Source organism: Meriones unguiculatus, chromosome 17 (genome assembly GCF_030254825.1).
Source record: "Meriones unguiculatus strain TT.TT164.6M chromosome 17, Bangor_MerUng_6.1, whole genome shotgun sequence".
Lineage (NCBI taxonomy): Eukaryota > Metazoa > Chordata > Mammalia > Rodentia > Muridae > Meriones > Meriones unguiculatus.
This window is the reverse complement of record NC_083364.1, coordinates 30,592,406-30,880,763: the sequence shown is the minus strand read 5'-3', so window position 1 is coordinate 30,880,763 and position 288,358 is coordinate 30,592,406. Positions and strand designations below refer to the sequence as shown.

The 288,358-nt window shown below is 39.9% G+C and overlaps 1 protein-coding gene, 1 long non-coding RNA gene and 1 other non-coding gene across 15 annotated transcripts; 2 read left to right on the top strand and 1 right to left on the bottom strand.

Moving 5' to 3' along the window:
* Positions 1-35,278: 35,278 nt before the first annotated feature.
* Positions 35,279-35,411, top strand: LOC132648839 (small nucleolar RNA SNORA17). Its single transcript, XR_009587240.1, has one exon. It is a non-coding gene; the product is annotated as a small nucleolar RNA SNORA17 (small nucleolar RNA).
* A 64,250-nt stretch (positions 35,412-99,661) lies between these two features.
* On the bottom strand, positions 99,662-235,606 carry Il1rap (interleukin 1 receptor accessory protein). 6 transcript variants are annotated; one of them, XR_009586922.1, is made up of 13 exons: positions 235,222-235,606; positions 193,837-193,898; positions 149,686-149,971; positions 146,483-146,669; positions 137,633-137,798; positions 135,144-135,215; positions 131,558-131,684; positions 129,232-129,380; positions 119,820-119,969; positions 118,258-118,401; positions 108,659-109,234; positions 108,291-108,372; positions 99,663-102,274 (listed from the first exon to the last, which is right to left on the bottom strand). XR_009586922.1 is itself a non-coding variant. In XM_060370158.1 (12 exons), coding segments are annotated over exons 2-12 (1,920 nt in total). In that variant the 5' UTR covers position 193,898; positions 235,222-235,606; the 3' UTR covers positions 107,884-108,370. The 6 variants fall into 6 exon arrangements, 4 of the variants coding, with proteins under 4 accessions (XP_060226140.1, XP_060226139.1, XP_060226141.1 ...); XR_009586921.1 differs by having other exon boundaries at positions 99,662-102,274; positions 108,291-109,234; XM_060370158.1 differs by lacking the exon at positions 99,663-102,274 and having other exon boundaries at positions 107,884-108,372.
* On the top strand, positions 120,962-195,088 carry LOC132648521 (uncharacterized). Of its 8 annotated transcripts, none has more exons than XR_009586925.1 (9): positions 120,964-121,188; positions 121,359-121,633; positions 138,986-139,128; positions 144,513-149,563; positions 150,166-150,375; positions 153,802-154,005; positions 154,461-154,833; positions 164,611-164,844; positions 165,944-167,354. It is a non-coding gene; the product is annotated as an uncharacterized LOC132648521 (long non-coding RNA). The 8 variants fall into 8 exon arrangements; XR_009586929.1 differs by having other exon boundaries at positions 120,989-121,188; positions 149,308-149,563; positions 165,944-167,351; XR_009586928.1 differs by lacking the exons at positions 154,461-154,833; positions 164,611-164,844; positions 165,944-167,354 and adding exons at positions 193,313-193,456; positions 193,697-195,088 and having other exon boundaries at positions 120,963-121,188.
* Positions 235,607-288,358: the final 52,752 nt, after the last annotated feature.

The window sequence follows — 288,358 nt, the reverse complement described above, 5'->3', positions numbered from 1 at the left end:
TGCTATCAAAGGCCAAGTGGATCTCTTAAAACTCTGTCAAATTACCAAGGCTTTGTTTCTTTATTTGGGGCTCCTTATGTCTCTTTCTCCTTTCTCCATCCCAATTCCCTTCAATACCAGAAGACCAGGTAGGAGAGAAAGAAAATTAGTGGGGAGAGGGGTCATAGTTCTCTTTAGCTACTTCCTGCTAGTTATGATCACTGGGTTCCTAAACACCTCTACCACCCTTCAAACAACCGACCACAGGTAGGAGAGAAAGAAGATTAGCAGGGACAGGAAATGTAGAGCTCTTTATATGTAGTTCCTAGGAGCGATTCCACTCATCACTGTCAGGATATCCAGAAGTATAGCAAAACAGCAGTCATAAAAGCAGCAGCATGGACCAGTCACAGCAGCAACAGGATTCAGCAGAAGCTGCAGGGTACAGAAGAAAAGACACACTTCAGCAGAAGTGGAATGAAGATTTCTCTGGAGCTTTTCTCTCTAGGAGCAAAGCAATGTGCAGTGTTCTCTCTTTGTCTGTTGGATCCTACTTATACACCATTATTTTATTCAGGTGGCAAAAACCACTCCCCCTGTACAAAGACAGTTTCCTGTTGACAAAGATCATTCGTCCTCTCATGAAGCTGCTATCAGCTATGGACAAAGCATTTCTGCATCCCACACTTGGGACCATAACAAAAAACATATCCATACAACACAACCAAAACTTTCACTGCAGTCGTCAGGGTTAGTGATACCCATTCACTTCATCTTATGTACCTTCCAAGTTGGATGTACCATTTCAGGATGAGGGTGATATAGTCAGCCTTACAAGCTGATGGAAGTAACTGCGGCTGTAGCAGATGTGTATTCACATTTGCGACAAATCAAGACAATCTGATTCATCATGTTCCATGACAGATGGGGAGAATGTGTTGTTCTCAATCTCTACCAATAAGGAAGGAAAAAGTTGTGCATATGTTTGACCTGCCATGTTTTCATTTCCCTGTTCTCCCTCACATTAGAGGCTTTATCAAGAATCCCGACCATCTTAAACTTTACTCAACATTAAGTTTATAGAGCAGTCCACTGTATTGACCCATCATGTTAACTGGACATGAACACAAGAAAGGATGGGGATCAGATGTGGGAAGAGTGGGGACAGGAGGACAGAGGATTTGCAGAGAGAAAAGAAACCATGGGTGGGGGCATCTCTGAGACAAGCTGGAGACTACAACAGGGCAGAACTCTGGAAGGATATGGGGGTGACTCTAGCTGAGACCCCTATTAGCATGGGTCATGGAGACTGAAGATGCCACCTTCCAACAAGAAAGGACTCCTAGTGGAGGGAGGGTACTACCAACCCACCCACAAAAACTTCAGCTCATGAGAGGTACAATATTAGGATTAAGATTATCACTATAAATAATCTAGAATTTTAATTTGAAAAATTTTTTAAATTCTAAAAAATTAGTATTTTTATCCACAAAAATATTATCACTTAGGTGTGTGTGTGTTGTCTACACATGGAAGGGGAGGCACATGTTGCTGCACACGGTGTTCAGCTCTAATCCTCTTTGCTTTATTCTCTTGAGATAGGGTTGCTTTCTGTAAGTGCAGCTAGGCTAGAAAGCAACAATCCCCAGGGATTCTCCTGGCTAGTCCTGCCCCCACCTCTCTCTCTCACACACACAATGCTAAGATTACATGCATGCACAGCCAGATGTAGTTTGTCACGCAGGTTGTGTGGACTTGAATTCAGGTCCTCATGACCGTCCAGCAAGCATTCTTACACACCGAGCCACCTCTCTAGCCCTTGAGCAAATTTACTTTGCTATTGTAAAGTTTTTTGTTTTTTGTTTTTTTTTTTTGTGTGTGTGTGTGTGTGTGTGTGTGTGATGAATAGTATTTGTGGTCAAAAGAAATATGTTTGCACAGTGTATAAAAATTTCAAATAAATTTATTTTAATATGGCAGAGTTATCATTTAAAAATAACATATATACAGCTATTCAGGAAGACTGTAGTCATTAGAAGGAAATCAGTGAAACTAAAGAGCTGCTGACGGAATTGTTTTAAAAGCAGCAGCTTTTAGTGGTGTAAATCTTATAGCTAGTTTATTCCTTATTTTACTGTTCTCTTAATCCACTGCACAAGCTTTATAATCTTAACAGTTCTGAGAGATATGTATTCCTGTGATGGCATTGTTTCAGCCCGCAGCGCAGAGGCATTTTGTTGGCAAATGTGAAACTGCACCTGTTACGTGGGAGAAACTTTGAGGACACACACAGTCTTTATTTGAATTCCTTCAGAGTTTATCTTAAAGCCAATGAATGGTCTCAGCAGATGTTTTAGGGACTTGATTCACAATGTTAGCTGCATTAATACAAATTGGAAAAGCTAACTTCGCATTCCTTTGCATGGGAGCAAAATAAATCCCCTAAGACAAAACCTAAGAAAGATGACTGACCTAACAACTTTTGTACTTTTATTTGTTGAGGAAGTGGAAAGGGTCACGAGATTGATTAAACCGAATAAATAGGTTGGGGTTGACACTTTGGCCAATTCGTTCATCTCTCTTTGTTTACCATCCCTCTAAGTACTGCCAAGGCTGTTGCCATGCAAGCAAACATGGTTTCTGGTAAATTATCACTTTTTGGAAATGAAGTCAATGCTGTTCCTCACTTAAAGAAACGAATGTTAAGACTATTGTAAACACCCAGCAGCCCACTGCTGTTTGTGTTTCGGTCGAGTGGTTTAAATGGTTTACGATTTTGTTTCCTCTCCAGAGTCACCTGAGTCTGGTTTTCGGTCGCCTGCTCGAAACTAATTCCTTCCATTCCTTTGAGTACAGCTGGTGCAATCTGAAGATCATAGCCCAGATTTTAAGAAAACATGCATTTTATAATTACTATCATGCTATTCATTTCCAAGCCTTTCTGCAGGCAGTATGGTGAATACAACAACATTCTCAATTGCCTTTTCTCAGGAAAGCTTGGCTATCTCTTGAAGCTCATTTTTTAATTAAATTTTTATATTAATTATAGTTTATTCACTTTGTATCCCAGCTTCAGCCCCTACCCCCATTCCCTTCCAACCCCACCTTCTCTTCCTCATCTTCTCCCATGCCCCTCTCCAACTTCATGGATAGAGGAGGTCCTCCTCCTCTTCCATCTGACCCTATCTGGTCTCATCAGGACTGGCTGCACTGTCTTTCTCTGTGGCCTGGCAGGGCTGCCCCCCAACAGGAGAAGGTGATCAAAGAACCAGCCACTGAGTTCATGTCAGAGACAGTCCCTGTTCAATTTACTAGGGAACCCTCTTGGATACTAAGCTGCCATGGGCTACATCTGAGCAGGGGTTCTAGGTTATATTCATGTATGGTTCTTGGTTGGAGTAGCAGTCTCAGAAAAGACACCTATGCCCAGATAGTTTGGTTTTGTTGCTCTCCTTGTGGAGTTCCTATCCTCTTCAGGTCTTATTATCTCCCCCTTCTTTCCTAAGATTCCCTGCATCTGCCCAAAGTTTGGTTATGAGTATCAGTATCTGCTTTGCTACACTACTGGGTAGAGTCTTTCAGATGCCCTCTGTGGTAGGCTTCTATCCTGTTTCCTGTTTTCTCCTTCTTCCAATGTCTGTCCCATTTACCTTTTTGAGTAAGGACTGATCATCTTACCCAGGGTCCTCCTTCTAGCTCAGCTTCTTTAGGTGTACAGAGTTTTGTATGTTTACCCTATATTATATGTTTAATATCCACTTATAAGTGAGTATATATCCAAAATATGCTCAAGTATACAACAAGGACATTTGTTCAACCATGTTTGTAGCAGCTTTATTAGTAATAGCTAGAACCTGGAAACAATCCAGATGTCCCTCAAGGGAGGAATGGATACAGAAATTATGGTACATTTACACAATGGAATACTACTCAGCAGTTAAAAACAAGGAAATCATTAAAATTTCAGGGAAATGGTGGGATCTAGAAAAGATCATCCTGAGTGGGGTATCTCAGAAGCAGAAAGACACACACAGTATACACTTAGAAAAGACTCTTGAAGCACATTTTAATGACAGGTCCTATATTATCTTCTGGGGCTGGAGTTTCAATTTTGTTTCCATTTTCTTTTATTAAAGATTTTATTTTTATATCCACAACATTATTCAAAGGAATATATAAAAAAGAATAAAATAGTTAAGCACAAACACACAAACATTCATTATGAACATAAATACAAAACTCCTGAATAAAATTCTAACAAGTAAAATACCAAGAAGATCATCACCACACTCAAGTTGGCTTTATCCATAAAATGAAAGTTTGAACTCAACACATGTAAGACAATAAGTATAATAAATCACATAAGTAAAATTAAAGACAAAAATCATATCATCATCACAGCAGACACAGAAAGGGCAGTAAAAAAAATTCAACATAGTTTCAAAGTAAAAGTACTAGAGAAAGTAGTATTGGAGAAAACATATGTCAAAATGATAAAACAACTAACCGTAAATGACAAACCCACAGCCAACATCACCTTAATCATAGAAAATCTCAAGCAATCCATTAAAATCAGAAATAAGACAGGGCTGCCCATTACCTCTGTTCCTTCTAACATTGTGCTGAAGCACAAAGCTGTAGAAATAAGGAAAGGGGTAAAAACTGAACAGACACAACTAGGCAAATAAGATGTCAAATTATCCCTATTTGCAGATGATACGATATTATACATAAGAGCACCCCCCAAAAATGACAAAAAGAGTCTAGAAAAAAATAAAAAATTTCAGAGAAGTGTCAATGCTGGGATACAGTGAAGTATGGATTCTCCCCTGGACACTGAGGAGGACAGATACATGAAAGCTGAGCAGAGGTAACCAGCCACGTGGCAGAAAGTAGAATAGGCAAAATGGGATATTAGTTATGAGCAAGTCAGAGAACATGCCTAGCTATATTGGCCTAGGCTTTTATAAATATATTTAAACCTTAGAGTCATTATTTCTAGAAACAAGAGCATGGCTACAAAATACAGTTTCAGAAAACCCTCTTCAACATGTCAAGGTACAAAATCAACCTACAAACATCAGTAAATACATTGAGAAAGAGATTATGGGCACTCCCATTTACAATAGCATCAAAGATAATAAAACATTGTGGAATAAAGCAATGAAGGAAGTGAAAAACTTCCACAGGGAAAGTGTCAAATCTCTGAGGAAAAAGATTAAGAAAAACACAAGAAAATAGAAAGGTATCTTGTGCTCATGGAGTAGAATTAATATTTTGAAAATGAACACCATACTAAAAGCAATTTAAAAACTTAACACAATCACACTCAAAATACCTGGGATATTTTTTACAGAAATAGAAAAATTATCCTAAAATCCATATGGAACCAGAAAACATCTCAAATAATAAAGCAGTCCTAGAAAATAATAAGAATGGGGAGATTCCAATCCAGACTTCAATATATATTATAGATCTAGAGTAATAAACAGACATGTAGGCGACAAGACTACTGCTTGAAACATGACCACTCATAATTATAGCCATCTGATATTTGACATACAGCCATAAAGCATACCTTTCGTTTAAAAATAAAGGAAGAAAAGGAAAAGAAAGAAAGAAAGCATTTTCAAGAAATGATGCTGGGAAAACTAGATGTCCACATACCAAAAAAAAAAAAAAATGGAATTAAACCTACATCTATCAGCCTGTACAAAAATTAGATACCAAGCACAACTCGTCAGAGTACTCCAAATGATCCCCCAAACAATATAGAGTATTGGTACAGCCCTTGGTTGCCTCTCAGGGGTTTAGGATGAGCCTCTATCGCTGAAGACACCACAACATGAGACACAAAACTGGGATGATTTAAGCTTAGTCTGACTTAAAAGCCTCCTTCGTGTGGTCTAGCCTCCATGGCTCCAGAATATACTATGTGAGCTGCCTAGGAAGGGAAGCAATTAAACAGTTCTGCCCAACTACAACATGCAACCTATGAACCATGACAATTATTAGCATGCCATGATATTCTGGAAGGTTTAATAAGTAGCATTCACATGTCAGTGGTAACAGATAGCTGTATAATTGCACTTAAGATCCACTTAATAGGAAGAAAGTTATGTCCAGTACTGAACAATGAACCAATTCTGGGGCTAGTTGAGATCATAGACATTACAAAAAAAAATCTAGCAGTTGAATGTTGAATAGCACTTGAAGCAAGAAAAGAAAGTGAGAAAGAGGAAATAAGACCTCAATTAAGAGGGAATTCATCCACTTTCTAAGTGGATCAAGTAAAGTCATGAATTGGAAAAGCCTCTGCTTTCGTCTAATGCAAGGTGAATACTGCCCTTTACAGTGATTATTTTTATAACTAAATTAGGTCATCTGTAAAGGTTTGATTTACAGGGACACCGAAATCATATATCACTTTATAATCTCCAGAGAGCCCTGACCTGCTATTCCATATAATTGAGACATCCCCACTTACTTCAGGAACTAAATCAGTTGATTTTTCAACTCTTTTATTCACCTCTAATTTAAATGTCCTCTCTCTAAATAATAATTTGACCCAGAACATCTTTGAAATGTCTGAGACATTTAGCAATTCCTCAAGGGGCTTTTAAACCTATGACTCTATGATGAATTCAAAAGGCAGTATAAACTAATGACTTTTAGAAGAAGAAAAAAAAATGTATTTGCTATGGTAGGGCTCCCATCCAGGAAATCACTCAGCATGAAATGTAAAGGTCAGGAGGGTGGGAAGGAGAAACAGGATTGCTTTACACTAGTCTTTATGGTTCATTCCAAGCTAATTCTGAGTCCTCGTCAGAAAAGAACCTTTTAGAAATGGGAATCATCGAAGCTGTATGATATCGATGTAAAGAGGACTGAGTTGGGGACCTGGAAGTCACTTACTGGCGTTTCCACAAATTTCCTCATTACTCTAATCAAATTACTTCTGCTGCAGCCAGCGGTTCTTCAGACTCTCATTCAATGAAAGGATTGAGCAGAATCAGCTGAAAGCTATAGTAATATGTGGGACAGTTACCTTATGTTGCCAGGCGTTTGTTTCACCCTTTTAGGAACTGGTGAAGGATGGAGGCTGAATTATAGTTCACATGGCTGAAAAGTCTAGAAATTATTCTAATGGGAATTAGGAAGAACCAAATCTCATTAAGAATGAGACTAAAAATATAAGCAATAGATCATTCACTCACAAACCAGGGTCTAAAATCCTAGTCTCCAAAGTAACTGAATATATTAATAAATAGCATAACTTGAGAACTTTAAAAAAGTCCTTCAAAAAGGCTTTGCACAGCTATTTTTCATATGCTGCATGCATCCTCCACTGACCTACAACTTGGTCACCCAAAAGCTCTGAGCCTCTTTCACAGGACTCACTTAAGACCATTGGAAAACAGAAATATTTACTATTCAATTCATAGCTGTAGTAATACTACAATTATGAAGTAGAAACGAAAATAATTTTATGGTTGAGGGCCAGCACAACTTGAGGAGCTGTATTAAAGGGTCTCAGTGTTAGGATGGTTGAGAACCACTGGCCTAGCAGCATTATGGCCATCTGCACACGTGAGTGGAAAATGTGCCCCTTTGCCACGAATAGACATGGTTGGGCCTAAAGTCAGACCAAGCCTCTCTTTCCACTGTCCATCTCCCTACAACTGCTTCAAATAATCTAACATGCTGCTGAATACCCGGGATAGGAAACTGAGCCCACTAGCATCTCAAGCCCACTCACCTACTCTCCCTGGTTCTGAGGGCCCAGCACCACCCTTTCTTTGAGGAGACCTTTTCTGCCTCCCTTTTCTGTCTCCTCCCTTTTGCTCTCAACTTACTGTCTCACCTTCTAGGTGTGAGGCCACAGGTAATCAGTTGGACCTAAGTCAGAGGCGCCTTGGTTAGGTCTGGCAGCTCATTGGAGCTTTCTTCTGTCCGTCTTAAAATCCGCTGGGTGAAAGGCACTGGAGAATTTTCACTGGCTGTAAGAAACTTTGCCCGAGAATTCTAAATCTGGGAATTCTCCACTGGCCTAGCACTCGCTCCACTAAAAGCTCAGAGAACCTTCCACTGGTCCTGCAGTTTCTTAATCCTTGAATTATAATGGTTGGGGAGGAACCCTTGCTTTCTGGGACTTTTGGTCATTTTGAAACTTAGAGGATATTCTAAGCAAATGGGTATTAACCGCTGTTTTTACCTTGATCCTGGGCCCCACCACAGGCTCCAAATTTTCAGTTCCAAAGTACACACCATTAGTCTGGCAGCAGGCTAATCTAAAAAGTTCCATTTGTAAGACCTCATATCAAGTTCACTTATTCACCACTTGGTCCAACTCTGGCTTTAATATACAATGGACAAATGGCCACTGCTGGCCCTAATTTCAAACTTCTCTCTCTCTCTCTTTATCTATATATTTATTCTCTCAAATGTTACATTCTGACCTCAGTTACCTCTGCCTCCTCTCCTCCCAGTCCCTTCCCTCTTCTCCAGATTTCTAATGCTTAAACTGATTTAGATAAGTCCCTAAGAGAATGGTATTGTGGTCCTAGGCCCCTCCCCCACATAACTCACAGTTCCTTTGTATCCTTCTCCTGGCTCTGGATTGCAACTCCACCCATAGTCAAAATACCTGCAGTCATTTCTGCTGGGCTTCCAGACTTGTATCTATTCCTAAGTGAAATAGCATAGAATGTTTCTGCCTTATGCTTCTTTGCCTTATTCCTTTGGTCTACTTGTGTTTTTGCCTCTCCAAGACTGAAAAATCCTGCTTGTGTCTTTAGCAGCCAACAGGTAAAAGCATTTAATGTAATCTGCCCCATTTGTAGACACACACACAAACTGGTTATAGATTGTAGATCACTGGGTGCAGTCTACAGAGATTCAAATGCCCTATTGAAAAAATATTTCTTGCTGCACAAATGCAAAAAAATTAAAAAAAAAAGTTTTCACTCTATTGAAAAAGCTGGCTCTGCTTTATGGTAGGAATTTGGCTGGCCTGCTCAAGACCCAATCATGTTTGTTTGAATGTTTCCTCCAAAGTCTCTGTCCTGGTCAGACTAGCCACTGTTAGAGAAAGAGAGGAGAAAAGGACAGCACAAGAAAAGACTATGTGCTTAAAAGCAGCTGAACAGTAAACTATCCCCACTAGGAATCCCTGCTGCTTATCTCCTACTCCTTTTCTTGGATTTCTGTAACTAGCTAAGTACTGGGCTCTTTTCCTTGGTTTTGTTTGCAATGTTTAAAAAATGACAAAGTGAAATCACAGATGTTTTGTTTTCTAAATATTTCCTCTTTTATATCTCTAGGACTTTTGCTAAAATGTAAACTTTATCTCAGAATCTGTGTGGTTAAAAAGGGCTGTATCAACATCTGCAAGTGTGATTTTTTTTAAAAGGCCATAAAATTCCAAAGAAAAAGTGAGCTTAAAATCTATAACAGAAAAGGTTAATAGCTAAAAATTCTTTGTGCGGGTAACCCTAATTTGGGAAAGCATATCATGTATGTAATGTGGACTGAACTTTTGATTAGGGAAATAGTGAGTACCAGATCGGAACACATTGGCGTAAATGACAACCATGCAGCTCGCCACCATCTTGGCTGCCATGTGACTCCTCAACCACCATCTTTATTAAGGGAAGGCCCACCATGTGATTTTACCATCATCATGTGTTATGAGATGGCCTATTTTATTTTCCCCACATTAAGGCAACAGCACATCTCCAAGATATTTTGAATTAGAATGATTTTTGTAAAATGATTTTTATCCTGAGAAGGAAAGATAACAAATAAAGACACAATCATGAATAAGGTTGGTGGGGAAAAAAGACTTTGAAACAACATATATTTCATTGAGGTTTATACATTCCTAAAGATAGAATGATCCATTCAGGCTTTTTACTAACTTTGTTAACCTTTACCTATTTGGAGAAACTGAGTCATATAAAAAACTGATATTGTTTCTATCTTTGTTAAGCTTTAGCTAGTTGGAGAAACTGAGTCATAGAAAAACTGTTGCTGTGAACAGAAGAACCTTGTACCTAAGCCTGCCACCCTACTTATATGGGAATAGCATGCTAGCTCAATTGATCATACCCCTTACCTTGACATTCAATTCTTCCTTATAGCAAAGGCTAATTTTGATGTCTATGCCCTAATCACCCAGATTGCCTCATTAAAGGATGATGGCAGACACCCTATCTATCATCATACTCACAGCTCTAGAAAGCTATTCAGAATGGCAAGCGGAGTCTTTGCTAGTTGTTTTTTATATGCACAGTCAACAAATGATTCTATTAAGTTATATCCCAGGCTTATAGATTTTTCAGGAGGAGATAACTTAGGTGAAAGAGAGTCTTTCCAATCTCGGTTCACCTGTAGTGCTTTGAGAACATAATCAAGTCTCAGAGAGCCCTAGGGCCATTGTCTCTGCTCTTATTTAAAGCATATAAAGACTATACAGGCTCTGGCAGTGTGGTGGTTTGAATGAGAATGGCCCCAATAGGCTCATACATTTGAATGCTTAGTCACCAAAGAGTGATACTATTTGAACACACCCTGTTAAGGTAGCATATGCCATCCAGAACAGGAAAGAACCCCACCTGCCATCTAAGCATTCTGACTTTCTTAGTTCTGAGCCCAAAGACCCAAGCCACTAACACCCCAGCTTCAACCATACCAGCTAGAACAGTAAAAGAACCACCAGCCTGGTGAACTTTCCCACTTCCTCAGTTTGGAGACAAAAGGCCCAAGCTGCTGACACCCCACCACCACCTGTCCCAGCTTTCATGTCCCCCAGCCACCACCTGGACAGATACCCAGTGCTCAATTATAGGCCACTCCAGTCAAAAGGGCAAAGATACCCTGCTGGACCAAAGGCTAATTTCCAAAATGAAGAACCCAAGAAACTAGAATTCAACAAACCAAATAATCTAACTTAAAAATGGGGTACAGATCTAAACATATAATTCCCTACAGAGAAATTGCAAATGGCTGAGAAGCACTTAGCCATCTGGGAAATGCAAATCAAAACGACTCTGACTCTGTGATTCCATCTTGCACCCCCGAGAATAGCTAAGATAAAAAATAAAACAACAACAACAAAAAAACCCTCAAATGACAGTTCATTCTGGTGAGGATGCAGAGTATCCTGGTGGGAAGTAAAAACTTATACAACCACTATGGAAATCAATATGATGGTTTCTTGGGAAATTGGGCATCAGTCCACCCAACTATACCAATTCTGGGCATATACCTAGAGGACACTTCATGCTACCGCAAGAACAGTTGCTCAGCTATGTTTAATAGCAGCTTTACTAACAACAGCCAGAAACTAGAAACAACCTCAACTGAAGAATGGTTAAAGAAAATGTGCACGAGGGGAGGGGCAAGATGGCGGCGCCGGGAGGACTCTCATTCTGAGCAGCAGCAGCAGGATCAGCACAGTGACCAGTAATCAGAACTCTCGGCCATAAAACACAGTCATTGTGTTTCCCAGGTGAGAGGATACCCCACAGTGGGGGATTCAATCAGCTTTTAACTCACCCGGCTAAACCGCGGAAGAGATCCCGGTTCCGCCAGACGCTTGGCTGCCGACCTTAAGCCCCAGCCCCAGCCCAGAGCCACAAGCCAGTGTCTCTGGTCACGGTCCCAGACTGAACCATGCGCACCACACTATCAGAGATTGGAATTTTCAGTTGAGAGATAACCCCAGGGTACAGGAAACGACTGGGACCGGCCTTAGGTCACCCAGACATCCCCTGGAAAAGACTCGGGCTCCACGGGCACCCCAGGAGCCAGCCCGGAGCCAGAGCCTCATGGAACCTTCTCCAAAATAGACCATATAGTGGGTCACAAAGCAAGCCTCAACAGATACAAGAAGATTGAAATAATCCCATGTATCTTGTCTGATCACCATGGAATAAAGCTGGACCTCAACAATAACAGAAATAACAAAAAGCCTACACACACATGGAAACTGAACAACTTGTTACTAAATGGCAGTTGGGTCAGGGAAGAAATAAAGAAAGAAATTAAAGTCTTTCTAGAAATCAATGAAAATGAAGACACAACATACCCGAACTTGTGGGACACAATGAAAGCAGTGCTAAGAGGAAAGTTCATACCACTAAGTGCCTTCAAGAAGAAATTTGAGACGGCTCATTCAAGCACCCTAATGGCTCACTTAAAAACCCTAGAAAAAGAAGAAGCAGACACTCCAAGAAGGAGTAGACGGCTGGAAATAATCAAACTCAGGGCTGAAATCAATCAATTGGAAACAAATAAAACAATTCAAAGAATCAATGGAACCAAGAGCTGGTTCTTTGAGAAAATCAACAAGATCGACAAACCCTTAGCCAGGCTAACTAAAAGGCAGAGAGACACCACCCAAATCAACAAAATCAGAAATGAAAAGGGGGATATAACTACAGACACTGAGGAAATCCAAACAATCATTAGGACTTACTTCAAAAGTCTATATGCCACAAAATTTGAAAATCTAAATGAAATGGACAATTTTCTTGATCGATTTGACTTACCAAAGCTGAATCAGGACCAGGTAAATCAACTAAATAGTCCTATATCCCCCAAAGAAATAGAAGCAGTCATCAAAAGTCTCCCATCCAAAAAAAGCCCAGGACCAGATGGCTTCAGCGCAGAATTCTACCAGACCTTCAAAGAAGAACTAACACCAATTCTCTTCAAACTATTCCACAAAATAGAAACAGAAAGAATATTACCAAATTCATTCTATGAAGCCACAGTCACCTTGGTACACAAACCTCACAAAGACTCAACAAAGAAAGAGAATTTCCCACCAATCTCCCTTATGAACATTGATGCAAAAATACTTAATAAAATACTTGCAAACCGAATCCAAGAACACATCAAAGATATTATCCACTATGACCAAGTAGGCTTCATCCCAGGTATGCAGAGGTGGTTCAATATATGGAAATCCATCAATGTGATCCACCATATTAACAAACTGAAAGAAAAAAACCACATGATAATCTCCCTAGATGCTGAAAAAGCATTTGACAAAATCCAACATCCATTCATGTTCAAAGTATTGGAGAGATCAGGGATACAAGGCACACATCTAAACATAGTAAAGGCAATATACAGCAAACCTATAGCCAACATCAAACTGAACGGACAGAAACTTAAAGCAATCCCACTGAAATCAGGGACAAGACAAGGCTGCCCACTCTCTCCATATCTCTTCAACATAGTGCTGAAAGTCGTTGCTAAAGCAATAAGACAGTTGAAGGAGATCAAGGGGATACAAATTGGAAAGGAAGCAGTCAAATTATCACTATTTGAAGATGATATGATAGTATATACGAGTGACCCCAAAAACTCTACCAGGGAACTCCTACAGCTGATAAACACCTTCAGCAAAGTGGCCAGATACAAAATTAACTCAAAAAAATCAGTAGCCCTCCTGTATACAAAAGACAAAAGGGCTGAGAAAGAAATTAGGGAAACAACACCCTTCACAATAGCCACAAATGACATAAGGTACCTCGGAGTAACCCTAACCAAGGAAGTCAAAGACTTGTATGAAAATAATTTCAAATCTCTGAAGAAAGAATTAGAAGAAGATATGGGAAGATGGAAAGATCTCCCATGCTCATGGCTTGGCAAGATTAACATAGTAAAAATGGCCATCTTACCAAAAGCAATCTACAGATTCAATGCAATGCCCATCAAATTACCAGCACAATTCTTTACAGACCTGGAAAGAAAAATTCTCAACTTCGTATGGAATAACAAGAAACCCAGAATTGCTAAAACAATCCTCTACAATAAAAGATCTTCCGGAGGTATCTCCATCCCTGATCTTAAGTTGTACTATAGAGCAACAGTTTTAAAAACTGCATGGTACTGGCATAGAAACAGAATGGTGGATCAATGGAACCAAACAGAGGACCCAGAAATAAACCCACACACTTATGGACACCTGATCTTTGACAAAGATGCCAAAACCATACAATGGAAAAAAGATAGCATCTTCAACAAATGGTGCTGGTCTAACTGGATGTCTACATGTAGAAAAATGAAAATAGATCCATACTTGTCACCCTGCACAAAACTCCAAAAACAAAAGTCCAAGTGGATCAAAGACCTCAACATAAAACCAGACACATTAAATCGGCTTGAAAAAAAGTGGGAAATACCCTAGAACTCATTGGTACAGGGGAAAACTTCCTGAACAGAACACCAACAGCACAGGCTCTAAGAGCAACAATTAATAAATGGGACCTCATGAAACTGAAAAGCTTCTGTAAAGCAAAGGACACCGTCATCAAAACAAAGCGACCGCCTACAGATTTGGAAAGAATCTTCACCAACCCTTTATCTGACAGAGGACTCATATCCAGTATATATAAAGAACTAAAGAAGCTGAAAAGCAGCAAACCAAGTAATCCACTTAAAAAATGGGGAACAGAGCTAAACAGAGAATTCTCTGTAGAGGAATACCAAATGGCAGAGAAGCACTTAAAGAAATGCTCAACCTCACTAGCCATTAGGGAAATGCAAATCAAAACAACCCTGAGATTTCACCTTACACCCATGAGAATGGCCAAGATCAAAAACTCAAGTGACAACACATGCTGGAGAGGTTGTGGAGAAAGGGGAAGCCTTCTGCACTGCTGGTGGGAATGTAAACTTGTACAACCACTCTGGAAATCAATCTGGTGTTCTCTCAGACAACTAGGAATAGCGCTTTCTCAAGATCCAGCCATACCGCTACTGGGCATATATCCAAAAGAGGCTCAAGTACACAAAAAAGGACATTTGCTCAACCATGTTTGTAGCAGCTTTATTTGTAATAGCCAGAAGCTGGAAACAACCCAGATGCCCCTCAACTGAAGAATGGATGCAGAAATTGTTGTACATCTACACAATGGAATATTACTCAGCAATGAAAAATAAGGAAATCATGAAATTTGCAGGTAAATGGTGGGATCTGGAAAGGATCATCCTGAGTGAGTTGTCCCAGAAGCAAAAAGACACACATGGTATATACTCACTCATATAGTCATACAACATAGGACAAACCCACTAAAACCTGTGCATCTAAAGAAACTAAGCAAGAGAGAGGACCCTAACAAAAATGTCCAATCCCCATCCGGAAAGGCAAAGAGGATGGGCATCAGAAGAAGAAGAAAACAGGAAACAACCTAGGAACCTACCACAGAGGGCCTCTGAAAGCCTCTGCCCTACAGACTATCAAAGCAGATGCTAAGCCTGATGGGCAACTGTTGGGCAGAGTGAATGGAATTTTAGGTAAGAACTGGGAAATAGTAAGAGCTGGAGAGGACAGGTTCTCCACAAGGAGAGCAACAGAACAAGAAAATTTGAACACAGGGAACTTCCCAGAGACTCATACTCCAACCAAGGACTATTCATAGAGATAACCCAGAACCCCTGCACAGATGTAGCCCAGGGCAGTTCAGAGTCCAAGTGGGTTACATAGTAATGGGAAGAGGGACTGCCTCTGACATAATCTGATTGGCCTGCTCTTTGATCACCTCCCCCTGGGGGGGGGGGAGCAGCCTTACCAGGCCATAGTAGAGGACAATGCAGCCACTTTTGATGTGAACTGATAGACTAAGATCAGAAAGGAGAGGAGAACCTCCCCTATCAGTGGACTTGGAGAGTGGCATGCAAGCAGAGGGAGGAGGGAGGGTGGGATTGGGAGGGGAGGAGGGAGGGGCTTATGGGGGGATGCAGAATGAATAAAGTGTAATTGATGAAAAATTAAAAAAAATGAAAATTTTTATAAGAAAAATTGTTGAAGTAGGTGTGGCCTTGTTGGAGGAAGTGTGTTTTAGGGGTTGGGCTTTAAGTTTTCAGAAAAGCAGGCCTAGTGGCTCTCTCTTCCTCCTGCAAATCTGGATGTAGAATGCTCAGCTTCTTTGCCAGCATCACATCTGCCTGCTTGCCACCATGCTCCTCCCCATGATGAGAATGAACGAAGCATCTAAATTGTATGTAAGCCCTAGTTTTAAAGCTTTCTTTTAAAAGAGTCATCATGGTCATGGTGTCTCTTCAAAACAACATATGGCGGAGTCTGATTTAGGCAAACAGCTCATTACAGTTCATGGTCCAGCCAGTTGTATAATTGCATTTAACTTTGTTAACTTTGCGTAAAAGTTTTCCTTATGTAACGTTGTCTCTTAATGCTTCCCATGACGTTGTACAGCAATTACCTCCTAATTTATGTTCTGGATCTTTGCCAGTTGTTAAGCTTTTTCATGGCCCCTTGGATGGACCCTCTTCTCACGCACACTTAACTGCTGCTCTCCTCTTTGCCCTCTGTCAGTACTGAAGCAATTACTGAGACAGATGCCCCCAAAAACTCTAAAAGCAGTTCAAGTGACCTGTAAAAGGATACGAATGGGCCATGGGCCATCCAACTCATCCCTCTTCTTGCCACTCTGGACAGTTTTGAGGAGACTAAGAACCAAAACAGCTGGCCTGAAGCCTTCTTTGTATCAATTAACCTCTCTGTCTCACCAACTCATATCAGCTTAACATCCTCCATGACCAGCTCGACTCCTTGACTGCTGCACTGCTCCAAAATTAAAAAGGACTAGATCTGACTGTTGGAGTGAGATTTGTGCTCTCATCGGCAAGAATGCTGTTTCCAGGCCAACAAACCCTGACTGGCTTGAAATTGAGTCTAGAGAGGGGGACCAAACAAAAAACTTCAAGGACAAGCCTCCCCCTGTATATGAGCTTCTGATTCCTTCCCACTATTGCTCCGCCCCTGGATCACTCCTTTTCTTCTTCTTATCCTCTCATATTTATGGTTTTAGTCTGTCTTTCAGTGCTTTACTTTTCATCCACAGAAGCTCTCCCAAAAGCTCTCGTTCTGCAAACCTCCATTTTTTTTTCCTGAATAAATCCTAAAAACACCTTTTATAATTGCTGTGGAGAAACTTTTCATCCCTTTTACCACAGGCCAGATTCAAGTCTTTACAATTATCTTCTCTTTTCCTCTTTCCTTTTCTTTGATACTTTGCCGTTCCCTGCTACTTCTGCTAACTCCCTTTGGTGTGTTACCCTGATCCACTCTATCTCTCACACTTCTGCTCCTCTTCCTCACTGACCTTTCTCAGAAAATCCCTCAGTTGTATTCTGTAACCAAATCATTGGCTTACGGTCTTCTAATAATTATTTTCCACATCTGTAATACAGGATGGCAATCACTTGATCTATCACAGTTGATCAAGTTAAGACTCTTCTTCGTAGGGCTGGAGAGAAGACCCAGAGGTTAAGAGCACTGACTGCTCTTCCAGAGGTCCTGAGTTCAATTCCCAGTGACCACCTCATAATGGTCTACAATAAGATCAGGTGCCTCTTCTAGCATGCAGGTGTGCATGCAGACAGAACATTGTTTACATAATAGATAAATCTTTTAAAAAAAAAAAGACTCTTCTTGCTACATTACCAGAGGATTCCCCCCTCCAAGGCACCCAGAACTGTCCCCTCTGATACAGAACCTCCTCAACAAAAACTGCTATAAACCCCCTGTAATGAATTTTTATTATATCATTATAGAGACAGGAATGATAGTTTCTTGATGAAAGACTATACTTCCCATCTTTCCCTTCAGACTACTGGTCATTTTCATCCCACTCCATCTTCTTGCATAGGTATTTTTGGCCATCCATGGGTAGCAAAAGTGCCCCTTTGCCATGAATAATCATGGCCAGACCAATCTTCTTTTTCTTTCTGCAGTCTGTCTGTCTACAGATGCATTTAAATAATCTCACCAACAGGAAGTAGGGTTCAAAGTTTAAGTCACCTGAGGCTACTGTAAAATCCTTCCTTTTTGGCTTTTACCCCTCTGTCTTTAGTCCCCTTTACCTCCTAGACAAGCGGTTCTCAACCTGTGGGTCATGACTTTTTTGAGGGTCAAATGACCTTTTCATAGTAGTCACAAATCAGATATCCCACATATCAGACATATATTTTAAATATAATATATATATAAAACAATTCATAACAGTAGCAACATTACAGTTCTGAAGAAGCAACAAAATGATTTTATGGTTGGGGGTCACACCACATGAGGAACTGTATTAAAGGATTGCAGCATTAGGAAGTTTGAGAACCACTGATAAAAACAGTTCTACTTCTACATTTTCCATCCTATACACATGTAGGACTTTATGATTCATACAAATTCTGGGGACCATAAGTGAAAAAGGCATACATTACTTGTGTTTCTGAGGTTGGTTTAGTTCACTTAATATGAGTATGCATCTCATTGAATCCATTTTATTTTCTGCAACCAACATAACATTGTTCTTTAGGGCTTACAATTTTCAACAGTGTCTATATACCTACTGCATTTTCATTACACATTCCTCTGGTTTTGGATAAATAGCATTGCTTCACAACCTAATTATTGTGACTAGTACTGTAATAAACATTGATATGCAAGTGCCTCTGTGACATGCTTACTTGGATTCCTACTGTTTACACAGTAAATATAAGTTTAATCTCATTTTATTACATTTTTTTTGTGTGTGTGTGTGTGTGGTTGCATGCATGCCATTATGCTCCTGAGGAGGTCAGAGCACAACTTGTTTGAGTCAGCTCCATCTCCACAGGGGTTCTAGCTATTGATCTCAGGTCATCAGGCTTATTATCAATCTAACACGTTTCCCTTTCAGCCATCCAATGGCGCTTCTTTTAGGTTTTACACAAACCTCCATCCTGACTCCCATAATGTCTACACTGCTTTGTGTTCTCACCAGCAAGTGTATTAGGACTCTCTTCTGTCCACATTCTTGCTAGTAGTATTTGCTTGTTTTCTTACATGGCCATTCCGACCATGTAAGGAAATCTGAATGTAGTTTTGTTTTAATTTCATTCATAGCTAGTGAAGTTAAGCTTTGTTTTCACATATATCGGCAATATAATCTTTTATGAACTGCCCATTCATTTCATTAGCTCATTTGCTGGTTGGATTGCTTATATTCTTGTAAGTGAAGGATGTTGGATGGCAGAAATGTAGCAGTTGTATTTATAGACTCATGGCTATAACAACAATAGGCAGCAATCTGATTACAAACATGGCAGGATTTAAAAGAACAGAGCAGAAAACCTGTTCAGCTTTTAATGACAAAATTAGATTGATTATATTTCAATCAAAGGCTAGAACATTTATTCAGGTATTAGAAGTACAAGGGTTGAATTATAATTATTAAAATATATGGCTGATCCATAGATTACTATGTGGACAAACTTAGGGTCCTGAAAGATTTGGAGAGCAAGAGATAGAGAAGACAGAGATAGAGGTGACAGAAATAGGAAGAGATAAATAGAAGATAGAAAGACAGATAGACATATAAATCTATAGAGTCTTAGAAAGGGTTTTATTGTTGTGAGGAGACACTATGACCACATCATCTCTTACAAATAAAAACATTTAACGGGGGCTATCTTACATTTCCGAGGTTTGGTCTATATCATCATGGTGCGAAGGATGGCAGAAAACAGGCAGACATGATGCGGAGAAGGAGCTGAGAGTTCTACATTTTGATGCCCAGGCAGCAGCAGGAGACTGCTACACTAGGCCTAGTTTGAGCACATGAAACCTCAAAGCTTGCCTCATCAGTGACACAATTCCTCCAACAAGGCCACACCTCCTAATAGTGCCACTTCTTAGGAGCCAAGCATTCAAACACATGAGTCAATGGGCCATTTCTATTCAAATCACCACATTCCACTCCTGACTCCCATTGGCTTGTAGCCATAACATAATGCAAAAATGCATTCAGTCTAACTTAAATAGTCTGCCACAAGATTCCCCTTCTTCCAATGTCCATCCCGTTTCTTTCTGAGTGAGGATTGAGCATCTTACCCAGGGTCCTCCTTCTTGCTTAGCTTCTTTAGGTATACAGATTTTAGTATGTTTATTGTAGGTCTCATATCCATTTATAAGTGAGTATATACAGTGTGTGTCTTTCTGCTTCAGGGATACCTCACTCAGGATGATCTTTTCTAGATCCCACCATTTGCCTGCAAATTTCATGATTTCCTTGTTTTTAATTGCTGAGTAGTATCTATGGTGTAAATGTACCACAATTTCTGTGTCCATTCCTCTAAAAGGGAGTTAGTAAAACCTAGAGAGGACAGGAGCTCCACAAGGAGAGCAACAGAACCAAAATATCTGAACACAGGGGTCTTTTCTGAGACTGATACTCTAACCAAGAACCATTCACGGATATAACCTAGAACCCCTGCTCAGATGTAGCCCATGTCAGCTCAATATCCAAGTGACTTCCCTACTAAGGAGAACAGGGACTGTCTCTGACATAAAATCAGTGGCTGTCTCTTTGCCCACCCCACCCCCCTTATGAGGGAGCAGCTTTTCCAGGCCACAGAGGAGGACATTACATCCAGTCTTTTTTTTTTTTTTTTCCTTTTTTTTTCAATGCAGTTTATTCAGAAACCTTGAACAATCCTCGGACCCTGGGGAAAGCCAGCCCACAGCTTAAATAGCCGCTGGGTAGCCAACCCAGGCGTGCCACGTGGGCAATGCAGATAGGTCCACATACATGGAAGCAAGCCAGATCCTCAGCCTTAGCCAAATGTGGAATTGTTCGTGACAGAGAGCACGCACCATCGGGAAGGTGGAAGGTGGAAACCAGCTCCATCTTTAAGGCATAGCATTCCGCAGCTCTCTATAGTTCCCCCTTTTTTGTTTTAGACGCATCAGGCAAGAGTAGAGGTCTGATCTCTGATATTAGAAATAAATTGGGACTTTGTACTGATGTTCGTTTAGGTGTCATCCACCCAAAGAGCATTCAGACCCGTCTGATACCTTTATCTCAGAGGCGGGACCTGGGCATCACTAGAGTCTCACAACAGTGTGATGCAGCCTTGATCATTCAGGCCTTTACAGCCATTGAAGCAGGACATTCTCCCCAAGCATGGTTGGATACCATAAAAAGCTAAAATGTTATGCTCAGGATGCGAGGCTAAGCACTGCACTCAGGGTCAGCCGCTTTGGACCCAGAGAAGAGCATTACATCCAGTCTTAATGAGACCTAATAAGCCAGGGTCAGATGGAAGGGTAGGAGGACCTCCCCTATCAGTGGACTTGAAGAGGGACATGGGAGGAGATGAGGGAGGGAGGGTGGGACTGGGAAGAAATGAGGGAGGAAGCTACAGCTGGGATACAAAGCGAATAAATGTAATTAATGTAAAAATATAATTTTAATTAAAAAATTCTGTCATAGAGGGCCTCTGAAAGACTAGCAGTGTATCAAAGCAGATGCTGAGACTCATAACCAAACTTTGGGAAGAGTGCAGGGAATCTTATGAAAGAAGGGGGAGATAGTGAGACATGGAACAGACAGGAGCTCCACAAGGAGAGCAACAAAACCAAACTATCTGGGCATAGGGGTCTTTTCTGAGACTTATACTCCAACCAAGGACCATTCATGGATATAACCTAGAACCCCTGCACAGATGTAGCCCATGGCAGCTCAGTATCCAAGTGGGTTCCCTAGTAATGGAGAATAGATGCTGTCTATTACATGAACTCAGTGGGAGGCTCTCTGATCACCTCACCCTAAGGGGGGAGCAGTCTTTCCAGGCCACAGAGGAGGACAATATAGCCAGTCCTGATGAGACCTGATAGGATAAGTTCAGATGGAAGGGAAGGTGGTCCTACCCTATCAGTGGACTTGGAGAGGGGCATGGGAGGATATGAGGGAGAGAAGGTGGAATGGGGAGGGGACAAAGGAGGGGACTACGGCTGGGATACAAAGTGAATAAACTGTAATTAATATCAAAGAATTTTTAAAAAGTCTGCATAGACTATAACAGTCTCAACTCTGTTTAAAAGTCCAAAGTTCCAAGTCTCTTCTGAGATCCATGCAACCTCTTAACTGTAATCCCCTGTAAAATCAAAATCAAACAGCAGATCACATACTTGCAACATACAATGGCACAGAATATACATTATCATTCTGAAACATAGGAAAGGGAACATTAGTGAATAATTGCTGGACCAACACAAGACTGAAAATCAGCTGGGCAATCTCCAAACTCTACCCTCCATGTCTGACGTCAATGTGCAATCAAGATCTCCCACTCCTTTCCTCATGCTAGTTGACATGGTAGTAACAAATGAGCCGAGATTTACACATCTTGATCCCCAGGTAGCAGATGGAGATTGTCACACCAGGCCCATCCCCACACTGACACACTTCCTCCAACATGGCCACACATACTCCGACAAGGTCATACCTTCTAATAGTGCTACTTCCTATGGGCCAAACACTCAAGCAGGAGTCGATGGGTCATACCTATTCAAACCAGCACAGGTGGATTAGAAGACAGATGGAGATAGAGACAGAAAAGTTTCAGAATAAGGAGAATTCCATTAGATGGTTGTCTATCGTGGTACAAAATCAGTTGATAAAAAGAACATCAAAGCCCAGTAGTGGCATTCCAGGCCATCAAGACAGAGCACCCTGGGATAGGTTACTAAGAATTCCTTGGAAATATATCTGCTTCCATTTCCTCTTTGTACTGGTTAACTGAAGTGTGAGTGTCGATCTCAGCTTCACATCGCTGAAGTCTGTTGTATTCACAATAAACCTTTTCTGTATTTTCCAAGAGTACAGAAAGCTTCCAAAATATTTTATGAATTTCCACTTCAAAAAAGGTATGAAAATATTCAAACTTGTGCTGGGAAGAGGCATCCAACTCACATATACAAACGCAAAAACATATTCTCATTTATAACACACACACACACACACACACACAGAAACATACATATATTCACCCAAACATACACATACGTACACATAAAAACACACACATACAGACACACTCACACAAATAAACAAAAATTAAATTATGAAAATGTTATTAAAATTTATTGACTAATACATGTTAGCAACCTTTACGTGTTTGTATCTTAAAAGAAGACAACAAAGATAAAGACAAAATATCAGGGTAGCCCTTGGTTTTAGGTTATATAAGAGATATGACACATATTGCTTCAATTTATAAACAAGTAACTGTAAATTACAAATTTCCTCTAAAAGTGATAATGTATATTCACAGCTCTGTGTGGTCCTCAGAAGAGTCACTGTGTGGAACAGCACCCTATGGCAAGATATAGGGCATTTCAAATGCCTGCTGAATTTAAAGGAAGTTAGGAAACCTGGGCTGCAGGTAGGTCTAGAAACACAAGTTGAAGCAAGAAGAAGCCCATCTGTTGAGATGTTTGGATTATGTGTCTTCACAAGTAAGATAGCAGAAGGTTTTAGGCTTATGAGAAGACTGAATTTACTTTTTAGAAAGATAGCTCTGCAGAAAAAAAATTAAAGACAGAATGACAAAACAAGTCTGAAAATATATATATATATATACTTCTTTTTTTTTACTGTTATAAAACACTATGACCTAGGCAACTTATGTGTGCTTGTGGGTCCACAGGATTAGAGTTTATGATGGCAGAGCAGAAGTAGCACGCAGGTGGAACAGCAGGTTAGAGCTCACATGTTCAATCACAAACCGGAAGCAGAGAGGCTAACATAAAATGCCATTGGTCTTTATTATTATTATTATTATTATTTCATCACTTTACAGCCTGATCTCAACCCCTCCCTCCTCTCCTCCCAATCCCACCCTCACACCCACTTCTCTCATTCCCCCTCTCCTTCTCAGAGAAGGGAAGGCTGAAGGGGTATCAGCCCACCCTGGTACCTCAGGTTGAAGTAGAAATAAGGGCACCCTCCTGCACTGGAGTCTGGCATGACACCCCAGCTAGAGAAAAGGGAGCCAGTGGCAGACAGCTGGAGACAGTCATTGGTCTTTTGAAACCTAAAGCCCGCCCCCAGTGACATACTTCCTCAAGCAAGGGAACACTTCCCTCAGTAGCCACCAACTTGGGACCAAGTGTTCAAACATTAGAAACTTATCAAAATTTCTTCTTCTTCTTCTTCCTCCTCCTCCTCCTCCTCCTCCTCCTCCTCCTCCTCCTCCTCCTCCTCCTCATCCTCCTATTCCTCCTCCTCCTCCTCCTCCTCCTTCTCCTCCTCCTCTCCCCTTCTCTCTCACACAAACACACATACACACTCCAGAGAGAGAGTGATAGGGAGAGAGATGGAGAGACTGTGTTTCAAATGTCTAGGTGAGAATTTTTTTTAATTAAAGTAAAAGGAACAGATGGCATTACTGAAATATCTACCTTTGTGCTCTATGCCACAAGTCTCTTGAATTTACCAGCCCATAAAACCTAAAAGATGGCCTTAGGTTTTCTCATTTGAAGAAGAAACAGGTCTTACACCATTATTCAACACTGAGAGGAGATGACTTTACTGTCTATAATTCAGTTTGTAAGTTTTATTGACAGTTTTCTTTTATCAGTTCAGTGTATTTATCACTTCTTGCATAGTTCCAAACAAACAGAGGTGTGGCTCTCTCTACTCTTGGGAAAATTAGAGGAGATCTATAAAATCAGCTTCCAATACCATGTGAACAGCAAGAAAACTGACTGGTTCTGGTTAGAAGTACGGATAATATAAAGTTAGTATGTGGACAAATGTAGTCCAGAAGAAATGTACTTTTCTATAGATGAATGTGCTATGAAATGAACGGCTGGGTCTTAAGCTGGAGTATTTCCAGGATCTTAGCTACAAAGTTTTGAGTGAGCGTTTTTGAAGGCAAGGCTTTTCTTCAAACTCTTTTGTCACTTGATTGTATTAAGTAATTTAATCAGAAGCACGTTATCTAGTTGAAAGCCAGAGGAAAATGTAATAAATTGATAGGTAAGTCAGAACCGCCTTCTCACTTAAAAATGAAACACAGATCCAGTTTGTCTACCCGCCCAACCGTCTAGGTGTTCTTTTTCCTACTCTGAATGAATGAGAGCATGGACAGGCGTGGACAGCTTCAGGGCTTAGCTCTCAGGGTTGTAGCGGACAGAACTGGGTTTCAGCAGCACTGGGCTAACAGTGTCACAGCTTTCGCTTTTGAAATCCAGAGACCTTCAGGTACTGGATGCTTTATAAGCTGATGCTAAGTGGCCCAAGGCAGCAAGTCCAGCAGTTACTGCTGTAGCTGGTTGGCGGCCTCAGCTCTTTACTGCCCCTGACAGTCAACAGCCCCACTGATCACCATATTCTTGTACCGAGACACTCGCTGGATCTCTTTAACCACCTTCTAGGCAGACCTTGTGGATGTGCCTGGGCTAAGAGACCCAGATGTTACCTGTCTTTTGTGTCACCACTTCACTTTACTCAGCCCGTGAAAAGGGCTACCCACCAGCATACAACAAAATCGCGGGAATGAGGGTTATCAGGACGTAGGCCGCTGTCCTACAGAGTTACAGCACGGAGGTCTGGAATAACCAGAGCAGAGTGTGAAGGTTTCTCAAATTGCCAGCCCAATCCTTTCGCTTAGTTACATACGGCTGTCTCGGCTGGTAAGGGTACAGGAGATGGTCCTCTCCCATTTGAGGTGTAAAATGGCCGGTGTTCTGGGTTTAGTTACCTGGAGATTGTCCCCAGGATATCCCCTGAACCAAAAGGCTTTTCTAGAGTCCTTGAGGTTGTGTGAAGTGAAAAAGAGCCTGCTTTCTCTACAACCGTTGAACAGTCGTTTCTTGGAAGAAAAGCAGAATTTCTACAGCAACTATGCTACTTGGCATTGGTTTCTGCTGCTGGATTGAAGTCTCCTGTCTGAATTTATAGCTAGACTGAAGTCTTTATGAACAGGCATGAAGCATTTAAAACATCGGTAGCTGCCATGATGACAAACTCCCCTGACTATGAAGGAAGCAGTTAGTTAATGGACAGCTGGATAATTTTCAGCAAAAGAGAAGGGCTAAACTTGGAGTTACTACCTATTCCAAGGACCTTCTACAGGTGCAGTAAGGCCACTTACAGCCCTATCAGCTTCAGAGGATGGAAAGATAACTAGGGCCTCCATCCTTGCTAGACCTGGAGAGTCGCATGTACTGTTCCCTGCCCCACACTGTTGCATGTATTCCGGAGTAAGGAAACGATCTGTATCTGACTTGTTGATGAAGCAAGCAGAAATAAAGTATCAATGAACGTTTGCAGTAACGATCTTATGTTAAATAAAAAAAAAAAAAACTCCCAGAAAAAGATCATTTAATATCTCTTTTTAAAATTTTTTTGAGATTATAATTATTGGATTTCTCCCTTCCTTTTCCTTTATTCAACCTCTTTCATACATCCCTGCCCATTCTTCTCCATATTCAGGCCTCCTTTTCCACCAATTTCTATTATATACAATTCCTGTATAGAGAAATATGTATGTATGTATGTAGGTAGGTAGGTAGGTAGGTGTGTAGGTGTGTATATGTGTGTATGTATGTGTGTATGTATGTATATATGTACATATGGTGTGTGTATTTTAAAAATAACCTTTTCAGAAACCTCCTTCTCTTATTCTCAGCCTTCTTCAGTTGCCTATAGTTTCTTGTGTAGGGTGAGGACTCATGGACTCTTCCACTTTGACATGGCCACTGAAGTCATTTTTGTTCAGCTCACATTTGGACAGTCATGTTCATGAGAGTTTACAATGTAGCTTCTGACATGACTAGGAGACAACAATCTTACAGCAAACTTCTTGATTCCCTGGCTCTTACAATCTCTCCACATCATCTTCTGCAATGTTCCCTGAGCTTTAGGTGCAGGAGTGTTTTGTAGATGTATTCCTTGTGACTGGGAGCCACAAAGCTGCACTGTGCTTGGTTGTGGTTTTCTGTGGTGGTCTAGCCTACTGCAAAGAAAAATTTCCTTAATGAGGGGTGAAGATTGTGCTTATCGATGGCAATAGGACAGGGATCTCCCTTAATATATTTTTCTTAGTTTCTGGTGATTCAGCAACCAGTCATTTTTAGATAAGCAATCACATACCTAGCTGTATTTAAATAAATAAGCTCTCCATCTCACCAAGGCATCTAGAATACTATTTATTACATGTAATGATAATGATAATGAAAATAATCTAAAATACTGTGTCAAGCAGAACAATTAAATTTAATGGTTTAATCTTCAGTTGCTTTGGTTCAGATTATTAGCTGGATTTTGCTTTGTTTTGTGTTTTGGTATTTAAGCTCATTGTTGAATTTCTCAACCTCAAAATTTTGAGCTGAACCACATTTAACAAACAGACACTATGGATTCTAATTGTGTGTGTCTCTCAGTACAGTTTAATACTGTTAAACTGGAGTAGCATCACCAAAGGCTCTAACCATAGCCCTTGAAATAATCAAGTATTATCCAGTGCTCCTATAGCCATCCTCGAGAAAAGGCCAAGAAAGAATAAATTCATTAGCCTATGGCTCTACTATCCTTAGCTGTTTGACATCATTTACTTCTCCAAGGACCTTAAAACTATGGCCATACAGTTCAGTCATGAAGGTTGTTCATAATAACAGTCCATCAACATGGATTATAATGACGTGACTGCTGAGGTGTCCCCGAGGAGAAGTGAATGGTCCTCTCCTTGGCTGTTTGTGGCCTGGAAGCATGGGACACAAACTGAAATGTGGAAATACTAGTCCAAGAATTCCATGGCTCAGCATCAACTAATTAAAGTGATAGGATTTCATAAGAGGTGTCAAAAATGTAGTAAAAATTCCTTAAACATTTTATTAAAGTTCCTCTTAGGAGCCAGGTTTATGCTGTGTTCGATTCTATTTTGATGTAAAATAAAGTTTCAGTCTAGACAAGAATAAGAAGACTATTAACATTCTCTGTATTTATTTAGATGTTTCTTCTCTATTTCTCCCATCTCAATAGATACTCATTTATTCAAGGTTACTTTTAATATCTTTTTTGTAGGGAAAAATAACTATCTTACCCTGTTTCAAAACTTCTCTAAGATATATAGGTAATGAACATTTCTTACTTTGTAATAGAAATATTCTTAGAAAAAGGAAAGTCATAATGTCCAATGAATTTGGAGAGCAGGCTTAGTCTTAAGAATTGATGTTGTCTTATCAAAATACTGTTATCTGGTACTTACTAACAGTGCTGAAAAACGAATTGAAAAAAGCAAATAAATTGTACTAAAATGAATGATTATGTCCTGAAAATGTAAATCTCGGTGATAATAATGCTTAATAATAAGTCTATAGGCTGAGACTGGTTATCCAAATCTATGACCTTACCTATCTGGGAAGTTGAGACCAAAGGATATTGAGCTCAAGGCTTACTGGAAGTACAAAGTGATTCCAGAGCCACCCTTGGTAACTTAGCAGGACCCTGTCTCAAAATAAAAAGTGGTGGGGAAAGATTTGGGAATTAGAATCCAGTTAAGAGTACTTGCATACATGCACAAGGCCATGGATCCAATCTCCAGAATAAGAAATCTATAACATTTTGAAGCTATCTACCTTGATTTAGAAACTGTTAGTACATACTTGACTTGGAACAGTGAATCTGAACATATTACATAGTATATAAATGTTCTTAGATTAAGTACCTGTTAAATATTCATGAAAATTTTGTCAGCTAAATAGTATTATCCTTGTTTTAGCATTGATAACACAAGCTTACTTAATAATGGGAGTGTTATGAAGCAGGAGTATGGTATTTAAATTCTGACACTGAGTTTATTAAGAACTTGTCTAAAGTTGATACAGTTGCACAAAATAGGCAAATAGAGTCAAACACAACCATCCATAAAGAGCTACTTAAATATCCAACATCTAACCTGCTGAGAACATTCTTTGCACGTCACTGTATGTCTCTTGGGGGCTCTATAGCTGTTTACAGCACCGCAGGCTATTTCAACTGTAGATTGTTTTCCTCTCAAACATGAAATTTTCATTCCAGAGTGAGAAACTCTTAGACAGCAATTTAATGTTCCCAGATAGAAGACAAATGAAAAATTGGAGACCTAAGCAGAAGAATTCAAAGCTTGTCTCTTGTCGCAACACACTTTTATTTATGGAAGATAATAAGCAGATATTATTTACCAGTGTCACCAGGAACCAGGGTCAGAAATCTGATCTCCAGACTCAATATAGTCGTGTTTCCACTCCCTAAGTACAGAAATAAAATTTCATATTATATTGATCTATTGTCTTTCAAACTCCAGGAATTAAGTTACAAATATTCTTCCTTAGGTCAAACTGGAACAAGAAAGTGAACTCTATCAGAAAAAAATAGTTTTGGAATTCCATTCTTTCTGGCTATATCAAGGCAGATCTAGTTTCTAGCTTCCATTTGTAGAGAAGTCACCCAAACATATTAGATATTTTCCATGTGACTAACAATGTGAATCCATCAGTTAACGAAAATGTCAATGCTCAAAGCTTTGAAAAAATGGGTTTCTATGATTGTACAGACTACAAGCTGTGTTGCCTGGGTGTCATTTGAGTCATTGTATCCACAATCATATTTCCATTTCTGTAATTAGACACAACTGATTGTGTGAAGTGAGCTTTCTTATTTAACATCGTTACTGCTCATCATTAGGTAAGTAATAAGCTTGAGTTCCACTGATATATTTGGAAAGTATTAATTTTATAGAACACCTTTTTAATAAAGACCTAATTGCAAACCATCAATAATGACTGCACAACCACTTAGGCATATACTAAGGGCAACAAAGAGTAAGAATTCAAGTGCCCAACCCTGAAACAGCTTACCATGAAATTGCATAAAATATTATAATGATACAAAGCCAAGTAAACAATAATGTATAACAGTTCAGGTAAATGGCATAAAATATCAGATCTTAGAAAAGAAGTATCGTACTACGAACTAAGAGAGGAAAGACTGTGAGGAGGGAGTTTTATTGTTTATAATCAGTGTAATATACTAAATACAATAGTATTTTATCAATAGGTCCTGAAATTACAAAGAAGATTTGACCTTAATCATATTTTTCATATGCATCATTTCTTCACAGCACCTATGATGTTATTGCTCACAAATATATCAAAAAATCTACACTTTAAAATTTATTATTTTTGAGATTTCCCCACACATCTAATGTGCCACACACACAAAAAGAAAAATTTGTCTTTCCTAAATATTCTTGACTGTGTAGCCTTCTGTTGCAGTATGGTCAAACAGCAGAGACTATACTTTTAGAGAAAACCATCTTTCTCTCTTCCAGAACCCAATAAATAGTTCCACAACTATACAAGGAAGTTATGTCCAACTTCTCTCCAAGGTGGATTTGGTGAGCTTGCACAGGTCTCGTGGATGCTGTCATAACTGCTGTGAATTCATATGTGCACCTGCTCTGCTGTCTCCTGGAGATAGTGTTTCCACATAACATCTACCATCTCTAGCTCTTACTCTCTTTGCCTTCTTCTGCAATAATTCCTGAGCCTTGAGAAGAGGAGGTGCAGTGCATAAATTTCATTTAGAATTTACCATTCTAGGATAGCCTAGAAGCACTGCACATGTGTAAGCCATGGCAGCTCAGTGTCCAAGTGGGTTCCTTAGAAAGGGGAACAGGAACTGTCTCTGACATGAAGTCAGTGGCTGGCTCTTGGATCACCTCCCCCTGGGGGGGGGATCAGCCTTACCAGGCCACAGAAGAAGACAATGCAGCCAATCCTGATAAGACTTTATAGGCTAGGATCAGATGGAAGGGGAGAAGGACCTCCCCTATCAGTGGATGGAGGAGGATTACGGGAGAAGTGGGAGGGGGGCAGGATTGAGAGGGAACTGGCTGAGATGCAGTCTCTTATTTTCTGCATCTCAGCCAGCTGTGGATCTCTGTGTTAATCACCATCTACTGGAAATAAAACCCTTTCATATAAAATGTAGGCCAGATACACTAATCTATGGGTATAATGAATCATTAGGAGTTGGTTTCTGTCAGCATAATAGTAGTAAGCTCTCTCCTGTCTAGCCATAGGTTCTTGGTCTGATTGTTGCCAGGTATGAGTTTCATCTTGTAGAGTGTGCCTTAAATCTATTGAGAAAGTGGTTGGTCACTCCTGCTGATTGTGTCACTATTGCACCTGTGGCCATGTCATGCCAAGGCAGTGATTATGGTGGCACACATGATTCATAGCTGGGTGGGATTGATTATTTTTCTTCTTATCTAACAGACTGAATACTATCTTTCATCACTATGAAAGGTAGACAGTAAGAATAAAGCTTCCATATGAGAACCATCTTGATTTATCTATGTTCTGTGTCTTAAGTCTGTGGTATCTTCAGGGCCTAACCACTAAGTTTCTGAAGGAAACTTATGCTAGGAATTTTTATGTCAACTTGACACAAGCTATAGTGATCTGAGAGGAGGAAACCTCAGTTAAAAAATTACCTCAAGATTAGGCTGTAAGCAGATAATCCCTAAGGGCATTTTCCTATTTAGTGATTGATTGAGAAGCACCCATCCTATTGTGGGTGAAAGTATCCTTGAGCAGGCGGTCCTGGCCTGAGCAAGCCAGCAAGGAGCATCCTTCCATGGCCGCTGCATCAGCTCCTGCCTCCAGGTTCCAGCACGGTTTAAGTTTCTGTGTTGGTTTCTCTCAGTGAACTGTGAGTCAGGATATGTAAGCCAAATGAAACCTCAACTCCCAGGCTGCTTTGGTCTTGTTTTTATCACAGTAATAATAAACCCCTCTTGAGACAGTAGCCAAACCCACAAAAACTTCAATCTAAAATTTACCTTGCCTACAAGACCCACAGGAGCAAAGATAGAGCAGAGATTGAGGGAGTGTCCACCCAATGCTTGGTCCAACCTGAGACCCATCCCATGGGAGAAAGCCAACCCCTGACACTATTAATGATACTCTACTATGCTTGCAGACAGGAGCCTATTATAGCTGTCCTCTGAGTGGTTCCACCTAACAGCGAATTGAGACAGAGGCTGAGACTCACAGCCAAACACTGGGAAGAGTACAGAGAGCCTGTGGAAGAGTGGGGGGCAGGGGAGAATAGAAGGACTCAAAGGGCACAGAAGCTCTGCAAGAAGACCAATAGGGGCCAGAGGGGATTGTGAAGACTTATGGAGCAACCAATGTCCATGCATGGATTTGACCTAAGCCTCCTACACATATGTACATGGTGGACAGTGTGGTCTTCACGTGGGTCCCCTAAAAAGGGAAGAAGGGCTGTCTCTAACATGGACTCTGTTGCTTGATTTCAATCACTTTTTCCTGGCAGGACTGCCTTGCCAGGCCCACAGGGGAAGAAGATGGGCTCAGTCCTGATGAGACTTGATGTGCTGTGGTGTGTTGGTGGAAGGGAGCTTCCATTATCTGAGGAGTAGGGGTGCAGGGACAGGAGAAAGAGGGAGGAAGGGTAGAAATTGGAGTAGAGGATGGAGGAGGCTATGTTTGTGATGCAAAGTGAATAAATATACAAATAAAAGAAAACAAAACAAGAGAGAGAGAGAGAGAGATAGTAGCCAAGAGCAAAGGCCTGTACTTTTTCTGGGTAGGAAGGTTCTTTTGAGATTTCATTGGCCAACAATTTTCTAAAAATGTAACCCATTCTTAGTACATGATTTTTCATTTATTAAGTTTCTGGTATGTAGTAGGAGAATTATTTCCCTGCTATTACAATAACCCCATTCATTAAGAACTTGTTTCTTCTTGGTGAAGGGAGAAAGCTTTTTACTATGACTTGGTTCTTACTCATTACAGCAGTTCTTACAGGAAAAGAGCGTCACTAAGGTATTAAATATTAGGAGACACCTGGACTCATTCAGCACACATCTTGAGAGTCAGACCAGTCCAAGAATCCTAAGAGATATGAGAGTCAAACTTACAGGACCATCAGAGAGACCTTTAATGTTTGCAGTATGTTCCTACCCAGCAGTCATTCTCCTGTGAACTGGACTGGCCCAATATCTAAAACTAAAGAGAAAGCAGCACCCCAATCAAACAGTAAAATTCTTATGAGCAAGGGTAGTCTCTGTACACATGTCCCCTGCTTCAACCCTCTATGTGTTAAAAAAAAATCACAGAGCTAACACAGTTGCGTAAAATTGACAGCATAGAGTTGGAGACTGGAAAGATGGCTCTGCAGTTAAAAACAGTTGATTGTTACTCCGGCATGCACAGGAGAGGTAACAACGGTCTCTAACTCCAGGTACAGAGGTTCTGATGTCCTTTTCTGTGTCTATGGGTCCTGCTCATACATAGTGAGCAGCCACATATTCAGGAAAAAACACTCAAACACAAAATAAAAATAAAATAAATCTAGCTGGATTAGGTGGTGCATGCCTTTAATCCTAGCACTGGAGAGGCAGCCAGTTCCCCATGAGTCTCCATTCCAGGACAGTTAGGACTACACAGAGAGACATTATTTCAAAAAGGAACAAAAGAAACAAAGAAATGAATACATAAATCTTTATTTTAAAGGAGAGCACAGAGTTGAAAAGACAGAGGAGACTTAGAAGAGAAATATCTTGCAGGGCAGATAATGTGATAATAGAAGCCACGGGTTATTGTGCTAGCTAATTTTTTGTCTTGACACACTCTAGATTTATCTGAAAGGAGGGAGCCTCAGTTGAGAAAATTTCTCCATAATATATTGCTATGAGGTATTTTCTTAACTAGTAATTAATTGATGGCCCAGCCATTGTATGTGGTGCTATCCCTGGGCTGGTAGTCCTGGGTTCTATTAAGAAAGCAGGCTGAGAAAGCCATTAAAGAGTACCCATCCATCTCCTCTATATAAGTTCCTGCCTGCTTCCAGGTTCCTTTCCCATTTGAGTTCCTGTCCTGACTTCCTTCCATAGTGGACAACAATGTAGAAGTAGAAACAAAATAAACTCTTTCCTCCCAAGTTGCTTCGGCCGTGATGTTTCATCACAGCAATAATAACCACAACTAAGACAATCATCAAATAAAACTCCCAATGCCAAGTGTGGGTACATTCTTACGAGCTGTTGGACTGGAGGGACCCAGAGGCTCAGAAACAATTCAGGGTCTTGACATTTCTCTTGGTTGCCCACAAGAACCAATTACTGAGAACGCATTGCTGAAGATGTCATGTGCCTTGATCTAAAAATACAGAAAGAGAAGCTGTGACGGAGCTGGAGGCTTCCCTCTTGCTGGCTAGGTTTTATGATGCTGGAAGGTGTTATTTGTGCTGCTGCAGAGTAGGGCAGGGACAGCATCAAGAATGTTGCCACTCTTCCTCCTCATATGAGTGGCCTAGCAAGTGGAGCAGGGGCTGTCTCTGATATGAACTCTGTTGCCTGCCTTTGAGTCACTTCCCCATAGCTGGCTGCCTTGCCTGGCCTCAGTGGATGAGAATGTAGTCAGTCCTGAGGTGAATTGATGTGCTGGGGAGTGTTGACATGAGGGGAGGGAGGCTCCCCTTTTCTGAAAAGAAGGGGAGGGCGGTGTGGGGGAAGAAGGTAGAGGGCAGGCAGGACCAGGAGGAAAGGAGGGAGGGGCCTTTGTTTGGGATGTGAAGTGACAAAATAAATCTTAATAATAAAAATTAAAAGTAATGTTACCACCTGTGAACCCTACAAACTAGAATACCAAATTGCTAGACAAATACATGACTACTGGCTCAATAGTGCCGTAACTGTTATGAGAGTAACCAACTGCTTTCAGCTTGCATACAAGGCACATTCCACAGGAGAATCACACATGATTATATAAACATGTTAAAAACTTCATGGCTAAGGACCTGTTAGGCCCAGCAGGATAATTCACAAATGTCCTTTATATAACGTGTCATGTTGTCATGCTTCTCTCAAAATATCTATGTTTATACCCCCACACAAATGCTCAGCCTTAATCAAAGAAGTTTCTATTTAAAATGGATGGCAGTGAATACAGAATAGGGTAGCTCAAGGTGCTGAGAATAATTCATACCTGAGTTTCCAAGCCTAAACTAGACATGGATACCACCTCCTCTCAGGCTCAGGAAACGCAAAGAAAAAGGAAGCAAAAAAAAATGTCTGACTGGGCTACAGGGAGAGGACTGTGAAATGCCACCTTCTAGACTCTGTAAGCAGATGTAATCAAAACTTCACAGTAGCTGTAGCTGTCTGTCATAGGCCTGCACAAGACTGGGCCTAACAGTACATAGACTGAGGAGCTCTCCCCATTGACCTACTGACCACTGACCGATTCTGGGGAGGGCAGACATTGTCTTCAGTTATGTGCTCTCTGCATCTACCAGCTCTGAATGGAAAATGCCAAACCTCTGATCACACAGATGGCCAAAGTTAAACTCTACAGGTTGCACAACAAATCAAAAAGACGTGACGGAGAGGGTGTGTAGGCCTGAAGTACCAAGAACAATTTATCCCTGCCCCTAGAGGTGTTGCAGGTGTGGCTGCTGTGTCATGTGTGCGGTCAGTAGGTGGCAGAGAGGAGAGAGCCTATGTCTGCGCTCAGTGCTCTGAAGTATGAACATCTGAATGATTAGTAATCTAACATTCTCTGAAAAAATCAAGCCCAAGACCATTTCCAGACTAGCACCATGACCTGGACTACCCTGAGATGAGCACCAGTCCAACCTGGAGGTGGAGCAGACCAAGCCCAAGATGGCACCTGCCTGGCTCCATAATGCATGAGTGGGATGTAGCACTCCGGCATCCACTCACTCCTGAGAAGACCCCAGATGTCACTAAGAGGAGCAAGTAAGTGGTGGAGAACTGAAAGAGAGAGGAAAGGATGTGGATACAATGACGAGAAGCAGAACTGGAGAGTCGGGGTTAGGGAAGAATGGCCTGATGTGAGTAATGTAACCAGGGACTATGGTTTGGTCCTGGCCTGTGCTACCACCAAAGGCCATGTCTGGGACCATGGCTCTATAGCAACAGGGGTCTGTTAGCACCAAAGGTCAGGTGGGTGCCCTTAGTCAGCTGCTACCCAGGGACATGTTGATGTCTGAGGGCTGTGCAGAACTGGCCCTACCCCTCATCTGGGCATCTTGGGGAGCTGACTGTGGGGAAGTGAGAGCAGGAGAGCTGACCCTGCCATTTGCCAGCTGCAATACTCTACTCGGGAGAGCACATTGCAGGAGTTGGGGGTGAGCCGGCCCCAAGGATAGGCCCTGAGGATATGAGTGTTGGTGAGCCGGCCCTATCAATCATCTCCTATGTGGTGGCATGGATAAGGAAGAGATAACCTATTCACCCCTGTTCTTTATCGTCTGTAGCAGGAGGGAGGTCTGACCCTGGGGTCATGAAAGCAGGTGAACTGGGCCTGCCCTTCACTGCTGCAGTGCTTGGGAGAGCAGGCCCTGCACTTTTCCTTGCCACTTATGGCTGGCAAGTGAGCTGGCCTCAAAATGTGGGAGGGCTGGCCCTGCCTCTGGCATGGACAAGGGAACAATGCTTTCTTCCCCTCCCTTAATCCTTTGCCAGCTATGGCGAGTGGGAGAGCTGGCCCTGGGTTATCAGACTGGGAGTACTGGCTATGTCCCTCATTTTCTCCAAACACTTGGGAAAGTAGGGACTACAACTCTCCTGGGCAGCATAATAGAAACTGCCCTGGTTACATGGAGTACTGGTGAGCCAGCCTAGACACCAAAGGCTTGAGAACAGGAGAGCTGGCAGAAAAAGCCCAGATCCAGGGCTGTGAGTAAGCCCAGCCCAACATCTACACCATCAATGAACTGCTGGAGTGCATAAAGGGACCAGTCCTACAGATGCAAAACTACAAGATATCCATGATACAGGGCAAAAACAGGATATCAGAGAAGGGTCCCAGTGAGGTCCCAGTATTGACAGAAGTCAGAGGCCTTGCCCCTACCAGACCAACAAGTCATTGCAAGGACCATTTGCTTGCAAAGAAATGTGGACACAAGGGTACACTGTGGGGGCACACTGTGACACCCTACAGCTTCCACTACAAGATTTTTTCCCCTCTATTGCAGGAGAGGTTGTAAGGGTGAAGGGTCTGTAGAAGGGGAGCGGGAGATGAATGGGTTTGGTGTGCATTATGTGAAATTTACAAGGAAATAATAAGTTAACAAAAAACGATTTAACAAAAATTATTTTTTTAAAAAAGTAAAATACAGAAGAAATCCAGGCCCATTGTTGCTACTGACCAGCAGTAACTCATTAGGCAACTGTGTTTGTGAAGAGGCAAAGGTGAGAGAGCAGGCTGAGGAACCTACCCCTCTATCTCGTACTAGCCGAGGCTCTAGCAACCACTTAAACTTTTTCCTTCATCTTGAAGTTGACATAGAAGTTATACCTACCCAGAGGGCTTTGGCATAAATACAACAAGTTATTTTGATGATGCCCTTAAAGCAGGATCGGGTACATAGTTAACATTGCTGGATGCTTGCTATTATTTTTCTAATAATTTATTTAGTATCTATGTCATTTTAAAATTGGAAGGATGCGTAAGTATATTTACTTCATCGGTTTGATGAATATAATGTGGGCTCACAGTTATTTATTTATCAGCATTACTGCTGTCACATGGGATATTGTTTTCATTAAAATCTATTTTAAAACACAGCTGTTTGCCAGATGTGATGTGATATCCCAGTAATGCACATATCAATGAACTCATGGGTTTCTGAGGCTTCTTAAGCCTCCCCCCTAGACCTAGGCTGTGCCCCTCAGCACTCTCTCTGATCATTCTCTCGACTAGACTGAAAATTATGCCAATGTGCTACCCAGAAAAGTAAATATTCTTTAATAGTACACTTAGGCAAGATTTAAAAGAAACATGCATTACTTTCAAAAGATTATCTTCACATATGTTAGCCTTCACCCATTTGTTGTTGTTGTTTTTGAAACACTGACTCCCGTGGGTGACAAATTCATCAGATGTTCAATGAAGCCAACACTTTGCAGTGGAAATTGGTGTGAAAGCAACCCAGGAAGAAGAATTTTACAACTTGGTTAATAGTACTTTCGTTTAAATAAGTCTATAGGAGAATGATGGCTTCCCTTTCACTGGGTTTGCTTGTTGGCTTGTTTGACAGTTTTAAAAGTAGACCTTGATACCTTTGCTTCTATTTTCCAACATATCTTCAAAAACATATCTGGCAACAAAGAAACAAAAAACAGGAGGCAGAGATGGAGCTTCCTAGGCTGCTTGTGGATGTGAAGACTGGAACTCGTTCCAGACACACTGGCCATGTTAGTGCTCTGTACTGTACGGAAAACATTTGAACGCAACCTAAGCTGAAGGAAGAAGAAGACCTCACACGCATGGCCGTGTCATCTAGAGGTGACTCCGGTGTGTACAATGGGTAGCACAGAAGAAAGGAAGCTGTCTGATGCCATGAAAGGGCTTTAATGGATTAGACACACTTGAAACAAGATAGTCATGCTGGCTTTTTGACAGCTGAGGTCAGACAAGAATTATAAATCAAATCTACGGATACAGTAGTCTGACAGATTTTACTTCTGTTAAGTGCTTAAATGTATACATAATAATCTAGACATTTTTATTCCATAAATTAATTCTATATCTTATTTTTTTTTAAAATGTTTACACAAATAATTACTTGCTTTAGCTGATTAGCTGTTTCAGGAAGTTAATGACACATTTTACAAAGAATATATATGAGATTCTGAAACATTCATGGAAGATTTTTCACACACAAACCACCCATGGTTACCAGTGACAATTGAAGCAGAAAATGCCTGGTTTTTATAATTTAGCAAAACATCCTGGTGTTTCTAGCCAGCCGTCTGGATCAGGGTGAACAAGAATCTTATATCGTGTAAATACCAAATGAGACTTTATGAGTCTTAACTTCAAACCAGCACACAGACTCACAGTAACATAAATGCTTTAATGTTTGTCTGTGTGGTGCTAATACTAGACTGCCTGTGTGTTAACACACTGATGGGCTTAACAAACACAGATCTTAATTGGAGCTATAAATGTATCTACTAACTAAATGTGACTAGGTCTAATATATAAATGAGTCGAGATCTTAAATAAAGACATAGAATGACAACATCGCTGCAATAATCCTGCCTTAGGAAGCTGAGAACATTCTAATGTCAAATCCTCAGGTGAAAAAATCAGTTGGATTCAACTCTAGAATATTAATACAACACAAACAGAGTGGAATGTTGCCTTCTTTTTTCCTCTAAAAAGAGGGAGAAAGCACATCACACAAAGACTGATGTTAAATTGTCTTTACCCTCCAAAGACACAGACGTCCCTCATGAATCCCCTACGTGATAAGGATTTTTTTTTTTTTTTTGGCCCTATATATTGCCTTTTCTTGGTAATATGGCTAATGAAAATGATGCAGATGATTATTTCAAAATGATATTTACATAGAATTCATCTTTGTCTTTTCCATTTCTTTCCTAAACAATAAATCTTTATGCCCCTGATAAAATTTGACACGAATAGCACAGGAATGTTTAATGCATTATGTAAGCAGTGCTCAGATGATCAAACTTTATTAAGAGGAATGCATCTGCTCTCCCAAACAACATTCCTCCAGCCACAAAGATATATGCAAACACTGGCAAAGCTAAATCTCATGACAAGCAGATAAATAAAAGTAAGATCAAAGAAATTATTTCTGTAATTACTCAGTTATTGCTTTTCACCAAACTTTTTCCTTATGAAGCCTTTTGATCTACAGTACTTTGAGGGAAAGAGGAACTTCATGGCCAAGTTTAAAGTCCTCTGTGTTGTAGCAGATCTCATATAAGGCTGATGTTCAGTAAGTATATAGACTAAACAACATTCGTTATCTTTTTAATTTTATTAGCATATGTTAATTGTACATAATGAGCTTCATTATACTTTCATACATTTAGTTACATTTAACATAATGCATAATGACTATAGTCTCCCTGTTATGCTTTCTTTTGCTTCTCCAACTTTCGCTCAGTCCCTTCCTCTTCCTAACTATGGTCCTTCCACTTTCCTGCCTGCCTGTCTGCCTTCCTTTCTCTTATGTTCACTAGTGTTACTTACAGGAGCAGAGATGAGAGGTGATTTTCAGGAGCATGGACACCTTACCAGTGGTTACACCACTAAAGAACATGCCTTCCCTCACCATTAGCTGCCTAAGATGCTCAAGGTGCTGTAGGTCCTCATGAACCCCTCTCCATACCATGACAGGTACCGTGCAGGTTCTCTGTGGCTTGTCACAGCCGAGGGAAGTTCAAAAATGCCACTCCATTTCACACCCATAAGGTGGCATTTCCCTAATTCTACTCCTACCCCTGACTTCCACTCTCTGCATGCCCTCTTTTCTTCCATGATCCTTAAGCCTCATAGTGTCCCATTTATTCAATCAATGGCTGAGCATTAATTGAATGGTCACTTGATCCTAGCACTTTGGCCAGTTATGAGTCTCCAGTTACTAGTACTCACTGCAAAAGCGAATAACAGGTCATGATTCAGACCAAAACTAATTACAGCTAACATGTCGGTAGCTATGAGTGAATCTATTGAGAGGGTATTTTGTGGTCCTACCATACCCATTTGCAGGACAGTAGCTGCAGCTCCCCCACTAGAACCTATTTAAAAAAATTATTACCATGGTGTTGTAGCTTTAACAGAGAAACTGACTGTTCTGAATGCAACAGATATTTAGCGTGTATACACACACATATGTGTTTGTATATCTGTTTGTGTGTATGTCTATGTGTGTCTGTGTGTGCACATGTGTGCATGTCTGTCTCTGTGTATCTCTGTGTGTGCTTCTGATAACATCAACAAAAGCAACTACTATATTTCAATACCACTGTACTATATATACTGGAATGCATTATACTGAATATCCTGTATCTAGTATTATAGTCATTTTTTTTTGGTAAGGTTAAGAGAAAAATCATGCAAAAATGGAACATGGAACAGAATTCCATGTTCATCAAATCTGTCATACATCTTTTTTCTAACACATAGGTTTTCCACTCCTAAATTCATAAAAATAAAATACAATGGAGTTCTCATTTTGCTTCTGGAAAACGGCCTCTCCATGTAGGGGAAGTTCAGTAAGTCATGGGGAATATTCCAATGATTCCATGTTATACACATGTTGGGTCAAATAAACGAAAAATAGAGAGAGAGAGAGTCAAATAGGTAACCAACACACCATCCTGCATTCAACAACACAATGGACTCCGTGGGAAAAGGACAAGCACATACAGTGAATACTTGGTTTCCTAAGCATGGCAAATGCTCTCCACACATATGTTGGCCTTTTCCTCATGTAGTACAGAGTAGTGTGAGCTCCTGGTGAAAACAAGGCCTTGTTACAGGCCACTTCAGGAAAACAATCGCAGCTGGGAGAGAAAAGTCTTAGGAAGGGCATTGTCCCAGATGTGAAAGAAAGTTCCAATGAAAAAAAAAATTTTTTTTACAGACACATTAATGGGTTGAGGAAGAGGATAGGTTCTGGATAAGTCATGCAACATGGTGACTGTAGTTAATAATAAATAAAACGAGATTACATATCTAAAATTTCTTCTAAAGGTAGAGCTTAGATGTATTCACTACAAAAGCGACGTGTCTATGAAGTAATGGATGTGTTAGCTTGATTTAAGTATGCATATATTAAGCATTACATTACTTCTCAATATATTTATGTATAATTGTATTTGTTACTAAAATCAATAAATAATACAATTAATTTAAAATACCACCAAATAAATCTATTTTTTAAGAATGTAGGTGTCATTGTATGAATAGATTTCACAAACAAACACAAGAGAGAACAGAAAACTAAGCTATAATAGACAGTAATGTCTAAGAATTGTAGAAAGACATCATTGGTCGAGGCTTCTCTTTCTCCACCTAAGAATTAGAGTAGTTTTACAGATTGTAATAGGGCTCAATAGAATTTCTGTTCTTCAAAAACTTATCTACCAACATTTATTGCCAAGTTATCTGATTTTCTCTTCTGGATTTTATCTGTTGTTCATTAAAATCTCAACCATTGCTAAATATGGGTGTTGTAATTTTTCTTGCAACAATTAATGTTACTAAATGTGCAGAGCGATGTGATACTCATCTATGTCTCACAGTTTGTTGTGTGAACTAACTCATCCATCAATTGCTTTCATACATTTTGTGTATGGGAAGTAATATATCGTGAAGACAAAAACGATTAAGTCTATTGCATGTTATTCAGGGACCTCAAGAAGTAGTAGAGAAGTGCCGTAACAGCCTTTGATAGGTCTCAAATGTTCACATGTGCAAGAAACTATCACTGTTTAAGGCGTACTCTTAGTCCATCACTAACCTTAGGTCAATATTGTACCAACTTCTATAGGCTACCCATTAGCTTGTCCTGTAGAAAACTGCAAAAGCATTCCATTGAACAACATACAATGTTCATGAGTTTTCTTTGGCATGACGTTCTTATGCATAGAATTGATATGTTTGTTTACATACTCATTAATTTTCTCAATTTCAATAGTGAAATTTCTCCAAAAAAATGTAAATTGGTGGCCAACATTTAGGTCTTTTGGGTTTGTAACACTCTCATATCTGTGTTTATCACCAACTAGACTCATAGTTGAAATACGACGGGTACAGATCCTTTCATGATATTCCCTAAGGATAGCATTTTGTGGTGGTATTAAAAAAAGAAAGAAGGCTCTAGAAGATCAAAACAGGAAGGCGTTGACATCTGACCCTCCATACACTTGCCGGTCACCACAAATTAAATGACACTAACCAGAGTCATTCAGATGTTGGTGCTGGGTTCCAAGAAACAGGGCAAGAAGCAACCAACATTGTCTGCTTCTTCTTATTCATTTCTTTCTGGTATGGTCACCCTGGAATTTGGCTCACAGCACTGTGGCCAGCATGTGGCCAAGTTACTCTTTTCCCAACTCATAGTTATGGAGATGTTCCACTTCCAAGTCTTCTCATGGCACTAATCTTGTGGCACACCTGGTAGCCACTTAAGGATTCTCATGGTACTTATAGATCACTTCCTCCCTCACAGCAGCTTACAAACTTTGGAAATACATTTTAGTTCCAGTGTTGAAATTATATCCAAACAAAATATTTTTATGGTGACAAATGTCAACCTACTCAAGGAAGGTCATAAAATGTAGAGGAATATACATAATATATTTAAAATAAAATCACTTAAAATATATTCTAAATTAAATTATTTTATCATAAAATAAAACCTGCATAGTAACGTAAAGCAGTCCAAAACCTCCATACCCAGACACTGTTTATGGAAAAATTAAACTCTGAAAGAGTCATGCAGGATCAAAATAGCCTGGAGTTTGATTTATTCTCGACTTCCTTGGTAGAGACTGAAGGTATATTCTGAAGAATGATTGAAAGGAGACATGCACAGTTGTGATACGAGAACGTATTCAAAGCAGAGAAAATATACTGGTAATGCAATCGAAGACGGGAAACCCTTGGCATTATCAAGGGAGTATAAAAAGCCATTATGGTTGCAGTACAGTAATTACAGCAGATGCTAAGGTTGGAAATTTCTACATAAATCAGCTTATCAGACTTGCGGGCTAAATTAAATACATATTGTGTGTTTACCTTTTGTTATTCTGGACATGTAAAACATAAAGGTAGAAAAAGAGGTGCTATGTTTGCAGGAGGTCCTTATTGGCTTTATGTGTTTAATGTGACAGGATTAGGTATGAGGTGCTCAGGGTAGGAAGACCTGGGTAACATCCTGGAAAACTTGAATGTAAGCCATGGATTTGGGAAGAAATGCAGAAATATGAAATTTATTTTGTATGTGGAACTGAGAGAGAGTTGGAATGATCATCTCTGATTAAAAGTATTGGAAGTTTTTGTCAAAATTATATGACCAAGTAATACTGGTTCTGATTTTTACTGCCTCTTGTGTTGATGTCTAATATATGAGTGTGTAAAGAAGTATAGATATATTAGAACTCCAATTCCTTGACAGGTAAAACTGTGGTCACAGTCTCTAAGATTCCACATGTTACATTCTATCACTGTATGATGCCACTCAGGATGAGAGCGAACAACCCCTCCCCCCCACACACACACACATCTCAGGAGTTAGCAAGGAAAGAGAGAATTCAAGACCACTCCTCAGCTTCGATCAGACAACGGGGAAGTTGAAACTACTATATATTTTTATGTGACTTCCCAGAACACCAACAGAGCTGAGCTCTCAGATTTCAAATTTATAATCAATGAAAGGATTTACAGTGACCGCATTGGGATTAAGTAGACCTACACAATAGTATATATTTATAGAACATGTGCTTTAAAAAGAAATTAAATAGGAGCTTGCAAACCCTTCTATTCAGGTTTCTTGTGTACAGAAAGATAAAATGAAACCAAAGGTTTGTTCAAGGGCCAAGGGCAGAGCTAAGAGCCTACCTCCAACTCCTTCCCAGTACTCCTCAATTGTTGCAAAAGTGTTTGTACCTGAAGGAAAACAATATCTCAGAAATGATTCAAGACAATAAATCATGAAGTCTGGTTTGTTCACATTTTTTTTTCTTTTCTTTCCTCTCTTAGGGTAAGCCTCCCATGAAGAAAGTTATACCATGCAAAGCATTCACATAAACAGTTGAAATATGTGTTTGCCACCTAGGGATTCTTATTTGTGACACAGATCCAATAAGCAGCCCTGGAGGAAAAACAAAAAACAAAAAACTGTGTGTGTGTGTGTGTGTGTGTGTGTGTGTGTGTTGCTGTTGTTGTTTTGTTGTATGCTTCCCAATTTTACAACTGTGTTTGTTCAAACACAATTATCATTTCATTTTACAAATAAAAAATTTACAGAGAAGCACCATATTCGGCCATCCATTTTGCGTTTGTTCAAGGATCAAAACGAAATGAATTAAGAGTGCCTGTGGCTTTGGCCTCAACTAGTTTGGTTCCTTAAAATTAATTCCCCAAACTGCCCTTTCTTTTCAGACTTCTTCTGCTGAAAGCACCATCAAACTAATACTGAATGCCATATTAGTTAAGGGAGTTAATACTGACAGCTCTGCACTTCAGTAGTTTTGTGAACATAAAATAAGGCAACAGAATGTACTATTAAGACACCTCGAATTTAGATTCTGTTGATTCTAATCACTGGTGTGAAAATGTGGGTGAGGGTTGGTAGGCAGTTACCACCTTCAACTTCCTTATAGAATTTCTAGGCAGCTTAGATGAGATCATGTATGGGAGAGTAATTTTTAAATGTCTGGAATGAGACACATAAAGGGCATTCAATTAAATGACAGAAAATCAATTTGTATTTTACAGAGGAAAAGCAGCCACTTAATGGCTCACCCAAAATTAAACTGAAATAAGTCAGAATCAGAAATCCCAAGTCATGACTTTAAGTGTAACAATCTTTCCATTTCATCCACTAACTCTTGTTATATTTTCTTTCCTTCCTTCCCTGAATGTGAATCCCATCATCTTATGTAGAAATAGAAGAGCAACAATATATCTCAAAGATCAGGAAGAAGTGGTTGAGATCTCAGACTCTCTCTCAAATTTTGAGATTCAATTTTTTTTTGGTACCTCGATGGAATCGCTCTTAAATTCAGAATGAATTAACACAAAGATCATGTGTTGCATCAAAGGCTACTCTAAAAGCTGTATGGGCCAACAGATATAAAACACTTGGAATACTTCCTGGAATGTGGGAAACATTTAATCAACGTCGGCAATTCTTATGCCAACAGTGCCATGCTGCTCTCTTGAAGAGGTCTCCAGTATCAAAGCTGGCCATCCGTAGTCATAAAACAACGTTGCATTCAGGAGTACTAACCACACTGACGATGAGGTAGGAGGAGAATGTGCAAGACAATGCTGCAGAAACTCCTGGGGGAAAACCCAAAATGAGCCACACAGTTCATCGCCAGAACACAAGGAAGAGCCATGTCTGAAATAAGAACACATTCCTATTTTGTTCTCTTTTTAGAAAGGCTGTGAGATCTTTGAAGGGATTAAAATGAGTAGAAAGTACATAAGATTCATTATTTTCTTGGACAACATTTTAGAAGCCCAATAGACAGAAGAATCATTTGACACAATAGACCTACAGTAAGCAGCACATACCAGAGTCACAAATCCAATTATATTAAGGTATGGAGGGAATTGAAGTTGCCCTTATCCCTATTCCTATCCTATTGAACATGTAACTTTTTGTTAGTATTCCTATAAAAGATCTCTCTTGCAGTCAGTGAGGCCCACTTGAAAGCAATTCTTATACCCCAAAGAAATTCATTTATTATTTGATAGTTTAGGTATTTAGATTTTTTTTCGTGATTTTGGATCTAATTCTGTTTCATATTAAGTCGTGTATATATAAATAAATCTCTAATCCAAAGAGAAGAGTGCTGTTGTGTAAATAAAAATATCTACAAGTTGAAGACTATGAGATAGATGGTCCCTACCACAGTATTCCTGAAAAATAGACATTTCAGGCTTCCTACCACAGATTTTCACTTTAAATATGACCCTTCATGCTCTCATTTTTGGCAAGCACCACACATTACCTCATCTTTTTTTTCTCCGATTCTACAGTGCATTGTTAGTTGATAATCACGGCCTCACACTGAAGTTCATGTGTGGAGGAAATGTACAGCTCCATTTTACTTTCTTCTGACCTAACTTTCATTACTATTGTCAATATTTCTGAGCCACTAACTCTCCCACTTTCAAAAAACAAAATGCTTGCATTCGAGAGCATTTTCCCAGGAATAAGACAATTTTCTAAAATGAAACCATCATTGCCTTAGAAATGCTTAGTGATGTGACTACTACTGTTCATCTAACAACATAAGAATGCGTTTTATACCTCTCAGGTATTATAGTCTCAATTACTAGTGATGGAAAAGCCAGGGAAAGGCATTATATACAGCAGGTATGCACATAAAAATGTACTTTCAGTTTTTCTCCTTTGAACTTGGGCTTTCCTTCAAATTGTCTTAGATAATTTCAAAAACAAGCGTGATAGCTAGAAGACACCCTGACTAGAATGCAGCCTAGTTCCCAAGTTCTCTTATTTATGACACAAAAGTTTATCTCAGTAACTCCCAAATTTTGTGTGCTACAGACTAAGGTATTTTCTAAACTAAGAAGCCTAAATGTCTGCCCCAATTTTGTTGTTGTTGTTGTTATTGGACAAATATTGCAGTGAATTTAATATCAACATAGGGGCGATTACTTCAAGTTGAATGCTTTAGGCTTTGTGAATATTTAGTTCACTGCTAATTTTTTTTTCAGTCTCCAGTGAACATCTCACCATTTTAACACCTAAGCACAGTAAAAAACTTTCTGCATCTTAAGAATATGAAGATTTGAACTTCTAGATTAACTCCTTACTCTGAATATGTTCCTTAGTGTAGACAACCGGATCATCTATTTCTCTGCCTACTGATTCAGGACCAGTGAAAATAATACTTGAAAATACTTTAGCTTCTATAAAGATCTTTATAAATACATTCAGTACTGTCCTTAAGCCACTTCGTTTTCTCCAGTTGGAGGCCATCTTACCCTTCCATTCCTTATGCATATGTATTCAGTTTTAGCTAAGTATGCAACACTTCCTTCTTACATCTTTCTCCACTTAAGACCCTCTAGGCCTCCCTAACTGTCTGGCTAACTACACTTAGCAAAGGAGTTATATAATTCAAGCCATATCTCTGCTTGCCATCTGGTTAAGTAGTAAGGAAAAAAAAAAACTATAATCTTAGAGAGAAGGTGTCAGGTGAAATCAAAGGAGACATGAGAACTATCAGCTCTGCAAGCAACTGTATTGTGAGTTTAATATAGGGTATGATAGAAACAGAAGAATCAAGGAAAACATTGGCACTTTCCTAAAGAGCTGGAAGTTGCTGTAATCCGAGATGGGAAACCATTTAGGAAAAAGAGCAACAGTTTAACTGTGGACACTTCAGGTCTGAGATGAATGACAGGTAGTCAAGGAGAGTGTAAAGTAAATAGTTGGATTTGAGAATTTGTTGTACATGAGAGAAATACAGTTTGAAGTTATAAACCTGGAATTACTGAAATAGAGTTGCTTTTAAATAAAATCACTAGGCAATGTGTCAACACAGAAGGAAGTATAATATAAATCCTATCCCTGGGCACTTCCTGTCCTGACCTGAAAAGAGAGGAAAAGAAGATGGGAGGAGTCACTGTTGACTTCAGAGGCAATTCAGGATGGCAGAGTACTGGTAGCCAAGTGAAAAGCTCTTGGGTAACCCACACTACACCCATCTATTTATGATCTATGCAGTTTGGGAAGGTAAGCTATGGTACCTAATTAATCAGGTTACTATTTGCCACTGTCTAAACGAACCATTACCATTGGCTTGCCAGGAATTGATGTTTAAATCTACAGTCACAGTACATCTGCACTTGAAAACACATTAAAAGTCTGAAATGTCTCTCCTGTTCCAGGGCATAAGCAGAGAGGGCATAGTTGGGATTGCACTGTGGGAGTCTTTCAAAGAGGACCAGCCTCAAGGTGTTCAGAAACATTAGTGGTCAGTGGGTAACCTTAATAGCTGCCTCACCACTGGTATAATTGGCTCATTTGTCGGTTCAGCAAATTGGGTCTCACGTAACTCAGAGATATGCTCGGACTTTAAATCAACTTAATAAGGAAATTTTAGATGTGATAAAATGTTAAATAGTTTGCTTTCAAAAAAAAAATCTTTTCCGATTTTTAATGACATGCTTATGCTATCTTTGACCAGTAAGATCACTAATCGTCATAAATAAATTCCAGATTGAGTTGTTAGTAGCTTAGTGTATCCCAAATTCTGAGGGAATGACCACCGTTTTAATGATGTGAGACCCATATTCCCAGGGTGCAAGCACTCCATTAATAGAAGCGAGTCAAGTAGAGAATTAAAACTCTGGAAAGCCTGCCACATTTTATAATTCTTTCTTTAAAGGTTTGCCTCAGTTGCAGGGAAGACCTTGAAATATTTAGTTGCTGCTTAATGCTTTGTGTTTGCTCCAGTGTTGCCTGATCTCACAGACCTGCATCTTACTTCTGTGGCTTAACTTTGCTCAAGCTAATAGAAACCTCCATCTATGCTGACTGCCAATGCCCTCCAGTGGTCATTTAGGAAAAAGAGTCTGAAATAAGGTCCCAGTTCACATATGCCACAAGCTAGGCAGTGATCAGAAACTGCTGCTAATTCTAGAGCTCATCAATTTTCTTCTTTTGTTTAAATTATGGTTCCTTTGATAACTCACTTATTTTAATGTTCTTTCCAAATGCTCATCTCTTTTTTCCTATTACTTTAAAGCATATAAATTAGTATCTCATATCAATGCCATCTTGGTATAGATTTACATGCTTAAACAGAGCTGTGGCAAGATAGGAAAATGCAGGGAGAAACTCTTTGTACTATTTTGGGCTTGCATGAATCCTAGAACAAAGCAGAGGATTATTTGCAGAATGTTTTATTCCTGGAAAATAAGTCCAAAAACAGCATTCACAGAATGCTTTTCCCAAAATATGTTGCCTAGTGACCAAATTGAATCAATTGTCGATTGATGTACTGGGAGCCTCAATGGACGGTCTGTTTGACTACCCATTATGAGAAATAACGAGCTTGCGGAGTGCAGTCTGCTGGAAGAGAACGGTGGAAGCGAGGACAGGAAAGGGCTATGTTAGTAAGAGTGAGAGAGTCATAAGAGAATAATAAGGGAAAATGATTATTTTCATGTGAAATGTAGGAAAGAGGAGAATTTGTGACAGAAGAACTCATGTGTATTTGTGAGGGTTTTTAGTGTTTATAGTGCAGATGTGTTTAATCTGCACAACAGTCCAGCAAGCAAACAGGCTTTAGTGTCATCCTCGAACATATGAGGAAATGGAGTGAAAGACAGTCACACAATGTGATGTGTAAAGCAATGAATTCTCCTGCACCCGAAATACCTTCTTTTTAAAGGAGCATAAAAAAGAAAGATTATATAGAAATTTAGACATAAATAGTAAGAATACATAGAAAAAACATAGAAAAATCATAAGCATATATGTGATAAAAATTCATAACACACTGTCTTTCTGTGTGTGTGTGATTGTGTGGGTGTGTGCCTGTGTGTGTGTGTGTGTTTCTGTGTCTACGTCTGTGTGTGTTACTCAGTTTGGGCTAGTGAAACAAAACAGATTTTGTAGTTGTATAGCTCACACAGAAAGTTATTCTCTTACTCTTCTTCAAGCTGTACATCGCCTGTCCAGATAACTTCCAGTTCTGATTCCAGTGCTCTTTTGTGCTTCTTCCTGAAGTGTCCTCACACAGCCTTTCAAGACCCCCACTGAAAGATAGTGTACTCTGGAGAGGCCCTTCTCTCAGATGGACACCAGCCCTATGGATTCAAGGCTCTAACCCTCGATTGTCCAACCGTTATTAACTCCCTAAAGGCCCTATTTCTAAATATGGCACAGCATGTTGAGATTAGGGCTTTGGCTTATAAACCTTAGGAAAACACAATTTCATCTGCAGTACATATTTTACTTTAAATATGCGAAGAACTGCAAAAAAGACATCAAATATTATTTAATATGCTTAAATCTTACCCTGCAAAGTTGACATAATCCATAACTAATCCAGAAATCAAAGGGAATGAAGATTAGATGCCTAAAAAGAACTACTGGCAAAAAAAAAAAAAAAAAAAAAAAAAAAAGACCAGACCTTGGATCAAAGCTTAGAAACTGACCTTCTGGAAGCAGGCTTATGAAATGGTACTAGAAAGGGCGTAAAACTAAATCAAACTCGAACTCATCTTTGGCCAAAATTGACTTCTTTCTTCCATGGTATAAATCACTTTCCCCTGAAAGTCTTCATAATTTTGCTTTTTAAAAAAACAAACAAACTCAATGGCCCAAGAAATACCAGTAGAAAATGGAGAGATGACATCAGAAATAGAGGAATGCCTAATGGGGGAATAGTACAAAGGTATATTTAAAATAGTACAAATGTTATATTACATTTGAAACCAAATCCTGCTGCTGAACTGAAAAAAAAAAATTAAAACGAAAACCTATAAGAAGCTAGAATATATGGCACTATTACTGGGTGCATTTTTCTATCCATTCCCTTTTGTGTCATTATCCAAGAGTCATTCTGAAACAAAATCAATAGTGCTTCCAGGTTTTCCTGTGTGCAAATCCCATGTGCCCCATATAAAAATATCTATAGTGGTACCTGTCCACAATAACTTTCGACCCAGTAAGGATTTTTTAATTGTTGTCTATCACCACAAAGATGTGATAACTGTTTTCAAGTCCTGTTGGCGCTGTAACCTTGAACCCAGTATCATCTCAGTATCAAGAGTCAACCAGGTCAGATGGATCTCCTCTTCTTACTTCAGCTGCCAACTCTCTTCTCTTTGTTACACTGCCATCCAGATTCTTCTGCATTTGAAAGCTTGCCTTAGATTTTTAAGTACACACGATATCACCCAATTTCTCTCTTTAAAACCCTGTAATGTTCCCTCAGTGCCATTTAAATCAACTCTGAACTTGTTGGCATACTTTGGATTTACTTCATGGCCAACCTTATCCCTGCTTCCTCTCCCTTTACAAATACATACATACTCTCCCTGCCCTGCCCTGAAGTTACCTTCATGGATAGAAATTTGGTTTAGCTTATCAAAACACAAAACAGCCCTTTAGTAGCAAAAGTCTCCTGTCTATAAGGGAAATTATGGAGAATGGAGCTTTTCTTTTGCCTATACCTAAAAAGGATGAAAATTACTCATGCTAACAAAATACGAATGTTTTTTACATGCGAAAATACATATTTAAAAAATCTTAAGTGCCCTGATTTTGCAAGCTGTGACTGTGTCCAAGCACAATAGAAACATCATGGTGGTTTCAAACAAGAATGACACAGTGATGCAGAAAGGAACATTTTCTGAGTTAATAGATGGTCCACAAGTTGTATCCCGGCTGTGGCCCCCTCCCTCATCTCCTCCCAATCCCACTTCCCTCCCTCTTCTTCCCATATGCCACTCCTCTAGTTCACTGATAGGGGAGATCCTCCTTCCCTTCCCTCTGACCCTAGCCTATCAGGCCTCATCAGGACTGGCTGCATTGTCTTCCTCTGTGGCCTGGCAAGGCTGCTCCACCTTCAGTAGGTGATCAGAGAGCCTGCCACTGAGTTCATGCCTCTGCCCCTGCTCCCCGTACTAGGGAACCCATTTGGAGATGTGAAATTTTATTAAAGAAGGGAGAGATAGAAAGCCTGTAGGGGACAGGAGCTCCAAAAGGATACTGACAGAGCCCGAAGAATTGTGCCTGGGGGCCCTACAGAGACAGATAGCCCAACCAAGGACCATGCATGGAGAGAACCTGAAATCCCTGCTCAGATGTAGCCCATAGACTTAGTTTTGTTTGGTTTTGTTTGTTTGTTTGTTTGTTTTTAAGACAGGGTCTCACCATATAACTCTGGCAGCCCTGGAACTTACCCTGTAGACCAGGTCAGGCTGTCCTGGAACCAGAGAGATCTATCTGCCTCTGACTCCCAAGCCCTGGGACTAAAGTTGTGTACCATTATACCCTACTCTTAGATCACTCTCTTTACCTGTTTCCCAGGCCACCTATAAAATTCTTTCTATCATCTAATTTATGTTTCTCTCCACTCCCTGTTCACCTTTACTTCTGAAACTTTCAAGAGCAATCAATTAAAAACAAATAACATCAGTTTATCAACTTAAAAATATGTTACAGCATTCTTGTTTATTGGATAAAAGAACACATAACATCTTTATAAATCTATTTCAGTACTGATTAGTAACTTGCTTATTTTAAATTATTTCTAATGTGACAACAGAACACTTTGAATCAAAAAAAATTATTTACATTCATGTGTGTCTTAGTTATTTTTGAAACTCATTTTTATAATGCCTTTTGTTATTATTCTGAACACTTGAAATATATTTCTTATCTTAAAGGTATATGGTTATGAAAATAATCCCAGTTTTGTTTAGGGCATGCAAGAAAACCCAAAGCAACTTTTTTTTTTTTTTTTTTTGGTAAAGAAAAGGAAAGAAAACAAAAAGCAGTGACGGAACTGCATTCAAGGACCAGCAGTAAAGAGCATCTGGAAGTGGGGACAGGCAGGGTGATAGGATGTGGTCAAATACCATTAAGTACATGTGTGAAAACATCACGATGAAGTCAATTATTTGGAACAATTGATTTATGCATCAAAATAATTGTAAGTAATTTTAATAGTTGCCTAGGAACATGCATCTATCAGGCATCCACCACTAGATGGTGCTAGATCAGATTGTATCAAGTTGTTTTCCACATACTGCGGAAATAGCCTAGCACATCTGTCTTTTCTCTATTCCTGAATCCCTTCCTCTATCACCCCTGTAATTGAGTATTTTCTGAAAGAAAAAATCAATAGAGCCAGTAACCTGCCAGAATTCATATATTCCTTCAATGTTCTCAGTTCTTCCATGGTTTCCTAAAACCCTGAAAGATGACCATTTGAGACTATATGGGCCCAAAATTAAAAGAAGTCTTTCTTCTTTGATACATTTTTTTATGTTAGTTAAAAAAATACAGTTTTGTCAGATATTATAAGCTAGCAATATTCTGCTGTCGGTTTTGGTCAGATCAAGGCCAGCTACCCGCACTAAAGACTGTTTATCACGTAGATTGTAAACCTAAAGCAGGTGGTCCCACCGAGGTGACTAGTCTACGGCTTATGGATAACTAAAATTGAAACGATCACAGTGAGTGTGTCATTTCAAACCAGGCTGTGAGGCTGAGCTTCTGGTCACTCACACATGGATGAGCTGTAGAGAGAGGGAGGCACAAGTAGACTTATGGCATTTTCTGCAATTCTGTGAAACGAGTCTGTTACGAGAATATATTTATTTTTTTTAAGGAAGAAAAATAATATTAGGGTCACAACTATAGAGGGTTAGCAAGCTTATACATTCATCCTGCTAGCTGGCAGAATTCCTTTCTTCAGGAAGACACTGGCTTTCCATGAGCGCAGAACAGCTTGCCATGGAGAAGGAAACAGGAAGAAAGAGAACTAATGACCCAAAGTCAAGTGTTGACCTGTCTATTACCCAAGGATAATCTGCTGATGTTTCTAAATGCTCGAAAGTACTCAAAGTTTTAGGTCCTCTGTTTTATCCAAAACGCATATTTCTCTGTTGCTAATTTATCCTAATTACTTGACCTTTTCTTAGCTTGCCAGGGCTTCTTTTAGCTCGTCCTGTCACTCTTAGTAATTTATACATATCTTTTGCATGTCTTTATTTTCCGCCTACTACCAGCAAAATTTGTGGCTCATAATTGATGCCACACACATCCACAGAATACAAAATATCCCATGTATGGCATGTAGCAACTCCTCAAGATATGTTGATACGTAATCGGTTTGGATGAAGCATTTTAATTTATAGCAAAGCATGTTTAACCTTTAGCAGTAAACCCCATTTCTTTTCATCTTCTAAAGGTGGCTCCGCTAATACACCTGCTCCAAATACTCACTTGCATATACGAGTTGAGAGTCTATTCCTGGAACAAACTAAATTCATCAGCCTTGTGAGGGCAACAGCTTTGCCTGGAGGACCTCACTGACATTTATTCACAGAAAGAAGCCACCCTAGCATCAGAATGAGCTGAGCAAGCTGTAGGTGTTGCAAATCAGGGCTCCATTTGGCAAACCCACACAGTACACACCAACAAATTCCTGCAGTTTGTCTTAAGCAAGATGCACAGATGTGAGTGGGGAATTCCTTAAATAACAAGGATGGAATGCAATTTTAGATATTGCAAAAGAGTGCTATGGGAGTGTGGCTAGGGAAAAACTAAACCCCCCCCAAAAAATAAATAAATAAAAAGCAGGGAGTTTTAGACAGAATGTAAGTAAGAAGGAATGAATATCCAGCACTTAAGACTGTCTCAGACTTTCTTTGTAATGTATTTTGTTGAATAGATAGATGGATGTATAAATAGATGACTCATTTGTACACACACATGCGCGCGCACACACATGCGCGCGCACACACATGCGCGCGCACACACATATACACACAATCCTCTATTACATTTTTTTTTCTTTTCTCACAATTTGTCATAACAAATAGCAACTGGATTTACTTGGGCCAAAATAAAAGCACAGGTAAGTGCTCACAAAGTGTGTATATTTGTATGCTAATTCACCAGATCTCTCTCTTCCTACCCACACCTTGCATTTTTCTCTAAAGAGAAAAGGCTGACCTATAACTTTCCTGGAGTCAATATCAAAATATGTGTGTATCTGGGGAACTAAGGTAGGAAAGGTGACCCTACCCTTCTTAGCACCAGGCAGTCCCAGTTGCATAATTTGGGAAGGCTGACAATGCATTCTTGGACTTTGTCAATTAGGATGTCTGGTTCTCAGGAGGTTAAACATTTCTTCCAGGTTCCACACTAAGGCTTCTTATGAATTTGAAACTTCACCTACTTTGAGCTTTCTTTTGGCTCCTCAAGCCTGTGGACCAGTAGATGAAGAAAGGAATTGAGGTGACAAAGCTGTAATTGACCCTGATTATTACGTGATGTTTTTGCTGCTAAATCTTGATGAATGAAGAGTGTTTAGAATAATGATGACAATTTCATGCTAGGTAACAGGGAGCAGGCTGTTGAATTATCACAGCCCAGGAAGACAGTGAAAGGTTCAGATCTTACTAGACAAGCAATGTGTATTAGCTACTATGTTGCCTGAGGAAGGAGAGATAGAATGAAAAGTAGGAAGGAAAGATGAAGGTGGATATATTGATGATTGGCTCTTTGCTGCAGGTAGTAGGAGTCATGAAAATAAGTTTGGTAACCCTCTTGACTGAAGTCATTCTAACTAATGTCCTTAAGCGGCCACCATGAAGAGGCATAGTGACTCACTGATGAAGACAGTACATCTGTTCTAAAGAGCAGCCAGATATCGCAAAGTAGGTGAGAAACACAGAAATGACGCTCTCAGGTATCCTCCATTGGCCATTTAGATCCATTCATTATCACTTCCTCTTTCTCCATTTGCTACTTGGACCCCCATGTCACTAAAACAGCTTAGAATCCCAGGATTCTGCAATATATCTTCTTCCCAACTAAGGACACTCCACTTTATCTTTTAATTACATGTATATGTGAGGGACAGAGAAGAGCATGCACACATATGAGTGCAGATACCCACAAGGTCTAGAAGACAGTGTGAGATTCTTCTGGAGCTTGGGTTATAAGCTGTTGTGAGCTGCAGTTTTGAGCTGCCAAACCTGGTTTCTTAAGAGCAAACTGGGTCCTCTGAAAGAGCACTACATGATCTTAACTACTGAAGCATCTCTTCAGGCTATTTGGGGGTACCTTATCAGTGACGGAAGTTGGAAGCTGTGAGATGATTATTGAGTCCAAAGAAGTACACAGAGAAATATAGAGGAATTGAAAAGCTTACATGGCAAATCTCTGGCCTGGAGACAATGTGCATAGCTGAGGGTGTCTCTGCATTTATCAAGGCAGACAGCGATCTGTGAAGGTGAGGGGGGCATACAAACTCGGTTCAGATTGACTTCATCAACCTGTATCAGGGGAGTTTGATGCTACGGGGCTTATTGTCAACAACTCAATTTAAACACAATGGAATCTGAGAAAAAATCCCCAGCAATCATTCAAATTCCAGGTGCACAATAGAGCTTAAGGTGAGACTACATAGAAACGCATTTGCAAGGTACATGTGAACTTAAAGATGGGTTCTATAGCCCAAGGGCCTAGGATCTGACAGGTGTGGTCTCTGACAGAGATAGTGTAGAGGTCAGCAGGCTATACAGCGTGTAAAACCTGCCCCTTAAAGATAAATTCTATCAATCAGAAGCTAAAGCTAACGGTCTGGGGAGGGAGACTCTGCGACAAACATTCTTTGGGTGAGGTCTGCCACCAGAGAGACCAAAAGGTCACCAGGTTGTTAGCACTGTCCACTCCCAGCTTTCTGGGTGGGAAAAACAGGTATTTTATCCTCCCCATTGAGGAGAGGTCTCTGAAAGCTTAACATTCCTGGTTTCCATCGTGATCTGTGTGCAAAAATGACCTTTATGCTTCCAACATCTAATGTCCTCATTCTCCTGAAGATGTTCTGATGTGTAATGTAAAGAACATCACAGGGGACACTCTTTGGCCCTCACTCATACCTCGTAGTTACCTCAGTAATCCACCCCCCTTGTATCATGACTACACTGGGATTATCACGTTTCTTCCCTTTTGCTCCATGACTTACACTCGCATCGCTTGTTACTTCCTGGACTCTACTTCTTTATTAAAGTGATGTAATAAAATATGTAAGTGTGTTACATTTGCCTCATGTTCCCAAGCTAAGAGATGTGGAGAGCACTTTGAGTCAATTTCCTCAAACAATAGTTGAAGGGTTAATCCACATTACACAGAAAAAGCCTCGGAGACTTTGTATGGGCACACTTATTTCTAAACATCTCTTCGACACAGGCTCAACTGAGAACATGGTTGCATTAGCCAGTAAAAGCCTCTTCTTCAGATTATTATTTTTTTAAATGCATTTGATTGACACCTTATCTAGATGCTGCCTATGCTGGCTGTTGCACTTGTTCCATTTTCAGAGCTAGTTTATATTTCTTCCATTGATGAGAACATTGAACCTGGTAAGAGAGGGAGACTTCAGCAAAGAAGGAAAAACCAGAGGGAGCTCACTCGCTACAACCTACCATGGACAGAAACTAACTGCAAAGATTTGGGCAGGGATTCTTAACCTAGATCATCATCATCATCATCATCATCATCATCACCACCACCACCACCACAATAATAAAGCCAGAACAGGCCAATGTAAAAGATCCTACATATCCGCTGATAGAAAAGGCTTCATGGGCAGTAAATGTCAATGTACACACGGATAGTAATATAATTATTCTCAGCCCAAAAACCTTGGCCTCTGTCTCTGGACTCTCAAAGGAGAGACTATGAGATGGAAAAGGGGGCATGAAATTTGATGATTTATTCTTTCTGTTTCTCTCTTTCTCTCTTTCTCTCTTTCTCTCTCTCTCTCTCTCTCTCTCTGCCACCTCACCCTATGCTGTATAGCTCCCTTAACTGTTACTGTAGTCTCCACTGTAGGATGGAAATATTAACAATGGCTCCTGTTCACACTCCCCAAAGAGATGTGGTAAAGAACAGTAAGGGAACATTTGTGGAAGCACTTTATTAACCACGGATGAGCAAGATCAATATCCCTTTGCTATTAGTATGATCTCTGTCATTCCTAGTCAACACTTTCTTGGTTGAAGAGGTGTTTATTCCTCATCATATTTAGCCAAGCAGATTACAAATACATAATTGTCTCCTTGAGCTATCGATAACTAGGTTGAAGCAAAAGGTTCATTTTCTAAAACATATTAGACTGAAAATCTTTTTCCATTACCACTGTGGAATTCTAAGATCACCAATGCCTTGGGGAATAACTATAGCCCAAGAGAACAGACCTACTTAATTATGAGATATTTCTTCATTTATTATCTTTATTAAACTAACAGACTCTCTTTAACTGGGATGAACCACTGCTGATTTGAGATGAGAATACTGTAAAAATAGCTATTAAGTAAGTATTTTTAGCTTTTATGCATTTCAGTCTCAACTAGCATAAAACTGTGAGGAGCACATTGTTGGAGACTGAAAGGAGAGAAGAGAAACTGTGTGGGGGAAAAAAAGTAAAAAATTCTCTTCCTATTAAAGACATCAAGACAGTAAATATTTTTGTAAGTCCAAAGTATCTGTGTAGGCAATTTAAAACAAAGTGTTGATGTATCTAAAGCCTGTTCTTTTCCAGTGAGAGACACAATGGGAGTGGCTCCAGAAAGGAGGGAAGGCAGGAAGGAACTGGAGGACTAGACAGAAGGGAAACTGTAATCAGGATATACTGTATGAGAAAAGAATCTATTGTCAATAAAAGAAAAAAGTAAAACAACAACAACAATATATTTGAATCACTTTTCAAAAACTTACATATATGTTTATTCCTGTTAAGCCTGATTCCATCGCAGAAAAGAAGAGAATGATTCTCCTCCACCCTCCTAAGTTCTTTGGCTGGGCTACAAATTAAACTGGGGTAGACAAGTTAAAAAGAGAAAAACTGTGCTTAGTCACACACATGCACACGGGAGTCTAACAAAAGTTTGTGACTCAAAGGACAGCCAGATCAGGGCTTGGGGCTTCCTGGAACAGTTTTGAGACAAGGCAGGGGAGGTGAAACAGAAAAATGCATTGAGAATAAGAGCTTCCTTGTTGTATAGATGGAAACATTGTCTCAGCTCTGCCTCATCTGGGTATAAATACAAGCAGTGATGCAGATAGTCTTCTTTATTGAAAGGCAGCTGCTCAAACTACACCTATATTTATAGCTTCCCAAAATATTCTGTTAGAACAAAAAAGTATGTTCTTGTAGTAACATTTTGGGATGATGTGTCCCAAGGCTCAACATTATTTTAGAAATTAAAGTACCATGAGAATACAGATGGATTTTATCAAAAGCTGGAAATATGTCTCAGTTACACTACAATAATTGACATATAACAAACCATAGCCATGGCCATCTTCAGCTCCTTTCTCGAAGCAGCATCTCTCTCTGGCTTTCAGACAAGCACACTTTGCTCATTTCAGTCCTAACCTGGAACAGTCCTTCTGTTTGGTTGTCTCGGTTTTCTCCCTTTATCAACATGTAAAGTTAAGATATCTTAGTTTGCCGCTTTGGACCCAGAGAAGAGCATGTCTGATTGCATGCGGGTTGATGCCCCAGGTCCCGCCTCTGAGAAAAAGGTATCAGACGGGTCTGATGCTCTTTGGGTGGATGACACCTAAATGAACATCTGTACAAAGTCCCAATTTATTTCTAATATCAGAGATCAGACCTCTACTCTTGCCTGATGCATCTAAAACAAAAAGGGGGAACTGTAGAGAGCTGCGGAATGCTATGCCTTAAAGATGGAGCTGGTTTCCGCCTTCCACCTTCCCGATGGTGAGTGCTCTCTGTCATGAACAATTCCACATTTGGCTAAGGCTGAGGATCTGGCTTGCTTCCATGTATGTGGACCTATCTGCATTGCCCCCATGGCATGCCTGGGTTGGCTACCCAGAGGCTATTTAAGCTGTGGGCTGGCTTTCCCCGGGGTCCGAGGATTGTTCAATGTTCCTGAATAAACTGCATTGAAAAAAAAAAAAAGATATCTTAGTTTGAAGCACACTTCCTCATTTCCTATAACCACCCATCTTAAGTGATCTCACTTTTTAACCCACAGGCTCAGTTGCTATTGAATGAAAACAATTCACAGCACATTAGCCCATAGCTTTCCTCTGAATTGCAGGATTATTTTTAGAACTTTCATTTCTTGATAGATTTAATGTATATGTTTGTTTTGTCTACATGTATATTTATGCACTTTTTGTGTGTGTAATGCTTGCAGAGGTCAGAAGAGCATATCTGCTCCCTTGGAGCTGAAGTTATAATTGTTGTGATCACCATGTGAATGCTAGGAACTAACTCTGGAACCTCTCAAGGATCATACAGTGATCTTAACTGCTGAGCCTTCTGTCCTGTTTCATGAGCTGTAGAATGATAAATCCAGCAACCAAACTAACAACCAGCTTGGATGTTCTCACCATCCTCAAGCTTCACAACTTTAAAAGCCCCGTTTTTGTCAGTGTTTATCAATGCTCCCTGCCTTAATAGGATTTAGGATCATCCATTCACTTGTACCACATAAGTAGTGCCTATCCTTTCACCTACTAACAACTTCTGGTGCCAGATGCTGCCTTATCTGTGTAGAATAACATCAAGTAAAGCAAGAAAATTTCCATCCACATGAAAAGCAATGCTCTTTTTATGCTCATAGGCCTCTACATAGCTTATATCAATCAATCCCTAATATCTTTACCACCTAATCATCCTTAAATTTTTGCATTTAGTTACAGCATAAACCCCAGCTAGCTTAAATTACTGTCAATTTTCACTTGCACAATTACCAAAATAGCCTCCCAGCTGGTCTCTCTTTCCACTCGTGTCTCTATCTATAACCATTCTTTCTGCATCCAGAATGATCTTTCCAAAGGAGTAGTCACACCATGGATCTTTCCTGTCTTAAAAAAAAAAAAAAAAAAAAAAAAAAAAAAAAAAAAAAAACCTCCATTAGTAGTGTTAAATCAAAGCTCCAACTACTTATAGTTCATAAAACTCTGGATGTCCTGGCCAACCATTAATATATGCAACCTAATTTTTTGATAATAAGTCACAAGGGAGTTTATTTTCAAAGGATTTTTTTTCATTCATGCTTTGTCCCTCTCAGCCACACCAATGCTATTGAATTTTCTAGAGAACACAGTTCGCCCACTGTAACACTTAGTAGGTGCTGATACTCTGACTGGGGAGTCAGGCCAGCTCCATCTCCCCTCCTCTGTCACAAATCAAACCACTGTATGTCACATCTGAATTGTCTCCGACATGGTGGTTCTTGAGGTCCTGTGCTGATGATACAGATGCATCTCTGCACGTGATGGGGTTAATTCCACTAAACCAATTGGGAATAGTATAAAATAAAATCCACTTAAGGCTCTTAATCTTTCCCATAAGAGTTATTATAAGTTAGCTTCTACTGTCTTAGAAATGATCAGAACACTTACATTAGTCTGTAGTTAGACAAAATCACCCCCAACAAACCTATTTTACAATAAAATAGTGAATATCTTTCACTGAAAGTGAAAAGGCAGAATGGTAGAGTGCACACAATTTTGTAGCATTGGTTTTTGTTTGTTTCTTTTTGTCTTTGGAACAAGGTCTCATTATGGAGCCTTAGCTGGCCTGAAACTTTCTATGTAGGCGAGGCTAACCTCAAACTCATATATATCCGTCTTCTCTAGCTCCTGAAGTGCTCAGATTAAAGGTGTCTGCCACCTTCTGTACCACTGTAAAATGAAAACTTCTAAATCCAACTACTGTAAGCTATACATATTCCGTATAGAAAGATAATGTTTTCACTTCTTTGAAGTACTTAAAAATTGTAACAGTCAAAAATGATACAGCAAAAAGACATATGTCTTCCTCCCCCACAAAATGAATGGAGAATGCAGTAAACACAGCAAATGCTTCTGTGAGAAAGGCAGAGACCAGTTTAAAAGAAAAAGTTCCCTGCACCTTACATAAGAAGGAGCCAGTGGAATCAGCCCATGGAGGAAATATGTGAGAGTTCCCAACTATTTCATCAGAGGCCTTTCCCTGTGGTCAGAACCCCATACTCCTCCTTGCCAGGGAAAGGAAGATGCTTAATCTAACCTTTGCCTTGACTGTATCCAAGTGCTGACTAGAATTGGAGTAGCAAGTTGGGCATGTCTGGGAATGGTTAATTAAATGTGCACAAGAGTAGGCGGTGCCACAGACAGGCAGCAAGATGGAGTGCCAGGAACATGGTTTAATATATTACCCACATTGTCACAACAGTCCAGAGAGGCACCAGGGAATGCCTGAGGGGAAGTGATGGGCAAAGCTTTTCTAATGAGCTTAAATGAACAAGACCAAAGAAAACATATCCAGAAACAACTTGCTAACCCTACAGAATACCTAACCAGGCTGAGCTGAGAAAGTCTTCCATGTTTGAAACCTGATTGTAAAATGAGAGAGACTTGGCAATTTCTGTAAATGCCAAAATTTCAAATGTTTGGATACATAAAACAATAGCAGTGGCATATATAAAGAAATTAATTCAAAGCCCAGAAACCAGAGAGAGAAAAATAACCCGAGAGAGAGTCAAGATACAATTTCAAAGATGCTCAGTAAATTAAATGAGTAAACAAGTCACCCCCCCAAAAAAATAGATAAACAAATCAAGAATTCTAAGCTGGAGGTAGAAATATGAAGAAGAATCAATCAGAAACCCTTGCTTTGAGAATCCAGTTTTGAGTGGAGCAGTACAAATCAGAGAGGTCAAGCACTGAAGTTTTGCAATCAACATGGCAGAAAAAAAGGGGGAGGAATAAAACGTAAGAAAAATGGGACACCATCAATTAGACTGTCATAGCCACTATGGAATTGCCAGAGAAAAATAAAAGGGGATTGGCACACATAATTTATTTGAGTAAATAATGGTCAGATTTTTTTTCCACATCTTAGGAAAAAAATGGATTTATAAGTTCAAGAATCTCAGAAAATATTCACTGTGATAAATAAAAGAGGACAACCCTTAAGTCACATTATACTCTCTTAATGAAATGAGAAAAGAGAGAGGTAAAATCAGCGAGAGAAAATGACTTATCAGGTACTTTCCTACAGAGGTTTTGTAGGAGCACCACAGGGTAGCAAGAATAACATATTAAACACACAGAAAAAAGAAAAAAGCCACTCAATAGTACTCCAGCAAAAATAGTCTTCAAAATGAAGAAATTAAAACTTTCTAGACGTGCAGAAGGTGAAATGCCTTAGCTGCTTTACAAGAAAGTCTGGAAAAAAAATTGAGAGAATGAATGATAAATAGTAAGAAAAAATTGTGCAGATAAATATGCCATAACACACATGATTAAATGAAGTATATAAATAAGTAAACAGATGTATAGGAAGGATATATAGACAGATATTTTTCAATATGAATATATAAAATACCAAGTAAGTGTTATCATCAATAACAATGTGGGAGGGAGTATAAATGCAAAGCAGCAGAATTTCATGGGAAATTGATGTTAACTGTCCAAGTCTGATCATGCTGCTACGAAATACTTAATAAAATTTCAATAATATCCGAAGTTTGTATCTACAGAGTATTTCAACAGAGAAATAAGAAAGCAATCCCAATAAGCCTCTACAATAATTAATGAGATTGATCCGGAGTGATGATAGCTCAGTGGTTAAGAGCACTGGCTTATCTTCCAGAGGACCTTGGTTCAATTCCCAGAATTCACATCATGGATCTCAATCATTTCCAGCGCTTGGGGATCTGATGCCCTGGTCTGGCTTCCATTGGCACCATGTGCACGTGTGGCTTACAGATACGCATACAAGCAAAACACATAAAAATGAATATAAAATGAATTTGAAAATTTAATGAAACACAAAAAGTGTTGAAAAGAAAAGGAGACATAAAGAAGACAGAAAACAAGAACGTCATTATAAGTAATCTGATGCCAATAGTTACTCTAAATACAAACACATAAAATGCATCAGTTAATGTAAAAAATGGTAACAAAAACAGGAATACCACATAATGATCAAAGTAACAGTTTATCAGGAAGAATATGCACTTAAAATTACATCACCCACTATATCAAAGATTTACAGAAATAATGGGGGAAAGGTTAACAATACAATACATGTAGCCTATTTCAAGAGCCCATTGTAAATCACATATAGTCTAACCAGATAGAAGCTGCACAGTAGGGGAGCTGAATGACACCATAGGTGAAAAGAACCAAGTAAAAACAGAACAAGACAGAACCCTCAATACAGCAGAAAACACTTCTTCTGGCTTCATACTTGACACATAGAATGTTTGCTAAGATGGTACACAGGTGACGTCATAAAAGAAGTGCCACATCCTTAAGAGATTGAAATCTTTGTTTTGTGTGTTTGTTTGTTTGTTTTCTAGAAACTAGAAATCAGTCACAGAGGGAAAACAGGGAAATCCTTAAAGAGATGGAAATCAAACATCCTCTCACAGAACCCGTTTCAAAGCAGAAATCACAAAAGAAGCTCAAACAGCCGGACACAAACGTAAATAGAGAAAAGTTTGTGAAGTTGTGGCATACAGAGTAAAGCAGTAGCAAAGGGAGGCTCATTGTGGTAAATGCTTCAAAAAATAATAATCTTAAATCAATAACCAGCCTCTATCCTCAAGGAACCAAAATAGAAAGAACAGACTAAACTCTAGACTAGCAGAAGTAAACAATACAATAACATAGTAATAAGTAGTGAGCCAATAACTGACCAATCAAACTAAGAGTGTGCGATTCCTAAGAGATCAACAGAATTTATAATCTCTGAGACTGAAAACATGAGCAAAGAGAAGTAAATTAGAAAGAAAGATGAGTCGCTTTAATGGATGTTACAAAAATAAGAAGGCTGGGTAAGGACTAAGAGAAAATCATATATCTGGTAGTTGGATAACAAAAAAAAAAAAAAAGATGGACAAATTTTAGAAATATAAACTCAAACTGAATCATAAAAAATCAAGTAAGCTTACAACTCAGTGAGGATATTGAAGCAAACATAAGTCTTTCTCAAAAAGAAAAAGTTTTGCAGGCAAATTTAAACATGTATGGAAGAGCTAGGACCAATTCCTCCCTAAACTCTTCCCAATAATGATGTTACACTCACAAGAACCTACGAGAAGGCCAGCATTCCCCTGAGATCAAAACCAAAAGCACCATAAAACAAAATTATAAACTCATATTCCTCATGACGTATTATACAAACCTTAAGAAAATATCAGCTTGCCAAATTTAACAACACAGTGAAAGGATTATATGACATGATTAAGTGGGATTTACACTCAGAATGTAATGATGTCTTAACATGATATTCAATGTAATAAAACACATGAATAAGATAAAGGAGAAAAATGTAAGATCATCTCCATTTATGCAGGAAGAACAATGACTATATTGAATACTCTTCCTCGATAAAGACCCTTAACTAGATAGTAACAGAAATAAACCAAGGCAGGAAAGAAGGGTGAAAAACCTTGACGTTCTCTAAAAATTCATGAAGGCTCCAAAGTAAGGGGTATGGACTACCTCTTGTCTAAGCCAGTGGCTTCTGCTTTTAATTGATCATTCTACTGGAGGCATCTGACTTAGAGTCTCATTCATCAAAAGAGAGGGAAGGAAAAACGAGAAACGGTCTCTTAACAACCTTATGACAGGTAAATTACCTGTCAAGTATACCAACAGGAATAGCAGTAACCCTAAGACAATTAGCTACAATTCTCTCTTGTTGAGTCCAGATCCATACTAGGGAATGACTTATGTTTTGAGCTTCTTCTTGGAGAAGGCCACACTGACACTTCCTGTTGTTTTACTGCTTTCTAGGTGTCTGTCTTTCTCTTAGCCATCCTCATAAATGTGTATTAAAATACTTTTATTAAATTGAGACTTGTTCAAATACTGCATAGCCCTAAAATTATTTTCTGCATAGAAGATAGGAATCTCGCTTTAGCCCGAGTCAAGATCCCTAAAATTGTAGAGAACTTCTCAGCCTGCTGAAGGTGACAGCATGTAGTTGTATTCCTGTTGCCTCACTGCTGACATAAAATACCTCAATATTTATGAAAGGCTCAAAGCTAACCTCACACTATATTTTAAAAGGCTAATAGGTTTTTCTTCTCTGTCCACAACAAGAAGTGTTCACATCACGAACAACATAAACTGGAAGTAACACACAAAACAATTGACAAGAAAAATGGAGATGTGCAAACTGGAAAAGAAAAATCTACTTATCTCTGTTTATTGACAGCTTGATCGATTATGTAGGATAGTCTACAAACGAAGCCTCCACACACACATACACCACCTATGCTCACATATAACTGTTAAGGACAGTAAAATAATTCAGCAAAGTTGTAGTGTATATAATAAATGCTCGAAATTTAGCTGTGTTTACACATAATAGAATAAGTATCCAATAAAGATAAAAAATTCAATATTTATATTTATTATGCATTATCAAAAATTATAAAATACTTCATTATAAGCTTATCCAATGAGCAAAAAATTATCCACCAGAAAGGATCGAACTTGATCAAAGAAATAAAAAGAAAAAAATGAATATTTCTGGCTTTGATTGTAAAAACATCTCTGTTAAATGATCTATAGATTCAATGTGCTCCCTGTTACAATTGTAAAGGAATGTTTTCAGAAACAGAAAAAAAAAAAAAATTCAAGCCCCAAATCCTCCAGGGCTCTCAAGGGATTCAAAGATCAGAAACAATCTTGAGAAAAGTAAACAAAGTCTGTGGCCTCATAAGCCTTGATTTTAAATCTGTTTACAGGACAGCACCAGTAATCAACCTCATAATGCTACCGAAAAAGCAGAGAACACAGATAAATGCCACAGAATAAAGAGCTCAAAAATAAACTCCTGTTTACATGGCCACACAGTTTCCAAGAATGCCAGCTCTACGCATTAGACAAGGATGTGTAGGATGATCTTCCACAAAGAGTAGTAAGAAAATCGCCCATTATCAGAATGAGCTGTATCCTGACTTTACTCCACATACATAAATTAGCTTAAAATATACTAATGACACAAATGTAAACACAAAACCATTAAACTGCTAGGGATAAAAAATCAGGAGAAAAATGTCAGGCCATTGTTGGAAACACTATCCCAGGGAATCAAAAGACAAGTACCCAAATAAAACAAAAAGAGCAAAGTGGAGGATTGGAGAAATGGCTCTGTGGTATGTTCTTCCAGAGAGCCCAGGTTCAATTAACAGCAACCACATGGCAGCTCACAGCTGTAACTCAAGTTTCAGGGAATCTGACACCTTCATACAGATATACATGCGGACAAAACTCCAACACACATAAAATAAAAATAAATGAATTAAGAAAAAAAAGAGCAAAGTGAGTTACACCAAACCAAAACTTCTGTATGTTAATGGAAAAAATCATCAGAATGAAAACTAGGCTGCAGAATGGGGAGACAAACTGCAAATGACCTATACACATGAAGTGTGAAAGACTTCTACAACTCACCAATAACAGGCCACTCCTGATGAGACCTAATTGAATAGGATCAGAAGGAAGGAAAAGAAGACCTCCCCTATCAGTGGACTTGGGGAGGGGTATGCATGCAGAGGGTGGAGGAAGGGAGGGATTGGGACGGGAGGAGGGAGGGAACCACAGGAGGGATACAAAGTGAATAAAGTGTAATTAATAAAGAAAAAAATTTAAAAGAAAGAATTTTAAGCCATGGTCTCACTAGCCATGGTTTTTCTGGAACTAATTTAATTTTTTTAAAAAGATAAATCAATAATAAATATTAATATTCAACAAAAATGTGTAAAGTACTTGCTTTTGTGCATTTTGTCTGCTGTAAGAGAACGGCATAAACCAGGCCACCAATAAAAAGCAAACATTTCTTTTTAACATTCTGGAGGCTCTGAAGCTCAAGACCAAGGCACCAGCAGGTATTTCAGAAACAGAACAACCTTTCTGGATTATAGTTGGAGCTTTCTCTGTGCCCGCAAATTGGAGACAGGGCTAATAGTTCACTAACATCTCTCTCTTTTAATGAGGATGCCAATCCCATCGTGAACCTTCTTTATTCACGAGATAATTGTCTTTCCTTATAATACCATCACCTTCGATGCCAGATTTCAGCATTTGATTAACAAGACTTATGGACCTTAAATAAACAGTTGCCACTAAGCACCTGAAAAATTGCTCACTGCCCCTATATATTAGAGAAATGATCATAAAGAACCACAATGGGATATCATCTCACTCCCTTCAGAGCTGCCAATATTAAAAGAGCAGAAAATAGGAAGTGTTGACAAATTTAGGGAGAGTTTAAAATTTTGTGTCGTACTGGAGAGATTTAAAATGGTATTGTATCCTCCCAGATCAATGGTCTAAGATTTCTCTTTATACAGATAACAGAATACACAATAAATAAGTGTAAGTAGCCAGCATAGACAGAACATGAGCAACCACATAGGAAAGCATTGAAAAACTTTAAGACATAAGTTGATTATTGCAAAGAATAATAAAGTAGAGCCCTAGAAGGAATAAATAATTAAAACTCTACAACGCACGCATTATGTATTACGAGGAGCAAAAGGAAGTATTTCACATAGACAGCTGTAACTAGCTAAGACAGACATAATCGGGTTATTAATGGCCAGATCCATTAATCTGAGCACCTGTAATTTCAGCACTCTCTAAAAAGGTGTAGACAGGACAATCCCCAGAAGGGTGTGGGGCACCTGGCCTAGTCTATCCAGCCGGGAACAATGCCAAGCTCTGTCAAAAAAAGAGGAGTTAAAAATCCATGCCTGAGGTTAACCTCTGAGCTCCACAAGCATACTGTACTGCACACACACCGTACTCACACATTCAGACACACACACACACACACACACACACACTTTTGGAAACTTTTGCAAATAAATTAAGCAAATACTTCATAAAACACCAACTATCCCCATGGATAATTCACCCAAGCATTAGTAAATAATAATAATAATAATAATAATAATAATAATAATAATAATAAAGATATATTTTACAACTAACAAACTATTATTGATAATTTCTTATTAATGGAAGTTCTCAGTTTATACCATTCCTGGGAATATGTCAAAACTATGTTCAAGTACAAAACGAGGACATTTGCTCAACCATGTTTGTAGCAGCTTTACTTGTAATAACCAGAACCTAGAAACAACCCAGATGCCCCTCAGCGGAGGAATGGATACAGAAATTGTGGTACATTTACACAATAGAATACTACTCAGCAATTAAAAACAAGGAAATCATGAAATTTGCAGGGAACTAGAAAAGATCATCCTGAGTGAGGCATCCCAGAAGCAGAAAGACACGCATGGTATATACTCACTTATAAGTTAACATTAGGCATATTATATAGGATAAACCTACTAAAATCTGTACACCTAAAGAAGCTAAGCAAGAAGGAGGCCCAGTGGAAGATGATCAGTCTTCACTCAGAAAGGCAAATGGGATGAACATTGGAAGAGGGAGAAAACTGGAAACAGGACAGGCGCCTACCACAGAGGGCCTCTGAAAGACTCTACCTAGCAGTGTATCAAAGCAGATGCTGAGGCTCATAGCCAAACTTTGGGCACAGTGCAGGGAATCTTTTCAGACTTTCTTATTGTCAGATCATTGTCAGAGGAATGACATATGGAGAACAATGACTTGTGAGCTACAAGAGAGGCCACAGAGGAAAAGGCACAGGTTCTTTGACCGCAAGTTCATTTGTTCCCTTATTCTTAGATTTGATTTCATGCCTCCTCTGGCAAATATTTACAATCGATTTATAAGACATGCTCATTCTTGTTGGAAGGTAGAATGTAGCTTTAGATCCCAATCTGGACAGTGTACCCTGAATCTGGATATCACTTTTTGTTTGCTCTCCCAGATATAAGGAATAGTATGTACCAGGCGTTGTGTTTAAATGGATCTTTCTTGAGAAAGTTCTGGGCAAGGGCTGCTCTGTTAATATTTAGTGTGTGTTTACTGACATTTAGTTACATGTTTTTCTCTTCATTTTGTTTCTGAACTCAAGCAACCTTCCTTGGATCACTGTTTTCTTTGCTACATTTGTGGATAAAAGTACACTAAAGCTGAAGTAAAGTTCTCTACAGCACTAGACTGTAGCCCTGCTACTCTATTCTTTCAGGTCTTCAGATGCCAGGCAAACACACGTCTGCATAGGTTGGTGAAAGTCAGTATTTAACTTTCACCAAATTTTTGGTCTAAAATATCACATAATATAAGTCCATATCTCTTTTGGGCCACCTTGGTCATGTCACTCTCTCAGATTTCTCTTGCTTTTAAGACCTTGACATCTCCATACAGCACATTTTAAGTGTTTGTTTTTACATCTCTTTGCCTCTCTGTTGGAGATATTATGAGATTGAAGATCGATACTACGGAGATAAAGTAACTTTTTAAAATTCATCTCTTCTCAAGAATACCTGGATATGGCATTTGTCAGGCTGTTCAACTTCAACTTTACTTCAGTTTTTTGTTTGTTTGTTTGTTTGTTTTGTTTCTTTTACTCTCCCCACATGTTTCCTTTCCATATACTTTGGAAAGAAATGCAGATGACAGCACATTAAGGAATGAGAAACAGTGTGGCTTCTGCTGCACACTACTTAACCTTCCTGGCTCCCGTGATTTGTTTGAGAGCCGTCTCTTCTCCCCTATGTATCAGTGGGGTCATATGGATATCTGGCTTACAGATTGGGTTATACTCTAATGCTGCTTCACTTCTTCATGTGCTCAAATTAAGCCAACCTTTACTATTAAGAGGTCTTTCCATTCATGTCCTATGGCTTTGTGTGTACACATGTATATGTATGTCTGTATGTGTTCCTAAGTTTGTGCATTTCTGTGTTGTGTGTGTACATATGTGCGAAAGTGCACACATATCCATGCCTGTGAAGACCACAGGCTAATGTCAGCTGTCTTTCCATTTACTGGTCACCTTACATTTTGAGTCAGGAACTCTCACTGAAAGCGGGGCTCACTGATTCCACTAGATTGGTTGGCCAGCAAGCCCTAGGGATTCTTTTGTCTCTGCCTGTCCAGTGATGGAATTACAAGTATGAACCACCAAAGTCCAGATTTTTTTGTGTGTGTGCTTGAACACTGGCTCTCATACTTTCTTTTTTTTATTTATTTTTTTTTATCAGTTACATTTTATTAACTGTATCCCAGCCGTGTCCCGATCCCTCATTCCCTCCCAGTCCCTCCCTCCCTCCCTCATCTCCACCGTGCCCCTTTCCAAGTCCACTGATAGGGGGGACCTCCTCCCCATTCATCTGATCCTGTTTTATCAGGTATCTTCAGGACTGGCTGCAAAGCCCTCCTCCGTGGCCTAACAGGACTGCTCCTCCCTTCGGGGGTGGGGAGACCAAAGAGCCAGTCATTGTGTTCCTGTTAGAAATAGTCCTTGTTCCCCTCACTTTGGGAAACCAATTGGTTACTGAGCTACCACAGGCTACATCTGAGTGGAGGTTCTAGGTTATATCCATACATGGTCCTTGGTTGAATGTCAGTCTCAGAAAAGACCCTGTGCCCAGGTATATTTGGTCCTTGTGGAGCTCCTATCCTTTCCCCATCAGACTAACTCCCCTTCTTTCTTATGATTCCCTGTACTCTGCCAAAGGTTTGGTCATGAGTCTTTGCTTTGAAAACACTGCTAGTTAAGAGTCTTTCAGATGCGCTCAGTAGACTCCTGTCATACGTTCAATGCACATCCCATCTGTCTTTCTAAAGGAGGATTGATCATCTTACCCCATGTCCGCTCAATTGATTATCTTTTTTAGGTGTATAGATTTCATTATGTTTATCATATCTTATAGGTCTATATAAGTGAGTATATCCCATGTTTGTCTTTCTCCTTCTGGGATATTTCACTCAGAATGATCTTTTCTAGATCCCACCATTTGCCTGCAAATTTCATGATTTCCTCCTTTTTGATTGCTGAGTAGTATTCCATTGTATAAAAATACCACAATTTCTGTACCCATTCCACCGTTGATGGACATCTGGGTTGTTTCCAGGTTCTGGCTATTACAAATAGAGCTGCTATAAACATGGTTGAGCAAGTGTCCTTTTTGTGTATTTGAACAAACTTTGGGTATATACCTAGTAGTGGTATAGCTGGGTCTGGAGGAAGCACTATTCCTATTTGTCTTAGGAAGTGCCAGATAGCTTTCCAGAGTGGTTGTACCAGTTTACATTCCCACCAGCAGTAGAGAAGGGTTCCCCTTTCTCCACAACCTCTCCAGCATGTGTTGTCGCTTGAGTTTTTCATCTTGGCCATTCTGATGGGTGTAAGGTGATATCTCAGGGTCATTTTGATTTGCATTTCCCTGATGGCTAATGAGGATGAGCATTTCTTTAAGTGTTTTTCTGCCATTTGATATTCCTCTGTCGAGAATTCTCTGTTTAGCTCTGTTCCCCATTTTTTAATTGGATTACTTGGATTGCTGCTTTTCAGCTTCTTTAGTTCTTTGTATATACTGGATATTAGTCCTCTGTCAGATAAAGGGTTAGTTAAGATTCTTTCCCAATCTGTAGGCAGTCGTTTTGTTTTGATGACGGTATCCTTTGCTTTACAGAAACTTTTCAGTTTCATGAGGTCCCATTTATTGATTGTTGCTCTTAGAGCCTGTGCTGTTGGTGTTCTGTTCAGGAAGTTGTCTCCTGTGCCAATGAGTTCTAGGCTGTTCCCCACTTTTATTTCCAATTGATTTAGGGTATCTGGTTTTATGTTGAGGTCCTTGATCCACTTTGACTTTAGTTTTGTGCAGGGTGATAAATATGGATCTATTTTCATTTTTCTGCATGTAGACATCCAGTTGGTCCAGCACCATTTGTTGAAGATGCTGTCTTTTTTCCATTGAATGGATTTGGCTTCTTTGTCAAATATCAAGTATTCATAGGTGTGTGGATTTATTTCTGGGTCTTCTATGCGGTTCCATTGATCCTCCATTCTGTTTCTATGCCAATACGATGCAGTTTTTATTACTGTTGCCCTGTAGCACAGCTTGAGATCAGGAATGGAGATACCTCCAGATGATCTGTTGTTGTACAGGATCGTTTTGGAGATTCTGGGTTTTTTATTTCTCCATATGAAGCTGAGAATCTTTTTTTCAAGGTCTGTAAAGAATTGAGTTGGTATTTTGATGGGAATTGCATTGAATCTGTAGATTGCTTTTGGCAGTATGGCCATTTTCACAATGTTAATCCTACCAATCCATGAGCACAGGAGATCTTTCCATCTTCTGATATCTTCTTCGATTTCTTTCTTCAGAGACTTGAAGTTTTTCTCAAACAGGTCTTTCACTTGCTTGGTTAGAGTCACACCAAGGTACTTTATGTTATTAGTGGCTATTGTGAAGGGTGTTGTTTCCCTAATTTCTTTCTCAGCCTTTTTGTCTTTGGTATATAGGAGGGCTTCTGATTTTTTTGAGTTGATTTTGTATCCTGCCACTTTGCTGAAGGTGTTTATCGCTGAAGGAGTTCTCTGGTTGAATTTTTGGGGTCGCTCATGTATACTATCATATCATCTGCAAATAGTGACACTTTGACCTCTTCCTTTCTGATTTGTATCCCCTTGATCTCCTTTAGTTATCTTATTGCTCTGGCTAGGACTTCAAGTACTGTGTTGAAGAGATATGGGGACAATGGACAGCCTTGTCTTGTCCCTGATTTCAGTGGGATTGATTTAAGTTTCTCTCCATTGAGTTTGATGTTAGCTATAGGCTTGCTATATATTGCCTTTACTATGTTTAGGTATGTGCCTTGTATCCCTGATCTCTCCAAGACTTTAAACATGAATGGGTGTTGGATTTTGTCAAATGCTTTTTCGGCATCTAAGGAGATGATCATGTGGTTTTTCTCCTTCAGTTTGTTTATGTAGTGGATTACATTGATGGATTTCCGTATGTTGAACCACCCTTACATGCCTGGGATGAAGCCTACTTGGTCATGGTGGATGATATCTTTGATGTGTTCTTGGATTCGGTTTGCAAGTATTTTATTGAGTATTTTTGCGTCAATATTCATAAGAGAGATAGGCCTAAAGTTCTCTTTTTTTGTTGGGTCTTTGTGTGGTTTAGGTATTAAGGTGACTGTGGCTTCATAGAATGAGTTTGGTAGTGTTCCTTCTGTTTCTATTTTGTGGAATAGCTTGAGGAGAATTGGAGTTAGCACTTCTTTGAAGGTCTTGTAGAATTCTGCGCTGAAGCCATCTGGTCCAGGGCTTTTTTTGGAGGGGAGACTGTTAATGACTGCTTCGATTTCCTTGGGAGATATAGGGCTATTCAGTCTTTCTACCTGATCTTGACTTAGTTTTGGTAGATGGAATCTTTCAAGAAAATTATCCATTTCATTTAGATTCTCAAATTTTGTGGCATATAGGCTTTTGTAGTATGACCTAATAATTGTTTGGATTTCCTCAATGTCTGTGGTTATGTCCCCATTTTCATTTCTGATTTTGCTGATCTGGATAGTTTCTCTCTGCTTTTTAATTAGTTTGGCTAAGGGTTTGTCTATCTTGTTGATTTTCTCAAAGAACCAGCTTTTTGTTTCATTGATTCTTTGGATAGTTTTATTTGTTTCTAGTTGATTGATTTCAGCCCTTAGTTTGATTATTTCCAGCCATCTGCTCCTCTTGGGTGTATCTGCTTCTTTTTTTTTCTAGGGTTTTCAGTTGGGCCATTAAGTTGTTTGTATGTGATGTTACGAATTTCTTCTTGCAGGCACTTAGTGCTATAAATTTTCCTCTGAGCACTGCTTTCAATGTGTCCCATAAATTTGGGTATGTTGTGCCTTCCTTTTCATTGAATTCTAGGAAGTCTTTAATTTCTTTCTTTATTTCTTCCTTAACCCAGCTGTCATTGAGTAGTAAGTTGTTCAGTTTCCATGTGCGTGTCGGCTTTTTGTTGTTTCTGTTGTTGTTGATGTCTAGCTTTAGTCCATGGTGGTCAGATATTATACAAGGGATTATTTCAATCCTTTTGTATCTGCTGAGGCTTGCTTTGTGGCCCACTATATGGTCTATTTAGGAGAAGGTTCCATGCAGTGCTGAAAAGAAGGTGTACTCTTTTGAGTTTGGGTGAAATGATCTGTAGACGTCTATTAGGTCCATTTGATTTAGGGATTCTGTGAGTGCTTTTATTTCCCTATTTGGTGTCTGTCTAGTTGATCTGTCCCTTGGTGAGAGTGGAGTGTTGAAGTCTCCCACTATTAAGGTATTAGGATCAATGTATGATTTAAGCTTTAATAATGTTTCATTTACGAATGCCGGTGCTCTTGTATTTGGGGCATAGATATTCAAGATTGTGATGTCCTCTTGGTGGATTTTTCCTTTGATGAGAATATAGTGGCCCTCCTTATCTTTTTTGATTAACTTGGGTTGAAAGTCTATTTTATTAGATAATAGGATGGCTACTCCAGCTTGTTTTCTGGAACCATTTGCTTGAAAAACAGTTTTCCAGCCCTTTACTCTGAGGTAGTGTTTGTCTTTGTTGCATAGGTGTGTTTCTTGGATGCAACAGAATGTTGGATCCTATTTCCTTAACCATTCTGTTAGCCTGTGTCTTTTTATTGGTGAGTTGAGTCCATTGATATTGATAGATAATAGTGACCAATGCATGTTAGTTCCTTTTGTAATGGAGTCGATGATCTAACCCTGTTTCATTGCTTGTTTTCTTTTCATTTTTGTTGGGACATTGTCTGTATGCCCTGTTTTCTTGGGTGAATTTGTTTTCATTGGATTGGAGTTTTCCTTCTAGTATCTTCTGTAGGGATGGTTTGCTGTGTAGATATTGTGTAAATTTAGTTTTGTCATGGAATATTTTGTTTTCTCCTTCTATGTTGATTGAAAGCTTTGCAGGGTATAGTAGTCTGGGTTGACATTTGTGATATCTTAGAGTCTCCATGATACTTGCCCAGGCCCTTCTGGCTTTCATAGTTTCTGATGAGAAGTCCGGTGTGATTCGGATAGGTCTACCTTCATATGTTACTTGGCCTTTTTCCCTTGCTGCTTTTAATATCTTTTCTTTGTTCTGTAGATTTAGTGTTTTGACTATGATGTGACGTGATGTGTTTCTTTTCTGGTCTAGTCTATTTGGAGTTCTGTAGGTCTCTTGTATATTTATGGACATCTCTTTAAGTTGGGAAAATTTTCTTCTATGATTTTCTTGAAAATATTTTCTGGACCTTGGAGTCTGGAGTCTTCTTTTTCGTGAATTCCTATTATTCTTAGATTTTGTCTTTTCATAGCATCCTTGATTTCTTGGATATTTTGTGATTGGAACTTTTCTGATTTTACTTTTTCTTTGAGAGAAGTATCCATTTCTGCAAGTGTGTCTTCAGCTCCAGAGATTCTCTCTTCCATTCTTGTATTCTGTTGGTGATGCTTACTTTTGTGGTTCCTGATCTTTTCTCCAAGTTCTCCAGCTCAAGGGTTGTCTCATTTTGTGTTTTCTTTATTGATTCTAATTCTGTTTTCATGCCTTGCACCATTTCTTTCATGTGTTTGAATTTGGATTCCTGTCTCTCTACGATGGCCTCTATTTCTTTTTTCATTTCCTTCTTATATGCCACTAATTTTTCCTCTACTTGTGTATCTATTTGTTTGGCTATGTTTACCTGTGTTTCTTTAAGGATATTGTCTATTTCTTCTTTCTTTGCCTCCAATTGACTGGCCATCTCTTTGAAAGACTTGTTCATTTCCTCCTTATGAGCCTCAAATAATTGGGCAAGCATGGCTTTAAAATCATTTTCCTGTGCTTCTGCTGAATTGGAGTATCCATCGATTTTGGGGTTTGCTGGTGAAGTCATGATGTCCTGATTTATGTTGGAAGTGTTCTTTCGCCTACTCCTGGCCATTGGCTTATCTGAAACCTTCCCTGTTTGTTTTTGGATTCTGCAGATCAGACTGGTGCTGTCTCTCTCTGGTATCTGGAGGGTTCTTCAGGAAGCTGAGCACTCTCAGCGTGTGCTGAGGACTAGCTGTACAGGCAGGTCTCTTGGCAGAGATCGTGGTATCCGGGGCTCTCTGCTCTCTGGTTTGGCCCTGCTTCTTTGATGTGTTCTGCCAGTTCTGTGCTGCTGTCACTGCCAGGTTCTGAGGTCTTGCTGCAGCTGGAGATTTCAGGGTGGTCACTTCAGCAGGGATGGGGTAACCAGGCTCTCTGTTCTCTGGTTTGGCCCTGGTTAGTCTTAAACTGGAGGGCTGTGGTGCCCCGCCAGTTCAGTGCTGCTCCGCCGCCACATCCTGCTGTAACTGGAGACTGGGTTGCTAGTCCCAATGCTTTCTGGGAAGTCCTGGGATCTCTTTGTTGTGCTCTCCAAGCTTGGGAGGCCCAGCGCCTGGTGTGTCCAGGTTGTATGACGTTTCTGCCTGGTTTTGGTGAGTATATAGCGTATTCTCTGTCACTGTGGAATTGGGCGGGCTGTACCATCAGTGATGGCGATCCTGCGGAGCTAGTATGGCGTCTAGCAGATTCGCGCCCTGGGAGGATGGTGCAGCTGCTGCGCGAATCTGGGACTCTGGGACACGTACTGCTGGCTTTTGTCTGCCGCTAAAGTGCTTGGGGCTCCGTCTCAGCGGCTGTATACCCCAGGCAGTTAGGTCTGTGCTGAGAAAGACGAGTCCGCTGTGCCACTGTGCCGAGGAGGAAGGAGGTCTGGGGGAAGGGAGTGCTGCAAGAACAAAGGATCGTTTCTCTCCTTCCCCAAGCAAGTCTCCGGGTGACCGGAGGCCAAAGTTTTCACCTCCTGCGATGTTCCCTGTTTTTCAGAAAGCCTCTCTGTGGTGTTCCTGGGTTGGGGGTCCTTCCATTCTCCAACTCAGAAGATCAGGTATCCCACCGCTGCTCAGAAACTGTGTGTGCTAGTCGCCATCTTGGCTCTGCCCCGTCGCTCTCATACTTTCAAAGCAAGAAAATTACCAATTGAGCCATCTTCCTGGCCTATGCTGTTATAACAACCTGATGAATGTGATCTTTTGGGTTTCCTTTGTTCTTTGTTTTGAATGTGATAGTGATAACATGGTTATACAAATTTGTCAGACCCAAAGAGTATACACTACTAAGGTGTTTCAGGATATTTGGTCACACAGTGAATCCCCAGACTGTGTACTAGAAAAACATGTTTCTAGTTGTGGTGGGGCTCAGCCTTAGCACACACCTTTTATCCAAGAGCTTTCTGTAAACAGAATTAAATAAAGTTAACCTTAGGTAAAGAAGAGAGCAAGTAGTCAGTTGACAGGAAATGAACATGGGGAAAAAACATGGGGAGTAAGAGGAAGTCTAGAGGACAGATTGAGAGACACACAGGAAGTAGAAAGGAGAAACATTGAGTTGAAGGGTATTTAAGACAATGTGGAAAAGGAGAAGGGTCTTTTTGTTTATTCCTTCGAGGATATCAGCTGCGTGCTTTCTCTGCCTCTCTGAGCTAGCATGCATTTAAACCAACCTCTGGCTCCTTAGTCTTCATTGCTAAAATCAAACAGTTGGTATATTCTTTCTTTATAACAACACTGATGAATAGTTCCTAATGTATGTTAATTATACCTTAATGTAAAGCTGAAATAAGAATTGCAGTGTACCTGTGACTCATCAGATGGTGCTCTGACACACAGACAAGTAGAGGCGAAACGATATGTTCTCAAGGATTTGAAATAATTTTTCAAAGATTAAAGAAAAAGAAAAAAATTGAAAAGTGGATGTAAAGAATTCTATTTATGAAATCACCAAACCACAAAGATACAAACAAACAAGGCAACACAAGAGAAACTAGAAAGCATTTTAAACAATTTCAGTAACAGGAAAGACGTACCAGTCATGGATGGATAGACTCAAACATTCAAAATAATATTTGTTTTCAAATTGCTTTATCATCACAATCTCAGTCATCATTTAAGGATTAATGACCTAAATAAAACAAAGTGCTTCATGAGACTTGAGAAAAATCCTGCAAGGAAGTTAGCATATTGATAAGAACATCTGCAGACATTTACCAGCTAGGAAACTTTGAGGCTTTCAAAAGCCCAAGTCAGGCCCAGTATCTTTCTCTTCCTGTTGTCTGTGGATCTGGATGTAGAATTCTCAGCTACTTCCCTGGCATCAGGTCTTCCTACATGCCTCCACGCTACCCAACATGATGACAATGGAGTAAACTTCTGAAACTGTAAGCAAGTCTCAAATTAATTTTTTTTTCCTGTGTAAGAGTTGATGTGGTTATCTTGCCTCTTCACAGCAATAGAACATTGACTGAGACAATCTCAAAAAGCCAGGCTCTGTGGCACACCCCTTTAATCCCAGCACTTAGGGAGACAGAGGCAGGTGGAGACAGATCTCTGTGAGATGGAGGCCAGCCTGGTCCACAAATCTAGTCCAGAACAGCCAAGGCTACACAGAGAAAGAAACCTTGTCTTGAGAAAAAAAAAACAATATCAAAAAATAAAAACATTAATATTAAAAACAAAGAAGACATTAGTATTCCCAACACATGTGACTAGGGCAGACTGTGGCTTCACTTCCTCCGGATGCTAACACTCCCGGAAGTGATGCTGGATTCTGAAGCTGTACTGGAAGTGTAGTGGTTAAGCTTACATGTCAAACTGAAAGACGGAATACTCAGATTAAGCACTGTTTGGAGGGTCTGCGCTGCCAGATAGAGTTATTATTTGGGTTCTCTCCTCATTGGTCACAATTTATTTGCTGTGCTGATGGTTAGATAGAACAGGACATAGAGAAAGGAGGAAGTCATTTTTTCATCTGCCTCACTTTTGGAGCTAGGATGTACCTTCTCTTCTTCATCTGCCCCCAGAATGAGATTTATCTGTGTGGGGCCTTCACTTTAACGTCTTTGAACTCAGGCTTAACTGCATCACTGATTTGGATGAGTATCTAGCTTGCAGTTGGTAGATTATCACCATCATCATGTGTAACAGGTCTTAGTGCCAGATTTATCCAAGCAAATGTGATGTTCCATCCCTCTGAACCCAGAACTTGGGAGATGGAGGCAAGGTCATTCTTGTCAGATCCTGAAGTCCCTAATTCCCAAGTGACAATCTGAGCTCATGCTGGCTGGGCTCTGGCAGGGTAAACACTCCATATGTCTCAGAAACCCTGTAAAGTGGGTTTCTGTTTGCCAGGAAAAACCATTAATTTCTTACCTGCTCTGATAGCCTCCCTCAATATCCAGAGCCAGTGTCTACCTCTCTATTAACTCAGACAAGCTTCTAACACACCAGAGCCCCGTGAGAGTTTCTACCTGTACCAGCTTTCCTGCGCTCCTCCCGCCTCAGCACAATCCCTTATAACTGGCAGGATTCTTCCACTCTTTTTGTTATCTTCTCTGCCACACCAGCATAGAAAGAGATTGCCAGTCTCTTTCTCTTCTGACCTTTTCTCTCTACTACTCTCTGTCTCTGTGAGGTAGCAATGTCAGACTCCCCCAAATGCCTTTGGATATTCTCTCTCTCTTTTATATGTAATAAAAAACTCTTTCCCTGATAATGGGATGGTCTTATCTGTAGTTTTTTTTTTTATTGCAACCCTTTGCATACAATTCTTAATTACATAGAAAAGTTAAAGTCAGCATAGCTACATAAGGTCCTGTCTCCAAAAATAGGAGGGGGGATTCATTTTGACATTTCCTACTTGTGTATAATGTGCTTTGATCATATTCACTTTCTATTTCTCCTTTTTTTCATCCGTTTGGTCCCCATTCTCTTCCTAAATAATCCTTCCTGTGTGTGTGTGTGTTTGTGTGTGTGTGTTCTGATTTCTGCATATGAAAAATTTCTTATTAGATTTTCAAGACACACATGGTATATACTCACTCATGTAACATATAATATAGGATAAACCTACTAAAATCTGTACACCTAAAGAAACTAATCAAGAGGGAGGACTCTGGCTAAAATGCTTGATTCCCATCCTGAAAGGCAAAGAGGATGGACATCAGAAGAAGAAAACAGGAAACAAGCTAGGAACCTGCCACAGAGGGCCTCTGAAAGGCTCTGCCCTGCAGACTATCAAAGCAGATGTTGAGACTTATGGCCAACTGTTGGGCAGTGTGCATGGAGTCTTATGAAAGAAGTGGGAAATAGTAAGATCTGGAGAGGACAGGATCTCCACAAGGAGAGCAACAGAACCAAAAAATTTGAACACAGGGGTCTTTCCTGAGACTTATACTCTAACCAAGTACCATGCCTAGAGATAACTTAGAACCCCTGCACAGATGTAGTCCCTGGCAGTTCAGTGTCCAAGTGGGTTCCATCGTAATGGGAACAGGGGCTGCCTCTGACATAAATCAAAGGGCCTGCTCTTTGATCACCTCCCCCTGAGGGGGGAGCAGCTTTACCAGGCCACAGAGGAAGACAATGCAGCCACTCCTGATGAGACCTGATAGACTAGGATCAGAAGGAAGGAGAGGAAGACATCCCCTATCAATGGACTTGGGGAGGGGCATGAGTGGAGAAGGGGGAGAGAAGGTGGGATTAGGAGGGGAGGAGGGAGGGGTTTATGGGGGATACAAAGTGAATAAAGTATAATTAATAAAAATTAAAATAGAAAAGAAAACAAATATCACACACCAAAAAAAAAAATACCTGAACAATATACAAAATGTACATGTTATATACTACTTCATACAGAATGCTCAGGTATCTGGGGATCTGGGGAGGGTTGGGAGGAGAACTAGAAAAAAAAAGATTTTCTTGAATTTACACACACACACACACACACACACACGCGCGCGCGCGCACACACACGACACTGTGTAAATGAAAAGTGGGCCATTTTTAATCTGTTTTAAGTAAAATAGATTTTAGAGACATATGTATTAGTAGATAGAGATTCCATCTCAGAAGAACCCAAGAGTTCCCACTACTCATTTTCCTGGGCTCTAGGTTGGAATTACCCCCTGACAGCAGGTAGAAGCAAGTGTTGTCAATCTTATTACAGTGATGTAGTAACATGAAATCACTAATTCCAATTTTCAATAGACACTTTAAAAATATTAAAACAACGTGGAATTTATGATGATGACGACTATTCTTAGAGGATGAGAATTCCTAGTCATAACTGGAATTAAATAAACTATAAATGCTGAGTCCACCTGTGATGGATTTTATCCTCATTACATTACCCAAAGTGGGAAAAACTGCTCTCCATTCAGATCTTTTGAGGTGAGAAGATCCCCCTTTAATCTGGGCCACACCTTCTGTTGGAATCCTTTATAAAGAACATGGATGAAGGAAGTTTGTCTTCCTTGTCTCCTTGCTCTTACTGCCCAGTCCATTCCTTCACTGGCATTACAGCCTACTTCTTTGGGGTTCTAGCATAAAACAAAAGCATCTGAGACATCTGTCCTTCAGGACTGAGCAACAACAACTGGAGTAGGTCTTCTATTGGTAGACAGCCATTGGTGGATAGCTGGATGACAACCTGTAAGCCATTCTAATAAATCAACATTAAAGCAACAAGTTAAAGCAGAAACAAACAAATAAATAAATCAAACAACATGGGACTAACTTATCCTCCTCTGATGGCTATTTTTGGCTGTCAACTTGATTCAAGGAATCAACTAAAACCTACATGCTAGGTACACTTGGAAGGGACTTTATCTTACTTAAATCATTTGAAGTAAAAAGACTGTTTTAACCCAGATCTGTGCTGTGTTGAGCTGTGGTTTACACTGATGGTCTTCATTTGCTGTAAAGAGAATTTTTTTTTGATGAGGAGTTAGAGCTACACTCATCTCTGGGCAAGTTTTAGAAAGTGGTTAGGTATTGTGCTGTCTTGTAAGATGGCAGTATTTGGTTCTCTCCTAAAAACCATGACATCACTAGACCCAGGTAGATGGGTAGGTATCTAATGCCAGATATGATTTGCCTCTTGTTGGGCATGGGCTAAGTCCATTTAGACACTGTTAGTCACTGCAAAGTTATGAGTGCCACTATTATACCTATAGGGATATCTTGCCCTGCTGGCTATTGTTGTGATCCATGTGCATTACAGAGAGACAGCAACAATACTGCTCCCCTCCCTTAGCAGCTTGCAGAGTACTTTCTGGTACTATGTAAGGTAAACCACAGAAAGAATGTCTTTAAATTAGAACCAGACTGAATCATATAAGTCCTTTGTGCTAGGTGTGTGTTGTCCTCAGCAACAGGGACTTACCTTCAACCTTTGAGAAGCAATCAAGGGCAATTCCAACATTGTTTTAGTAGTCTCACGTACCACTCTAACCATGAACTCAAAAGATTTCTCATGCCATGTACTGGGATTTTTGTTAGTCTGTAGCTCTTGTTTAATTTATGGATGCATTTATATACACACATATCTTTGTTCACTCACATAGATGTATTATATATAATTTAGGTCAATAGAAAATAATATGAAACTTGGGGCTTTATAAACAATCTTGGTATTATTTGTCCCTCTTCCTTTGTCTGTTTACCTTTCTTTCCACACCCTAACTAAAGTACCCCTCTACATTTTTTTTCCATTTCTCTCTTCACATTATTGAGATCCAGCTTTTCTCCTCTCACGTGTTTGTGGATATGTGTGTGTGAGTGAGTGATTATGTGTGTGGGTGTTTGCGCATGTGTGCATGTGTATGTGTATGGTGCTGGAGGCTCAAAATGCTCCATAACCACTCCATCACTCAATCACTGAGCTGGACCCTGCTTCCTCTAATGTTAGGCTGCTTCTTCCTTTTCTTAGGAGAACGGATAAACTTGTTCTTTTCTCTGTATTATTTTCATTTTTCTCTTTGTCTATTAATGTTCTGTTAATGGTTTCTATAATATACTGACTGTTTCTAATAACATAAATAGTTCTTTTTCCTGAGCAACATCAAAAAAGACAAGTCCACTTTAACAGCCATCTTGATTATCTTTTACTTGGTTTCCTGTAATCTTATATTCAATTAGACTTCATTTTTTCGTAAATAAAATAATTATTTTAAATTTGCCTTCTTTACTTATGTTTAGGTAATTCTTGGCTCATATTTGTATCATCCTTCATGCTGAGTTTGCCTTTTCTTTATGATATATTGTCTGTTTGTTAATTCTACTGGTATGATTTTTTTGCTTAGCATTTTTTTGAAATTTATTATTGTGAACTGTCATTACTTCCCCATGGTTATGAATTATGGCTTAGCTGGATATAAATTTTAGGCTGACAGTCTTACTTATTTTTCTCACTATTTTCATAATATTATTTCAAAAGTTGGCTATCATCAAATTTTGCTGTTACAAAGTTCACTGACAGTCAAATGCATTTATTTTTGTATCATGATCTTTTATTCTTTCTTTTCTATAGATTTTCCCCTTTCATCACTTTGAGCATTTGAAATGCAGCAGCATACTTATTTTAAATTCTCTTTCTTATCTCTTCCTTTCCTGTAGTCATAATCAAATGAATTTTTCTGCTTGATAAGTCTGTTGTCTACTTACTTGTTACAACTCTAAGCACTAAATCCATGGCCAAGTTTTAGAAAGTTCTGAAGATTTTACATATTGGGATTTTATCTCTGAAAGTAATTATGTAGATTCCTTGTGTGGTATATATGGGGTATGCCAATCCAATTTATCTAACCAATTTTCTAATCACTGCTCTGTTAAGTATTTCTGTTAGTGCAAATATGGGCTCCATGGGTATAGGCATTTTCCAGTCTAGTAAGGATATAATTTTATAGCTTGTAAGTTTATGCATGGCTATGACCTTGAGTGCCATCGGTCAGTAGGCAGAGATGTTAGAAAATGAATTCCTTCACGTAGCTAAAGCAGCTCTAATTTTGGCTTCTGACTTATGCTGAAAGTGTGTCTATCACGTGGGTGAAACGAAGCCCTGCATAATTTGTGCAGATGTCTTTTTTTTTTTTTTAATTCAAATGCTCTCTTACCAGCTTTTATTCTCTAGGGCAGTGGGGTTTTTTTTTTTAAATATTTTTCTTTTTTATTATTATCATTTGAATTTATTCAATTTGTATCCTGACTGTGGCCCTCTCCCTCAAATCCTCCCAACCCCTCCCTCAACTCCTCCCAACCCCTCCCTCCCTCCTCCTTCTTGTGCTATGCCCCTTCCCTAGTCCACTGATAGGGGAGGTCCTCCTCCCCTTCTATTTGACCCTAGCCTATCAGGTCTTATCAGGACTGGTTGCATATTTTTAAAAGCAAACTCTAGCAATACACAATGCTACAGTATCCCAGAGGCAACGTGGTTTCAACTCATTGCCTTGAGACTATTTTTTTTCTTTCTTTGGTGGGGATATTTCTCCTTTTTGCTTCATGTCTCTGGAGTCTCTTTTCATCCATTTTAAATACATGATGCAGAAGTGATTTGTGTTCAGAATAATAGCTAACCTTCTTTATTAACATTTCCATTTTGCTCAAAAGTCTATTTCCTATTTCCTCAGCCTCTCCCTCTTCTTTAATGCCTTCTTCTTCCCCTTTATCCTGTATTTTCTTCCCTATTTTAAATCTAGAGTAAAAGTTTATGCCTACATTATTATCCTGTGAACAGACACCTCATATTAGACCACATCACACATCAACAGCAAGTTTATGAATTTTTCTGTTCTTGGCAGTGAAAATTTATATTTACAGTCAAAGTGCTCTTCCCTTTAGAAAAGAGCAGGTTGGGATTAGAAAAATGTGTTATTACTACAGTCACTATTCTTAACAGATTCAATACAACTTCTAATACAATGCTTGGGTTTATGAAATAAGGACTTATGCTGGGATTTTTTTTTTCAGAGTTTCCAGAGAAAAAGTCATCTCAACAGAGAAAATGCTTCCATCATATTGGCCTGTAGCCAAGTCTGGGATTGGTGCCAGAGGACCAAACTCATTGTAGGAGATATTATCTTAAACAGTTAGTCTTAAAATATATAAGAAATCAGTATGAGCAAGCCACGGCATCAAGTCAGTAAGCAATACTCCTCTGTGGACCCTGCTTCTGCTCACATTTGAGTTCCTGCCTAACTTCTCTCAAGGACTTATTATGATTGGGCCATGTAAGCCAAATAACTCCCCCCCCCCGTTTGCTTTTGCTCATGGTGTGTACCACAGCAGTGGAGAGCAAATCAGAACAATATTGGACTGAATATTGGACCGAATGTCACCTAAAAAAAAAAAGAGTATATTTTTACACAATGGATGTACAAAAATATTTTTGAAAGACTTCTTATTATTTTTTATTAATTACAATTTATTCACTTTGTATCCCAGCTATAGCCCCCCCCTCATCCCCTCCCAATCCTACCCTCCCTCTGTCTTCCATTCCCCTCCCCAAGTCCACTGATAGGTGAGGACCTCCTCCCCTTCCATCTGACCCTAGCCTATCAGGTCTCATCAGGACTGTCTGCATTATCTTCCTTTGTGTCCTGGTAAGGCTGCTCCCCACTCAGGGGGAGGTGGTCAAAGAGCCAGCCACTGAGTTCATGTCAGTGACAGCCCTGGTTCCCCTTTCTAGAGCACCCACTTGGATACTGAGCTGCCATGGGCTACATTTGTGCAGCAGTTGTAGGTTTTCTCCATGCATGGTCCTTGGTTGGAGTATCAGTCTCAGAAAAGACCCTTGTACCCAGATTTTTTCTTTCTGCTGCTCTTCTTATACAGCTCCTATCTCCCCCAGGTCTTTCATCACTTATAACTGGATATTAGACATATAATATAGAGAAGCATGTACACCTAAAGAAGCTAAATAAGAAGGAGGACCCTGGATAAGCTGATCAATCCTCATTCAGAAAGGCAAACAGGATAGACGTCTCAAGAGGGAGAAACAGGAAACAGGACAGGAGCCTACCACAGAGGGACTCTGAAAGACTCTACCAAGCAGGGTATTGAAACAGATGCTGAAACTCATAGCCAAACTTTGGGCAGAGTGCAGGGAATCCTATGAAAGATTAAATGAATAAATAATTTATACAACCTCTTTACTTTATTGGAGTAAACTTTTTATTTATCCCTCAACTTTCCAACTATAAAACAGTGAGAATAATATTGTCTCTGCTTACTTCAAAGGATGTTATAAAAATGGAAACAAAAGGAGACATAACATTTGGAAATATTTTGAAACTGTAAAATTCTATATGAATGTGATTTATTGCTATTGCCATAACAGCAAGCAAAAACCATATTTTATCTTACCAGACAATTTAGGCAGTCTTATTATAGTCTGTAATGGCAAAATAGTAAGGCTTAGTAATTGTGAAGCCATTCTTTATAACATCCCAATATGTCATCATTGCCAAAATGTAGACAACATAAGAACCAATTTGGTTCACAGTGTTATGAGACAGACTGATTTGTGGGGAGGATTTAGACATTGGATGGAGATTTATCTAGCTTCTGATGATTGTCTGATCTTTGAATAAGTTAGTTGTTTTTCTTATTCGAATTTTTCTCACTTATGAATTGAGGACAGCTCTCTGGTCTCTTGCCATCATGAGATGATTAATGGCTTGAAGGATAGGAGAATAGAGGACCTTGCCACATCTCATCTCCTTCCCTTCAGTCAATCCCTACAGCCACCCCCACACATTTTATGACATAAACTTTCAAGGTCAGAGAAAAAGAAAAGAGTAGGAAGAGAGCATTCATTTTTAAAGGAAGCCTGTTCTTAAACATAACTAGTTAAGGAGCTGGCAAAATGGCTCAGTGGATAAGAGCACCTGGTTGCTCTTGTAGAGGACCCAGGTTCAGTTCCCAGCACCCACATGGCAGCTCACAACTATCTGGAACAGTAGTTCAAGGGGACCTGACACCCTCTTCTGCCATCTGTAAGCACCAAGTATCCAGATAATGAACACATATACATGCAGTCGAAATATACTTACGTGGGTTTGAGACTCATGTTTGATGGATAAGTGTCATTATCACTACTTACAGAAGAAACTTCCCTTTACAACAACAAAAAAAAAGACAATGCAGCCAGTCCTGATGAGACCTGATAGGCTAGGGTCAGAGGAAAGGGAAGGAGGACCTCTTCTATCAGTGGCCTGGGGGAGGGGCACGGGAGAGGTGAGGGAGGGAGAATGGGATTAGGACCAGAAAATTTGAACACAGGGATCTTCCCAGAGACTCATACTCCAACCAAGTACCAGGCATGGAGATAACCTAGAACTCCTGGACAGAAGTAGCCCATGGCAGTTTAGTGTCCAAGTGGATTCCATAGTAATGGGAAGAGGGACTGCCTCTGACATAAACTGATTGGCCTGCTCTTTGATCACCTCCCCCTGAGGGGGGAGCAGCCTTATCAGGCCACAGAAGATGACAATGCAGCCACTCCTGATGAGATCTGGTAGACTAAGATCAGAAGAAAGGGGAGGAGGACCTCCCCTATCAGTGGACTTAGGGAGAGGCATGTGTGAAGAAGGGGGAGAAAGGGTGGGACCCGTAGGGGAGGAGGGAGAGGCTTATGGGGGACACAAAGTGAACAAAGTGTAATTAATAAAATAAAATTAAATTTAAAAAAAAAGGAAAGGGGAGGAGGACCTCTCCTATCAGTGGACTGGGGGAGGGACATGGGGGAAGGTGAGGGAGGGAGGATGGGATTAGGAGGGGATGAGGGAGAGGGCTACAGATGTGATACAAAGTGAATAAATGGTAATTAATAAAAATAAATTTTTTTTTAAAAAAGACCATCACAGAAAACCACAACTGGATACAATGCAGTGATCAGTAGATTGTAGAGAGCCCACGGCCAAGGGATACAATTTACGTCTTACTCACCTATGGTTCAAGGAACATTGATAAAGAAGGTATGGAAAGATTAAAGATCCAGAAAAGCAGAACTTCTACTCTAAAGCAGTCTCCTGTAGAAAACGCCGCGTGAACAAGATTGGAACAATGGCATCATCAATAGGTACGCTAATGTGGAAGGAAGGGAGATGTCTCACAGGAAGGTTCCGTCTCTAAACGAGGAACTACGGTAACTAATAAAACCAATGATTTCATCGAGAGGGGAGACTGGCCTCTCCCAGGGATGAGGCCGTATACACACAAACAAAAATGGACTCAGCAAGTTCTACTTATATTTGTGATTAATTACACATGCATACACACATACAAACATACACACATATATGTATGTATGTAACAAAAAAAATAAAGAAAAAGAGCTTATCAATTTGAGACTTTGTAGTACATGAAAGCATTTAGAGGAAAAGGATTTATGAAAACCTGGAGGGAGAAAATGGAAGGGGTGAAATGATGTGATTATATTTTAGTTAAGATGTACGAAACCTTACATATAACATAAATTTTATTTTTATTTATTTATTTTTAAAATGCATTTATTCACTTTACATACCAATTGCAGCTCCTTCCCTCCTCTCCTCCAAGTCCCACCCTCCCACCCTCTTCTTCCATTTCCCTCTTCCCTTCTTCTCATCGAAAAGAGTGTTTTTCCCTCCCAAGTGCCCTGTGTCCCCTTCACTTCACAGTACACCAGGACTAAGAGCATTCTCTTCCACTGAGGCCAGACACAGCTGCCCTACTAGGGGAAAGTGATTCAACAGCAGGCAACTGCATCCGTGTCAGTGACAGTCTCTGCCCCAGTTGCTAAAGAACCCACATGAACACTGAGCTGTGTAAGCAACCACACATGCTCTTAGGGATGGGTTACTACCCTGCCTTGAATTGAACTTGGCTAATCCCTGTGACCTGTTTCATACAATTACACAGTTCTCTGAACAAAATATCTAGCCTAGTTTTGGCAGATCAATGATGTCACCGGTTATAGGCAGGCTGTAGGTCTGACTCTGTCACTCTCCACAAGTGAAGGATGCCTGCATCTCTTTTCTTTCTTCTCTGAATTCTTCAAAAGATAATATGTTTCCCCAAATCAACTAGAAGGATATGCCTTTGATCTGTTTTTCAAAGTTCCAAAGTACATCAAAATGCATTTAGAGAAATGTTCTCTGTGTCTCTTTGTAGCTTTTTACTGATCTATTCTGGGTTGTTTCTATATTAATGATCATTAATTAATTAATCTACTCATAGTTTTGAATAAAAGCTTGAAATTCCTGAATGAAACACACTGAAAGCTCTTCCTCAGGGCATGTGGCTTGATTCAATGTAATAAGAAGTAGAAATCATTTGACATGTTTTGATTTTTAAACTTTGCTCTGTTTCTTTCAAGGGCAGGTTTTGTTTTAAGACTGTGTGACTTGTGTTGAATGTGGGCCTCGTCATAACTGAATGAATCTTTAATTGTAGACTTTGCATAGCTTTCAAAAGAAAGAATCATTTCCCTTTAATTATCTTTGGTTAATTATCTCTACATTAATGGCCCTACTGCTGTTATCCATCACATGAGAGGCATAAAGAGAGGGTTAGAGCAGAGGAGGACACCCCTAGACAAGGTCTTTTCTTCCCACTATCAAAGACACTTAATGTTTTTATAAATGGGTCCTACAAGGTCAAAACTCTTTAGATCTGGGGTTTTGATTAATTGGCTCTGGACTTCTGACTCACAATAATGAAAATTCTTATGTTAATTATGATCAATTTTCTATAAATACAAGATACCCATTCTGATGGCTTTCCGGAAAAACACACACATGCACGCACATACACACACACACACACACACACACACACACACACACATATTTACTGATATATGTGATTAAAAGTGCCAAAGACAAAAGTTGTTTTTGATAGTGCTTAAAGAAGAGGCTCAACAACATATTTCAAGACATCCTCTTTATGCTCTTTTTTTTCCAGTGTTGCCTTAATGTAGATGGTGCCTTGATTGACAGTGAAGAATGACTTAGCAGTATCTATTATCCCAGAAACCTCATGAAAATATGATTTTCTTTCCATACTCTACAAAAGTAGATACAACAGAATTTCTTTGGAAGAGTTGAGATGACTCGCCTTCTGTGGACTAATTAGTGAGGCTAGAAACACGCTACTTACAGCATGATCGTAAGCCTGCTGTCTGCTGGGTCTCATGTACCCAACAAACCAGGATTAAGAACTGAAAACCCCGGATTCCCTAAAAATTTAGATTGTTATTATTGTGAAACAGGGCAGTGGGCATTGGATTATGAAACCCTGTTATTATGCTTTGTCAAGAATGTGAAGATTTTGTTTACCATCAATTGCTGAGCAGAAGTGTATATGATAAACAAGCAGTGAGCAGTAGATGCAAAGAGTAACCTCCATACTTGTAGATGACTGGGACAATGATAACTTGGAGAAGTGAAAGCTTGTTGTTTTGTGGTAAAGTTTCATGACTCTCTAGGCAGTAGCCCTCCTGCATGGGTAGGGCAATCAAGGAACTAGGACCTCAAGATAAGCATTTAAGCATATGTGTGCAGAATTTGAGTGAAATGGAATTGCTAATATTCAATAATAAGTTAAAAGAGTTTGATTTTTATATCAAGATGGTTTGTGAAGTGTCTTTTGTGTGTGACATTGGATGGCATGGAGGCCTTAACAAGGAAGCAACAATTACAATTTAAGGAACTATTGCAAGGTTATGAAAATCAGTCATTCAATGCAAGTGAGGAAGAAATAAGCCTCATTCTTCTCTTGAGCACTAGCCTTGCATTGGCTCATGAGATAACCCCAAACTACACATGGAACTCACAAGTCTTTAACTTTCTCCACTGCAGATGCACAGTCTCATTATGTTTTTTGTTTAGAAAATATTGTAACTAATCCCATAATCCATCATGCTATATCCTTATTTCATTAACTGTTCTGCAGTCAGCCCTAAAATATTAAAATCTGCTCCTTATAGGACTCTACTTTCCCCAGTATGTCCCAATCCCCCATGATATTGCTGCTGGGATCAAGCAAAGTGATTTAATTAGTATTCACACATGAAACTAAGCACTATAATTCACACACATTCTGGACTTCATTTTTTTCTGACATTGCTCTCAATCTACACAACTTCAACATTCAATTTCCCTTAACATGATCATTGGCTTGTTCTTATAACGTTTCTCTATTCCTAAATATATCCACTAGCTTCAATATTGATGTGGCTTAAATCCCATGGCCAATGAACACAATTATAATTTGTCATAAAATCTCAGCCTCCACTTTGTAATTCACTCCTCATCTTCTCACCTTCCAGACATGCACAACACAATTAACAGAGACAAATAGCTACATTGACTGCTCCTAAAAATTCCATGACCAAAATTCTCACATAGAATCTTATCGATCTTTCCATATCTTGTCAAATTACTCTGAGATATTGACTCTCTGACTTTTTAAAATGACTCTCTCTTAAGTGGTTCTTCTGTCTAGAATCTAAAGGCCATCAAACAACCCTTTCTCTCTTGCTCCCATGCTTCATTGATTACTCTGTTTTAAAATTTAGAGGTCATCAGAAAAACCTAGAAGTTTTGCCCTCAAATGTCCAGCATAATGTTTACTCATCTTCCAGCATGACTCCCACTCCTTTCAACTGTGTGGTAATTAATGACACTCTCCCAACTTGTACATGGGGTTCTGCTCAGTCTAGATTATTTTCTCATCAATCTTCTTTTCCTGATCCTGCACCTTTAATTATCCCCTTTCCTTCTGTCTTTCTACCTTTATGCAACTTTAAAGGAAAGTAAATGGGTATGGTAAATGTTTCCATAACAAATTCAGATTGCAGTTCAGCAATGGAGTATCCTTGTTCTCAGAAATATAAAGAAATGGCAAAATATTTCTAGATGCCCTTTTGTGCCTCGAAACACTTAACTTTTCTGTTCCCTTTTCACCCAGAAAGCTCCAAATTGCTTAAAGCTGAATTATTTCTCTACTTTCTTTAATACACTCCCTCTGGGAATTTGCTCCCATCACTCCACAAAACTCTTTTTGTCAATTTTGCCAATAGAGTTTCTAATGATCAAACCAGTGGTCAAATCTCAGCAGAGATCTTATCTTGATCTAGACCCTGCATCTGACATATTGAGCATTCCCTTCACTTTGTTTACTTCCAGGGCTCTCCATTCCTTAAGGCTCTTCTTCTGGACTCTTGTTAGAATTTTCTTATTATCCTCATTTCACATAACTTTAATGCTTTAGTCCTTCCCCTTGAGCATTTTAATTAATGGTTTTCTGGTAATTTCTGATGAATTAAATATGAATATATCCTTTTGCAACCTTTCTATTAAATGGCATGTTTGTATAACTGTCTCCTGAGCATCCTCACTTTAAAATCTGAGAGCATCTTAGACTCTAAAAGCAAACAAAGCTAAGAACAGCAACAAAGCCCCAACTTCCCAAAGCCTCTGCCCCACCAACACTGTTAGTCTTTCTTCTTGCTCAGACCAAAAGCATGGCTTAATCCTGGTTCCTCTCCTGCTCTCACTGTCTCATCTGTCAGAAGAGCACATCGGTTTGACATTCACAACTACAGTTTTCAGGGGTCCCTCACTACTCCACTGCTTACATGTGACCCACATCTCCACATCCTACTTCCCAAAGCAGCCTCCCAATTCCATGATTTTTTCTTTAACTTTGTTGTCCACAAAACAGAAGGAACCATCTTGCTAACATATAAAGAACAACATGTTCTTCTGCTTCGATCCATCCAAGAGGTCTCAAATGTACCCCAAACCTTTTTGTTATTCTTTATTTATTCCCTGGGAAGCTGAATTATTTTATAGGACTCCTTGGTCTCTAGATCTCTTGGAATTCATCAAGGATAGTCCTTTTCTGGGGATTGGTAGGCAGAAAAAGAGTGAGGTCCAGATATTCTCCTTGTTTCAACCCATAAACTAGTGCTGACAATGCCCCTCTACTGAAAGCTGCACCTGCTACTTCCCAGCTCCTTGAGCTCCTTAACTACTGCTGCCCCTTAACACTCTAAGTCTGATCATGTGGCCCCTTTCTGCTGTCACAAGTACTAGTTACCATACTATCACATATCAGCTTTCCTAAATTTTTCCACATATCTGAAAATAGAAAATTTAATGAATTGTCCTTTCCCTCACTTCTTCCTTCCTTCTTTCTTTGTTTTTTCTTTCTTTTTTTTTCACTTTGTCTTAAAACAAGGTGTGGTGGTTGAATAAAAATGGCTCCCATGGATTCACAGGGAGTGATACTTTTACGAGGTGTGGCCTTATTAGAGGAAGTGTATTACCGGAAGTGGGCTTTGAGATTTTCAAAGCTCAAGCCAGGCCCGATGTCACTTGTTCTTCCTGCTGCCTGCCAATCCAGATGAAAAACTCTTACCTACCTCTCCAATACTATGTCTGCCTGTGTGCTACCTAGCTTTCCTGCTATGAGGAGAATGAACTGTAAGCCAGCCTCAGTTAAATGCTTTCCTTTATAAGAATTGCTGTGGTCATTGTGTCTCCTCACAGCAATAGAACCCAATGAAAATACAAGGTCTCACTATGTATTTCTAGCTGGCCTGGAAATCACTTTGTAAAACAGGCTGACCTTAAATTCACAGACCATCCAACATGCTGGGACTAAAGGTTTGTACCACCAAGCCTGCTTTAAGCTAGCCTTAAAATTTCCAGTTTCAGTACATTTTGTATTTCCTGCTGCTGAGGCTATGAATGATACATTTTCTATTACGAACGAAGAAAGCACCATTACAATGTTCTATCAAGGGTTTATTAAGGGTAAATCTTCCCAGGATATAAGCTTCGTGGTGTATTTTTTTTCACTTGACTTTTGTATTCTAAACACAGGGCCCTTCACTCTCTCTTTTGATATCTTAGGAGTTTTACACTGACTATTAAATCTGCCCATTCTCTCATCTCATTCATGTTTCCATTCAAAAGATGTCTTTTTAGAGCAACCATCCATGGACACTATTTAAAATAACAAGTTCTGTCCTAGTTACTCCATCCCGTGTGATTGATTCATGTGCTTCTATTATGTGACATATCCTGTATGTTGACGCCTTTCGGGGGAACAGCCTTACCAGACCACAGAAGATGACAATGCAGCCACTCCTGATGAGATCTGATAGACTAGAATCATAAGGAAGAAAAGGAGGACCTCCCCTATCAGTGGACTTGGGGAGGGGCATGCGTGAAGAAGGGGGAGGGAAGGTAGGATTAGGAGGGGAGGAGAGAGGGGTTTATGGGGGGATACAAAGTGAATAAAGTGTAATTAATAAAAGTTAAAAAAACATCATTGTGTGTGTTTGTATGTATAGGATATGTGTCTTTGTATATTCATGTGTATGAGTATGTGCTTGTATATTTGTGTGACCCAGCATGCATGCGGATGTCAGTGGGAACCTTGGGTGTCCACCGCCATCTTCACCTTATTTGAGACAGGCTCATTTGTGCTAGCCTACACTATCTGGCCTCTGAGCTTCTGAGGAGTTTCCTATCTCTACCTCCAATCTTATTCAAGGAATACTAGGAGCACAGGCATATGCTGTCACAGCCAGCCTTATATGGGTTCTGGGGATGTGAAACTCAGTTCCTGCTTCCTGTTTGGCAAGCACTTTGCCCACCAAATCATTTTCCCAGCCCTCTCTATTATCCCCTTTCCTTCTGATGTTCTTAAACTCTTGCCACTAGAATATAACTTTAAGTAGAAAAAGGAAGTTGTCTTGTTTTCTTCATTTATGTTCTTTCTTTTCATAACAGCCCCAGTTAATGCTGTTGAATGAATGAGTTAGCGTAAATCCATAAGAATACTGTGTAAGATTAAACAGAAGAAAACAGTTTCTGCTGGTAATGTCAAAATGCCATTTGAAAATCACTTTGAAGATTGACATATGAGATGAATAGAAGGTTTTCCCAGATCATAATAGCAGCTTGAATATGTTCACACTGATACACAAGAATTTAACATATCATGTATTATTTAGTTGAATTGTAAAATTAGGTGCATATATGAACACAGAAGAAAATCCGTTTCTGACAAAGGGCTGAGGCTAGAGAATGCAGCACTCCCAATGCAAAATAAAACAAACCAAAATGGATTCACTGTTAGTCTGAAGTGCCAGGGCAGAACTCTTAATTCTGTGGTGGATTTGTGGCCAAGTTGAGGAAGAGCTACAAGGTCATTGAGAAAATGAGAAATCTGCAGACCTCAGCACTTGCTGTAAGTGTGGAGAGAGGCTATAAAACGGAGTGAGAGGAGTTTTATGCCCACAGAGGGCCAGATGATGCAAGGTGTGTAGAATGAACTCTTCATTTTCTCCTGACCTACACCAACAAGGTACTCTATTTCACATTGCCAACACAATCTGGACTTTGAAATAACAGACAGGTTTAACTATTGTGGCTTCAAGTCATTAACTCGAGAAGCTCTCTGATACACTGTAGGTAGAAAGTACTTATTACAACTCAGTGCCCTATCATTTGAGCTATTTAATAGCAAGATCAGAAGCAGAACATCTGCTGATGAGCCTGACACTCATCCCTGCATCAGCTGTTACTGCAGATGAAAAGGAGTAGGCCGGACATCCTAATGTGAGGAGGCACCCAGGCCAAACCTGGCACACCTGGACCCCTTTCTACTCTGCTCGGCCACGGATCATCTGTCCTCAAGTTACACCAAGGACAGAATTTATTGGTAGTAGGTATGATATTGGAAGCCACAGGATTCCAGTATTGGGATTCATTTCACACCATGATGAACAAAAGCCTGAAGCAGTGCCTTTGATAGGGCACTGCATCTGTAATGAAAGGGAAGTGGAAGAAAGAAGCAAGGCTCTTTTATTTTGCTCTCAGTGATAATTGTCATGGTGTATAAGTCACAGGAACATTAGTGGAAAAATTTTATATGCTTGTAACCATGCTAAGTGCTCAAATTAGAGATCCAATATAATGTCTTCTCAATGGAACTAGGAGACAGCAGGCAAAGTTGACATTGGAAAGTTTATATTTCAATGTCAAAAGTATTGTGAATTATACATGTGTAAGGAAGAACCTCTTGCTTGCCTACAGGGGAAATCACAGATTTGGTAGTCTTTGAACTGAACCTCAAGCATTCTAAGAGCCGTTGTATGAGGAAGAAGTCATTGTATGAGGCAGACACTCCAAGCCATTAGTTAGAAATGCGGATAAGTATGACCATACAAGCATGTGGCATGCTTTAAGAGTGTAATAAACAGTGTTACATACCTTAAACTCTTTACATTTTTTGGAAGGGATAGGAAGGAAGATTTTAAGTTACTTTTGGGGCATGCAATGACGTTGCAGTGACTACCTTTTAAGAGCAGCTCTGTGAACTCTTTAGCTATCTAATCACCAGGATGAGTCTTGACACCTGAACAAATGTCCTTTTCTGTTCCACCTCATAGAGCATTAGGCTTGAATTACCTTGATTACACAGTTTTTCTCGCCTCAAAGCCTCCCAGGAAAACATTTACGGATATGACCTGAACCTAGAATGCCCAACCCTGGGGATGCTGCTACCTATACACTATGTGATTTCAAAGTCTGGCTTTGGCAGTTATGTGTCATGACATGTGTGGAATAGATATCACAGCAGAGAAGTTGCTCGGGATTTCTATGCACAAGACATTAGCAAGGTGACACTGTTAAGAGGAGAAAGGGATCTTCCACCTAATCAAATTTAATAAACCAGGCCCCTCAGACCCTGAAATGTAAAATGAAGCAGAAAAATCACAGCCCCAGAGTTGATCTATGAATATGTCTCAGACAATTCAATGCTTTTGCTTAGAGCTAGTGGTTTCAGGAGGTGACAGAACACAACCGCTAAGCTTTGCAAGTGAGAAGCCCATGTTATAAAGAGCAGGAATCCACAAGGAAGGCTTATCTGTGACTCACATCAGAGAAGACCCCTCACTCCGTTTAAGGTTTTCCCATATTGATAAGAGTCAAGTGCTAGTGACAGTGTATATGTGAAAGGGGAGGGGATGGTTTTACTATTACTCAATGAACTAGAACTATGGTAGCCAACTAATTTTTGTTTCAATTCCTCATTTTGAGAACTCCTATTCCCAACTATGATGAAGTCCTGAGGGTCATGAAAGAAAGCAATTACATGCTCATTTTCTTTCTTAGTGACTGATTTTTTTAATAAATACCCATTTTCAATATAAGTGAGTCTAGAATAAAAGTTATACTTTAGCGCTTGAATTCCAGACAAAAATTTGGCTTATCAGTTCCATTCATATCATTCAGGCTTAGTTTCTACAGCCCATATGTTTCCTGTTTCTTAATTAGGAGATAAGGAAGTAGGAGTTAGGACACAGACACACACACACACACACACACACACGAGAGAGAGAGAGAGAGAGAGAGAGAGAGAGAGAGAGTAGAATAACAGGCATATGGGGTCAGATACAGGAAGAGACAAAGACAGAGAGACAGAAAGACATGGAAACAGAGGGGAAGAGAGAAAAGGAGAGATAGAGAGGAGTCATGTAGGACCACAAAGGAGAAAAATCTTTCTCTTTTAGGTTCTCCCACATTTAAGCTCTTTTCTAACACATAGAACAATTACCAGCTGCTGAAATATAGTCCCTTGGCAGAACCAGTCACGGAGGGCATGCTGGCTTCCCCTTGGCTTGCTGCTCCAGCCCACTTATTCTAGGAGAATCCTATTGATGTGTGATGAAGACATATAAACATCCTAATTGTGGAAGCTCCTTTGAGGTTGAGCAGATGGCACAAGAGTTTCCCACTAAGTTCTATGTGACTGTATTTGGGAGTGGGTCCTTGAGCACCATTTGTGCCTCAAATAACCACAGATTTGGCAGATGGTTTATTTGTTCATCTGGGATGCTGACGGAGAGTCAGACAGTCAAGGATTTCCCACATTTCTGACAAAAGTGTAATGCAATAAATAGTCGTTGTTTTAAGTGTCTACAGTGTAATTTCTTTAATACAGAACCAAAAAATTCGGCCCGGGGGCCTTTTCTGAGAGTGATACTCCAATCAAGGGCCATGCATGGAGATATCCTAGAACCCCATGCACAGATGTAGCCCATGGCAGCTCAGTGTCCAAGTGGGTTCCCTACTAAGGGGAACAGGGACTGTCTCTGACATGAACTCTGTGGCTGGCTCTTAGATCACTTCACCCTGAGGGAAGAGCAGCCTTACCAGGCCACAGAGGAAGACAATGCAGCCAGTCCTGATGAGGTTAGGCTCAGATGGAATGGGAGGAGGACCTCCCCTATCAGTGGACTGGGGAAGGGGCATAGGAGAAGAAGAGGGAGGGAGGGCTGGATTGGGAGGGTCCGGGGGAAGGGGTACAGCTGAGATATGAAGTGAACAAATTGTAATAAATTTAAAAAAAATTAAACGTTAAAAATAATTAAAGAAACACAAAACATAATTATTGTCCTACTTGCTACTTTTCAGATATTACTTTTGTGGTCTTAGTGCTTGGAGTAATAAGTACCTAGATTTTCTACTCCCCTAGTCTCTTATATAAAAGATTATAGCTGGACCACGTGTTCTGGAAAGTGCCTCTAGTGATCTTCATTTACTTCAGCTTCCTATTACGATGAAACACTGGTGATGATGACGGTGGTGGTGGTGGTGAGGATGACAATGACGACGACAAAACAATACCACCACCACGTGTGTAATTACAGATTTCAGAAGTCCACATTTATTGTATAATTTTACCCTTACAACAATTCAATGAGGTAGATATTATTTCCCCTTAACATGAAGAAAGTGAGAATTTGAGAGCCAACATGTGCGAGTGAAATGCACAGTCACTATAATAATTGGAATCCCAAAGCATATGTCCTGACTCCAAAGTAATATTTTATTCAATATGAAACTTACAATGGTAATGACTGTCTAACTTTATTCCATGATCCCTGAAAGTCACCCAACATCTTACTTTAGTGGATACCACGGGCATTTTACATATGTTTTCCTTGATCCTGGTACTTAGAAATAGGGAAATAGGGCTTGATTGTCCTCAGCGTTTTCTTCAGTTTCTTCTTAGGTGTTATTTAATAAAATTTGCCAGTAACCAAGTGGCTGGTTTTAACGTACTCTTCCCTGCTTTAGGGGACTGAGCATATGAAAATAATAAACACTAAGACTATTGTCTTCTTTGGTTATCCAACTCTATTTACTTCTGTAATTTTATGTTTTTTATTGTTCATTTATCATTACCTCATAATCAGAATGCAAACAATATGAAAGTAAAGAACCAGAAAGGATAAAAAATTTCTTTATCCTTTGAACAAATAAGCCAGTTCCAGCATTTGGCTATGAGTTCCAAATTTTAGTTTAAGGATGAAGAACATTGTCTATACTGTTAGTATTTGTTTTATCCTTTCATTTCTTATATACAAGATATCACTACTGAATTTTCATTGACTCCTGTTCAAGCACTTTTCAAGGTCCTTAAAGCAGCTGGTCATCCTTAGCAAGATCAAAGAGCTAAGTCATTTGAAGGAGATTTGGTTGTCTGTGGCACACCACAAGTACGTGCAACTGGCCTCAAAGAACTACATTCAATTCTTGCTCCGGCAGACTTGCCCCTGGATTTGGAATACAGTAAGCCTGTGACCCAGCTGTCACAATTTAAAATAAATCAGTGAGTTAAATAAATGAAAATCAGGTGTTGTTTTATTCCTCCGTTTTGGAGGGGTTAGTCTCAATATATATCCTAGGCTTGCCTAGAATTCCTTCTGTCACACGGAATGGTCTACAACGTATGAACCTTTTGCTTTTGTGTCCAGGGTATTGGGTCTGGAGGAATGATCCACTACACATAGTTTAAAGTTGCTTTATCCTCTGGTGGAGGGAGTGTTAGAATAAGCATCATTCAGGGACAGAGAAGTACAGCTCCTTATCTGCTAGCAGACATTGTTAGCAAACTTTCACCTTTCCATCCATGCAAACCTTCCAGAAACTAATTCCTTACATTTTAGAATGCTTAAATGTTGAAATATTCAAGGCAAAACCATGTGAACTATTCTTAGAAGAATTCTGAATGGTGAGTAATTTCCTCATGATACCAAGAAACAAAATTCTTCTTTGTTCAATACTTTAGCTTGTTCTCATGTATCAGGAATCTGAAATATTAATCTTTGCCAAACTAAAGAAAGCTTTTAATTATTACCAAATAATACTGTATACATTAGAAAAGTCATATAAAAAAATTCAAATACTTCATGGCAATGGAATTCAATCAGAAAGAGAGAAAACGCAAGGACAATTGTCCCAGACTCCATGACACCCACATAGGTACTGGTCTCCTCCTTCATCTGCATTTCAGCATGTTCGGTTTGAGCTCCCTGTTTAACTCTTCAAATAAATGGATCAATGATGCTTCCTAATGACCGTGTTACATGCTCTGCTGTGTTCTAAATGCCTTCAATTCTTCTGAGGCTCCCTGAATTTCCAAAATGAAATGGCTCATTTAGAGACAGTTTGAGCATCACATTCTTAGAGTACTAACTAAAGCCACTAAATGGAAAGCAACCAAATATGGCAACTTCCAACTTTTAAAACATGCTTCCTCTTGATCAGAAAGTGTAATTATTACAAGGCAGTATGTCAACAACTTTCATATATGGGGAGCTTATTGCAAGCTTTATTCTTTTCTGTGTGGGGCTTCATCTTGATATCTTGACACACTGAGGTTGGATGAGAGCATCACAGTCTTTCGTTTGTTTTATTACATGAAGTAACAAAAAGAAGACTGAAGGTCCTTCCTTGCTTCATTGGCCTACCTAATTATCTCATCTTCATCTCATTTGTAGAAGAAGACAATGCCACGTGTTCATAAAGTTCAATGTAATTTTTCCTTCTCAGTGGCACTAGAATATATTTTGTGGCCTTCTTTATGACTGTATCAAGAACACTGGAAATACTTCTAGCTAATAAAATATAAGGGAAAGAAAATAAGGAGTGTCAGTTTAAGCCCAAGTATAGGACAACTGCAAGCTACACATTTCACATGGCAAGGACACAAAACTGCCAGCCCTTCAGCTGGACCTTTAGCATCAGCAAAATTAAGATGGGTGATGGGAAGTTACTGAAATATTAGCCCAGCATCACTCATCTTACTCTAATAGAGAAGATGGCTGCTGGAACATAGGTTATAAATACACTCTACCAACCACTCTAGTCAATTGTTTGCTTGTGCTGAGACAATTCCAGGGGTTAAACAGGCCCTTCATTTTCAGCTATTGCCTGCAAACCCTTTGTTAAAGGATGATTTGTGGTCCTCCTTGGCTGGAGAAAATCAGAGCCTATAAGGGTAAAAGAGAGGTAAAAATTAATGGTTCTTAAACAATTTGCGCATCAGAATCACCCGAGAAGTTAAAAGTGGCACTCTGCCCATCTTAATGAAGCTCATTTAGTTCGTCATGGTAGCAGGAGGAAATGTGCATCTGCATGTTTTGCGCCGATAGGAATGAGTCAAAGAATACAGCTTGTCAAACTTCAGGCAAGTTGAATCTTTTCCACTTAAAGTCTGAACAACACTATAGGAAACATGAAAAGTGTTAAAGGGCATTGTAGATATTTATCTTCCCAGAGTGATTTGCAGGATACCTACCATGCACAAATTACCAAGAGTACACGCTAATAAGGCAAATTCCTACACAGTAACCCCCAACTTATGAGAGAGAGACTGTAGTGAAGAAGCCGCTTTCACATCTTCAGTGTAGAGGTGTCCCCAAAGGGACTCTGAGAAACATCAAAGTTTGCAAACATTATCACAGGGGTTATAGACTGTATAATAATTAATAAGAATTAACCCAGGTTATTTCTTAATTGGAATTTCATTTTATCCAACCACTTCAAATCACCTACATAAAAGCAAATATATTATTACTGGAGGTTTTGCTAGTTGGAGGAGGTGGTCACTCCCGTGCTGGAACTCACAGTGTGCATCACAGCTTCAAGAAATTACGTTTTAGTTTTAATGTGCACATTTTTATATTTACTTTGTGGAAATTTATAGCATGATTTAGAGTATAAAGAACAACAGTTGTAGTTTTTAAAGTTAAAATATGTAAAAACATTGAATAACATCACAATACAACAAGGTTAGATGATCCATAGGATACATGCCTCTGTGTGTAGAACTTTCTTCTGATGCTTAATCTTAGTTGTTCACTTGACTACATCAAATATCAACTAAAATCCAAGCAGCTAGGCAGGCCAGTAAGCGATCTTCCTAATTAGATCATTTGAAGTAGAAAAACCCACACTAAATCTGGGCCACACCTTCTAGTGGCAGTCTACATAAAAATATATCAAAGAAGGAAGCATTTGCCTTTTCCCTACTTGCCCTCACTCTCACTGGCAAATTCATCTACATTGTACATTGCTGACACAATTTTTTCCCATTGGTAGTTGAACTCTTTTCTTTAAGATTCCAATGTAGACTAAAGACCATCAACTCTTTAAGAATCTTCTAGGATTTCAGCAACAGATTGGAACTGCTGAGACATCCAGTATTGTGGATTGAACAGCTACCAAATATTGGTCTTTCCATTGGGAGACAGCCGTTGCTGGACTACCTGGACCACAACCTAAAAGCCGCTCTAATAGAGCCCCTACATACACATGCATGCACGCATGCACACACACACAACACAACACACACGCATGCACACTTCATTCTATTCTATAGCTTTCCTGTAGAGAACTGTAATGCGCTTGATTTTAACTTGTGATATGCATGGTTGTGATTAAATACTTCCACTTGGGAGGCTTGAAATAAAAGTTCTTTTGCATGAATCTACCAGGGATAGTTTCAGAGTTGGCACTGGAAAGTGTGTTAGAAGCCTACATTCAAGGCCTAAGTGTATCACTAACTGACTTAGCACCATTGGAAAAGCCACTTACCCTCGATAATAGTTTCTTGCTCTGTGTTGAATGGGGATATTTTACGAAGATGAAAAAGCAGTGTTGCATATGCATTGACTTTGTGGCATTTCATTTAATGCTCAAAATGTCCAGTGAGATTAATAATAGTACTTCCATTTTAAATAACAGAACATCAAGGCTCAGGGAGATCATAGTCCAAGAGAAAAGAGAGAAGGAAAACTGGATTTGCTTTAAATTCATAGTCCCAAATAGATGATATTTCTTAAGTAATGGTATGTCTATTTGAGCAATAATTATGCCATTTCAATGATAGGTAATCATGGTCTGTGAGAAATTTTTCTTATTATTTTTATCGTTGAAATATATGACACTGGATATCACTTGATCATGGCCTGATGGGTCAAGGAATAATATCATTAATTTCTAAATCTTTCTTCCTATGTTGAATATGTAAGTCATTATCTTAGAAACTCTTCTATAGCCAAATGCCCCCAAATATGGCTTTAGGTTGCCAACCCTAACTTAACTTCTTCTAAGAAAATCAATACCAAAATTTAATTTTGAGAGTATCAAAATTACACAGCAGTTTAAAAGAACTTGTGTTTTATATCCATACCTCCGCCTTTAGTTCTTTGTTTTATTTTTAGCTCTTAAGAAGATAAGTTCAAATACTTTGTATACAGGACCTAGTGAAAGAAATCCCATACCTACCAGGAAACCTCTCCCTGCTGCTTAGCTTTCACAGGGGCAGAAGGTGCTACTACAGGCTGCTAGAGAGAAAAGATATCAATTGTCTTATTCAACACTGAACCCTGCATGATACAACACCCACCTCTCAGGAAAGATATACTCACTGGGACATTAGTAGCATGGATTCTTATGGGGCAGCCTACTACTTTCTGATTGGATTTGAGATGTATTAAATGCCTGGTATTTAATACATTTCTAGTATGTAAAATCTGGTCAAATCCCATGGCTGGTGAGATGCATAGGTCCTAAGCGGAACTTGCTATTATTATGTTCTTAGGTGGTCATGATGCCAAACAAAGTAAATATTTATTTTTATAACAATGGACCTGTGCTGCTTTCAGCATTGGTCAGAAAAACTCCCCTTTACAGTGGGATGGAGTCAATGCAGATACTCATAACTAGCAAAAGTAATGAGAATAAGTGATTATGAGTGGTCAATTCTGAAGAAGGTACCTTATTCATCCCCTTGACAAGGCTTAGGAAACACTGTGGAAGAGGAGGCAGAAAAAAAAAAGAGCTGTAGAGTGGGAAGGATTGGCGTGAACTGCTTTGCTTTAGACATGACACATCTGTTAGACTCACAACTCATAGCAGTTGTGGTTACCTGCAAAATTCAACCAAATTCTAGCATGAATAGCAGAGGAGCTGGTGAGTACCCAGGGTTTGAAGAGAACCATCCTTCTTTGTGGCTGTGGTACCAGTACTAGTCTCTGCTCCAGTGGATGACCCTACATTCATAGAAATACTGCTAGCCAGAATTGATGTTTTCTTAAGGCCCGAAGTTGGGAGGAGGACTTGTCAAGATCAAGGGAGAATTGGTGAAGACAAATGGATACCAGTGGTGGATATGATCATAATACATGAAATGTTCCTCTTATTTATTTACTTAGTCTTTTAAATAGTTTTTTAAAAATTTTGTATGCGTGTGTACTAAGTATATGTATATGCATCTCATGTGTGTTGGAGTCCTCAGAAGTAAAGAGTAATGGATACTTTAGAATCTGAGTTGTGACATACAACCTAAGTGTTGTGAGCCAAGCCTGGGTCCTCTGTAAGATCAGTGAGGGCTCTTGACCAGTGATCTATCTCTCTAGCATCATATATGAAAATTTCAAAGAGTACTTTTAAAAATATTTAAATAATAATGCATAAAGTAATCTCTACATCAGAAGATGGAGAAAACAGGGAACAGGACAGGAGCCTACCACACAGGGCCTCTGAAAAACTCTACCCAGCAGTGTATCAAAGCAGATGCTGGGTTCACAAACAAACTCTGGGCAGAGTACAGGGACTCTTATGAAAGAAGTGGGAAATAGTAAGGCTGGAGAGGACAGGTGCTCCACAAGGAGAGCAACAGAACCCAAAAATTTGAACACAGGGGTCTTTGCTGAGACTGATACTTCAACCAAGGACCATTCATTGAGATAACCTAGACCCTCTGCACAGATGTAACCCATGGCAGTTCAGCGTCCAAGTGGGTTCCCTAGTAATGGGAACAGGGACTGTCTCTTCCATGAACTCAGTGGCTGGCTCTTTCATCACTGTCCCCTGAGGTTGGAGCAGCCTTACCAGGCCACAGAGGAAGACAATGCAGCTGGTCCTGATGAGACCTGATAGGCTAGGGTCAGATGGAAGGGGAGGAGGAACTCCACTATCACTGGACTTGAAGAAGTGCATGGGAGGAGATGAGGGAGGGAAGGTGGTGTTGGAAGGGAATGAGGGAAGGGGCTACAGCTGGGATACAAAATGAATAAAATAAATACAAATTAAAAACAACCAATCTCTCAAATTTTCCAATGATATTTTACAATTTGTCTGTTAATAGTTTGTCTGTTAATAAGAAATAAGACTAATTTGGATAGGAGCCTTCTCTCTTTGAAGCCATGTATGCTATCTATTTTCTGAAGGCTAAGTTGAGGCCTTTGAACATCTCTTCAAATAGTGATGCCACAAGGAAATGAGAACTTTGTGTTGTGTTGAGTCATTTCTGCTGACCATCACATCTGGGCACATATTACATCATGAGTAACATTTAGCTGGGGGAGGTGTCTATTTCAACAGATAAAATGAAGAATTTTCACTTGTGTTTTATCTCCCTACCACTGCCTCTGTGTTTGATTGAGAGGCTGGCTCTGGAACAAGTTCAGTAGCAGTAGAAGGTTGCTGTACTGAAGGTGACTCCTCCCATCTGATGTGGCCCACTGCTGTTTTACATCTGCTTCTGTTCAGAAACAGCCCAGAATTTGTGCCTGTAACTCTTATAGTAAACAAGAAACAGAGAGAACTGAAAGAAGAGACACTGCTGTCTCCTGGGCTGGAGAATCCACCCACATCAGCCCTATTATGAAGGCCAGATGTTTTCAGCCCGGTGAGGGAATACACATTTCTTATATGTTCTCACAGACAAATTGCATTATCCGAGGCCAGAGGTTCCCGTGGCACTTGAGCCCTTATTTCAACATATGTTCTTTGGCTGGATACTTTTGCCCTAAGATTACATGATAGTGACCCTTGGGATGAATATATCTCACGCATGAGGGTTTTTTTTTTTTTTGGAGGGGGAGTGTTTTGTTTTGTTTGTCTTGACTCTTTGACTTTATTTTTTTTTATAAATTTAAGCTAAGATATAATTGAAAATATATTCAAATATTAATATTTTTATACCTCACAAAAGAAACTGGACAGTCATACATGCAAAGGCTGGTTCGGTGGCAAACAGAGCCAAGTAAGCACTTATGTGCTCTTCAGTGATCTGTAAGCTCAAGGACTCCTGACAGGTCCATGACTTAAAAGCAAAGTGTCATGTACTTTTGATTGTCATGTGACTGTTTGCAGAAAGGCCCTACTTGTCTGTTCATGTTGGAGTTGGATGAAGTTGGTGGCCATTTCTTCCTTTTTCTCTGACCCTTGGAGAAACTTGAACTCAACATTCATTTTCAGAATTGTGAACAAAGATGGTAGGCACCAAATTCTACCTACAGTTCCTTGCCAATATTGAGTGTTTTTACTATCATTTGAACAAAAAAGAATAATCCTTACATAAGCTCCAGTTCTCCTTAAATGTCAAATCACTGTCTTTAGTACTTTCTTAGATTTCCAATACATGTCAGAAGTAAAACAAAACAAAAACAAAAATGACCCCACACCTTTCCTATCTAATCTAAATTTCAGTTTCCCAAAATGGAATGTCCTTTAGATTTGAGTATCAATGGCAGAAAATGCAAAATGAGGAGAGGACATTAAAAATCTGTTAGTACAAAAGACATGGCATAAAAAATACCTTTATTGAGACTGACAACATTAAGAAGTTTAGTGCACACTATTTACAGGGAGGCTGTGAGAAGCATGAATTCCTAACAGGACGATTTGGTTCTTGGAGGCCAAGTGTGCTGTAGGTTTGCTGCTGAGCTCTGTCCTACAGTGTCCACCGGAACCCATTCCTTTTCAAGTCACTCCCTTGAGTACTCACACTCTTTGAGTGTCAAATTCCTCATCCCTACCATACACACACCCTCTGTCAAAACCCTGGTCCCCTGGGGAGAAACACTCTCTGAGTGTCAAAGCCCTGCAGGGTCCCTTGAGTAAAAACAGCTGTGAGTGTGAAAGCCCTGGTCCCTTGGGTACACATATTCTGTGAGTGTCAAAACCCAAAAACACTTCACTTACTTACATACTGACCTTCTAGGGCCCGAGAAGAGTGTGCTCTTCCAAGGCCGTTAGAGGCAATAACTGGATACGGGTGCTTCAGGTCTTTTGTTTCCTAGAAATAAATAGTTTTTAAAAAATCAATAAAGGGGACACAAATGTGATCGTCTATTAGATGATAAAAAAAAAATGTCAGTTATTCCCAAAGGTTTGTGACCCAAAGAGAGTTGGTAGAAATAGCAGCCACCGCCCTCCACATAGTGATTATAGGATATAAAAGTCATTGTTATTGGATAGATCTGTAAAATGGTGCAGTGCAAGAGCTGAGATCTGGGGAGTGGGTTCAGGTCTGGTGCGGTTTGGTATCCACTGACTTTCGGACTCTTGGAGAACAGGCTTACAGAGGTGTGTTTCCCATTGGGGTTGGGTGTGCATCTCTGCCCGGCTCTTGCTCCTGAGGTGACTTTCTCCTTCACAGTAGGTGACACAGCAGCGACAGGCTGCCGAGGGCTTTCCTCTGTGCTTGGATATGGTGCCCGGTGCTGGCTCTGCTCCAGACACTCTCTCTGAGCTCTGGAGTTCTGGGGGCTCTTTCAAACGACTTCTCCTCTGAACGTGATCCAGACTGATGTCAGACTGAGAAGAACAGCTCTCATTCCAGCCGGAGCTGGCACTCAGACTTCTCAGGGGAAGAGCCAAACGCAAGGCCTTCCAGAACTTGGAGCCAGAATGTTTGGACTTCTCTCCCTTCCAGCTAACAAAAGACACAGACTCCTTCAGCTGCAGGATGCCTGGGTGGGGCTGCTCGAGAGGGCGGTACTCTACCACAATGAGCTTGGTGGCAATGGAGTTCTGGCACATGACACCCAGTTTGAACTCCAGCATGCTGATGCTCTTTTCTGTCACATAGTCTGGGCTCAGGACAACGATCATCCTTCGGCTCCGCTGAATGAAATCAAACACCGCTTCCACCGTATCTACAGGGAAATGGAGACATAGCATAGCAGCTGGTAATAATGTCCGAGTTGGTCACTGTCCATTCCACAGAGGATGGGCATGAGCAAACTTCCGAGAACAGGGTAACGGTGCTAAATAAATCTACCCAGTGAAGAGTCAAGTATTCTCACCCACCCTTACATACAGAAAGAATCGTTCCTTGTAAGAGTAAGAGGAGCCTCAGCGGGCATGGTGGCTTATACCTATGATTCCAACACTCGGGTGGGAGGCAGAGGCAGACCGATCTCTGTGAGTTCAAGGCCAGCCTGGTCTACAAAGTGAGTCCAGGACAGCCAAGGCTACACAAAGAAACCCTGTCTTCGGGGGAGGGGAGAACAAAAGAAAAGAAAGAAGAGCCTCTTGAATTTATTCTCTCTCCCTATACAACACTCCTTCCATTAAAGATGTTCTTCAACGAAGATGTCTTCTTCTATTAAAAAAATAAGGGGATATAAATTAATAAACCTGTTTTTGAGAATCAGTTGACTTTCTCCCTGCTTGCAAATCATGTCGTTTTAGAATTTTCATTTCCTCCCTCTGGGTTGGGGGTGGGGGGGCTTGCCAGGCCACAGAGAAAGAGGATATAGCCAATCCTGATGAGACCTGATAGGCTAGGGTTAAATAGTAGGGGAGAGAAGACCTCTAATATCAGTGGACTAGAGGAGGGGCATAAGGGGAGAAGAGGGAGGGAGGGTGGATTGGGAGGGGCTGAGGGAGGGGGCCACAGCCGAGATACAAAGTGAATAAATAGTAATAATAAATAAATAAATAAATAAATAAATTTTCATTTCCTTAAGTTTTATCTGGTGGTCTTAGATCAGATATCTTCAAAAGTTCCAAGTATCTCAGCACTATGGTGATGCTACTGTATTTTGTTCTTACCTCTGGATTAAGTGACTTCAGGTATCTCCTCTTATTCTATAAAAGACATGATTTCAAGAACTCCCATCCCTTATCATACTCCTGTGAATAATAATTCAACTTGTATAAATGTCTTCTAGAATAATATTTTGTATAACAATGAACATATTTCTCCAGAAACTTTGATGGCACAGTACCTGGGGAATTACCCCCTCCCCACATCCTGAGTTACAGTCAGGCCAAGGTAGGTAAGTAACATTTTAGACACAGTATTGGTCTTTACAAACTAATATTTCCTTCTTTCCTTGCTCCTTCCTCTCCACCCTCTCATCTTTGTTGCTTCAATTTTCTTTTGGTCTTTCTTTCTCGTGTGTGTGTGTGTGTGTGTGTGTGTGTGTGTGTGTGTGTAAGAAGTAGCCTGAAAGTCAATTAGAGAGCTGAATATCACTGTAGTGGTTAAGAATCAATCAATTAATTAAGACTTCTGGCAGAGTATTCGATTCTAATGTTTGTTGAGGGGATATGGACAGGTCCCAAAGGAAAACTCTTCAGACTAATGCAGTATTTAACTCACGGTGAAATGCAGGGGCTTAGACAACCCACAAGCCCCAAGACAATGTTTAAGAGACGGGCCTTGGTGGTTGCAGAAATTTTACCAATGTGACTCTTAGTACCAACAACTTTGAAAGCATATGCCAGCCAGTACTGAGGCTGTATTTGCCTTTCTTGAGCCTAGGGTGACCCTGGAATTTGCACATCATAACCTCTATGGAAATGAGGGAGCCAGGATCCTTATCCACGACTCATTCTTTACAATGTGTGAATTTAATGTGCTTAACTTAAAATTCAAAGAATTTTTTTGGTTCTGACGTTGAAAGATAAATTTACATTTTGGGGTCTCAAGACTACATGTGTGTATGCAGATGCGCACATGTGTACATGTGTATCTTGGTAACTTCCTTGTCCCATTTCCCCCTACTCAGATTTTATGAAATTTCCTTTAGTACATTAGAAAATGCATGTGTGATGCTTAACCTGCCTTACAAGAAACACCAAATAACCTTAGCACAACAAGGCTAGATTTGAACAAGTTTTGAAAACTTATGCAATCAAATCCTACTAGTACATATGTAACAGTATTAAAATGATTGTTAGAGAAAAGTGTGTTCCTTTCAATGGGATAACCATGAATGAAAGTAAAATACATCTATTTTTCAGATGGGGCTGGCTTGTTCAGTGCTCAGAACTTTGTGTCATATTTTAGAAACAAGCAGTTTCCTTTTGTGATATTTAAAATACCTCCAAGATTTTTAAAACTTCCTATTTGAAGATGAGGGTGGTCATTTTTAATGCTAGAGTTTGTCTGGAGTCAGAATGAACAAGATGATGTACTATTGGACTCAGAAGAATGAGGTCTAGTAATAGGGCAATGGGATTCTTTAGGTTAGTCTTGGTTCTGAGCCAGAACCCTACAATACTTAAGGAAACTCACACCTTTAAAAGTTGTAATAGCCCTGGAAGTCACATTCATCTCCAAGTAAACTACAACCCTGGTGTTTTTTCCTCTGCTAGGACTTTTCTAGAAGAACCTCCCCTCTCTTGCTATGTCCCTCTTTCACATTTTTTTAAAGGAGCAACTTTATTTTAACAGTAATTGTTCTTATTTTAAGCTATTATAAACTAAATGCATGGAAATCTTAAATCCTATGACTGACATGAATTTATTAAGTTCATATTCCAAAGCTAGTGTCAAAAATTGATTGAAAAACTCAATAAATATATCAGTTTACTTTATAATTTGGATAGAAACACAGAAATCACGGCCAGTAAGTTGGGTGGGAAGGTAAAGGTGCCCGTCATTCTGAATGTGATCCCTGGGAGGACTATGAGAACTGACTCCTGTGAGCTGTCCCCAACCTCCACTCATATTTGTCCCTCCCCACCTCGCCCACATAGGGATAGAAAATAAACACATAATTTATTTTTTAAAAACTCTTTACAAGGGAACACTGAAATAAAAACGACTAGTTGCTGACCATGCCATTCATACCGTGTTTCAAATTTTCCTTGCATAATTGATCTAGTTGGTGATATACACAATTGGATAGAGGAAGTGTCTGAGTGTCTTGAGAAATTTAATTAAGCAAGTGATACGCAGATTGATGACACTAATGCAATGGCATAACTGAGTCTTTGGTAGGGTCACCATTGAAGGGTAAAACAACTCAAGACTGGTTACCATTCATCTGATGCAAAAAAAAAATCCATATACAAAAGGTAATAGAATGTCTATTTCCTGTAATGGGAGATTCTGTATATGCACAGTAGAGAATTCTGTTGTCCTTCAACCCTGCCTGACAGTTGTTTGTTAACTGAGCAGAAACCTGCTTCCTTATGACTTTGATCCATGGATCCTTGCTCCATCCTTTTGTGACTGGTAAGAGTTGTCTGTACGTTAGCAGAGTTTGAAACTGCAACCAGAGACATAAATTGCTTTGTTTTAAATGATCATTAACTGTGGCTTCCGCCTCTCCCAACCCATACACATAAACCCCTATCCTATTGCATGAAACTATCCATCTTATTTAAACGATGTTCTTACTCAACTGAGTAAGAAATGTCCTTGATATGAATTCTCATTTTTCTTAGCCTTTCCTCAATAAATATTTAACTATTATAATTTCTTTAACTTCTTTGTATAATTATAATCACTGTTTTAACACTTACTTCTCAAGCCCCAAACATGAAGATAAGGACACAAAAACACATGCACAAAATAAAATTCAAAGGTGAAAATAAATGGTTTATTGTAAAAAATATGTAAATATACAAATCAAATGAAAATGGAAAATACAAATGTTTATGAATAAAATTAAAAACATGGTCTTAAAGTACTAATACCTATGGAAACAAATGAGTAATTAACACATGAAGTGATGTTTTTGTTTCCCCATAGGAGACAGTATTTTTTTTTTATTAGAATCACAGGGACTCATCTAAAGTACAAAAGAGATTTAAATAAGTCACATGTGGCTGTATGAGAAGACACTCTACATAATATGGTTCCTTGTTAACCTGGGCACAGAGTTCCTTTCATTGTAAATCTAAAACCATGGGAGGATTTTTTATTTTCGTAAGAGACAAGATATATTTTAAATACAGAATCCAACAGTGCAGAAAACACACAGTACAGAGAGAATGGCCTGTGGTGAGAAGCTTGGCCCTTCCATTCCTATAGCCCATGCCATAGATAACAATCAAAGCTTGTGTGGAACCAGCTTTCATCTGGTACTGTGATTAAAGGGTGTGAGTGGAAATGGTAATTATTTGAAATAAGAAAAAGCATTAGCACTTCTAAAAAGTTAGATGCAAGAATGACTATATATCATAGTTTTAAGTCAAGGATTCAGAAGGGAATTCTTCTCAATTTAAAATAATCAATAATTCTAACACAGAGCAATGATTTACTATGGACTTCAGTACTGATGAATACTGAAGAGTAAGAGATAATTTTAAAATTGCTTATTAACATTATCAACATAACTTGGATAAAGCCTTCCTTAAATTATGAGTTATCTTTCATAGGATACTCAGACTTATTTATAGCTATTATCTGTTTTACTTCATCATTCAACAGTCTACATAGCTGAGCACTGAGATGAACATAACTTATTAGATTCTAAGTGTGTCTGCAGGGAATAAAATGGAAAATCAACCAAACTCAGATGACTGTTTGCTGTCGAGAAGTGACAATGGGAGGTCCACAGACAGGAGTTTTCCCCTGTAACCTGAATCAACTGTAGGAAGAGTAGGTTGTTCATGCTAATCTAGGGAAGGCAAGAACTTTGAAAACTACACACAGAGAGCCAGGGTTTCACGAACAGAACAGTAATGAAAACAGCAATGCAAAATCATTACGCTATAAACATAATTCTGAAATGAAATTATAGTTCTACTGGCTTTTAATATTGTACCGATGGCTGTTTAAAGACATATGTGTGTGATTATGTATAGCCCAAAATAATTACACACAATATATAGGCAGATGGATATACACACATACATGTAATTTTTGGGTACTTCTATATACATAGACACATAAAATTCATGTGAACTAACTTCATCTATGTGTATATATACACACACACATATATACACACACGTTAGACATGATATAAAAATTGGCCTCACTAAATCTAAATTTAGCACTGCCCCTAGTTTTCAATTTTACAAGTCTGATGAATAGTAAAATTCTGCTTAAAACTGACAAAACCATTCCACTCTCAGTGAATTTCAGGGTGACTCGTTTGGAATAAGGCACTCCATGTGCTGGAGAATAAATTATTGAAAGGAGCTGATCTTTTAGAATAGTAATACCAAAAGGGAAATCACTACCTCTCAACTTCTCTTTCGTAATGATGAGGTATGAATGAGTGAGGGTTAACCATTTTTCCGGCCTTCACATTACTACAGTTGGGTTTAAAAGACAAATTGCAAGCGTCCTGTTCTGTGCTCTCTTCCCATGTGAAAAAATGCCCTGAGAGCATTTGGCTTTTTCTCACTCTCCATTAGCACCATTAAAAGCTTCCTCTCAGACTGCACCAAGTATGGCACCACCTATGAGATCCGGATGGAATGATGGATAAAAACAGGGTAGGGAGATGGAGTGAGGAGTGCAGGCCTTGCTATGCAGACAGCTGAGAAATTACTCGGGTAAGTAAGACAAAAGCCGTGACTTTTTTTCAAGTTTATAAATATGATATCCATTACCTGAGACAAGGGCAAATGTAGTTTAGTAGCAGGAAAGCAACATATGCCATTTAGTCAGTCATGGGGAAGGGCTGCGGTTTGACCGTTAGGCTCGCTGAGGTGGTGCATTCGACTGACACACAAGCAAAGCAGTGAATTATCCTCAGCACAGCCAGATTTAGCCCGCCCTGATTCTGCGTTTAATGGATGACTGATGGCAAAAGAAAATGAAGGGACAATCCTACTGAGAAACAGGGAATACTTCTGTCAGCAGGCAACGTATCTTTAAAGGGAGGTTCAATTTACTGCACAAGGCAGCTCCGTAAATGTGAGAACTTTTCTTTCTTTCTTTCTTTCTTTTTTTTTTTTACAAAATAGATTTAAAAAAATCAGGAAGAACAGAGATGGAGGGTGCAACAGACACACCCTTCCTTGCAAAGATCATAATGGCTTTAGAACTGGCGACGGACTGTTGAGGACATTACTCTACCCCTTAGTATTGCCTGAGAAGCAGAACTGCCAGCCGTACAGTCCCTAGGATGTTTTCCTATGAGGGGGCTTTGACAGGACTCTTTTTCCCATCTATGAAGCCCCAGCCTAGGATGGAAGAAGGGGGTTCTTCCTTCCATGAGCCCCTTTGTTCTTTTCACTCCTTTGTTTTCCCTTTCATACGTTTTTCAGGGATGAATAGGATAGGCCCTGCTTGTCACTGCTAGACCACCTGGGGCTCTTCTTCACTGGCATGGCCACCTGCAGCTGCTTCCAGAACCTGCCCTGCGGATACTTGGACTTCTCCCCTTTCCATTTAATGACCGTGAGCACCGTCTTAGCCCTCTTCAGCTCTTTCACCTTCATGTCTTTCACAGCTTTGTACTGTACTAAAATGACGCTGATGTTGCCCCGGGAGGCCATGTTTTCTAGGCCAGCCTTGAGCTCCAGGAGGGCTTGTGTTCCCTGGAGCACGTAGTTGGGGCTTAGGACAACCAGGAGTCGTCTGCTTTTCTGAATGAAGCTCAGGGTCTCGTCTGTGACAACTGGGAAAGAAAACACCATGGGGATTAGAGTTGGCTGGGAACTACCTGATGTGCAGAGCTCAAGGATCGAAGGCAGGGAACTTGGGACGGCAGCCTGGGAAGCGTGGCTGTAGCACGTTTCTCAGCAACACCCCGACTAGTTACTCCTACTAACTTCATCTTACCACACGGTCCACTGAGCCTCACTCTGCTCAGGGGAGCTGTCCATCAGCAAATAGACAGCGGACTGCTGTTACCCAGGCCTCAAAAGCACTGTTTGAACCAGGTGAAACAGATGCATTGTAGTGACATGAGTATCTTCAAACCGTGTTGTGGCCTGGACAAACTGGCTCCGAAAAGGTACCCAAGAATGAATCATCTTGTATGGAAAGCACTCAAACAAATATGACCTACTGAGTCAAAACTCCCAGGTTTCACCTGCAGCTAACCAAGGACAAGAGTGGTGAATGTCAAAGTTGAGTCTCTCTCTGCTGACATCTACTTTCCTGATGCCGACCAATGTCACTATGTTGGTGGATCAGTAAACTCAAGCAAATGGCCGTCTGGCTCGCAGTGCATTCCCACAGCGGCTCCCCACTCCCCTCTGCCGTGGAGATGAGAGCAAAGCGTGGATATTTCTCCTTCACCTCAAATCGTCTCTGGGAAGCCCCTTTTCAGCAGCTGTTAGCTGACGTGTTTGCGTTGACTAACTTTCAAAAGCTTTCACCAGGTTGAAAAAAAAAAAATAGTGCGGGAAGTGGAAATGCAGCCTGATTTTATTCAAGGGCTCTGATTAATTCCTGCCACTAAATTCTTGGGACTAATCTCTCTCCTCACAGATGCTCAGGGAGAACCACATAATCCTTCACCCACAGGAGAGAGGCTTGGTAGCTCCAGGCACTGCACTGGTGGTTTTGAAATCTGTATCACCTTCTCCTCAGCAGTCATTTCCATTCTTAATCTTCACACGTGCAGAAGGAATAGGGGAAGACTTGCCAATTAAAAGCTAACATGTACAGCCTGGGGGAGAAGCCAGGAATGGGTATGTGTTCACTCTAAGCATTTCCACTGGAGGCTGACTGTGCATAAGCATAGAAAGAGGTCCAGAGGCAAAGGCGGCCCCAGGAAGAGCAGCGGGAAGACACTAAAGGAAACGGCCTGCGAGGGGCAAGGATAATTATGCATTCTTCAAAGGACTGTCAGCACCCTGTGGAAGGTCTTATCCAGATGTATCCTGCGTATCTTTTAGTCGCTTTTTCACTTAGTAGATACGATATTTTGATCAGTTTTGTGAAGGGATAAATAGATGCATGAGTGAATTGGGGAAATTAAGTATTAATATGAGTGTAGTTTTGCCTTTAAGGGGGCAAGTGATCATTTCATGATACAGTGACACTGAAGGAGAATTTTCCGTAGGGCACAGGCAGCCTGGGTAATGGGTGTGCAAATAAGATAACTGATACACTGACACAAAATGAGAAGAAAACTCCGTCTATCCCAGGTATCAACTACCTGCACATTAAAAACATATCAACAACTAATGTTAACATATTTCCACAGATTTTTTTTTTTTAAAGGAGCTTGCCATGTTCCAGACAGGAGGCAGTGCACTCATTTAGAATAGGAGAGGCTTACAGGAAATGGAACATTGTGGCTGATGTCCTTGCTACAAAACTCCCGAAGGAACAATGACTTTGTTTGTAACTGTTTGGACTCTAGAAGAGGAGGCATTTAAAATATATATATATATATATATATATATATATTCAGCAGTTGAAGCTTTCCATTGTAAAATTTGCTAGAAAGCACTGGCCTTACACATTTTAAGCTAAAACTCAAACACACGCACTGATAGAAAAGGGGATGCAAACAACAAAAAGGCAGGTTTGAAGGGCACTATTTCGTTGGCACAGAAGTGAGAAAACAGTGAGAAAGGGGCAAAGGGCAAGTCATGTTAACAGGGGAATGCTCTGTGATGTCTGTCCTGCACCTCAGTTCCAGTTAACTGAGGAAACCTCAGTGGTTGTTAAGTAGCATTTTCTATACTTGCTCTTTGCAAAAGAAAATGTAAGAAGACTAATGCATGTCAGCCTAATGCTTTTTAAAAACTTAACATTGAGGGAGATAGACTTCCTAGGGACTGGGTCTTTTCTGACCCGGCGTTTTAAAAGATGGCAAGAAAATTTTCCTTAAGCCATAAACTGGGCTGAACAGCATGTACCCTACAGCTGGCTGTGTCTCTGGGAAGTCTCTGTTACTTGAAGGGATTGTATGCTCAGTATCTGAACACCAATACTGAGATACAACCCATGCATGCACCACAGCTCAGGATCTGCTTTCCCTTCAGGGTAGCACCATTGGTGTTCCTCTGCAATACCTACTTCCCCCAGGCAGGCTGTCTCTGTCGAAGATGCACAGCTTGTATCCAAATTCATTCTCCAAAACTCCACGGAGTGTCAGTAACACAAATTCCTCTTCTTCAGCATTTCTTGCATAGGAGACATAAATATCATACTCCTTTCCATCTAGCAAAAGGAACACATAGCCAACATGAATTTGAAAAACTTCTCAAATTGAAAATTTTTTTTTCTTAAATCTAACTTCTGGGTGTTGAACATTTTCTTTTCTTTCTTTATTTTTTCTTTCTTCTTTTCTTCTTCGTTTTTTTTTTTTTTTTTTTTTTCATTTGTGAACAACGGAACAGATTCCAGTGTAACTATCAGGTTGTGACAGTACTCAGGCCTAATGGCCATGGGAATTTCAATTGCATCTGATGTTCTGATGTGCCCTCTACTGTCATTTCAGATAAGACTGCCCTGTGAATAACGTGAACAGGAATGCTCACCACGGGTGCTAGTAGCTAAGAGCAGGCAGGAAATTTCTTTTCTTTTTTTTTCATTTATTTAGGAAATTTCTACTGTGTCCTAGAAAAATACCCGTTAATACATTAGAACTCTAAACCGAGAAAGACTTTGAAACTGACCAAATTGTACCTAAAAAGAACTAGAATTAAGTTATGTTTAGGCTCAATATATTGATATTTTATAAATTTGCTTAGTAAAATTCATGAGTCATTCAAAAATATAGATTATGTGCTCCTTCCCAAAGCATGCTGAATTAGATTCTTACAACACGGGCTATTTTTTCTTTTCTATCATTATAGATTCGAATGTCTCATACATACCGTCTAGAAAATTTCTGCCAGGAATACTGATTGGAAAGATTATTATTATTATTTTGAATAGTGAGAGCCAAAGTAAAACATAACTTTAAACTCTGTACTTGGGCCACCTAGAAGTAGTACATTCTGGTCCAAGTTAAGTCAGGTTTAGGCTTCTCCACTTGAAAAGCTTTTGGATGATCATGACGCTGTGGGCCCATGGGTCTTCCCTTGAGGACAGCCCGGGCACCTGCAGCTGGATGTGGTGGTGCAGAACTGAGGTCAGCCTGGGCTATACAATGAGACACTGTGGCAAAACAAAGGACAAAGCAAGCCAAACAAAACACTGTGAACTTGCACTGTCCTACCCAGTAACCAAGAATCACGCGTGTCTTTTGACCATCTGAATGCAGCTGTCTGAACATAGATGTGTCGTGATTGCAATGTAACACACTGAATTTTCAGTCCTTTCAATGCCCAAAATGCTACAAAACACCTCGGTAACTTTTAAAAATAATTTTCATGCTGAAATAACAATGTGAGAATACTGAATCAAATCTTTATTTTCACTTGTGCCCTTTGAACTATTGAAAAAACTGTGTATATGGATAATGCTAAACTAGACTAAATTACATGTCTATCGAGAATGATAAACAGTGCACACTGGAAAGATTTTACCTAGGAAGAACTGAAATAAAAGATAAGCTTATCAAATGCAGTGGTTTATCTATTAAGGAAAAATAGTTTCTGGAGATGGTGATACAAGACATTTTCACGACTTACCAAGAATAGTTTCATCTGTTCCAAAATGAGCCCGGTAAAAGAGGACCATCTCCAGCCAGTAAACATGGTAGACCACGATGAGAACCACCACCAGAAAGACTGTGGCTCCAAAACCGCAGGCGAGTTCCACTGTGTACCTTGGCGGTATGACTAGAGCAAATGACAAAATAACAATAATAATGACAATTAGTTTCTATTTGGTGATCACAGTTACCCACCATATTCTTAATGGCTGGTTCAGCCAAGCCGCTAAGCTAGGAACTTGGCTCACACATGCTAACAAGCAGAAACAATGTGATAACAGATTATGCATCCTACTTATTAACTCTTTTGTTGTTTTTTTATAACTCCTGTCACAAAAAAAAGCTTTAAATTATTCAGTGATTTGAATGGCTCCTAAATGCATGCAATAATAATAATAATAATAATTTTAAAAAAAGGTTCTCAACATTGGGAAAGATTTCCAGAAGATTATCAAATTCAACTCAATATCAGGCCTTGTGCATGCTAGGCAAATGCTCTACCACTGAGCTATCTATCCAGCCATATATAAATTGAGACAGTGTTGCTTTATGGATCAAACTCAACCATCTTCCTGCCTCAGCCTCCTGTGTCCTGAGACTGCAGCAATGTACACAGTCCCAGGTCAGTGAGAGCTTTGTATCCTGTGCCTGATCATTTCTTGCAGTATTCTGCCACAAACTCTCCCCAAAGACAGGCCCATTGTCAAAGAAGATACCTTGAGCAAAATATTTAATGTGTCTATTAATTGTGATTCTGTCTTCTTTCTAACAACAGTATCGGGAATCTAATTTCTTTCCTTCATTTAAAAAAGGGTTTCAAAACTAGTATTCTAATTGGGTAGAAACGGGCAACTCCACACAATGGTGAGTGTTATTTGGTACTAGTATTTTCCAAGTTCACGGTTTTATGACAAACGCTTTAAAAGACTGACTTGCACTATCTGAGATTTGACTGTTTCTTCATTATCTATTTGTGGATATCATAGATAGGCTTTATGGAAGTATCAGAAGTTGAGTGGAAAAATTCCTAATTTATTAGAAACTAGGTCTTAACTGAGAAGGCCTGTCAGCACTGCCTACTGTTCTAACAAGTCTCCAGTCACTGTCCTAGCTCATTTACACAGTCCTTGTCTCAAAGGTATCAGGAAAAACAAGCACAAGCTGTGATCATGGTATGATTTCTGGCCAGAGTATGTCTTTTCTTTTAATTTCCAAAGTTCATTTGCACATGTGTTTACTTTGTATAATCTTTAACCAATAAAGCTCTCTTTTTTTAGTCTTAGCTGTGTGCGTAGAAACATCCATCCTTCTTTTTATGATTTTATTTCAGCACTTATGGAACTGAGGTTAGTCACCAGGCCTGGTTCTCCACCCCTGCCCACTCCCTGCTAAACTAGACCTCCATTCTCTTCCGGGTGGAAACACATTTTTGTCCTTCCTATCCTGGGATGTCACTGAACTCTTTCAGAAATTGAATTTTGCTCTTTTATCTGTTTATTTCTTTTTCACTCAATAGGATAATGAAGGAAGCCCAGAAGCGCATGGTGGTGCATGCCATCAACCGTAGCACTCAGGGAGGCAGAGGCAGGCAGATCTCTGTGAGTTTGAGGCCAGCCTGGTCTACAAAGTGAGTCCGGGACAGCCAAGGCTACACAGAGAAACCCTGTCTCAGCAAAACAACAACGAAAAGAAGGTCAGTGCTACAATCAATGGCAGAAACTTTGTTTGCTTGGTGTACTGGCTGTGGCACTGCGTCCGTGGACTTTGAGAAAGATGCACACTGGATATGAGGTAGGAGTTAGTATTGGTTGGTTTGGCGATGGCTTTCTTGGCAAGTATTTCCTGGAAGCTCGGGGGAATAGAATGGTGAGAAGACGGGAAGGACCGAAGATGGAATGCAAGGAAATAAAGAAACAAGGGCATAATTCATTCTGGTTAATTGAAAAATGGTTACTGCTGCGTGAGTTTTAACAGCAGGTAACATGACGGGGTGAGTGAGGAGAAGTAAGACCGGGGCAGGGGAGCTGTAATGGTGAAGAGGCAATGGACAGCTTCTGAGAGAATCTGAAGACTGTAGGTGCCGAGTGTGTGCGGGGACAGGGTGTGGGAGAATGTACTCCAGAGCTGGACCGCTGTCCGGGTTCCCTTCAAAGCACAAGTATCTTTGTGTAATGTTGCCATGGAGTTAGGTTACTGATCGCATGCTGGGGGGCAGGGAGGACTTTTAAAACGATGCTTTATCCCAATGAAAACATGGTACACAGTCTGGAGCTGAGACCTAAGTTTGCAAATTTAAGAATAAATCCTGGACTTTGAAGCTCATTAACCCAAACTGAGTGTGTTGGAGATGTAGTGCAGGGTCATTCTGTAACAGACCAGTGGAATGTTGTTTTCAGGTGTGTTCGCCTGCTGGCCCCAAGATAACGGTCCTTAAAATGGTGGGACGTTCTTTTCCAAATACTAACAGAGCCCTTGTGTAATGACCAAAAGATCGATGACCCCGTCAATTTCTCTCTGCCAAGCTCATATTTCTGTTGCCTCTTTTACTTTTTATGGGGCTTTTCAAATTTGTTCTGTATTACCGATGATATGGCTCATAGTTGCAGACTGTTCCCTGGAGTCATCTTGTTGTTGAAGATTTGCTAACACTACTTACCCGATTGGACCCTGAAGTAAATAACCCACCAGAGTGCTTCTCTAAATGGCTGCTGTTGTGTGGGGGCTATGTTCTAGAAGGCTATCTTATAAACCAGAGTGACCTTACAGGGAAACAGGGACCCTTAGCCTATACTTTGTGTCCTTCCCACTGCAAGGCTTGGCATTTGGCACATTTGCATTGATGCAATTTTAGACAAAATGCTTCCCAAACAGAAAGGAGTGATGCAATCAGACCACACTGGACTCCTGCTCTCATTGATTGCACTAAAGTCTCAATTAGAATGTAGTCAAATGCCATCATTTGCTGATTGTCACTCTCCAAATCAGAATTCATTTTGCAGCTCGGTGTTAGAGATTGGCTCTGAAGCCCATATGCCTAGCCAACCATCTTTGTTAAAAGAATGCAGAAACTGAAGGCTACTCCTGTGCTCTGTTTTGGGTCCTGGCCCTCTTTGTTCTTGGCAACCCAAGTTATTCATCTGCATTGTGGTAGCTAGGCTTGTAATGTCCTGAGTTGTCCCTCCAAATGCCAGCTGCCTGGACTTTCAAATGTTCCCTGCCACAGAGCCCAGAGCTAATCAGTACTAAATTCTGCATAATGTTTGAAATTGTGGTGATGACCATTTGTCTGAAATGTTAACAAAGAAGTGTTTTATTTAAATGATGACAAAACAGAGAACTGTGAGTTGACCTGCAAATCTAATAGGTTCAGGGCTGAGGCCATGACCTCTGTCCTCTGGACCTCACCACTGGTACTTGAAGAAGTAACTGATACTAAACTAAACTTTCCTCCAGAATATCTAAAATAATGGAGTTTTGCTTTTCACAGTTGGAGAACTAGTAAGTTGACGGTCAACATGTCCTTTTTTTCTTTCTAAAAGATACCAAAGGTTTTTGTTTGTTTGTTTGTTTTAGATTTTGGTACACAAGGAAAAATCATACACAGATGATGGTTTCTCTGAGCTAGTGAGAGATATGAAGGTAGAGACTATTGGGTCTGGTTGAATTTCAAGGACCAAGTAACAGAAAGATGAGAACGGAGTAGGAAATGTACTCTAGAAATCTTCATGAAGTTATCTTCAGTTTGTGGCCAAATGCAAAACTGTGGACACGTGGGTTTACATTTAAGAATGCCCTATAAAGAGCGTCTAGGATATGAACAATCACAGGAGCACATGCAGGTCTGGTGGAACACGGGGGTTCAGCCTCAGAGCGAAGGAGCAGTGGCTAGCTTAGAGTGCCAAAGCCTGTGCCTGAGGAGTATGTCCTCTAAGCCCTAATAAATGGGGCATGTCTAACTGCCTTAATATATGTAATCAAGATAATCCCTGGAGGAAGAAAGGAAGGGAGGGAAGAGAGAGAGGAGAGGAGACCTATGATGTAAAGAAGTTAGCTGCCCGCTATAATAAAACTCAACATTCTCACAAATTACATCCAACAACATAGAATCTATTAGGCTCCAAATTATGATAAAGCCGCAAATAGAATAAAAATTAAAATAAAGGGTTGATATTTGAAAGAAATATCAACAAGTAAAAATAGAACCCAGAATTGCCAGAGATGATTTAAAGACTAGATAAAAAAATTCATAATAAAATGTGTCTGTTGAGGAGTTTAAAAATGAACACCATGAGGAGTAAATTGGAAGTATCAATGGAGACATTTCAGTGAATAGAAATTCAAAATCTTAAAAATGCATTCTTGAAAAGTGACAGGAATCATTTATGACAAAATAAATCACTGAAGTCTCTGTAGGCTCTGAAAAGATTGTAAGGAAATGATACACAAAAAATGACTGAACGTGGCAATGTAAGAGGACTGGGAAATATTTTAGAGGACAACTAGAAAATTGACACAAGAAAACAGTGCTAAGAAAAAGAAAACAAAACAAAAACAAACAAAAAACTGTAAAAATTAATGGATTTGAAAAGATCAGATAAAAAAATAAAAGAAAAAGATAAGATCAGATCCAGATCAGCATAGAAAAATCAATTAATTACATTTCTACACCTTATTAATAAACATTTAGAAAAACCTTAAAATTTTTTGAAATCCTAAAAAAATGAAAACATTTAGAGACAAATTTGATAATATGTAATAAAAACCTGTACACTCAAATATTTTTAAATTGATGAAATGCATTACTAAGACTCTCTATGAATGGAGAGATCTATCATCTTCATGGATTAATACACCCTATATTGTTGTTTTCAACATTCTTTACAAATTTAATACAACCTCAATCAAAATCCTTGCTGAATTCCAGGTAGAAATTGACAAGCTGGTGCTAAAATAGGTAAGGAAAACATGTAGCTTCTAAAATAGTGAAATCATCTTGAGAAAGAGAAAGTGGACAGTGTGTCTGACTTAATAATTTAAAGCTATATTAATAAAAACGATGTTAGACTAAACAGGGGCAAGTTGACGAAATGCATAAAATCATAGAGGCACTTGGGTTTTCTTGACAAAATTTCAAGGCAATCCAAGAAAAAAAGTCAAACACTGAACACGATGCCAGAGCAACCCTTCCTGTGGAGAAACAGAAAAGCAACATCAAATGCCAATCTGCAGCCTCCGCCGTCAAAACTACAATCTGTGGTGAATGTAGGCCTGACTAGAAAAGAGAAACCTTTGAACACCGCATAACATCTTTTGACCTAACACAGCAAAGAAGAGTAAATGCATAATTCAGAAAATACTACTTCATAAAAGAGGAGACAGATAAAATGAGCTTCCTCAAATTATTAAGAATTCTGCTTATCAAAACATCAACACTTGGGGCACTGAGCTAAGAGCTCCGTTGCTTCTTCAGAGGACGCAGTCTCAGTCCCAGACCCTACATGATGGTTCACAGCTGTCCTTGACTCTAGTTACACGGAATCTGATGTCTTTTTATTTTTTCCCTCTGCAAGCACTAAGCACATATAATATACATATATACATGCAGGCAAAACATACAGATAAGTAAAAGCAAATCATTTCAAAACTAAATAAATTCACAAACTGGTTGAAAAATATTTAAAATTATCTAGTTAACACAGGATATGCATTGGGTGCCTGTATTGTGTGGGTATGCATATGTGTTTGTGTGTATTGTATTTATGTGTGTCTGTGTCGTGTAAGCTGTATATCACATTAAATTTAAAAAAGGCGACCCGGCTGGAAAGGACTAAGGACTTTGAACTGCCTCACATAAAGAATTATTAATGATCAGTGAGCTTACAGGAAAGCCTGCAGCACCACCAGTGTTTCAAAGAGCAGCCGCAGTGAGATCCAAACGCTAAAAGATTAACAGTTGACAACACCGAACACTGATGAGAGAAAGAGTGTGGGTGCCGCTGACGGCAGTGTGCGACAGAAGACCTCTTTGGCAGGTCATCTGGCAACTCCTCATATGATGGAAGGCACACATCTCCATAGCCCTTTGCCCGTCTCTGGTCACAAAACATCTGCACATTCGGGATGTTTACTTTAGCTCTCTCCTATGGACGAAATGTGCCGTCAATCAAAGCTATTCCAGGGAATTATTCTCATTCCATGTCTTAACCTCTTCCTGTCGCTTTGTTGTTGCTGTTTGTCTGTTTGTCTGTTTGCTTGAGGCTCTCATGTAGACCAGGCTGGTCCTGAATGTGCTCTGTGGCTGAGGCCGTCTTAAATTCCTGAACTCTCTGCCTCAATCTCCCACGCGGTAGGATCCCAAGCCTGGACCACCAGTTTGTGCTTCCTGTCATCTTTTTGGTTAAGTGCAGATGTGAAATATAAGTGTCAGCACTCACTGAACATGCCGGTTACGTGTCCCTTCACAGCCACCATACTGTCCCCTTTGCTGTCCACACTACACTCAGAGCCAGAGTTTCTGTGCTACTGCAGCTACTCGGGTGGGGTGGCCGACATCTTTGCATGTGTTTCCCCCATAAGACATTATTTTACTTGTGGTCAGATCTTATTCTTTGATACGTTTTTAACTTGTGTCATCTTCCATTACTGCTCCGCAGAGTACGAACTTTGGAAGAAAAGCCCCCTAAACTCGGGGTTCTAACACAATTGCTAAACCTAAGCCTGCAGCAATCTAGGCCCCTGACGACCTTCATTTGGAATGATAAATATTGAAGACTCTAAAAGTTCTGAACAATCAAGTAATTGGATTTATTTTCCAACCTACACTATACTGATATTTATTGGATTACAGATATTCTTGTTATTTAATGCCTATGAACCCCTTGGAAACCTAAGAGCTAGCATTTATTGAACAGCTGACAGTGGTATGCATTAAAAATAATCCTTGCTGAGAGTATTTTTTTTAAACAACCTTAGAGGTACTGGTATTATTTTGTTCATTTTAGTGCTAAAACTAATGAGACTCAAATGAGAGTCTAACTTCTCCAAAGTCAGAAAGTTCGGCTGCATGGAAACAAGGATTTCATCAGGGGACGTGATGCTACAGCACAGATAATCTGCTGTGGGATTACAGTGAGTCAGCACCATCCACAGGACCGAGCAATGAAGCTATCCAGTGCTCCCATCCCTACAGCAGGCTTCTGAAGAGTGGAAGCAAAGAGCATCCGAGAAAATTCTTTAAGAAACTAGAAAAGATCAACTTGAGTGAGGTATCCCAGAAGCAGAAAGACACACATGGTATATACTCACTTTTAAGTGGATAGTAGTCATACAATATAGGGTAAACATACTAAAATCTATATGCCTAAAGAAGCTAAACAAGAAGGAGGACCCTAGGGAAGTTGCTCAGTCCTCAGAAAGCGAATGGGATAGACATCTGAAGTGGGAGAAAACAGGAAACAGGACAGGAGTCTACCACAGAGGGCCTCTGAAAGACTCCACCCAGCAGGGTATCAAAGCAGATGCTGAGACTCATAGCTAAAGTTTGGGCAGAGTGCAGGGAGTCTTATGAAAGAAGGGGAAGATAGAAAGACCTTGAGAGGACAGGAGCTCCACAAGGAAGCAACAGAACCAAAAAGTCTGGACCTAGGGCTCTTTGTAGAGACTGATACTCCAATGCAGGACCATACATGGAGATAACCTACATCCCTTGCTCAGATGTAGCCCATGGCAGCTTAACCTCCAAGAAGATTCCCTACTGAGGGGAACAAGGGCTGACTGTGACATGAGTTCAGTAGCTCGCTCTTGGATCACTTCCCCCTGGAGGAAGTGCAGCTCTACCAGGCCATAGAGGAAGACAATGTAGCTGGTTCTGATGAGACATGATAGGGTAGGGTCAGATGGATGGGGAAGAGGACTTCCCCTATCAGTGGGAGGGGGATAGAAGGAGAAGAGGAAGGAAAGGTAGGATAGGGAGGGGATGAAGGAGAGAGTTATAGCCGGGATACAAAGTGAACAAATTGTAATGATAAAAAAACTTTTAAATGTTAATTATAAAAAATGACTTCTTTTTTATTTTTTAAAATTATTATTATTTATTACAATTTATTCAGTTTGTATCCCAGTTATGGCCCCCTCCCTCATCTCCTTTAAATCTCACCCTTCCTCCCTCTTCTCCCCCCATGTCTACCACAGAAGACAATCTGAAAGATTCTACTGATCAAAGCAGAGGCTGAGACTCATAGCCAAACTTTGAGCAGAATGCAGGAAATCTTATGAAAGAAGGGGGAGATAGAAAGACCTAGAGGGGTCAGAAGCTCCAACAGGGAACCAACAGTCAGTCCCCCAAAAGACTTAAGAGCCACATGCAATTTCTTTCTTTCTAATCAGCAACAAAACATTCAAGTGTGCTCTGTTTGTTTTTCAGCTAAAAAAAAAAAAAAAAGAAAGAATTCAAGTCTAATGCAGATGTAAAAATTTTTTGTATAAATGGTATAAACTCTACCAAATGAGAGGAGGATGATTGCCATGTGATGTCACTGCTAACTTTATTCCATATCACTGGAAAAAATTCTGGAAGGAATCAATTGCTTGAGATCTTTGTTAAAGAAAACACCCAAAGAGAAATTTAGACGATATGTTTTAGGAGCAAAAGCTCACACAAGATGGATTTGAAATTTTTATTTATTGTAGAAAACACAGATGCTAATACAGGAATTATTTTAACATCAAGTGAAGTAATATTTTAGTAAGTTTTATTTTATCAGTATAGCATTATAACACTGCCTAAGTACTGATGCACCATGTTTAAAATGTGAATTTGAAATCACGTTCTTCTGAGAGTTATTATCTACGCCCTCCTTAACTACTTGTACACAAATGGATGGCTACTCGCCGTGTTTCACTCTCTCTTACATTCTAAGAATAGTGGTGGATGCATAATTCAGGAAAAATTCCCAATGGATTAGGTCATGTAGCACAATCATTCTTGTGACCCTTGAACTCTGCTTTCAGCTTGTGGCCCTTGAACTCTGCTTTCAGTTATTTCTAAAAGCATCTTTGTACTTCCTCACCAATATATGACGCTGGCCGTTCTATCAAATCTTTGCTAGCTTTGAATATTTTCATCTTTAATGATTATCTAAGATATAAAATTGTGTCTCATTATCGCGTTCATGGATTTCTCAAGTCATTTTTAGGAACTAAAGAGCTGACACTCAGAACGGACATACACAACCTCACAAACAGGGAAACATTCTCTTAAGATTTCTCCTTTAACTGACTCATTATTTTGTGTCCAGTGTGATGGGTGCTGGAGCGCTCTCCCTGGTTTCCTGTTCACCACTGTGTCATTTTCAGAGCTCACAGAGTCATCGGCTGGGTGCATCCATTACCTTTCTGCTTCACCTTGGCTGCTCGCTCAGCTTCCCCTTTGGTATTTCGAGCATGACAGACATAGCTGCGCCTGAGATCCTCAAGGGTGACTTTCTTGATGCTCAGAATCTGAGTCCTTGTTTCATCTTCTGTCGGCGAATAACTCACACTATACAGAAAGAGAAGGAAACCAAAGTGTCTGTGAGACAGGAGGGCTATGCCTTCTGTGTGAATCAGGAGTAGACAACTCTAGAATCCGGGATGAGGGCAGATGCGGTGCGGACAAGGATCTCATCTGCTATCCTAATGCTGGACAAACCCCAAAGCTCATTACACATCTTCAAAGCTAAATGTCACTTTGCTCTAGATGCGGGGGCACGATGCCTGATGCCTGTATCACCTTGAAAAGCATCTTCTAAGATCAGACTTATTTAGGTGTTGATGCATGTTTTGTCATGTGATGCTATAGTCTTCGGGCGATGTCACTAAACTTTCCACGTCTTGGCTGTTTTGTAAAAGAGTGTATTCTATGAATAATTTACTGGAATACTCTGAAGACTGAGCAAGCATCTGTGTGGCAGCAGTGCTTGACGAATGCTCTGGAGAGCTATTTTAACCCCACAGTAACTGTTGTGCTGCAAAGGCACCGAAAGCTTGACTTCCAAACACAGGCAGAATATTTCCACAAAATGTTGGAACTTCATCGTTAAATCCTAACATACAAAGGGAAGAAATCGCTCAGAATGATGAAACTGAACTGTGCAATAAAATATCCAAACTCCAGCAAGTCCAGGACCAAGTGTTTTGTGTTTAAGACCAATATTTAAAATCTCTTTGAACCACTTTTTTCAGAGGGGTCTAAATATATCTCTTCCTTCGCTGACCAACACCCAGGTTTTCCTTTAGATAGGACTGGCTGTCATTCATAAAATATTAGTTAAGGGCCTGGTTGTTTTCTTCCAAGCTCTCCTGCTCTTCTGGACACTGTAAATGTCTTAATCACAGCAAGGTAGAATAACATGACTTTGTTATTTATTATGAAGATGAGAATCGCAATTCTCAGAATTCCTGAAATGATCCATGATTATCCCTCAGGGCCTCATGCCAAACTTTTCATCAGCTTCTTATACAAAGCATTTCATTTTGGAGGCTTTTTTCTTTTACTTTCTCTTTTTCCCTTTCACTTACTTTCTGTCTCTCTAACATCCAAGTCTTTACATACAATGTTCCTTTTACCAGTTTTCCTTTCCTTTCTTAATTTAGAAAATTTGATTTGAACCCTGTTTCATCTACGGCATGCCACTTAATTACCCTGCACTGGCAGAGTCCCCTAGGAATCCCTCCTGTACCATCCACTCCTTCTCGTTTAGTTATCATATAATATTTAAACGCCTGCTGTCACTGTTCTATGATGCCTAGCTAAATAGGGTAAGAAGCTGTTCAAAGTAGGCAATTTATAATTTGTTCAAACTTTCAACTTACTATTAGGAAAGAAACAGGATTGAATTGTAGAAATTCAATTAGTGTAAGGTCTGTTTGCCCAAGATGACCAAACTTACAGGCTTACAACTACTCTGTCACATTCCTGAGCACTGTGATTTATTAGTTTCTGCAGCAAACTGATTCTCTCTAGAAATTTATACTTCACTTATACTTCAGTCTTTGGAGACCTGTACATTTCTCTTACAAATATCAAGTTTATTTAAGGATAAAATGACCCAAGTTGTTATATTAAGAGAGGTTTGTATTATTACCCATAGGCTTTAAAATTTAGCTCTGTGAGAGTTGTTTTTTTTTTTTCACGTTTGCTTTTAAAAGTAAATTTTAAAAAACAAAAATGTAATTAGTTAATAGTTAACAAGTGATTCTCAAGTGTCAAGGGAATATAGGAAAGGTATAATTACTTCAATAGAAGAAATACACATAATTATGTGAGTTGCAAATATCTAGAGCCATACTTCAGGACTGAGAAAGATAACACAGTAATTTCATGCAACCTTATCCCGATATTTCTCCTTCTCATTCACCTTTTGATTCATGTGGGAGATACACGCCATCTATTTCTAATTAAGAATAATAGACATCTGAAGTTAATTGAGCTTAAGACAATATGATCCACACCCTGTGAGCTGAAGCTGCCCAGAGTCAAAAGTCACACAATTCCAAAGTTCGGCATGTAATCTGGCAAGTGTGTATAGTTGGGTTGCAACCTGTTTTAGGACACAGCCACTGAAGATTTGAAAATCCTGCTAAATTTTACTAACAGAAAAATAATAATCATGTGCACTAAATGGTTATTTATCATGATTTTAGACTGAGAAAGTCTATAGCATATAGGCACAATACCTTTCATTAATAGTTATGTCAACAGTGACATCATCAGGCTTCTTTCCATCAATGGTCCACCAAACCTCATTGTGTGAGTCCATAATAAAACTGAAATAGACTTTACAGGGGATGAGAAGCTCCTCTCCTAAAAAACAAATTTAATATATGAAGTTAACCTATATTAATCCATCAATACATATCTCTCATATGACCATATGTGCCACTATGAGGCAACCTGCCATATTTCTTTCCAACATCAAATGCACAAAAGGATAAAACCAAGAAGAAAATTCCAGCATATATACAAAAAAGTTACTTAAATGGCCATTTTTAGCACTATATAAATAAGCTCTAAAATGCCAGAAGAACTCTGACTACATCCTTTTTAGGCCACAACCTTCCCCTGCCCTTTTTATTTATTAAACTGTGACTGTCTTAGGTTCTTTTTAGTTGTGATAAAACACCATGACCAAGGCAAGTTATACAAGAGAGCATTTAATTTGGGGTTCATGATTCCAGAGGGATAGAGTCTATGACAATCATAACAAGGGCCATGGTAGTGGGCCAGCAGACATGGTGCTGGAGCAGTAGCTGAGAGATCACTTCTTATGAAAAAATACATGAGGCAGAGAGAGATCACTAGGAACAGCATGAGATTTTTGAAACCTCAAAAACTATTCTCAGCCACAGCCCAAAACGTTTCTCAAACAGTTCCGCAAACTTGGCACTAATAATCCAAATATATGAGCCATGGGGTGGGGAAGTGGGAGGCAAATCTCCTTCAAACTACAACAATGACCACAGGGAAAAAAAATTACTAGAGATTTGTCATCTCCAAACCATCGGAAACTTAGTTTACAACAGCAGTTCTAAGCTATGTGGCTGAGATGGTTTGTCAATTTAGGAAGGATCACAAACAGGGATAACAGTGCTAATGAACATGATTATGTCATGACCAATACAATTGCTGTGAAGCTGGCAGAGCCAAATACTTACACTTGTTAATATTTGCCTTTATCCTTTTTTATTCTTTCAAAATCTCGTACATTCATGTAATTAAGTTTGGTTATTTTCATCCTGCCAGTACCATTGCTCCTCTACTCTGCTGAACACCTTTTTCTAAACAAGCTTCTTCCTACTTTGAAGTCTTTTTCGTGAACCCCTGAATTTATTCATGACTGTTTGCATGAGCATGGGTGTTGGGTGTTGTTTACTGAAACATGGGTATGGATAAAGCCCTGAAATAAATAAAGTGACTGTGAAGTGCCTAGCCCTAAATGGGGAATCTGTATCACCTTTTCCAAAGCTCAGGAAACGTTGATGAAGGTAAAACAGAAAATATGTAAGAGCCAGGAATATAGAAGAGTCTACAAAACAGTTGCTTAAAATTAGACACACAATTATATGTGTATGTGTTCCTTGAGCTTCAGGTGAAGGGACTGCGTTCTAGAAGTATCAGCTGGGGACAGGCACCCCATCACCAGTTGTTCTCTCTATTTTGATCAGCATGTCTTTGGCTGCTGCAAAAAGAAGCTTCTCTGATGATAGGTGACAGCTATACCTGCCTGTGAGTATTTAGACAGAAAATAGAAATTATACAGTTTTAGGCACAGCGCAGATTTGGTGGCCTCACCAGCTGGCTAGGTTTACAGAGTCAGGCATGATTTCCTACCTATTGAACAGACTTTAACTATAATATGAAGGCTGCTGGTTGAGCCCTGGACTATAGTTGCCATTATTGTACCTTTTGGAAGATTTGCTGTTTTGGCTTTTGTGGTTGGTAGGCTTTACAGATTGGTGGAACTATTGGCTGCATTCTCCATTGGGAGCTTGCATATCTCATTCTCATACTGTGAGTGCTAGTTTTCAGAGAAGAAACTTTTAGGTTAGATTCGGACTGCTTCCTCCAAGTTCTGTGCTTAAAGTGTGCTGTATTGTCCGTGATAGGTTCTTTGAGAGGCTATCAAGGACATCAGCAATAACCTATATTGTTGGGGAGTTTTCTAGACGCTCTGGCCCAACACTTGAAAGGAGGTATCTCATGCCTGACACTGGAGTGTTTGTTAAATAGACTATGTTTTTTTGGGGGAAGAGAATTTTAATCCAAGCGGTGCAACTTCAATATATGTATTAATATATATATATATATATTATATGTATATATGTATATATATATTTATATATACATATATGTATATATATAATGTATGAATACATATGTGGGTATATATTGTAATTCTAAGTAAATATAAAATAGCATAATTCTCTACACCCTTTAAAACATCCTTAATGTTATATATTCCTCCACCTTCCCTCTCCTTCTGTGTTGCTGCCTCCCTCCTTCCCAAGCAAATTTTCAGTACACTAGGTATTTATTCTTAATCAAACAGTATGAAGTCTTCTTAAAAATTAATGTTCTACAGAGGCAAAAGCTAAATTTTCTACACATCAAAAAGTATTTGTAGGTCAAGTTGTTAGTAAGAACTAAGTAATGATTTGACCTGGGTGGAACTGTCACACCAGCCTGCTGAGAATAATTCTGCTCTATGCTTGTATTCTTGGTTCACTATTGCCTGGACTCTGAAGACACTTCTAATTATCTTGGATTTGACATTACACTAGATCTTCCATTTCAATGCATGACTTCTCTAACTTCTCCCCACTACAGACTTTGAAATCATTGTTTCACTGAAGAAGATAAACTCAACAAGAGCTCAGGAATGCTTTTGATGTGTGTCAATGACAAAAAGATGAAACATACTTGTGTGACTGACAGATCTTTACCTCTGCAATGGCAAGAATGTTCAAATTACTACACAAAGCCCATATTAACTCCGGGAAATGCAGTCCGTCTGAGGTTAGCCAAGCCTCTTAACATCTCCTGTACTCTTTACAAGACAAATCATATTGGAAAACTCATGAGAACATTTCCATTTTGGAAATCCACTCACACAATCTCTGGCTCTATAACCATCAGTCCACACAAACAACTGTTCTGTATTTCTCACTGAGTCTAGAAAGATTTTACTGTATAGAAAATGATATAAAAGCGTTAGAATTTTCTATGATGTCCTACTCTAGTGTAGGAGGCTTTCAGTCAAAAGAACAAAATATATCTCTTATTTGATAACTTATGAATGATTTCTTCCTAGAATAAAAAGTTAAGAAAACTTATAGAAAACCCAGGGAGGCATGACAACCATTTGACAGAGTTCTGAATACAGCATTCATGGATCTGTTTTTCCCATGATACTCTCAGTTCTGACTCTTTTATGCTCCGAAGAGGAAGCAATGCTTAGAAACTGTCTTGTGCTATTATTACAGCCCAGGCAAACCAAATCCCTGAGTAAAGTCAAACAATAATCACAGAGGAAGACAAAGAATAGAGAATAAAGGCCCTGACACTGAGAAAGAAGTTAGAATTCCCAAGCTGCCTTGAGACTGATGGAGTAGCCAATCCTCAAATGCTATGGCTTTTAATCATATTTCACTTTAAATCTGTGCATTTCCTTACAATCACACTTTACTCTTTTACACTAACCTACGTTTTACTTCTTGTAATCAAGAGACTGTAACCAGAACTCAGAACCACACCTATAATTACCTGGTTCTTTCTCATAGACAACATGGTCATTTGGAGAATAGATCTTGGGCGGTAATGCATCTTTTGGCGAGCCTATGGTAAGAATGCAAAAGGGGGAATGAATGTTAAATCATTTAGGCTTATGCAAAACTCTGCGGCAAACTTGTTCAACTTCCTGGCAGGGTTTGTCAATTCTTGAGAAGGCCCACAGTCTAATATATACTCAATTCCTGGACTTCACTCATTGAAAATAAACAAAATGTGATGTCATGGAAATATTCATCACTATTACTTATTCCTAACACAGAACTCATGAGAGCCCTTTAATTTCCTGAGTGCTGTGGGTGGCATAAGCATCTTTCATCTTAGTGCCCTGTTACTTACCTTTAGTCCCCAGGTCCTGAGCAAAGAACATGCAAGTCCCTCAGATTCCCTAAAGACAGAGTTGTCCATCTGTGGGGTCTGTGCTAACTTCAGGTAGTCAGCATCAAAATGAATTAAGCTATATGAAACAGATAGTTTCTCAAAGAACTGAAAAACTACTGGTGTGGAAAAATCTCACATTTCATGACAGAGGTGTTGTGAGTGCAGGAAAACAGCTTTTCTTTGCAAAAATATTCAATATGTATATATTGAATCTCTTGCATTTTTTCAGGTGGGTAGATTGTTTTATCAGTGCTGTTGATTTCCGATGTTCATGTGACTTAAGACTTCTCTTGCCATATTGGAAATGAATCCTTTCATGTCTTATTCTCTTTTTTTATTCCTCTTAATTTCCAAGCTACTTTTACCACAAGTATTTGACACATGGAACTACCTGTTCTCAATTTGTAAACCATGCTTATTATTTGTGCTTATCTTCTAATTATCTCTTCCCCAAATGTTCAGAATGTCTAGTATGGGACCTGGATAATATTAAGTGAATGTTTCGCTATATGGAAAAATTTTCACACCTCTACATATGTCTGACTGATTGATCTTGGGTTACTAGCCAAATGTCCATGCATCGAAATGTTGCTGTCTTCATGATCTATACATGTACATTAAAGTAACCTTGAAAGATCTTGACAGTGTAGTGTTTTCTTAATTTTTTGTTTATTTTTATTTTATGGATACGAATGTTTTGCCTGCTTGAATGCTTGTGCATCACATGTGTCAAGGCCATAAAACAGTGTCAGCTCGCTTGGGTTCTCTAGAAGAGATATTAACCACTGAGCCATATCTCTGGACCCAGTATAGTATTTAGGGGTGTGGGTGTAAAGACTGACCAGGATCTCACTCAGCATTCTCCATATATTAATCATATGTACATGAGTATATTTCATTTTTAAAACTAATTTTTCTATAAACTCTAAATATGGTAAATAAAATTCACCTCATTTTTAAAAATGAATTAAATAAGATATACTAAAGCATCCTTTAGTGAAGTTTAATAAATACATAATGTGTTAAAGCTTTAAAAAGAGAACTTGTACCATGTGAAAGTTGGTTAAAACTGACATCATCACCCTGTACCTGTCAATTTTTATTTCTATGAGTCCATCACCAAGAACACATGTTCTTACCTTTGAAAATACAGATAAAGTATACATATATGCAAATAAATTATATACAAATTCTGATGTTAATATCTTATATAATTCATTGGTTTCTAAAACACACTCAGCTTCCTCATTTGTTTGTCTTCTTTTTCTTGTGAATTAGTTCCCAACACATCATCATTCCAAATAGTAAGCAAAGAAATGTGATGACAGAATTGGTTGGTTTAGATTTTGTTTGTGTTATGTTAAAAGCTTATACTTTTTCTTTTTCCTTTTGATTTTGGTAGTAATTTATATAGAATCTGATGGCAGTCATTAAAGAAAATACCTCAGGCAGTGTTTTTGATTTACAGTCCTTCCACAAACTCTTTTTTAAATTAATTATTTCTATTGATTAAATTATTTATTTACATCCTGATGGCAACTTCCCTCCCCTCCTCTTCTCCCAGTTCTACGTCTCATCTCAGCTGTCCCTATCCATCACTCTTCCCTTTCTCCTCAGAAAAGGAGAGAGAGGGCTCTCCTGGATCTTGTAGCTCCTCTACATTGTGTTCCCATCTAGTAAAAGATGGGGTATGGAGAAATATATTCTAATCCGCCCACGTATACCCAAACCTGTTAAACACAGCCCACCATCCTCTCTCTTTCTCCCTCTGTCTTGCTATGCAGCTAAGACTGAGGCCTTCATCAAAGTCATGTGACTAGCAGATGGCACCGGTAGAATGTGGCCTCCCATCTACCCAGCTGTGCTCACATTTCCTGGCATAATCATCGTTCATGTTCATTCACATATGCAGGAAGTCAACCAACAGCGACTGAGTGCTTACTGCATACATGGACCTGCTTACGGGCTCTAGGGACAGTGCCATGAATACATTCTGTGTTTGGAGCGTTCATAAATATGCATAATAAACTATTAAGAGCCCAAACAGAATCAGCGCCCCTGTGTGAACAACAAGCCATGCTTACCTACCACCTTTACACTCACAGTCCGGGTCAGGTGAAAGAGGCGTCCGTTTTCAGGATAGGTGACAACACACGTGTAATTCCCATTATTTGAAACCAACGGGATGAAAAAGCTCAAGTTCATGCCTTCTGGTAACACGTTATGAAAATTCACTACTTCAGTGCAACCCTAGGGAGGAAAAGTGGTTCACTGTTTATGTACGTACGTACACACATAGCAAACGTAAAAAGAGGTTTTGTTTTTAACATCTCATTTTGCACAGAACATCCAAGAATCTATGCTACACTCTTTAAAAAAAAAATAGTTGAGTATCTGGACAACTTTGTGAGTAAGTAAGAGAAACTAAAATTCTAATTCAAAATTAAAATCAAGCTTCCTGTCTCAGGTACAGTTTTCAAATGCTTGGAATCCCTTCTTGATAATAAAACAAGATTAATGTTTTGCAGCCAGGACTAAGAAAATATGAACTCTTATATTTAGAGTTATGAGCCTAGCCTTTCATGGCTGAGCCATCTTTCCAGAGGGAAGGGGAGGAGGACCTCCCTTTTCAGTGGACTGGGAGAGGGACACAGGTGGGGAAGAGGGAGGGTGGGATTGGGAGGAGAGGTGGGAGGGAGGTACAGGAGCATACAAAGTGAGTGAACTGTAATTAATAAAAATAAAAATAATTAAAAAAAACAAAATATGAACAACTGAAAGCCCTGCTTTAGGAAACCACCATGTGATGTTTTCTGCAGCTCCTCACAGAATTCTGTTAATTTAGAACTCTGGCCACTGTTACACCTGGATCCAGTTTTGACATCAAATTTTGCCATTCTTGGCCATTTTAATGAATTTCTCCATTAGTCATTTTCAAATGACACTTTTTTGTTCTTCTCTTACTTCATTGCACTTTTCTCAAAAAAAGGATTTAGTACAAGCCACTTTTAATCTGTCTCCACAAAATGTGTGAGCCTTACAAAGACTCAAGAAGTTATTTCTGTTTCTAACTTACATTTCCATATAATTCAGCTGATGTTTAAAATATAAAACTGGACTGTATCAATCAAAATAATAACCATAGTCCTGTTTATACCTTAGTCTCTGACTATATAATTTTATTTTAGCAAAGAGTCAATAACCATATGCAAAAATCAACTTTTAATATTTGCTTTTCAAATTTGTTTGGTTTTGATTTTAAAAATTAATAATTTGTGAGTGACAAAAATGTTTCATTACTTTTAAGGACTTGAGGTCTTTAATTTTCTGGGCATTTATTGCTGACTTGTATTTTCAATATCTTGTATGTCACATATTTGAAATTAAAGTCCTAGATGCCTAAGGTTTTTGTTGTTGTTTACTTCAATTCCTGGCAGGCGTATTTTGAAAGATGACATTTACCCTAAGAAACATATTTTGTAAGACTCTGTCGCAGGAAATACAGTTTGGCTTCACGGAGATCAAGAGGAAATGATACTGGTTCGTGTAAGGCATTTTCTCAATCAATTTCTTCTGCTGGGTAAGCAGCCCTTTTGGGCACCTGTCACATCAGCACCACAAGGTTACCACAAAGTAGGAAGTCATAAAGGCCGACACCTTATAATCAATTCATGTCAGATGTGGTTTTGACTGAGTTTAATATGTCTCTAGAACTCTATTTGACTGGAAGGCACATTTCATTTGAACAGCAGTGAGATAGCGTTCCTTCGTTTGTTGACTTAGCTGTTCTTAAGCACCCGTGAAGCAAACAGATCAAGCCGGATGTGCTCTAGTTCTACTGATGGAAAAAGAAATGAGGTAGATGAAGAGACATCCTAGAAAGCACAGGATAGAACTTAAACCCTTTTCCAGATGCTACAATTAAGGTTTCTTGATAGGATCAGAACTAAAGACGACAAATTCGCTCAAGTGCTGGGGTTATAAAAATTATGTGCCATAATTGTATCTATGTGTGCCCTGGCATCTGTGCCATACCTCTGCACATATGCCAAACCCTGCATCTATGCCATACTCAAAGCCAAATCCAGTGTTAATAGTTTGATGTGCCTAGTCTCTACAGTTGGAGGTAAACTGAAAAGCATAGTTTTCAGCACAGAAGAGCAGATATTTTTTTACTGAATTTGTCAAAAGCATCTTGGAGAATATAATGAAATCTGCCTCAGGGTGGTTAGGCCCATAGCATTTTACAAATGGAAAGGAAAGAACTGTTTTGCATTCTAAATATGTGCATGTGCAGTGTGGTATATTAGCACACTGCTGTATTACAAATGCACATTAATTTTAGCCCGTAGTATCAAGTTAGATCTTTTTTTATACAAATAACTCCAACTCTACGTTCTTCAATAGGTGTCCCAAAGACAGATTTTTTTTTCATAGAAAATAAACTATCCCTTAAATAATCTTTATAATGGCTTCAGAGTCACTTGTTTGGAATTCAAAAGAAAACTGACATGAACAAAGATTTTGGTCCTCAAAGAAGAGAAAACGGGTTTTCAAAAATAAGAAGCTAGTTAGTGCTAAGTGAACTTCATCAGTGGAGCAAACACTTGTGTGACCAGCGAACAGCCCTTCTAACTGGTCCATCAGTTCCTCATTCTGCATGAAGAGGAACTGTCAACCGCATAACGGTTGCTATGGAGACCAACCACAACACGTTGCAAGGAACAGTGCATGAAATGGCTTTGGGATCCTGGAGAGGAAATACTTATCTGAGGATGTGAAGGCTGCATGTAGGATGATGTCACAATGAAGTAAGGGGTGGCTTTCATTAGAGGAGTCTATCATACAGCAGGAACTGTGTGGAGATAAGACTGGAAAAGACATGTTTGGGTATGTTTTCTTTTCCATAAGTATTAAGCCTAGTGGAAAATTATTATAAATGCAAAGGAAGGAAGCACACTGGAACCAAGAAGCATATAATGAGGATAAAATAGTAAGCCTTTAGGAAAAAAAAGTCTTACTCAAGAGAGAAGGTTTGTGTTTTGTTGTTAATTCTAATTTGCTGGAGAAAAAAAACCCTATTACAACCATTTTGGGTCAAATTTGAAGGAAACTTTATTAAATATTAAGTACTGGCTAAGAGATGGACTTTTGTCAGGACCACTCCCTGGAATTTCTCAGCAGAATGGCCCTGAGTCACTTTGCAGGGGCTTTTAAGGACAAAAACTCACAAGACTTTGTTATTTTCCAAGAACTACAATTCCCAGAATTCCAGATAGTTGCCTGGTTCTTGGGCAAGTGGGGCTTACAGGCTTACAGGAGCTTACAGGTTAATTTTTAATCCTTAAAATAATATGGAAAACATCGACAGCAAATAAAGTTAAATAAAGACATCTACAGAACACTCCGGGCCCAGGGAAAGCAAAGAACACAATTGAATTCTTGCAGTATTTTTTTTCTGCTTTTTACTGTTTACATTGCTTTATCAGAATGTCAGTTTTTCTACTGTGTTCCTTTTTTTTTTTTTTTCCTGTCTAGTTAACTCTGTTAGGCCAGTGAGGGGTGAATGAGCACAGAGTCTACAGGGCCAGCAATTGGGCCAATATTTGGCATATTGACTTCAATATATTCACGTTACATGGCCAAAATTATGTATGAAAGCAGCACAGATACATGACACAGTGCTGGGAGCTCATAGACTATCTGTGGTAATAAGTACGTGGACTACTATTTCACTGGGGTAGGCATCACAGAATACATTGGGGAAATGGGAATGAAAATATAGAGTTTAAACTGCAATGTCTGAAACGTTAGGGATACCTACGGAAGCCATGAATCTATGAAAATCTTGGCATGAAGGACACTGTATTTTGTTGAATTCTACAAAAAGTTTTATAAGCCAGTCATTTCCAATAAAGATAATCCAATCTTTCAATGTTTATAAATATTTACAATGTCCCTTCTATGTTATGCCAGGCAATGTTAAGAGCTAGACACATAATAATGAAAAATGAGATGGCATACATTTTCATGAAGTTTTACAACCCAGTCTAAATCCATTATTCAATCAATTCTTAACTGCAATGCAGACTGGCTTAGTCTTGTGCTGTATGATTGACGTTGAAGAGAAAGAGAAAGATGAAGAAAGAGAGACAGACTGCATACTTAGCACAGAACAAAGAAATACAATCACTAAAGAGACAAAGATGAGCTATGAATTAGGTTTCCTCATGGTACACAGTGGATGATTCATTTGACCTGATTTAGCTTCAAGGTTTCAAAGATATCAATTTAATTTGGTTTTCAGCTTAAACAATAAATTTTGAGTCTCCAGGAGCCTGAAAACCATATGCAACATGCTGTGTACATACCCTTGCTCAGAATTCTAAGTGTGCAGGTCTCAAAGAAAATAATAGCAGCTAACTTCATGCCAAAGGTTAAAAATCACTCAATATAGATCATTAAGAAAAGGAAGAGATGAAGAACCAATAAAACTAATCAGTGCAATCTTTTAGTAACACAAAGTCTATCACACAGGAATTGGATTAACTTCCTGTGAGTATGTGCCATGCCTAAAGAAGTTTGGCATGGCCAGATTTTACAAATGTTCTTTCCTGCAGTTATGTCTTAGGTAGAATTTTTATTGCTGTTATAAAGCACCATGACCATAAACAACTTGGACAGGAAAGGGTTTATTTCATCTTACAACTCTCAAGTCACACTCCATTGCTGAATGAAGTCAGGGCAGGAATTCAAAATGGGAAGGAACTTGGATGGAGGAGCTGAAACAGAGGCCATGGAGAACCCCTGTTTACTAGATTGTTTGGCCTGCTCTTTAATACAGCCCAGAACCACCTGCTAAGGGCAGTGCTCACAGTGAGTTGTCCCATCCCACATCAATCATCAGTCAGGAAAATTTTATACAGGCTTGGCTACAGGCCAATCTTGGGTGGGTAGTTTCTTAATGGAGGGTCTCTCTTCTCAAATACTAGAGCCTACTTCAAGTTGACATAAAAACTCAGTAGCACAGGGTATTTTAACAGAAATAAAAGGCAATAATATTTAAAATATTATTTAAATATTTAAATAATATTTAAAATATAATAATATTTAAACAGTGTCTTATCAGTTGTGATTTATTTTATCTTGAATTTGGGAGGAGTTTAGGGAAGGAATATATTACATGGAGAAAAACTTTTTCAATTAAAAGAATTGAAGTGGGGGTACTGTGCCAAGGTTAATCACAGTGAGCATAAAGACGTTCAGCTTTCTGCAAACTGTTATCTGGAATCACATCCATCCTGCTATATGGCAGAGGAGGCTCTTTGCGATTATCATAACTCTAATGTACAGAACACCCAACAAAATGATTCCCCCCGTCTCAGGGAAGAGGGGAAATTGACCTCCTTTCCACAAGTTTCTATAGGATAAAATTTGAAAAAAAAAACAGCCAAAACAATAAAAGGACTGATTCAGCCACTTGAAAGGCATGGTGGCATGAAAACATGGTTCTACAATAAAATCTAACACTAATGGTAATAAAACAGCAGTAAGAAAATTACACCTCTGAATTTACTGTATGCTTTGGTGGTATCGATGTGGTAAACCAACATTCTCTCACTTACGTGCACACTGCATTCCAGAAGTTCTTGACTAGCCAGCTATTTGGAATTCAGTAAATTACTTAAACAGCATAGTATGCTTGCCAGATGAAGAGTTACAAAATCTGCCTCATTTGAGAATCATTTACTGAGCAATTCATGACAGTAGTGTTGAAGTCTTGAATTAGGGAGGCCTTCCAATAAAGAAGACAGGATGACAGAGTGGGAAATGACATGGAGAGGAATGCTCAGTCTTGTTCCCTTTTCTCCACACTTCTGAAATGTAAACACTTGGTGTTCTGTTCCTTCAGCATCAGCCCCTCAGAATCCTTTCCATGTGCTTTTACCTACAGTTTGCTAAGTCCCACCATGCAGTTCATAAACCAGTACATGTCCAATAATTGTCTTTTCCTTTATGATGTCCTGAGACCTAAAATTAGGGACTAGATCACTCTCTCTACATCATTGTTAGACAGGATAGACTATAGAATCACGAAGAACTGGCCAAAAGTCCCAGGCATATCCATCTGCAGCTGGACTGTTGAATACATTCAGAATTTAATGCCAAAGATAGTATTCTTGAAGTTGCATCTTGGCTCCCAAAAGCATTGCAACTAGGTTGTTGTTATGGCTTTAACATTAAAAAAAAGTTCCATAAAAGCTGACATGTTAAGATGTGGTTGCCAGGTGACAGGTTTGGCTCACAAGAACTCTCAAGTTCTTCAATACGTGTATCCACTGATAAATTCCTCAGGAGCTGTCTCTGCTTGAAGGAAGTCGGTCACTGGGAGCTAGCATTTCAGGACTATCTTTTGTCCCTGGCCCCTTCCTGTCTGTTGCTCTACTACCTGGGTGGCATGGTAAGCAGCATTCCACTAGCCTGTCTTTTAGTATGTTGTTCCTGCCTTGCCATACACTTAAGAGCAAGAAAGTTGATGAACCATAAATTCAAACCACTGAAACTATAAACCAAAATTTAAATCTTCCTCCTTTACGTGGCCTAGTTGAGAAATTTTGTCATAGCCTCAGAAATGTTGAGTAACACAGTTCTGAACTACAAAATGAGGGAAATAGGACATTGTACTTCCTACGTGTGTTGGGAGAATAAAGTACAGTAGGCCATTTGGGACTGACCCTGTATTTTAAGCCTCCATTTTCTAAAGATGGTTTCCACCTTTTAGAGTTTGGTAGGCATCGGGTATAGTAGCAGAATACTTGGCATACTAAATAATGACATTACTAAAGTGGAAGGTATTAATGTCCTCCTCCTTTCAGTTGAACATTCTTCAACTTGCAGGTGATAGTGAAACAGATTATAATCATGTAACTTTTCATCTTCAAAGATGTATTTCTATTATTACAGAGGACCCCATTTCTAAAATCAAGTTACAGAGTTCAACTCACAAGGAAATGCTTAGATGCTTGGGGATGACTGCAGAAGGCAGAAAATGAAAACGTCAGTATCCTCATCAAACAATAGGAGAATGTACCCAGCCAAGACCTCAATCTTGCTTCCAAGGTATCAGAATTCTTAAGATCAAAGGTGGCAGTCAATTAGTCAGAGGCAGAGAAATGAACCATAAAAGCATGACAGTGCAACACACATTAGTAGAAGCTTTGTCATAATTAGAAGATAGAAAGGATTGCTGAGTTCTAGTTGTCTTCTCTTTGAAAACAGGTAGTTCGCATTGTGTGTGTGTTATTATGTTTATATGTTTATGTGTTTGTATGTATGCATATTTATATGTGTATATGTGTGTGAATACACAGTCTTATACATGTGGGGGGGAGGTGCACTTGCTTGTGTGCCAATTTCTTGTTGTTTGTTGAAACAAGTTTGCATTGAATGCACAACCCACTTTTTTCCTAGATTGTTTACCCTGTGAGAATACAGTATCTGCTGGTCCTCCTGGGTTTACAGATGTGCAAAACACAAATGGCACTGTATATGGATGTTAGCAATTCAAACTCAAGCCCCCATCTTTGTACAGCAAATGCCCTACTCACTTAGCTGTTTCTCTTTACCCATGTTTATCATTGTGGTCATCTACAGACTGTGAGGAGTCCGCATCAACAACCATTATATAAAAGTGAATTTTTTCTCAATCTCTTAAGGCTTAATCTCTTAAGTCTTCCCATCCACTCTCTTCTGTTCTTCTTTCTTGTCTCCCTCACTCAATATGTCCATTTCTCCTTTTTCTTGGTAGTTATTTTAGCAGACCACAAAACATACGCAAAACTTGGTACAACCATATGAATTAGCCACTGAGTCATTTCAAAGTATGTAGCACCAGCAAGGCCAGGAATATAATATTGTGAATCACCCTTGCAATCCTTCCACACAGCCCTTGTCAATCACACCTCCTTCACTATTCCCCACCCAAGTAGACACTATACAAGCTCTCCAAAATGCTGTCTCAGTTTCCGTTATAATTTTATCATGTATACGTAGGGCCATCCTTGGATATATGTATTCATTCTCCTTTTAAACAGCCTAACATGTTTTCTTTAAATCTGTACTTCTCCCTTTTATATAACAGGAGAAGCTTACACATGAAGACTACTCATATGATTTTCATTTTGCTGACATCACACTCATGATGTGGTTCCGGGCCTTCCTATGCTCCCTGTATCTCTTGTAGACAGCTGCTACTTGCCGCAGGTTTAACCCATTTGCAAAACTAGAGATAGCATTGCTCTCATATAGGAAGAAACACTTCTATTGTGTATCATTTTGTGATGCTGGTGGTAACTGATGCTTAATGCTTGGACCCCTTGTATGGAGTCTGACATGAACTGTGCTTGAGTTTTCCACCTGTCCTTCACGGATACTCCATGAGATTCAGTCTGTGCCGTCACATGTAACACCTTCCAGTATTCACATTTTTAACAAAACACTTTCCAGATCCTCCAACATGGTGGAGAGATCACAGATGGATGGTGCCCACCAACGAGGGCAATCAACAAAGTACACAGAAAGGAGAAATTACAGTCCTGACTCATCAAGGGGCTGAGATTCATGCTGCACATGAGTCAGCACCTCCTGACTTCCCAAGGCCGCCAGTGGAAGTGGGAAGCATTTCTCAAAATGTGTCCATTGGGAGTTGACAGAAATTAGGTAGTGAGTTCTGGGACTTGAGAAACAGCAGGCTGAGGCAAAGCAACCCACACACCTCTTCTTAAAACAGAACAAAGTAAGGAAGTGGCAAACATTTGTACAAAGATATTAATGAAGAAATCAAAAGGTCCAAGGAGAACAGTATCCGTGTTACCATTTAACTAATAGATATTTATTCATTTCTCTTTAAAAAAAATGTGTTCTAGTTTTCTTACCTTATACCAAGTGACAGTTGGTTTGACACTGGAAGGAAAGTATCCATCTACATTTGGACACTGGATCTTATGAATGCCATGTTCGATGTACAGTCTGTGCACGGGAAGTCTCATGGGAGAATTGAAGCAGCTGTCCTTCTGAACAACTTCCAGGGGAAAAGCAACTTTGCTGCAGTATGTTGTGTTCCTGGAAATACAAGCACGCAGTGAGCAGGGAGGCGCATCTGCATTTTGATTTAATATAGCTGAGCCTTCTTTATATGTGTGAATCCATTTGAATATTAAGTAACTTACTGAGATATTTTTTATACCAATTAGATCCGCACACTAAAAAGCAAACAGAAATATCTTCTCTTAATGTACTGAAATATTTATATTCTACACATGACCTTAAATGTGCACTTAAAGTGTTCAATTAGAACACTCTCAGCAGTAGTATTTTTACTAAGGCAAAAGCAAGGATGGCATATTTAAGGGTGCAACCAACTTTTGAAAGTAAAAAGTTCCTAGGACGTTAGCTTCTGACCTGTAAGTTTTGAAATTTTTTTTATTGTTGTGGTGGTGGATTTAAATGATCAGAATTTTACAAAGGGAAAATAGAGCCAGTACATAATCCAGTATGTCCAGCCAGTGTTATCTCTGACAGGAAAACATGGAAATTAATTAAAAAGCAAGCAAAAAAGGTCACAAAGAAAGCTATGATGTAGTTTTCAAAATTGTTGAGTGTATCTACAGGCAAATGTGAAAGGCAAAAACAGGCACAGAAACATCTTACAGTTGGTAGAAAAGTGTGCATTAGGATTTGTCTAGACTGAGGCACATCTCTATCAAGCACCTTGGACATTCCTTCATTAAATATGCAACAATTCAATATACTATATGAGTATATTATAGCCATTGCCAATAATCTTGGTAAGATGTAACATTGCCCTTTGAATACGAGAGTATGAGCAAAAAAATATAGGAAAATGGATCTGACTCCAGAGCCTTAGACATACCCAAACTTGTCTAGTAGTTTGAATGAGAATGCCCCCGAAGCCATTAAATACCTGGCTCCAGGTGGTAGAACCGTGTAGGTGGGACTAAAAGGTGTGACCTTGTTGGAGGAAGTGTACCACTGGGGGTGAACTCTGAGGCTTCAAAAGCCCATGCCCTTCTCAGTTAGCTTTCTCAGTCTAGTGGTTATCTTCCTTATGCCTCCATGGCTGCTGTCATGCTCTCTACCTTGATGGTCATGGATCCTCTGTAACCACAAGCCCCAAATTAAATGCTTTTGTCTATAAGTTGCCTTTTCCACTTGTCTTACCACAGCAATAGGAAAGTAACTAGACAGAGGTTAGCAGGAGAGAGTGACAGGCCTGATCATGCTGTTCTATGGAAGAATGTGGAATCCTTTGGGACTCCAGGCTAGGAAAGCTGTTGAATGCTGTAAGCAGGGCTTAAGGGGCCACTCTAGTCAGAGCTGAGAATGCAGATAATGAAAGAGTACTACAGGTTCTGCATGACTGCGTGCACAGCAGAGACATCAGCAGCACCAGGTTCCGGGCAAAGACAACAGAAACAGGCAATACACCCTTCCCAGGTATTTGCTGATGCTCACCTGGAGAATGTTAAGGGATTAACAAGATAAAAAGGAGCTCTAAGAAAATGAATCTTGCTCTTCCATAGTATAGGTATGGATGCTAAAGCTCCAGCTTTGTACACAGCCTGCCTTAGTTCACCAGCTAAGCAGTAGCAGAGGTATTGTTCTTCTGTCTCTCACCAATACAGTCTGTTTGATGCCGCCACTTATAGCATTTTTTTGGACACAGAGAGTAAGAACATGAGCATCCCATGCTCACTGAAAGCCCATGTGTGAGTCTAGAGTTTATTCCAATAAAATTATTATCAGATGACCTCAAAGGAGGCTTCACAGGCTACGGGGATTTTTCAAAGATCCAATGATTCCAGACTTCCCTATAATGGAATGAAGAACATTTTCACCTAATAAAATTGCATATGATTATCAAAACTTTGTCTTAACTCTCTGCCAAAGAAGAGTTAACATCCATGAGAGAGAAAGAAAACAGGCTCACTAATTATTAGAGAATGAACTGTGTTGATAGCCTCTGTTAATTTAAATGTTGAGTTTTTAGCTCACACAACCTCAGGAGGACTGGATTATACTTGGAATTAGGGCCTATAAAGATATAATTAAGGCAAATGAGGTCCTATGCGTGGACCTTCATCCAATACCGCTACTTCATTATAAGTAGGAGATAAGACATGGATCCTGGAAAATGAAGAGACGGTGAGAAGATGGACATAAATGAGGCAAGCACTGGGGATGAAACCCACCCTGTTATCTCAGACTTGTAGCCTCCAACTGATACCAATATTCCTGTTAAACAAGAAATTGTATCAAATGAAAAAAAATACATGCTATATATGACTTAAGCAAAAAAATTGTGGATTTTTAGCAAAAAGGGAATGTGAGAGCTAAGTTCAATTATGATGTGTTGTTGTTGTTGTTTTTTTTTTTTGGAGGGATTTAAGTATTCTAAAAAATTTTTGAAGCAAAAATCTGCATTGATGTGTAGGAAAAAAATGGACATTGTTGTGCCATTAACTATAAAAGGCACATAGATGTCTTAAGAACAAAGATGGTTTTGGAAAACTTTTGTTGGCTGCTTTAAGTTGTAGTTTTGGATTTCCAGGGGCATGGTATACACTTGCTCCTGAGCAGAATTCTGGTTGAAAATTTAAAGGCACTGTGATGACTATGTTGATGCATCCCAAATAGTCTTTCTTCTATAAACATGCCCCGAATGTGATATCTCTGCCAGGTACTTGAATGAAAAGCCAAGCATAACAGATATGAATAGGCTCTTCATTGTTCATTTTCCTGGGAAATGATGCCTCCAGGCAAGGCAAATATGTAGGCAGGATCCAGGGCCATGAAAAGAAGCCAATAAACTCAACCTCAACTTCAGACAACATTGCTATATATCACTTCTTAAAAGGAACCACCCGTGAAGAATATTCTCAAAGACAAAACTTTTCTGCATATCTCCTTCCTCCCGTGTCAGCTGGGCCACTGAGGTAAGGCTTAACCCATCTGAAAGTGTCCTTCCCTTGATCAGTTTTCACGACATAGTCATTATTTAAACAATACCCTGGGGACTACAAGGGCAAGAGAAAGTCGAAGCAGAGAAGCCGCCTACCTCAACATGCAGGTGTAATTGCCTGTGTCGTTGAGGAGGGTGGGCCGGAACCAGAGCACATCTTTCTCCTTGCTGATGCGATTCTCTGGGAGGCGGAAGTTAATGGGCTCTTCCAGGTCCCGGTCTTGCCTGGTCCAGTACCAGATCAAGGTGAGGCCTGAGGAATGGGCAGTGCTGTAGTTGTACTTCAGGAAGTGTTCAAAGAGAGGACACTTGATGCGAGCTGGCTCATCTTCAAATACTTGGATTTGTCTCATGGTATCTAGTCCCCAGTCATCACAGCGTTCTGGAAAAAGCAAAAAGGAAGGGTTGATGAGCCATTTTTCAGGATACCCAGAACACTGACTCCATGATACTGTTCTGACCTTTTCTAGGAGCCTCTTTCTCCAGTCATCTTCTATAATCTCCCTCTGCTAAATATACATAATAAGCTTATTACTCCATTAATTTATTATTTTGTGTGTTATCTTTTGGTGACAGCTCTCGGTCTCTTGGTACTATGGAATCCTTCAAGGAATAGAGCACTCTCTTATTAAACCACAGAAATAGAAAGGTCTTGATGATGAAATCATAACTGGAAGCCAATTCTTGTCTGCATAGAGAGAAGACTCCCAGCTCTTACCAGGTCTCCTGTTTGTGGGGTCAGATCTGTAGTTTGCAACAGAAATATAATGCGAACCACAACCCAATGTAAGATATCCACTTGCCACATTAAGAAGACAAAATGAAGCAAATGAATTAATGGGAATATAATATTTTGTTAACAGATAAATTCAATAAACCAAAAATATTAATGATCTTTTAAACATTTACATTTCGTGCAGTCCATCTCTGAAATTCAGTGTATTTTACAGGAGTATTGGAGGTGTGTAACTCCAACCTGTGCGGTCCATGAACCTCAAGGAATGACAACACTGTGCAAATGAAACTGCAAACTTAGAAGGAAAAATCTGCTAGTGCTCCAGTGATAGGAAAAAAGCTGCTAATGGTGTTTACAACTTATTTTTATAATGAAAAGTAATCACTGGTGTATTCAGAAAAAAAGAAAGATATAATGATTACTTTTTCCCCTAAAAGAGATATCAGCATGGTCCAATACAGAATGTACCATAAGAAGACAGAGAAGATTCCTAGAGTGATAAGAGTACTATGAAAACCAGTGAAAGCATCATACAACACTTTTATTTATTCCTTGTACTAATAGTCATATATAAACATATACATAATATGTGAATACATATGTATGTAACATGTATATGATACAATATGCACAAGTATAAAATGCATACAAAATTCAAATTTGGTGTAAGCTTCTTTACATTCCAATTTATATCTAAACTTTGCATTTAATTCATAATAAATGGAAAGCAAGTTTTTTTATAACTAACAATATTTTAAAATAAATGATGACCAAGAATATAAAAAAACCTTGAAGTCTGAATGAGGATGTCCCCCATAGGTTCATATGTTTGAATACCTGGTCTCACTGGTTTAACTATTTGGGAAAGATTAGCAAGTGTGACCTTGTAAGAAAGGTGTGTCACTGAGGGCAGGCTTTGAGGTTTGAAAAGACTCATAACAATCTCAGTTTATTCTCTGCTTCTTGAGTTTCTCCTCCTGCCTTGAGTTTTCTCTGACAGCATAAACTCTAATTCTCTGAAACCACAGCCCAAGTAAACACTTTCTTTTAAAAGTTGCCTTGGTCATGGTGCTTTAGAAATACAAATTGAAAAGTAACAGACAGAGCTCTATAATGAAAAACTCTAAAATTGTAAGGAAACCCAGGTACTCAAAAAGTAGATGGAGTAAGATCTGGGAATTTGAGGCCAGCCCAGTTTACACAGAAAATTCCAGACCAGCCAGAGCTACATTGGGAGATTCTGTCTCAAAAAGAAATCCAGGAAGACAGTATAACATGGAAATATCTCCCTTGTTCATTTATTCAAAGAATCAGTGTCATGCCTTTTTCACTAAAAACCATTTATATGGTCAATTCAATATATATCAAAATTCCAGTGATGTCAACAGAAACAGAAAAAAATTTCAAAAGCGATGTAGACGCACAAAAGACCCTAGATGTCCACAGAGATTCGAAGCAAAAGAATAAAGCTGGAGGAATCACCACACTTGATTTCAAGTTATACTACAGAGCCATGGTGAGAAAAAAATTGACATAAAAACAGACACAATAACGATACAGAAGCCCACACAATCATTACCACCTGATGTTTTGGTAAAGATGTCAAAAATACAAACTGGAAAAAAGATGTCATCTTTAACCATCAGTGCTGGGATAACTGGACATTGACATGAAGAAGGATGAAACTAATTCCTTCTCTCGTACCCTTTACTAAAATCAACTCCAGAGAACTGTAGTGTAAGACCTGAAACTCCGAAGCTGCTAGTGGATAAGCAGGGAGTGCATGTTAAGACAGACAAGTCTTGTCCTCCCTGCCCCTCTCTAAGTCCACTGGTAGGGGAGGTCCTCCTCCCATTCCATTTTATCTTAGCTTATCAAGTCTCTTCAGGACTGGCTGCATTGTCCTCCCCTGTGGCCTAACAAAGCTGCTCCTCCCTCGGGGGGAGAAGAGGTGGAGGTTAAAGAGCCAGCCACTGAGCTCATGTCAGAGACAGCCCCTGTTCCCCTTACTAGGGTATACCCTTGGATACTGAGCTGCCACAGGCTCCATCCATGCATGGATATAACCTGCAGGGGTTCTAGGTTATATCTGTGCATAGTCCTTGGTTGGAAAATCAGTCTCAGAAAAGACCCCTGTGCCCAGATATATTTGGTCCTTGTGGAGCTCATGTCCTCTCCAGATCTTACTAATTCCCCCTTCTTTCATATGATTCCCTGAACTCTGCCCAAGGATAGATTATGAGTCTCAGCATCTGTTTTGATACACTGGTAGGTAGAGTCTTTCAGAGGTCCTCTATGGTAGGCTCCTGTCCTATTACTTGTTTTCTCCAACTTCCAATGTCCATCCCATTTGTCCTTCTAAGTGAGGATTAATCATCTTAACCTGGGTCCTCCTTCTTGCTTAGCTTCCTTAAGTGTACATATTTTAGTATGTTTATCCTATCTTATAGGTCTAGGATCCACTACTTAGCAATTGAAAACAAGGAAAGCATGAAATTTGCAGGCAAATGGTGGGATCTAGAAAAGATCCTCCTGAGTGAGGTATCCCAGAAGCATATAATGTCTTTTGATCTTGTTCATCCTCCTCCAAAATACTTCCCACTTCCTCCCCTACCTCCCTATCCACCCAACTTCAAGTTTTCTCTCTCACTTCCTCTCTCTAACCACATTTGTTTTTCTTTCAGAAATTGTATTAATTATTATGTCCTCGCATTAATTGAATGTTACTGCTTTATAGCACTTAAAATGTTTTCATTATGACATCTACATGGTACAATTTATTCAAAGTGTGAAATATATTTTTCTTCTGGAATGATTAATTAGGATTACAATATATTCCATTTGAATAATACGTTATCCATTTTAAAAACAATTGTTAAATATATTTATTTAACTAATATATTTTAGAAACACTTTATTTATTTCATACGTAAGAGTGTTTATTTCATATGTAAGAGTGTCTTTTGTGTGTGTTATAGACACACACAAATGCAACACATACATTTGTGGTGCCCTCAGAGGACAGAAGGGAGGACTGGATTCCTTGGAACTGCAATTATAGAAAGCTGTGAGACACCATGTGGGTGCTGGGAGCTGAACCAGGGTCCTCTGGAAGAGCTGCACCATCTCAGCAATCCCCAAATCCTATCTCATAAGTTAAACTGTCTATTTCTGAGTAAGAAGGGTGAGGTAGCAGCTGGCAGCTACCATTTATGTCACCACTTAGGACTTTTTTCTCCACTACAAACCAAAGGTTACACATATTTTAAATGCCTTCTTTGATATGCTTTTATCTATCTTAAAATAAAAATTATTTTTAATCATCATTTGACAACTCTCAGAGTCAAAACCAGTCTATATTCTTTTTCTACTCTGCATCATGACCTTCTGCAGTTGAAGCTAGGATTGTTTCCATTGAGAACAATGTTTCCATTCCTCTTGAATCTGGGCTAACACTGTGATTTACTGCCTTGTAGAGACAAGGGAGCCAAAGACCTCACAACGTACAACTTTTTTTATTTTCCTGGGATCCTCTTACTACTATATGAATAAATCTGGCTTAACTTGGAGTTGAAAGGCGCAACCGTGTGTATACACATGGACCACATCCAAAACAACAGCTGTCTGTCCAAAGCTCAAACCTACAACTGCCTGGAGCCTGGGGAGAGTAACTGCATCAGGTAATCTACAGAGTCATGAACAATGCACAGCCGCATGTATAAGAGTTAAGGGAAAGTCTTGTCATTAAAGTTCAGGGTTATTGTACAACCTGCCTGTACCAGGAACTAACAGGCAACAGAGCCATGCCAACAACTCTTTCACTTTTGACAAAATCCAAGGGTTGCATCTTTTTATCTAGGAAGAAAGGGAAATATTTGACTTCTAAACAGTTCTCTGGGAAATTAGATACAGTACCTTCCAAGACTCAATAACTAGTAACTTTTAATCCTCTTTTGTTAATTTTGTTTTTTTGTATTCAACATGCAGGAAGAACTAAAAAGTTCAAAGGCTGTTTATATCAGTATGCATTTGTCATAACTGTATAATATTATTTCTATAAAATATATATCCACACTCATTAACTGCATTTCCATTAATGCTGTGAAGTTGCAGAATAATTTCATTTACTTTACAGAAAATTTACAACAACAGCTCTTCTGATAAACTGAACATTTTAATATGTGAGTCAAGTTTCATTGCCTTCTCAAGCTCCACTAAAACAACAAAAATAATATTGTTTCCAAGACATGATCCAAAGTAACAACAAGAATAAGAGAAATGACCATGTCAATACTAAAGGGACCCATTTAGTGGATTTAAAAAGACAAACCCTAAGCCAGCAAGGAAGTGTTGGAGAACAAATGGAACAGAAATCCTGAACGCAACCAAGACCCAGAAATTGTCAGCACCAACACAAAGAGTCATCAGTGTTGTTCACCCTACATACTGGAGCCTCTTCCTCACATACTACAGACATCTCAAATAAGAAAAGGCATCAACTTACTTAGGTAAATATACAAATGCCACTTGTGGTTGGTGTTTTAATAGCAAGGGTGTATTTCATGAAGCTCTCTTCTGTCTTGTGAAGTAAGACACATAGACTGAGACTCCCATGTTTAGGTCCCTCCATGCAATGCAACACGTCCTTTAAGTCAGAGTGATTGAGATTTGCTTATTACCAATGCACTCAATATACTCTACCCTGGCAAATGGATCAGATGGTCCAAAGACTAAAAAGATGGAAGAGTGGTAAAATAAAAAGGATTAGAAGAAAACTATCTGTAAATGTTGTGTCTTGTCTTCCTTTTCCACTTTTCCCACTGAGCAGTTGTCAACTAATAACTCCAAGGTTATTATTATTATTATTATTATTATTATTTATTTTTATTAACTACAATTTATTCACTTTGTATCCCAGCTGTAGCCCCCTCCATTGGCCCCTCCCATTCCTACTCTCCCTCCCTCTTTTCTTCCCATGCTCCTCCCCCAGTCCACTGAGAAGGAGAGGTCCTCCTCCCCTTCCAACTGACCCTAGCCTATCAGTTTTCATCAGGACTGGCTGCATTGTCTTCCTCTGTGGCCTGGTAAGGCTGTTCCCCACTAATGGGGAGATGGTCAATGAGCCAGCCACTGAGTTCATGTCAGAGACAGTCCCTGTTCCTCTTACTAGGGAACCCACTTGGTTGACACTGAGTTGCCACGGGCTTCATCTGTACAGGGATTCTAGGTTATCTCCATGAATGGTCCTTGGTTGCAGGACCCGGGTTTTTTTATTCTATTGCTCTCCTTGTGGAGCCCCTGTCCCCTCCAGGTCTTTCTGTCTCCCTCTTCTTTCATAAGATTCCCTTCACTCTGCCAAAAGTTTGGCTATGATTCTCAGCATCTGCTTTGATACCCTGCAGGGTAGAGTCTTTCAGAGACCTTCTGTGGTAGTCTCCTGTTCTGGTCCCTGTTTTCTTCCTCTTCTGATGTCCATCCTGTTTGCCTTTCTAAATAAGAATTGAGAATCTTACCCAGGGTCCTCCTTCTTCCTTAGCTTCTTTAGGTGTACACATTTTAGTATGTTTGTCATATATATATATATGTCTATTATCCACTTATAAGTGAGAATATACCAAATGTGTCTTTCTGCTTCTGGGATACCTCACTCAGGATGATCTTTTCTAGTTCCCACCATTTGCCTGCAAATTTCATGATTTCCTTGTTTCTTAGTCCTTAGTAATCAGGGAAATGCAAATCAAAATGACCCTGAGATTTCACCTTACACCCATCAGAATGGCTACGATCAAAAACTCAAGTGACAACACATGCTTGGAAGGATGTGGAGAAAGGGGAAACCTTCCTCCATTGCTGGTGGGGATATAAACTTGTACAACCACTCTGAAGATCAATCTGGCACTTTCTCAGAAAATTAGGAATAGTGTTACCTCAAGATCCAGCTATACCACTCCTAGGCATATGTCCAAAAGATGCTCAAGTACACAACAAGGACATTTACTCAGCCATGTTCGTGGCAGCTTTATTCATAATAGCCAGAACCTGGAAACAACCCAGATGTCCCTCAACAGAGGAATGGATACAGAAATTGTGGTACATTTAAACAATGGAAGACCTTACAACAAAACAAAACAAAACAAACAAACAAACAAAAACAGGGTGGTTACTATGTAGCTCTCCCTGTCCTGGAACTTGCTATGTTGGCCAGAGGTTTGCTTGCCTCTGCTCCCTAGCACTGGGTTTAAAGGCAAGTGGACCATTATGGCCTTCTGTCATCTGGATTTTTGCACTCAACCCCCAAGCAACAGAAAGAAAGACTCTTCAGTGAAAACACAAATATTTGAACTTGGGGCTTTTGAATTCATTGTACAGCCACATCACCCAAAGGAGAGCTCCAATGTTAAACTTCGTGGTCCCATTCAGAATTGCTAATCAGCTCCTTAAACATAATTACAAAACCCGAGAAGATTCTGAGAAAATTTTCTACAAAAAATATACTTCTCAGTGATACAAAGTAAAGAAATTTGGGGAAAACTAAGATTATCCAAGAAAAACATTTTAAAAGGTGTAAGAGGCAAGGAGCCAGCCACATTCCTGCAAAACAAGATCCCATAACAAAGAAATATTCAGAGAGACAAAGACTGGCTAAAATTCAAGTGTGACTGAAAATGTAAAATTGTAATAGACTGTTTGTTTGGAAGTTAAAATTGAGGTTTTCCTAAAAGGTAAAGTAAAAAGAAGAGCATATAGAAAATAGACATTGAAATCAGAAGGCCAGTCCAGGAAATGCAGCATTGCATGATACAAACCACAAAAGGAAAGAAATTAAAGAGAAAGAATAAAACTTTCAATTAAATAACTCAAAGGGAAAAGCTCCAGAGCAGAAATACAGAATATCCTGATGAAAAGAGCCCTATCATTACGCCCATTGTGCCCCACCACAGGCAGTGAAAATAGACATATACCAGTGAGGCACTCTGAAAACATTATAATGAAAGAGATGAGTCTACAAACGACAAAGAAGTATGAATGACAAAACTGCACACTGGCGTAATGTCAGAAACGAAAATGCTAGAGAAGCCTCAAAAGTGAAACGAAAGACTACAAGACCAGTAACAGGCAAAGACAAATTATTTACAGGCTTGACTCTAAGCTAACAGAACAACCAAGTGTTAAGGTCATATTTGCAGACACATACAACTTACTTATGTTATTTTCCATGCTTTCTATCAGAAAGCCTCTAGGGTATGCACGTCATGAAGATGAAAAAAATAATAATAAAAATGAAAGCACAGGACCAGAAACAGAGGATTCAATTTAAGTGGGCAAAGAAACAATCCACAGAGTGACTGAGGATCTGAGGATGACAGCCATGTAGCTGGGGTCAGCGAAGAACCATTCAGGGAGTGGAAATCAACAATAAGGAGAAACAATCAGGCATCTGATAGACTTCAGTGCCATTGTCACTATACAAAATATATAGATAATGAAAAAAAGCAAGAAAAGGTTATGGAAAGACAATCTAGAGACCATTAAAAAATACAACTAACAAACTCAAAGAATTAAAAAGTAACCTAACAATAGCTTAAGTGGCTGTTGATTCAATTAAATATGCAATAGTTGTTATGCTATACAGGCAATTCGACTGGCCTGCCCTTAGGGTCCTTTAGGGTCCTGACAACATCCTATGTCTGAACATCTGTCCTATGACATCACCCAGGCCAGGTGTTTCAGCTATAACTGGTCTGTCATTCCCATGTGTTCTCTCTCTGCTCTCTTGCCCTGTCTCTGTTTCTCCTTTCTCTGTTGGAGCACCCCTCATCTCTCTCTCTCTCTCTCTCTCTCTCTCTCTCTCTCTCTCTCTCTCTCTCTCTGTCTCTGTCTCTTTCCTTTGCTCTCTCTTTCCACCTCCATCCAATAAATCTTTCATATCAGATCTGTTGTATATGGCACTTTCAGATAAATTCTAACTTTGCTGCATTGGCAGGTAGGAGAAAACGGGGAAGGTAGAAACTGATAAAAATAATTTTCATTTAATATCATAAAAATAAAATTATAATGCATTGGGTTGAATATAATGATAGCAATATATACAAATTGGTTAGCAAAACACAGAAGGGACAAAGCTGAATAAATAAATAAAATACTTTAAAATGTCTTTGAGGACAACTGTTGGGGTAAGGAATGTCATAAAATGTCTCACAATAATTGACCTAAAATATCTGTACAATTTTCTACAAGATAAGTGAGGAAGGTAGTAAAAAGGAAAGAAAAGGAAGGAAAGAGGGAGGAGAGATGTCAGGGAGGGGCGGAGGGAAACAATATATCATCTAATACAACTGATAAAACTGTTCCCACTGTCAAATAATCTTAAAAGTACATACTTTCTTTTAGATGATTTCTTCATTTTAGGTTTTAATTCGAAAAATTGTGTTTCTACGGCTGGATATTACGATCAATTCACTTTTCAATTATAGCATAAATACTTGAAAAGACAAAGAGACAGTTTGAACAGCTGATGGCGACTCCAACATCAACACATTCTGCTTGTTGTCTGGATGCACTTAGGAACTACTTTAGGAAGTCTAAGACTTCCTGAAGACACCCTTTACTGTTGTGCCCAAAGGCAGCTCCATCAAAGCTCTCTTTTATCACAAGTAGATCATGGTAAAGGCAAGACTCTTAGATAAAAATTATCATTCTGATATACAAGACATCTGACAGGGTAGTCGGACCACTTTCTAACTGGGTTGTATGTTTCAAAAATAAGAGGATTTATAGACAGACATAACAGGTCAGCAATTAAAACTTTTATTTAGCAGAGGAGGTGAAAAAACACAAGCTGAAGGACTCCAATGAGTGAAAACTGTTGCACTGGAGGAGGCCAAAGTGTTTCATTAATTGTGTGACCTATCTCATAATAATGAGTTGTGCTAATCATATTAAAATTGTTCAGGCATGCATGTCGTGTTAGGAGTTTTGTAATTATGTTGCCAATAGTGAGGTGTGTGTAGACATGTGTATTGCTTAGATCTTAGAGGTCATGAACATTCTTAGTTTTAAGTAGTTTCTCAAATGCCACATCCCTGAGGGAAGGTTACACAGTGGTCATCAGTTGGGAATTTGGGGAAGATTACACGTGTTCATGCGTAGCTTTGAAGATCTCAGAGAGTATCCATGAGAGGAGAATACTTCCATGAATGTGTTGACCACTGTCCCTGTACTCCATACTCAGCAACCTGTTCTCATTTCCCACAGCCCCATTCTACAATCTCTCATTCACAGAGCCCCAACCCAGACTACAGATCACACAGGACTGTTACTGGGAAGTTATAGCGAAACAGAATGCCCTCTGAGAGTCAATTATAGCTTCATTAATGAAATCTCTAATATCATGACCTGGAACTTTGGTACCCGCAGTTCTTGACAGCCATTAGTAATGATTGATAGCATGGATCTAGAAGAAAAGGAGAGCTAACATAAAATCTCAGTCACAAACAGGTACTCATAGGAAAAAGGTTCTGCATAATCTTTGAGTTTGCTCTCTCCTTGTGTGGAGATCTTGTAGACCAGAAAGGCAAAACAAAATAAAGCAAAACAATTTTTAGTTTTTAGTTCTAAATTTAAATACAATTACATCATTTCTCACCTTTCCTTTCCTTCCAGACCTCTTCCAGGGTCTCATTTTACTCCTTTCAAAATCATAGCTTCTTTAGCTATCATCGTTGAATATACATAAATGTATGATACACAAGCACACACATATGTCTAAAAGTATAAATGCTTTTATACTCAGTCTGTCTACTATCACCTAGACGTGTATGATTTCAGAGCTGGTCACTTGGTATTGGATAACCAGCTCCCGGGGAGAAATATTTCTCCCCTTCTTGGCATTTTGTGGTTGCCTACATATATGTCTTTGTCTCCCAGTGGGTTCCACGAGATTTCCCTCTTGCACATTAGCCAGTCTGTTGGACAGGTCTGGTTTAGGCAGTCGTGTTTCTGAGACTTCATGGGTGTAGCTTCTCTGACATTTCCAGAAGATATCCTCACTGAAGAGGTCCTGGTCCTTTGATTCTTACAGTCTATCTGCCATCCTCTCTATGGTGTTTTCCCAAGCCTTAGGTGCAGGCATTGTACAATAGACATATAAATGAGGCTAGGCACCCAATGATCACTTGTTCTTTGTACTTTGACCAATTGTGGTTTTCTGTAATGATCTAGTGGAGTAGCATCACAAGAAGGGATCCTGTATCTCCATCTTGGAGCAGAGCTGCCCAGGAATGCTCCTTACTTGCAAGGAACTTTGACATGAGATGAGTAAAAATAAAGAATTTTTAATCTCCATTGTTTTAAGGCATTGAGATTTATCATAAAAACCAACACTCCCTATCATAACTAATGTGAAGAGAAATTTTGTTTTTTAACATAAATAGATCAAAAGTAGTATTTGTTGCCAACAGCTTCTCAAGAAAGAGTAAGACTTTGTGACCTCCTCCTTCTGACACCCATGCTGGAGTTCTGTCTGGCTGGAGCTTACTCAGATCGTATGCATATAATCATTACACACTGTGCATTCATATGCACCAATGTCCTGCTGTGTCTAGAAAATACTGGTTCTTATAGTCACCCACCCCCTCTGGCTCTGACACTCTTTCTGCTTCTTCTTCCATAATAATCAGTTGGCCTTGATGGGAAGATGTTTGATACAGATGTCCCGTTTGGGACTGAGATCCCAGGAGAGAAATTACTAATTGGTGCTAAGAGATGGAGAGTTAGTATTCATTAAGGGTATGATCAATCGTGCTCCCTTGGATGGCTACACACTCAAGACTAGGTTGTCAGCACAGATTGGACTCCATGGTTTTTTTATAAAAGAAAAAAAGAGAACACAAAGTTGATGGATAAAAAGGGGACAGATTTGGGATGAGTTGGGGGAAGGGAGATAATATGATCAAAAATACAATGTATGAAATTCTCCAAGCATTAATAGGTATATAAAAATAATAAGAAAATAGTATTTACTGAAATTTACTGAATATCTCTATATGACAAAATCTAAATAAAGACCACACATCAAGATTTTTCACCTGATTCCAGTGACTTTGTACATGTTTGACTAAAGTACACGTAATTTGATTTTTAAAGAGAAAAGATATAACCACACTTGGTTGGGTGTCTCGTTTCTATTATGTGTCATATGAGCAAGACTGTAAAGTAAACCAGACTCCTTTCCCACAGGGTCTGAGAATATTACATATCAGTATTCTTGAACATTAGCAATGCTATTATTATTGAGCGTTTCCTCTGGGATATGTGTCCATTTGAAATTTATACCATGAATTTTTAAGTTTTGCTCTTACCTGAGGCTATTTTTTTTTCAGGGCGTTTTTAAAATTATTCAGTGAACAAATAAAAATGAAATCTATGGTAACAGGCTGCAGTGTTGTGTAACACCAAATTAATTACATGATTCACTCCAGGCACCAGCCTTAGAAAAGGCAGGGAAAGGCTGTTATGTAAATAGAGTCGTTTCTAATACTAGTAAGGGGAACACATTAAATTAAGCAAGGGGAACATATCAAATTATTGGTACAGTGAGTTACTTTTTTCTTTAAAATGCCTTCTCTTATACAGTTTACTCCACAGTAGAAGTCCTGTCTAAATTGGCCCTTCAACGTGAGGGAGACACAAAGTCATCATTTCTCTCAGCCAAAGGGTTTCTTAGTGCTGAGCCCGGGTGACACACAGGAGTAATGGAAAAGCTGTGCAAAGCCAAGTCACTGGGAAATCCAGCCCACGCTCCTGACAGCAATTAGCATTTATATAGCAGGGTATACATTTTAACTAATTAATCTCACAACACCCTCTTGGGCCTCATGCCCATTCCCACATTACATGCCAGGAAATGGAGACAGAGAGATTCACAGGCTTCCTTTTGCCTGAGTGGTAGCACAAGTAAAAACTGCCCGAACATAGATTTAGGACACTTGTTCCAAATCTATGCACACACATTCAAAGCGGGATATTTCCCACAGGAAAGCTGTTCATATATTTGTATTTATTAAATATTTATTGAGAACCTGCTGTGGCACTGAGCTGAGTGTTGAGGCACATAACGTGGGATGTTCAGATACAGAAAAGCAAGAACAAAGATCTGCATTGTGGAAGACCTAGGGGAGAATGACTTTTCACATGAAAGTACTTCCCACGTAAAGCTCGCTTTTGGTATGACATCAGATAAAATGTTTCCTTTCGTCTCAGTTTCTACACACATAACTTACCTATACAGCAACAGACTTAAGGGGCCTCATATAGAAATTATACACATGCACATACACATGAATATGGGTTTTTATGTAACAGACAAATGAGGTAAATGAACTTAAAGACGGTAAACGTTGATCAAGATTTATAGAACTTTCAGTCCATGATCCTGTGGATATTTTTGTTGTGGGCTTTTGCAGTAGAGGAGGCATCCTCAAATCTTAGACACCAGAAAGAAACAGAGAAAGGACCAGGCCAGGGTTCCAGTGTCCTCTTTATGCCTCCAGGAACCTAAATTCTTTTCACTAGGCTCCACCCCTTAAAAGCTCTACAGGGTCCTAGTGTCACAGGCTGGTTAGTAGCTAAGAATGCAGCCATGATCATTCAGGCCTTTACAGCCATTGAAGAAGGACAGTCTCCCCAAGCATGGTTGGCTACCATAAAAAGCTAAAAGGTTACACTCAGGATGCGAGGCTAAGCACTGTACTCAGGGTCAGCCGCTTTGGACACAGAGAAGAGCATGTCTGATTGCATGCGGGTTGATGCCCCAGGTCCCGCCTCTGAGAAAAAGGTATCGGACGGGTCTGATGCTCTTTGGGTGGATGACACCTAAATGAATATCTGTACAAAGTCCCAATTTATTTCTAATATCAGAGATCAGACCTCTACTCTTGCCTGATGCATCTAAAACAAAAAGGGGGAACTGTAGAGAGCTGCGGAATGCTATGCCTTAAAGATGGAGCTGGTTTCCGCCTTCCACCTTCCCGATGGTGAGTGCTCTCTGTCATGAACAATTCCACATTTGGCTAAGGCTGAGGATCTGGCTTGCTTCCGTGTATGTGGACCTATCTGCATTGCCCACGTGGCACGCTGGGGTTGGCTACCCAGAGGCTATTTAAGCTGTGGGCTGGCTTTCCCCAGGGTCAGATGATTGTTCAATGTTCCTGAATAAACTGCATTGAAAAAAAAAAAAGGCATCAGCCTTTTTAGAACATTCAAGGTTCAACCTGTAGCAATAAGTTAACTTACGCTACATGGAAAATCTGAACTGGTGCTGGCCCATAATGAAGTCAGTACTCTACCTAAAGCTAAGACTGATACAAATTTATCAAAATGAACTAAGGTAACAAACAAAGCTGCTTTTGGTAAAACACAATGTCCCTCCCCTCCAGCTTGCTAATGAGCATAGCAAAGCAGGTGAGAAGCTAGGCATCTATGCCTTCATGCTGAATCTGTCTTAGAATCAATTCTAGAAAGGCTTTTTGCTCAACACTACACATAGACATATTAATTACATAAAGAATGTACATCTAAAAATGGGTAATATGAAGTTGATTGGTCCTGTAGTTCCTTAACGTTTCTTATCTGCTTTGAATGCTGAAATCCCCTAGAAAAGAGGAAACACAATGTTTTCAAGATTCCAGGAATGGCGAGCCTTGAAAGCAGATCATGGCAGGATGAGACTGTCCCCACATAGGATATTGTGTCAAGACAGGAACTGAGGCCTAACCTTTAAGCCTGAGCAATCCACTCATGATGGGAAGGAAGTGCATTGCACCATAAGGCAATATGATGTTAAGACCTCGTAAAACTAGACGTGAGATAATAGCCAATCAGACTAAGGTGTGACCAAGGCTCCTTTAAAATGCATACTTTTCATGGCCACTCCAACTCTTTCTCTGTTTAAATCTGAAAGCCAGCACCTCTGAAGATAGTGCTTAGGACACTGATTTCCTCACCTTCCCTACATAGAATACTAAATGAATTTCCCTATTTTCATCATTACCATTCTATTTGATTTTTAGAATGAAAGGTCAGCTCTTCTTTGTTGGCATACCCTCAAATCAGGAGCCTTTCTCTTAGGATTCTCGTAACACTAACAAAAAAAACAAAACAAAACAAAACAAAACATGGTAATATACAGTTCTGTTATTTTATATTATAATAGAATACAGGATGGCAGTGGTAGTGCTAAGACTACATTGGGATTATTATCAATCCATTTTTGCATTCGATACTAGAATCAAATGTTGATTGGATCACCTTCAACATCTTGTCATCAGAATCTTCTAGTACTGCTATGTGAATTGAAGTCAGAGATGAACTGAAACAGAAGTACTGGTTTTACACCCACTCTTGGAGTTTGCTTAATTTTGTGTTTTCAAGTGCTATGTGTGACTCAAGTTGTGGGCCAATGGTAAGGCATCCACATCCACTGAGCATCATGAACATCAAGAATAAATTAATAAGTACAGGTAAGTTTATGTGACAAATACGGGAACCTCAGGATGCAAACACTAGGTGTCCCAGAAGTGCAAGCATGTGGCAGAGAGCAGAGTGTCAGGGTCGGAGAATTAAAGACATGATTGATTCAAAGGCAGGGTCTGACCTGTATTGACTTTATTAATTGATAAACCATGGGCTAAGCCTCCCATCATGTGCCCACTATCACAGTAGGTTCTCATCAGCAATACAAAGACCTTCTAAAACTCACCTACTAATACGAGGTAAGAAACAGCATGCTAAAAATAAGGAAAGATATACAGATAACACGTTGGATATTGACAATTCATTCTGACATAACCACAGAACCTGGTAAGATGGGTGAGTCGTGGATGGTAGAGGAAGAAGAAGAGTGAAGCAGAGATACCCAACATTAGCAATGAGAGCCAGGGTAGGCATTGAGACCAATGATGCCTCTCAATCATTTTCAGCATCTGTTTTACGTCCAAGAACCGAGGTTCCTGGTAATACAGAGCTGTTGTGAAACATGAATGACAAATACAGTCTGAATTTTCTGTATGCTAGGAGTTTCCTATATGAACTACTTACAATTGACTGTAGATTGTCATTCTTAGTTGTGGCAGATCTCTAGGTCTGTGGCAGGTCCTGTTTGGTCATGTCCCGTTTACTGCACTCCTGTGCCAACCTCTCCCCTTCTATTAGAGTTTGGGAATTTTAAGTTTGACTCATAGCTACTGAGAATAAAGGTGACATTTCCCAGCTTGCCATTCACTTCCATGAGATGAGGAAACTAAGTTCCGCCACTGGAATGTTTGAAGTTGTGCTACCATTGAGTTAGAAACTTTCTCTGAGAGACACTGATATATGGAAAAGCTTCTACAGCTCCTGCTATAACAGTCCCTCTATCTCAATGTTTGGAACAAGGCTGAGGGAGTTTGCAGTTCTACCGTAGGTCATAAGGATGGAGGTCACACTCTAAAGTTGCTGAAACAAGGCAGGATTTTGAAAAGCTTATACAGCTGCTTTGCCAGAATTGAACTTTCTACCTCTAAATTTTATATGAAAGATAAACACTTTGATACCATGTTCTTTTTATGTCTCCTTTCTAAGTCTTGTGCTCAGCTCATCCAGTGCCTTAGAAGCCTGACAGGACTGAAGACTTCAGACCCCAATGGAATCTAATTGCACCAGAGTTTTCATTTTGAAAGTGCTGTGCTGATCCTTGGGCTCATTAAAATTGGAGGATCATCTGGTTGAACACACTCTTATTTTGAGTCTCCTTATTAGTAGCTGATTTATCATCACTAATACTGAGATCTCATGTCACCTGCTATACTGAGTACTCTAACAACGAAGGTTTTATCACTTCCATGGGTCTATATCTCTGATTAATATTTACATTTAAAACATGTTTTTTCCTTAATAAAAATATTTAAAGTATCTGGGTATTTCCCTATCACTGTCTTAGGATAACGACTAATTTTCAAAATTTTACGAATAATACATGTAGAGAATATGGTATGTGGTAAAATGGCAAAACTTAGATATCTGCAGCACAGGGAAAATTCTCATGTTGTATGCTAGTGACTCAAAGTCCAGCATACTTTCATTGACAGCCAAGGCATGCTGAGGTTGGCTACCCGGAGGCTATTTAAAGTGGGCTGGCTTTACCCAGGGTCAGATGATTGTTCAAGGTTCCTGAATAAACTGCATTGAAAAAAAAAAACAACTTAGATATCATTTATTTGAAATGAAGTAAAGTAAAAGTCTCAAACAAAGGTAAAGAATATGTCTCTGAAAAATTCCTATTTGTCAACTAAGCCATCAAAAGGAAGGAGATGGAAGTGAGAAGCAGGAGGCGAGATGAGGGGCTGAGAGCATCCATCATCCATCCTCATGTCACTTGTGCTGTTCAATAGTACTGGGCTAATAACTTGGCAGATGGCTTTCCTGGACCAGATAATTAGAAATACCTTACTCCCACCAAAAAAGTAGAATTTTCTTGATTGAGTAATTTGAAGAAAATAGAAAATAGCCCTCGGCAGATGATAGCAGATGATAAGGTTTGCCAGATAAGGGAAGGATGCCAAATTCAGAAAAATGCTCTGGCTGGGGAGGAGAATCCACAAGACACCCTTTAGATGTGTACTTAGAGACTGCTCCAGAACAAACTTGCTCAAAAGTACACCAGTCCTCTGTGTAACACCAGCTATTTCTCTTTACATTCTCCTGATGGCTGTCATTTTAGGTCAACTGGAATTGGCAACCTTCTTTGATTCAAAGAAAAAGAAAAAGCAGATGTGATTAGCAGCCAAACACAAAAACAAATAGAAAGGGAAAGGGGAGACCAGGAACGAAAAGAAAGAAAGGCAATACACAGCTGCTGATCAGATGACAACAATCAATTATGATGTTTAAATTAAAAACTATAGTAGCTAATACCCGAAGTTACAAAATGAAAGTATCTACAGGGATGTTCAGAGCCAAGGTATTTCAGACAACATGTTTTATTGTGTCAATAAACACAAAGATATCTAAGAAAAGTTTCTCGGTGTGTGTTTGCTTATTTGCTTGCAGACAGGGTTTCCCTGTGTAGCCTTGACTGTCCTGCTCTCACTTTGTAGACCAGGTTGGCCTCAAACTCACAGCAATCCACCTGCCTCTGCTTCCCTGAGTGTTGGGATAAAAGGCATGAGCCACCTCACCTAGCAGCTTGTTTCTTGTTTTTTCATTTGATGTCAAGCTGAGGGTCCCCTCTGAGTTCGGGAATGCAGGAGACACTTTCTGGGGGTTTTTTTCCCCTTCTGGCACAGGACTCTTAACAACCTTGGGCATCCTAGAGAATTTTGGTGCTCATAGGTCTAAGCCTGCTCAAGACCGGCAGGTTTTATAAAAGTTGCTACAAAATTGTTTCACAGCACTGGAAAAGAGGCCATGGATCATCTCAATGTCCACAAAAGGTCCAGAGCTTGAAGTCGTGCATACTAAGGTGGAAGGTGGGAGAGATCATGAGCTGGTACCTAGCAAAGCTCTGCTGTTCTCATTACACAGGCAACAGCAGTTGGCAGGCTAAAGAATGGAGTAAGGATGTGATGCTTCTGTGCCATGATCCTATTATTTTCTTTACAAAAAAAAAAAATGCTGTAATGAGTATCTTCACATGGCTGAAGGGAATGCTTTTCTTCGTAGGGATGTTGTGACAATAAATAAGCTGAATTATGTCAAGTGTGACACAGTACACTAGGGAGATCCTAAGCCAGTCATTATCTGGGCTTTGCACTTCTTCAGTTTTCTCCCTAGTAATCTTTTCCAGTTCACGATTAAGATGTAAAGATCCACTTACTATTATGGTGTAAACAATCAAGCAGCATCCAATCAACTCCCTGTACATTCATTATGATATGAATTTATTCTGGATCGTACAAAAATCCAGTGGTAAAAATGGAGTTTGCCTTCAAATTTCCTTTCAAGGGACAAGTTAAGCACATTGAAAGTAATGGCATTTTACATGTTATTGTTGAATTCCTGAATGCTTGGCTTGTCAATGTAGAGATAGCCTCTCATTCTAACAGGATACCTGATACTCCATTTCACAGGTGAAGTAAATCCAGGGAAAGGAGGTGCCTGGACAATGCAATAATACATTTAAAAAGACGGAGAAGAATAAACTAGACCCTCGGTATCCCCAAACCACTGTCCCTCTGAAGGCTACAGAATCAAGTCTCAGACAACCTCTATTCTCATCTTTGTTCTGCTCCTTCCTAACCCACATGGCATGTGTGAATCATAAAATGATCCCATGTGTAAAAGTTTTATCTTCCCCTCTGAAGATAAAACTGTGACAACACTTTGAGCATGTTTAGCAGAGGGCAAGTTACATGGCCCTGGCTACGAACACTGTTAACTTCCTCTCTGGATGCCAAACTCAGGACAGCCAACTTCAGACCAACTAATGTTCCATAAATGCTACCGATGGCTAATTTAGGACAATTGAGCACTAACAGCATGCTAACGAGTATAGGACTACAAAGGAGCTTGCAAACATTCTGAGAAGTCTTGTTATTTTACAAACAGGTTACAAGTTGTTGGGTTAGCCCAGAATTCAGAGTTCACTAATTTGATACTGAAATATAACTCACTGGAGGCAAGCACTGAACGTTTTGTTTTCATCTCAAATTCCACATTCTTTATTCCCTAACACCTAGTAAAATAAGGATTTTAGTTATATGCCAATGTAAGCATCCTCAGTTGCCCCTGGAAAAGTGTATAGGTGTACAGTGTCCTTCAAGAATAGTAGACGAGAGTTGGGTGTGGAGGTGGTGTATACCTGTAATCCCATTGCTTAAATGTGGAAGCAAGTCAACGAGTTCAATGTCAAAGAGATAGTGACTTTGAGGCTAACCTTGGCTACATGAAACACTACCAAAAGGGAGGGAGATGAAGATAGGTCTCAGTGGTTAAGGGCATTTACTGCTTTTGTAGAGGGTCAAATTCACGATCTCCTCTAATGAACACTCCAGCGGATCCAATGCCCTCTGGCCTCCATATTTACTTTTCATACATGTGCACAGACCTACGCACAGACACACATGCGTTCATACAACTAAAAATGAGAATGGATGTCAGACATGATTGTGCATGTCTTTAATCCCAGCTCTTAAAAGGGAAAGGCAAGGAGGATCTCTGAGAACTTGAGCCAGACTGGTATACACAATGAGTTCCAGGCCAGCCAGGAATACATAGTGAGACCCTGTATCAGACAAAAACGAAGTTCAACTTATGCTTATTTACTAGGTAAAACCCCTGATGGCCAGGTCTTTACCGTGAGCTTCCCATAAGCGAGGTGCCCATAAAGAAGGACCTAGCAACTCTGTATGCTCACGTATAAAGCTACATGAACAAAACAGGAAAAAACAAAAGAGCGCCCGCTGTATAGAGTTGTGAGTCGGGCTCAATGAGACCAGAATTGAGCAGTTCACCTGGCACCTGGGGTGTGGTCAGAACTTAGTGAGTCTGGGCGACCACGGTACAGGGTTTTACAAATTCAGGTACTGAGACCTAGAAACAGGGACAGAAGCAAAGGTGAACTATCTTCTAAGCGTGCTTTTTGAATGTTTACAAGATTTGGGGAATCGTGGCCAAGACACTGAAAATGAAGACCTGAGTCTTAAAATAATGACAAGCAGGCTGACAACCACCTCGTGTACGAGGGTATCTCACTTACCACTCTGGAGCAAATGGAAACTTAACATCTTCCAGGTACCGAAGTGTCTCTGGAGCCCTCAGCCTATCTTTGTCTCATTTCCCAATGGGAAGTGCATGCCATTCCATCAAGGCAAGGAGGTACCTTCAGGTTTAATTTGGGGAACATGTGGTTCCCCCATTGAAAAGTATGCAGCCACATTCTGCTCACAAGGACAACAATCAGAGGAAAGCCCAGCTTGTGAGCTCTGCTAGCAACCTCCCTACCAATTCTGGGGAAACTGCCTGGAGCAAAAGACACCTATTGTTGTAATCACCTGGCAGAGCAAGAGACAGGCTCCGATCCTGCCACAGAGACAGCCCCTGTGCACATCACTGTAGTCTCATCCAATTTTAATAATGTGTCAGACATGTAGTTTTTCTCGAAGTCTGGTAGTGAGCAGCAGAAAACAAAAGATTCTAAGTGATACTCAGGTGAAGGGAGCAGCAAAAGCTGAGCGCATGAGAAATCGAGCTTTGGGGAAGTGCCTGGAAATGATTATACACTAGCAGAAAGAAATCAAAAGTCAGGGCTCAGAGTGGCTAGGTTTTCAATGGTCAGTCACCCAGAGAATAGAGCCGGCTTGCAGGCAGTGGAGTGGGGAAGAAAGGACATGCTGTTGTGAAATTCCCATTTAGGTTTCTAAATATTCAAGTCACCCATAACTCTCTGCATCGTAAAAAGATGGAAACCTGCTGCAAGTCACAGCTGGAAAGGACCAAAGAAATCATATGGTCCCAAACATACCATACAGGTTTCTTTCTGAGTCCAGTGTGGTGGGAGAATGTGTGAGGTCAAAGACTGGGTTGGCAAAAGGGTCAGGGTGAAGTTCTTTTGGACTTCAACCTTTCTGCTTCACATCCGGCTCTGGGTAAACTCAGATACAAAGGAGGGTTCACCCTACATTCCTTATCAGTCTGGATTCCTTTTCTCCATGCACATCAGAGGGTGAATTTTTGTCACCCATGTTTATATTCAGCATCTTGACGACTTGCTATATACTCTTAAGGTTGAGAATATTTGTCATTGCTTACGAGAAATCAGAAACTGTCTTATCTGAAATCCAAAGTTCTTAAGACATGAAAAACAAAGCATGAGGTAGCTCTACATTTTACTTCGCAAATCAGAAGACAAGGCTCCAAAGCACCAAATTCCCACCTTTAAACAGAATCACTGCTGTTGTCAGCTTCTTTCTCTATCCACTCATGACCCCCTCCCACTGGCTAAACCAACAATATACTGCCACTGAAGAAAAGCAGAACAACTACTAGGAAGTGGCAAAACTGAAATGAGAAAAATAGGTTCTGAGCCAGAAAAAAAAAAAACTGAACTTATAGGAAGATGGCTTTTAGAAACTCTGGGATACAGCTATAAAAGCCTAAATATGTATGTAAGTGTGCATACGTATACTATGTGTGACTGTGTGTGGGTATATGTGTATGTTTGGCACATATCCTGAAGCAACACCAACAAATTCAGGACATTCATCTCTGGGGAGTCTCTGTTTCCCTGAACTATATCTCCCTGCCTCAAGGAAACACTAAAATGAAGTCATTTTAGAAGGATGTGATGCAGCTTTTTATTTCTACATCCTTCAGGGGAGAAAACTACCCCAGACTCATCACCTTGGGGTCGTTCTCTTCTTTCTTACATCACTCTTCATAAAAGACTATAAAGTCATCATTGCAAAGGGGGTCCGTTTAACCTACAGTTTGATGCCAGCTTCTGGTGTGGTGGGCCTTGTTCCACTTTGGGGTTTGGAAAGAGGCTACCAGGGCAAGCAATGAGAGACAATGAGCAGTGGAGTTTTCTGATACTAAGCCAACACTCTCCCTACATACCTTCTCAGTTTTCAGGACCTGCTCAGCCTCTTGGTTTCTAATTTTCCGACCAGATGTACAATGTCTTCCCTTAAATAGGCCACACTTTTTGTATACTTCATCTATAGTGTTGTTATTATATATTACATCCAAACCACAGTTTCCCCTCCCTTCTCTCCTCCCAGTCCTCTTCCCCCTCCCCTCCTCCCTCACATCTCCAACCCATTCCTTCCCAGGGATAAAAAAGAAACACAGCCTGTCAGGTTGCAATAAGAACTAGGCACCTCTCCACATGTTGAGACTAGAAAAGGCAACTCAGTAGGAAGGAAAAGATCCCAAAAGCAGGCAGAAGAGACAAAGACAGCCCTCACGTGCACTGTTAGGAGTAGTGTCAGAAGACCAAGCTATACCCAACAGTAACACATGCAAGAGGGCCTAGTCAGACCTGTGCAGGCTCCCTGCTTGTCCTTTCAGTCTCTGTGAGCCTCTGTGAGCCTAGGTTAGTTGTCTCTGTGGGAGTTCCCGCTGTCCTTGTTCTGGTGTCCTCTATGGTGCCCTTGACCTCTCTGTCTTACCATCCCTCTACCTTCCACAGGATTCCCTGAGTTCCACCTAATGTTTGGCTGTGGGTCCGTGTTTCCATCAATTGTTGGGCTAGGGACCAATCTATGAGTATAGCAGAATATCATTAGGGATCACTTCATTACTCATCTAGTAAAACATATTAGGTGTGAAATAAAGGATAATCAGGCTGCAATCTACAGACCCAGAGAAGCTAAGTAACAAGGAGGAGTAACACTAATGGAGGAGTGAGACACATGAATCTCCAAGGGAAAGGAAAAACAAAATAGACATTGTGGGTGCCTTGGGGCAAGTGAGGATGGGAACAGGAGGGAATTAGCAGGGGGAGAATGGAGAGAGAAAGTTCTGGGGAAGAAAACTGGCATTGGGGGCATCTGGGGTGAGGTGGAAACCTAGTGTAATGGAAACTGCCAAGAATCTATGAGAGAAATCTTAGCTAAGCCTCCTAGCAATGGAGGATGAGGAGCCTGACCTGGCCATCTTCTCCCTAAGGTAAGACTTCCAGTGGGAGGAGCACCAACCCAGCCACAAAACCTTCAACCTACAATTTGCCCTGCCTAAGAGATATCCCAAGGTAAATGTGAAGGAGGAATTGTGGGAGGGGGTCTAGCTGGAGACCCATGCCACAAAAGTGGGCCCATCCCTGGTAGCACCTGGAGGGGCACAATGCAGAGCACGGATAGCCAGAGACCTAGGGTAGACCCAAATATGACTGCCCAAATGATAAGTAGATAGATAGATAGAGTAGATGATAGATAGATAGATAGATAGATAGATAGATAGATAGATAGATAGATAGATAGATAGGTAGATAGATAGATAGATAGATAGATAGATAGATAGATAGATAGATAGATAGATAGATAGACAAATAAATAAATGAGATTTGTTTTATTGTAAGAAATGTCTTGCCCGGCATGGTGGCACACCCCTGTAATCCCAGCACTTGGGAGGCAGAGGCAGGTGGAAGATCTCTGTGAATTCAAGGCCAGTCTGGTCTGCAAAGTGAGTTCAGGACAGCCAAAGCTATACAGAGAAAACCTGTCTTGAAGAAACAGAAAGCCTCTCAGAGCTCCCTGTCCCAGCACCATGTCTGAGTTGTAGGCTTGGGCCACCATGCCAGCTTTATGTGTGCACTAGGGATGCACTTGAGGTCTTCCTGTGCACAGCAAGCATCTCACCCGCTAAGGCAACTCTTCAGGCTCAAGTACTTTACGTTTACTATCATCTTTAGTTTTCATGACAGCTCTTCCATGTCCTTGCCCTCTTTACAAAATGAGTAGAAGGAGTCCAAGTAAGATAATGGACCTCTACCACAATGACACAGAACATATGCGGAAGAGAGAGAGTCTAACCCAGAGCACCTGTCTCAAGAATCCAACATCTGTTGTAGACTGAGGCCAAATAATGTTATACCTCTGGCATTCATTTTTTTAATAATAGAAGGTGGGATCACATGACCTCCCCACCCCCATTGTCTATAATAACACAGGTTTATAATCAACCCTGACATTAAAAGTCCATCTCAACCTGAATTTTAAAAGTGCAATAACAACTTTTTCAAAGATGGAAGAATACTAAGAGTGAGTTGCAGAGGGGTGGGGTGGGTCACCAGTTAATCAAAAGTGGGACAAAGTGAGTTGCTTTACCAGGAAGCATACAACTCTTGATTAGCGCCTCTCAGCACCAGGAGGCACATGTCACAGCCAGAAGCTGCAAAGCCAGTCATATCTGTCTGAATTCAAAAGTAAGTACAGCCTCCGATGGAGGCTCCAACATTATCTTTATTCTCAAGTATCCCTCACAAGACCTACTTTTAAAAAGCAGCAGAGTTGGAAATGTCAGTCTATCCGCAGAGGCAGCTCCCTCCATGGAGTTGCCTCTGTCTCATTAAGAACAGCCAGACATGACTCAGCACCTCCATCAACTCTCTGGAGAGACTATTTCATGCTGGTAGAAAATCACCTAAGGCAGAACAATGGAAGGCAGCGAAGGTAGACTATTAGAGTCAAGTTCCTTATTACTCAAAATCAAATCACCCTTTCTCCATTCTAGACGGGAAGTAAAAATTACAACCAATAGAAAAACAAGAATGTCTATGCTTCGAACACATCAAATCATGCTGTCACCCTCAGTTATGACTATCAGCCACTCAGACACTCCATCTGTCTGGGTCACAAAGCAGGGTGACTTGCAGGTTATGTCATGTCTTTCAATCCGGAAACCCTCAATGAGAACCTACCACACATGACAGTTTATAAGATATAGCAGAGACAAGGAAGACATAGAATTCCTTTCAAAGATGTCACTATCTGGAATCAAAAGGTAGGTAAAAACGCTCTTAGAAAAAGGAAAATGAAGCAAATGTTCAAAGGAGAAATGACACAGCATGTCATAAGAGGACAGATGGAACTCTTCATTCTGACCGTGAGGGGGAGGGTTCAGTCACTAGTGTCTTCACCAAAGTAAGTCATCTCTTATCTTCTCTTGGCTTAAGCCTGAAAAGTACACAGATATACACTGACAGCAAGGGAAGGAAGCTAGACTCTGGGACCATGATTATTCACACCTTCAAGCACTAAAGTGGTATTCCAAGCCGTGAAACAGTTAGGAGAGACTCATGGAATAATGTCGTACAACTAAGAGTCAATGATGAAGTAGCACATAGTTACCATGGGTACTGATCAAACATGGGTTAAGAAACATGTTTATATCATGAGGTCCCCGACAAGTCCCAAGTACTAAATCATGCACATGTGTGAAGAATGAGCTGCATTTATCCATATGCTACTTTTTGTTTTACTTATATAAGCCACAAAAGAAGCCAAGAAATAAATTACAGCAACTGGGACTAGGAATAATGCTGCAAAGCTGAATTTTTAGGAAGTCCTTTTGCTCCACAGTCAGTGTGAGGAAATGGAATTTACTAAGAGAGAAACACTGGGTTCCCTGGTCTGTTCTATTATCTTCTCCCAATCCCCATCAACATCAGTGACAGTGGAGAGGGTCATCACCTTATCACAGTTTTCAAAATGTAGCTTCCTTCTAATGAAACCTAACTTAAAAAACAAAAACAAACAAACAAACCTCAGAAACCTCAGTGAACAGCAGCATACTAGCAGTGGCATAGCACACTGTCTATATATTCACAAGACATTCAGAACTCACCTTTCAGTTACAGGTATTTGAATAGCTCGGTTCTCTTCCCAAGTACCTTAACGCTTCTTGCTAACACAACAATTGCCTTTTTTTTTTTGTCTTCTGACCGTCTCTCTATTCCCAACTGTGCATTAAAAAACAAAACCAAAAACAAACAAACAAAAAACCTGAAGTTGTTCAAACATACTGAGTAGAAAAAAAGATAGTGAATGATCCAGTGATACACATGGGACAAGACTAATAGCAACTAGAAAGCACAAACACCAACATGGTAAAGGACTGATATCGAGACTCTGGTATAAAGAACTCTCAAAATCCCGTGAGAAAGTAAATCATCAGAAAAGGGGAAATGATTTCACCTTCACCAAATGGTGAAATACTGCTCAACAAACAATGACCTTCAAATAGACACATTATTGTGGATCTACTTTTGGTACATTCTGCTAGGTCAAATAAAACCAGCATGAGCTCATCTAGTTGCGATTCCGTAAAAGTCAGACTCATAGGGACAGAAAATAGATAAGTAGCTGTTAGGGACTGGGGATACAGACAGGTGATCAAACAGTGGCAGAACAAAAACACTTAGGGAAAGTAAAGAAAATTACCAAGATCATAATTGTAGTAATTGTTATAGTGCTGGATTAATTTGTCAAAATCCCTAGACTCCATATCCTAAAACTCCTGATTACCGGTAAATATGAGTGAATTTAAAAAAAAAAAATGAAAACAAAATTTCAAAAGTACATTTCAACACATGACTTTAATTGTAAAAACCAGAATGGGGCAAGGATTTGCCCATAGACATTTTTCAATGTCTTTTCTCCACTGTTTCCAAAGAGTAAAATTGTACCCATCATTTAAAGCCTCAATTGGATACTACACCTTCAGTTGTGGCTGTCTGCTCTCAGTTGGAAGTAATTTCTCTCACTTCAAAATCTCTCTAGCATTTCCTCTGGACCTCCTGTAACCCTGACCACTTTCTACCTTGTGTAATTGCTATTTGAGGATGTGGCTGATCCCCAGCTAGACTGTGAACTCAATGTCAGGGCTCAGGTGCTGGTCACTCTCCATGGTGTCCAGCATAAAGCCCAGTAGATAATGTGTTTCTATGTACAATGGGCTGAGGGAGCCCACGGTGAAAGCAGAGATCAACAACTGCACAGAAATGGAAGTTGCTGCCTTGTCAGAACACCCTGCCGTGTCTGCCACGTGGTCCCACGCAAAGTAACCTCTTAATTGTCACAAAGAGGGAAATCTCTGCCATCTATCATATTAATGCATTCGCTCATAGGGTATTTATTGAGCATTTACAGAGCAAAGCCTTTGCTCATCGCCAAAGGTAGAGAGCTGATCCTGTCCCCATTGGGCTTTCATTCTACAGATGACTGACTTTATGGAACAAATTAACTAAATACGTAAAAGCCAGGCAATCAATAACCAATTGCTGTTTGAATGGGTACCATGAGGAAATAAATACCTGGCAGTCTGAAGAGCTCCACGCAGGCATCTCATTAACTTTGAGTTTTTGGTGTCTGTTGGTAGAATATATGCTTCCTGGGGCAGCTAAGTATGAGAAGCAATGTTTAGAGAAATGTATGTGAAGAACAGCTTATGGTGAGAAGGAAATGGGGAGCACTGATGTATTAAAGAAGCCCAGGGGTAGGGTAGAGAATATGGCTGGAGAGATAGATGAGTGGGTAAAGGCTCTTTATGCCATGTCTGACAATTCGAGTTGTCCTCTGACAATGGGTATGAGTTCTGAGAACAGCAAGAACACTGCCAGGATTTTCATCCCTGGAAGTGCTTGATCCAAAATATGTCAAATAGATGACTAGCTGGACTGCTGTGTAAGGAATAGATTGTAAGGAAAAAGGTCAAAGCATCAAAGAAATATAGCATGAAGTCAGTTAATAACAACATGGCGTGGCTTACACTAGGAGGAGTTAAGATGGAGAGAAGTGGACAGAGTCATGCGAAAGAAGTGACAGACTGATGAAAAGAGAAATGAAAAATAAAGTGACTTTGTTCAGTGGCTCTTCCTTTTTATTTTGTATCTTCTTACTTGGTGGTTGGGTGGGAAGCATATCATGGTTCCAGAGTGTGGACCTCAGAGGGCAACTTTCCCAGACGGGCCCTCTTACCACCATCTGAGTTCTGGGAATTGAGCTCAGTCTTGAGGGTAAGTACCACTACTGAGCCTTCTCACCAGCATGGTTCTCAGGCCTCAAACGTATTTTAATTTACAATCCTAGAGAGAGTCAGAAGCAGCTGAATGAATATAGACAAAGACACCCAGCTGCTGAGAGGTTAAGAAGCTTACCTAAGGATGCCTAGCAAACCATTGACAGGCTTGAACTTCTGCATCAGGTATGTTATGTTCCTTGTGGTGATGCACGGTAACATTTTTACTCTCCATTTTTAAAGTGAATGGAGTAACAGTACTGGTGTTATCCAAGAGTCAGGGTGAATAACAAAAGACATTCAGATACAGAAAAAGCACAGCAAACTCCTGATAGTGTAGAATATGGGAGCTCCATCCACTTTGCTTATTTTGTTTCCTGCGTCATTAAATGCCGGGGTCTTTTGAAATTATACTGAAGTCACAACTGAAAAATAAATCAGAGCTGATTTAGAGTCCTCCAGAGCAGAAGGGGTTGCAGAGAACAAAGGGTCCTGGGCTGCATCTGGCAATTGAGTGGGGCTGTGCTACTACTTACCCTTAAACTCTTAGAACTTGAATAACTAAAGAAATACTTAGAAAGAACACACAGCTCCCTTCTGGCCCAAGATTTTGTCACACTTGGAAATGTGGGTGACTGTCATCAAATAACCACCTTCCAGTGCACAAGTCTCAATCAGAATCTCCACACAAGCAGCGGTTGGTACTTAGCTACCATCTACTGAATGTATGATGTCTAATTCCTCAGTCATTCGACAAAGCACCTGCTGCTGCTGGTTGGTACCAAAACACTTTCAAACATAGCATTTCTTGAGATCTTTATAACAAGTCTGTCAGAAAGGCATGACCAGTGTCTTCTTCATTTTTCTGATAAGTATATATCCCCATCTGGGTTCACGTCCAGGAGAAATGAAATCAGGATCATGCACATGGCAACACTGATCACAACAGCCAAACACAAAAGGAAGCTACACATTTTTGATGAAATATACTTTGCATTAAGAATCGCATTCTGTGGCCTGATATTAACTATCTCAGTATTTTAAAAGTAATACGTACAGCAATAACAACAGAAAGAAAAAAAAGCTAGTTGTGGTGGCTCGTGTTTATAATCCTGGCACTTGGGAAGCTAAGACAGGAGGATCAGGCTGGTCTGGGCTGTAGAGTAAGTTCCAAACCATCGTGTGATACTGAGAGAGATTGTATCTAAAGAGGAAAAAAAATAACTTGCACACAAAATAGGACAGTCACCTTGGTGAAAAGTTTGACAGTTACCCAAATGTTAAAGATAAAGTTGTCATGGCCCAGCAACTCTCTCTCTCTCTCTCTCTCTCTCTCTCTCTCTCTCTCTCTCTCTCTCTCTCTTTCTGTCTCTGGGTGAGGAACCAAGGGAAATAAGAGTGCACATCTCCATAGAACTTTATACAAATGCTCATGTCAGCATTGTTCATAGCCACAAAGCATAGATGACCTTCTGGCATATCAATGACAAATAGATAAACAGTACAATAGTATCTGTTAATAAGTGAAAAGTTGTGAAGCATTGATTTACCTCAGAGACTTTTCATTAAGTGAAAACATACTACATGAACCTATCAAAAAAGCCACACAAAGTATGATTCCATTTATAACAGGATCAAGAACAGACCAATCTATACAGCTAGGAATTGGATTAAATTAGGTTAGTTTAAATTAGATTATTGATAAGGGTTGGGGGGAACACGATTAAAGAAGGACTTGTGGTTTATAAAGGGAAGGTTTCTTACAGTAACTGGATGTTCTAAAATTAGATTGTGTTGGAAACCGTATGATCAACATGTCTGATGTTGTAACACATGGCATCTTTGGAGGAAAAAAAATAGATGATGTCCATAGTAGGCAGATGGTATAAAATCCCAAAGGCCTGTCAGGAGAAAAAGCAGAGGCCTGGCAAGAGCATGGTACTACTCTTGTAATGACAATCTGTGTGCCCATGGCTGAAGCACTGAGAATCTACAAGCTTGTACTGCCTCATCAGGGTGATGCCTTATTTCACAACATTCTTCCAAGGGTCAAGCGCTTTGTGAACTGAAAAACACTATGTTATGTACCACTTTCATAATTGGTGGATGTAAAAGTATGTGAATATTTATGGCATATGGTAAAAACCAATATATATGTAGATAGATAGATAGATAGATAGATAGATAGACAGACAGATAGAAATATATATTTGCAATGGAGAAAGAAATACAGGAAGGCCAGCAGATGAAGAAAAAGTAGTCATTTGTTTAACTCATCCATAATCACTGCCTACAGAAATGGAAGTGTTGACAGTTGGTTAAACACACTCTGCAGTCTGATTTTTGTCTACACAGTACAAGAACAACCAACCAACCACAGAAACAAACAAAACAGAAAACTGCCTGTAATCAAAAGAAATGTTTACGAGTTTAAATAAATTAGGGAAGAATCTAAGTAGTTTAGAGACGAAGCACCCCAAATTAGCAAATGTTGATGAACAAAAGTGAGGGCTCCCTGATTGTAACTTCTAAGTGTTTGTGCCGTTAATAGTCAATTTCATGACCCTACATGCTTCACGGATGCACGGATAATCATATTTATTCGCAGAAAAATCAAAAGAAACAGCTCTTATTCCTCACAGAGCATCTAACTTAGTAGTCTACCAAGATGAAGGCTGGACTTAAGCCATCCTTATTCAACCATTCAGATCTGAAAATTAAGTTAGTCTTTATTTTTTTAATTATAGGTTAAATAGAAGTATTATTTTATTAAGACAATAAAAGTCATTTAAGTGAAGAAAACTCAAAACCGATGTAATTTTTTTCTCCTAAATGGAGCACCGTTGGGCTCTATACCCATATACATATTACAGGGCTAAGTGGGCTCAAAGGGTTTTAAAAAGAACACTTCCAAGGGCAAAGAATTAAAAAAAAAAAAAAGTGGTCTCACAGTTGTGTGGGAAGGAATGCGAGAGTAGAAAGAGTAGAGAGGGGTTAAGATTGCATAAAATAAAATACATTGCATAAAATTCTCAAAGAATTAATTAGAATATTAAACAAAAGAAACTTTAAAACTGGGAGAAAAAGTATGAATATGGAGGTACTGAGGGAAAGAAGTAGGGATTGAATTTGATCAAAACACATTATATGCATGTATGAAATTCTCAAACAATACATTTAAAAATTAAAATAAAATAGAAAAAAAATAGGTGTCAGGGAAGAATCCTGCCAAAGGTCTTCTGTAATTTCATACTTAAGACATGCATGCCTCTGTGGTGGGCTTGTAGCAAGCTGGGAAGAGAGAAAGGCGTAATTTGTATCATGGATTTGCCCATTTCCATAGGATTAATACTTTCAAGGAATGCAATTTCAAAATGCTGACAACTTGATAACTTAATAAAAAAAATCTGAAAAATTAGGAATTGGAACAAATCAGTATTTTCCAACTCCACAAAACAGCTGATAAAGATTTTAAGGTCTTCTGTTTTACAGTAGCTGTTTTAAAGCAAAATTGTTCAAAAGGGAAAAAAAAAGCGAACAACAACAAAAACTGACTACCACAAAAGCAAATATAAATGGAGACTATTTCCTGAATGGCTCTATAGTATTGTCCTTTATTAACGAACCTTTGCATTCTTTCCATGTTAGAGGTTTTAAACATCTTAGAAAAAAATCTAGGTGTGAAACATCTTTTTTTGTTTGTTTGTTTGTTTGGGTTTTTTTGTCCTTTTCTTAGTGAAAGATTCATTTCAAGGTTAAAGGGAGGCATTCTGGTGACGTCTTTGAAACAAAGACAAGGTGCCCTCCGCACGGCCATCACAGTCATCAGTCACTTCATTGTCTATGTATGGCTGATCACGACCTGAAGGCATAGCTACGACTGTACTTGTAAGCATCTGACAACCTGAGGAGTTGAAAAAAAGAAAGTCGTCTTATTATTGCTTTCACTTTAATTTTAAATCAAAATGAAAATTATCCTAGGTGGTCAATTTGCTATGTTCTTTCTTCAATACCCAAACTTCCATTCAATTCTTTTTTTTTTTTAATCCAGAGTGTACTTTATATTTAAGAAAATGTTTTCAGTGCAAAAACTTCCTGTGTTGTGATTCTATCAATGTGTGCCACGTATCTAAATTATCTTAACTTCAACTGGTCATACAGACAATTATTTGTAATTTTTCTCATGTTTTTATGTGTATGGATGTTTTGCCTGCATGTATGTGTGCCCTCCATACATGTCTAGTGCACACAGGGGCCAGAAGAGAACAATGGATTCCCTAGGACTAGATTACACATTAGTTTGAGCTGCCATGTGTGGGTGCTCAGAATTGAAGAAAGTTCCTCTCAAAGAGCATCCAGCGTTCTTACCTGCTGAGCCATCTATCTGTCCCTGGTTCATAATATTTGGATGCCTCATTGATGATTTCCAAATCCTTACATTGTTAAATATATCGAACTGTTATTTAACTTTGACTATATACTTAGGAAAGCTTTTTTTTCCTGAACCCCAACTTCATAAAATGCTTGATTCTAGCACACTTAGGAAATTACATTTTCACATTTGAATTTTTAGTACAACTGAGTTTTAGTTTTGGTATAAACTTTAAGGCCGAATTCTATTTTGAAAAGAATTATCTAACTGTCCAAATAGATCTTTTGCCACTGACTGAATGTTAACCAGGGCATCTACCAACCACAGAGTTAAGAATCTTTCAGGATTCCTGTTTTGTCTTCAGTTTAGACTTCTGAGGTGTTCTTACCTGTTCAGAAATTCATAGGCTAGGGTCAGAGAGTAGGGGAGGAGGCCTTCCCCTATAAGTGCACTAAAGGAGAGGGATGAGGAGGAAAACGGGAGAGTGGGATCGGGAGGAGATGAGAGAGGGGGCTACAACCAGGACACAGAGTGAGTAAATTGTAAATATTAATAATAATAACATAAAAAAGAAATTCATTGTGAAGCATGTTTATTTTCAAATGCAGCATTTCTATGCAATTTACACCGAAAGGATTATTTAAATGATCTTGTCCACCATGTTGAAGAAAACTCGGAATGTTCTCCAATCCATTTTTTTATATAATATTAGCACAAATATTTATTGACTCAGGTGGGTGCTGTCAGGCACCTGCTCAAATCCTTAAGTATATTCTCAATTTACTGAGAGAAATTGTCAGAACATCCACAATATTCCCTGAGCCCTTGATACTCCCTTTTCAACCCACACGCTTTACTCCCTAATTCTCCAAGCTCCAAAACGTTGGCGGAGGAAGCCTCTGCCTCAGGGTACCGATCCCTTCACACTTGCTGGTCCCCCTCTGTCCCTTGTGTATTGTGCACAGCAGATCTTTGTCATCCTTCACCTCTTAATAGAATTGTATCTTCTTAAATAAATCCTCCTTTCCTGTGAGCAGACACGTAAAGTGTGATTACGGTCGACTTTCCATCAAGACGATGCTCTATGGATGATTACTGTGAGACTTTTACAAACTCTTGATTTACTTCCTTCCTTTCAGCCTCAACCTATCTATCCCCAAGACTGTAAGCACAATCAGACCAGAGAAAAATTCCTGTCCTACTAACCACTACGAATAAGCAGCATTTTTATCATACGATCACATAGTATGGATCGATGGGTGGATAGATGGATGGATGGATGAATAAATTAATGCAAAATGTCTTATTTGCTTTCCCACTTCCATTATGCAAAGCTTTGGATGAAGGGGTACTTTGAAAACAGCCACTGAGCAGGAGGGTTTCATGTTTCACCATAAAGTTCCAGCCTCCTCAAATGTGGGGAGTAAGGAGTACAGAGGGGGGTTGCACAGATTGGGGTGCATATATATTTGTTCTATTTCTATCAATAATAAGACAGTCTCAAAACAGAGGAAATACTTACGTTGTGAAAAAAAAACTATTACATGCTTTGGAATGAATAGATGAGATGATCTACTCAGAAACTGAATTCTTTGTGACTCAAGAGGGGTTGTGCATTAACATATTGGGACTTCAATTTGGAAAGCTTTACAGTAAGTGAAGAAGCCTACCTGTCTATGGATAGATAATAATCTCTCCAGCCCATTTTTTTTGTGTAGTTGCCAAGTCCAGGTGACAATTATTCTAGCTGTTTTGTTGCCACATAAAAAAATTGACAGTTTCTGAGAAGCATAAGCTATTCCAATTTCATCAGAAATAACCTAGAACTTGGAGTGAAACCACAATCAAATTTCAAAATTCACACCCGATCACTGCCAAAGTCTGCAGAAAGAAACTGTCATTTTTAGAATGGAAAGAATTCTCTAGAACTTACTGGGAACAACAACAACAAAAAGTTTCAGAGCAGCACATTAAATGCCATTTATTAAATCCTTTAACATCTTAGAGGAGGGACAAAGCCTATAGTAGTTGGGTTAGCAGGGAAAGGCATACACTGTAGTTAGCATCTGTGAGTTGGCCCTGAAGGACATCAAATGGCTAGGTCCAAAACACACATCCAGAGGCTAACAGCCCCACCTTCACATAAACCCACACCATTCCTGTATTCAACTGCAAATGTGTTCGCATGGAGAAAGTCTGTCCTTTAGGAAATGTTCATGGACTTGAAACCATTAATTCCAGTCTGAGTAAATACAGCTGTGGATGTCTTAAGAAGTGCTAGGCAAACCAATTTGAAAGAGAATTTGCTTTACTAAATCACATCTATGTTCTCTGCTTTTTTTCCCACTGGGGGATGTTCTTTTCAAATGTGTTTTCAATGTCTTCAATTATTGAAAGGTAACTTTGGTTGGCATATTTTGAAAATAAAACATCTTCATTCAAAGAATTCACTGCCAGCACGGTATCTTTAAATGCTATACATTTTAAACAGAAATACTGTTACTCTTTCGCTGTGAACTTAGAACAATTAATTCACTTTTCTGAACCTGAAGTCCCTCGTGGGTAAAGACAGAAGAAAACATCCCTCTATCCCAACAGTACTGATTTGAGTAACATATACACCATAGTTCAATTAATGTTATTTCTTTTATCTTCCTTTCTTTGAATCATACACACATTCATGCAAGCTGATACCCATTTTCAATATCATATAATGTTTTGTGGCTCTTGCTGCCATCATAAGTTATCACTTTGTTCTGGAAAAGAGGAAGAACCTTTTTAATAACATGATATTTGAAGCTAAAAAGGTACAATAACAAAGCTTTTGCTTTAATGAAGCAGCTAAGCAAAAATAGCATTGTCTTCCCTTTTCCCCAGAAAGCCCCCTTAGCATCTCTCTAACATTATACATAATGAGAGGGAGGGATTTCTCCAATGCTTTCATTTACTAATTATTCCATTGCCATTTCCAGGATTTCGACTATTCTCCAAAGCTATATTCTCTGTCTAGACCTCAGTAGAAACTGAGTTCTTACTGAACCTTTATTAATACATCACCAACAGCAAAGACTGCCCAGTGTCAACTACAAGCGGTAGCAGCTTACATTTGCTTCTAAAACGCAGACATGGAAAAGATGATCCAGGGCCCTACGCCGTCTCCTGCTGTCACCTCTTCTGTCATGACTGCCAAGGCCACTCAAAGCTCTAGGGACTGTCAATCTCTACCCTCCATTTCCTGCAGAAGGACCGTGTGTCTGACTGACAAAGTCTTTTCAGTGGAGATGAGGACAGGTCTTACAACTGGAGGGGCACCCAGTGTCAGGAAACTTTGGTAACATCTCTGAAGTAAATATCTTCCCACCCTTTTAACACAAGAGGAAATAAGAATGTTTGACGAGAGAAAAAGCTAGAAAAACTTAACTGTTCTATCTGAATCATGCAGGGTAAAGCTTAGGATAACTCTGTATATTTGACTTTAGTTAAAATGATTTCCATAATCTGAAAAAGCATGAAGGTAGATTTGTATAAAATCTGCAAATACCTTAGTGGAAGACTATCATTGTACCTCTATTATTTCTCTCTCTCCCTTTTTCTCCTCACTCCTTTGTTTCTCTTTCTTCTTTATTCTCCTCCCTCTCTCCTCTTTCATCTTCCTTTATTTTGAGGAACAGTGAGAAATTCTGAAGAGGCACTTAAAATCAAACCATGGATGTCAAAATATCCTGTGTAAGAAAAATTCATTTTTTTTTTCTGGCAGACCAAGTAAATCAAGAGTCCAAAGAAAATCAGAAATTATAAGGGTAAAATTAATATTTTCTCTCCAAAAAAGCAAAACTCAGTTCACTAATCAGCATTTGAACAGTCTGAAGTTCCAGAGAATCCAGAAAAAGACATTGACGAATTTAAAACTAATCTGTTGATGTGTCTGAGCCATGGGCAAATCTGTTAACATTAAAGACTGCCTCTCCAAAGAAGAAAGGACAAACAAAACTACCAATAGCAATAGCCAATAACAAATGGGATCTATTTGGGAATAGTAATTTGTATATCTATATTTCTTTAGAACACAGTAAAGTTTTGTTGGCTAAAAGTTAAGGTGTATGCAACTTGGAGTCAAAACATCACTGTAACAAATTAACTAATGGACATAGCACTATACAAAAGTTATAATTGAATAATGTTTTCTGTGTCCTCTGAAGTGTCTACAAGAAGGAGCAGATACTGGAAGTACTACTGAGGAAGCAATTGGTGGATACTCTCACCTCCTGCACCCTGTCGCCATGGCAAACCCAAGCCTCTGAAGGGCCACGTGACATCTCCTCATTAAGCTACATGAAAAGCACCAACGGCGGTACCCTCCTGTACATGCCAAAACACCTCCTATCTCCTTCGGAGGGCATTTCAAGGACTATAAAAACGTCTTAGAAGAAGAAGAAGAAGAAGAAGAAGAAGAAGAAGAAGAAGAAGAAGAAGAAGAAGAAGAAGAAGAAGAAGAAGAAGAAGAAAAGGTTCCCTAATAAGAATCTTGAACTCCAATCTCCATGTAGAGTATGAAAAAGTGAAAACCACTTTCCAGAATGTCCTCCCACAACACACCCCTTCCCAAAGGAGAAAGAGAAAATGAAGTCCCGGGAAACAACACAGTTGTGTCAGCCATCTTGTCTCTGCAATCTTCCTACCGCCTCCCAAGCAGGAAAAGCCAAAGCATGGCAGTTCTGGATGTGAGATTTTAAGGGTTTGTACGGCAGGTATTTGAGGTATTGGTTATAGTTCCTTCATTTAAAAAGAATGCAACTAACTTTATGTCTCTCAAAAACAAAGGAAAGCTGGAAATACCTTGTAGATTTTAAAGTGCAAGAGTCCTGTTGTTACTTTGGGTGTAACTATATCCCATTCCCCAAAGAACTGAGTCAGCTAAACTGAAAAGAAAGATTCGAAACTGTAGAACAAGAACAGGCAGAAACAGGAATGGCAGTGAGTTACCACTAAAGTGAAGCCTGGAAGCTTCCAAGTGGATTGCAATGGATCAGAAAGATAGACTGCAGGAAGGGGAGAGGAGATGGATGCCATGACCATTCAAAGGGCACAATCACTCTTATGAACCCAGGATTCACATCTACAACAACAGGCACTTGTGAACTCTCTAAAAAGTCAAGCTTCCTTTACAAATATGACCATACAGGGAGGAATCAGGTCATTTTTCCAAACATAAAATTATCACTGTGACAGAGGCACTCCTTATTTGCAAACTCAGCATCAAACCAGTAAATGGTGCTCAGTTCTCTTCTGAGTCTCTACATAATGCTCACCCATAGGGAGAAAAAAAAAGTAACTCAGAAATAAGTAGCCGAGTGTTTTGGAATACAAATGCAGCCTGGATAAAAAGGAGTGATGAGATCTGCTCTCAGCAGCAGAATTTGAAGAATGGGGTGAAATTCTGTAATGCCAATGACCTTTAGGACTAAGAACAAAATGAAATGGTATTTTTCATACATTCTCCAAATGTTTGCACAAAATTGCATAGAAACAAGTGTACAGTATGAGCAGCCATGGACAGCAGAGAGAGGACTGAATGCCACAAGTACATCTCAGCATAGAGGGTTTCAATATGCACATTAAAATAAAATGAAATCATTGATGCTGGCAACAAATCGAATTCTTATAAAAAGATGAAGGAATCATTACATAGCATTAAGAATATTATATGTCTAATTAATTTGGTATCTAATTTTTTATTTATTTCAACTTTTAAATAATAATTTTATTAAAATAATAATTTTACAAAGAAAAGATACATGTCCTTCCAGAAAGAGAACAGAATTTTTAAAAAATACTTTAATTAATCCTCTGACACTTTCAGACAATATTATTTTTTTACCTCCAACACCTCTCCCTGACTTCTCTAAGATTTACCCTATCTCCCTACCAAACTACAACTTCATATTCTCTTTGTTTTTATTGTTTTTCAGTAACTCACTGGCTCAAATTTGTTCTGCCCATATATTTTTGGGTGTGAAAGAGCCATTGCTGTCTCATGGTTAACATATCAGGAACCTTAAGGCTCTGACTCACCCAGAGGCATCAACTGTACTGGTCCTTCACTTGGAGTTCAGGGTCTCCTGAAGCCCTGAGCTCTACATATTAGAAGGCTGAGTGGCTTGATTTTGCGGAGGCAGCCACAGCTACTATGAGTTCATGAGTACAGTGGTCCCATCATGCCCCAAAGACACCAATAAACAAACAAACAAACAAATAGGACTTTTAAAAAAGCACACTATCCAGTTCCCAATACATCTTTTCAGTTCATGCTCTTGGTTTTGATTTGAGACAGTCTCAGGTACCAAAGGCTAGCCTCAAATCTCAAATCTGCTATGTAGCCTAGAAGGAGCAGAATTTCAGATTTTTTTGCCTCTACCTCCAAGCATTAGGATTACAGGTGTGATCTACTATGATTAGTTTATGTGGCACAAGTTATCAAATTCAGGCATCCTGCTCTTTTTTTTTTTAATCTTAGAAAATATACTGTAAGCTCCCTAAAATAAGAATCACCTCCTTCTCACACTGGATTAAACATATAAAAATGGTCAAACTCATGATGTTCACAGATAAAGTAATGGTTACCATTGCTATTGAAGGATAATTAATTAAGAACTATATGTCGTGTGTATGCAGATGATATGTAGTGCTCTTTATTTAAAACAAGAAAGGTTGTTGAAGAGTTGGCGCAATAGTCAGAGGGAGTGGCATGTGGACCTGTCAGCATGAGTTTGATCCTGAGATCCTAGGAGAGAACTGACTCATAGAGTTGTCTTTTGTCCTTCATATACCTGTCCTGTGACACATGTGTGCCTACAAATGCACACAGAAAAAGAGAGAGAGACAGAGACAGATAGGGAATAGGGAATCATCATCATCATCCCCACCACCATCACAACAACAACAAATGATAAACCAGAAGGCTAAGTTAGTTGGGTTCTACTACTGCTTTAGTTGGTATGGGTTTTTGTTGTTTGTTCATTTGTTTGTTTCAAATTGTATCTACCTATTTTATTGGTACATAGGGGTATTTTGCCTACATGTATGCCTGTGAATCGTATGTATGCACAGTGTCTGTACAGACCAGAAGAGGAGGTCAGAGTCCCTAGAACTGAAGTTACAGATTGTTGTGAGCTGCCATGTGGGTGCTGGGAACCAGGTCCTCTGGAAGAGAAGTCAGTGATCTCAATCACTGAGCCATTTCTGCAGCCCTGATTTCTTAGTTTTAAAGGTAAGAAAGAACACAGCGACAAGAAGCGATGAGTTAGCAAGTGTCAAACAGCTCAAAGAATGAAACCCTCAGAACTTGAACCAATATCTCAATTGTTAGTAAACCTCAAGGTTTTCACGTACTTATTTCATCTTGAATAATTCATACCCTGTAAATCAAAAGACTACATATACCCTCCATAAAGTTCAATATAGCTTAATAAATGGAATGTGACTTCCATTAGCAGAATAATGTCCTGGGATGGTAATGCAGTATAAAGAAAACTGCAGGGGCCAGGGAGATGGCTTGAGACATGGGTGGGGGAGGGTTCAGGGCACCCGCTAGAAAATGAGTTCCAGTCTCTAGCCCCAACTGAAAAGCCAGGCATGACCATGCCCCCTGTAGACCTGGTGTTTGAAGATGGAGTCGGGCAAACCCCCGGGCGCATTATCACCTCCTACATGCTGTAGCTGGGCCAACTTCAAGGTTCTTTGTTTCCTAAACTGCAAGGCTGTAGTCCCTCCTCCTAGGACATGGGTGTGAAATCTAGCCCTGTGTGTGGCCCATCCTTCCCTATGTGGACTTTGAAACAAAAAAGACATCCATACATCTTCTGTGTGCCCACACATTTTGGGGGAAGAAAAGGCACTTTCTATTTTTTAAGAGGATCTACAGAGGAAAAAAAAATTAATGTGGCAAATTTTCAAATTTACCATCCCGTATACTACTTTCACTATCTCTCTAATTGGAGTCAAAGGGGCCAAGCAAGTAACTTCTCCAAGTTAGCTCTGGCAGTTCAGCTTTCTAACATGTAGCCAGTGGGAAACAAACCAAAGGGGAGTGGAGGATGAACTGGCACTTTCCCTTTTAGCTAGCAGGAACTCCTTCTAGGTTAAGTGGAAATGCTGAAAAGTGTAACAAGCAAAAAGGGAAATGCTGAGGCTTGAAATGAGAATCGCAGTGATGTTCCATCTGAAGAAAATGGTCTTGAGGGAATGGTAAAGATGTAACTGCTTAAGCAGACAGCACAGAAACCTGACGGGGCAGTTCTTCAGAGTGTGTGAGTGACTCCCTCACACTGGTGTCCCATTGCTCTTTGCTCATCACAACCTTCTCTCTAAATCATTTACATTCTGGTAGAGCCCAGGGGAAGCATATTTAATAAAAATAACAGGAGTCTTAGGAACTGAAGAACGAGTGGAGAATTCAGTTATGCTGAACACTGGCTGTGTGGATTTAATTCATTTAACCACATAGGACTTAATGTGTCTAATGAAAAAGAGGGAGCAACAACAGTCATGAATTGGGTATGAGAACAAAGTAACAGAGTGTGCAAAGTGCAAATTGATTTTAAGGCATATGAGTTACATGACTTCTAAAATAACCACATTTAATTATGCTGCCACTAACATAATTATGCAAGTTGTAATCCCTTAATAGTAAATAGTATTATTTTATTATTATTATTACTTTTGCTAATTTGTTTTAATTATTATTTGAGATGAAAAATGTTTCCTTCCCAGTTTTTTTTTTTTAAATTTTATTTTTTTTCTTATCAGTTACATTTTATTAACTCTGTATCCCAGCCGTGTCCCGCTCCCTCATTCCCTCCCAATCCCACCCTCCCTCTCTCATCTCTACCGTGCTCCTTTCCAAGTCCACTGATAGGGGGGGGACCTCCTCCCCATTCATCCGATCCTGTTTTATCAGGTATCTTCAGGACTGGCTGCGAAAGTTCTTTGACCTCCCCACCCCCCAAGGAAGGAGCAGTCCTTCCCAGTTTTTGAAGGTATAAGGAAAGCAAAGTTCTTCAACCAGAAGACCACACTCTGAAGTCAGAGTTTTGTGCCTTGAAAGACAGTTCTCTGCACAGGAACCTCATTGTAGGACAGTAAACTTGGAGTCCAGGGTCCCAAACCCCTGACTTGTGTCCTATGAATACAGAATACACTAGGTGTTCATGATATTTCTGCTTTATTCCTTATGTCAGTGTGTGCTTCCAACCAGAGGGGAAACTGAAGCACAGAGAGCCTCAGGAAGACCAACAAGTCTGCCTACGTCTCCATCCCTGCATCCCTGTCAAAAGTGACACCTTCATGTAGAGAAGTTGACTGATCCCTCAAGATCCCAATGATCCCTTTTATCCACAGAGCCAGTTGCCCCTTTCATTTTTTGTCAACAACACTTCCTTTTTGTTCCTGTCCCTCCAATGAGGAAGTGCGGCACAGACACAGACACAATACACCTCTTCATGAAGAAGGCATGAGTGTGTGCCAGATGGGCAGAGGGGATTACAACATGTTTCCTCTCCCATGGTGACTCAATGGGGCTGGTATGAGAACTGATCTTATTCACGAAGGCAGCTTCCCCTGACAGAATTATGAGTCACAGTTCCTGGGAAGAAAGTACACTTACCAACAACATTTGGGGGAAGGGGATCCTTGGGTGAATACAGTGAGGGTCATTCAGAAAAGGAGCACTGGCAAAGCCATTGGGGAGGCAATAGACCTCACAGACTTCGGGACGCCTTGATCTCTCAACAGCAATAACATGGACACCTCTCCCTTTAACTTCCTGGTGTGCTACTTTATGCTCTAATGAGAATTCGTAGTGTGGCTGTAAGCACTGCCAACATGAAACTGTCCAGTTTGAGAAAAGGTGCTTCTGAAGGGATATTTATCCATCTATTTATCATGCATGCACTGAGAACCCACTGTGTGTGTATTAATCATCATTTGGAGTGTTTGGGAAAACAAATACAAAAAAATGAATAAACCTATGCTCTCAGATGCAGAGAGAGGGTGATGACAAAGGGAAAGAGGAAGAAGAGAAGGAAGAAGGTTGGAAGGAGGAAGAAAGACAGGTGAGAAGAGCATAAGAAGGATGGGGTTGAAGGGCAAATGACAGAGAAGAGGTACAATGTAGAGTTGATGGAATATTAGCAGATGACGGGAGATGCTAAAGCAATGCTAAGCGGGTAAAGGGGAGGGACTGGGTGGGCTATTTTTTATTAAAATGTTTGTGGGAAGTCTCTGTGAGAGGATAACATTCAATCAGTAAGTAAGTCAAGTGAAAATAAATTACAGTCCAGGGTTATCATCAGCATATTTAAGAATCAGTACATCAAGTCCCTTCCAATCAAAGGAGACAGATGCCCAATAAAGGCTGGTATATTAGTGTGGCCCAGCTGTATGCTAGCACATCCCAGTTGAATACGAGGCCTGGTTAAAATACAGCCTTTCTTCTGTGAAGTCCCAAAGGGCCAACAAGTTTAGATATTATCTGTACTTTCAGCTGTACTCTGTCCTAGTTACACCCCGTCTTTAGAGTTATTTTTGGTTCCTAATACAATGCTCTAAGTGGCATAGAAAAACTGAAATGCACCCAGCAAAGATGATCAGGATGGCAGGAGGGCTGAAATTCATGCCAAATGAAGAAGAGTTGAAGGTACATACTGCAGAACACTGGGGTCATGGTTGCATAATGCTGATTTAACACTTCCAAAGGGTTCTAACAGAGAATAGGCATTAAAGTGATGATAGTCAAAGCACAGCCTATGGTGTTCACAAGAATTATACATAAGGATCCCTGGAGTCCCTGTGTTAAAATTAAAGAACCAGTGCTTTAGGTATTTTTTTTTAATCATGAGGTTAAATCAAAGAAATATATGGAAATGATGGAGACCAATTTCAATTCTATGTGCAAGAATTTTTATAAAAACTTGATGAGTCAAAAATACATAACAGCATGAAATTAGATGCTCACTAGTTAGAGCGAACATGGGTGATAATGAGAAGCAATTTAGAGATGAGAAGAGACATCAAAAGATTGGCTTATATCCAACCTCTTCTTCTACCTCTGCTTACATGTGATCCAGGACCATGATGACTAAGTTTGGTTATTCAAACTCAAGAAAGATCTTGATTGGTTCCTCCTACAAAGCCATGGCCAAAGGAAGGACAAGCCTACCAACAAATCATCTGATGCCTACAGAGATGCAGTCTGATCTATTATTTTGGAGGTTTGTTTTGTTTTTCAGCATCCCAGTGAACTGCTAACATATGAGTCTTCTCCAGTGCTGGTAAAAGTTTGGGAAAGAGGTTGTGCTATGCAGCTGCCATTTCCTCCATAGGACTTAAGATAAGAAGCATTATTCTTGGGGGTATGAAGTTGAAGAGATTCCCCTCTGTTTATGCATATCAATCTGGTTCCTAAGTGTTCTGGGCCCTCTCACCCCCAAATTCTATGATTTTTTTTTCAGATACTGGATTCTATACAACTACAGAAGACCACGGAACAAAACCAACATTGTCTTCTTTTAAATTCTCGGCCAGAAAGAGTGGACCCATGATTCTTCATGTTGTCTTGATTTAAATTATTTATCAAGTACCACATACTCACCTGAGGCATGACTCTGCAGGATCCCAAAGAAGCACAGACTCATCAACCACAGAAATCCCATCCTGTGAACATAAATAAAACGGTTAAGGGAGGGTAATCTGGAGAGTGTTAATAATAATCACTGGGAATGTGTGCTAATAACCATAGGCTAAGAACCGTTTCAAGGGATTAAGAATATTAACAAGCTTTATTGTCAGAACCAACAACAAAATTGATAGCTTTTGTTTTACATTGTCATTTGCCTTTGAATTTCCAAGTTACATACAGATACACTCAAACATGTTTAAATAATACAACTGAGCTCCCTTGGTTAGAAACTTGGTCCAGCATCATTGAATTTCCAGCTATGAGGCTTCAGAACTCTCTGCTAATCACTGATCTATAACTGCTACATGAAAAAAAAAATGTGTTCTTCTGGATTTTCTGACCTGGAGTCACACCTCTGGCAGATGAATTTGACCTTCTTACCCTTCTTTAAGTTCCCTTGTCCAGTCTCAGAGGGAAATATGTTGTGATCCAGGTATTTTTTATCTTAGGGATGAATTGAAAGTCTAGAGATTCTGGACTCAGACATAGTCTGTAGTGAACCACACAGCACTTATATCATCAGGAAATATGAAAACTTCCTCCCCTGCTGCTCTTGCTTATCCACTGAAAAGACAAATGACAAGGCAGGATTCCCTGTGATCTTTAACTTTCTAATGATAACCAGCGGAAACTGCTAACTAGCAAGAACCATGTTCCTCTATTCGATTATAAGTTTTTTCATTATTATTGTTGTTATTATTAATTATAATTTATTCTAGGCTGTAGCCCCCTCCCTCATCTCTTCCCTGTCCTACTTTCCTTCCTTCTTTCCCCCCTTATGTCCCTCCCCTAGTACACTGACAGAGGTCTCATCAGGACTGTCTGGATCATCTTTCTCTGTGGCCTAGTAAAGTCACCTTGTCAGGGGGAGGTGATCAAAGAACCAGCAACCGAGTTCATGACAGTGAATGCCCCTGCTCCCCTCACTAGGGAACCCACATAGAGACTGAGCTGCTCATGAGCTACATCTGAGCAGGGTGTCTAGGTCTTCTCCACGCACGGTCTTTCATTGATTCACCAGTCTCTGCAGGCTGATTGTGTAGTCTGTAATGAAGGGGATTTAGCAACTCTATAACGTATATCTTTCCTACTCCGCTGGACCTTCCTGGTCAATGGGAAAATGTCTACAGGGTTATAAATACAGAAGTATGGAATGACTCAGAAATTCCAGGCTCATGACTTCTGCTTTCTGATTGATGAAAGCATCCATACAAACGTACTTAGAGGCATCCGGTAACCAGTCCATATCATACTTCTGGAAAGCAACAGAGATTGAATTTTTTAAGCCCCCATCAAGGACAGGGAGTTACATACCTAACGTAGCCAAAATGAATACTTGACAGTATGACATAAAACATCTAAATGGGCCATATTTAAGAGCACTACAAGAAAATAAATGGTATAAATTGGTATTGCCCAAAGAACTTAGTCTATATTGTACATCCTAACACAAAATGCATATTTTTACCCCTATCAATTATCTTAACAACAGACAAGCAAAAATATCTAATTCCTTCCTTGGCCTACCTGTATAAAAATCACAGGCAAGTTTATTACAAGAGGTTATCACATGAAAATATTTTATTTCAAACATCAAATGCCCTTTCCTCTCTGGAGAGCTGCTTTCCAATCCTCAAATCGTTTTCTAGGAAAATTCAGTTGTATCCATAAATCACTCATTCACTCAATAAAACACTTTAAGGGCCTGAGAAGTAGCCTGGGTGTACAGCACTTCCATAACATCTGCACTCCCCCGGGCTTGAGCCCTAGTATCATCATCTAACAGCATTACATTCATCTAACTGCGGTACATTCCAGCAAGCACAATGCTGACTTCTCTGCGGCCAGCAAACCCAAAGACCACCTCAGTGTTTGCAACAATGTATAAAATACACACATGCAGACACAGAATAGAAATACTACTTATCAGACAGAGGATACGGAAGAAAGCAGAGTCCCAGTGTAACTGAAAATATGTACGAAAAGAAGAAAATGAAGTACACAGTAAAAATAATAATAATAATAATAATAAAAGAAAGGAAGAAGCAAATCAGTGCTCCTGCCAAAGGCACTGTGAAGATAAAACACAAGGTGCTTCCCACACTGAGTGGTGACTGGTTGGTTACTGGGAACTGAAGCCTGAAGCGGAAGGAAGGGATGGTGAAATGAGGATGTGGGAGAACAACATTCAAAAAAAACAAGAGACATAAATATAAAATAGTCCTATAATAGTCTAATAATAATTGTTTGGTTCAAATACAAGGTATGAGAAAATGAGCTATAGATGATTTTGTTGAGAAGCAGAAAGTGCTGGGAAGAGAATATGCCGATGCTGAAAAAAAGCAAGCTAAAAATATGTGATTTAACTAATAGAGCAAGCAAGATGGGTGATGTTTTCTATAGAAATGATACAGTAATACAGGAGCGATCAGCTTAAGCCTTAGGGAAGTCGCTCTGCCAGGCACATAATGGAAGAATGGCCACTAAATTCTGTCTTGAAGTCATTTTGGATCCTGCGTTTGTTGTCACAGTAATTGTTCTCCTGTTATATTTTTGTCATTGACACACTTGCTCAGCATGCCACCTATGTCCTCACCCAAGTCATTAATAAAAGTAATTAATAATTCTGCATCAGTCCTTGTCAGCAAGGCAATAAGATTTTGCACTGGTGAGTCTAAGCACAGCAGTTTAAGCACCACTACATGGCTCTATTACAGTATCCTGACCTTCGGCATTGTTTTTGGCTATTAACACACATACACACATACACACACAAGAGACAGACAGACAGACAGAGAGACAGACTAACAGAAAAACAGAGACAGGGACAGAGAAGCACACACACACACACCTCTTCGAATTTTACCAATTTCCTGTTTAGAAGTTGCTGAATTACTAGAGCAACACGAAGAAGACATTCTAATTAGAGTGATTGAGGACCTTAATTGATATTCCCATGAGTTACTGGATTATGCAGGATGGAGCAGAGTCAGGTCACCAAGAGAGAGCTAATCCAAAGATAACCTTTGTTCAAACACAAATCCAGGGTCAACCTTACCCTGTGATGAATAAAACATCAAAATGACAAGACAGAAAATGGATTGTGCAGTGTGCTCTGACAGACAAAAGGTACCAAGGTGAGCGGAGGATGGCTGGCTGTCCTGAACCTTCTCAGAAGATGATAGTTCATTTAATACTGGCTTGCATTCAGCCTTGAAATTTTGTCACTGAGAAAGGAATACACCTGCAATTCTTGTTTCTTGAAGTAAGAGGACATTGAGTCAGAGACGGTTAAACTGGCAGAAGGCGAGAACTATCTAGTGAAGCAAGGGCTTGCAGTATCTGAATTACAGTTAGCTTTACACAACTGGATGGTGTCTGATGGATCCTGTTCTAGCTTCAGAAAATAGAGACCTACATAGGTTCCCAGCCAGCCTTTCCTGTTACCCATTTTATTTCCTAACATATCTCCCCACTTTTTGTATCAGTACTTCTTTGATAGTCAATGCCATTGTTTTCTTAATATGCCAACTTGGAGGAATACATAATTTAGCAAGAAGGTTCAAATTCATGTTAGATTCTACACAGGTAGAGAAAGGTTCACATGGGTTTACTTTCTCCTCACCACATTTCTATGTACCTCTATACGGGAAAATTTCCATTAGCCACATTTTGTAACCTTAATAAGCTTGTGGATCTCCTACGCTCTAAGTCGGCTATCATGGATTCTCTCCCTGGACCGGCATCCTGGGGCCACTGCCTTAAGTCTACTTGTCATGCATTTGGTCGGTTATCCCTTAGCACAATAGCGCTTCGCTGAGCCACAGAATGCTGACTTTCTGTTTGCTGACTCTATGTGTAACTCTATGCTGAAAGAATGGTCACTACTTAAAAGCTCACCAGGATGGCTGAACACAGACCTTCAGCCTGGCCTTTGTCAGTGTTTCTTCCCAGAAATCTTACTGTGCCCCCTCTAAAGTCACCCTGAAAGTTGCATAAACCTCCTGTGGCTATGAATATGATTTTACTTGCTTTGTTTCTACCCTTTGTAATGACCTAAGCATGGAAAACTTGGCAACTAGCACCAAAGCACAAATCTTAGATGGCCAAACACATGTAAGGTAAATACTGCTAGCAACCAGCTTCCCTGAGTCCTTAGCTATCATAAACCCATCTGTGATTTTCCTTTCCATTTCCTAAATTACAAAAAAAAACTCTGAAAAGAGTTTTCATTAACACATACCTAAGAGATGACAAGCAAACTCCTATCTCATTTTAGAAAAAGGAAAATATTTTTATTAAGAAATGGGGATTGTTTTCAGCTATTTGTATTGCCTCATATTTTTTGACCCATAAGAAAAACTCTGTGAGACAATTTCATGAACCAAAATTGAGCAATAAGCAAACGTTTAAACAAGCTTACATGAAAGACACTAATTATAGGCAATATGAAAGAAGTCTGCTCTGCCTTATCCTGCTTAGCAATGAAGCTATAGAGCATGACCATAATAAAGAGCAGTCTTTTAAGGGTAACAAATTAGTAACCTATTTAAGTACCCTGATGGGTCATATCACGTGTCATGAATCAAACCATAACATCTTTAAAGGAAATGAAAGGGCAACGCTTAACCATAGGATTCTATCAGACATTAAGGGTGGAGGGAGATAATTAAAGGGTAAAAATCTTCAAAAGTAAGAAATACAGCTCTAAATAATCCATGGGTCAAAAGAAAACTCTCCAAAGGAGAGAGAAGAATGAGTTTGAAATATCATACCAACTATGTGCTTGGAAAACAATCTGTTGTATTAAAGACATTATGCTAGAAAGAATGACATAAAGAGAACAGTTTATTACCCTACTTTATATCCTAGGAATGAAGAGACAAACCAACTAAGCAAAATAAAAATAATAAGTAGACATCGAAGATTTTAAAATGGGTAAAACTAGGGAAAAAGTTAAATGGGTTCTCTGCAAAAGTGGTGAAGCTGATACATCTCTATCCAGGTAAAGCAAGAAAAGAAAGAAAATATATAAAGAAAGAATGAAAGAAGAAATATCACTACAGATCACAGAGACATTAAATGTATAAGCTGAAGCTATAAACTCTAAACATATAAATTCATAACATAGATGAAATGGACCAATATTTTAAAGGGTACGAACTTACAGCGAAAATGAAAGACAGTATTATTAGTCCTTCATGTGTTGAGGATATGAAAATGTATTCATCTTCAGGGCTTTGAGAAAAGAGAGCAGCCTTGGTAACACCTAGATGTCAATCTTGCTAGAGCAAAAATAGAGAAACAAGTACATTGCTCTGTCCCTGTCCTTCTGGCTCACAGAAAACTGCAATAACTTAATGGTGTCTCGTAGTTGTTGCTTTGTTTATCATTTTGAGTCCAGCGTTTTTCCCTCCATTTCACTAATTATTTAAGAACATATTTTGATCATATTCAATCCTAAGCCCTCTCCCAGCTCCTCCCAAGTGATGCACCCTCCAACTTTACATCCTTTTTGTGTGTGTTTATTTTGTTAATAAAGCATTTCCTCTAATTTCTGCTGTCCTTATTCTCCTGAGTGTGGGACCGTCCACTAGTGCCTGGATCATGGTCAATTTAACATGATCCAGAATTAAGAAAAAATGACTCTCCCTCCCCAAAACCATTCCCTCTCCAGGATGGAATATGGGATGGCTTGATTCTGTACAGACATCCACACCTGCCATGAGATCAGGAGCACAGCAGTCCTGTCCTGTCTATAAGATACTGCTTCAGTCTGGACTGAGACGGCACAAAGGCTAACGGTACTTGCCACTTTATGACAGGGACCTGACCACCTGGTTAGTCTCTAGCACCCACACAAATGTGGAAGGGGAACACTGACTCCACAACGTTGCCCTCTGACTTCCAGACGCACAGTCATAAGTCCACACATTCATCAGGTGCATGCACAATGATAACAAACAAAATACATTTTTAGAAATGCAGCCTCTTACAGACATTCTCAGAGTTCATCGTGGCAAGCCTGCACAGGCATGACCAGATTCCAGCCCGGGTTTGAAGTTGTACAATAATGTTAACCATCACATCCACAGAACTGCGCTTCAAAACAGTTCAATTTTATTATATGCCTAGTAAATAAATTTCAAGTAACCTGACTCTTTTAAAAAACTGATAAATGATTTGTGAGGGCTTTTAGGCAGTCTTTTTTAATTTATTTTTATTTTTATTAACCACAGTTTATTCATTTTTTTATCCCCCTGTACCTCCCTCCCTTCTAACCCTCCCAATCCCATCCTCCCTGTCTCTTCCTCATCTGTGCCCCTACCCCTGTCCACTGATAAGGAAGGTCTCCCTCCCCTTCCCTCTGATCCTAGTCTATCAAGTCTCATCAGGAGTGGCTACATTGTCTTCCTCTGTGGCCTGATAAGGCTGCTCCCCCCTCAGGGGGCAGTGATCAAAGAGCAGGCGAATCAGTTCAAGTCAGAGACAGTCCCTGTCCCCATTACTATGGAATCCACTTGGACACTGAACTGCCATGGGCTACCTCTGTAGCCCATGCAGGGATTCCAGGCCATCTCCATGAGTAGTCCTTGTCTGGAGTATCAGTCTCAGAAAAGACCCCTGTGCCCAAACTTTTTGGATCTGCTGCTCTCCTTGTAGAGCTCCTGTCCTTTCCAGGTCTTACTATCTCTCCCTTCTTTCATAAGATTCCCTGCACTCTGCCCAAAGTTTGGCTATGAGTCTCAGCATCTGCCTCGACACCCTGAAAGGTAGAGCCTTTCAGAAGCCCTCTGTGGTAGGCTCCTGTCCTGTTCCCTGTTTTCTCCCACTTCTGATATCCATCCTCTTTGCCTTTCTGAATGAGGATTGAGTATCTTAGCCAGATCCTCCTTCTTGATTAGCTTCCTTTGGTGTACAAATTTTAGTATGTTTATCCTATATTATATGTCTAAAATCCACTTATGAGTGAGTATATACCCTGTGTGGCTGTCTTAATAAAAGCTGTTTCAACCTCAATATATTGGGTTCTATTTTCAACATTCACTTTCAAAAGAACCGTCTTGTCATTAAGCACTGAGTGTTCCAGGAAAATCCAGCAATAAATGTAAAGAGAGAGATCAATGAACTGTCCTCAACTTTAAGCTCACCAAGTCAGTGCTGCTAACCTTTACTGATGAAAGATCAGAGTCAAAGTCCACATCAGAAACTATTAGCACACTCTTGGACATTGCTTTTCCCACAGCTTCAAAATACTGGCAACTCTGAGAGGACAGATATAATATACCACCTGCCACCTTCCGAGGCTTGGAATAGAATGTGAGTAGAAGGCCTTCACATTGGCCTTTAATGTTTTGAATAACAAGTTCTGGAAGGTGAGGGAAGAGGACACACCACCGTGATGGCACATCTTTGTCACACAGAGAGTGGAAGTAGGTTTGCAGTGAGAGGAGGAAAAAGAGGAGTTCAGGAGAATGCCAGACCCGGGCTTGTATGTTTGACCAGGTGACCCTAGACAACCTGGGAAATGAGGTGAGGCAAACATCTGATGAGAGGTCTCCACTTCAGAAGAATGAGAACCCTCTTACTCTCCAGAATCAATTTAAGACGCGTGTGTTCGAGGTTCACGGATACTTTCAGGCAAAGTTAGGAGTGCCTACACGCCTTTAGAATTGTGGAGTCATCTACATTTGTCTATACCGCAAGCTACCTTGAATTGGTAAAGAAGAACTTATGTAACTAGGGCCTTACCTACGATCCGCGGCTGGGTACAATGCCCCATGTCTTATTCTAGGGTATACCAGGTTTAGTGTAGTATTTCTACAGTATTTCAAAGGAGATGGTTAAAGATCAAACTGAACATTCCTACAGAGAGAAAAGCCAAGACTGTTTTGGTATTCTCTACAATAAAATTTGGCCTCGGAGAAAATAATGCTACTAAAACATAGGAGGGGGGGGGAAATTCTAATTACAAATACTGTGTAAACTCCAGGCACTGCAACTGTCTTTTATTACAAAATAAATTTGTTTTACTTATGCTTGAAATGAAGCTATGGTCTAGCATTTCTTCTAATGGGCTGAGAAAATGTTTATGTAGAAAAGGGAAGAACAGATGTTGTCTTGTCCCCGTGAAAGGTGAAATTCTCTGACAAACAGAAACTCCCAGGCTGCGAAGCTCCTGCACCTAACACTTCTAAAAATGTGTGCGTAAAGGGGAGAAATCGACTCACTCGGGAGCTATGATGCCACCTGAAGTTCAGGAAGGGAATTAGGTGGAATTATCTCCACCACAGACACAGAACAGTCATGTCACCTTAGGACTCACATTCAATCACTTCCTGGTTAGGAAATTAATTACTTTTCCCAGCATAGAAAGCTTCTCGGCCATCTGAGAGTTTTCTGCTACTTTAATTTCATGTCAAGACATGACTACCAATAACCTCTCTAATTCAAAGGGACGGTGTGTGGCACATGGTCCTGCCTGTGGAACTCTCTAAAGAGAGGCTCCAATACAAACCGTTGCAAGAGGCCGAAGCAGGGAAGCCGTCGCCGCACTTTCATAGATTTCTTCCAAAAAGACTGCACATTCTGTCTTCTCAGTCTACAGCATCGTGTTCCGTGCAAATTAAGGGGTTATTTATTGAGACCCTATTTAATAAACTTTGCAGAGATAAACACAGAGATAGTTAATCAACTTGACAAGGCCTAGCTTCACCCAGGAGATAAACCTCTTGGCGTGTGTGAAACGGGGTTTTGAGATGGGATTTATGCGAGGAAGCCTACCCTAAACGTGAGGGGTGCTATTGCACTGGACTACGAGCCTGGACCCTGAACCAAATAAAACAGAGAAAGCAGACAGGGCATTTACATTCGGTTCTTCTGTTCTCCTGACTACAGATTCAATGACACCGACCGGCTTAGGCTTCCCCCATCAAGACAGACTGTGCCCCAAATTTGTGACCCAAAACAAACCTACCTCCTCTGCCTTAAATTACATTTGCCAAGTATCTTATCACAGCAGCAAGCTACTGTTGCAATAATAGGAACCTCCCAGCTTGGGAATAAAGAGACACATAGAAAATGAAAGGGAAAAATTAAAGAAAATAAGAGAGAAAGTAAATGCCCAGCTTTAGTCAAATGCTACCAAAGTCACATTGAAATCTATCAGACATCCTTTAGTGAATTCTCTGAAAGGCTGTCAAGCAAAATTTCTTAAATATGTGTTTCAAGAGTAATATACCACAGCTCTCATGAAGATTCAGGATAGCTAATGGCATTTTAATGTCTTGAGACAATCTGTTCAGTAAATATCATCGCTAGCTTTGTTTAACAAAATATTAACCAAAATATTTGCCCATGAACTCCTTCATATGCAAAATTTGGGTCTCAGTGGAAATACAGATATGGACAATACAGCTTCTAACTGGGGAGAGAAGGGAGCCACCACGCCATAATTTACAGATCAATGCTGGGGCCCTAACACACAGCTGCCTTCCCACTTGATGTCGAGATGAAATGAATCTGACTATCCTCAGCCTATGTGAGCCACTCCACTCCTCCACAGCCTTCCCCTGTTCCTTTTCTGGAAATAAACTGGCCTTGTTAAAAGCTCTGAATAGGTGTTTGAACTTCTCATAGCGCTTAAGCATAGTTTTGCCCTGGTCCAATTTATTCAAGTTTTTGTCTTTCAAAGTTGGAATTCAAGTTTGTGTTCATAGCATACAATCCAATGTTACACAATGAAAATGCACGCATGTGTGTGTGTGTGCGGGGGGTTATCTCCTTAATAGTAAAGGAACATTTTCCAGGATAATCACCCTCTGCTTTAATTTCTCATTGGTCACTTTTTACCTGTGTTTTTGGTTATGCAAGTACCACAGCCCCTGGTATCTTTATCAATAACATAGGATAGCAATCTTTACTTTGAAGACTACCATAGGATTAAGCTAGACCATCTTCATGAAATAGCCTCCCAAATGGTGAAATGTGATCAAATGGGAGGTGTCAACACTCTTGTTTTGTATACCTATCTACAGGTTCATTCTGTGGTGTCGACCTCCAGGAGAATTCTGAGTCTTGCCAAGATCATCCACCCTTGAGAAAATACTGCCCATAGCAACTGTGTTTGAATGGATCTTAGAAGTCAATGTGTATCATCCTTTCACATAGTACTTCCCTGCAGTGCTCCCCAAGTTCTATCAAAACAATGACTAGTTTGCTAGAGACAATTCATCAGACAGCAGCCTGACCTGCCCTCCTGTCTATTACCCAAGGCCCTAAATGGGCCACCCATATTCTGTGAAACGTGGCAACACCAAAGAATTCCCTGGTCTCAGTTACAAGAGAAAAAACAAAACAAACAAACAAACAAACAAAAAAAAAAAAAAAAAAAAAAACCAGGAGATTCCTGGGTCCCAGTCCTGACTGTCATTACTCACGCTGTGACCTTGGCCATGAATTTTATTGTCTAAATGTCTCAGCTTCTGCTACTAGCTACATTAGGAAGAGTTAAAGTCAAGAGTTAAGTTAGAATCTTCAGGGACAACTTAGCATATTCCAGGCTGACATGGTGCCAACTGGGGAAGGAAGCACAGAGCCTTCTGTGCCCACATTGTCAGACCATTGGCGAAAACAGTCTGCTCAGCGTCCTCCCCACCCGTAATCGCAGCCTTGTCTCTGAAATGCAAAAGCAATATTCCTTGCCTTGATGGAAACTTACATCAGGCAATTTTAAAGGGGGGTGGGAATAGCAAGGTTTAAGGAAGATTCTCTATCACTGTGTCTAAAGCGTTAAAGAAAATCTGCGTATGAACTAACACTGAGGAGGTCTGTGTCTCCGTTGAGGAAATTCTATGGCTCCTTTCACTAGGTTTTGGACACCAGGACCATCCTGACAGATGGCAATGTACACCCACCAGTCCCAGAGTCTGGGCTGTGACCTCAGTCCACCAGATCACACTGAAAGGAGGGGGAGGGACTTCTCGCCACATTTCGTTTCTTATGCCTTAGAAATCAGGTGAGTTTAATGCAAAGAAAGTAGTGTCATGCAGTCTACCTTATATAATAATGAAAATGAGCTGGAACCGGACAGTGTTGTCATTTAGGTATCTGTAAACTACTAAAGGCTCAGGTGACCCCAATTTCAAAAGTTAAGCCATATCTTCACCAGACAGATACTTGCAAAATTTCGCTGGCCTTCCTCAGAGAGAGGTATCTGACTAGTGTTTAATGTGAGGTTTTAAATAACTCGAACAAGCATTTTAAATAACAAGGTTTTAAATAACTTAATCAGCATTTTGTGGCTATTCCACAATATTGTTGGGGCCTCTTTTTCCAGTACAAAACGAATTACTAGTATGAGTGAGTACCTACGGTATGGAGATCCTGTGTCAAATGCTAAGGGTGGCAGAGATTTTATTACAGCTCAGGCACCCAGGAACTAACAACCTTGCAGAGAATCTCCACCTTAAATCTGAACTGATTATAATTGATTAAAATTGCTATAATTAGTTATAATCAACTGCAAATTTGGGAGATTGGAGTCCATGTTTTATGTGTTTATTAATGGGATTATGCCAGTTAATGTATATTTTACACATAAATATATACAGTGCTTGAAAGAGTATTTGCTATCAGTGCCTAAGTGCCATTTGGCTACATTTTCTTATGCTATTAGTAAGAATGCATTCAGTGCATGAAACACAGCGCCGTGCTGTGAGGAAGGCATTACCTGCATTTTAATAGGCTAGGGAATCTGAGGCTTGTTTCTTGGATGATGGAAAGGTGTTTCGACCCAGAGGTGAAGTGGTTGAAGCTCTCCTGGACATGCAATTCAACTGGACCATGAAAGAAGGTATCACTCTGGAACTACAGCCTTGCATACAGAATAAAGGCACTCCCAGACAAAACCATAACACAAAATATGCCACACTTTTTACCAATGATCCCAGAAGGCAACGGGGGATGCACTGAAATGCTAATTAAATTCATATACCTCTTCGGGAGGGGACGGGGTGTGGGAAGTTTGTTCTATATACTCCAAGGACAAGTGCTCCTTGGAGCTGCAGATCATATCAAGGCTTGGTGACTACAGTCTGCTCTGAGTAGCTGGACCACTGCTTATAGGAGTCGACAGGACATTTCTCAAGCCATGAGGCCATGGAAGTCAGCTTTATCAGAACAAACTGACCATTTAATAGAGGAATCCATTCCCATTAGCACAAAAGTAGTTTTAGAACACTTTGTCTTGCACAGTTTTCTTTATACAGAAGCACATTTAAATCCTCTCAGGCTTCCAAGAGACTGCCATTTAATACTGAGCCTCTTCTACAGAACCAGTGATTTCCCCCAAGTTCCACTGACGATGAATGGGGAAGCCGATGCTCAAACCAAACAAACACCTAGCCACCAAAGCTTGTGATCATTCATTCCATAGGAATGCTCCTCTGCAATTGTTCTTGCAATTACTTTAAAAGTTGGTGTTAAAGACAGGGAGTCACAAAGACACCATTTTCCACTGGAATTTGAATGTCTACCTTTGGCTTAGCAAATCATTTTAGCATTCATCATGTCCCAAGGAAAATCCCATGTTGCTTTCTGCCATTGATCTGCCACTGTCTCCAACAAAGGGACCTGCATGTCTGCCATGGCCCTGGGAATTTTAAATAAGAAGTCAATGAGAGATGCTGGTAAGTGGTCTGTAATTGTCTAGGGGCAGAGGAAACCTTGCTGGAATAACAATCATATCAATATGCTGGCTACATGAATGATCCTGCAGTGAATTACAACAGGGTACTTACACTCCGAAGCTTGGGGTGGCAGATCTGCATAATTAATCTCACTCTGCAATAACCCCGCAGGGTCAGCAGCATTGGCATTCCACAGCCAAAATTAATGACTTATTATTTCTCTCCTCTTGGTTGTTTCCTCAGATTCATGAAAATATCACACGCAGGAAAGCAGTATCAGGGGTAGCAGCGCCATTAGCCCAGAAAGGGTGTTCAAGGTTCACATACTGTCCAGTCTAGGCTCTACAGAATGGCATTTGGTAAGTCACATAAAAATGATATATGATATATGGTCTATAAGATATATATTATATATATATATATATATATGATTAATGATTATTTGGCCTACATTTTAGGTATGTACTCCCACACTCCCAGGCTATAAATAATAGGTAAAGTTTAGAAGCCATCTTCTCTGCGGGACTTGTTGGGGCCTTTTAAAATACTAATACATATTATAGAACTTAATTGCTTAAAGATAAATCACAGTATTCCTCAATCTTAACCAACTGCAAGGATTCCCCCTTTATAACATCCCCAAACATTAGGGTCTTTGACAGATTTTAGAAATGCTGACTTGAGAAAAACTGAGGTTTTGGCCTGTTTAACACAACAGCAAAGAAACTACGTTTAGGAAGTGCCTGTAAAGTCTCCCGTGAGGAGCAATACTAGTTCGATGGGGAGGAGTAAAGTGAGGGTCATGAATTCTTAATCAGTTCAAAATAAAATGAGAGCTTCAGTTTTATTTCATTTCTACCACAAGCTCAGTGAGGAATGAGTGCAGAGACCGTGAGACAGAAACCATGCTGCCGGGAGTAAGTATAATGGTGCTGGGTTGTCAGTACAGGTGGGTGACGAGGACGAGATTCCACGTCTAGCGTATGGATACTGAAAAACCACTGTCGAATCCAAACGCAAGACAAGAGCACCAGGAAACAAGAGGAAAGCCATTTTTCTCCCCATTGTCTCAGTGCACGGTAGGAAACCCAGGTAGCCCTAATCAGGACTGGAAAACTACAAGTTATTACTCGTCTTAATTGCCGTGTCGTTTCCTGAAAGAAGAGAAAGAAAATGTATAAATAACTAGGCTAGCCTAATTATGGATTATTACGGATGACTAGTTGTCTGAATACAGTGGAGCTACAGGTTGTCTCTCAGTATGGGAAAATGCTGTGATCCTTTCATTTGTTTTCTACAGCTCTCGCCTGTACACACTCATGTATTCCCCCTGAGTCCTGTGCAGGAGGCACTCCTCGCTAAAACTGCTCACACTGCACTCAACAAAATACTGTTGGGTTGTCAGTTGTCTTCGTCAGAATGAGTCTTGGCTGTATTTCAAAATTCACACCTTGGCATTTATTGTGTGTATGGTAATAAGGTACAAGAGTCACTCAGGGAGCTAGTGCCTGAGTGTATGCCCAGGGAACTCCTGGGATTAGACCCTGGAAATGGTCTAATTTGGATTCAGTGTCTGATTCCACATTTCCTTTGAGCCAAGATGAAATCCCCTGGGCCTGCTGACACTGGACAGAGAGGAGAAACTGCCCTCCATCCTGCATGCTTCAGTGGATGACCACTTCTAAGTGTGGTTCAACCTCACAGAGGGTTTAAGAAAACAGCTAGATTTTAGGAAGGAGAAGACTCTATCAGAAAACCCTGATGCATTCCTTCAGGCTGCCCCCCAAATCCAGAAGAGGTCAGGAAAAAAATCAAACGCAAAGGGTAGGTAGAAAGACTATGGGCCCACTCGTGGGTACACCTGAAGAAGACAGACCCCCAGGTCACACAGCTTTGGGAATGAATACTTTGACATTGCTCCTGTGTGTCTCACTGCATCGCTGAGCAGAAATAACTCACGGTATGGTATGACAGTGATTCTTTTCATGTCCCATGCTGCTTGATATTCATACAGCTCATTCAGAAGAGAATATTATAATTCTCCTGTTTTACAGATGATGAGATTAGGTGCAGAAAGGTGAAGTGTCTAATTCAGGATATCACTGCAATCAAACAGCAGAGCTTGGGCTTTGAGTACAGTTCCATGAGGCCAGCAGATTGCCCTGGATCCTCACCTTGTTCTCCCCAGTGCCCATTGCAGGCTATAAAAACCCAACACATGAAGGAAGTACCTAATATGAGTGTCCTGTAATGCACAAAAATAATTCAAAAGATCAATTAAGAAGGGCCATATTCAAGAGAGCAAAAGTCATAGAAACTGCCAAGCCTGTGTTAGTAAAATGACCAAATTATAAGGAAAAATAAATTTCGGGAGGAAAGCTTTTCAATTCCTTTAAAGTAATGGAGCAGCAGAAATGAGACGCCTCTGAGTGGGTGCACAGGCTTAGACTACTGGTAATTACGTGGCATCACCCACGTAAGTGGGGGCAAGGCAGGCAAAGGCTTCAGTGTTCCTTTTTTCCCTAAGAAAACACCTTTGCTGTTCAAATCCAGTGAAACAGAGCTCTCTATTTACTGCCATCAGGCAAGATATGCAAATCTGGAGGGCAGTTTTAACACAGAGTTTAAAATGCTAATAACAGCCGTAGCCAGGGGTGGGGAAGGGTGGAGAATGGGAAATCGGTGTTAAAGAATTACAGCTTCAGCCGAAAAGGTGACACATATCTGGAGACAGACGGATTGAGTTAGGCAAAGCTTCAGAACAGCACCAATACCCCTATTACTACACAACGACAGACTTAAAAAAAAAATGCTAAAATGCTAATTAGCATATTCATATCATTTATCAGAAAGGGCAATAATTTAAAAATGCTTATGAATTTTAAAAAGTCATATTTCATCATGGAGGTGTGAACCACAAATGAGGACCCGAGAGATAAATGGTGACCAGTGCTTGCCGCTTGTCCTAGTGAGGTTTGTAGTGCTGTGACAAAATGTCAGGAGTAAGCCACCTGGGGAGAAACGGGTTCATTTCAGTCTACATTTCAGTTTACAGGAAGGGAAGTCAAGGCAGGAACCTGGAACCGAAGCAGAAGCCACAGCCACAGAGAAACATTGCTTACTGTCGTGCTCCCCATTGCTTACTCAGCCTGTTTTCTTATATGCACAAGGACCACCTGCCCAGGGCCAGCATAATCATTCCTCAAGCAAATGCCCCAGACTTGCCAACAGGCCAATGTGATGGAGGCAATCTCTCCACTGAGAGTACCTCTTCCCTGATGACTCCAGCTTGTCTCCCGTTGACAAAAACACTAACCCACACACCGCCCAACCACCAAGACCTGAATTCAGACTCCTAGCAACCACAGAAAAACAAACAAAGCCAGGTTAGCAAGTGCTGTAATCCCAGCACTTGGGAGACAGCAAAGGAAGGTGGCTGGATGGTCATCTGCCCATCATACAGAGCTTTCCTGTGAGCCAAACTGCCACAGTTTCAAGAATTCAGCTGGGCCTGCTTGAAAAGATAGTCAAAGCTGGATTTTGACTCATCTTCCCCCTGCAGAAGGAAAGAATAGGGAGGGTCGCAGGAGTTTTCAGGCACTCCTCTCCAGTTTCATGCAGTTCAGTCCTAGCTGAATGTGGCCTCTGGGAGAGAGGCCACAGGGAGGAAAGGACAAGAGAGAGGGCTGCACCTACAAGGCCATCAAGGAGTTATCACTGCTGGGTATGAAACCTGTGGTGTGGTTGCTTTAATTCTGCTACCCTAATAAGAACAGTGGTTCCCAAAAATGAACTTTGGTAGAATAGCATGCTGGTTTGTCACTGGGACCTTAGAAGGAAAAGAAGAAACATTGCTTTTGTCCCCCATAGAGAAGGAACTTTAACAAAAATTAAGGCGAATATATTTGAAGAAAATACTTGATGTTGACCTCTGGCCTTCACTTTCACACATACGTATTCACACCCACGTAAATATAAAAACACACACACCACACATGCACACATGCTTGCATCATATACTCTCAAAAAAAAAAAAAAAGCACGGGGGGTCAAAGTTTAATTCAAACAAATATTTAGCTGATCTGAAGCCAAGGAAAAAATCAAGACTGAAGTTCTGAACTTTACAGAATGAATAAATAAATAAATAAATAAATAAATAAATAAATAAATAAATAAATGACCTGCTCATTATAATGACATACAAGCTAATAGGAATGTGCTGTTTCCTGTTGAAAGTCAGTAAAGATCTCTCTTTGCTACTTTTGCTTTAGCCTACTTCGCAGCAATCTTGGCATACCAAACAAATGAACAAACAGACTAAAAACCTAGCGCCTAGAGCTCATTTCTCACACGGATGCTCTGAATCCCATTTTCTTTAGAATAATAGGACTGTAACTTGGGTTGGTATCGGCTATAGTATCCAAAATTCTTGCCTACCATAAAAGTATGAAAAGCTTGGTTTTCCTTTGAATAGACGCGTAGCTAACAGAGTATTGTCGTGACTGCCAAGTGTATAAGTGACACATAGTGCTAATACAAATTCTTACTTGAGGACTATTTATCTTTAAAACATGAATATGATAGAGAAGTTGACCATATAAAGGAGTGAAATGTTGTGTGTGCATTTCTCTGTGTGTGTGTGTGTGTGTTTGTGTGTGTAAGAGACAGAGAGGATATAGAATCAGAGAGGAATATATAAGCAGCGTTAAGTGTTAATGTGATGGAATGTAGAATCACCTGGGAAGGACGTCTCAGTGAGGAGTTGTCTGTATTAGGTAACCCTGTGGGGGTGTCTATCCGGAATAATCTTGATTAGTGGGAAGTCCTACCCACTCTGGGTGGCGTCATCCCCTGGGCAGGCTGTCCTGAATCGTATAGGAATGATGAAAGCAAGAGAGCTGAGCGCAGGCTCGTGTGCATTAGCTCCTCTCTGCTCTTCGCTGTGGATACACTGTGACTCCAGGGTTTAGCTTCTGTCCCCTGGCTTCCTGTGAGGAGGGACTGTAACCTGGAAGAGTGACTCAGAGAAAGCCTTTCTCCCCATGGTTGCTTCTGCCAGGATATCTTATCACAGCATCAGGAAACGAAACAGACAAGTAGGGAGGGATAACTGGAAAAGGTGATGAAATATATGTGGCGTGAATGCAGATGAGGGGACAGAGTAGGTAGTGAGAGAAATACCACACTGTAGGGAAACATATATACAAAACAGTGCTACAACGAAACTCATGACTTAGTATAATTGCTATCACAATTAATTTTAAAACTGTAAAAACGGTTTATAAATGAGATTTTATTCTGGCTTTGCAATCACTTAGTGAATTAATTACAAACACTTATTTCATAGGAAACGTGTTTCTTATTATTCACCTACTTTTGTGAAGAAAATTCCTTGTCTGGGAATGATTTTTGTGTCTAATTTTATTTATCTAACACCTTCTAAACCTACAACCTTTATTTTTATTTACATTAAAGCAGAGCTTATGGAAGAAAAAAAAATCTCAAACTGTAGATATACATCAGAAAAGTTGTTGACTGTTAGCACAGCCAGGCAGGGAGCTCAGAAAAGGACAATAGACTTTGGGTAGAATAAACACACACACACACACACACACAATTTAAAATAATGAGTGTTGGCATCTAGGAAAACAAGACATGGCTAACTATGAATCCAGGATGGGGGTAAAACACCAGCCCATGCAGGTTCTTGACTTTCAACAAGAAAATTTTGAGCCTTCAAATGTTCAGCTTCAAGACAGCATCCTGTGAACATTCACCCACTGAAGACAAAAACAGAAAGAAAGAAAAAAATAAGCAATAAAAAGTCTGTGGGAAGAAGGAATAGCAGCCTGGAGAGAGACAGGCGATGAAAGTGTGAGAGACTGAGGGGAAAAAAGAGCAAAGAATGTGACTTTTGGGGAGAGTGTGACTATAAGTATAGGGTCCCTCTAAGGCCTCTCTCCTCTCTGCTCTGACAGGCTTCCTGGACTCTCATCCTCTCTGCATTGCCAGCACCTTGAGAACAAATCCCTCAATTCCTTTACTCATTTGTTGGGATTTATTTGCTCTTTTCTCCTTATGTTTTGATTATATGTTTATATCTTTGAGCAACCATACCAAGCTCACCTCTGAGGCCAATGTGTCATCCCTTGTGCCTGTGAACCACATTCATCTGCAAAGGCCACAGGTAGGCTGAAGAACTTCCATACTGATTAGATAGAGTTCTGTGCTCGTGAGATGCAACGCTGTTGGCTAAGAGCCAGACTTACCCTGGGATATCTCAGTTCCTTAACAGTCATTTCCTACCAGCCTCTTAAGTGATGGTCAGAAAAAAAACAAAAACAAAAACAAAAACCATTCAGAATGCCCAGCTTCTTGAGCCATTTGGTTCTACCAACCCCAAAATGAAGATTGCTGCTGCTGTTAGATAGTATCTGAAAAGTAGAAGAGAGATATTCACCCAACTCAGCTGTAATCCACCTACCTTACTTTCCCACCAAAAGTATTTGTTAAATACAGGAGGTTGTTCTTCAAGTTAACCTACATCTGTACCTCCAAGCCATGACCACTTATATCTGGCTCAGAATAAACTACCCCACACTTCATTTTTGAGTGAGACCTGTGTTTGCATTAAAAAAAAGCACCTATCCAGCTTATTAGTACACATCTCAGCTCTTTCATTTCATATAATCTTTAACGGTTTTGAAGACAAAAATAGTTGTGTGGGCTTTTTTTAATAATTCATTTTTATCCATTGAAATACCACATGCAGTGCACAACACAAAAAGTATTCTCTAAAAAAAACCTACTGACTACTTCTGGGATAAAAATGGGTTGTCTCATTCTGTGTGGGACAGTGAATAAAAAATCAGGAGAACAAACGGGCTCGAAAGGGAGAAAGAGGGAACACAGATCAAAAAAGAAACGACGGTATAAGCAGAAAAGTATGGAGGAACAGAAGGGCGAACGTGAAGAAAACAAGCAACAAACACAGCTCCAACCTCCCCTAAAGGGAGAGCAGAGACACACAGTCCAACCCGCAGGGCGTGACCACAGTTCTCTCAAACCTGTACCCCAGCCGGGGTTTGGTTGAGGCAGCGGACACACCTCGAGCGTTGAGCAGCAGGGAGGTCTGTTTTGTCCCCTTCCATGAGGACTGTGTCCAGTCATCATCTTAAAAGACCCTGTACTTAAGACTGGAATTCTCTAAGGGCCTGATAACAAGAAACAGCCGCGAGTCAGGGTCCCTGGGGACAACTTGTCACAACAGCAAAGTGGGAGAGATCCACAGGAGGCAGCTGTGGAGAGGAAGTAGCAGACATCAACAGGATGAAACGTTCAGGCAGGGGAAAGGAGGCTAAGGCAGTGAAGGGGAGAGAGGGTACCAGGGTTGCCTTTTGTAGCTAAGAGCCAAGCCTATCACCTGCGCACCGGAAGTCTGCAGTTGACCGGGCCTGTAGAACCACCTACTTTCTTACCAGGGTCACTGCTGCAGGGCTGGAGAACTCTGACGTTCCAACACCTCGTTTGAACCACCGAGGGGTTCATTCCATCCTGAACTACCTTAAAAGCAATGAGATTCATCCATCTGCACAGATCCTTGCTGTATTTGCTTTCCCCACAATGGAATGCACCCTTGAAACAGTACTGGCTAAAAGACTCAACAACACAGGTATGCAGACTGGGGAATCTTGACAACAACATGAAAGACCCTGTCTGACCTCCAGCCTGGGGAAGTTAAGTGAGGTCGGTAGGGTGCCCCCGCTACACGACGGGAGACAGCAGCTGGAAGAACATTCAGGTGGGTATCTGACATTCCACACTCAGCTGCAACAAAACTGGTATATTTTAATAATATTTCCATGGATTTGTAATTAACTTTTTTTTTATTCTTCTGTTCAATTTTTGCACCCTTTTCTTTACAGCATAAATATAGTCTCTCTTAGCTTGAGTGGAATAATTATTTTAAAAAAAATCTACACACAGGTAGAACATTCAAGAGACGATGCTAGTGATCAGATACCAGATACAGTAGGAAAGCAGCAGATCCAGGGGACAGGCAGAAGAGGGACACTGTAGGACAGTACACCTGATGATTCAGAACAGGAAATAGAGGAGGTCCTGCTGAGACCATGAAGCTTCCCCTTCTCCGTTTGCTGTTTTGGTTTTGGTAAATGAAGTCAAGGAGGAAATATTCTTTCCCTGAGGTCATAGAATCTCAGTTCTTACTCTTGTGATGTTTGTGATCAAGTGTCTGATTTTTGAAACAAAACCATGATAATACCAGCATGCAAACAGCTCTCCTGATGAAAATCTTGACATGGCTGACTCCTCTGTTGTGTATTTACCTACTTATAGCTTTTCTCAAAGAACAGAAGAAACCTACTTGGTAGTGGGATGAGTCCTTCATATCCTTGCATTGAAAGCATGGGCTCTCTTTCAGGAGCACACACTTGCAGCCCTTCTGTACATATGTAGTACTCCATCTTGCCTTACAGAGGAAAGCTGTAGATATGGGTGGGTTCTGATCACGTGTCACAGCTTCAGACGCCACTGACTCAAGAGCAACCAAAGGAAAGGGGCTTCAAAGAGCTGCTCTCTGACAGTGCTGCCCACTGATGAGTTCCATGAGGATAGCCAAAGATACAGGCAGCGTGGATACTTGCATTTTTAAATCTGGTGGAAGACAGGCTTCTGTGGCTCTGGTCAACCCACAGAGGCCGTTGTGGTTGCTGCTTCACAAGGCCGTATGTTGAGAAAGAACAGTGAGACAAAGTGCAGGTAGGGAGTGCTGTTAGAACTGACCCCTGGGATTAGAAACTTTTTGTTTGTTTGTTTGTTTGGTTTTAATGGGAGAACTGTATCTAAGCAGGGAGAGAAGCAGATCTAACAGAACCCAGTGTGTCTGTGTGGGTAGGTAGGGGACCAGAACGAGCACCCAATGAAGAGGAAATGAGGAAAGTAAAAAGGGAGAAGACAAAAAAGAGAAAACAATTTGATCAAAACTTTCAAAGCAGAAAAGTGAAGGAAATATTAGAGGAAATGAGATATGACATGAGGTATTTAGTCTGCAGAAGAATAGACAAAGAACTTAGAGGAGCAGGACTAGAATGGTCCTGTTCTTGACTTTCTTGCAAGAGGAAAGCCTCCCCATGTGCGTGGGAAGGGGATGGAATGAAAGTCTGGTAGGCAGTAAGATTGGCACATCCCAGTAGTTAAAATGAATTGTGCAGGATTACAGATCTTCAGCCTGGACCTAGATAACCACTTTTCCGTTCATCACAACCTAGTCTCAAATGAACAGTGTTTCTTCAAATTAGTTATTTAGGATAAAATTAGGACCTATGTACGGCCCCAAGTTCTCTGCAATGTTCCTCCCAAGTATCCTAACATCAAGCAACAACTTGGTGGAAGCACACATCATTTATATTTATTCTCGATCCTGATTGTTTGTGGAAATGTTTCATGGTGCAATATCACAAAAAAGAAACCAAATGAGGCTATAAGAACGCATAGTGTTTTGCACAACTGCCTACATGTAGAGGCATAGAGAATGGTCAATACTGAGTATCAGTGACAGAGATGACACATGGGTTTCCCAATGCAGAAGCATGAAGGACAAGTTTACTGCAGGCTGTCTAGCAATACTGTTAGTGATAAAAGAGAAAAGGTATCTCAAGTAAAAGCATCTAAGGAATTCTCTGTCGATACTTCTTCAGGCTTCTGTCCAAATCAGCAAAACCTTTAAATATAACACATGTTCTGGGATAGGAGATACAGTTCACTTAGAAATGAATTACAGGTTAGCTCTTTCAGCAAGTGAATAAGTCTGCAAACAGCACAACGTACAAAAGATATCTAACAAAGCAACCATTGCATAGAGTTCATAGAATAGAGGTAGATACATAGGTAATCACTGAAACCTATTTCCAACTTCGTTGTACATTTTTGAACTTTCACAATAATGTTGGAGGAGTTTATACCCATTTTCTAATTTATTTAGATTGAGTGTGACTATTCCGTATCCCATTCTCTCCATTCAGCATTCATCAGTTCTCCCTCCCAGTAAGTACATGTAACTAACAAAATCAAAGTCTTCCATTTTTACATTTTACATTTCCTTTTTGTAGAAAATGAATAGTGCGTGGATCTAAATTTGCCTCTTTTACTTAACAATACATCAATCATATTTTCCCAGATCAGTTCGTGTAACAGTTTTTTTTTTCTTCCTCTTAATGACTAAATGGGATTGAATTGCACAGCTACACCATAATGTACTTCAGTCATTTCCCCACTAACAGCAATTTGATTTGAAAAAAAAAAAAAAAGAAAGGTTCCCCTTTATATATACCACACTAAAGCTTATGCTCATTTTCCTCTAAAACAAAGACAGTAAAGGCATCCCACAATGCTACCATAAACAGCTGACATGAGTCTGTTGGCCAAAGATAGTGACGTCTGAATGAAGAGGAAATATAGGCCCACGTAATGAAAGTGTTAACCACCACCAGGCAGTTGCAATGACTGCATAGTATATCAGTTATCAAAAAGTACTCAATAGCCAACAACTAGAATGCAACAATGTGGAAAAAAAAAAAAAGTTTCCTGTCCAGTATAGCTCCTCTACTCCTCATTCTAATGTAGCTCTCTTTATATCCCCTTCTCAAAGCAGGGAGGGGTCAAACCTAATAAAAAGGCATTTATAAGTAGATGCGTTCATATAGAAGACCCAACCTATTTAAAAGAAGATGGCTTGAGCGATGGCTCACTGGGCCAGTGCGGAAGCAGGAGGACCTGAGTTTGGATGGCCGGCACCTGTCTTTGTGAGAGCTAGGTTGGGTGTGGCCTTGTCTGTGTGGAACCCCAGTGCTAGGGGTAGGAGTTGCTGGGACCCTCCTAGCTAGAAAGGAGCACGTTCCACCTTCAGCAAAAAGCCTGTCTCAAGGAATATCCTTCGCTGGGCTCTGCAGCTGTATGCACCTGTGCTCATACTGCCTCACACATATGTGTGCATACATTTACTACACATACCCAAAAGTAACAGTTTTAACAGAAAACGATAAAAGGAAAAACAAAGAGAGCCAAAGACGTAAGTGTCTATGGCCATTTACTGTTAAAAGTTTTATTTGTTTCAATGGGCCCTGGGGATATCAAATGCATTGTGAAAAATAGTGGATGTTCGAAAGGATGGATCTGAATCGTCAGCAAATGCATGGTTTCCTGGGATACTTGCTGCAAAACTGCAGTACAGCACGGAACTTTAGAGAGATGCCCTATCAAGATAGATATAAAACCCTCAGTCATAGGAGACCTGAGGAAGACATGGGCTCACCTACCTCACCAAACGACAGAAGGACAAAAGCATGAATTTAGCTAGATCGATCGATCCTAAGCCAGTGAGTGGCTGGGAACAATCAGAGTAATAACACAGGCATGTGGATTTTACGCCACCATTTGATGCTACTCCGGGACTTCAAAATTAGTGGGTGGGGACTGTAGCTGTAGCTTTCCTTGATGCCCTATGACCTACAGTGCACTTAGCCTTGGTTTGCAGAAAACTTGATTTTTTTTTTTTTTTACCTCATTGTGATCATATGAAGGTGAGCAGCTCTGGGGAGGAGCTAAGCATGAGTCATAGTTCCCTGAGAGAAGGAAAACCCAAAGGACAGAAAGAGACATTTGTTGACTTCTGTACTCCCAGTGCACAACGGAGGAAAATACATTCAGGATGGGCAAACAAAGTTCTGTATGGATGCAAGCAGCTTGCTTGCAGCCTTCTGACCACCAAATTTCATTATTCAGAGTCAACCAACTTTGAAATAAAGAGCCTCGCCCGTTCTCTAAGTTGTGGCCATCCCACTGAACTAAAAGCTGCGCGTGTGAATACACACTGCTCAGGAGGCACGGCGAGGCGCGGTGCTTGAGATCATAGCTCCAAGTAACACTTGACAAGGACCTCATGGTTTGTTTTTCAAATGAGCACATTGAAGATAATGATCTTTATAAGCTTCCCAGAGGCTCTCCAGTCCTGCTCCTAACCAGCTCTCCGCAAACAGAGAGAAGCAAATGGGGTTATCCCTGTGGCAAGCAAGGCTGGCTGGATGCCCTCACAGGTCCCCTTGTGATAACAAAGGCTTTCTGAGAATTACTTAGAACAGTACACTCGTGTTACCAAGTCAGCACCCTGCAATTTGCTGCTACTTTGTTTACTTCCCTCACCCTTCTTATCTACGGAGATAGCCCCTGGAAAATCAGTAAGGGCCTCCGACAACGTCAATAATGTCATTGGGAACATTGCTGGGACACAGAAGCGGGGCAGGGGAGGTGCCTTTCAGGATGCTGATAACTCTTGAGTAGAAATGTGAGGGTGTCTTCTGATTCTCAGATCAGGCCTTTCTCGGGTGATGGAACTATGCTTCCTCCAAACCCTGCGAAATGTCCCCTAAAAATAACATGCCATTTAGATGCCAAGGAAGATTCATGTCTAAACAAGCAAGGGTCCTGTGTCAAAAGACAGCTTCTGGGGCCCAGGAGCAATAAACAAGCTGCTGAAGAAGCCGAGGCTGCCTTTCTCTCCCATCACACAGCTAAGATTTATGGGGCACGTGGGAAATCTTGGCCAAACTTCCTACAGGCAGCTCTGAACAGATCCCTGCGGAGTTCCCGCAGCTACCAAGTTTGTAACATTTTTATTTCCTGGCAACAGTTAGACTGACCTAACCGAAGATATCTAGGCATGCTGAGCCTTCCTGATAAGGGACAGAAATTCATAGTCCGAGATATCCCGGTGTGATAGACTTGAACAAAACATCCTGAGATGGCATATCTCCTGCGATGAAGCTGAAGCGGGTGCTGAAGCATCTCTAAGTGTGACGGGGCCAGATCGCCTTATGTAACTCAGAAGCAGTGACCAGACCAACCACGGAGGAAACATTCCTACAGTCAAGAGTGAATAGACTGCTTGAATTCTGGCATTAAGGGGTTATCATTTTTGAACAGCGGAGCTTTGGAACTGGTGATAAAGCAGTTGAAAAGAACAAAAGAAAACAGGGTGAGGATGGTGGCTACATCCCTGACATCCTGGCCTGCTAGCAGCTTGCCTTTGAAATGGCAAGAGGAAGAAGAAGCCTGTCTGAAAGACGCGTTTTTCATCTCTTGCCAGCTGCAAAGGGGGAATAGTGTTCAGGGGGTGCCTGTCTGGTCTGACTGGAACTTGTTTCTGGGTGTGTCGCCATTCCTTCAAGAGCTTTGCCCTGGGCAAGGCTGCATTCAGTAACACAAAGTTAGAAAAGAAAGGAAGCCCAGAGCTGGCAGCTAGTGGGTGGCTTTTCTACACGGATGTGCACTTCCCATGTGCTCTGGTCACAGACAGGCCTGGGCTGGTCGGGGGGCCTGACGGAACGGTGCCAGGGCCAGACACAAGTCCCCCATTCTGAAAGGCTGCGCTGCCAAGTGGGCAGGAGCCGCATCCTTCCTTGTCCTGAGTCCCCTTCTTAAATTGAGTAGTTGTTCGGAAGGGGGAAGCACAGCAGGGGAGGGAGGAGGAGGCATCTCTAGTTGGTATTAATTATAACAAGGGGAAACCTTTATTCCCAATATGAAGTTTCTAAGTGAATTCAAGACAGAGTCTCCAGGCCGGAAAGACTCTTAAATGTCATTTCGATTCAAACTCTTTTGTTTTTTCCCCCCCGATATTTAAATTTGCCTGTAAAACCCTTGCCAAGTAGCTGTTTAGGCCCTCTTTCAACATCTGTTGTCATAGAGAAGCCATTACCAACCTCTCTTTCACATGGCCTTCCCCATAATGATGTGTTAATATGTGGAGCTGGATCCTGGTCCTCTGTAACTGTGTGTAACTGTCCTGACTGGGATGTCTGGGATGATGTCAGACAAGTGACCGTCTTTAACAGAAATATCTGGCTCCATCTGACACAACTTCGTTATCTGCATAAAGCTCACTTTCCTAACTGGAGGCGCCACGGTGGTTCCCCTACCCCCTTCTCTAACCCTGGGGATGAGAAAAACATTCCCAGGACAGTAAAATGTCGTTAAAACATCAACGATTGATTAAGGTATCTCCCAGGAGTTTTGAGCCTAAAAGAGAATTGATAAAGGAGAGAAGAAAGCAGTAAGACCGGAAATGCAAAGGGCCAGTGGGGGCTGGCTCAGCTTTGAGTGAATTTCTAAAAAACTGCCAGACACACCAGCTCATTAACTATGTCTCTGTTACAAAATGCTCAGCTGTACATGGAAGGAAACTATGGAGGAGCCTGGAGACACAGCAAAAGGCCTAGTACCCTGCAGCAAGGTTGAGGGCTTCAAGACAGGCTTTAGTGGCAGACAGAGCCAGCATCTCCTCTATTGCCACACAAGTCACCTAGCCAAGCTGAGTCTATCTCAGCAAGATGAAAAGAGTCAGGGAAGTGCCCCCATAGCATTGGTGGCAGGCATGAGGCAGGGTCGTAAGGAGGGGATTATGTGACTAGCTCCTTCAAGCACCTGACATGGAGTCAGCACTCAGTCATTAGCTAGTGTTGTTATTCTTCCTTCTAACATTTGATTCTGCTAAACATGTCCCCAAACACTATAACAAATATAAGGAGTTGGAAACCCATGTCTATAGTGGCACACTGAAGGCAATGCGAGCTCTCAACCAAAAGAAAGACCACACTGCACTAAGAGGACCTATACTAGACCTTGGAAGAGTAGTTATGGATAGTTGTGGCTGATTCTAAACAGGGCATCTTTCTCAACAGCTTTTTTGCAATGCCAGGCATTTAGCTTTTTGACCGCAGCAATCTAGTATCGCGAGATAGGCTCCATGCAATGGCGTCTGTACAAGCTTGCTTCCTATACACTTCCTCCCTCCCTTATGTCTGTATTGCTGTCACTAGCTACAAAAAGAAAGGACTGAGTAGGCACCTCAAATATGTTTGCCCTGGAGTTCTCTGCACTGAATGGTGATCATAGCTTATCTAATCACCGGCTTCTCGGCTGCCGAGCTCTCAAGGCAATGTTGCACTGGATGTTAAGTATCTGTTTTAAATAGGTCAAGACAAGTGAGTAAGTTCAGCTGCGTTGTGACATGTAGGAAGCCAGAAAATCCAAATTTTAAATATTCAGGAGTGTGTCCTAGAAGTGCTGACTGGGAAGACTCGAGAAATGCCTCACCGGAGGGTGTGCAGTCAGAAGCGTCTCAGCGCTTGCGTGGTTATATTTTTGTGAAAGACACTTTCCTCTTTGCCTTGTGTTTGATGGAAGCTTTCAAAATGCTACATGGGAAGCGAAGAAGCAGTACCACTCAGGTTACTGGAAGCCGGCTGTTTCAGTGGAAAGGGACCTTGAAAGAGGCAATGTCTAAAAATTATAGACACGTTTAGAACAGGGGCACAGCATAACCAAAGATGTGTCCCAGCAAAACTGTTGGGCAGTGACGCTGAGCGATGAAAGATACTCGTAGAACATGCAGAACTCCAACAAATAAGATCCAATTATCAAGAGCTGAGTGACCACTTGATAGTCATTCCAACCTCTGAGCTATGGCTTTCTCACATCGAAATCGGAACAAACTGACCTGACAGAGCTATGATCAAGTCAAGTGGCATAATGGACACTCAAGCATGTTCTAAATTGCTAGGCACTTGGATGTGGATCAGAAAAGGCTCCGCTGGCCACTTAGGAAAGTCAAAAAGCATTCGTTTACTAATGCAAATGAGCAACTTCCTTAATGGGATCTCTCCTCTCAAAATGATAATACCGTGGTCACGTTGAAGCCCATGCTCCACTGTGTATGGACTTCTCACATGTCAGAAAAAAAAATGTCCTCGTGGACTTGTGAAGATATGGAGCTATGTCATTATGTCATTGTAGTCAACAATACAGGTTGAAACCACTGTGCCTCGCAATGTACAACAGCAATTTTAATCTGACAGCAGCCTGGACAGCAGTCTGTGATGCCTTTGGACCACCCCTGCTCAGGACATTACTGGTCACTCCTACCTCACTTTCTAAGTGGAAACCATGTTTGCTGTTCATCTGATGCCTGCAGGATCTGACCCTTCAAGTCTGAAGCCAGGCAGGTATGACGGCACAAGGCTGGGTATAGCAGCCCTTCTTGTATAACCAATTATTGGGTTAACAGATAGAGTGAAGGGGTGCAATTTGTCCTTGTGGTTTCCAGATCACCATCCCCTTTGCTAGGTTTTCCTTATGAGTACTGCCTTGTCACAGCCTTTGCACCAGCTCTTTCTCAAAGTCCTTAGTTAGAGAGTTTCCTCAGGCCCCAGCTGTCCCTTGGGGGGCCATTTATTATCCTCTCCACATAATTAGACCCCTCTCTCTCCGTGTGTGTGTGTTCCTAAAATTGAGGTATTCAAAATTTAGTTATCAACATAAACATGTTGAGAGGTATGCCATTTAAGTGGTCCTGAACCCAGGAAGTCTCTCTCTGCCCTCCTGAACACTTAACACCATACTGCTAGGAGGACATTTGTTGTTAGGGCAGTGGACTGATAAGAGGGTGAGTTCGGCTCCCTTTTCTCCTAAGTGAAGAAATACTCTGAAGTCTATATAGCATGATAGTTATCCAGACGTGGCAGGTCCACCATGGGCTTCCTAGCTGCTAGAAGCAGCAGAAATCAACCTGTCTTCCATCCAGTGCTCAGATTTTGGTATTCTCTCACTGCAGCTCAAAATGAGCTACCTGTAAATGAACACCACGACGGCATCCCACAACGACATAGACAGATGCGTCCACCTAACAGAACTGGGCTCGCTGCATTAGCTGCTTCAAAAGCACGTGCCCACGCTGCCAAGTAGAGAAAGATTCTCAACTACACTCTGTCTCGTTTCTCTGCCAAACATCTCTTCATTCCAGGGCGGGCCCCCCGGCGCCGCTAGTCTGCCCACTGTGTCTTTAGGAAAAATAAAGCAAAACAAATGTTAAGAAATATCTGATTTTATTGGTCATCATAGCCTATGATGCACACACAGAGTGAATGGTGGGGACGATTTGTTGCTGTTGTTTTGGCTTGGTTTGTTATTATTTATTTGTTTGCTTGCTTACTTATAACTTAGGTTTGCAACCAAAATTTAAAACCCGTTGCAGCCGTGGTTAAATAAGGTCATGAATATAAAGCCTTGGGCACAGCTGCTAGCACACAGACCTTGGACCAGCCTTAGGCTCCACCTCTGAGACTCCATGAACTGACCTCCATTAAGTGTTACTTGGAGAAAATGGCTGGACTTTTGCTGCTTTTCCCCTTTTGACTCAGGTTGCTCTGAAGCCATTGCTAGAATATAAAGTAACTTTCCAGCTAGGCAGAATAAGTCTGGAGAAGGTTAGGCAGGGTTGGAAAGCAATGTCTACGAGTGTCAGAGCACCTTTTGCTCCCATGCAATCCCCAGAACCTGGCTGTTCTTCCAAGAACAGGCCCTTTCGGGATCCATAAGGCATGCTTGCTCTGAGAAAGATGCCACAATGGGTCCTGCAACAAAGTTAATGTCACCGATTATGACTGGATCTTTGGCTCTCATTTTTAAAGGGGGGCTATTAAAACATGCACAACAGAAGAGTTCCATGCATACATGAGCATAGGCATGCTATTTTACTTCAAAAATATAATATAATAACATAGCAAAATTAGACTGAGTACTAATTACATTCCAGGTGTTCTGCTAAGAAATTTTATATATATATATATATATATATTATATATATATAATTTATATATATTCATATATATAGTTTATATATATATTCATATATATAATATATATATGATTAAAAATAAAGCAAAATAAATGTAAGAAATATGTGATTTTATTTATCACCATAGCCCGTAATGCATACCTGGAGGTAATGGTGGCAATAATTTGTTGCTGTTGTTGATTTGGTTTGTTATAATCTATTAGTTAGTTTGTTTGTTTCTAACTTGGGTAGATAGATAGATAGATAGATAGATAGATAGATAGATAGATAGATAGATAGATAGATATTTACTTTATTTAATTTCCAGAACAGCCAAGAACACAGATGAGGAAACACACTTACAGATGTGAAATAATTTTATCAATCCTAGGGTGCTGATATGATTTGTCTGCCCAGGTTATCACAGTCTGAAGCCCATGTTTTTTATCACTAAATGCTAATGAAGAGATGTAATCTCAAAGAACAGACCGCATATTGATTCGTGGATTAAGTACACTCATTGAACTATTTCTTTTACATAAAGCAGCATGAAGTAGGTGGGATAAATGGAAAGGAATAAATGTTAAGGTCATCTCTTACAAAGTACAGAATGGTGCCATTGTACAGGCTCTAGAAAATGACTAATTCTGTGACTCTGGACCTTCGTTTCTTCTTCTGCAGAATGTTGATTATAACTTATACCTGTCCCCCAGGGTAATTCTAAGCTTTTAAAAAATGAATATTCAAAGACCACATGAACAATACCTGGCTTGCATTGCCGTGCTATTTGAAACTCATCTTCCGATGCACTAATGAGATTGCATATCCACAGGCCCAGAAGGTTCTACAGGAAAACTGCCTGCATGCCAATTCTAGACTGGGTGGGAACCGTACAAACTCACGAAGTCAGTGTGAAGAGACTACCTCGTGTGGAATTAAATATTCTGACTCTCCGGCACAGCAAGGTTCAGAAACCAGTAGCTGAAGATTTACAAGGAAATAATCCTAGCCTTGATGTTTTGGGGAACTGATTACATAAAACACCTACACAGGACTGTAAAATTCCCCTGACGAATGCAATTGAGCAATGCATACATTTCCTTCCATTACTTAATGCAACTGGAAATGGGATAGATTCATTGGAGGGAAACCAAAGGAATCCAGTCTTGCCTACTTCACCTAATTTCTTTTTCTTTTTTCTTTTATTTCTTTTTTTTTTTTTAAGATGTTTAAAACTAAATGGCCTTTCTCACCTACTCACAGCAGCTCTTAGAAGGTCAGGATGGTTTATCTGCTCATCAGGTAAATAAGTTGCTTGGCTTCACTCAGTGTTCACCACCCTAACCTTTTGGTGACATTCCCCACTACTTCACGTAATATCCAGGCTCCTAACTATGGCAGCAGGGCTGATCTATTCTTACCCCCTGACTACCACAAAACTTTATTTCCGCATGTCTGCCTAACCCAGCCCTCACCTCAGCAATGACCTCAGTTCTATCCTGGTTCCTTCACAGCCTTTTCATGAAGAACTCACATGACATCTTATAGACAGCCTTCTCTGATTACCTCATTGAAAACTGTCCTCATTCATCTTTCAGTGTTATTTTAATCTCAGTTTACCTTCCTGTAAAAGGTAAATCTCTTTGTTTTGGTCTCTTTTCTTGTAATCTACTTGCCTGTCTATCAAATCATCTTAGACAGACAGATTATAATATTTTTCACTCTTTGGTCTTCCTCACAAACTGACAGTACCATACCCAAACAACAACTCTTCAATGCCTCAGCTTGCAAAGGCAGATTTAGAAAACTTAAAAAGGTCTGGCTACACAGACTTATATTCAAACACACACACATATGTCATCGTGAAGGATTCTAAATAAACTCTACAATAATCTACCTGTACTCATGTATACATACACACAGACACATATACACATATATACATATGTATTTTGTATATACATGTATCGAATTGTTTCATTATTACATATACACATATGCAATTTGTTTCCTTATCCAGTTATAATATTTATTTCCACCTCTTGGGGATATATAATCATATTGGCATCTACCCACACGCTTGTATATGCATTATTGAGTCATGATTAGGAAACATCTTCTAGACATCTTTCTAGCCTCCTACAATGTCATAGTAAACAAATGTTCCTGACCATGTATACTTTACTTTCAAGTAGGACTGGAACAAAAATAAACAGTAGACTAAATAAATGCAATCATTAAATAATGTGTGGAAACTTGATCTAACCACCTAGGAGATAAATAGAACATGTTTACTATAAATTCATAGACAAGAAAACTAAGTTTAAACAGGAGAAGCATGCAATATCTAAGACTTAAATCTAATTCTGAATTCAGGGTCTCCAACTTTTCAGAAACTCTTTCAAGTTTTGTCTCCATCATTTGAACTCTACAATTAGAAAACTAAAATCAAACTTTCCTGAGAAGTGTTGGCTTTGTGTGTCCTGTTATTCCTGAGTGTCAACCATGTTCAAAAACTGAATGCACTCCTTTATTTTAATAAGAACTAAGATTTTCCCACGAACAATTTTGAAAAGCCCAAAAAAATGCACTCATAATTCTAGAACCAAAATGGAAGCCAAAAATTGCATAAATATACATATAATTATATATTACATTTCTATATAATATAAACATGTTTATAATTATATTAAATACAAAAATAAATATATGTTATATAAAGTATATAAATAAATAGTATAAGATATGTAATATAATATAAAATATTGTGTTTGCTTCATATTTTTAAGGCTCTATTTTTACTTCTAAAATAGCAAATTTAGGTATAACTAACCCACCTGGTTACCATCTCTTCCCATCTGCAAACCTGGATTTCAGAGCATAGAGGAATCTGCAGTCAGAAAAACAATGTGGAACCATATTCCCCAGGACACAGAGGTACCATTCTGGATCCTCCCATGATGCTCACCGAGGCTGATAAGCCTGCCAGATGTCTGTGACTGTGATGCCTCACAGACTGTGAAGCACAAGTGCCTTTGTGGAAAGAGGGAAGGTCCACTGTCAGCCTCGCACACTATCACCCATACCTGCATATCTGTAGCCCATATCTGCAGCCACAGATTTACAGCAGCTACCAAAGAGAGTGTTCTCTCCATACCCTCATGCTTCCGTTTCAAATAGCAGGCCTACAGAAGAAATCCATTCCAGGCTGGTGGGCTGAATGGCTGGGGGTTGAAGGAGACCAGGGTCTTGTCACGCTTTTAGAGAGTTCGAAAGCAAGAATATCCAAGTCTCTGTGCCACTGCTTACTACATACAAAGGCCTTAGCAAATGGTTACGCTCTTTGCTGCCTGGGATGAAATGTGTTACCAACATCTGACTGAATTACCTCAAAGCATTCAATTTTATAAAATAATAATGTATATGTATGTGCATATATTCACATAGAAGTTTTTGTTTGAACACAGGGAACCTTTTATTGTCTAACCCAGTATCCACATGGACATGCCCCGGGAATCATTATCGCTGCTGTTAATCATGATAAAGGCCACTGTCTCCATGTGCCAGGCTTTTAACAAATGTCACAGCATGTGACTGTCACCTACCAAACAAATTATGATGGAGGTTTGACTATCCTATTGTAGAGATTAGGATGAAAACAAGGTGGAGACAGAACAAATAACCTCTCCAAAGTGCATTCCAGAAAGGTCACGTGATGTCTAAGCCACCTGCGTCACACAGCCACAATTTATCACAATAGCTTCCAACAATAACTGGCTTAAAGGATTGTGCTGCCCGTGAAAAGAACATCTTCAGAAACCCGAGTTTACAAAGTGCTTCCCTCTCTTCTCTGCTCACTTCAGAATTGATTGGGAGACTCAGAAATGAGGGAAATCACAAGGACACATGTGCCACTCAGGAAGAAATGACAAGCACCTGGCGGAAAGAAACTAGAACAAAGAGATTACCTGTTCGGCTGAGGCCAATTACATCAAAGAATAGTGGGAGAGATGGATTCCTCCCTAACTTTATCATAAGATCAGATCTTAGTATAAAATCATAAGATCCAAGCTCACTGCCGTTGTCCACTTCCATGGAAACTTCTTTATTTCAGGGTTATGTATTTGTGGCACTTGACACTATCCTTCGGGTCAGTTACAAGCAAGACAGCACTTTAGCATCATCCTTCACAGTTTGCGGAAAAACATCCTTTATTAGGATAGAAATGTAATATGCTTTCCTACCACTGAGCTAGTGATGTCTAATCTTGTTAGACTCTGTGTCTCTTTATCACTTGTCTTATAGCCACCAAAAATTTAAAAATTAAAATAATTTGTCTTATAAAGGCAGCCTTTAAAAGAAGAAATTCTATACTAGAGTAGAAGGAAGCTAATCATATGCCTATTGAATCTACTATTAATTTATCAATCACTCGGTTTATTTCTTGTGTGTACAAGTCACTGCGCTAGGCACAGGGTAAGATAAACCATGTCCAAATAACTTAAATGCTGATTAAGGACACAGGCAAAAATATAAATAATTGTCTTGAAGTTTTCTATATGAAAATACATATACAAGGTGGTATAAGGACTTAAGTGGGGTTTCATGAACCAGGTAGAATTGGGAAAGGATTTGGAAGGAAAGAGAACAATAAAAGTAGCAAGACTACAGCTACTCCACTCACATCAATCAGAAGGCACTTATGAAAGCAGCTATATAGGCCTACAGATTTTACAGTGCAATATCCAATAACTAATGTAAGGTGGTCCAAAGGCGTTTTATTGCAGTATGTCCTAATCTTGTAGGCTACATAAGTTTAGGCAAATCTACATGTTCCTTTACATATCAGTTCTTTCACCTGGAAAAGGGAGACAGTTTTAGATAGATTGATAATACATGATGATAGGTGGAGTAGATAGATAGATAGATAGATAGATAGATAGATAGATAGATAGATGAGAGATAGATGACAGATAGACAATTGATAGAGATATATGTTATAAACGTAGTAGTTATTTTGTGCCTAAGTGAAAAGGCAACAATTACATGTACATGATCATTCCTCTTGCATTTTTCTTTTGGGTAGGAAAATACATTTTGGCATCAGACAATAAGGGCATGTTCTCTGTAGTTCCTTCCCCCATTACTTCATATTTGTAATAAAAATAATAATTTAAAAAGTATAAACACAACAAAAAAACTCACATGATTATAGGATTTAAGAGCTGAGCTGAAAAGAAGACATCAGATGTGACACGGTAGAATAACTTTGGAAATTACTTATCTCACTCGCATTTTAGGCCTCAAAGAGACAAAGTAACCTCACGATTATGTGTTGGTGTGTGAATGGCATGAGCACAGGTCTACGTGCTGTTATTCAGCTCTGGTCCAGAGTCAGGGAAACGTTAAGCGTTTCCCAGCTCTAAGATGAAACAAAAAGACGAGTCTCAGCAGCATCACTACATGACATGGGTCATGTGACTCAGTGTCCTCAAAACAGAACACACAGAATCATAACAAGGATTACGTGAGGCAGTATGGGGAGAACATTCTGTATATTCCTCAGTAGAGGTCAATAACCGAAAAAATAGTGCTTATAAAATACTTCCAATAAAAAAAATGTGTGCTGGGGTTCGGGGAGGGTAGAGAGAAGCATATCTGAAATTCAAGGTCCATTTTTTGCTACACCTTAAATTAGCCTAGGGAGTATGAGTCTCTATCTCATAATGCAAACAAACAAACAAATAAAAGAAAGATAGTAAAAGGAGAGACAGAGACAAACAGAGAAAGAGAGAAAAAGAGACTCAGTACCCTAAGGTACTATTTCTAAGTAGCTACTAAAAAGCTGTAGAATGTAAGATTCATCCCTTCAGACTCACGTGCTTCAGGTACTTGAAGAGAGTCTAGAACTCTCGGTTGATAAACTCTGCTAACTGCCCCATCATAATACGTTACACATTCTACATTACAAAGAAATGAACAAGTGAGTGGCTAACCTGACTAGAGCCTCCAGAATAGCAAATACCAAGTGTTCTGTAACCTTCTTGTTCTCTGGTGCCTTTTTTTTTCTTTCCCCCTGCAGAACAATTTCCAAAATGGGCAAAGAGCACAGTAGGTGGCTCTCTTTAATATTTTGCAGGCAAAGCAACAATGACTCACTAAATCCTACATCTGTGCCATCAGCAATGGCCTGATAAGAGTTGGGCAACAAATGAAGCCAAGTGTATGCTCAAGATAATCTTTTGGTTTTCCCTCAGCCCCGTCCTCTGATTTCTTCTGGCCACACTCTACTTTCCAATTAGACCAGGTAAGACAATGCCAAGTGTCTACTTTGGAGCAAGAGAGGACATGGCCTCCCAAGTGGCCTAACATTTCTCCTAGAAGTACATTCATAAGCCTGTCTGGTAGCTACAAAGGAAAGAAGCCTAACTTGTGAAGAATCTCCATGGACCAACAGCCTCACCGACTTCATTCATCTTGCTCTAGATGCCTGAAGCTATCAGTGCCTACAAGGAGGACTGAAGCTCTGGACCAGTGGTTAGTGGTAACAGCATTGTTTCCCTCCAAATGCTGTGTTACTATACTCTATTGGTGAGCTCTTTGTCCTTGCAACCCATGTACCTAACAGAGGCTCCTCAATGGAGGAGGGGTTTATTTTGGTTGAGAAGATTCATTACTAGGGTGGGAGGTTGTAGGTGGGGGATTGCTGCTTACATCATGATTAACAAGGATGCTCACACATACTCACACATACACATACACGGAAAAGCAGCTGTTCTGTTGATGTTTTTCTTTTACCCTTTTATTCAATTTAAGCCTCCATCCAAAAGGAGGTTGTCTGTATTTAGGGTAGGTCTCCCTCATCCACAATCGCTCCTCTCTGGAAATGCCTTCCACCTGTCACACACACACACACACACACACACACACACACACACACACTGATGTGTGTCTCACAAATCTAAATGATTCTACAACCTGCCAAGCTGACAATAAAGATTAAGCATTACACATGCTGTTCTCTCCATTCCACTCTGTCCAAGGAAGTAGTTAGATAGCTGAAGAAGGCTAGGCTACCTGTAACATTTCATCCTTAATCATCGTGCAATCCACCAACCAATCAGGAAGGCAGGATGAGGAAGCCATCCGGAACAGAAGATCAGCCTGACATAACCCTGATCTCTGTGGTGGGTTTGTTTGTTTGGTTGGTTGGTTGGTTGGTTGGTTGGTTGGTTGGTTTGGATTGGGTTTGGGGTCTTTTGAGTTTTTTCGTTTTTTGAGACAGGGTTTTCTCTGTGTAGCCTTGGCTGTCCTGGAAGTGCTTTGTAGACTAACTGACCTTGAACTCACAGAGCTCTGCCTGCCTCTGCCTCCCCGAGTGCTGGGATAACAGGCACATGCCACCACACCTGACCATCTCTGTGTCTTGAGAGTACCTTTCCTACTAGAATCTGAAGGTGCATCCCATCAAATACATGAGAACAGAATGCTGCCCTGTTCATCTGTGTGAACACAACAAGGAGTCAATGCCGAAAACTCTACAGAGCCATGTTGAAGTATTGCTCTCATAGCAGAAAAAAATAACTCACTTTGTGACCTGAAATCACCAGCCAAATAAGGTCAATCTAAGAACGAAAACAAATTGTTCAAGTCCTGCTGGAGAGGTAACAAGGTGTGATGGGAAAGGGCTTGAAAGAAGCTGAGGAAGAACTCAGAGGTATGAACTACATTGCTAGGGCAGAAAGTCACCAACCGTGTGACCCTGGAAACCTCTCATTTCTGCAAGCCTCACTCTAATTTTCTTCCCAAGGAATGAGGATAAGCTGAGAAAAGGTGCTATTTAACGAGCAGTTCTCTACTGCAGGCACTTGATGCTAGGCATGGAACTTCATTTCCACATGAAAGCCTAGCATAAGCATTTTTTAAGTCATTTAAGAACTGGATAAAACAGAAATCTCTGAAAGTTGAAACAATTTCCCCAGTATCACCCATCAACTTATGTATCAGATCCAGAATATAAAATCAGGTAGCTTTTTCTACACCATAGGCCCTCCCATTGTTAATATACTTGCCATGATCATCTCCAAGAGCTACTCAAGGAACAACAACAACAACAAAATAATAATAGGTGTGGGACACAATTGGAAATTTTACAGTTCTATACATACATACATACATACACACACACACACAGTTTGGGTATAACAACAAATAATAATATAAATCAGGAAAGATAAAATGTACTTTCTTCAAAAGCCCAGAACCAAAAGGGATTTGTTTTCAATGTCCTTCCCATCCCCTAGTTTTGGCCTTACTACAAACAGTTCCCTTTTCCCTACAAGTCCCTGGTTTCTAATGCCCACATTCAGACATATCCTAGCCAAGATATCACAACGCAAGCGCAAGGAACAAGCTGACAGACAGATGTGGTTCTGTCCTGTGGCAATGCCTTCTGTGGGAGACACCTAGGTGGGCCTCACCAAATCTCCTCTCAAGATGTGTTCCACCCCCTCCCTGGAGGTCATCAATTTTGCATGCAAATGCTGTGGACTGTGAAGGAGGCAGCCCCTTATAAATGCTAACTACTCGGTTTTGGGACTTGCAGCATGGCAGTAGATGGTAGTAAATAATTGTATGGATCAACGCAAAATCAATTGTCATGCAAGAAGGGTAGGGGTGTCTATGGAAGCTGCTTAATTAAAAGAAAAGAGTAAGATATGATGGTTCATGTGAGCATATGTTTCTGTTTGTGTTTAAATAAAGCAAATTAGTATCCAGAAGAGACTAAAAAACATAGATCCACAGGGAGTGAAAATAAAATCAGGGCACAGGGGTCCTTTCTGAGACTGATACTCCAACCAAGGACCATGCATGGAGATAACCTAGAACCCCTGCACAGAGGTAGCCTATAGCAGCTCAGTGTTCAAGTGGGTTCCATAGTAATGGTAACAGGGACTGTCTCTGACATGAACTGATTGGCCTGCTCTTTGATCACCTCCCCCTGAGGGGGGTGCAGCCTTACCAGGCCACAGAAGAAGAAATGCAGCCAATCCTGGCAAGACCTGACAGACTAGGAACAGAGGGAAGGGGAGGAGGACCTCCCCAATCAGTGGGCTTGGGAAGAGGCTCAAGAGGACATGAGGGCAGGAGGGTGGGATTGAGAGGGGACCCGAGAGGCAGCTACAGCTTGGATACAGAGTAAATAAACTGTAATCAATAAAACAATAAATAAATTAAAAAAAAGAAAAATCTGTTGCTTTCTGATGTTAGCTAAAGAATGTGAAATTGTCAGGTGGACCTATGAGCAGGAATAGAAGGCTTGGCCCAATCTATGGCATTGCTATAACTTCAAGCTTCTGTTTCTTGTCTTGTCTTTTTAAAATCCTTTATCAAATACAAGGCCCTCTTTGGCAAGGTAGGATAACCCCTCTCAAGGCAGTTCACAAACTGGAGGCTTGACCTGAAAACGAGGGGGGAATTCACCAGTTTTACAACCAAGTCTATCTGTGGAAAAGATTCAGAAAACACTGCAGAGAACTGGTCAGGCCTAGCGGGTAAGGATGCTTCCCCTCAATGCTGAGCACTGAAAGAATTCCACCCACATGGTAGGAAGAGAGATAGGATTCCCAAGAAGTGTCCTTTGACCTCCCCACACACGTGCATAAAAACACACATGCACATGTGCACACACACACACACGCACACACACATATAAATAACTGCTAAAATAGATTTTTAAATGCTCAAACTCCAAAGGGGAAAGTATCATTCTATTTCCAGATTTAAAAAAAAAAAGAAAAAGAAAAAGAAAAGAAAAGAAAAATCATTACGAGGTAGTAGGAAACCATCTTTCTCAAACCCCGAGCAATATTTACCAAAGTTGCCAGGCCAGGCAACCATTCTGAACATGTCACTTTAACTGTTCTGTCTTCCACCTACCCCCAAGGATTTACAGTGAGCTCGCGAGTGTCCATTGCCGCTTGAAACAGGGCCACAAAGGTGGACCCAACTGCCCAAGTTCACACAGCCACCACAAGGCAAAGACACAGATAGAAAACAGACCTTCTCAGCCCGTCGCTAACCAGGAATCTGCACTGCAAAGTGTCTGATGTTTCCCGTGGCCCCTTGGCTCACAATTTCACAACCAGTGGTCTGAGGGAGGGAGAGGAGAAAACATCTAGAGGAAGCAGCAGAAGTTTGCTTTCGTCTTTTTAATTTTCTCTTTAACCAGGCTTCCTTATTCCCAGCCAGGACTTAGAGGTAAAAGGAGGGAGTATACAGGCTCCATCAACCAGCAGCTCCTAAAGGACAGGCATCCTGTGTCTCTTCCCCTCCACCCCCCACCCCCAACCATTCCTGCTGCCTCCAAGGCTGTTAGAGGGGTGACCAACATTAACCTTTCTCTTACCTCTCCCCGAACTCACCAGAAGCCTGGTAGAGACCCTAAGCAGGAGCCTCCCTCAAAGGGGGTTAAATAAATAAATAAATAAAAAGCAGGTCAGGGAAGGAGCTAGCTAGGCTGCTGGCAGCCTCTCCCCAGGCTGTCACTGCTGGGGCTGCGAGCGACGAGCGACGTGATGGAGTGGGTGTGCTGGGACACAGCCTCACGCTTACAGCGCACTCTTGAGAACCCTAGGCACCGAGAGACTGGTACAGATCACAGAGCCGGACAGCTGTCCCCACGACAGCTTTACTTAAGCCCTACCAACCAAAGATAGGGCTCCGGGTGGCTGGGTTCAAATCCCGACGGCGCACTAACTAGTAGAGTCCTTTAGCGGTGGCCGCTGTCTGGCCCCGCGTCTCAGTTTTCCTGTCTGTAAAACAGAAGGGTTGGAGGAGCCGATCTACAAGAATTCCTAATACCCCGAGTTACTGCGGCTGGCCATTTCAACCCAGCCCTCCCTGCAGAGCGAGACTCACCTTCCTGGGCCAGCCGAGCAGACTCGGCGACAATGACGGGATGGGTGCAGGGTGGCCGGCCACTGCCTCTTTCCGCGCCCTGGTCCAAGCCGAGCCCAGGAGACCCAGATCCCAGCAGCCTTCCTCGACTCGCCTCTTACTTTCCGCCGCACTTTCTTTTTCCCCCTCCGGGGCTCCTCCCCTGCCACCGCGCGATTGGCCCTGGGATCCGGCGGCCGCAGGCTCCACCCGCCGCGGTGGCTCGCGCTCCGCCCGCAATCGGGGCTTCCCGGGGCTGGAGTGGGGGCGGCACGCGGGGCAGTTCCGCACGCTGCGAGGAGGAGCCGCGTGGGGCCCGCCCGCCAGCGGATGCCAGGCTGCGCTGGGTGCCCCCGCGTGGGCCACCGGGGACCAGGGCGGAGCACGCGAGGAAGGGCTAGCGCTGCAGCCTGCCGGGCGCTCGGCCGAGCGCTCAGGGCAGGTACGGCGCCCTCTGCACACCTAGGCACGCGAGCTCGCTCCGTCCAAGACCGCGGTCCTGCAGCCCAGGTTGACACTAACCTAAGGTCCCTGCAGTCTGCGTATTCACCTGTCACAGACTAATGGCCAGGAATCGATTCGGGCTGCACCCTGGAGAGCCCACCATGTGCCGAGCTCCTAGAGCAACAGGAATCGGAAGCAGCACAGCCTTGTCCTCGGCCAGAGGCGCTCTCTTGCTCTGCTAGAAGTGGTAGGCGCTGGAAAGAGAGCACCCATCCTGACAGTAGGACGCGTCCGTACCGTCCGCTGCTCCTAACCCCCAGCCCAATGAGAGCCACTAAGCTGGCATTCGGGACGATTAAGCTGAAAAAGAAGATGAATACATGGGCGATTGAGTGAAATAATCGATTACGGAGGGCAATAATTTCCTGTTCATTCATTCCCGTCTCTCCGAGTCCGTAGAGAAGCTTTAGCTGCCACCTCCACTGTACACTGCAGTTATGTAATCACGCGAGGAGCTTGAGAGAGGCCTTCCTTAAGTCAATTTCCTTGTTTAAACGCCTCCTTGAAAGCAAGCCCTGTCCCCATTTCAGAGTATCCCCCAACGAAGGCAATCTGCCAAGTCGACTTGACACTTCCCACAGGCCCTGCTCCTTGCCACCTCCTTGAAGTTTGCTCCACCCCCAAACTACTTAACTGTGTCTTATTAATTTGTTTATTTATTCGAGGAATTGAGTCCCAGACAAAGCAATTAAGCAATGAATGAAGAAAGGGTTGTAAAGGGAAAGAGCCAGTAAGAGAGCGAGGGGATGACAGCCTTACCAAAAACGCTGGCAGTTCAAACCTCCCACACTTCCCTGACCTGGGGCGTCAATCCTGGACTGGATACATTTACTCTGCTGTAACCAAAAACACCTGCACCTGCGAGAGTAACTTAAGTGATGGAAAGACCCACTTTGACTCGCAGTCTATGTCTGGACGTCTGGCACACTGCATGACACGAGATTGTTGCTGATACAAAGAGCGAAGAATCCAGGACGTTTCAGAAGTCACTGATGATAAACAAAAACTAAAATTCTTTGATTTCTGTCTCGTGTGTTAGACGTATTCCAGGCACCAATCCACTTATTAAACACTACATTAATTATTTTCTTAGTTGCCTACAAAATAGAAAGCATAAATCAATCATAACGGCTTCAGATATATTAATTCACTTAACCCTCACGGCAACAGATACAGTGCTATGCAGAAGATATGAGGAAATTTTAAATCATTTTCTCAATGCCATGAGTCTAAAAGTGGACGGTGCAAAAAGCAGGACTCAGGCAGCCAGCACTGACTTTCCCAAACACCCACCTGGACAAAAAATATCTTGAGCCAGCTTAGAAGCCAGACAGATTATGACAGTTCACAATGGACCCAAGTATTATCCTGGACATTGCACGCTGCAGGCAACTTCACGGAGGCAGAAGACATACCAAAAAATTTCAGCCTACAGAAATGGTAGAGATAAGATTATTAGTTAACCAGTGCTATACATTCATATAATAAGGCATGTATTATCAACATAGCTGTATCGTGAGCATATATTTGGAAAAGTCTTGGAATATAACTAACCGGATGAAAGAGAAGTTAAGTAGACATACAGATAGCACTTTAAAGACATGTGGGAAACAGTGCACTGTAGATTATGGGAGGGGGTGTGATCACTGTGTTCTGGTTTTTGAGGGGACATAGCAACACCTTAATGAAGAATTGTCTAGACTTGCCAGCTGTAGGGTTGCCAGTGACTGGCTTTAACTGAAGTGGCAAGATCCACCCAAATGTGGGAGGGACCATTTCCTGCTCTGAGCACCGGACTGCTTGAAGAGGGGAGAGCTAGCCAGCCGAGAGCCACCATGTATGTATTAATTCATTGTTCTCTGCTCTTGACTGTTGATAAAAATGCAATCAGTTCTTCCAGGATTCTGTCACCCTCTCTACTAATATGTCTGATTGTGACTTAGAACTGCTATTTAAATCAGCCCTTTCTCTCTTAAGTTGTTTTTGTCAGGGTATTCTGTCACAGCAACTGAAAAAAAAATTAAATAAAAAAAAAAAAACAGTCCTCATTTTTGCCTTTAAACATTTGGTTTATTATCAAAACATAAAAATGAAAATAAAGATGTTTTAAATTATTCACTACACAGTGGATATTCAATAAATAATTCTTTCCTGAGCAAATGAATGACTGAAAATTCAAATCCATTGCTGGTCAGTGTCTAATAGTGTTGAACGTTCAGAAGATACTCAATAAATATCTTGTAGTTGTTTGAGGTGTTTGGGGACAGTCACCTTATTTCCCTCCTCTACTCCCTGCCTCCCTATGGTCCTCTCTTTAGGCATCTTTAATTACCTTAGCAAAACTATAAGGGCCACCAGCTTGATAGTCTGTTCAACCTCATCAATTAGGATGTTGGAACTAATATGTCATGGTCAAGGTCTCTAAGACTTCCATTTTCAATGTCAGTCTTCAGTCTCCATCGCTTGACTGTTTAAGCTGCAGTAGACAAATGTGACCCGTGGCTCCTTTACCCTCAGTCAGGCTCGACTCCTAGGTTTCTTCTGTCTCACCTGCTGCACTTTATGTTATGTTCGTGTTAGGTCCCTCTCTCTCCAAGCAGGGACACTCATCCTATAGCATGATTTAGTTCCCTCTTTCAGGCATCTTATCTAGACACATAGCTTTCTAAAATATCTATATGATAATGACCTGCAAATTTAAATCTATAGCCCAAACGCAAGACTAAACATACTGTTCGCCTCCTTCATATCCATTCTTGATATTTCGTGTACATCTCAAACTTCGCATATTCAGAATCTAGCTCATTAAGGGCAGAGATTCTGAAGCCAGCCTGAATCAGAATCCGGATTCTGTAAGACATTAACATCAAATCAGCATATTGTTTCTTTTTTGTCTTAGTTACATCCCTGTAAAGTACGAAGGTAATGTGTTTACCGTGATGCTCTTTTAAAAGTAAGTAACATATGCAAACAAAACTCTTGGAACAGAAACTGGCATCAGAAACACTTTGTAAATATTCATTATTTCTTTTTTAAATAAATAGTACGAGGGTGGTATCGCTGCTAAGTGTGGGAATATTTGCATAGCCTATATGAAGCCCTTGGTTCAATCTCCTGTACTACAGGGGGAAAAAGATTACATTATCCTCTGCTCTCAAATACTCCATGATTTGTCATCACACTGGGCTGATCTCCAGAGTCCATACTGGGGCCTGTACAACCTGACATGGTCCAAAACTAGGTTATTTCTTAAATCTAACTTTCACTGTGTGGACCCTGTGCTTACTCACGTAAGTACACTCCCCAACTTCTTCTGCTTCTGGTCTCTCTTCTTGGACTGCTTTTCCTGCAAGGCATCCCTGTCGCTCACATCTCTCTGCCTTAGCCAGCTGCCACTTCAGGGATACGCTCACATGGAATCCCTTTGTTGCCTGTCTTAGCTACATGTGTGTGCACGCATGTGACTGGGCTGAGTGCTACAGCATTAGCTACTTTACCTGCTGAGCCATCTTACTGGCTTCAGTCCAAAATGTTCATAGTTAAAACTAAGATGTAGATTTATGATGTGACAAATTTCTTGTCTCTTTTCTCTGTTACACTTTTTGGGATGCTAAATACGGGAAGATTAGAAGTAAAACAAGGACTCTCCATGTGGGCTCTGTTCAAGGTAAACAATGTGTAGTGTGCGGAATATACTGTGTGGCTCCCGGTGAAGGTAAAGGGCAGGGCCGAGCCAAGGGGGCTGGGCGGACCTATGAACAAGGGCGAAAGTCCTGCATATGACTGTCTATATTTGTTGTGTTCCTACTTCTTGTACCTCTTAGTGCTGCTCCTCTTGTCTCAGTGCCGCAACCATCTTCTAACTGAATAAAGTTAAAAAATAAATAAATAAATAAAAGCTGTGCTCTTCAGTTACTGCCTCTTCCCCTTTGCTGCTTGTGTTCCTGATTAAAGCCACCACACTCTACTCGGCTTTGATTAGCTGAGCATAGGAAAAAAAAGAAGACTGACGGGCAGCATAGGAAGGCAGAGATTGTCTGAAAATTCAGCCCTATCTAGTCGGAGATACACACACATTTATCTAAACACAGATACCTGATTGTCTAAATGCAAGTTATTTGGAAAATGAAATGTGGCTGTACTCTACAGCAGGAGGCCTTCTCAACCTCACCCTTCAGCCTCCCACGGGGCCTTGCAGCTGACCTGGAAAAGGGGCAGAAGAACTTTTGGACCTCGTCCAGAATTCTGTTGGTATGCACAGGGATGGGTTGTGAACCCACAATGATAGAGCATGGAGCTATCAAAGATGAACTCTGCTGGGCACTGTAAGGCAAGGAAGCAGTTTTTATTCAGTTACCGTTGAGAGCAGGGGAAAGAACTAAACTTCATTCCTTTGGATACAGAGGTCACTGGGCAGTTTAAAGGGAGCGCGAAGGAGGGGAGAGGTTCCATAAAGACAGAGAAGCGAACAGTTCAAGGGCGTTAATGTTTGGGGCTGGTGAGATGAGCCAGTGGGTAAAGGCAACTGCAACCAAGCCTGATTACATGAGGTCAGTCCCCAGGACCTGCAGGGTAGAGGTACTCAACTGACTCCAACAAGTTATCCTCTGACCTGGACACATGTGCCGTGACACATGTGTGTTCACTCACATATGCATTAAATTAATAAATAAACGTAATTTAACAAGACGACAATCTGAAGAATGGTGGTCACCATGAGTTGAATAGGTGGGCTGATTGCTGGGAAGCAGTTTCTGCCCCCCACAGACACAGGGAGGTGGGCTCCCTTCTTCTGGATGATTGCCTCCAAGAGGAATGTTCCCTTGAGACAGTCCTGAGGGATAAGAGATTAATACTCACAAGTGTCAACATATTTAATAAACAGCTTTAGAAGTATTTGTTACACAATGACCACATCGGCTGACATACCAGTGGGGATGGGGAAATCTCACAAAACCCCACCCTAGATGAACAGCTGCGGGTAAGCAATTACTGGCTGCTGAGATAGAATTCGTCTTCTCCAAGGGCGGAGCCTGATTGGTCATTCAGTTCCGGGTGGTGAGCCCTTCCCACATACACTTTAGTCCCTTTGTTTTTAGCAAACATTTTAAGGAAGTTCGGAGCTTATTATCATGAGGTGGCCAGACATACAGACATGTCAGTCTCCCAAGGAGCATAGGAGATGTTATAGACAGGCAACAGGGTCTGGATCCTCACAGGCCCACTGCTGGGCTATTACAACCCATGCTAAGGTATTGGCCACCTCTGCAGGCATGGGTGGGGCCTAGACCTGCAGGGTGCTGCTATCCCCAGAGGTTATCACCTCCTTCAAGTTCCTACTCCTTCCGGCTTTCTCTCTCCTTCCTTGAGTAAGTTGTCTTCCAGTGATAACCCTCCGGTGTCGTCACAGGGACTTGCCGGTCAGTTCCAGTGACAATGAAAGGCAGGTTTTCCAGAAAAGCCCAAGAGGTGTGGGCTATGGGCCTGTACCCTAAAGCTTCTGGCTACTGTTAGAAAAGACCTAATTTTCTCACCTTGCTTTTCTCCTCCCAAACAGGAATGTTGAAGAAAGGTCAAGATTTTAATAAAGTCTTAGAAGATGGTTATTATGCACTGTTGACACTTTACCACAGCAGGAAATTTAAAGACCAGAACTTTGCACACAAAGAAAGAAAGCTTCCCTATTCTTCTTTTCCTTAGCCTTGTAAGTAGTTAACTCCTTCACCAGCTTCCAGCCTCAAAAATTTAACCGCAATTAAAGTCATGTTTTCCATAAAGATACTGTCACCTGTGTTATCCTGTACATGAAGCCATTACAATATTCTCTTAGGCAGACCCTAGCTAAATTGCTCACCATCTGGTGAAAAAAAAAAATCAGTCAGCAACAGTGTAAGAGTGCTGATATTTCCTTGTTCTTGGCAACATGAAAGGCCAGTGCCATTAAGCCGTATTGTCCGTGTGCATCAGGAGACTGACTGATCCTCCGGCAGAGGGTAATTTATATTATTCATCTAGAGAGGAGGATTTTCAAATAGGGATATGGGAAGCAGAAATTCCCTGTGGGATTCTTTCTCTGACACCAGTGCTGAGGGATTTGTTTTTATCGTTCTTTCGTTCATTCATTCATTCATCCAAGCATTAGTTAAATGCTTATGCTAAGAGGGAACTGTGAACAGTGCTGAGATGATTCTTCATTAGAGGTCGGAAGAGAAGCCGAGAAGATCCAATGCCTCCTCTGACTACAGAATGAAAGCATTCGCAGGGTGGCTCTCCAACAGAGCATGTGGCATCCCTTTGTAACATGAATGTGCCAGGAAAGCCAAGGCCTCACCTCAGTGGTTCTGTGCTCTTCTTAATAGCAGGGAATTCTTCATCCAACCGCTACCTGCTCTATAAATAAGGGAGATGGAATGTGAGAATCATCTGGATACTCCTTGTAAGTCCAGAGGAAGCTGTTTCCCCAAATCCCTGGGAGATGGGATGGATTAATCTGGGTGGAGCTTTTGACATTAGCTGGAAAACATGTGGGAGGTAGTGGGAGAAAAGGCTGGGCAGCTATTCTTGACTGAGCATTGGGAGAAGAAGCAAATATCATTTCGTTACTATAACAGCATGACTTGTAACTTGTTGGCCCTTGTGGGCCATAATTTTGCGTGAGGTGAATAAAGAGTTGGGAAAAAATAATGATTATTCTGCATGCTGAGAGACAGGTGGCCCTTACCTGATGCTTGTGTTATCATGGATACCACCTTTATGGTGTATCTTTTTTCCTGTTTTACAGGTTAAAATTGTTAGGCCTAGGGAGGTAATGCAGATTGCCCAACAATGCAGAGCTGAGACAGTTTTAAAATCTAACTCAAGAACTTATCATTATTTTCTACCTGGCCTTGTTTAAAATGGCAAACTGAAACAATGGCTGTGCTGTTGATTTTTTTTTCTGATTTAAATAAACATTTTAAAGTGCCAGACAAAGACAACAGGGGGCATTGCGATGAGCCTTGGCAAAGTAAACACAGCCACATAAAGAGAATCCATGTCAAACAGACCATCTTAGAAATGACTCGATTTTTTCATGTTGATACAATGGGAGATATGATATTATACAACATGTAACTTTACCTAGTATGATAATACCTTCATTTCTCATGGTGCAGAACATTTCTCCTTATAGTTCTTGTTATAAGCACACTCTTCCTGGCAGCTGGTAAACCACTGAGTCATAACTTGCCCGGAAAATGAGCTAATTGGTGAAGATGCCTTCCCTTCGGGGAGCATGTGCTGCTCCCTCAGGTCAGAAGTTGCCTTCATTAAATACCACCACGAGAGACATACCTGGAGACGGTAGGACCTGAGGAAACTCCAGCTGCCTCTAAATCCCAAACAGCAAGAGGAGAAACCAGTAGAGCAACTCTCACATCTAGTTTTTTCAAGGATCTAAAATTAGCACACTGTTCTCTTGTGCCTTGAGGACTGTAACCTGTTAAAGCAGGTGGTAACTTAGATACCTATAGCACTGGAGAAGAGATGTGTTGGGTAGTGTTTTCGGAGAGCAGACGCGGAGCGTGGTGCGTGCGTCCTGACTCAGCTTAGCTGCTCGTTTTTGTCTCTTCTTCACAGAATCACCTCTGTTTTGGGAGTATCTGGATCACTACCTGGAAAGAGTCAGGAACTCTTGTGCCTGCCCTAGAGTAGTCAACAGCCCTCACTAACCTCTCAAATCACTTACGATGTTTAAATCTTACTTTATTCTATTGCTTTTGTATAGTTTGTTTTACTATTGTTAATAGAGATGGATGAAGCCAGGCATGGTGGTACCAGCCTGTAATTCTGACACGAATGAAGCTGGCACGAGAGGATCCAAACACGTCCAAAAGTTAAATAATTGAATAATAAAAGCAATAAAGATTAGCACTGTCAGTCCCCAGGCCATCACATAAGTTATGGGCATTGAGTGACAACAATAAATATGTAAGATTGAAATTTGACATAGAGAATGGCTGGGCTTGCTTGTCCCTCAGTTGCCCTGATTTTATATGAATGCAAGCATAAGTTAGGAAAAATTTAAAAATTGTTACTTATCTTAACTTCATGGAAACCCCATTTTAAAAAATAGATGTTAACCACACATGCATGAAAAAAAATAATCTCACCATTTGAAACACAGGAGTAGATTAAATTCTAAGTACGTTTGATAAAGTTTGTACATTATAGTTATTGAATAGAACCTAAAGACCACAGGAAGAAAAACAATTAAGAGAGTTACTGGAATTTTTTTGTCTGCTTGTTTACTAAATTCAAATAAACTATAACGTTCTTTGCTTTTTTAAGACTCACTTTGAAGTTCAGTCCAGTTAACATATGGAAACAAGAATTAAAGCAAGTATTAAGTATAAAATTCTTCACTATACTCAACAGGAAATGTGGAGTAAAAATGAAACAGGAAATTTCTGGTATGGAAGTTCCATGTGTCAAATATACACACTCACATGATAGGTTGAACCAGAATATGACTTCCACGTAGGAAACCAAATTCCATGCTGTGCCATGATGTTGGAGTTGGGTACTGAGACAGAAGATTATTTCAAGAAGAAAGGAAGGCAGGGAACACATGAACAGTAGAAAGGAGAAGGACGAGTCTGGTAGTATAGGCTTACTCCAAGGAGAGGCAGGAGATGACCTCTTTCCTTGACCAAATCTCTATCCCGGTGAGTAGGTGATAACAGGAAAAGCCGGTGAGCTCCTCCTGGATGTGTAAGGGCATTGCTCCAGAAACTAGGAGAAGCCCATAGAAGCAGATGAATAAGAAGAGAATTGTCCAGGTCACACAGGTAATACGAGTTTGAGGGCTTGGGGGCTGGGCAGGTGTCTCACTGTGGAAGAGTGAGCACTTGCTCTGAGTACCAATTACCAGAATCCACGTAAATAGTTGGGAGTGGTTGCTCCTGCCTGTGACCCCAGCATTGGCCAGCAGAAGCAGACTGCTGGCCAGGTGGCCTATCACGAGCCTTGGGCTGCTGGCTCCTTTAAAGATGACAATAACATAGGGAGTAATAGAAGAAGACAACATCCAACTGACCTAGCATATGCATGGGCCCCTGCACACTCGTGCACTCCTGTACAAGTACCACACACACACACACACACACACACACACACAAGCACACAGGCAATCACAAACATATGCACACACACACATGTGCACATATATGTACACACACATACTAGCATGCACATGTGCATGCATACACATATAGATGCATCCACACATACACAAATGCACACGAACATGCATACATACACACACACACACACACACTTTTAATGCTTCAGATATACCCAATGTTGTCATGGAAGAATATCTAAGCCAAACACAACATACTTAACGATTTCCAGACTCTTCTAAAGCAGCCTAAGTTACAGAGACTTTTCAAAAGTTAGAGACAGGAGTAGCATTTAAAATAAATTTTCTCTGGTGCCATCGAGGCTTCTCCAGAGCAGAGCTCACTGATGACTTTCCAATAAGGACTAGCAGCATGCAGCAAAGCTGGCACCAGGGATGCTGTAGGGACTGCATTAGAAGTTGCAGAGGGGATTTAAAATTAGCCGAATGCAATTACCCACTTTGGAATTTGGCCAAGGTCTTAAGATTTAATATCCCCTCTCATCCTGGTCCTTGTAAAGACCTCTGTGGTCAGAGACCTTAATTTTATTATTCCTGTAAAATTCATGGAATGAGATAGCATTTTAGCCTCCTCTATCCCCCACAACCCAACCCCTCACCTACCCTACCCCCAACCAAAACCCTTTTCCTTACTTCTTAGCCATAGTGGTTCCAATATGGCTTTGATTGCTGCTCCTGACACCAGAATACTTTCATTGCCCTGAAGGCCATTTTATTTATTGGTGCTGTGTTTCCAACAGATGCATTTTCCTCCACCAATATGTTGTTCTGGCCATGTAATAGCAAAGGCTGACATTTTGGTGACCATTCTCAAGAGCAGCAGATTGTGTAAATTTCATAGCTCATGCATGTCAGTTGTGAAGTACCTTGAGCAAAATGGACACTGGATGACCTTGTTCTAAAAAAAAAATAATGAGAAAATGCAGCAAGGAAGACCAGGTACCACATCTTAGAACTTGGAAAGAAATAAAAATTAGGTGCAAAAACATAGTTTTAAACATCAAAAACTAAACTATAGCTTAAAATTTAAATATGCATAGAGAATATTATAGGATGTTTGAAAGTTGATTAGACAAACATTCAAATTTCAGCAGTTAAACAGGAAAGTATGTGTTCCAACTATGAGCAAACGTGGGAGGGTAGCAAAACCAGAGTTGATGTGGCCTCTTCTGCATCTTTGTTAAAAACCAAGAAAAGGCAAACGGTGGCAACCAAGAACATCTTTTCATGTGTTCTTGAAAGAAAAAGGTGAAACTAATTTTATCAATAAAATTTGGGGGTAACTGCTACACTTTCATTTTCACAATTTTAAAGTTAATACACAATTCCATGAAAAGACATTGTGACAAAAATAAAATTTTAATCCTGAAAATTTATCTAAGAAAAATGTCATACTAAAAGGAAATAAGATAAAACATCAAAAGTATCAATCCAGAGGTAATTATAAACCACTCCTAAACACAACACTCTCACACACTCACACAAACTGATTAAATAATAATTAAAAGACTCAAATAGAGATTCATTTGCAGAAAATATGCCCATGGCCAATACACATGTAAAAGATTCTCACGATCATGAGTCACAGGAGAAATGTAAATTAAAACCATGAGGAGAGAACAAGTCACATCACACCCATTAGAGTGAGGCTGTGAAAAGAAGAAAGGCGAAGAAGAAAGGGAGGCAAGAAAGACAGACAAAGGGTGGTGGACCAGGGTGGAGAAATTACCTGAGACCCTGAGAAGGAACTGGGGAGTTCTTGTTTCATGGATCTAGGATGCCAGTTCTGTTCTGTGTAAGAGTTCCGAGTGTTGATTGCCTAAGAATCTGAATATAACTTAAGAAACATTTTTTGAAAGTCATTTGAAATGTTTATTTGAAGAGAACTATGTCTAAATAGAATTGACTTTTTAAGACATCAAGTTGATTCTTTCATGAATAATGCTGTATAAAAAGCATTTGACATAAATGAAATCAAGCAGGCAGTGTCTAGAGATCACTAAAGAATGGCTTAAGAAACATTTAAAATGGTTAGGAGAGTCAATTTTCTGTAATGTGTATTTTACTATGTGTTTTTAAAATAACAACATGATTCTGATAGAAATCTTTAAAGTTATTGTACTATCTGTGCCCAGGAGTCTTTTCTGAGAATGATACTCCAACCAAGGACCCTGCATGGAGATAACCTAGAACCCCTGCACAGATGTAGCCCATGGCAGCTCAGTCTCCAGGTGGGTTCCCTAAGTCTCTGGCATGAGCTCAGTGGCTGTCTCTTTGATTACCTTCCCCTCAAGGGGGGGACCAGCCTTGCCAAGCCACAGAGGAAGACAATGCAGCCAGTCCTGATGAGACCTGATAGGTTAGGTTCATAGGGCAGGGAATGAGGACCTCTCCTATCAATGGACTTGGAGAGAGTCATGGAAGGAGGTGAGGGAGGGAGGGTGTGATGGGAAGGGAATGAGGGAGGGGGCTACAGCTGGGATACAACGTGCATAAATTGTAATTAATATAAAAAATAATTTAAAAAACTTATTGTACTATTGTATGGGTATGTGTCCGTGTGGTGCTAGGGATCCAACAGGACACACACACACACACACACACACACACACACACGCGCGCGCGCGCTAGGAAATGTATTGTACCTCTGAGCTCTGCTTTTGGACCAGTTTAGTCACTTGGGGACACACTATAATGATTCCTGTATTTAAAATTTTAAATGCAATATTCAAAGCTCCTGTGTGTATAGCCATGAAGCCAATTATAAGGATGAAAGGACGTGATGTATGAAAATGTACAATTGCATGCAAGCTCTGTGGTGTTTTATTTACGTCACAATAAAGTTTACTACAAAACAAATAAAATTGTCACTGTATGTCCCAAAGGGAGCTTCAATAGCTTTTCTCTTATGGGAAAAGACTGAAAATAGTCTTCCTTCCAGTAAAAAAAAAAAAATTATCAAATAAGCAATTTGTTATATGCTTAAAAAGAAAAGTCAAGCCTAGTGTTTAGCTTAGTGTAAAAACAACAATACAGTAAAAGCTAATGATTGAGCCATCAGCTTCAGAAAAGCCTAACACTACAAAAACGTGAATGTAATTTATTTTACTTTTTTTCACCAAATCCAATTTGAGAGTCACTCTTAATACCATTATTAATGTTTTACCAAACATCCCCTCCCCCATCTTTGAAGTATATGGTTAGCACTTTTCCCTTTTGAGTATGTTCTTTATGTTGTGTTATAAAATATTTCTACTGGAATTTATTCTCTGTTTTGTAAAGCACATTAAAATATTTGGTATATAGTCTTTGTAAGTAATTTTTGGAAGCTATCAGTATTGATTGCAACTTTATTCAGAAAGGGACCACTTATTTTCTTTTGTAATATTAATATATTTACATTGGATGGCAACAAAGATGCCCAACGTTTCTGAGAAATTTTTTAATGTGTCTCAGTTCTCTAACTGTAAAAATTATGTAAGGCACTCATTTGCGTCATCTTTTGACAATCAACAGTGCCCAGCTGTCTTTCTGTGAAGATAACAATCCATGAAGCCATAGGATGATTGACATGTTTTTATGAATGGTCTAATGTGGACCACAGGACTGGGTAAAGAGGGGGAGGGGGAAATAAATAGAAAAGTAAGCTTCTCGGAGATGCACGTTTGTAGAGAACCCGGGTGGGAAGCCACGAGGAGAGGAAAAAGACCCTTTCACTCTACGTGTAGCACACTAGCCCTGCTTGACATATGTTTGTGCTCTGATGCTCTGGCCTGGATAGAATGTCCAAACTGTGGACTCATTAGATATATAAGTGTGTGTGTGTGTGTGTGTGTGTGTGTGTCCCCGCGCGCGCACGTACATGTAAATGGAGGTGTTCATGTATGTAGAAGCCAGATAGAAATCTCCAGTGTTGTTCTCTAGGTGCCATGCACCATGTCCTTGGGTTTTTTGCTTGCTTTCTGATTTTTTTTTTGGGGGGGGGGTGTTGAGACAAGGGTTTTGACTGGTCTAAAACTTATTAAGTTAAGCTAGCTGGCTACTGAGTCCCAGGAATCTGTCATGTCTGGCTATTTTTGACTTCTCAAAGTCTTGGTGTTTATGGAGGACACACAGAGATTAAAATGCTTCTACTCTGAAAGCCACTCCCTGTGAATATACTGGGGAACAATACAGTTAAAGCATCTGCCGTCATATCTGACACTTTCAATGTGGAAAGAAACTGGAACTCTCTCTGCCCCACCCTCCAGGCAACATGAATCCATGACTGTGCTGGTCCTTTCCTCCCTAAGGAACCACAGGAGGCTTAAAGGAGTCACTGATGGTAGTAATTTTATTCTCCGCAATTTTCACACAGTTATTTACTTGTGATAGGTTGTTGACAAAACATGCATTGATCAGCAGAGGCATTCAATAAACACATTTCGATTGATCAGCACTGCAGAAGGAAACGTATGACCTTAAAACGCTTCCTTGATTTATCGTGAGAACAGTGAGGTAGCAGGGAGGCTAGAGAGGCAGCTTCTACATAAATATTTAGGATGGAGCAGCCTCTCCCTGGAACCATAATAATTACAGTCTTTGATGTTCCTGCACATCAGGATGACTTACAAAGTAAACCAGGTCCTCTGAACAGTGATGTAAAACAGGTTTGCAGCAGGAGTTACTATTCTCACTGCGAGGCGTTGAGTGATGTGACTTTCTCCCAGAGAAGGACACAGGGGAAAGCCAGCAGTGGAACTGGTGCCAGGGAGCCTGTACCAGGCTCTTTACCAGGCAGCTTTATGCATCTGTCACAAAGACTCACACAGCCTTGTGCTCCTGGCTTCATTGCTTGTTTATAGCTATGATATACAGAGTTAACCAGTATCTTTCCATCACCAGGCTTCAGAATGTTTAGCCCTGAGCCTCCACCAAGCATTGCATTGAGATTTAATTAAACAACTTGACTTCCCCTAGAGAAAGACACAGACAACAGCTTTATTAAAATTGCTGTAGTCATCATTCTTTACCATGGCCTATTCCAGTAATGCCTTTCATACCCCCTTTGTGTGAATGAATCAGCACCTTTTGCAGGTCTTTACTGTTGAAGACCTTTGACTCAGAGCTGAGGTTTGGGGAAGGGCCTCGGTGTATAAAATGTGTAGGTGAAATTGTCTTGTCTGGGAAGTCATTAAGTGAACTTGACATCCTGAAAGGGAAACTGCCAGCATCGTTCCCAGGATCATTGACAGCAGTGATCTGATGAGAGCAGTTCCTGTGATTTGGTTCATCAGCGCAGCCCAACTGAAGCAAGAAGCAAATAGCTTGTCTCCTCCGAAGCCCTTATGTGTTGAGTAATATTAAATCACTGGCTGTCTTTTTCATCCTATCGGCATGTCGTCAAGGAGAAGAGGGCAGCAGTAATTCTTGAGAACTTTCTGACAACAGGTTCAACCACACAGGGATAGAGAGAGCTTGCACTGCCATCCACGTGTCTATGCTGTCAACCTTACTTCATTCTTGTGAGTGTGGCCATGAACACTTCTCACAAACTGCTATGAAAGCATCAGTGAGGAGACTTCTATAAGCATGACCTACTCTCTGCCCTTAGTAAATTTGGGGAGTGCTATAGGAGTTGAACTCATACAAATAAGTCTCAAAAAAGAAAAAAATGAAAGCCACAGGAAAAGCACAAAGTTTAGCAAAGTTGGCTTGTGTGTGTGTGTGTGTGTGTTTTGTTTTGTTTTTTGTTTTATCACCAATTGATTTCATATGGCACATTGTTTCTGTGCTTATTCCTTAGATTTGGGTTTAGCTGTGTCTATACCACACACCAGCACCCTGAATCCTTCTTGGCTGTTCTTGAATTAATGATAGCCAAAATATACAAGCCTCTCTCAGTCAGTTCCATCCCTCCTGTGGCTATAAGAATAAGCAGGTTATTTTGCTGACTTTATTCGCCACTGTGATGGAGAAGTATTTGCTCAGTTATCTGTCCTCAAGCTCATGACCTTTGGCCTATGAATACCTCCTACAAAGGGCAGTGGAGGGAAAACAACATCTGAGAGAGAAATGTGTAGCCCATTACTGTGAGTATTAAAGGTCAGGTTGCAGGTGACCTGCTTTCACATGTAAATTACACAATGACTAAAGAACAAACATTCTGAGTAGATTGGCTGGATAAAATGACTATTATAATCTCACCGTTTATGTATGTCAGAACAAACAGAGCAATGCAATAGCATTTTCCCCAGATTTCTTTGAGGTATGACAGATGAAATTAATTTGAGACCAGAGAATAGAAAGGGAGAGTTATAAATTTGGAATTTGACAAATAAGGCATTCTTATACAGTGTGCCAAGTCAAAAAATAAAAGCTGAATATGTAAGAAAAATTCCAAGCCTTTGCGAAAAGACTTGAACATTTTGCCATTCAGGATTTTATCTCATTTGTTCCCTTTTTGGTACTGTGTCTGTTTTTATTGTGTTTTCAAACCCCAAACCACAATCAGGGCATTGCATCTGTTAGCATTACAGGACACACACACACACACACACACACACACATACTACACAAACACCACACATATAGACACACTACATCTCACACACACACAAACACACACACACTGTGGATGTAAAAATCTTAGACTATAATCAAGTATTTTAAGCTCTATAGCCATAGGGAACAGAGAAGGAAAGGAAACTTCCAAATTTAAACAGTATATATATATATATATATATATATATATATATATATATATATGTGTGTGTGTGTGTGTGTGTGTGTGTGTGTGCTTGTATGTGTGGCATGTATATAGAACAACTGTATATTCAAGGTGCTTATTTTCATATGTTATATACATGTGCACATACACACACACACAGTCGGTATTCTCACTGTGTGTAAAAATACAAACACACATGCAGAACACTTTAAATTTCTCTTCACCCTTCTGTTTAAGAAGTTTTCATGTATGCTTTAGATGTAAATCTGGGCGTGCACTTCCCATTGCCCAGCTGATTCCTTCTCTTCCTTCCTACCCACCACATGCTGTGTGTTAATAGTGCCCACGGCACAATACTCAGTTGGAAAATACTGCTCAAAATCAGGTCGAATGGTGAACACTACAAATAATTAAATGAATACAATGGTATAAATCTCTAATCCTGGTGGCTCAAAAGCTGGAGTTGTAAAGTATTCAGGATAGCAAATGTCACTTCGGGCACAGAGTTAGAGAGCTCATGAAAGCGTCTGTTCTGTAATCAGTCAGCTGGAGGAGGATGGTTAGTACCACATCAGTTCTTATGTAGTTGAAGATAAGACCTCAAGCAAAACAACTAAGCAAGGAGCAACTTATACATTGTGAGTGCTGGATAGATGTTGTTACAGCTTCTATTTTTGTTCTGACCACGTGGTAACTTATTTATAATAATAATTGTTATTGTTGTTGTTAGTGTTGTTATTGTTACTAATTATTTTATGTTTTTACACTGATTCTCCATGTGTAATCCTGGCTAGCCTGGAACTTCCTATGTAGATCAGCCTGGCCTTGAAAGCATAGAACTCCCTCTGCCTTTGCCTCTGCTTCTTGATTTGCTTGTATCAAAGCTCTGTGCCACCAAACCCAGCCACATACTGGCTTCTTAGTAACTGAAGATAATAGTCTCGTGTTTGTGGATTTTGAAGAGTCCCCTTAACACAGGAAATATTTTAAAAATATTTGATCTTTGAACTACTTGAATATTATCCATTACTTTAAGAACCATGTATTTTCCTGTGAGCTTTCAATATGCCTGTCATATTAAATTCCCTGTAGACCAGCAAATTGTCTGTTATGACTGTGCAATGAATGATACCTAGACTTTTGATTCTACTGAGTTTTTACTCAACTTATCTGTTTTCAAGATAAGGCAATGAAATCATATCTAAGGGATATTCTTGGAGTTTTCTGGATCTGTATACCAGAGATTTTCTTGTTTACTCAAATTTATGGGAAACAATAAAAAATGAAGGAGCTCAGAAAAAGCCAGTTAAAGTGGTTGAAGAATGGATTCGTTCTTTAGAATTTTCTTAGTGCCTTGTGTTCATAATTGAAGTGTACTTTCTCCAGCAATTGTTTCATACTTAAAAAAAATTAGCTTTTATGGATGGGAAAGGGAGCTCCCCTTCTCTTAGGGAAAGTGTATATGGGGGGAGTGGGGAGAAAGGGAAGACAGAGCTGGAAGGGATGGGGCTACAACAAAGGTGTATGTAAAGTGAATAATAAATAAATGATGAAAAAATAAATAATTTGAATTATTGTTGACTCAAACAAAGACTTATTCGCAGTCCCTCGTTCTATAAGCTATCAATTTTAGCATCTCACTGAGAGCATCCCCACTGCCTGCCACCTCTGTGCTTTGGTGCTGAGCACCCTAAGATATGACTCTAGCCAAGTTCACAGCGTAGCGACAGCCAGATAAAAAGACCAACAATGAAGGACAAGTAAGGTCTGATAGTTAATTTGAGTAAAGGCAGACAGAAAGCCTTTACAGACAGCTATTAATTCCGAGTGAAGGAGGTAATGCTGAAAACTCTTGAGTAAGTGTAGTGTAAGTTTTCAAATGTCCTTCTCAGGATCAATGCTTCTTTAAAAGTAATATTTGATAATATAAAATAAATTTATGTCATAAAACATCACTCAGAAAAAGTTTCAATCCCCAAATGCTGGACTCTGCTTACTTTGAGGGGTAAAAACAAACAAACAAACAAACAAAAACCATAAAGTCAGACATAGGGCCTAGATATGGGTCTAAACTATGTCCATGTCTCCCACCTATACATTAATTTATTCACTCAGCAACTCTTTGTTCTGTGACTTCTTTGTGCCCAGGCAGGACTGTTCTTGTCGATCAAAAATAATGAAATAGTTAAATGGGCAAAATTCTTTCTATGCCTGGGGAAAACAGTTGCTCCTAGGATGAAGACAGAAAGTATGTAAGATGAGCTTAGTTCCCCTGGTAGTGTCAGGAAGTAAGAAAGCGCTAGAACTAATACATGACTGGTAATGGGAGTGACTTCTTCTCGAGCTCCAAGTGGCTAAAGTGGAAACAATCTGTGTGACCTATTAAAGCAGCACTGGGCTGGAACTTTATGAATAGCACATACCTATGTCCTCACACCAGTAAGTAAATGATAGGAAAACCAATAGATTGCTGAGAAGAAATAAATTCTCCATTCAGAACAATTCTTAATATTTCAAATAGATTTCATGACACTCTTCCCTCAATGAGCTAGGCCTTCCTCATTTGTTATCATTTTCTATTTCACATTTCACACATAGATGTAGGTGTACCCTGTGTGTGCCCAATACACATAGAGGCCAGAAGAGGGCATCAGACCCCTAGAACTAGAATTGTAAACAGTTATGAGCTGCCCTGTGAGTGCTAGGAACTTAGCCTGGATCCCTACAAAAGCAGCAAGTTCTCTTACCTGCTGAGCCATCTCTCCAATCCCAATTTAGAACATCTCAAGTGTGGGATTTGCATAGTGACTTCCTTCCAGTAAGTATAGTTATTAAAATGGGGGAGAAGGTGGAAGAGATGAAGAAGTTGTAAATTGCTTATCTTGCAATCGAAAGAATCTGAGTTTAATCCCCAGGGCTCATATTATAAAAGAGAACTTTTGCTCAGTGCCATACGTGAGGAGTTGTAGGCAGGCAATGTTGCAGAGATTGATGGACAGCCAGACTAGCCTTATTGGCAAGCTGCAAGTCAGCAAAAGTCGCTTCTAAAGTACAAGGTAGATGGTGTCCAATGGTGGACACCTACATATACACACACAAAAAAAGGGGGGTGGGCAGAGGAAAACAATGTAATATTAGAGAAAACTGACAAATACCAGGTCAGCCAGATGATGAAGGCCATGGTTATTTTCATAATTTATGGACACACATTGGGCATGCTGTTACAAAGGTGGCTCATCATCTCTGTGCATGCCTCCAAAACCTATAACCTTATTCTAATCATGAAGAAAATGTCAGAAATTTTCCAGTAGCAGAGCAACCTTCAGCATCTTTGATCAGTGCATCTTTAAAGTGCCAAGGAAACCTTAACAGAGCAATTGCAGAAATCGCAGCTAAGACCTCAAATGAGACATGGCAACATAATACAATGTCATATTCTTGACTGAGTAAGAGGAGAAAGGGACTCTCAAACTTTCCTCTGAAACTCCATAAGCCAGGCTTCTGTCATCTGCACTGCTCTCAGAGTTCTTATCTTCCAAGTTCCCACAGAGAAACACCCCATTAAACTTTGCACATCAACAAATTTTCCAGCCAAAAATTGGAAACATTCCCATAATCATTCTAAAAAAACAAAACAAACAAACAACAAAAAAGCATGGATAGGTTTGTCACAGCAAAAGCCAAGCCGACTCTCTGGTATCAACTTCTGACCCAGTTTGCTTTTGCTTTTCTGTTGCTGTGATAAACCCTGACCAAAGCAACTTAGAGAGAAAGCATTTGTTTCTCTTAGATGTCCAATCACAGTTCATCATTGAGGAAAGCCATACATTACTGACTTGCTCCTTATGGCTCGCTTTCTCATAACCCAGAACCACCTTCCCAGCGGTGACATCACCCACAAGGGCCTGGGCCCTCCCACATCAATCATCAACCAAGAAAATGTGCTACAGGCTCGACCACAGTCTACAGCCCAATTTGATGGAGGTGATTACTCAACGGAAGCTTCTTCTTCCCAGATGCTTCATGCGCCTGTCCAGTTGACACAAAGCAAAAAACAAACCAACACAAGTAACCAGGGAATAGTTGGGTACTGTATCTTTAATTTTTCTGAATACATAAAGTTGTTGAAACAAGGTTTATTTATTGAATTTCACCAAGTAGTGAAGCTTAGCAAATTATGTAAGATAAACTATAAAATACAGCATAGCTTGGAGAATAACTTCTGTTGAGAATAGAACAGAAAAAAAAATATTCTGAGGTTAGCATAATTTTGCATGAAGTGATCAAAAATATTTATTGCTCCCTCCAAGCCATTGTGTATTGTTGTCCTGGTTTCTGTAGTTACTCCATGTTATATACTCACATTTGAGGATCTGGAGTTAAGAACTGCAGATGTGAGAAAGTGAGCATGTTCTTCTTTTGGGGTCTGGGTTATCTCACTCAATGCGATCTTTTTGAGGCCTATCCACTTACCTGCAAATTTTGTGATTTCATTTTTTTTTTACTATGGTGTATAGGTGCCACATTTTCTTTCTCCATTTGTCAATTGAAGGACATTTCAGTTGTTCCCATTTCCTGCTGATTGTGAATGAAGAACCAAGTATCTATGGAGTCCTTTGGGAATATGCCAAGGGGTGGTCATATGGTAGATTTACCTTTTTTATTCTTTTCGAAGATTATCCAGGGTGACTGGACCAGTTTTCATCCCACTAATGGTATATGAGGGTTCTCTTTCTCCACATACCCTCAACATTTGTGGTTGGTTGTTTTGCTGATATATGCCATTCTAACAAGTGTCAGTTGACTTATCAATGTTGTTTCCATTTGCATTTCTCTAACTGCTAGAGATGACGAACATTTTTTTTTTAAATAACCCCTAGCAGTTAGCAGTTTTTTTCTTGAGAACTCTCTGTTTACATCCAAAGCTCAGATTTTCAATGGATCATTTTTTGACACTTTATTTCCTGAGTTCTTTATATATTATGGATATTCCTCTCCTGTCAGACGTCTAGCTGGCACAGATTCTCTTCCATTTTGTGAGTGTCCTCTTCACTCATTATTTAATTGTTTCTTTAGGTTTACAGCAGTTTAGTTTGGTTTGTTTTTAAATAAGGTCCCACTTTTAAGTTGTTGGCCTCCATTTCTGGGCAAATGGACGTCTGCTCAGGGAGCCTCTCCTACACCTATATTCTGTAGGGCACTGCTTGTGCTCTCTTCTGTCAGTTTCAGTTTTGAGGATGTATGTTTTAGGTCTTTGATCAATTTTAGAGTTAGTTCCTTTGCCAGGTGGTAATATTGTAATTGATTTCATGCTTTTGTATGTAAGCACCCATCTTCAACACCACCACGTGGGGGAGATGAGCTCTTCCCACCAGTATATGTTTTGTCGTTTTTTTTTTTCAGATGATAGATGGCTCCCAAACAATTACATGTGCTCTTGTCTGAGTCTTGTACATTCTTCCATTTGTCTGCATGTCCGTTTTTGTGCCACTGCCCTATTCTAGTCATTGCTATTTTTTTTTTTTTTCTGTAAGACATTTTGATGTCTGGAATTGTAATCCATCCAGCATTGTTCATTTTCCTCAGGATGGTTTTGATCATCTAAGTTTTTTTTCTGGTTCCATATGCATTTTAATATATATTTTTCTACTTTATACAAAGAGATGAGGATTTTGATTGGGATTGTGATTATTCTGTAAATGGTCTTTGGTAACATAGTCATTTTTACATTAATAATTCTAACAATCATAATCATGGGATGTCTTTCGAATTTTTAATGTCTTAATCTTTCTCTTCAGAGATTTAGTTTTGTTGTTGTCAAGGCATTTCACTGTCTTGGTGAGGTTTATTCATAGGTATTTTATTTTCTTTAAGATACTGTAAATAGGAACGTGTTTATATTCTCTTTCTATGTATATTTGTTGGTGGTGTACAGAAAATTTATTGATCTTTTCCAAGTTGATTCTAGAATTGTTAGTCATTTGTCAAAGTTTTCTGGTAGAATTTTGGGGATTTCTTATGAGTAATAGCACATCACCTGCAATTAAAGTTAATCTGACCTCTTGTTCATCTGTTCATATCTCTTTTTTTATTTTTATTAATTACAGTTTATTCACTTTGTATCCCATCTGTAGCTCCCTTTCACCTCCCCTCCCAATCCCATCCTCCCTCTCCCTTCTCCACCCATGCTCCTCCCCAATTCCACTGATAGGGAAGGTCATCCTCTCCTTCCTTCTGATCCTAGTCTATCAGGTTTCATCAGGAATGGCTGCATTGTCTTCTTCTGTGGCCTGATAAGGCTGCTCCCCACTCAGGGGGAGGTGGCAAAGAGCAGGCCAATCAGTTTATTGTCAGAGACAGTCCCTGTTCCCATTACTAGCAAACCCACTTGGACACTGAACTGCCATGAGCTACATGTGTGCAGGAGTTCTAGGTTATCTCCCTGAATGGTCCTTGGTTGGAGTATCAGTCTCAGAAAAGATCTCTGTGCCCAGATTTTTTTGGTTCTGTTGCTCTCCTTGTGGAGTTCCTGTCCTTTCCAGGTTTTACTATCTCCCACTTCTTTCATAAGATTCCCTGCACTCTGCCCAAAGTTTGGCTATAAGTCTCAGCATCTGCCTTGATGCCCTGCAGAGTAGAGCCTTTCAGAGGCCTTCTGTGGTAGGGTCCTGTTCTGTTCCCTGTTTTCTCCTTCTTCTGATGTCCATCCTCTTTGCCTTTCTGAATGGGGACTGAGCAACTTAGACGGAGTCCTCCTTCTTGATTAGTTTCTTTAGGTCTTTCTGCTTCTGGGATACCTCACTCAGGATGATCGTTTCCAGTTCCCACCATTTGCCTACAATTTTCATGATTTCCTTGTTTTTTATTGCTGAGTAATATTCCATTGTGTAGATGTACCACAATTTCTGTACCATTCCTCTACTGAGGGTCATCTGGGTTGTTTCCAGATTCTGGCTATTACAAATAAGGCTGCTACAAACATGGTTGAGCAAATGTCCTTGTTGTGTACTTGAGCATCCTTTGGATATGCGCCTGGGAATGGTAACTTCTTTTTCATTATTGCTCCAGCTACCATTTTGAGAATGATATTGAAAAGGAGTGGCGATACTGGATAGCACTGTCTTATTCTAGATGTCATTAGGACTGCTTCAAGTTTTTCTCCATTTAGAATGATGTTGGCTATAGGTTTCTCATGAGTAGCATTTAATACATTCAGCTATGCTCCCACTAGTCCTTCTCTCCCTAGGACTCTTCTTATGAAGGCATGTTAGATTTTGTCAAAGACTTTTTCTGCATATATTGAGATGATCATGTGACTTTTTTATCTTCAAATCCATTTGTATGGTTTATTATGTGTATTGACTTGCATATTTTATAACCATCCTTCCATCTTTTGGATAAAGCCAACTTGGTCACAGTTGGATAATCATTTTGATGTATGCATGTATTTGGTTTACAGGTATTTTGTTGAGTATTTTTGAATCTATATGCTCATTAGGGCTATTGGCCTGTAGGAGTGTTTTTGTCACGGCATTATATGGTTTGGTATCAGAGTGATACTAGCTTCATAGAAGGAGTTTGGCAGTACTCCTTATGAAATTTTCGGGTTTGAAATGCATTGCTTCAGGTTCTTCAGGCTTTCAAAGTTTCTGTTGAGAAATCAGCTGCTATTCTAATGCATATTCCTTTATCTGTGATTTATAGGTTTTCTCTTGCTACTTTCAATACTCTTTCTTTCATCTGCATATTTAGTGTTTTAACAATGATTTGATATGATGAGTTTCTTTTCTGGTATTGTCTATCTGGTGTTTCATGTGCTTCTCATATCTGCATGGGTATATATTTTCTTAGTTTGGACTTTTTATTTTTATGATTTTGTTGAAGGTCTGGCCTATACAATCAATCTAGGATTCTTCTATCTCATTTATGCATACAATTCAATGATTTGGTCTTCTCATTGTGTTGCATATGTTCTACTCCTTTATTTATTATTTTTATATTCATTGCTTATTCTTTTTTAATCTGGTACTTGCTCATCAGGTGCTGGTAATCTATACTCTGCTTAATTCATTTTTATTCTACTCATAAGGCTTTTCCTTGACTTTTCTACTTAAGATACTGTGCATTTCAATTTTGTCTTCATTTCATGTTCGGTCCTCTTTAACGTTACTTTATTAAATTCCATTTTCAAATCCTGTGCTATCTTTGTCATTTCCTCCAGCCTTATGTCTGTGTTTTATTAGTCATCACTCAAGCATTTAGTGACTTCAAGTTCACTTTCTTTATGTTTATTAAGCTGTTTCTTCGTGTCATCTTTATACTCCTTGAATTCTTTGATGAAGTTTATGTTTAAATTCCGTTCCCTGGTATTCATGTAGGTAATTTGCACTGTTGAACATTTCTTTAAGACTGGTCACTTTGAGGGGTATGATGCTGCCTTCAACTTTCATATTGTTTGATTTTTTTTTTTTTTTTGTGATGAGATCTAGGCATGTAGACTTCTTTTGTTAGTTCTGTGTCTGATGCAGGGCAGAACATAGGATGTATGGACAAAGTTGGGCCTAAAGATTGAACAGAGCTCAGCTATAAGGTGGGCACAGGGAGAGGGGCTGGCACTCAGGGTGTGCACCATGGTATGGGATTAGCTTTTGAAAGTATATCATGGGGCTGGAGAGGGTTGTGAAGGCAGAATTAGGCAAACACATCTGCTAGACATTGGCAAATGATGTTCAGGATTTGGTTAGACAGAGAGTTTGCCTGTGGCATAGAAATGCCCTGTAAGTTAAGGGTAGACAGGGAGGATCTGAGAGAAAGCCTAGAGGTTGGGAGACAATACAAGTAGGAATGGCCAGACTAGGCAAGGGCATTGGATGTTGTACCTGTGGCTTGGTGAGGGTATATAGAGGGTAGGAACAAGCTGACTCCCTGGGCTAGACTATGGTGAAGTTTGTACAGGAACAGGGTGTGCTGAGAGTGTGGGTAAATCAGAAATACTTAAAGGAAGTATGGAAGTGGATCACGCAACCGGCTAGAAAGGTGGATACTAAGAAGAAATGGCAAGTGAAAAATACCAAAGCATGGTCAAACCTATGCTGTTTGAGAAATAGCAAAAGCCAAATCATTTGATGCAGAAAGACTATCAGTGGCTTCCCGTTTACTCATTGCAGCTAAAATCCAAATTCAGGCCTGACCGGCTGAGGCTGCCTAAATTCCAGTTGTATCTTTCTAAATGCCCTGGGGAGCATTCTGGCTCTGCCTCTCCTTATTGTGCATGACCTCATCCTCTTTCTGTGGCTGGTGCCCTCTTGATCTTTGTATATAATCCTTAGAAAGCCTTTCCATCTGTACTGGATTTCAAACAAGTGTCCGCCTTTGTTGCTGTTCTGTCTCAGTAACATGTTAATTTGTCATGGTGTTCCTTCTGGTGCCTTCATTATTTGTCTGACATTCCCTCTAAACTATAAGTTCTATGAAATCAGACGCCAAATCTGCTCCACTCAATCATCGCTTGCCTAAGCAAAACCTTTAAATATGGTTAGTGCTCAGTAAGCACTCAGCTGCTATATTTGTGAGGCTTTCTCATTTTATCAATGCATGCCTTACACAAGTCCTTGGGTTCTATATTATGCCTTCACTCCAAGCACACAGACAGCACTGACAAGTTTCTAATCTGCAATAACTGCTTTGAAGCTAGTCTCAAGCAGAAACCCATCCAGTGGGTCTCTATTCTGCTCAAGTGGAGTAAAAATAGTCACTGCTTAGCAACCAGCATTTTGGACTGAGCTTTCTCCTCTGAGAACGTCAGAGTAATGTTAGGGCTCAAATAGCGAAAGGATTTAGGAACTGGTAAGTAAATTAAACAATTAGGGGAAAGTGCTTTTGAGAAAAGGCTCCAAACACTCGCTCTGGAAAGAGCAGGAACAGGAACATGACAAGCTAATGATGAAAGAATCCCCTTTACAGGAAGCCTTGCATATCTGAAATGAAACAGGGAGCCCAGGTCACAGCAGGAAGGCTCTTCACATAAACTACCCTGGACTAATTGCACACAAACCTTCCCTTCCCCTCTGGTTTAGCTTGATTCATTGCTCTTCTTACTATACTCACCATCTCTGAAAATGAGTTTAAAAAAAACAAAAAAAAAAAAAAAAAAGAACCAAACTGTTTCTCTTGTTAGTTTAAGGATTTGGTTTTAATTTTTAATTCTCCCCTGCTAGCTTTTTGTTATGCAGAGTTCAGTTTTGATTTCACCACTATACATTTAGGCAGAGTTGGTCAAGTCACTTATTCTGTTGAAATCTACTTTCCTCAGCCATCAAGGAAGCAGGTACAATGACCACTGCAGTCCCTATGAAATCTTTGAGTGATCATTGGACCAGACTGTTTGGGCAAATTCTAGCCACCAGTAGGTCAGAGGGTGACACATTCAGAGTGGCTTAGCTGCATACTTATTTGTCACTTTAGTGGGTGACACAGGAATTCCTTTTGTGCTTAATCTTGTTTTGTGTTTTTGTTAGTGGATAAGAGCAAAGAGACAAGATTCATCAAGGAGAGCAACAAAGCTAAAGAATCTGAGCCCATGGAGTGCTGCAAATACTGATGCACCAATAGAGGACCATGCATGGAGAGGACCTAGACTCCATATTCAGATGTGGCCAGTTGGCAGCTCAAACTCCATGTGGATCTCTGAATGAAGAGAGCAGGGGCTGCCTCTGTCATGAGCTCTTTTGACTGCTCTTTGATCACTTGCTCCTGGTGATGTGTCTCGCCAGGCCACAAAGGAAGAGAATCCAGGCAGTCCTGATGAGACTTAACTATGATCAGATGGCAATAATGGAGAACTCCCCCTTTCAGTGAAATAGGGGAAGGAGATTGGGGGAAGAAGGAGTGAAGGTGAGTCTGGGGAGAGTTGAGGAAAGGGGCTTCAACCAGGATATATAATGAATAAATTGTGAAGAAAAAATTAAAAATAAAAAAATGAAAAGATTTTACCTAACAGCTTCTGGAAGGAATACAAATGTGTACCTACAGGATAAAGAATGAGAAAGATCTGCCTAGAGTAGAAACCACACACCATGTTTTCACAGAGCTAAGTGAAAACTAAGTCTTCGGTTGATTTATGCCTTAAGACAAATTTCTAAAATTTAATAGTTCTCCTCAGACAGGGAAAGGTTTACTGGTTTTTGTTTGTTTGTTTTGTTTATTCTTCAACAAGAAGTTATAGTTACTTGCCTATGATGATTTTTCTTGGTGAAAGTGAAGCCCTTGTTGAGTTTTCATTAAAATTCGTATAGAGAAAGACTTGTTCCTTACCCTTGCTTCCTCTTCACAGTGCTTAAAGTCCAGATATGGGATGTGTCTCTACAGCACACCAAGTCTCATCAATTTATGTGGAGAAAAAAAGGCAAGTGAAATGAGTGAGAAGTAAATCACTGACAATGTTAGCTGGAAAACATCCCCTTCCGTGATTCCATTTTTTTTTCAGTTTCCAAATGTTCATTTAAGTGTCTCTTGCAGTATTTATATACAGCCATGAAATATCTGAAGTGAGCTATGGAAGCTAGATGCCAAAAATAGCATCCCAGAGTTAAACATGAGCTTTGAGCTACATATTCTTCAGATAAAGATACCCCAAAAGACCAGCAATAACGAATGACAATGTACTATAAAACATCTAATTGTTACTGAGAGCACTCTCTCTGGCCCAGGTGTAATAAGCTTTTCCCTTTTCTTATAACTTAAGTAATTTAAAAACTGGAGACTTTGAATTCGAATCGCACTGCCAGACTCCAGAGTCCTTTTTTTGGAAGGCCACACTTGAAAGCAGCCTGAAAAATCACTCAGTCTCTGTCCTGTCTCGAAGAATCAAGGTGTAAGGGAAGAAATTGCTTGTACAAAATGAATTCACAAGCTCAGAACTCCAACGCATATCTGACTACTTATCTATCTTCTTTCTATTGACAAAGAAGTATTTGTTAAGTTTATATCCCTTCTTCACTATTCTGGAAAAGATAAATGTTATTAGTTACATATAACAACCCAAAGATTATTTAAACTGAAAAACAAGCATAAAAGCCTTAAGTCAGAACACATTATTTTCCTGAATTTCTCTTGTAACCCTCCAATATATATTTCAATTTTTAAATATTTTATATATATTTCATATACTTGATATTTCATATTACACACACACACACAGATTGAAAACATACAATATGAATAAACTGTTTTGCTGTTACAAGTTTGTCATGGAGAAGCCCAATGCAGTAGGTCAGGTAATCTTCCAAAAAGCCAATTGATGAGATAATGGCACAGTAAAAATGGAACAGGAGCTCCATTCAGGGTGGCCACACTGGGGAGAAAAATAGCAGTCTGGTGACTGACAACCAAGATGAGCCATCATACATAGCAGAGTAGATAATGTCCACCTGTTAGCCTGAATAGAGAATTCTCGTTATCTTAAATTGAGATATCTAGCCTCTTTCCTGCCCATAATTTCCAGAATACAAGCAAATACTTTCTCTAATACTCTGATATTAGCTTTTGCTCTGGAATCTTTCGTAAGGGTTCTGTTTTTATAAGTGTCCCTAGATTTGTAGATATGAACATCCAATTCCTTTTTTGTTTGTAGACTTTCACTACTGAGACCAATTCTCCTCTGTATCCCGCCCTTCATCCCTAGCCCACTCCCCACACCAGAGTTGCTCCCCCTGCGGTGGTGTCATCCCCTAGGCAGATAGGACCGAGCTGAACGAGAAAGAGCTGAATGTGAGCCTGGAATCAAGCCACTAGGTACAATTCCTCTGTGGTCTCTGCTTCGGTTCCTGCTTCCAGGTTCCTGTCCTAATGTCCCTCAACAATGAACTGTGGAAGATTAAAACAAATATACTCTTTCTCCTCTGAGATGGTTTTGCTCAGAGTTTTATATCCGCAACAGAGAAGCAAATGAAAACACCTGCTGTCGAGCAGGCTAAGCTAACAGGGAGCTAAGCTTGAGCCATGCCTCTAGGCACTGATGGTGCTATAATGGAAAAGACCTCCAAGTTGGCAAGCAAGAACTTTCTAGAGACTCATCGCCCCGTCCAGGCATTCTGTGGATTGATTATTTGATGAATTTTTTTTTGAAATGCACTTTCAAATCTTTGCACGCGCACACACACACAAAATACAAAGCCTCGCATTTCAGACCCTGACTAGTTTAGAGGAACATATTAACTAACTGCTAGATTATTCTTGTTGTTGATTTAAAACTGGGAGTAACTTCGGAGTCATGGCTCATGTTCTGTAGCTTGCCTAAGAGAGCTGAAAATAGGCTTCTCTGACAGAGAATGTCATCTGCTGTGTTAGGGATTAAAACAAAAGCCAGATGGGCCCCAAAGACAGAAGCAATGGGGCAGATGGGAAATGCCTACCACAGGCTAAATAAAATGCAGCATGAGACACTTGCTTGAATTTTACCCCTTTCAACCAAAGGATGTTAGGAAACCAGATGATTATCTACACAGTGTAGCATTGAGGCTGATGGAAATGTTCTGAATGGCTCTTCCTCTGTTTAAATTCTAAATCCTGAAAAATATGTCCACCATTATCCCTTTAATAAGGTGTTTTCATGGAGAGATAGACGCAGACTCTCTTAGAGCATCGGTCCCAGCATTATGCAGCCAAGTGACATTAGGTGTCATTAAGCGTTGTTGGGTGTTTTAGGGAATGATGGTTCTGTGTTGATCTATTCCTAAGCCTATTGTGTGTGCCCTATAATTTTCTTGCCCTTGTTATTGTTGTTGTTTTCTGTGAATGGGTGACCTTACAGAAAAAGCCAGTCAGGCCTTTGAACGGCGGCAGATAGAGCCTTTCCTGGCAGCTTGGAATGGGAACCTGTGAGCACACTGCCCCTTCTCTAACAGCAGTCCAAGCTCTCCTCTGTCAACCTGCTGTTTTTGGTGCTTCCTGATCACTCTGAGAACATTGTAGCTGTGAGGAACACTGCAACTGAAGCCTAGCTCATGCTGCAGGAGGGCTTGCCCTGGCCCTCTCAATTGCAAACAACCTGTGCCAGCCTTCTAAGGCATCGTCCTAGGCAAGGAAGGCCTTACTGAAAATCCCTACAAACCTACATCTGTTCTCACTCAAGATCAGAGAAGGAATACTGATTGAACCAGAAGCTGTGCACTGCTTGGTGTAAGTAGAGTCTTTCATTTGAAAGCCACACCCATGACACAGTCCCTTCCTCCTGATACAGCCAGGCCATTCCACTCACTTTCTGTCTGCCAGGAGACACCCTGTGCTGCCCTCTGGTGTTGTAACACTAAAGGCCAATTAAGGGCCTCTTTGGGCCTTTTCATGCTTAGTGTAATTTAATTTCTATAAATAAAAAAGGTTGAGGGGATGGGCATACGGGGAGAAGAGGGAGAGAGGATGGGATTGGGAGCAGAGGGGGCCACAGCTGGGATACAAAATTGAATAAATTGTAATAAATGGAAAGAAAAGAAAAGAAAGGTTGAGCTTGTGATAGGAAGCACAGCATCAGCAACAAGACTGTGACTGGGTTGCTGGTGTGTGTGTGTGTGTGTGTGTGTGTGTTGAGGAATGAAGGTGGGGGACAGAGAAGTAGAAGGTGGAAGTACAGAGTAATGAAGAACAAAAATGGCAGAAGGCAGAAGTTGGTATATAAGACATGTCTGGCCTTGTTCTCTGTAAGAACTTCTGGACACTGTCAACCCTTGAAGGGTCAAAACCAGTAACACTAGCTACTGTAAATGCCCAGTATCCCAACACACAACCTAGAGAGCTGTAACTCTATGGGGTACTGCTGCTGCTGGCTGCCACCTGGGCCTGAGGATTACACTACCTGTTGAGGATGGGCCTCCTTGCAATCAGAATCAACAGCAGAAAGCCTTTAGGCCTGGCACTTAGACCTGCATAGATCTCTGGCTTCTGTGGCTCATATTTATTAATTGTTAGTTTTCAGGGCTTGGAGCTATAAGCCCAGCTAATAAATGTTTGGCACTCGAGAATCTGGTACCAACACAAGAAGTACTCCTTTCCTAATCTAGATTTCCAACCATGTGATGCAGAAGGTTCCCAATGCACAAAGGACAATATTGAAAAATTATAAAAAATTATCAGCTGCTTGGGGAGGAGGAAGTGGGAAGGGTGGCTAGGCTGTTAACAGCACCTGTTGCTCTTGCAAAGGAACCTGACTTCGGGTCCCAGTATCTATGTAGCAGATCACACCCATCTACAGCTCTAGAGTCAGGGGCTCTTATACTTTCTCAAGCTCCTGTAAACACTTGAAGCACATACGTGCACATGGGCAAAACGGTCATGCACATAAATGCATTTTTAAAAAAACAGCCATACTAATAAGAATAAAAGTAAATCCACAAATGACGAAAGTATATGCTTAGACGCCTTCAGCCTCGGCATTCCTGTCTCTGCCTCATTTGTAGAAGCGGACCGTGATCTCAGAAAGGCAGTGACCCTCACCTCAGACAAGCTGAAAGTCAGGGAAAGGGCCGGGTTCGTGTTTCAATCTGGTGAAAGACAAATTGAAGGCTAAGTGGAAATATTTCACGAATACTAGAATTGTTTGCAAAATGAAGTTCAATGGCTGCCCAAATATCCCCTGCACCCAGAGCCATGTCTGTTTTATGCAGTATATACAGCCTCAGGTAGAGTAGGAAGTGGCGCCTCTCCTTTACCATCTGGACTAGGATGCCCTGGTTCCTCCACCCTCCACCCTGATGAGTTTTTATTTGTCTTCTTCAGACAACTCTACTGCAGAGGCAGAGGAGTGCAGATCCCCACTTTCTTTTTTTTTCCTTCAGAGCTCCCTGCCCCCCATGCAGAAACACACATTTTTCTCTTGAGTCAGTTTGCCAAACCTTTCGCTGTTTCCCCTTTAGCGTTACAAATAAGTCTGGTCTTGCCAACGTCAACCACGCTGCCGCGTTGTTTATACAGCAGCGGCTGCTTTCTGCGTCTGTGACTCTGACCCAGGGGAAGGACTGAAACCCAGGCTGGTCTTTCAAGTGCTTCATTTTTGCTTAAGTCATTAATGTTCCGGCATTCGGTTCAGGGCTTCTGCCACGGCTTTTATCTGTTAAACTAACGTTACATTAAAGTGATAAATGATGCTATAAAAATGAGGAACCCCAGCTGAGGGATTAATGTGAGGTACCCTTTTAAGGGGATTTAGATTATGTGTTTTAAATGTATTTGTTAAAAAGATTCCCTGGGCATTGTGGTCGTACACGAGTGTTAAACCCCTACATTCTGATGTTGTCTGTTCAAGCAATGTCAGATCATCTCTCCCTACACAGGCATCGAAGATAAATCTTCTCATTAGATGAAGCTCCTTTGGTACCATCCACATACAAGTCCAAAGAAGGCAGATGATTAAGCCGCTCCTCTGGGCTCATTATCATTCATTTAGACACTGCCTTTCATTTCTGATACCTTCCTCTCCTGTAGCCTCCACAAGACCTGCTCTGCTTTTCCACACCTAAAGTGCTGAAGGCCTGGCTGGCCTGGTGGTATAACATATACAAAAGTCATCTGGCAAAAGAATAAAATCTTCATTACTAAGGATTGTGCTACGGAATCTTCTCTTTAAAATTGTTATTTAAAAATCAAGTATTGGTCCGTTGTCCCAGACCGATTAGAAAGTCATTAAGAAAAATATCAGTTTCCCAGTTGTATCATAGGGAGGTGCAATGTGTCACTTTTCTGAGAAGTTTTTGGAGTAACACACTTTCTCAGTAACTCCTTCAAGTGCCCTCTCCTAAAGTCATTGCATCATGAGATAAATGTGTTAATATTTGGGGATGATTACACTCCCATTCTCTAGAATACTGTCATTAAATTATTCCTTCGCATTACCTGTAAAGAGGAGATATTTTCTTCCCCCTGTCTTTAATCTTATGTCACTTCTTTTCCTAAGACTCAGAAGCACTTAGGGTAATGGATGGTGTCAGTGGAAGAGGCTTTTCAGCGGAGAGAAGGTTTAATTACTTTGCACTCGTAGCAGGATATCAATTAGAGTTTGCAGGGAGTTTAGTTCCTATTTCTCAAACAGCGTACTTTTGTTTCGAGCTAAGGCAATTAGAAATCTGTGCAGATCAGCTATTACATGTTACCTTCCAAAATACACCTGAGCCCAGTTACTCTGCTGATCACCTGCAAAGCAGATGATTAAGGCAGATGCAAAGAGAGAGAGTTGTGGCAATAAACTGTCCATTCAAGGCAAAGCGCTTCAGAGGAAGTTTCCCTCGTTGTTTTCATTATAATCGTAATGGAGGAATAAAACTCTCCGCCTTATGAAGTCTTTCTACTTCTGTTGATTTTGCTCCTTCCAGGTATCTGATGCACAGCCTTGCTGATGCTGCATCTTTCGGCACATTTGGAAACGCAGAAAGATGGCTTTACCCTTAGCAAGCCATCATTACACCGTTTTATGTGTCTAGTTTCTGTGTCCCCTATATTCAAAACTATTCCTCGTGGATTCCCTCTACGTCCCCATTCTGTACATTACCATTTAACATCCCTTTAATTATATACGTGATTTCTTGGGATTAAGGCATAACTTTCCATACCATTAGATCTTGTTTCAGTTGAACCCCATACTTTCCATGTTAAAGGCATTTTTAGAGGTCTCTTAAGCTGGTGTTAGACAGTTAATGGATTTGTGGGTCACATGTACTAATCTTCATACTGATCTTTAGAAGTGTGTTCAGTTGCCCTGGAGTAAGGAAGCCATAGACAGACAATTTCCTGTCAAAATATTTTACCAGAAAGCAAGCCTGGCCTTTCTATTATTAGCTGTCCAGTTATTGTATTTCATTACATATATATGTAATTAATATATATGTAATTATATATATGCAATTATATATACTCATATATATGAATATATATATGTAATACATATATCTGTGTGTAATATATGAATATGGAATATTCATATATATGTATATATGAATTAATATATATGAATACATATGTAATACATATATGTAATATATATTAATATGTAATATTACATATATATAATTACATATATATTCATTACATATATATAATGTTAATGCTCTTCATTAAAATAGTATACGTCAAAATTTAACAAAATATCCATGAGCACACTGAGAATCCTTGGAGCAATACAGAGAAAAGGGAGACTCCTAGTTCGCTGCCCAAGCTAATGAGTTGGAATTTCTATGCCTTCCTAACAAGCCCCATGGTAATTCCTAGATTGTGGACTATTTACCTAGCAGAAACTTAAGTAACCAGCTTACCTCACAGTCTGGTCTGATTTTAATGGTACTTTTTATTTTTTATTTTTTTTACTTCTGTATAAGCTGTATTCTTTGGGATTTAGAACCAGAGATGGCTGTGGGCTTACTTGGGCTAAACAAGGTTTAAAAGGAGAACAGATAAGTTTTAAGGATGCTGAATAGATGAGCTGTGCTCCAGAGTTCTTAAGAATCCCATTGCGCCAGGGAGAAAAAAGAATCCTATAGCTTTTCCACGTGGAGCTGCTTTGTCCTTGTGTCTTCACCTTGCCATGACCTCATGCTACCTCTTCTAGTCTGTGTGTGCATGCGTGCATGAATGTGTGTGTGTGTGTGTGTGTGTGTGTGTGTGTGTGTGTGTGCGCTTGTGTGTGCATGTGTGCATGTGTGTGTGTTCTCTTCTACTTTGGCTTCCACCAAAGGTTTGTGTTTTTATGTTCAATCAAGAGAAGTATGATTGGCCTTGTTTTACCCAAGCCAATACATGGCTTGCTGGACAATCTACAATCTGCAACTTCTAATCCAGTGAGGGTAATGTGAACATAAGGACAATAAGGAGTCTTCATGGCCACCTATGAGAAAAGTCCTAAGTAAGGGCTCCTCGGAGGATTTGTGTGCTGGGGAAGCCCTGTAAATTGTAAACAGTCTGTTTGCTGTTTACTTTCTCCCCCATCTTAAATACAGATATGTATCTTATGAAACATACTGAACTTTTCCATTCCCCTAATTCAGTGTGCGTGTTTGTGTGTGCGTGCGCGTATAAATATAATTTTTCCTATCTGAAATGATCTACTTTCACTGTCTCCATATTTTTTTAAAGATTTATTTATTATTTATACAGCATTCTCCCTGCACACCAGAAGAGAACGCCGGATTTAGATGGTTATGAGCCAGCATGTGGTTGCTGGGAATTGAACTCAGGACCTCTGGAAGAGCAGTGAGTGTTCTAACCTCTGAGCCATCTCACCAGCCCAAGTCTCACTATTTCTTTAAAGCACTGTTTTCTAATTAATTTCACACTTTTCTTAAACTCTCGAGATAGAATTAAACCTTCCTCATGAGCCATACTCAAATGTTCCATTTAAATGCCTTTTTTTGTTTATTTGCTTATTTACTTTTGCTGGTAAGCTTTGTTTATACTTAAGGTCCCTTGGGTGACTAGAGGTGGAATTCTTTAATAAGTTTCATTAATTTGGAATTTACGTTTTAATTATGATACAAAGTAACAGGTTTCCTTGCAATATTTTCTTGTGCCCTTTGCTTTGGTTGATCCTTCTACTGCAGTCCTCACACCCTTGCTGGTATACTCACTCACATCTACATCAATGTGTTACATATGCGTGGGATGTCATGGAAGCTTTGAGTGTATGTGTGATGAGTGATGGAAGTTTTGATTGGATATATTGTTGGCATGAATACAGCCATATCCAGGACCCAATGCCTCAGATGGATGCAAAGGGCAAAGCCTTCTCACCCATCCCTGATGGGAAGCTCAGATGAGTGCCATAGCCTGTTCTGAGTGTGAAGTTTGACAGTTTGGGGAAAAGTAGCAATCCCAGCTTCATCCTCCTGGATATTTACAGCCTGAGATTTGTCCCTTGCAGATACCTCTTACTGAAACTAGATAACTCCAACTCTTCCCTTCTGTGTACTTAATAAAAGCAGTGAGGGTCCACGTAGGTGAGGTAGCTGGTGCCATTCCATCAGAGTGCAAACAGCCTATCCACCCATTCTTCCTGGATATGTCCTTTATTTAATCTCTCACTTCCCCCAGTCAGCTTTCCTGGACCCAAGACACACAGGCCAGCTGTGATAATGTACCTATAAACTAATCAAAATACAATTTGATGTCTCGGGTGGCTACATTTTCTTGTTATAGTGGATATAGAATCAATTAACATGGATGTGTAAACATTTCTTTGGTAAGGTGGAGTCCTTTAGTCATATGCCCAAATGGGTATAGCTTGGCCATGTAGTAGTTTCATCTTCAGTTTTTTTTTGAGAAGCCTCCACATTGACTTCCATAGTGATCCCCTCAGTTTGTCAGCAGCAGGAGAACAGAGACGCAGCTCCATTCTGCCAAGCTCAGCACCCAGAGGATTTTCCTTAGGGACCTCTATTGGGACCATGTTTGTATTTATGGCTTGGTAATTGAAAAGGATTCCAGGGTTATCTGGTGTGATGAAACAAAGTTGAATATTTTATTCAAGATATGTTAATAAAGGCTTAAGCATGATATTCAGGCATGAGTGGGCACATGCTTTTCAAGGTAGAGGTATGGGTTCCCTAAGGGAGAGTTGTAATTAATTGGCTTCACATTAACCACATACGTTTGTTGTCTCGCAGTCACATATCAAAGGGTCGGTAAAAAACAAAACAAAACAAAACACTTTTCCTTATGTGTTTGTTTTGATGAGCAATATTATGGAGTAGGACAAAAAGTGTATGGGGTGTAATTATCATCTGATAATGTAAAACCAGAAGACGCTTGAGTATGTCTTGTCCCTCTCAGCTGGGCCTCTGGTAAGACTCCTAGAAAAACTATAGGGTGGGAAAGAAAGAGGGCCTCACAGAGTGGTTAATTGTGCTGAAATTCTTGTGTCTCTGCAGGCAAGTGGCTTCAACCAGATTTCTGGCTGAGGAAAGTTTTTCCTTTTTATGTCCCAAAAGTTTTTTGTATTTGCCAATCTATCTTCAAATATGTACTACCATCAATAGTGAAAAGGGGTTCTCCTTTCCCCGCATCCTTACCAGAATTTCTGTTTGTTTGAAGCAGAGCATCACTACGTAACTTGGCTGGGTTAGAACTCACTCTGCTAACCAGACTGGACTGGAATGCATAAAGATCTGTCTCCCAAGTGCTGGGATTAAAGGTGAGCGCCACCACACCCTGGTTCCTTTGTCATCTTAATGTCAACTGGGTGAGGGAGCTTCCAAAGTGCTTTTGATTGCATTTCCATATGACTAAGAATGTTGGACACCAGAAATACTAATTTGCCATTTGTGCTTTGTCTTTTAGGAACTCTCTGTTCGGTTCAGTTCAGTATTTAATTTTTGCAGTGCTCTGTATATCCTAGACATGAACTCCCTGCATGAGGTGTAGCAGGCAAAGATTTTCTCTCATTATATAGGCTAATTTTTCACTCTTCTAATAGTTTTCTTCACCATAATGAAGTTTTTAGTTTTATGTAATTTCACTTACCTATTTGGGGGGGTATTCCATATGCTATTGAAGTTTTATTTTTAAAAAAAATTATTTCTGGGAATGGAGAACATCTCAATGGTTAAAAGCACTGACTACTCTTCCAGAGGACCTGGGTTCAATTCCTAGCACCTACCTGATGGTTCAGAATATCCTGTAGCTTCAGTTCCAAGGGATCTAACTCATTTTGCCTTCCTTGGGCACCAGAAATATGTATGGCATACATATATACATGCAGACAAACACACATACACTTAAATATATTTAAATAAATACAATTCACATGGCCTAAAACTATTAAATTTTCTATGTAGTTCTTCAGGAAAGAGGCATAGTATTTGAAGACATTATGCATTAGAACAGTGATTTTAATTTAATTTAGTGAGGTGGCTCAATAAAAATTAAAATGTTGAAATCATCATTTCAAACTATGAATATGGCTTAGGCTTGTATTGCATTGGATATGATTATAGTAGTTTATAAAATATCAAGACTATAAAAAGAGTGTCCACAGTATGTTTGTTCAAAATACTGAGGTTCTAAACTGTTTGTGTATCTTATAGGTTATTTGATGAAAAATAAGTAAGAAACACTGAACACATCAAGTTCTGGTTGGACACAGTGGCTCAAGCCTTTAATCCCAGATAGTCTGATGTTAAGGCTAACATGAAACAACTACCATCAACTCAAATAGACCTTTAACCACTCTGGGCTTTGTTTATCCATTTATAAAGTAAGTGGATTGATCTAAATGTTCTCAACGATGTGAAAAGGCATCCCAGTCCTGGAATCTTGACCTTCAAGGTTCCCTGTAACAGCTTTAAGTGTCACCCACCATTCCTGTCCTCCCTCTTTCCTCTCTTTTTCCCCATCCAAAACTTCAAGCACTGCTTTTGTCCTCTTTTGACTCCAGATACATTGCAGACCTCTTGTGATGGGCCTCTGTTAGCTGGAGTCCATTAACTCTGCACCCATCTTGAGATTACAGTAGTATCTTCATACTGACCCTCTGCTCTTCTGTGGTGAACCTGTGTTCTTCGATGGGCTCCTCGTGGGCTCTTCACACTGGCCTTGAGCTTTTCCATCAGTTCATAAATAGGTCTTCACACTGACTTTTTACTCTTAAATTTATACTTGCAGTAGAAGAAACACTGTCTTTTTTTAAAGTTTAATTTACTAGAATGAAACTTAATTAAAGTGCTTAGAACTTTCTGTGTGACTATGTAGCCTCATTGTCAAAAAGATATACGCAAGGAGATCTGGGAAGCTTTCTGGAGGGCAAGCACCAGGGACTTTCTCTGCCCTGTCTCTCCTGAGGGAGCCCAGCTGATGAGTCCAAACCCTGGGCATTGGCAGAGCCTCAGAAGATCCTGGAAATAAGGCCACTCAAGAAGGGGAGTTCATTCTCTGTAGAAAATAACAGGTTGACAAGGCAAAAGCTGAATGATTGGCTTTATATCAGCAATTATCTCAGAATGATAATTAACTTTTTTCTCATGTTTTTAGAAACTTCAGTAACGTAACCCTATCTGCTATAGTATTAGGGTGTTTGGCGATAGCTCCTCTCCCTCACATCAGCATCTTGTGTATGCATAGCTGCATATGTGGTGTACATGCTGCGTAATTAGCATGGTTTTCTTTGTTCCTCTCTGCTTTGATTTTCATATTATATCTTTTTAATATCTAGTCATCTATGTTAGTGTGGAGAGTAGGATAGGAAGTCACCTTCATTTTTATTTTAATAAACATTTTAGAGTCATATAGTCTTATCAAAATTTATATATGTTAGTGTTTATCTTTTATTTCTCAACTTTTTCCTAGTTTTTTATTGGTATTTACTTACCTAACTTTCCTATGAAACCAAAATTCATATTTAGAGGCAGCTTATTACTTTAATTTTTAGGATTAATTAAACAAGTATTTCCTTAAGAATGCATTCTTTTTTATTCTTTTAAGTCTTGTTTTTACAGGGATATCAACATAATTTTATGTAAAAGTTTTCTAAATTCCAGTGTCACAGTATTAAATATGAATATCTAATCAAATATTAGGAAAAGTAAAAAAAGTCTTTCAAAGTGAAAAAGGAGATTAAAATAAGGAGATACACATATAAACATTAATAATATATGCATATATAAACACATTAAGAGGAGATGGCTCAGCCACATAGAAAAATCCAATCAATCAACCAGTCAGTCAATCAATTAATAAATATCAATCATCACTGGAAATAATAAATATATATTTCAAAAGCTTCATAAAAAGAGAACAGTAAAAATCAGAGAAAATATCACATAAATAAATAAAAATAAATACCATAGAGATGATATAAAGAAATTAATGGGACAACCCTCAAAAGCTGTGATAGAAGGATTCATGGAAATCTTCTAGTTTTATATAAGTCTAATTAAATTTTGATTTTGCTAGAAAATAATTTTGTTATTGAATATATGTTTATGTCCTACATTTTATTTTTACATTCTAGTGTTTATAACCAAAATAGCTAAAGCAAATTCCCAAAATCATTGTAAGCCAAGTATCTTCTACTTTTTTTATTTTTTAAGAAATCTTATTGTTTTTTTATTTTTAAGAAATCTTATTTCCTCCCAACTTGAGAAAAGTATGCTCTATAAAGTACTTTGTGCCGAGTAGACAAATAATGAAAGTGGTTTGTTTGTTATTGATTCAGATAGTTAATTTTATATGTCCATTTTGTTGGATCACAGTTTACCTAGCCATTTGTTCAAACATTCTCTCTGTGGATTCATTTAATATTTGATCTAGCAGACTGAGTAAAGCAGTCTCTCTCTTTCTCTCTATTTTTCTCTCTCTTCTCCCCCTCTCTGCCTTCCTCTCTCCTCCATTGCTTTGTCTCTCTCGCTCTCTCTCTGTCTCTCTATCTTTGTGTGTGTTTGTATGTTTGTTACTTTCTCCCTCCTTCCCTTCCTCTTTTTCTCCCTCCCTCTTTCCCTCTTCCCAATATATGTGACCACATGTAATCAGGTACTGATGTAAGTAGACAAAAGAAACTGAGTAAGAAATCATCCTTCTTGCTTGATTGCTTTCATCTAAGACTTGGGTCTTTCCCTCTCTCTTAGGCTGAAACACTGATGGTTTCTGAAATTCCATTTGCCTTTTGGGTTCCACTCATTGATAGCAGATCTTGTCAGCCTTCATAGTTATGTGAGTAATATTGTTAGTATTGTAAGTTCAACATCTTCTTCTGTGTGTCTCTTTCTCTTCTTCTATCTCTCCATCTCTCCATGTCTCTGTCTCTTCTCTGTCTCTGTCCTCTCTGTTTCTGTCTGTCTCTCTGCCTGTGGATCTATATCTCTCTCTGTCTCTCAGGGTCTCTCTCTGCCTCTCTCTCTCTCTCTCTCTCTCTCTCTCTCTCTCTCTCTCTCTTCCTATCATGTATCATCCAGGCTTCTGATTGATAACATTCAAGAACTGCTGGCTTCCCCACGCATCACCTAATTTCCAAGAGTAGAATTGAATGTCAGTTCATAATAATGTGGCCAATCACACAGTGTTTTCAGGGTGCTTATGAGAAAAAAATCACGAGTGAAATTAATGATGGTAAAAATGTATTAGCAGAAGAATTATGGACAAGTTCTTTGAAAGCCCGAAATGAAAAAGAAAATAAATTATTCACCGCTATTGAAATTCTGTGGTTTCCAACAATCACTTTAGGTATTTATCATGCTGAATTCACATACCATGCGAATGTGAAGTCTCAAATACACTATGCATGAATTAGCTGATAAAATACCTTAGAGCAGAATATATTTAAGTTTTTATTGCTAAATGGTTTTGGCAAGAAACTTAACTAGATAATGTCTCATGAAAAGTGCAAGTCATTATTATCCGATTTCAAAGTCCAGACTAAACTCCCTCAGTATCTAAGAAATAGAATAAAAATAATAAGTCTTCGGTTTTTAAAAATCTCCTCTTTCCTTTCTGTTTTTTTTTCCCTCGGCAGGATTAAGTGGAACTTAAAGCTTGAAATCCCAAATAAATTATTTTCTCCTAGCTTTGTTTCCATGTGCCAATTACAACTTCTGAGTCCAGATTCTAATGAACAAACGGGCATGATGTGGGAAGGCAGAACTAGAAGTAACTGCTTGAAAGATCAAATGTAATTTAAAAATTCCTCCTTACTCATTTGCTGAAGAGTTAAAAGCTTATTAGGACTCAGAATTATAGCCAGTTTTAAGCTCTAAATCCATAACGCTCAGCCATATTTTATTGCACAACTATTCTTCTCTGTGAAGGGGATGGTAAAACGCTTCTCTGCGGTCTCTTTCATTGTGAGTTCATCACATTCTTAATTGCTTTATCTAAAAAATAAAATAAAACATTTTTACGAGTTAGTTATCAGATAGGATGATTTCTTTTCTAGATCTCCCATTCCAAGCTGGCTTGAAATCTAGGCAAAGAAAGCCCTGCTTAAGGCCACAACACACGAGTAGATGTTTAATTTGTCTTCAGCTGTGGGTTTGACAGAGATGCCAATTAATGCCCAAACCCTGGCACGCTTCTTAGGAGCTTCCTTTGGTTTTGCGAAAGGGTTGACTTAATACTAAATGCATCTGAACAACCGAAGATGGCAAAGATAATTGAATACAGAGCCAGTTGTGTGCAGTATTCAAAATGCTCTACAGAAGTCTGAAGCCCATGGATGGGTCTGATGATAGAATCCTTGCATACTGATACCTAGGAAACAATGTGACTTTCTGGGTACACACATTTCAAATAGGACTAAACAGATTTTTTTTTTCTATTCTGTGAACCTCCTCATATAGTGGATGCACGGAGGATGTCATTTGACCTGCACTTTTCTCTTTCCCTATCATCTAGGCTACAATTTACTATGGAATATCTGACAAAAAATGGAATAGAACACTTTACACAGGAAACCATAAATGTGTCAGTTCTGTGTGGTTGTGCAAAGACTTCATGTTTGTGTTAATTCTCAACTCCAGACAATTTAATACTTACTGTTTAGGAAAGAGAGTAAATCAAAGTAGATGTGACAGGAATGTAGCTTCACTCGTAGAGAACTTACTAGCAACCTTCAAAGCCCCGAGTTTGGTCACCAGCAGGGCAATTAATCAACAGTACAGTATGGAGAGAAATTGACATGTGGAAAAAGAAACAAAGGTATGCATGCAGGAAGTTTTCGGCTCCTAGTCCCTCAGCAACAGTTGAAGGCAAACCACAGCTCCAGAACACTCCAGTGTCATTCACATTCCAACAACATACCATGATTTCTGGCCATAGGAAATATGAATGGGAGCAGAGGAAGAATGGGAGGAGGATACAGGGAAGAAAGCTATAGAAAGAAACCAACCCAGCACAAGTCTTTACCTAACTACATGTCCAGGGCTGATACAAACGGTGGAGGTCATTGTTAAAACTCTAGCCTCAATGGGCCCATCACCCTTAGAAGGTAAGACAAGCTTGTAATATAAATATAACCGAGTTGAATGCCCGCTGAAAAGGGAAAATAGAAACAGAATCCTGAGATTACAGCAGACCCACCCCATACAGACTCAAACAGCAGAGAAAGGACAAATTCATCTGAAAATGGGATAATCAGTTCCTGTGCATTCCTGCTGGTGTGAATGCAACATGACATGGTATGGCCACTTTGGGAACCCTTCTATCAGTACTTCAAAAAGTTAAAATTGAAATAAATGTGAAAGATTAAAACACGAGTCAATTTCTTTTCTCACTCCTTTGGTGCTTGCAGCTCCACAGTTTACAAGTGTCTGGCCTTAGACTGAGGCTTCTACCTGGCTTTTCAACAGTTGGTTGAGGACTAAATCCCACCACTGAATTTACTGAATTTATAGGTTGCAAATGCTTTGTGGTAGATCTTCTGACCTTTGTAATGTCACAAGCCAATTTCCATACTAAATCCTCAATTTTATGGTTTTTTTTTAAAGATTGATTGATTGATTTTACATAAGTGCTCTATCTGAATATGCACTTGAATGCCAGAAGAGGGCGCCAGATCTCAGTACAGATGGTTGTGAGCCACCATATTGTTGCTGGAAATTGAACTCAGGACCTCTGGAAGAGCAGACAATGCTCTTTTAACTACCAAGCCATTTCTCCATCTCCCTATTCTATGTTTTTACATGTTATTTTGCTTTTGTTTCTTTGGAGAACCCTGATATATAGAAAAGAAAGTCACAGCAGTGTTTTCTTCAAAATGTGAATTTATTAGAAATGTAAAAATAACTCAGCTGATGGGGTGTGGGAGAGAAAATGAAGATGGGTGGATATGAGGCAGACCTAGGAATAGTTAGAGATGATGGATACGATCAAAATACATTGTATGAAATTCTTAAAAATTAATAAAAACATTATTTAAATTTTTTGGAGGGGTAAGTTTTTCAACACCCCTCTGGCTTCCCTGGTACCCAATAGGTAGACTAGGCTGACCTCACATTTGCACTGATCCTTCTGGCCTTTTCATTGTTGGATTAAAGGCATGCAATCTGTGCTCAATCTGATTAGAAGCATTTTAATTTGATTTTTAATTTTTTTTTATTTTATTTTTTCTTATCAGTTACATTTTATTAACTCTGTATCCCAGCCGTATCCCACTCCCTCATTCCCTCCCAATCCCACCCTCACTCCCTCATCTCCACCGTGCCCCTTTCCAAGTCCACTGATAGGGGGGGACCTCCTCCCCATTCATCCGATCCTGTTTTATCAGGTATCTTCAGGACTGGCTGCAAAGACCTCCTCTGTGGCCTAACAGGACTGCTCCTCCCTTGGGAGGTGGGGAGGTCAAAAAAAGCAGTCATTGAGTTCCTGTTAGAAATAGTCCTTGTTCCCCTCACTATGGGAAAACAATTGGTTACTGAGCTACCACAGGCTACATCTGAGCAGAGGTTCTAGGTTATATCCATACATGGTCCTTGGTTGAATGTCAGTCTCAGAAAAGACCCTGTGCCCAGATATATTTGGTCCTTGTGGAGCTTCTATCCTTTCCCATTATACTAACTCCCCTTCATTCATATGATTCCCTGTACTCTGCCGAAGGTTTGGTCATGAGTCTTTGTATCTGCTTTGAAAACACTGCTAGTTAGAGTCTTTTAGATGTGCTCAGTAGACTCCTGTCATACGTTCAATACACATCCCATCTGTCTTTCTAAACGAGGATTGATCATCTTACCCCAAGTCTGCTCTCTTGATTATCTTTTTGAGGTGTATAGATTTCATTATGTTTATCATATCTTATAGGTCTATATAAGTGAGTATATACCATGTTTGTTTTTCTCCTTCTGGGATATTTCACTCAGAATTATCTTTTCTAGATCCCACCATTTGCCTGCGATTAGAAGCATTTTAATGCTAGTCAATTAATGATTACATTTGCAGAAAATTTCAGCAGTGGAAGCTGACTTTCTGGTAATAGTTTTCTATCTCTAATATAAATGGAGTTTATAGTTAAAACATCCCTTTAGTAGGACAGTCTAGCCCCTCTGGATGACTGCTACACTGGCACATATTTTCCTAGCTCTACAGAGGTTGAGACAGGAAGATCATGAGCTTACAGTATGCCTGAACTACAGAGTAAGAGCCTGACTCAAGAAGAAGCTGAAGAGGAAGACAGAGAAAAAAGTGAAAGTGGAACTTTGATTGTCTGCTGGTGTGAATGCAACATGACATGGTATGGCCACTTTGGGAACCCTTCTATCAGTACTTCAAAAAGTTAAAATTGAAATAAATGTGAAAGATTAAAACACGAGTCAATTTCTTTGCTAAGTTAGAGCAGGCAGAAATTTATTAGCAAATGCACAGAAATAATGAAACGTAAGATAAAAAAATACTGATTTTTATAAAAACAAAATCTCGTGTTTACAAAATGAAAATGCAAACAACTGGCTCAGAGGAAACACCTGCAGCATGTCAAATTGTTTGCATTCAGAATATGTAAGAACTTAATATAACTGAGTATAACCTACAACTGGTAAATTTTGAACAGGCATATTAAAGGTGCATGTTTATAGTTAGGTTTACTATCGCTGTGATGAAGTACCATGGAGAAAAAAGGGTTTATTTTGCTTTTGCTTCTATATATGTAATTCATCGAAGGTAGTCAGGGAAGGAACTCAAACTAGGCAGGAGCCTGGGTACAGGAACATAGACAGAAGCCATGGATGAGGACTGCTTTCTGCCTTGCTCTTCATGACTTGCTCAGCCTGCTTTCTTATGGCATTCAGGACCACCAGCCCATGGGTGGACCCACTCATAATGGGCTAGGCTCTCCTAAAATTATCATTAAGAAAATGTTTCACAGGTTTGCCTTCAGCCCCATCTTTTGGAAGCATTTCTTTCAGTTGAGCCTTCCTCCTGTTTGATGACATAAAACTATCCCACACTGTATACAAATGGCCAATAAGCACATAAAATGTTGATTAATAGCTTAAGGTACAGTAATGAAAACTTTTAAATGTAGTATGTCAACACATGTCCTTTCAAACAGCTCATCATTAAGCAACAGAATGCATCAGATTTTGAAAAAATATTGATCAATGTTAACAGTCATCTACTTCTGGTGATGATATGAAATGTTAGGAAAACATTGACAAACATTCAAAAATTTCATATTGTATAGTAAAATACAAACCTCCCCATCACATATCTATTCCACACGTAGGCCATTTGCTAAAAAGGGATAAGAAAACTTTGTGTCTTCCACAAGTTTTTTCTGTGCTTGTTCATGTTTTATTTCTAATCATTAAAACTTGAAAATGACAAATTGTTTACAAATAAGTGGATCTGTCAATAAGTCGAGGCAGAAGGATATTAATCAGCAAGAAAAAGTGAATGATTAAAATATGAAACTGCTTGCATAAATCAGAGTGAAGGCAGACATAAAAAGCTCATGATGTATGATTCCATTTACATAAGATTCTGACGCCTTATATCAGAAACCAAAGAATGAGCCTGAGCTCTCAGAGTAGCAAATGTGTCACAAAGAAGCTACAAGAATATTGGAGATTTAGGGAAATTTTCAGTATCTTTATTACAGTAGGGTCACAGGTACCTAATATATAAAAATTGAACTATAGATTTTAAGTGATTTGTAATTTACTGAACATTCAATATGCTATGATAAGCTTGTAAAATAAACAAAATAAAGTGATTGAGACAAGTCATTCATTAAAAGACAAGTTCTTCCTAATTTATCATATGTAACTTTTCAAGCAACTCTTTAGAGTTGTTAGATCCAATGAGGTCATAGTGCATTTTGGTATAAGCTTTCATAGTCTTTAGTCAAGACAGAAAGGGTGACCACTGCACAATTATATGGCGCTATTATATAGATGGTTAAAGCATAGATCTTGCAACACTTGCCAATATTTAAATGAACATGATGGATTGGAAATAAGAGCAACTGGAAGCAACAAGGAAAACTCTCTTTTCCTATCCAACAAGTAACCCAACCTTCGCCCTCACCTCTGTTTAGACTGAAAGATACCAAGGTGGTAAGCCACCCGGGAAGAGACAACACAAAGAAAAGGGTAGCCATTTCTCTCTGCTCCTGGAATTTCTTTTAAGTTGGTAGACTCCTTGAAGCTGACCACACATCCATATATTTCCAGCTGTGATGAGCTTTCCTGTCTACCAAGAGAATTCAGAAAACACAGAATAAAACTTCATTCAGGTCTCCCTTAGCTTTGTGACGTATTCTTTCCTCCCTCCTATTCTCTTTCATTTTTAACTTTTGTCCCTCTTCCCTGCTGTCTCTTATCCCACAAACAGTCCTTTTTCTCTTCCTCTTCTCTCCCTGCCTGCTTCTAGACTTCTCTATCTCTCTTCCCCTCCTCTCTCTGTTCTTCTTTTCTGCTACATTCTTTCCTCATCCATATTTAAGAAGGATTACATCGACTCATTAAGATCCGGAAACACTTGATCTGCCTCCTCCTACTTCTTTCCTTTATTCACCAAATTAGAGAGACTGAACTTTAATTCTGGAAGCTGTTGGAAGCCATTATGTATTTCTTAAGGGGCAGAATTATGTGATCAACTTTAAAGCTTTGAATTTCAGTCTGCCTAGGAAATTATAATGGGAGACGAAGAGAATGATAGGAAGTAGAAAATAGTAAAAACAAAATAAAGCTATAATAAAAGTAATAAATGATTGAAGAGACTAGTCTTTAATTAGTATAAACAGAAGGACAAATAGGCTTTGAGAGACACTTGAGGCAATGAAAATTGTGTGTTACCAGACAGGGCACTGAGAATAAAAAAGATGGATGAATTATAACTAAACTACACTATTTTTGTATGAAAATTCACAAAGAAGCTCATTATTTCAGACAAATAATATATAATAACAGAACAAGAAATGCTCCTATTAGAAAGTCATATATGTTTCTTTGTTGAGTAAGGGGATGTTGGAGAAATAGCACAGAGACAGTACAGAATAAATGCTGCCTGCATATAGAATTCTGTGGATATATTTGGATGGAAGTGTACGTGCAGCTTTGAAAGGGTACAGCTGTGTGGTAGATGAGGACATAGGCTGCTGCTGAGAGAGTCCTCAGTCGGTAAGGGCTATAAGTAAGGATAACATGTAGACCACAGTTAAAGCCAAGAGCAGGATAAAGTTATGACCAAGACAATTAATGCTAGGATACTCAGAATTTTTATGTTAGCTAAATAATAACCCACATCTGAGATGCAAGAGGGAAGCCAAAAAGAGAGACGTATGACAGATAGGTACCCTAAGAAAACTGGGGGAAATGAAGTTGCCAACTTCCCCCTGTGCACATGAATTTGGAACTGCACATTTCAGAGGAGGCAAGAAAAGTGGTTAAGTCAGAGAAGTGAAGAACATACGTGGGAACAAAATCCTGTGTGAAGCTGAAGGCCTAAGGTCTAAAGAGTTATCAAACATAAGAGAGAGGAGGGTTGGTTGCTTTTTATGACTCCTAAAGCCAAGATTAGAACCAGTGTGCAGAACTCTACAGAGAACCCAGTTTAAGGAGAAATGGTGTACAGTTTGTAAAAACTACTCAAAGGTTAAGTGGGGCCTCTCTGAAAACTTTTAGTTTCCACGGATAGAAATGGTCTAGGGATAGGCAACATGTACCTGGAACCATCAATTCAACATACCAACCAGGCAGGGGATAAAACACTGGAGAAGATATAATTGACAATACTAAGCAAGTTAATTAAAAATGACCATTTGTAATGATTTAAGCTAATGTTCATTGAATAAAGCAGTGAGCGAATGCTAGGCTAGAAAAAAAAATTGTATTTTTAGTTGATAAAAATGTATTCATTTCCAAAAAAAATTTTATCTAAAATGACTAAGGCTAGTAAAAACATTGACTGTAGAAGCAGGATGACACAAAACAATATTTTTCTTTGTTTAAAAGAAAAGGGGTTATCTTACAATTCAGATTACATGATTCCATTCCTGTTGGCTTTAACCTTCTATTTCCAAGGGTCCTAAAGCTTCACAGAAGGAAAGAAGTTGCTAGCTGTTGATATTTTAATGATCCTGAGTTACTATGATTATAATTTTCTCCTGTTGTTGCCAGGGAGTCGTAAGTGTCACCACAAGTGTAATTTTTTGTTCTTATTTTGATTTCCATTGACAAAGCCTTTCCATTTCCAGCCACTTAGTGTCACCCTATCACAACCCAAATTATAGTCTAAATTACAAAGACAAAGTGCTCATTCCCACAGCCACAGTCGAACTGCACTCTCATGGAGCAGAAATTATTCCCCGGAGCATTGACTAGTCAGTCTTTCACTTCCTTTCACACTAATCATTCATGAGAATGAATTAGGCAAAATTAGGCAATAAGAAAATCAATATTTTACTTCTTAGACATTTTGTTACATTTATATTCTAAATTTTATTTAATCAGGCCAAATACTAGTATGCTTAATATCTGAACACATACTGAGTGAATCTATGGCTGATTGTTAATTCTGATGAATAATTATTAATAATATTTAAAGTATCTACAGCCACTTTCTGGTTAAGATGCAAGTAATGGCAACCCTTCACTTGCCATTTTTTTCAGCCTGAACTATAACTAGACAATATACTGACAAAATATCCCCTAGACAGGTTCTTTCGTGAAGGGAAAATCATGCCTGATGTCGTTATTCTGATACTGAAAGCCCCTGTGAGCTGACTCCACGCCCCTGCTCATTCCTACATTATAGCTTCCGGATGGACTCCTCAGTCTCACAGATCTTGACTTTGCTCCAATTCTGAGTTTTATGTATCCTTCAGAATTCACCTCCAATATCATCTCTTCTGCAAAATCCACCGTAAAGTAGACATAACACTTAAAACACTGAATACCCACTCAGCAGAATTCTGTCCATTACTATTTCCTAAGACTTCATCTCTTGATCCTCAGGATCTAGTACATATTAGGAATCCAAAAGGTCTATAAATCTCAATAGCAAAAATATCCTACATAACCTCAGAGAAGCCAACAATGGCTCAGTGTATATCCCATATCAGGAAGACTGTAAGTTGAAAATAAAGAGAATATTTTGTTACACACCCTGCTAACAGACACATCATTTTTGCTCCACATTCCATGTCCACATTTTTGCTCTCCTCACCTCAGGAATGTTGGCAAGTTGTCTAAAATGATGGCATTTTCCCTCATAGGAATGGTTCTATGCAGATCAGTTATGGAAATACCCATGGGAATCAGCATGAAAATTTCCACAGACTAGTGGCGGACACTCAGGGTACAGCAAGTATAGCTAATATAACCTGCCTGCATCAGAAAACCATAGCTTTTTAGTCAGTTTGGACCATAGAAACAAAACAGATTTCCTGGAGTTGTGTCTGATCCACAATCTAAGTATAACCAGTTTCATAACAATATATATGAATAGCAAGTCATATGTCTCCATTACTATCATGGAGACAATAACATTGGCAAACTTTAAACTCATCCATTTTATCTTTAAATTTTGAAGTCACAAAAATAGCTCTGAACAATCTTCAGACTATTTTAAAGAAACACTGACCCTAAATTTTATGAGGAAAAAGGAACACCAGCATTCCTTCTGAAATTAAAGAGGGAAGCAACATGATACAGGAGTGATGAGCCCACAAAGGTTTTTGTAGAGTCTTTTAGAAATGATTTTGCAATTTAGAATCTTTTATATAGAATCAAATATTTGATCAGAAAGGAAAGTCTACTAAAATCTGTGCAAGGAACTGGAAATCAGAGATGAAGTCTTCTTGTTGGTCACCTAATATGTAATACATCAATAAGCTCAGCTACTTAGCAACAACAATGTTCATCCAATGGCTTTTAAAACATAACCAGAACTCTTTTTTTTTTTTCAGGAACTCAGTGATTTCCTGAGTTAATAAAACAACTTCACACATCTAGACTAATCACAGCTTGTCAATTATTACCATAAGCATCTGCACTTTGAGCAAATGTTTAACTCTAAGTTATGTCAGAGCCCTTTTCAAAGTGATATAACTCGTGTTAAATCTGCAGAGGACTACATTTAACGGTTCATTTCAGACGTGGTCTCTTAGTTGCTGGTACAATCTAGTAATGAATGTAGAACAAACCAATGTCAAGTTTTTCCACTCAAAAAACAATAGACACACCATGTCCCCAAGCTGCTGTTTAGTTCATCTAAATGATTTTCCTTTGTATTGGCTAAGTCTCTTCCTTCCATTGCAACTCAGTTTGATTGCTTGATACCTTCTCATATTCATATAGCTTTAGCTTAATAAAATTTCAACAGCAATGGCTTAAAAATTAAAGCTCCTTTTTGCCCTCTCACATCAACTGGAATGTGACACAAAAGAAGATGTCTTCTTCTTTTCTCCCCATTTCTAGGACAGTACATTGACAATCAATAAAATAGTTAATGTAATCAGCTAACATTTTGAGTGTCTACTATGTGAGTGGCATTGTTCTAGGTACTTCAGATACACAGTGAGTAAAACAGGAAAACACCCATTTATTTGTCAAATCTCCACTCAAGAGTTTAGAGAAAAACAATGATAAATTGCCATTCATTTGGCAACATGAATTGGCATTTTCAAAAATTCTCTAGAAAATAAGGACCACAAAAAGAATTGGTATTACTGGCTGGAATGTTATTGTCATGTCATGCACAGTGATCAGGAAATGTTAGCAGTCCAATGCTACAGCAAAAGAAGTCAGAGGTGAGGGAAGATGAGTCACCTTGATACATGAGGAGGCACATTTCAAAAAAACAAACCAACCAACCAACCAACCAAACAAACAAACAAACAAACAACAAGAAAAGCAAGAATCCAGTCTGTTTCTGAGGCAGGAGAATACCAGGGATATTGAAGGAAAGTGCAAAGCTGAAACCAAAGATTAATAACTCTTTCACTACTTGCTTGAGCAGCTTCTATACTATAATTGGAATGACACAGAAAAGGTCCATGTAAGAATGAATCCCAGATTCATGAAGGATTCCATTAAAATGCAAGTAACTCTTTCACTGTTACACTCATGGTTAGCAGTAACTTTATCCAAGGTCTCTCAACTAAGAGCCTTGCTCTGTTCCCTCACTTCCCCTGAAGAAAGCAAGTAGACGATGCCTCCTTTCTGGTTGTTCCGACCTTTTGAACTTCACTTGCACTCATACCTTTTATTTATTCTCACTTAATCTTTTGAATTTTAGTCCTCAGCTCCTTTTGAATAGCTGGATACTGTGACCTTTAAGGACAAACTTCAATATGACTTCTGAGCTTCAGGGAATTTGGGCTTTTACTAGACTCGGAATCTAGCAATGGTTTTCATAGTCAACAGTCACCATCCATTACGCTTCATCCTCCCAAGCAAAGAGAAGATCTAGGGAAATCAAAACAACTGAACACGCAAATGCCTGTGTGCCAGCGCTCTGATTACAAACTTAAAGACCTAAGGTTCACCATGCAAGTACTCAGGAAATCCAAAGCCCAGTTTCGTCTCTTTTTACAATAACAGTATATGTCATTTTTTTTTAATTTCTTTCCAATTCTTCTTGGGAGTTTTGCTTCCTCAGATCCTTTTATTCAAATATAAAGGTATACAAACTTAAGTGAACTCATTAGTAGCAAAAGCAACTGTTTGTGTTCAACTAGAGAGTCCTGTGATCAGAATTCCCTAACACATGACCATTTTCATAAGGTCAGTTTAAGAAAAAATTTAAATAATACAATAGATAGATAGATAGAT

Excerpts from the sequence above, each read along its gene's own strand:
- Il1rap (XM_060370156.1), bottom strand. The coding sequence starts at position 193,897 with ATGGGATTTCTGTGGTTGATGAGTCTGTGCTTCTTTGGGATCCTGCAG. Across the intron at positions 131,685-135,143 it reads TGTCTATGAGAAAGAACCAG|GAGAGGAGCTTCTCATCCCC; the intron begins GTAATTATAGGT and ends TTTGTTTTTTAG. Across the intron at positions 119,970-129,231 it reads AGCCAAGGTGAAGCAGAAAG|TCATACCGCCAAGGTACACA; the intron begins GTAATGGATGCA and ends CATTTGCTCTAG.